Source organism: Antechinus flavipes, chromosome 3, assembly GCF_016432865.1.
Source record: "Antechinus flavipes isolate AdamAnt ecotype Samford, QLD, Australia chromosome 3, AdamAnt_v2, whole genome shotgun sequence".
Classification (NCBI taxonomy): Eukaryota; Metazoa; Chordata; class Mammalia; order Dasyuromorphia; family Dasyuridae; genus Antechinus; species Antechinus flavipes.
Genome location: NC_067400.1, coordinates 76,543,706 through 76,832,063, shown reverse-complemented (window position 1 = coordinate 76,832,063; position 288,358 = coordinate 76,543,706). Strand labels below are relative to the sequence as shown.

Genomic DNA, 288,358 nt, shown 5'->3' with positions numbered 1-288,358 from the left:
TTTTGACAGAGGAGTGAAAGCTGGATTAAAGAGAAGAAAAAGTCAAGCAGATCAAATAGGTTATTGCAATAGTGCAATTAAGGGAAGGATAAGGATGGGGCTGAGCCAAGATGATAGATTAGATGCAACCCAGCTGAATTCTTGACATTCCCCTCCAAACAGCTTTAAAATAATGCCTTAAATAAAATTTTGGAGCAGCAGAGCCAACAAAAGGTCATATTGAGACAATTTTCCAGCCTAAGAAAACTTAGGAGATTGATTAGAGAAGTTTGTGACCTTGGAGCCCATGCAGGTGATGGCAGCAACAACATTTGTAGCAACAATTAAAGGAACTCAGCCCAGAGATGATAAGGGGCTCAGACAACAGATCATAAAGGGGCCTTTTGCTGATAGTGGGTGCAGCTAGCACTGGTTGGCATCTCTATTGCCCATCTGCAGTTCTGGCTCACAGTTCTAAGGCAAAGAAGAATAATATGGGTCAGGCACAAGGGAGCAGATGCCTTGGTCACAACTTAAGACAAGGAGAACACTGATACTTGTGATTGGAGGAAGGGCTGAGATGGTGGAGGAGAGGGGGGAGGCTTTCTGGATAAACAAATCAGAAGTACAAGTACCATATCTCTCCCCAGATCACACCACTCTGGAAGCACCAAAATCTTGCAGACCTTCCAGAACCAGCTCTGAAGCAAAACCTAAAACTTGGACAATGTCTCCTCACTCTTAGGTGAGCAGAGCCAAACTTAAAAAAAAAAAAGTTCAAAGTCAAGAAATAGACTGAAAAATGAGTAAATAACAATAGCAAAGAATTTAATTATGAAAAAGTACAAACTCAGAATTAAATAGTGTGAAAACAGCTACAAAAAAGCCTTGAGGAAAAACATATTGGACCCAAGCCCAACAATAATTCCAGGAAGCATTAAAGAGGAACAGAGAAAAAATTGGAAAAAGAAATGAGAGTGATGCAAGAAAATCATGAAAAGAAAATTAATTGCTTGGTAAAAAAGGCACACAAAAAAATACTGAAGAAAATAATAACTTAAAAACAGAATTGGTCTAGTGGTGAAAGAGGCTTAAAAATCACTGAAGAACAGAAATCCTTTGGAAAGAGAATTGGCCAAACAGAAAAAAGAGGTACAAAAATTCACTGAGGAAAATAGTTGTGTAAAAAGTGGAACTGGGCAAGTGGATGCCGTGAGACATCAAGAAAGAGTAAAACAGTCTCAAAAGATGAAAAAAAATAGGGGAAAAACATATGAGATATCTCATCAGAAAAACAACTGAAATGGAAAATAGATCAAAGAGAGATAATTTTATAATTATTGAATTACCTAAAAGCCATAATAAGTAAAGATTTCAAGAAACTATCAAGGAAAACTATCTCACGTACCTTAAATGCAGAATGTAAAATAGAAATTGAAAGAATCCATTGATTACCTCCTGAAAGAAATCCCAAAATGAAAATTTCCAGAAACATTATAATCAAATTCCAGAGCTCCCAGGTCAAAGAGAAAATACTTTGAGCAACTGATGAGTGAGGAGTGTCCAAAAAAACATGGCAAAGCTTATATGAACTGGTGCAAAGTGAAATGAAAAGAAATCAGATATAATTGTACATAATAACAGCAATGTTGTAACAATGATCAACTATGAAAGACTTGACTATTCTGATCAATATATGTTCCAAGACTATTCTAAAAAACTCATGATAAAAAAAAAAAATTATATCTACCTCCAGAGAGATAACTGATGAATTGAGTATAAATTGAAATATTTTTTTTACTTTTTTTTTGCTTTTAAAAAAATGTGGTAACATAGCAATGTGTTTTGCCTTGTTTCATATTTATAATTGATAACATATTGCTTGCCTTTCCAGGATGTGGAGGGGAGGGAGGGAGAAAAGTAAAGGAAGAGAATTTGGTACTCAAAATTTTAGAAGAAAAAAATGCTTAAAATAAATAATATTTTTTTAAAAAATAAAAAAGAGGGGATAAGGGCATGAACTAGGGTGGTTGTATAAGTGGGGAAAATGGAATACATATACCATATGCTATAAAAATAAGGAAATGATTTGACAAGAGAATAACTATATGGGGTAAAAGGAAGACAGGAATCAAGGGTGACACCATGGTTGACAATCTGAATTACTGAGAGAATGGTAGTGTCTTCAATAGTAATAAAGTTTGGAAGAGAGGATTTGGGTGGAAAGATGAGTTTTGTTTTGGATTATTATTGAATTTGAGTTGCCTACAGAGACTAGATTCAGTAAGTACTGAAAATTTTCTATCTATAAGCATAATCAAAAGTCTGCAAAATCAAACAAAAAAAAAAAAAGAACCCTACTAGTCCTTATGGGAGGAAAAGTGTCTGTCTTCAAGTTATGTTGACAAGAAAAGATTTCCTAAAATGAACCTCTTTAGCAGTGAATACACAACATACACCAACACATAGGATAAATTATTGCATTGTCTAACAGACTCCTTAGAAAAACAGCTTGTCAAACAATAGCACACAAGAATTCAGCTGTCAGGTTTAGATTTCTCACTAAAAAAAAAAAAAAAAAAAAAAAAAAAAGCATATATGGTAAGAGACTAGAAATCATGGCATTAAACTTTTCAATTATTCTTGTTATCACTTTTAGTCAGGAAGACATAGAGATGAAAATCTTTTGACTTTTCCCTCATTCACTTCTCTCCTTGCCAAAAGAAACTTCTAAGATACTTTTATATCAGAGGAGATAAAACAGATAGATAGATAGATAGATAAGATAGATTTAAAGATGGACATCCAGAAATCACACCCACTTCATGGATTAACCATATTTTATCTGGTTTTATTATGATCATAATTCACATTTCTGCCTGATATCACTTGTAAATGTTTAACATCCATCTTCCTCCCCCCCAAAATATATAGGAAATACATTTAAGTTTAATCTGAATTATTAACATTTTCTCCATCACTTTCTTAAGTATAGAGACTGATTTGTAGTTTTTTCAAATTTCAGAGAGAGAGAAGAAAACTAAAAACTGAAATACATAGAAGCAGGACTGGTATAATACCAATAACAAACAGTGCCTTCAGGTGGTACTCAATTGCCTATTAGTAGAATAAGAAGAGATGAAGAAAAATAAGACCAAGAAAGGAAAGCTGTAGAAAATATTAAGAGGGAGGAATGGACCTTGATAAGGACATGGCATGAAGTATGTTGGGAAGCATTAAAGAGACTAGATCTTCTCTCCTAATGAAATATTGGCTTTGAGATCCTAGAACTTCCCAGGCCCCTGTTTTCAGAAGATCCAACTTTCCCTCCTCCTCTTTGCCTCCAGCTGAGGTCTGGTCTTCAGAGATGGGGAAAGTGAAAGAAAAAAGGTGATGGCCAAGCATTACCTAAGCAGAGGCTTCAGAGATTCTTATGACCCTTCCCCTCCAAGGGGAACTCACACAACCTCAGGACAAAGCCCCAAACACATCCCTCCTCTGATTAGGTCACAGATTGCCTTTTCCTTAGTACATTTTCTGCTTTGAGTTTCCATTCCTTCTTATAGATAATCAAGGAGGGATGATAAGGAAGTCATGGCTAACAATGGAGACAACCTTTTAAATTTGAAAGGTCTGCAGATTCTGGAGCCTTTGGTCAGAACTGGTTGTCATTAGGGGAAGTTTCTGAACCAAAAAGGGTAACTACTGACAGGGAAGAACTCAATCCCCTAGCCAAGATTGAAAAAAAAATTTCTGGGAGTGGGAGATTATTTGGACTATACATGTTGGAAGTAAAATATAAAATGCCTATTCATTATTCAAGCAAATTGTATCATGTCTTAATGAAATAAGTATGAATCTGTCAGGAAAGTATAATAGTAGTCATATGTTACTATATCCTGTTTAAGTCTTTTGTCAACATACATTTGTGGGTTCTGTATGTGTTAAGCATTTCTTTTGTGTAAAGTAAATGAATTGCTGTTCTATAAGTGGTCTACATTGTATATCGAATACCTTTCTACCTCTTTTTTGGGGAGACCTTAGGAGCAGGGCAAAAATTTAAATTTTAGGTAATTTTCCCCTGAAGTTCCAGGATGAAGGTGTAAAAATCTAAAGACTGAAAAAAAGCACCTGACCCTTTTTAAGGTTATAGGACCATAGATTTAGACACTGAGTCCAGTCCTATTAATTTGCATATGATGAAACTGAGGCTCTCAGGGGTTAAAGAACTTCACTATGGTCACACAACTAGTATTTGAGATAGGATTTGAATTCAGTTCTTTCTTTCTTCAACTTTAGTACTCTATACTCTGTATATCAATATACCATTTTTTTTAGATATTCAGCTTCCACCAAGCATGAACTTGGTCTCTATGTGGGGGAAACTGGCTGACAAAAGTTCTTTAGTAGAAAGAAAGAGATCATAGTGCTCCAGTAACTCCATAGGACAGGCTCCAATTCAAATGTCACATGTACACACTGAAACACACATAAAAATACCCATGAATGACAACTGAATACAATTCTGTAAATCCCATAAACAGAAAAGGAAAATTTCCATGGAATTCAGGTCTGCTGTACACTCTCATGATTTAACCGTAAAAAGAGTAGTCAGAACTCCTTTTCAGTCCACTCAGCAGAACGAATTATATGCAATCATGCTAGCTCTCACTTATTACCCTGCATTGGAGAGGAGTTGGTGGCTGGGCTCCTGCACGCCCCGCACTGAGACCAAGCTGGTCTGAAAGACTCATCAGAAAGCTAGCTGAGCCCCAAGTGAAGGAGACAAGAGATTCATTCCATCTCTGTTCTGGTTGGAGGCTGAAGAAAGCAGAGGCAGAGGCTGAAGGACAGAACCTTTGGATTTGGAGACATCCGGAGGGCTCTAAGCTAAACCAGCTGTGCTTTGAGAACAAGAACTCCAACATTTGAACTCCAACATTTTCTTGTTCTTCTCAAAACACAGGGCTTAGAGGCTTAGAGCCCTCCGAATATCTCCAAATCCAAAGGTTCTGTCCTACAGACTCTGCCTCTGCTTTCTTCAGCCTCCAACCAGAACAGAGATGGAATGAATCTCTTGTCTCCTTCACTTGGGGCTCAGCTAGCTTTCTGATGAGTCTTTCAGACCAGCTTGGTCTCAGTGGGGGGCGTGCAGGAGCCCAGCCACCAACTCCTCTCCAATGCAGCTGAATTCTCTTCTGCGACCAGCCAGCTAAGTGGAATATATATTCTCTCTTACCTTGCCTCGGAGAGAGGGCTTCTGGCGTAACTCCGCTGAAATCTGTCAAAGTGATTTTCCTTCCTGCTGTAATTTGCTGTTTTTCTGACAAAATCTTCTGGATTTCAGCCTTTGAAACGTCTTTCTGCTTCTGAGCATCCGCCATCAATTGAGTTATTATCCCTTCATATTCTTCTACAATTTTTCCCCAAATCTAAATATTCCACATGGAATTTTGCATATTTGTCTTCCAATTCTTGAATTTTCATTTGTTTTTCTTTAACTTCTTCTTTGACTTTTTCTACAGCCACATCCATGTCTTTCTGGCTATACTTCAACACATCTATAATAGCATCGACAGAAATAGGCAAATCTGTGGTTGTCACAGGAACACCCATACACTCAGGTCCATCAGGAAGTCCTATTACAGGAATATTAAATGTTCCTAGGAAGTCAAATTCATCAAGCTTTGCATCATGTTGATTTTTCTGAGATTGTTTTCCTGAGTCCAGAAGGCCATTTGTTATTTCAATATTTACAGGAGGTAGTTTATTAGGACTCTCTTTCAGTAGTGGGTCAAATTTAAGATATAAGGACTGTTTCCTCAAGGCAGATTCCTTGAATGAAGAAGCATACCTCTGTATGCTAGAGCTAGCATTAATCACTTCATAAGAATGGGCAGTCTATCTGGCTTCAATCAAAACAATATGCAGCTTATGACTAGTCTTGTTAGACTAGCTGATTGAAAGGAGCTATACCAATGTAGTCTATCACAATTATAAAATATTATGTATATTATACTATATATAATGACTTCTGTTTATCATAAACCATCTCCCTCTGTGATCAGTCTTGGTAAGAATTCTGGATATGGAAGTAGTAAAGATCTGGGTTCAAAATAAAACATCCCCCACTTACCAATTACATGGACAAATCAACCAACTACTTAATCTCAATTTCCTTATCTGTAAGATGGCAATAAAAATACCCATAGTGCTTACCTCACAAAGGTAGAAGAATATAGATATATAGAGATAAAAACAAACTGATGATATCTGCCTATCAAAAAATATAAAAGCTATATTATCTATATATTCATTTATATCTTGTACATTATTGATATATATAAGGTTTCCCAAAATTTTTAGTGCAGTTTTATGTTTTGGTAGCTTAAGACCACACTTAAGATTTCTGCAACACTTTATTACATAAACAATCAGGTCTTGATTAGTGTGAATAATAAACCTCCTTAAGTGGTCACATGCATTCAGGTGCACTCTATTTGAACTCATGTAGAATGTGGTCATTGGTTCCAGACCAGAGGAAAAAATACAATTCAAATTCAATTCAAGTGATCACTTCAGGGATTAGAGGACAAAATATAATGCTTTAAAGTTTGCAAAAATGATTGTCTATCTATCCAAATATCAGTTTGTTGAAGGGTTTGATTTTTTTTTTTTTTCAGTCTCAACTTGTGATTCCACTGGTGCAGGGATCTTCTGGTGAAGGAACTCCATCTGAGGATGTGTCTCTATAAATGTTCTACAACTGGGAGTTACCTGAAGCACTGAGAAGTTCAGTGATTTGGCCAAGCTTAGTATGTGTGAGAATTGAGGCTTGAACCCAGAGATTTTGACATAGGGACTAGATTATTCGTACTGCCTCTCACATGTCACTCATCACTATTATTATTAAATCTCTAAGATTCTTTGGAGTCGCTTAGGAAAAAAAAAGTAAGGACATTATTGACATGACACTTTTACATTTACTTTGAGAATTCTCAGTAGTGTCTCAGTTATTATTACATAATGACTCTTCTTCCCCAGAACTAGATATTTTAGTTTCCCTGTTACCCATATTGAATACAGAAAACCAAGCAATAGAATCAGTAGTGAGCCATCCAGTCCTTCCAAGCTATACATATATATGATCTGAAACCTAAGATTCAGTGACTAGTCCTGCCTCTGGTACTTAGGAAGTGCCTAGGAACATATAAGAGTACCTTTATTCCATTAAGTGTACCTGATCACCCCCACACCTAGTCCCAAGTAAATCACTAGAAACTATCCAAATTTTCCTCTTTTCCCTTAAAATAGAAATAAAATAAGCCCCTGACTACTTGCTAGGCGACCTCTTAGAGAGATTAGTGGTCAAGGAATTTAGTTTTTGCCTTGGGGTATAGGATAAATTGTCACCTAGAAAAGGAATGTTGCTTAATTGGGCCTAAGTAGTGATCATTTCACTAGGGCAAAGATAACCTAATTTCTTACTTTCATCCCTAAGGCAGAGTGCTATTGTTCCTAAATTCTCTTTCAAGTATTATTTCATTCCACTCTTAAAATAGTGTATCTTTGAAACAAAAATTAAAACCAAATACTGTAGTACCAAAAGGAAGTCTTGTTTTAACCAGCCTAGAACTAGACACAAAGCTCATTATATTAGGTGATTAGCCAAATTAGATAGGGTACCAATTTAACAATTAACAAATGGAGAATGATTGACAGAACCTGGCCATCTATCCATGATTCTCAGTCCTCTCTCTTTTTTCTTTCTCTCTCTCTCTCTCTCTCTCTCTCTCTCTCTCTCTCTCTCTCTCTCTCTCTCTCTCTCTCTCTCTCTCTCTCTCTCTAGCTCAGTGTTCCTAAACATCATCATGACGTGCTCCATAAAGACCTCTATGTCTTTCCTGAACAGATCTTCCTTCTCCCTTTCCCTGATCTAATTGTGTTTTTTTTTTTTACTACATGTTCCTCTTGTCATTCTACTGACCCTGTTTCTGTAGTTCCTAATCTAAGTGACCCATTAAACCAAATAGTCATTTTACAGAATTCTGCTGGATTTCTCGCACTCTCGATCTCTTTCTCAATGTCCACCTCATATTCCCAAACCCCAAATGCCAATTCATCATTGGGTATGCTCTTTTCCATAAAATGTCTAATGGAAATTTTAGAAATGTATTTGTGTTTGGTGGGAGAAAAAGTTTGGAAATTCTATGTTAGTCTGAGAATTTATTGCTAAAAAACAGAAACTACATCCCCTTAATTTGCTTTCCTGAGCTTCCAAGATACTATCAATGACAGCATTGAGTACAAAATCTTTAAAAATATTCTGGAGGATTGCTACTTTGTCTTCTTAAACACATCTTCAATTTAAGAGTAAGCAACAGAAAACAGATAAAGAAGATAAACTATATCTTCCTGAAAGGTATTATAGACAATGAAGTCATATCAGTCAGTGCTCAACATATATGTATCAAATGGTATAGCATCTAAATATTTGAATAAGTTAAATAAGCTACAGGAGGAAATTGATAATAAAATTATACTAATGTAAGACCTCAACTTTTTTTCCTCTCAGAACTAGATAATCCAAAAATAAACAAGTAAAAAGTTAAGGAAGTGAATAAAATTTTAGAAAAGTGAGTTATGACAGAACTCTGGAGAAAACTAAATGGGAATAGAAAAGTATATACCTTTTTCTCAGCAGTGCATGTTGCCTACACAAAAACTGACCATGTATTAGGACATAAAAACCTTTGACCAAAGGCAAGAAAGCAGAAATAACAAATGGATCCTTTTCAAATCAATGCAATTGCAAAATTTATTGCAAAACAATATAATGAAATTTATATTCAATAATGGACAATGGAAAAATAAATTTAAATTTAAATGAAAACTAAATAGTTTAATCCTAAAACACATTCTCCAATTTGCCAGTATTGATTTTCATTGGTTTTAATTGCTTAATGGTAGTCTTGCACAAAATAATTAATATGTAAATGTTTTCATAATTGCATATGTATAACCTATATTTGATTGTTTAACATCTCAGGGAGTAGGGAAGAGAGGGAGGAAGGAAGGATGGAATTTGGAACTCAAAATTTTAAATAAAAATGTTTTAAAATTGGGGTGGGATTATAAAGAGAGTGCAAAAGGAAAGATCAAATCTGAAAGCTAGATCTGAAACAGAAATGCAATTTCAAGACAATTCTACTGAGGCAGATGGGGTTTATTTTTACTTTAAATGGTTAAAAACAGAAATTTTTTTTTAAAGAGTAAGGGACAGAATAGCATTTTGAAATCTGTCTTATAACTTTACTGCTTGTGTTTCTACTAGGCTTATACCCCAAAGAAATACTAAAGAAGGGAAAGGGACCTGTATGTGCCAAAATGTTTGTGGCAGCCCTGTTTGTAGTGGCTAGAAGCTGGAAATTGAATGGATGCCCATCAATTGGAGAATGGTTGAGTAAATTGTGGTATATGAATGTTATGGAATATTATTGTTCTGTAAGGAATGACCAGCAGGATGAATACAGAGAGGACTGGCGAGACTTACATGAACTGATGCTAAGTGAAAGGAGCAGAACTAGGAGATCATTATATACCTCAACAACGATACTGTTTGAGGATGTATTCTGATGGAAGTGGATCTCTTCGATAAAGAGAGCTAATTCAGTTTCAATTGATCAAGGATGGACAGAAGCAGCTACACCCAAAGAAAAAACACTGGGAAATGAATATAAACTGCTTGCATTTTTGTTTTTCTTCCCAGGTTATTTATACCTTCTGAATCCAATTCTCCCTGTGCAACAAGAAAACTATTCAGTTCTGCACACATGTATTGTATCTAGGATATACTGTAACCTATTCAACATGTAAAGGACTGTTTGCCATCTGGGGGAGGGGGTGGAGGGAGGGAAGGGGAAAAATCGGAACAGAAGTGAGTGTAAGGGATAATGCTGTAAAAAAAATTACCCTGGCATGGGTTCTATCAATAAAAAGTTATTAAAAAAAAAAACTTTACTGCTTATCAATAAACAACAATAGGTACAGATATCAAACATCAGCAGTTTAATCGTTTTGACTCCTTTTTAGATTTAGAGTACTAGCTACTTTCAGAAACAGATCCAAAAAATGTATCAAGATAAAGTGTTTATTCTATAGGATCCATTTTCCCAAAGACAGGTTTACTTAGAGCATTTATACATGCCAACTTTCATTATTTTATCCTTATGTCTTTCAAATCATTTACTGACCAGATGATAGATAGGAATTTCAGCTAAGAGATCAAACAAAATGTTTTGTATATTATATGTAGATCTTCCAAGTTCCAGAGGCACATCTACTATGGGTAAAATACCAAATAAAGTGATGTGAATTCTATCTGTCCTAAACTTTGATTTTCCAAAATTTCAATTTACTTTTTCTGTAATATTCACTAGTTTTATTGCTATATCTTTCAATAACTTAATTAGAAACCTTAACTATTTATAAATATATATTTATATATAAAGTATATAAAGTTATACTTTAACTATAAAAGTGCCCATTATCATGGAAATGGCAACCAATAAGGTCAAACTTAACACTGGGGAATTAGAGCAATAATGGCGACGATCTTTAAAAAAAAAAAAATTCCAAATGTCATGCACATATTTACAATGTCTTTGTTTTATAAATATAAGAAAAAAACAAAACACTCCTATGACCCGGGCTAGACCAGTGAAATATTTGATAATCTACCACGTGCTCAGCCCTGTAAAGGACACAGAATTTAAAAATTACTCCTCCCTTCAAGAAGTTTATAATGTAATTGTCAAAACCAATACAAATTTTTTAAAAGGAGTGATACATAACAAGACAGTATGTAATCAAGTGCCAGATCGTTTGGTACAGATTATGAATGTTATAAGATCACAGAGAAAAGAAGATTAATGAGTAAACATGCTGGTAAGGGGAAGACGTATTAGAATAAGGCAGATGTGGTCTGGATAGCATTTTGATAGACAGAAAAAAAAAAAAAGGAAGGTTATTCTAAGCAAGGATAAAGTTACTGAAGACACAATGAATGCTATCTATGTGAGTCAGTGAATATGTTGGCCTGAGTAGAAACAAATAGATTGAGGAAATAGGATGGGATGAAAAGTAAGAGAAAGCTAGTCTTGGAGTCAGAAAAAACTGAGGTTCTAAGATTTCCTCTGACATATTAGCTGCATAATCATAAGTCCTTTATTCTTTCTGTACCCAAGGCACTTTTTGATAGTTTTAAGGTATAGACAGTTATTAAACTTCATCAGTACAAGGAGAGAGTTTCCATTCTGGAATTTTCCTACACAGATGAAATCATAGGTTTAGATAACTGACAAAAATGATTTGAACATGATGTGTCTTTTTAATACCAATATTTCTTCTGATGATATTGTATGGCTGAGTCATGGAAAATTACAGTCTCTGAAGAACTGAATTTGAAAATCACTCACAAGTAGAGGTGTGCTGGAGTCAGCATAAAACTACCTCATAAGACCCAATTGTTAAATTTTCAGTGTGAGTGTTTATACCTCAGAAATGATCAAACCTGTGAATCAGGGCTTCTTTTATTGTTTTGTTGATTTCTAGACTTAAGAAAATGATAGAAAAATATTAATAAGGCAGGTTAAACTTAAAAGTGCATCTTGCACACACTTGGGAAGAGAAAGAGAAAGGGAAAAAATCCAGTTGTTAAATATTTGCCAGAATTGGTAAGTGATAGTTGTAAAAAAAAAAAAAAAAGGCTGTAATACATTACAAAGAAAGAAATATGAAGAAGTAAAATAGAGGAGGTAAGGATGACATCAATGAAATATAATGTATGAGTGAAAAGAGTGAGCTGGTCAAATGATAAAGCAAGAAAATCCATATATTTCACTGATATGCCCATAGATGTTGGGAGAAATATATGAAAACCCCAGCACATTGGGTCAATGTCCTGTCATGAATTTACAGTAAGACATGGACAAAAATCACACAAGATGAATACATACCAATAACTTAAGGTTGTATAGTTGGAAGAATATCATCAATAAGATTAACATCAGGGTATTTGATTTTGTACTTAATAAATATTTGCCTAATAATTTTTCTCAAATTTTTTTCTTTAAAAAATTATGGACTTGATAAAAATCAACAAACATGAACATTCCCATAGATAAAGAACAACAACAAAAAGATTATACATGTTCTAAATTTGGGAATTACTCTCTCAACTCCTATTGGCAGATTGGATTCCATAGCAAGGGTATTTCTCCTCTCAAAGTTCTAAGGGTAAACCCTAAGAATCAGAGGTGTCTTTCTCTGACATTATTGGTCATGAATTCCCATGCAGTGTGTGCTAATGTTACTAAGAGCCCTGAAGAGAAGCCTTCAGAAATGAGAGAACTTGAAATTTGGTGGAATCAAATTTAAGAATTGTGTAAAGCTATCAATCTAATTCTCTCATCCCCAGACTGAGGTGGTGCAAGGGAGGATTAAGATTACATCCCTGATATATATATATATATATATATATATATATATATTATATATATATATATATATAATATATATATATATATATATATATTATATATATATATATATATATATATATATATATTATATATATATATATATATATATATATATATATATATATATATATATATATATATATATATATGATATAATATATATATACATATATATATATATATTTCCTTTGTGCCACGTACTAAACTGGAGATACAATACAAGCAAAAAGAAAAACAGTCCATGGGTTATAATCTAATGGGGGAAGACAATAGACAAAAGTAACCCAAAAAGGGAAAAGGGGAAACCACACGTTACAAGGTTGCAAGGGCATGATATTCATGGAATTGAAACCAAGCAGAACAGCTGATGGTAAATGAACTTAGCTGGAAATTTCTGAGCTCTCTAAAAAGGGAGCCCTTTGGTCATCACTCTGCCTTCCAGAGGAAGTGTTGTGTATCAAAACTGAATCAATCTCCAAGATGATGAAATTTTAGGTGATGAACTTATCTTGGAAGAGATAGAACTAGAGTGTAGGGAATCCCTAAAATTGGAATAATATCACTGATGAGAGTTTGAGCAAATGGCAGAGAGACTAGACAGTCCCATACATCTTAAGAGAAGAAAGCAGGGTGTATGTGAAATGTAACATACTTGGCCTTCAAACAGAGTGGGCCAGGGTAAGTACCGTTTGCTTGTATATTAAACACTAGCATTTAGACTTCAGAATGGCCTGAGGAACAATTGGTAGGGTATTTGCTGCCTGACAACTCCAGGAGAAATGCCAGGAACAGAACAGAGATCTGTATACAACATTTGTCTATCTGATCAAGGCCTTTGATACTGTCAGTTGTGAGGGCATATGAAAAATTACATCAAAATGTGATTTCCCCAAAAAAGTTCATCAGTATAGTACATTAGTTTCCTGATGGAATGCTTGCCCAGATTCTGGACAATGGACAATGTTCTAGAGGTTTTCCAGTCATCAGTGGAGTAAAATAAGGCTATGCGCTTGCTCCCATATTTTTTAGCATGATGTTTTTAGCCATATTGTCAAACACCTTCAATGAGAACAAATATGACATCAAAGTCAGCTATTGCACTGATGGTAAATTCTTTTTTTTCCCCTTTATTAAAGTTTTTTATTTTTCGAAATATATGCGTGGACAATTCTTCAACATTAGCCTTTGCAAAACCTTGTGTTCCAATTTTCTCCCCCTTCCTATACATGTTAAATATGGTAGAAATGTATTAAATCCAATATATGCATATATATTTATACAATTATTGTGTTGCACAAGAAAAATAAATTCAAACCAGTAAAAGAGAAAGAGAGAGAGAGAGAGAGAGAGAGAGAGAGAGAGAGAGAGAGAGAAAAGCAAAATAAAATGCAAGCAAACAACAAAAAGAGTGAAAATGCTATGTTGTGAACTACACTCAGTTCCCACAGTAGTATCTCAGGGTGTAGATGGCTCTCTTTATCACTGAACAATTGGAGTTGGTTTGAATCATCTCATTTGATGTTAAATTCTTCACATTGACAAGGCTACAAGCCAAAATTAAAGTGGAAGGAGTGTGGGTACATGATTTTTTATTTGCAGTTGATTATAAATCTGCAATGCAGCCTCTGAAACTGAGATGCAACAAAGTATGAACTGATTCTCTGCTGCTTATGCTAATTTTAGACTAACAATTAACACCAAAAAAAAAAAAAGGTAATCCAGAAGCCAGTACTATATCATCTATATGTGGAATCACTGGTTACCGCAAATGGAGAGGTTTTGAATGCTATGGACAAGTTCACTTACCTTAGCAGTATATTTTCCAGGAATATACACAGTGATCATGAGTCTGACACACGCATTGCCAGAGCCGGCTTAAACACAATACTAGTGTTTGGGAGGCTCTGAAGAAAAGTGTGGGAGAAGAGAGCTATTAAACTAACAAACTGAAGAATAGAACTGTTGTGCTGACCTCATTGTTATGTGCTTGTGAAACCTGGACAGTCTACCTTTGCCATGCCAGGAAATTGAATGGCTTCCATTTGAACTGCCTTCTGAAAAATCACCTGGCAGAATAAGATACATTGAGAAAGGACTGAAGTTCTTTTTTGAACTAAATTTTCAAGCATTCAAACTCTACTGCAAAGAGTGCAACTCCATTGCATTAGCCACATTGTTCAAATGCCAAATATACACTGGCCAAAAAAACTAATTTTATGGAGAATTCACACAGGACAAGAGTTCACAAGATTGTCAGAAAAAGCAATACAAGGGCACTCTCAAATTATCTCTTAAGAACTTTAGAATTGATTTAAAATTGATTGTATGACACAGGAGACACTTGTACAACATGGCATGCTGTGATGTCATTTTGTTCCTCTTCTAGTACAAAGGATAACCACTACCACCAAATATTGTATTACCAACATTGCCCAGCTTGTTTTTAATGACCTTCTTAACTTCCTTTTGCTCTCTTCTGAGTATTTTTTAAAAGGTTTCATTTATATATATATATTCTATTCTTTTTTTCTTTGCAACTTTATCACTAGTCACTACTCACTCCAACTCTCCCTCCAAATAATAAAAGTCCTCCTATAGAACAAATAAGCATAGTCAAATAAAATAATGATGATTGTTGGTAAAGGTAGAGATATGACGAAAACAGGAAAGATTAGAAGGATGTAAAATGAATTGAGAGTTGAGAAGAGCTCTGGAGTCAGAAAGGCAAGGTAGAGTGTCAGTAGGAAAGAAAGATAGCTATCAGATGTTCAAAGGAAAAAACTGACTGGGATGTGGTAATTCACTGTATATAAGAGACAGAGAAAGATAACTCAGTGACTACTCAAGTTTCAAATCTAGATATCTCGGATAATGACACAGAAAGGACAGTGGTGATATCAGTTTTGAATATGTTGGATTTGAAATATGGTTGCAACATCCAAGAAAGAGTTCACAGTGTGTGGAATGGAGAGATAAGGTGAAGAACTTACAGGAATGTATGAATTCTTTTTCTGTATTTTATTTTCATTATTTCTGTGTTTCTCCCATTACCTGTATAATATGTACAGGCCCATATTTACTTGAGCCTTGACCAACTAGAAACATATTTACTTAATCTGAGCTGATGACATTTATCAGTATTTGGCATTTATCGATATATTATCTATTAGTTTGACCACTATCTGCTTGATTAAGCCTGAAAGCCTGATTTTCTGTTTCCTAGAAATCAGGTGATTTCAGGGAAACAGGAACCTTCCATTCCAATCTCTCCAAATAGCAACAACCAATTAGATGCTTCCCCCTCCCCTACTCAATGCTCTCTTACTTGTGATGTAATCTCTTGTATAAAAGCTGTGTATCTTTATTACTTCTTTATCCCTTCTACCATGAGCTTTCTCTTTCTTATCTCGTGATGGCACGGCTCATCCTCCGCAGGTTTTAATAAACAACTTTTCTGCTTTCTACTGAGTGATCTGAGTAGTCATTTTGGATAAGGGTCTTCTTCATCCCTCACAACAGGAACTTGAAGATGGGACCTAGAGATCTGGTGAGATAGGTCTAGGGATAGGTTTTTGGAAGTGACCAGTAGGGAGGGAATGATTGAAACCATGATCTTGGATAAGCTTTTAATCAATCATCAAGCATTAAAGTGCTTGGTATCTGGCATTAGGGATATTATAAATCAATCAACAAGCATTTATTAAGAGTTTGACTATGTACCTGGTAGTCCATGCCCATAGAATTTGACATACTATTGGTACAGGAATAAGAGAATAAATATATGTGTGTGTGTGTGTGTCTGTGTGTAAGTATGTACCTGTGCATACATGTGCATTCACATGCACACAAGTGTATATGTACATATAAAATACATATACAGATAATTTGAGGGAGAAAAGCAGTAGTAATTTGAAAGTTAAGAAAAGGCTTTACATAGAAAGTGGTACTTGGTTCATTCATTGGTTGATTGTTGTCCTTCCTTCTTGAAGAGGACCAAAATGACATCATTATAATTAAGCTACAGTGTATCTAACTGTGGCTGATCAGATCAATATGAGCTGGGAACACTCTGCCATATCTGTCACAAATAGTCCCTATGAACAGCTGGGGGGCGGGGAAGAAGGTGGTAGCTAAATTGTGCAATGGATAGGGTACCTGCCCTCAAGTTAGGAGGACTTGAGTTCAAACTCAGTCTCAGACACTTAACACTTACTAGTTGTGTGACTCTGGCTAAGTCATTAATCCCAACTGTCTTACAAAAAAAAAAAAAAAAAAAAAACAATACCCCCCAAAAATTTTTGGGGTAGTTTTTCTAATTTTGCACATCTCATATTTCTTTTGGATTAATTTAATACTACTTTGCTCACAGAGCACAGCACCTTCTCTGATGAGATTAAGTCAATTAAGTCAATTAAGAGTCAAACTCTTAATGAGGAGGAGACACCATACCATGCTGGGCAGTCCTATGCCAGTGTTTCCTATGTCATTCAATCTATTCTAAAGTTCTCAAGAGAGAAGGCCACTGTCAAATTGGATGAAACAAGATTATAAGAGGAATGGATGAGGGGGAAAAATGCCTTCGAGTATGGAGATAGTCTGTGCAAAAGTAGGTGGAGTGTTGGGTGGAAGAAACAATTAAACAGTCAATTTGGTTGGTCTGAAGAATATGGGAGGGTGAATAATGTATAAGGCTGGAAGATTAAATTAGGTGGGGTCAGATTGTAAAGGTATTTAAAGATATTGGAAAGATCCCTTTCAGAAGATAGTATAAAGAAGAGAGTAAAGGATCTGAGGCTATAAGAATAATCTCAGAAGACTGAAGGAACAAAGAATACAAGAAAAAGAATCAGGAATCCATTGTCTTGGAGGCCAAAAGAGAAAACTGCAAGGTTTTCAGTGTCATAACTTCTAGGTAATAACTGAGAAAAAACTACTAGATTTAACAAAAAAATGTCTTTGGGAATAATTTCAGTACAATGGTAAGAATAAAAGGTGAAGAGTATACAATGGTAAGAATAAAAGGTGAAGAGTAAATAGGGTGGTAAGGGCAATTTTAGGAAAGTTGGCTGAAAAGGGTGAGAAGCAAATAGGTTTAGAGGATGCCTACCATTCCTTAGAAGAGTTTTACAATGCAAGAGTGGAAAGGATTCTTAGGGACACCTTCATTTTACAGAATATCAGATTATCAATTATCAAAACAGAATATCAATTAACAAGCATTTATTAAGCACCTACAACAGTGGAGACAACTCATAGTTCTGGAAATATAACAACAATAATAACAACTAATATTTATATAGCACTTCAAGGTTTGCAAAGGGCTCTGCAAATAATCGTTTGATTCTCACAAATATGAGGGTAGAAGCTATGCTTATCTCAGCTAGGTCTTATCCTTACTAATTCATTAAGTGCCTAAGACAGTATTTGAACTCCCACCACTGGGATCATCATTTTGCTGCCTTACCGGCAAAAGTGAATAGTGAAGCTGTTGCTGGCCTAAAGAAGTTTACATTCTGAACATGTACACACACAACATACACATACAAAATCTGAGCTTGAAGCCCATTGGCATGGAATTCTCTTTGGAAGAGATCAAAATCCCACAGTGGAATGGGAGAAAGTCGCTGATCTATTGAATCTCTAGGGATCTTTAGACTTCCAACTTCAAGAAAAAAGATGAAGCCCATCCCACCTGAGGTTGCTGAAGGGAGAAAAAGGATCTTAGGAAGAAGCCTACTTGTAGGCCAGTGATCATGTCTATATTCACCATTAGGTATCCTGAAGATTTCAGTGAATTTCTCTTTGGGGAATCTAGGACTCTTTCCCCTGGTTGAACTGGCATACCTCCTAATGGGAGAGCTCCTTCAATAGTTTTTCTAATTTCTGTTTTGCTATGAACTCTGATAGATGTGGTATGTCTATGGTGAAACTGGTATTTGGATGGAAGGAAGTCAAGGCGAGGTGTAAAGTTTGGACTTTCCCCCTTAAGAAATAGCTATCAAGAATTTAGCTTCAATCTGAAAAGTGCATTCCTTAGACCAGGGCTTCTTAAAATTTTTCCACTTTTGACTCTTTTTCACCTTACAAATTTTTACTCAACTCCAGGTATATCAGTATATAAAACAGGCTTACAAATAAAATATTTAGTGATAATAAATCACAAAGAAATTTATTTTAAAACAATTTTTGGTATACATATAATTTTCACATTAAAATTAAATTTTCACATGAAAGCAAGTTTGCATATTAATGAGATGGATATGCTTATTGCTACATAAAGAATTAAATCTTGGCAGACTATTTTATACCCTGTATTACAATGCCATTTTCCCCGCTGGACTTTCGCGTTTAGTTACAATATTCCATATCGGATCTCGACCCAGTTTAAGAAACTGCCTTAGATTAACAACATTTAAGGGTTAAGTAAAATATGCCTGTCTCAATGAGGAGAGCAGAGTGGTGGTCATTCTCTGGCAGCAACCTCCTTCTGGTTAGAACTGAAATATCCCATGGAAGCAGAAAAATCGAAATATATTTATTCTGGTCTCCCTTACACACACACACACACACACACACACACACACACACACACTTCATCCTCCAGAAAAATGTGGGAGTCAGCCATATTAAAGAATATAAATGGGCAACTAATACCTGAATTCAGGGATACAAGACGAGAGGCAGCTTGTGCTGAAGATGGTATGACTTCCAGTTTTAAAGAAAACCAGGGATTTTAAGTGGTGGGAAGGGGGAAGGAAAGAGCCATTAATTGTTGAAAAATTACACCCGGAAGTCACCTTTACAGTGATTCGAGCACTCTAGAGGATAAGACTAAACTACATGCCGGGATCAACTATTTAAAGAGTTTCTACCATTAAGCCAACTTAACCCTCCCAAGTTAGACCATCACCTCCACCCAGTCGGAGAAATGCTGTCTGCTCGCCCCAGGTCAAGCCCAACTGGTGGACAAGGCAGCCTTTCCATCCCAGAAGTTTGGGCTCCGCAGATTGCCCAGGATGAATCCCAGCGCGAGTGTGTATGTGAAATTTACCTGGTTCCACTCCCAGGAAATTAGACACGTGGGGGGAGGGGAAATACCAATCAGGATGGGGGGGGGGGGTGTAAACACGTGTCTCAAAGTGGATGAGCACTCGCAACATCTCCGCTTTAGCTGAGGATGCAAACTTCACCCCTGACGCCTCCAAAGTACCAGCAACCTCACCCCAGCTGCTGTCAGTGCATCTCGGCTTTTGAATGTTCCCGGGTCCCGGCGGAGAGCTCTGTTCCAGATCCGTGTCCCTCCGCCGGGGTCAGTTGTGGCCAGAACTGCCCTAGAGTCCGCCGCTTTTCCTCTTGGGAAGAGACTGGAGGAGGGGGGAAGTGGGTAAGGTAGAGTTGCCTTAGTAAGCCACAACTTCGGAGGAATTCCCTCTTTCTACCGTTTTCTTGGCCCGCTGAGTGACAAACAAACATTATTTCCCTTCCCTAGCAAGCCGAGCCCAAGGGGTTAGCACTGTAAAAGCCGCAACCTCCTTCCCGCTTCACTTCCCCGATCTAAGCTTCTTCGGCCGGGCCCGGGGGCTCCGAAATAGCTCGGCAAGTTCCGCCTCTGGAGCCGCGAGGCGGGGCCATTCGGGCGTCTCCGGCCGAGTTCGGGCGTTTCCGTGCGCGGCCGCCGCTGCGCACTCGGCACTGGGCGGCGCTGGCTGGCTCCCTGGCTGCGGCTCCTCAGTCGGCGGCGGCTGCTGCTGCCTGTGGCCCGGGCGGCTGGGAGAAGCGGAGTGTTGGTGAGTGACGCGGCGGAGGTGTAGTTTGACGCGGTGTGTTACGTGGGGGAGAGAATAAAACTCCAGCGAGATCCGGGCCGCGAACGAAAGCAGTGACGGAGGAGCCAGTACCACCGGTAAGAGGAGCAGGAGGAGGAGGCAGGAGCCCGAGAGAGCCGGGGGGACGGAGGGGGGACGGGGAGGCGCCGGACACCCGCGCTCGGGGCCTTCCCCTCGCAGGAGGGGCCGCGTTAAAGATGGAGCCTCCGCCCGAGCCCGACCACATCGCCGCCGCTCTCAGCGAACAAAGAATAATGGCGGCGGACTGGAGCCAGCGGCAGCCGGGGCGGCAGCGACTCTGCCTGCAGCCAGCGGCGGCGCTCCTGGCGGGGGGCAAGCGGGCGGGCGGGGGACCGGGGGGCACCCGGGGAGGGGCGCGCCGGAGGAGGGGGGCGGCAGGAGCGGGACCCCCGTATTCCCGCGTCCCCGACGCGCGACCGAGGGGTGAGGGGCTCCCGCGGCGGGGAGCCGGAGCCCTGCTTCTCCCGCTGTGGGGGGAGGGGGAATGTGCGGGAAACCACCGCCGAGCCCCCCCTCCCCCCTGGTGCGCCCCCCTCCCCCGCTCCCTCCCCTCCCCCTCCGTTCTCCACCCCGTGCGCTCCTCGCCAGGTTCTCCCGGCACCGCCGGATCAGAGTAAAAGAAGCAGTTTCTGCCCCGGGAGTTTTTGTTATTTTTATCCTTATTAATTTTTTTTTGGAAGAGTGAGGAAAAGGAAATTTGGGGGGCAGAAAGTGTTGGCGATGGGGTTTGCTTCCTGAAAAACCCCTCTACCACGCCACTTGGGGGGTGCAAAAAAAAAAAAAAGGCAACGTTTAATCTGCTGTCTTTCTCTTTCTTTGCTCTTTTGTGCAATAAAGTTCCAAACCAAAGGCATTTTTCGTATCGTATTTTTATTGCTGCACTTTTTTTCTTACCCTGTAACCCCTTTGGGAAAATTGGAGGTTTTTTTTTTTTCCTGCGCAGTTGTGATGAGGGTTAATGTTGCAGTTCGTTTTAGCTGACTTTCCCTCCTTTTTAAGAAGAGGGCAAAGAAGGAGGGGGAAACAAGCCCGGTGTTCACTGACCTAAGTCTTTTTTTTTTTTTTTTTTTTTTAAAACAATCAAGAAACTCTTTAGTCGTTTAAAAAAAAAAGAAAAAACAACTTGTAAAAAGGAAGCCTCGTTAGTTTCGGATTTAACCCTTTTTAGGGTAAAAGTCTCTTGCACCGTTTCATTCTGAAACTCACCTTTTAAAAAAAAAACCAAACATTTTTAGGGTAATGGACATCATTGTTTCTTCCAAACACGTTATGATTTCTCTTCACGTTCCCTCGACACCCCTGCTCCCCCCATTCATGTTCTTGAAAAAATGTAACTGTCAGAAGTGATAGCTACTTAGTATACCTCTGAAGTTGTGGGTTTTTTGTTTTTTTTAATAGCGTTTTATTTCCCCTGATAGCACAGAAACCTTCGTGGAGTAAAAAGTAACTTTTGTCAACCCATGTTTGTTTTCTTAATTGGATACTTAGGAATTCTCACTACAGCACCTCTTGGAATAAAAGGCAATGTTTCTTCACACATTGTTGTTTTATTTTGTTTTTTCTATATGTAGCACATACCTTCCATCGTGGAATAAACAATTTTTATTTACACGTATTTTTGTTTCTCTTAATTGGAAGCCAGGGGGGAAAAGTCTTTTTTAAGTTTATTTGCACTTTAAATAGCGGAAATTACTTGGGAGGGAACGGTTGCTTTGAATGTGATCCATTTCAGTTAGCAAAATTCACACCGTTAAGTTAATTTGCCTGGAAGCTTTAATTATGTTTTAAATTTATATTTCTGACTGGCTGAAATGAAAATTTTTCTACATAGACTTAGTTTCTTGATTTTAAAATTATCTTCCTTGGGGAAAAAATGTATCTTAAGTCTTAATAATTTGGAGGAAGTATCAAACTTAACTAAAGGCATTTTGTTTTTCAAGATAAAACTTTTTTTTATTATAGCTTTTTATTTAGTAGTTATATACATGGGTAATTGACAATTTGGCATCGACAATTGCCTAACCTTTTGTTCCAATTTTTCCCCTCCTCCCCACCCCCTCCCCCAGATGGCAGGTTGACCAATACATGTTAAATATAAAACTACATTTGTTAAGCATTGATATAATTAATGAGCATCGTGATCTATAGCTAAAATTCTAGACTTAACAAAAGCTGTGGTAACTTGACCTTTTACAAATCACAACCTTGGAGCCTCAGTTTCCTCATTTATAAAACAGATAATAATATCTGCAAAACCTATCTCAGGCTTGTGAAGATCAAATGAGAATGTAAGTGCTTCTTAATCTCAAAATGCCACTTAATATGACAGTAATCTCCACTTTTCTCCCTCCTCCCCCAAATACTTATATACATATAAATGTGTGTGTAAAATTCCATGTCCTGTTTGCCATCTTTGGAAGAGTTTATTCCATTATTGGTTTTATTAAAGGGAAACTTGATGAAGAAATTGCTCACAAGCCGTTATAATATGGAAACATTGTACTCCCTGACCAGCAAATGATAATACTTTTTCAATGCTTGTAGAAACTAAACAGATTCTAAGGTATAAGCATTTTATTGCTTTTAGGTTATTTTTCTTATAGGTCCAGTAATATACTGATTCTTAATTTTGCAGTTCTTTGGATTGATTGACATTTGAATGTGCAGTTACTAGTACTGAATTGAAATGATTTAGCTTCCTCTCAAGTACTTTTAAACTTTTTTCTATTGAATGTAGCAGAACAAATGCGCAAAAACATAAAAGGATAGGGAGGTGGAACTATTTTAATTGGAAGTATTCAAATGGCAAATTTATTTAAATCTCAAGTTTTGGATTTTCCAATAGTTGGGTTTTTTGGTTTGTTTTTAATTTAGAGTTTGACAAAACTTCTAACAGTATGTTATATCTATGTCACTAAAGTAAAATTTAGTAATAACATGATAGTCAACTTAATTTGACAATTTTAATTTTACTATTGGGATAATACATATGTAAGAGATTGAGGGGGGAGCTGATTTTTCTTGTTTGTGCCATCCTAACTTTTAATTAGTTCTGAATGTTGTGGAATGTTATAGATAATTTGTATAGGTAGAGAATAATTTTATTGTTCTTAAATATACCTTATTTCTCTTGTTGATTTTATAAATTAAACCACAGCTACAGAAAAATCAATTTTATCTGCCCATATCCCAATTATAAATTCATGTTGGAGCATTTTTTCCTTCCTATTACTAGCTAAAATTTAATCATTTGTAATTTATATGTGATATGTATCATAAGTACATATCCAGCCAGCAATAAGCATATATATGTTCTTAGAAAATTACTTAATTGCACTTTTGAAACAACGTTTTGATTATCTGAAAGGTAAGATTCAGATCCTGCCCTCATGTGGGCTCTTACAATGCCTATTACAGTTAGTTGTGTGCCACAAGATAACAAGATTAGGAACTTATGTTTCTAAAACTGTCTTACAGCAACATATACATCTGGATTTTTAGGTATTATATCTTGTAAAGGAACCCATCTATAAAAACTTTGAATCAGAAAGCTATAAGTCAATTTTCTGAAATAAAGAAACTCTTCCGCAGAAAAGTTAGGTTTTACATGGGAATTTTGGAGTATCACAATTTTTTTCCATTCAAATTCAGACTATGGTAAGCAGAATTATTTCCTAAACTAGTTAGTTTTTTTGGCTAACTTTTTTGGTGGGATTTTTCTTTCTCTTATTGTGGCATATAGCACATAATACTTAACTCCTGTCTTGGTAAGAAATATTGTCATAAGAAGTACCTTAAACGATTTCTTAGCATTTTTATATTTAAGGAAAATTCTTTAGATGGCCCTTGCACTTCAGATTTCTTAATGATTTACCAATATTTGTGTTTCAGAAAAAGAAATTATTGTGGTTTTCAATTTTGGTTCCCAAACTTTAACTTAAAAAATATATATATATCTAAAGCTCTACTGTATGCAAAGTTTTTTCATCCAGTTATTTTTCTTGGAAATCCAGCTATGTCATATGATACATGTGACTCGAGAAACAAAAGCTATTTATTCATATTTTACTTTAGCAATCTGACATTTTTTTTTTAACCAGGGTATAAAAAATTGTATCTTTGTAGGGGAGCAGGGTTAGGGGGAAGAGAGAAAAATTCCCCCCCTATCTTTACTTCCTTTCTGAATTTAATGATTTTTATGAATAACTTATCTGAGAAATGAGAATGTAGTATGTTCCCATTTGTAAAATGTGTGTTAGTGTGTTATTGCACTGAATTTGTTGACAGATGACTTCAATTCACATGTCACTTCATTCTTAGGAGTTGTGTGACCCTGGGAAAATCACACAGAACCCTCTGAGGCCTTAATTTACTTATTTTTAAAATAGATTGAGTTCATTGCTAATGTCTCTTTCAGCTCTAACTCCTTTACAACTGCCTTAATGCTGGGTACACTAAATTATATATGTTGAAAATTCATAATCTCTTAGTTTTGTATGTATATTTGTTTTGATTGATAATCTCTTAGTGATTTTTATTTCAGCCGATACCTTATACTACAGGTGATTTTTTTTTTTAAGCACATTGTTATTTTTGACTTTGTAACAGATCTACAAACGCAAATATTTTAATAGACTTTCCACTATATTTAAATGTTATTTTCACGGGTGGAAGCAGTCCAGAGCTCTTTTTGGTAGGTGGTAGAACTGGCTTCATTTAATTTATAAAGGGGACTTGGTTATCCTGATGAGATGAATCAATCAACATTTGTTTCATAAGTACCCCTGCCAGGCATGATCATAGAGATTAAGTATATAAAAGTTCCCCATAAGAAGTTTGCCATAGATACAAATATTGGGACTACTATTCCATATTCCTCGTATTTAATTTTTTTTTTTTTTTCTGTTTGCTTCTGCCAGCCACTTTGCTACTTGTGTAGTAATGGCATTGATGCTTAGTGTTTGAAACTGGCCTAGCTTTAAAAAAAAAAAAAAAAAAAAAAAAAAAACTAGTCTTTCTGTTTCAGATAAATTTAGTGATATTTAATTGAACAGTCCCATAATTTTTAGTACTGTGCTTTATATTTATATATTTATGATTTCACCTAGAAACACTAACACTTGGTTTTCTTATTTTTGAACATCATTATCCCATAATAAATTTTAGAAATTCAGGTAATATCTTTTACCATTGTCCAACTTGGATGGAAAAATTAAATAAGCACTGTTTGATCATAAGTGAGAGTAAGAACATTTTTTTTAAAAGCCAATTGTTACTTCCCACTGTCACATCTCTAGCTAGTGTGTGTCTGGCACTAAATTTGAACTTGGGTCCTCCTGATCCGGGGGTCAGTGTTCTCTATTCTGCCACCTAACTGTCCCAATATACCTTTTTTGGTAATTCACTATTTATTTTTAAAGAAATCAGAATATAATAGCTCCATAGCTTCATGTGCAATTTTTTCAGCTCCTAGAAGATTAAAGGGTAGAGGATAGGAAATCTTCTAGTATTGGTCCTATCACAGGGAGTTTCTTTCTTTTTAAAATTTTTTAATAATAGCTTTTTATTTTCAAAATATAATGCAAAGATAGTTTTCAGCAATCATCCTTGAAAAACCTTGTTTTCCAAATTTTTCTCTCTTCCCTCCACCCCTGCTCCCCTACACAGCAAATAATCCAATATAGGTTGAATATAGGATACCGACTTATTTATGTGTTTGTTTTATTTTATTATTAAAGCTTTTTATTTTCAAAACATGCAAAGATGATTTTCAACATTCACCTTTGCCTTAACCTTGTGTTCCAGATTTTTTTCCTCTCTTCCCCTTGCCCTCCCCCACCCCCCAGCAAGTAATCCAATATATGTTAAACATGTGCACTTCAAGAAAAATCAGATCAAAAAAGAAAAAAAATAAGGAAAAAAAACAAATGGAAGCAAACAACACAAAAAAAGTGAAAATACTATGTTGTGATCCACATAGTCCCCATAGTCCTCTCTCTGGGTACAAATGGCTGATAGCTACTTTTTAAAAGACAAAACAAAATTCATTTGAGAACTTAAATTCAATAGTTAAAACTATTTCGACCATTAAAGTGAAGTTTGCCACTATTTCTTATAACCTAGTTCTAAATGTATGTCCTTAGGACCAGGAAGTAACACAATTAGACTACAACAATTGCATTTTAGAATTAGAAGATATAGTAAATGTATTGATGAATTGATATTCAAGAAAAGGCAGATGAGTGGGAAAGTTATATTAAATTATTTTTTAGGAAGAGCTTTCATCAAGTTTTGAAAGTTGTTCCCAAAGGTAAAAATAGAAACTCTTATTCTTAAAAGATCCAAAAGCACAGTTGAACTCATAGAGTAATACTTTGTATTTGTGTGATTCTTTTGATTTAAAAGTGGGAAAAGGAGCCAGTCAACAAAACTAACCCATATATCAATTGTGTGACCTAATGTGCAGTGTTATATACCCCATAATTGCCTTTTAAAGCAACTTTTGCATTTCGTTTGAGTTCATAATCTTAAAATTAGACAAGCTGATATTTTACCCTAGCATGAATTTTTTTAATGAGTTCAGAAGAGGTAAAAGATTGTACCAGAGGCCAAAACTCTAGATGGTGGTGGAGCTGAAGCTAGAACTGAGGTCTTTTTGTCTCCTAGTTTGTGCTTTTACTTCTCTACTATGTATTTCAGCAATTTTATTTCAGGAGTTAAGTGATGTGCCTATTTTGTTAGTGTTCAATTTTAACTGTGACAATGTAACTGTAGCTGGAAAAAACAAAACAAAACTGATTTAGACTGAAGTTATTGTTCTTACCTGTTGATAATATGAGTAATTTTCCATTGAAGGTTTTAAAAGATCTATTTTTATTATCTATTAAATGTTATCTATTGTTTAATAATAATAATTCACATATATATGCTGTCTTAGTTTAAGCTATTTATAATACTGAAATTGTTCATTCAGATCTTAAAAAAAGAGTCTTAAAAGAATATTACTTTCAAATAAGTAACAGTTATCTCCAGAAATAGTGTGACCTAATAGATGGAATACCGGACTTGGCTTTAGGAAGACCAGGCAATGTTAGTCTTACTTTTGGTACTTACTACTACGTGACCAAATATAAGTTGCTTAACCTCTTTGAACCTCAGACAACTCTCTAAAATGCTTATGTTGTAGACTTATGGTGTAGTGGGAAAAGAATCGTGGACTTTGGATGCAGATCCTTCCTCCTCTTAGGCTTACCTTTGTATTTCCTGATGGTGTTCCTGGAGGAAGGTAGCAGGGGGCCCATAACTTCCATCTTTTCCCCCATTCTAGAGAACTCTACTTCCTGCTGCATCTATCTAACCTGCAGCTACTGGTGAGAAAAGCAGCCTTCCATCTCCTGCCACTTATATCCTAGAGGAGGTTGCATGGCCTGGAGCCTGATTTCCATTTGCACTAGTGAGGGACAACTTCTGCCTCCTGCCAACATGATGTCTGGCATCCTCTGTGAGGAGAACTGCTGGATTCAGCAGTAGAGTCTTTAAAAAGCAGGATTTCATTTTGCTGTATTATCTTCTGCCTGCTCTTCAGCCTTAGGGAAGAGGAAATGTGAATCCCATCTTACTGTGTGCCTTCCATTAGTGCCTCTTGCCCTTCATTCTCCTATAAGAATAAGAATGGTGCTACTCAGTGTTCGATATATGCTTGTCTTAAACACATGCCAGTTACATTGAATCCAAATCTCTTTATCCATCATTCAATTCCCATCCACTCTCACTTATTTTTCATTTCTCTCTTGTCTGGTTCCATACCTACTGCCTAAAAACATACTCTTGACTACCCTATTCTTAGAAAACCCTCACTTGTTCCTTCTACCTGCTAATTATCGTGCTGTATTTCTTCTGTCCTTTATGACCAAACTTCTTGAGGTCAACTACGATAGATACAATAAGTACCAAAAGCTGGTAAATCTTTTGATCCTCAGGAGTCCAAGCTTCAGTGGGACTCAGGCCAATCAGATGTCTCCACTAAATTTGACATGGTGAATTTCCCAGGGATAGGAAAAACTGGACACAACCTCCAAGTGGCCTAAGGATGGATGGATCAGCCCAAGTCAAAGGGCCAATGTGAGTGGATTCAGGTCAATCAATGACTCTTGCACTAAAGCCTGTCGAAGATTGGAAGACCCAGGAAAGAACCACACGTATGCAAATGACATAGAATGCAGTTCTTGAGGTCTTCTATTTCAGCATCTGTTTTCTGGGGACAAGACTGAGAGTAACTATCAAAGTACTGTTTATTTACATTGTATGTATGGATGTAAGCTTCTCCAGATGCTACATCATTTTTGGCACACACTTAGATACTTATTTATTATGGTCATTGTGCAGATTTTACCTTATTTGTTCATACATGTCTTTCTTTAAAGGCATTTAGAGGTAATGTGATAGGGAATAAAAAGATTCTTAGAGAGAGAACCTGTTTAAGAATAAAGATATTAGGATACAGCTATTTTATTGACTCTTTTAAGTTATTCTTAATTCTGCCAGCTACTGGCCAATCATACTACATGGTACAATGTAAGGAGAATTGACTCAGAAGTCGAAGAACCTGAATTCAGATCCCAGTTAAATAAATTTTGTCCTATTTCTTCTTGACTCTAATAGTATATGTTTCTTGCCATTTATAACCTATAACATTGTTTCACTTTTGTATGTTGCTATATATTTTTACAAAATGCTTTCTTTATAAAAATCATGTGAAGTAAACAATCAACAAGCATTTAAGTTCTGGGCCCTTTGTGAAATGCTAGGGGATACAATGATAGTGAAAAGTTGTTTTGGTTTGGTTTTTCTTGTTTACATTCTAATGAGAAAAACAATGATTGTGTGTGTGTGTGTGTGTGTGTGTGTGTGCACAAAATTGAAAGTGCTGTTTCCCCATTTTAATGAGTTTTGATCTTGAAATGAAGTTAGAATTTCAGAAACTTAGGCTATATACAATTAAGTGGCTTACAGTAACAGCTACTGGAGCTGGAACTCTAACTTGGTACTAATTCTGTCCTATGAAATGTTACATTGTTTTCTGCTGATTTTTTTAAAAGTCAGGAAACCAATGAAGGCAATGTTTTCTGTAAAATTATAATGTCTACTGTAAAATAATATACTATTTCATTAATAGTACAAAAATATCCAAACGAAGTTATTTTGGCTTTGTAAATTATTCAGTCAGAATAACTTATGTGGGTTTATTTTATATCCTACCACTTTGCTAAAATTGTTTCAATTAAACTTTTTACTTGAATCTTTTTTCCAAGTTTACCATCATATCATTTGCAAGAAGAGAAGTTTTATTTACTTTATTGCCCATTTTGATTTCTTGGATTTTTCCCCTTATTGCTACTGCTAGTATTTTTAGTGTAATACTGAGTGATAAATAGGATCCTTTTTTCATTTTGTTGGGAGGACTTCTAGCCTATTCTGTTATAGATAATGCCTTCTGGTGATTTTAGATAGATATTTCTTATAATTTTAAGGAGAAATTTATTTATACCTATGCTTTCAAATATTTTTAATAGAAATAAGTGTTGAATTTTGTCAAAAGCTTTTTCAGCATCTATATAATCAAGATTTTTGTTACTTTTCTTCATATAATCAAAGTAACTGTAAGAAACTAATAGCTAACCCCCTAAAAAAAGTTAACTTCATTTGTTTTTTTTTTTTTTTTTAAATAACTTTTTATTGATAGAACTCATGCCAGGGTAATTTTTTACAGCATTATCCCTTACACTCACTTCTGTTCTGATTTTTCCCCTTCCTCCCTCTACCCCTTCCCCCAGATGGCAAGCAGTCCTTTACATGTTGAATGGGTTGCAGTATATCCTAGATAGAACATATGTGTGCAGAACCGAACAGTTTTCTTGTTGCACAGGGAGAATTGAATTCAGAAGGTATAAATAACCCGGGAAGAAAAACAAAAATGCAAGCAGTTTATATTCATTTCCCAGTGTTCTTTCTCTGGGTGTAGCTGCTTCTGTCCATCTTTGATCAATTAAGGCTCTCTTTATCGAGGAGATCCACTTCCATCAGAATACATCCTCAAACAGTATCGTTGTTGAGGTATATAATGATCTCCTGGTTCTGCTCATTTCACTCAGCATCAGTTCATGTAAGTCTCACCAGTCCTCTCTGTATTCATCCTGCTGGTCATTCCTTACAGAACAATAATATTCCATAACATTCATATACCACAATTTACTCAACCATTCTCCAATTGATGGACATCCTTTCATTTTCCAGCTTCTAGCCACTACAAACAGGGCTGCCACAAACATTTTGGCACATTCAGATCCCTTTCCTTTCTTTAGTATCTCTTTGGGGTATAAGCCCAGTAGAAACACTGCTGGATCAAAGGGTATGCACAGTTGGATAACTTTTTGAGCATAGTTCCAAATTGCTCTCCAGAATGGCTGGATGTGTTCACAATTCCACCAACAATTTATCAGTGTCCCTGTTTTCCCACATCCCCTCCAACATTCCCCATTATCTTTCCCTGTCATTCTAGCCAATCTAACAGGTGTGTAGTGGTATCTCAGAGTTGTCTTAATTTGCATTTCTCTGATTAGTAATGATTTGGAGCATATTTTCATATGTCTATAAATAGTTTCAATTTCTTCGTCTGAGAATTGTCTGTTCATATCCTTTGACCATTTATCAATTGGAGAATGGTTTGATTTCTTATAGATTAGGGTCAGTTCTCTATATATTTTGGAAATGAGGCCTTTATCAGAACCTTTGATTGTAAAAATGTTTTCCCAGTTTATTGTTTCCCTTCTAATCTTGTTTGCATTTGTTTTGTTTGTACAAAAACTTTTCAATTTGATATAATCAAAATTTTCTATGTTGTGGTCAATAGTGATCTCTAGTTCTTCTTTGGTCATAAATTCCTCCCTCTTCCACAGGTCTGCGAGGTAAACTATCCTATGCTCTTCCAATTTATTTATCATCTCATTCTTTATGCCTAGGTCATGAACCCATTTTGACCTTATCTTGTTGTACGGTGTTAAGTGTGGGTACTTCATTTGTTTTATCACACACATATTACTATAGACTAGTAAAAAACATTCTTTAACTGGCAAAATTGTTACCACTCACATGTAAAACATTTAGGTAATGTTTAATATTATAAGTTGATAAGTCAGATCTAATACTCCTTAAGTTTCTGATATATGCCTAGAATAAAATGGAAACCCATGTGTAAATTTCAGTTCAAAATTCATAATACTGGGTTAGAAGACTTCTGTAACTTCAACAATTAAATGTACTTGACATAATATCTATATATATTTCAATTTTCATTTTGGTCAGTTTGGGAAAGTATTATCACACACTTTAATATCCAGTACAAATGAGATTCTCTGAGTAGAAATTTTTTCTATTTTGAATTTCCAATAACTCAAATGCTTTTATTAGCTTAGTCTTGTCTTCATTTGTGAAAGGTGAACAATATTATTATTAATAAAATAATGAAGCTAAACTACCAATAGCCTTTATAGATTAAAAGATTTCCTCAGTTTCCTGGTTAAGATACAGAATATACAAAATTTGACATTTTTATACTCCAACTTTTTTTTTTTTATTTCATTTCCCTATGTCACTTCCCTACCCTGTACTTTATTAGCAATATAGAAAAATCAATTAAATTATCTGTGTGGATTAACTTTATGGTTCTCTATAGCTAAGCTCTTTTACATTGACCCCTTCTTTATACTAAGTATGATTTGGGGTCACTTCCTCTTTCTACTCTTGCACTTAAAAAGCCAGCTATGCTATTAAGGTAATTAGATAAAATAAATTTTTAATAATATTATCCACTCAGATTATTGAACACAGTATAGAAACCTCTACAGCCAGGTGAGGATTCTGGATTTTTAGTTCTGGCTATAACACAAATGGCTTTGACTTTATACATAAAGTAACTTAACAATTACTTTGTTTTTCTATCTTTAAAATGGAAGTAATAAGAAATATCCTACTTCTTATTTAATGATTAAGGCAGTATGTACATGAATATAATCATTCTGACATAGTGGAAAGAATCCATTGAAGTTTGAATTGAGTTCTCATCCCTAGGCAAATCTCTCATCCTTTTGGGCTCCATTTAACATTATTTGTAAAAGAATATTACTATTTCAGATTTATTCTGTGCTGAGATAATAATGTAGGTGAAAGTACCTTAAAAATTGTGGAACACTTTATGTTAATAAAAGGAAATACCATTGCCATACCTGTAATAGATTAATAAAAGTGAGGTGGCACCTTTTAGGTAATTTAGTATAGTTCCCTTTATTTCAGTGATAAGGAAACCTGCTTAAGAAAATTAATTAACTTATTCAGAAATGCAGCTAGTTAATCTCAAAGCTGGAACTAAAACAGACATCTGATTATTTCAATTTTATGCTTTTCATAAGCTTTTGCAAGGAAACAATATATTTTTTTGTCTTTCTAGGGCCATTTTGTATGAAACTAATCATTCTAAAGTATATTATTAAATTAAGTTCCATGGAATAAACTTTCATTTTTCAGTGATTCAATAAATATTAAATTCAGTAGCACTTTTGGGGGTGGATTTTTAATTTTGCCAGTGCTAATAGGACTTAATTTGGGGGGAAAATACTATTCTTTTTAGCAGATACATGTTGCTTTTCTAAAAGTAGCTATACTTTATAGTATGCATTTACCTTTCCGTTTTTATGTACTTCATCTCCTTCCAGAATCCACTGAAAAATATTGGACATACAGATGACAAAATGAAACTTGATCCTCGAATATGTTTAGGAGCCATAACTTAAATTCATAGGTACTCATCCTTATTGTTATTTGTAATCATTTATTCAGTTTTGTGTATATTCTATATTGAATGTCCATAAAGTTCAAGTTATTTTGCAAAGATTGTTTATAATGAACATTCCTTGTAAATTATGATAAATACTTACTGTGATACAAAGATAAAAATGGCATAGTCCCTTTTTATAAAGGAACATTCTAGAATTCAAGGAAATAAAAATATACAAAATTGGTATAAGGCAACAGGGGTGAGGATATGCTAATAATTAGAGTATTCATAAAAGATTTTAGGGAGAGGGAGGCATTTTAGCATAGTTTAGAAGTAAATATTATAAAAGATAGAAAGTGGATAAAAACTACATTTCAGTGATGGGGAATAGCCAGTACAATCTCAGAGCCTACAGGTGGGCTATCATGTGTGAGAAACAACAAGAAGTCCAGTTTGGCTAGACTGAGTACAGAAATGGCAGTAATGGGTAATAAACTTGGAAAAGATATGTTGGACCAGGTTCAAAGCACTTTAAAAACTAAACAGAGACATTTATATTTGATCCTAAGTAGGCAATAGGAAACCATTCGAATTTATTGAGTAGGGGTATGACATAATCATTCCTGAACTTGTGAGAAATAATAGCAGTTTTGCGGAAAATGGATTGGAGAAGGGGGAGATGTGAGGTAGGAACACTTAATTAGGTGATTGTAGTAATCCAGTTAAAAAATGATGAGAGCCTTAACTAGAGTGCCTAGGACAACTACTAGAAAGATTGTGAAGGCACAAGTTAGAAAATTTGCAACCGATTAGCTACATGTGAGAAAGAGTAAGGCATTTGACAACTATACTGAGTGAAGGATAAATGAAAGGTTACTAGTGCCCTTGACAGAAATAGGGAAATGAGAAATGGTGAGTTTTGGGGGTAAGCTAATGATTTAAGTGTTTGAAATGTTTAACTTGAAATAGCCATGGGACATCCTGTTCAAAATATTCAGTATTTCCAATGATATGTACACAGTTAATGCGTATACATATATATATATATATATATATATATATATATATATATATATATATATATATATCAACGAATCACTTTATAAAGATGGTAAACATGAAAGTTGTAGAGGTAATAGAAGAGGCCCTGGACATACCTCATGGGGCTACACACCCATACTTAGGGGATCGAACATGGACCACAAGCCAACAAAGAAAACTAAGGAGCAGTAAGAGAATCAAGCAAGACTGAAAAGAAAGTATCCAGGAAAGGGTGGTTATTAGTGTCACATGTCACTGGACATTGAGGTCCAGAAGGATGAGGACTGAAAAAAGACCATCAGATTTAACAAAATCTTGGAGAAAGTTTCAATTAAGTAAACACGGAGCCAAGGATTTAAGTGAGAGAAGAGGAAGTGTAAGCGGAACGTGCCAACAGCCTTTTCCTTGTTCCTAAAGGTTTTGACTATGAAATGGGAGAAATAAGATTACTAGAAGAGTCTTGGAAGAATGTTATTTCATATTAAAAAGATTTATGCCTTTTATAGGCAAGATGAAAGGAGCCAACAGAGAAAGAAGATTAAGGGTTATAGAGTATTTTATTGTGGGGTGACCTTTTGGAGGGAATGGGATCAGGGGTTGGGGAGATTTAGCTTTGATGAGAAAGATCACAGAATCATTAGAGATTATAGAATAAAGGAGAAAAGAATGAGAGATTGATGACATATCATTGACTGATCTTTTTTCTTCTTATTTCAAAAAAAAATATGGAAAAGTAAATAGAAAAATAATTATAACATTTAATTTTAATTCATCAGACAATTAGGTAGAATAAGCCAAGGAAACTTCTGGAAAAACACATTACAGATTTCTTAATTTTATAGAATATATGTCAACAAAAGGACTTCACAAATCACCTGATCCAGTTCTTTCATTTTATAGAGTAAACTGAGACCTCCCAAAAAGTAAAGCAGTTTAACCATGGTTTTCAAATTTAGTTAATGGCAGAGATGGAATTAAAATTCAAACCTTGATTCTTGATCTAGATAGTTTGTCAAAGAATACACAGTGCCTTTCCAAAAATATATTTCCTTTGGAAAAAATTCTAGACTTTGGAATGTAATAAGAATTCTATTAAATCAACCTCAAATTTTAAAATTGTGGTGACAGTTACAAGAATATATCAAAATGTATTCTAAAAATTTTTGGAATTATATCTCAGCAAACACAAAAATACAAAAAAAATTTCAATAATTATTTTATGTTATTCTACATTTGTAGTTATGAACTATTACAAATTGGAATTTTTAAAACCAATTACTAGCATAAATGGCAAGAAAACAATTGAATATAGTTTTCCCTAGAGGATTTTTTTCATATAGTAAGAGTTGCTTTGTGATCTGTTTCATGATACACAATTTCCCCATTGTAATTCTTATTTTCTTTATTTCAGATATAACTTTGGGGAAAAGAGAGCTAGATATGTGGATTTGGTTTAAATGGAGATCAGGGCATATACACTACAAAACTTGCTTCTTTGTCAAAAATGCATTTGTTTTGATGAGAATGCCAAAGTTCTTCTAGTTGTTGATCAGAGTACCTCTAGAGCATGTTCCTTCAGGATATGTGATATACTGTGCATACATACGACCAAATTTTCAGTTTTGACATGTTAGCTTAATGTCTTGCCTATATAATTGGGACTTAAACCTGCTATAAATGTTCTATCAGGTTTTTGGAATAATGAATGATAATAGTACCAAGATCCTGGAGTAAAGCTAAACATATTAGTATTGAAGTCATGTTCTTCAATTTTTCTAAGTAGTATGCTAAAGAAAGGCAGCAGCAAAACAAGTACAAGAAAAAGCCAAAGATTTTTCTGATTGCATTTAATTTAGTCTTTCTCCAAGGTTATAATTCATTACTCAGAATTACCTAGCTGTACTATCCTAGAGAATTGTTTTTAGTTTTAGAGTCTAAATGTCCCTTGTTTGTTCCTAGCCTTCAAACTCAAAATATTGAGTCATATAGCATGCATCTTTTAACAAACAGCTCTTGAGGCAAAAGCTGGAATGTTACAGATTTTGCTTGATCACAATTTGGTTTAAAGTGCTTAAACTTGCAAATTTACAAAAACCTATAAAAATTTTCATGGCAATACAAATGTATTTAATTCTCCTTCAAAATATTTGCATATCACTATTTCATTATGAGCAGAATGTTTTCATTTGTCACAACATAATTTATAGGTAGCTACAATGAATATATTGATAAAAAGTAATGAAAATGCTGGGAGTTCAAAGATAAACATATTCCTTGCTCTTAGGAAGCAAATTCTCTGAGGACACTTGGCAACTTGATATAATAACAGACTTGTTGGTATTTCTTGTTTTATAGATTTTACAACTATCACTTTACATAGGTATAAAGTTGTAAAGGACCTTAAAGAATAGAATCCATCCGAATCAGTGAGAGATTGTGATTTGCCTAAAGTTATATTACTACTAAGTGTTCTTTCTTTCTTTTTTTTTATTTTCTATATTAGTTTTTTTTTTTATTTAATGATTACTTTATAATGACAACATTATTCCTTGCACTCGTTTCTTTTCCGATTTTTTTTTCCCCCCTCCCTCCCTCCACCCCCTCCCCTAGATGGCAAGCAGTCCTTTATATGTTGGATATGTTGCAGTATATCCTAGATACGATATATGTTTGCAGAACCGAACAGTTCTCTTGTTGCATAGGGAGAATTGGATTCAGAAGGTATAAATAACCCGGGAAGAAAAACTAAAATGCAGATAGTTCACATTTGTTTCCCAGTGTTCGTTCTTTGGGTGTAGCTGCTTATGTCCGTCATTTATCAATTGAAACTTAGTTAGGTCTCTTTGTCAAAGAAATCCACTTCCATCAAAATATGTCCTCATACAATATCGTTGTCGAAGTGTATAATGATCTCCTGGTTCTGCTCATTTCCTAAGTGTTCTTTCTAACCAAGGTCTTCCTGACTCCACTTTCACTGGTCTATTCTTGATACTTGTTTAGCTTTCTATTAAATACTTAACTACATACTGTGTCCTAGGGGATTTATATAAATATAATAAAGTCCTTATCCTCAGCAGCTGTCACATACATTTTAAAGAATAGCAGAACGCAAACTCAGATTTGCTATAGTATCATTTTGTTATTGTTGCTGCTGTTAGTAGGTTTTTCCTAGTCATTCCATTATACAGAGCACAAACCTCCCTTTCCATAGTTCCAATCGAGAAAACTTTCTATTCTAATAAGATGTTTACTCAGCCCAGACAAGGTCTTGTTTTTCCCAACTCCATGCTATAGGAGTACTATTTGTCTAATTCCTGCAGTGTTTCTTTTCCCTTTCCTCCTTTGTTCCATTAAAGCAGAATTAGAACTCCCACTTATATAGTACTTCAAGATTTATAGTTTCTTCACAACTCCATGAATTTTTTTTTTTTTTTTTTTTTTTTTGCTGAAGCAATTGGGGTTAAGTGACTTGCCCAGTGTCACACAGCTAGGACGTGTTAAGTGTCTGAGACCAGATTTGAACTCAGGTCCTCTTGACTTCAGGGCTGGTACTCTATCTACTGCGCCACCTAGCTGCCCTAACTCCATGAAATATTATAAATAGTTTTCCCATTTCACAAGTAAGGAAACTAAGGCTAAATGAAATGATGTGATTTGCCCTTGATGACTCAGCTTCAGAGTAGGGATTTGAACATAGTCTTCTTAACTTGAAGTCTAACAGTTACTATGCAATTTCTAGTTAATGAAATCCTACCCCTTTCAAAATCTAGCTCAAATTCTATGTATGTGCATCCCTAACCACTGAAGCCAGAAGTGATTTTTGCCTGCCACGACTCTTATAGCACTTATATGTCATTTTCTAGGGCATTTAACAATACAAAGCTGTAAAAGATACTTTATCCTTAGTATGGCTTACCTCCCCAGTTAGATCATAAATTATCCAAGCAAGTTTGTTTTTTTTCTATGGAATTTAGCATATTACCTTGTGAACCTATAAATTCTAATGCCTTATTTGCTTCAATCAGCTATTGTCCAACAGTAATTTTTTTTTTACTTGTATCAGCAAGCACTATTTTAGGATGCTATAGATCCCTAAAGTTTTATCTTAATAAACTTATTATAGTTAGCATTGTCCTGCATAGAGTCTGTTTAATTTTATCTAATAATTGTTACGTTCTGGCCCCAACTCTTTTTTCTTTTTTTTTTTAAAGATAATGGCTTACCTATAGTAAGTATGCAAAGCCTTCTCTCTCTCTCTTTCTCTCTCTCTCTCTCTCTCTTTAACTACTATTCAGCAAATGCCGAATCATGGGCCTCCATGATAAAATAAATTGGTGTTTGTTTTACTTTGGTTTTCTGCTCTCTTATAGAATGTTAACAGTTCTTACAGTTGTGGAAACCAGATCTCAGAAAGATCAAGTGATTTGCCCAGGATTACAAAATTAAAAGTGATAGAACACAAATCAAGTTGTAATAATTCCAGGTTCAGTGCTGTTTCCCTAACAGCCAGTGATTCCTCATCTTTTTGAGATTGTGTACCCAACTTTAAAATTTCATAGCTCCTCACATGATAATGCAACTGTCAGTAATATCTGATGCATAAAACCTATTCTGAATTAAATAATGCTTTTAAATGGTTTTGTATCCTTAACACAAGAGTATCTATTTACATTAGACAATAAAATATTCACATATAGATAAGCTATATGTGAATATTGGGAATAACTGTGGGGAATCCACAATACCATATTAGACTTAACAAAGCAAAATCTCCAGGTGCTAATACCGTGTTTCCCTGATAATAAAACACTGTCTTCTTATTATTTTTTGGACAGAAAAACACCAGAGGGCTTATTTTCAGGGGAGGGCTTATTTTAATGAACATTGACAGCAATTTTAATAAACAGGTAAATGTGAACAAAAAAAAGTACCTTTATTCAATAATGATCATGTCATCTTCTTCAACAACATCGTCATAAGTGTCCATACCCTGAATTCCATCCTGGATGTCTTGCGCCTCTATTTCCTTCAGAAGAAGTGGACCCAATCTGTCATGTCCAGCAATATAGCTCTCTTTAAAGGAACGTATCTTGTCCAGGTAACCTGCTCGTAGTGCCTTGGCGACACAGCTGTCAGTAATTTTATCCCATGACTTCTTCACCCAAGTCACGACTTCTTGCAGACAGGGCTTCACAAAGTTTCCACGCTGATTTCTTTCCATTCTATTTTCAATGTAGTCATTGACTTCCATGCGCAAATGGTCCTTGAATGGCTTGTTTATTGCAATATCAAGGATCTGGAGATAGGCAGTCATTCCTGCAGGAATCATTACTTCATCTATTCTTCTCTCTGCAAGGAAGTTCTTCATTTCTTTAGCGCTGTGAGTGCTGGCTGAGTTCTTCTTTTATCCTCCATCATGACCCCTGAGTTCTTCTTTTATCCTCCATCATGCCCCGTGAGTTCTTCTTTTATCCTCCATCATGCCCCCTGAGGAGTTCTTTTATCCTCCATCATGCCCCCTGAGTTCTTCTTTTATCCTCCATCATGCCCCCTGAGTTCTTCTTTTATCCTCCATCATGCCCCCTCACTCCCATTTACATACTGGGTTTTATGTTGTCCTGCCTCAGCTCTCCTCCACGGCACTGCTCTCAGTGGCGCCAGCAAGCAAATCACTGGGGAAGAACTGGATGACGCTCTCACTGCTGCAGCTCTGATTGGATGCAGCTCGGAGCGCAGCGTGCGTTTCACCCCGGGGGGAAGTGTGTGTGTGTGGGGGGGGAGGAACTGGTGCATACAGAGGGTACCGTAATGTAGCGTGTAGCGCAGGGGATCACCTTCACTACAGTAGCAATCTCAGTAGGGCTTATTTTCAGGGGAGGACTTATTTTAGAGGAATCTTACACAGTAAGGGGAGGGCTTATTTTCGGGATAGGTCTTATCTGGGAAACAGGGTAGGTGAAGGTTATTGGTTTTTTTAAGGGATTAATAAAAAAATTCAATTTTGCTTAAGATTTACCTCAGATGTAAATTTTGAAATATTAAAGATTTAAGTTTAAATTTTGTTTTAATAGTTACGTTACTGGTGCTTCTGGAATTACCAAAATCAAAATCTGACTTGATAAAAACAAGTTGGGTAAAACACATGATGATGATGATGATGGTGCCATTTCTCATATTGGGTGTTTGCTTAAAGGGTTTTTGTGGTTTCTTTTTTAGTGTATCTTGTTTGTCATTGTTTGGTTGTCATTCAGAATTTGTTTATCTGAAAGTGTTTTTCTCCCTCTATATTATTTCATGCAATTTGTTATATTCTATAAGTACATGTTTATTATTCTAGCTATGCTCTTTGGGGTGAGAGGGAGATAGAACCAAAATAATCTATTATGAAGTTATGATGAAATTAGCAGTGAAACTAGGATTCACTGAACAGAAATTCAAGCAACATTTATTAAGCATTTACTAGACCCTGAAAAACTTTTAATCTTTTCCCTCTAGACAATTTTAATTTAATGGAAGAGAACAAAGCTGTACAAATGGGTAGGATACAACGTTGTAATGACATCTGACATTTATATAGCACTATGTAGGTATTTTCTTATTTGACTTTCACAACCCAGTTTGGTATTATTTTCTTCATTTTATAGAATAGTATATCAAGATTCAGAAAGAGTAATAAAAAGTTTACTAATACCTTAAATGCTACTTATTAGCAGAAATGAGATTTTAATTATGGTCTCTTATGGCTTCTGTTCTAATACCGTTTCCACTGTATTATGCTTTCCCTAGATAAAATGTGATATGGGTAGAGGAAAGATTTGGCAAAGGGGCTACTTTAGAATTTGAGGAGAGTGAAATTACTCTGAGGAACAGAGAAGAGGAATTTTTTCATTGAGAAGAGGTGCTTTTCTTGGTCCTTGAAGGAAGGGTTTCAGAGAGAGAATACTGAGGAAATATGTTCTCACTCTGTACAGTAGCCTATAGGAACACACAAAGTAGCAAAAGGACAAATGTAATCTTGGAAAATTCATCCTTGGTTTCTTTCTTTCTTGGTTTGTGATTTGGATAAAGGCATTGATAGCATCCCAAATTTGCAGGTGATTTAGCTATCAAGGATAGTTAATACAGAGGTCAATGAGAGTCCCATTGCTGTTGAGCAACTGGGATATTTGGCCAGATAAAGTAAAATGAAATCAGATTATAAATATAAATGTATATGGTGACTATACAAATATGAAGTGGTAGAGACATGAAAAGACAAAAGTTGAAAAACAATTGAATTTTGTAGTAAACAGTCCAATATATTTGAATTGAGTGATAGGACAGCTCAAAAAGCTGTCTTAAACTCTATTAAGAGGGGGACATAACTTCCAGGAAAAATGATGTGAAAGTTCTCTGTAGTCTTTCCTGATCAAACTACAACTAAATTATTATGTTCCATTTTGGAGCACTACAGTTTATTCAGGACATTGCTAACCTACACAGTATTCTGGAAAAGGTAGTTGAAATTGGAAGAAGCCTCAAGTTTGTGCCATATGAGAATTGGTGAAAGGCTCAGGGGAAAAGATATCCTTGTTTGAAGGAATATTAAATAGAAGAGAAACTTTGCTGTTTGGTTCCTCTAGGCTGATAATGTGTGGAAGTTCTAAATAGCAAATTTTGCTGTAGCTTAAAAATGAACTACTTTTTAAAAAAATAGCTTTTTATTTACAAAACATATGCATGGGTAGTTTTTCAACATTGACCCTTGCAAAACCTTCTGTTCCAACCTTTCCCCTCCATTCCCCCACTCCCCTCCCCTAGATGGTAGGTAGAAAATGAACTGCTTTTCAGTCACTTACTGGGTATATTGTAGTAGAGTCTCTTAGCTATGGGTTGAACTAGATGTCCTCTTACCATCATTTTTAACTAAAATTGTGATGATTCTGAACTTGTTTTATGGTATCAGAGTAAAAGTTGGAAGGACCCAGAAGAGTCAGTTAGTCCAATCCGCATCATTTTAGAGATTTAAGAAACTGGGACTTCAGAAAAGGTTGTGTTCTGTCCACTATCTTTCTGTTTAGAAAGAGCATCTAAGATTGAATCATACATCTCTAGTAATTTTTCAGCTTGTGATCTTGGGCAGTGGATTTTATTACTTATATGCAATAAGATTGCTTCAGTAGATTTAAGAGTTGGAAGAGATATAAACGATCATTTAGTTCAAGGATTCTTTTGTGTTGTGGCCCACTTTAGCAGTCTGATGAAGCTTGTAGACTTCAGAATAGCATACAATAATAATAAACTTAGATAACACTGTGTGCCAGGCATCATGCCAAGTTATATGACCCTCACAATCATCCTGGGAGGTAAATGCTATTATTATTTCCAGCCATCTACTAGAGTCACACATGAGTATGTGTTATGGGCCAGAAGAGAACATTACAAAATCTGGAAACAAAGGAGAAGATCTAAGAACAAAATCTGCAGGAATCATTGGATTCCCTAACACAAGATAAGACTGTTGCAGGACTTGAAAACCAGCAGGAATCATTGGATTCCTTGAAATGAAAAATTGTTGATAAAGACTGTTGCAGGACTTGAAAACCAGCAGGAATCATTGGGATCCTTGAGATGAAAAATTGTTGATAAAGACTGTTGCAGGACTTGAAAACCAGCAGGAATCATTGGATTTCTTGAGATGAAAAATTGTTGATGAGACTATTGCAGGATTTGAAAACTTGCAGGAATTATTGGATTCCTGGCACATGAACTAATGGACAATAGATTCCTTTTGCACTATTTCTAGGACTTATGGACATGTATAATTCCTCATGTTGATTCATGTTATTTGTTATATCATTACTAGCCTGTATATGTTACTATGTGCTTATGTAATTTTTGTAATTACATATAATACCTCCCATAGTGATGAATTTATGTATACCTGTTTCAAGTGAACCCCTTCAGGAACCCGCTAATATGATTTGATTTCCCATTTTCTTTTCTGATTATTACCCTGAACTGAAAGGAAGGCTGCCTCCAGAAGCCCCCCAAGAAATCTGCTCCCAGAGAACATTATATTTTAGAGAAGAGAACATTGCAAGTATGTGAGGTAATTATTGAAATATTGGGGTCTTGTTCAATTTCTTACCTGAAGTTCAAGGTTGGAGAAATTTATACCTACAGAGATCCTGACCTTTGATTCCACAATCTTCATAAAAATTATTACAAAATGAAATTAAATTATTAAAAAACAAACAAACAAAAAAATCATATCCCCCTTAATATGTCCTCCCTCCCACTACATACATTGTATGACCTTAGAGCCTCCTGGGGAGATGTTAGTATTTATGAAGCAATTAAGCATGCACATTTTAGCTAAGCAGAGGATTTTAAGACTCAAGTTAGATAATGTATTTTAAAAAACTTTGTGAACATTAAAATTCATTTTTTAAAATTTAGTAATTCAATTATATAAATTAAAGCTATTAATTATTTATAATGTAATCATTTTTTTCACCTGATGGCAGCAATCATCATTAAGACTCAAAAATTCTCGAATTAATATCCTAGGTATGTTCTAGAAAAGTTGCTTTCAAACCAACAGAAACCTAGTTTTCCTTAGCAGACACCATCTCTTTCATCCCCAGCGTTGGGCATGTCTAACCTCATTGTCTTCACTTCCATCAGCTTTCAATGAATTCACATTCAGAAATCCCAACATAACTTCTAGATCCAAATGCCAACTGGGGACCTTTGTCCTGTTCACCATCAATCTAATGGTCTAAGGCCATCCTTATGAAGTTATCAATGCTGCCAAGGAAAAGTGGGAAAAGCTGCTGCTAAGCAGGAGGAGAAAAACCCAAGTATAGTGAAGAATGAAGATTAAACTGCTTCACTTATGTTGAGGTTGTTGATTTATTGAATCTTTATCTGGGCCAGTTCAGAATTTTGTTTCAAACAGTATGATAGATATTATCCCCAGTTTTACATATGAGAAAGCATGTGATTTGCACATGGTCACATAGTTAGTAGGGTGGGAATTGAACTCTGGTTTTGTGAGTCCCAAGTGCAGTACACATCCTATGCTATGACTACCTCTCAATATAGAAGGGAAGATACAAAGTAATAATATTTCTAAATACCAAATGCTCTTTTTTATTGTTTTATTTTGTTAAATTTACTAAGAAAATACCTATTTTATTTTCATTATTTTAGACATCTTAACTGACAAAATTTCTTTCTGTGCTCTTTTCCTTGTTCTCTGTAGTTTAAGAAAGGCAGAGCTACCTATGTCTTCTAAAATACACAGAGAATATCCTAACCTTTAGTTCTCTTCTTTGGAAAGTAAATGCAGTTTAAGGATTAGCTTTTTTTTTTCCTCTCCTTTTGGAAAGATCATAAGACATTTTTAAAAGTAGAAATGTGGGGGTGGGGTGGGGGGTGGGTTGTTTATTTTTTATCATTTCAAACCTGAAAATGTCAATAAACACGAATATTTCCACACATAAAGAATAGAAAGGATGATATTTGAAATACTAAATCTGTTACATACAGCTTTTTAAAAAGATACAGAGTAAATTCAAGGCATTCATTCCAAAGCCATCTTGGTAGTCTCTGTTTTCACTGTGGGCTTTTTTGTTTGTTTTATTCTGTGCACACTCACATATATACTTTTAATCACCCCCTCAGCTCCTTCTCACCCCATCCATCATGCCTGGAACATAAACAGAACATCCACACATCATTCAGCAGGATCTGAAAATGTATGCTTATTGCATTGATCAGAATTCCTAAATCTTTGAAAGTTATTTTTCTTTTTATAGTCCTCATATAAATGATCTTTCTGGTTCTATTGAACTCATTTCAGGACAATAATATATATATTTTTAAATGTGTATACCATATTTTGTTCAGATGGTGATGATTCCCTTAGTTTACAATTCTTGATTTCAACAAATAGTGCTGCTATGAATATTTTAGTATAAATGGGTCTTTTCCTTCTTTGATCTCTTTCAAGTATTATGTCCAGTAATGGTTTCTCAAGGTCAAAGGGTATGAACAGTTTAGTGACATTGGGGTATGATTTCAAATTGTTTTCCAGCATGATTAGACTAGCTTATAATTCCATCAAGAGTGGATTATTATGCCTACCTCATCACATTCCCTTCTATCAGTTGGCATTTTTTCTTTTTTGCCATCTTTGTTGGTGGGAGGTTGGACCTTTTTTTAAAAATTTTTTTTTCATTTTTAAAATTTTATTTATTATTTACTTTTAGCATTTTAAAAAAAGTTTTGAGTTTTAAATATTCTTCCCACCTCTCCTTCACCTATTAAGAAGGCAAGCAATAGAATATCTTTTATACAAGTAAAATCAGACAAAACATATTTGCATATTAGTCACGTTGGGGGAAACAAAACAAGAAAAAGTGAAAAGCTTTAATTTTAATTTCCATTTTAGAGTTCATCATTTCTCTCTGGAAGTGTTCATCATGAGTCTTTGTGAGTTTTTTTAGATCATTGTATTAATTAGAGTAGCTAATAATATTGCTGTTATTATGTACAATGAAATTTGCTTACTTCGTTCCATATTAATTCAAGGTTCCCCAGGTTTTTCTGAAGCAATCTTTCTCATCATTTCTTACAGTACAATAGTATTCCATCACAATCATACATCACAGCTTGTTCGAGCATTTCACAATTGATGGGCATCATTTCAATTTCCAATCCTTTGCTACCACAAGAAAAATTAAATATTTTTTGTTCAAATAGTTTCTTTTCCTTTCTCTTTAATCTCTTTTTGAATTCAGATCTAGTTATGATATTGTTGAATCACCGTTTTATAATCGTTTGGGCATACTTCCAAATTGTTCTCCAGTTTACAACACCGACAGTTCATTAGTGTCCCTATTTTTCCACATGTTCTCTAGTATTTGTCATTTTCCTTTTCTGTCATGATATCCAATCTGATAAGTTTGAGATGGTTCCTTAGAGAAGTTTTAATTTGTATTTCTATAATCATTAGTGATTTAGAGCAATTTTTTTATGATTGTAAAAAGCTTTAGCTTCTTCTAAAAACTACCTTTTCGTATTTGACAATTTATCAGTTGTGGAATGGCTCTTATTTTTATAAGTTGAACTCAATTCTCTATATTTGAGAAATGAGACTGTCAAACTTAATTTAATTTTTTTCTTCTCTTTCCTGCTTTTAACTTTTGCTTCTTTGATTTTGTGCTTTTTAGAATTTGGATGCTCTGCTATTTAGTACATATAGTTTTAGTATTGATTGAATGGTATTATTTTATTACCTGTGATACCTTGTAACATAATGTAGTTTTCCCTGATTATATCTCTTTTAATTTTTCTGTTTTTGCTTCCCTTTCCTTTTTTATCACAGCTGAAACATAACAGTTTATGCTCTAGCCCTTTATTTACTAGGAAATATTTATTCTTTTTCTTAAGTGTTTTTTTAAACAACATATTGTTGAATTCTGGTTTCTAATCCATTCTGTAATTTATTTCCATTTTATGGGTGAGTTTATTCCATTCTCACTTATGATTACTATGTTCCTTTGATATTTTTATTTGCATTTCTCTTATTAGTATTTTGGGGTTCTCCCCACCTTCCCCAGAGCAGGGTTTCTTAAACTTTTTCTACTCATGTCCTTTTTATTGCCTGCGATTTTTACATGATCCCAGGTATATGTTGTATATTAATTAGGCACATAAGCATTTACTGATAACATATCATAATTTTGTGATTCCCACATTCATTTATGAGACTCATATATGGCGTCATAAATGACAATTTTAAGAAGTTGGACCCTAGAGTATTTCAATAGCTTCATTTTCTTTTGAAAATCCCCTTTTTATATCATGATTAATCTCTACAGGAGTGACTTTAAAAAAACATTTGGCATAATTATTTTTTTTAACCATATCTCTGTATTATAAAAATAGTATATATTAAGTGGTTACTCTGCACCATGCAAAGCTTATACATAAACACCTAAATATTGTTTTAAATCTTATTACATTTCACTAATTATTAAGCACCTATTCTGCAAGGCACAACACTAGTACATTTAAAAACCCTCAAGGAACTCTCATTCTACTTATAATACAACATAAATACATGTAAATATAAATTTAAGGAATGAAAAAGGAAAGAAAATAGAAGTTTTGGAACATTAGAAGAGGGAGAACAGATATTAGTTGAGGGAAGTGGTGGTTAGGATCATGAAAGATTTCACAGGGAAAGAGGCACCATAAGGATTTTGAAAAGTAAATTCATTTGGAAAAATGAGAGGGAGATAGAGTAATTGGTATCTAGGTGAGTGTAGGGAAGTGAGATAGTAAGTTGCGTTCAAGGAAACAGCTAACAGTCCAGTTTGTCCAGAGCCCAAGAGTACATGAACTGAAATAATAAGTTGAGGCTAGGATATAGTTGGAATTATATTGGGATCAGGAATTTGTGCAAAAGGAAACCACTGCACTTTTTTTTCAGTAGAATGACTTGGTTTGGTTCTGTGCCTTTTATTAGTATGTTTTTATAATGACTCATTATCTGTTATTGTGAACATAATCTGTTCATTATTAGTAAGTTATTCATTTGGGATATTTTTCCAGTTGTATACTGATTTGTCTATACTTAAGAATCTTAGATATGAATGTATAGCATGATGGAGTTATAAAAGCAGTCTTTGACTGAAACTTTGTTCTTTATCTTGGCCCCATGTTCTAACCAACTGAATTAAGTAACCAACAAACAGTAGAATAGTTAAAAATCTAAAACACTTAAGTGGTTTTGTTTATTATGATAGAAATGAGAACTCTTTTTTTTTTTCTTATTTAAGGCTACTAATCTACCAAGAAATTCAATTTGTTTTTGTCCTCCATAAGAAATGATGAAGACTGGGAGGGAGGTACCATTGCTTTTTTGAAAATGCATTATTATTATTTTCAACTTTTTTAATATGGATATTATCACATTTATTCTTTTACTGATACATCTTAATAAATACTTTCTTAATATATATTAATTTGTTTCATTTTCATAAATATTAGGAAAGTAGAAAATACATGTGCCCAAAAAAACAAGAAGTTTGACTTGTCACTCTGTGTTAAGTACTGTATGAAGATTAGAGGGGAATTTAAAAATATATTATGGCTTCTTTCCTTAAGAACTTGCCAGAATACTTGGGCAATTCATTTAACTCAGTGCCCTAACACATCTCTTAAGATTACCAACTGCTCCAGAGAGCAGCCTAATGGATAGAAAAATAGAATGGGAATCAAAAAACATACATTGAAGTTCTGAGCTCATTGATAACCTTGGCCAGGTCACATAATTTCTAAAGACAACATTCCTGTTGCAAAGATTGTATCACAGAATTAAGTGACGACTAGCATGTGGAGAGGAGTTTCCTTATTTGAGAATATCCTATATTAATGAAATGACAAGTCCATTCCTCCCCGAACAAGTCACAGTCAGTCTCTCTCTCTCTCTCTCTCTCTCTCTCTCTCTCTCTCTCTCTCTCACACACACACACACACACACACACACACCACACACCACACACGCACCCCTAGCCTACATAAAGCTTGTGGGTGAATGTAAAATAAAATACAAGGACATGTGATGACAATTTGTTACAAGTCAAATAGTATATTAGTGATGATTGCCCATAAAAATACCTGAAGTTTATGGGGAAGTTGTAGTGGTGGTGTTTTTGGCTAAGGCAATTGGGGTTAAGTGACTTGCCCAGGGTCACACAGCTAGGACGTGTTAAGTGTCTAAGACAAGATTTGAACTCAGATACTCCTGACTTCAGGGCTGGTGCCCTATCCACTGCATCACCTAGCTGCCCCCTTTTAAAAAAAAAATAATAAAGCTTTTTTATTTTCAAAACATGCACAGATAATTTTTCAACATTGACCCTTTCATAGCCTTGCGTTACAGATTTTACCCTCTCCTCCCCCCCACCTCCCCTAGATGGCAAGCAATCCAATATATATAATACATGCTTAAAATATATGTTAAATCCAATGTGCGTAAACATTTATATAAATCTCTTGCTGCACAAGAAAAAATCAGATCAAAAAGGAAAGTAAATGAGTAAGAAAACAAAATGCAAGTGAACAACAACAAAAAGAGTTAAAATGCTATGTAGTGATCCACATTCAGTTTCCATAGTCCTCTCTCTCTGTGTAGATGTCTCTCTTTGTCACAAGATCATTGGAACTGGCATCAGTCATCTCATTGTTGGAAAGAGTCAAGTTCATCAGAATTCATCGTCATATAATATTTGATGTTGCTGTGTATAATGGTCTCCTGGTTCTGCTCATTTCACTTAGCATCAGTTCATGTAAGTCTCTCCAGGTTTCTCTAAAATCATCCTCCTAAGCGATCGTTTCTTATAGAACAATAATATTCCATAACATTCATATGCCATAACTTATTCAGCCATTCTCCAATTGATGGGCATCCACTCAGTGTCCAGTTTCTTGCCACTAGGAAAAGGGCTGACAAACATTTTTGCACATGTAGGTTCCTTTCCTTCCTTTCAAATTTCTTTGGGATATAGGCCCAATAGAAACATTGCTGAATCAAAGAGTATGCACAGTTTGATGACTTTTTGAACATAGTTCTAAATTGCTCTCCAGAATGGTTGGATTCATTCACAGTTCCACCAACAATGTATTAGTGTTCATTTTTCCCCACATCCTCTCCAACATTCATCATTATCTTTTCCTGTCATTTTAGCCAATCTGAGAGTTATGTAGTGGTATCTCAGAGTTGTCTTAATTTGCATTTCTCTCATCAATAGTGATTTAGAGCACCTTTTCATATGATTAGAAATGGTTTTAAATTCTTCATCTGAAAATTGTTCATATCTTTTGACCATTTATCAATTGGAGAATGGCTTCAATTCCTATAAAATTTGAGTCAATTCTCTATTTTAGAAATGAGGCTTTAACAGAACCCTTAAATGTAAAAATCCTAATTTATTGCTTCCCTTCTAATTTTGTCTGCATTAGTTTTGTTTGTACAAAAAACTTTTTTAACTTAATCAAAATCATACATTTGATATTCAGTAATGAGGTCCAGTTCTTTTTTGGTCACAAATTCCTTCCTTCTCCACAGATCTGAGAGGTGAACTATCCTATGTTCTTCTAATTTGTTTATATCATTCTTTATGCCTAAATCATGAACCCATTTCAATCTTATCTTGGTATAGGGTTAATGCCTACTTTCTACCATACTAGTTTCCAATTTTCTCCGCAGTTTTTGTCATAGTAAGTTTTTATTCCAAAAGCTGGGGTCTTTGGGTTTGTCAAACACTACATTGTTATAGTTACTATTTTGTCCTGTGAACCTAACCTGTTCCACTGATGAGTACTCTATTGGCCAACATCAAATGGTTTTGATGACTTCTGTTTTATAATATAGTTTTAGGTCTGGCACAGCTAGGCCTCCTTCATTGGTATTTTTATTTTCATTAATTCCTTTGAAATTCTTGACCTTTTGTTCTTCCAGATGAACTTTGCTATTATTATTTTTAGGTCTGTAAAATAATTTCTTGGGAATCTGATTCATATGGCACTAAATAAGTAGATTTATTTAGGTAGCATTGTCATTTTTACTATATTTGCTCAGCCTACTCATGAGCACTTGATATTTTTCCAACTGATTAGATTTGACTTTATTTGTGGGAAAAGTGTTTTGTAGTTGTCTTCATATAGTTCCTGACTTTCCCTTGGCAGATAGATTCCCAAATATTTTATACTATCAACAGTTATTTTAAATGGAATTTCTCTTTTGTATTTCTTTTGTATCTCTTGCTGTTGGATTTTGTTAGTGATATATAAGAATGCTGATGATTTATGTGGATTTATTTTGTATCCTGCAACTTTGCTAAAGTTGTAAATTGTTTCTAGTAGTTTTTTAGTTGATTCTCTAGGTTTCTCTAAATATGCCATCATATTATCTTCAAAAAGAGATAATTTGGTTTCTTCCTTACCTACTTTAATTCTTTTAATTTCTTTTTCTTCTCTTATTGCCAAAGCTAACATTTCTAATGCAATATTGAATAGTAATGGTGAAAGTGGGCAACCTTGTTTCATCCCTGATCTTATTGGGAATAGTTCTAGTTTGTCCCCATTATATACAATGCTTACTGATGGTTTTTAATAGATGCTACTTACTATTTTATGAAAAAGTACATTTATTCTTATATTCTAGTGTTTTTAATAGAAATGGGTGTTGGATTTTATCAAATGCTTTTTCTGCATCTATTGAGATAATCATTATTTTTTGTTAGTTTGGTTATTGATATGGTCATTTATGCTAATAGTTTTCCTAATATTGAACAAGCCTTGCATTCCTGGTATAAATCCTACTTGGATATTCTGGGGATGACTTTCTATAATCTCGTGGCTGATATTTTATTTGAGGTTTTTGTATCACTATTCATTAGGGAAATTGGTCTATAATTTTCTTTCTCTGTTTTCACCCTATCTGGTTTAGCTATCATCACCATATCTGTGTCATAAAAGGAATTTGATAGGACCCCTTTCTTATTTTTTTAAATAGTTTATTTAATATTGGAATTAATTGCTCTTTAAATGTTTGGTAGAATTCACATGTAAATCCATCTGGCCCTGGAGATTTTTTCTTAGGGAGTTAGCTTGTTCTATTTCCTTTTCTAAAATGGGATGATTTAAATGATACCTGTTAACCTGGATAATCTATATTTTTGTAGGCATTCCTCCTTTTCATTTAGATTATCAAATTTATTGGCATATAGTTGGGCAAAATAATTCCTGATTATTGCTCTAATTTCCTTTTCATTGGTGGAAAGCTCTACTTTTTCATTTTTGAGACTAACAATTTGATTTTCTTCTTTTCTTTTTCAAATCAAATTAACTAAAGGTTTATCTATTTTGTTGTTTTTTTCCACAAAACCAACTCTTAGTTTTTATTAATTCAGTAGTATTCTTATTTTCAATTTTATTAATCTCCCCTTTTATTTTCAGAATTTTAACTTTGGTATTTAATTGAGGGTTTTAATTTCTAACTATTTTAGTTGTAAGCCCAATTCATTGATCTTCTTTTTTCTATTTTTTGCAAGTAAGCATATGGGGAAGCTTTTAATTAGCTATTAAAATTATAAATTGAAATTTATTCTTGCTGCTTTGAATTTCTTCAATATTGGAGGTGAAGTGGTGTATTCTTGGTTGATGTGACTCATTTTACTCAAAAAAAATTTACATTAATTCCTACAAGTAGAAATATTTTCACTTTATCCATTTTAATTAGGATTGCCATAAAATGTTATTTCCATTGCTAGAAACAGATATAGTAGTCTTTAAATAAAAATAATATTGAGTGTAAAGTGCTAAGCAAAATCCTTTCATTATTCTTTAGTGTGCAACTGGAAGTGATAATTTCATGCTCTTTTTTTCTTAGCCTTAGTTTCATCATCTCTCAAATGAAAATAATAACTGAACTCATAGGGTTCATTATGAAAATCAAGTGCTGTCATGGAAATAAAAAGAGCCCTTTGCAAAAAGTAAAGCATTTCTAAACATCATCTTTTAGAAACATTTAGAAAAGACACAAACCTTGGAAAGAGTAATTGTTTCCCTCTATACATGATGTGCACATTGTCTCATAAAGGGTGGACTTTTAGTAAATGGTTGTGAAATTCCTGAAATGATAGGGTAAAGTTAACAGAACATTACAAAGTTGGGATATGTATAAAGTCTTGCTCTTAGATTCCAAAGTTAGTTGTACAAGTACAGTATTTGGAAGGTAGTTTAATATCAATTCTTGTGGAAAAAACTTGAGGATCTTAGTTGACTATAAGTTATACTATATAAAAAATATAGTATGATGTAACTGCCTAAAAACCTGAAACCTTGTTAAGCATTTTCAACTGAATTATACTGTCCAGATCTTTGTCCAGATCTATACTTTGTAGTGCCTGATTCCACACTGGCTTAAATCTTAAATATTACATTGAGTTATAGGAATCCCATTTTAAAAGGAACCAGTAACAAAAAAGTAACATGCTTTTATCATGTTCAGAAAAAAAATAGCCAATTGGGTAATGATAATTGGAAAAGACCTTTATTTGGAGTCAAACAAATTGGTTTTAAGCCCAGACTTGGCCATTTTGCTAGCCATGAGCGAAGCAAGTCACTTACCTTCTCAGATTCCAAGTTTCAGAATTGTTGTGAGAAGAACACTTTATAAAACTATATAGTATATGCTAGATTTAGTAAGGTCCATGGTATAAGAACTGTTATTTTTCATCTTTTAGCACAGTGCCTTAAATGTGTAGATGAATAATAAATGAATTGAATTTGTTGAATATTATGTGAGGAACAGTTATATGAAGAGCAGAGGGACATGATGACTGAAATAATTTTCTTTAAATATTTTTTCTCTTACAAAAGAAAATTTGGATTTATTTTGTATAGCTATGTAAAAAAGAACATGCATCAATGGGGGGAAAGTTACAATAAACACATTTTTGAGTTGGTATAAGGAAAAACTTAATAATTAGAGCTGTCCAAAAGCCAGAATGTGTGGCCTTGTTATGTTTTCCCCATTAGCTGAACATTTAACAGGGAGTATATATCAGGTAATCTGACCAGAGATATTTATAGAAGGCATTCCTGCATTTTGGGGAGAGATGGTAGATTAGACAGCTAGGGTGGGTTTTTAAAATCTTGTAACTTGCCCATGCCATTCCTTCTCTCTCTACCATCACTGCTTCTAGGCATTGATTTCCTTTCCCCAAATGACATCAGCCATGACATTCAGGTTCCTCTGCCCTTTCTATCTCTTATGAAAGCTTTTTGAATACTCCTTACTGACCTCCCACCTGCTTCCCATCTCATCAAAATATTTTCTCTGCTTCAACTCTAAGATGAGGAATGAAGGAAGAGCAAATTTCTCTTCATATATCTAGGACCTACAGGAAAATTGTATCCCTGGCATTCCCCTACTTCCCAATTTTTACTCCAAACCTATTTTTATATAACAATAATTGGAAATTATAATACTACATTGCAATATTTCATAAAATAAGTTTTTGAGACAGCTGGGAACCTAAAGACAATTCCACTAGTTAGCTCTAGACAATTAACTGTTTTACAAATACTTTTTGAAATACTACCCATTCATGAGTCAGGATATGCTCAATAGAACCATAAAAGACACATCAATATTTAAGAATATATTTCACTATGATTATAGGTAACTAAATGACCATGGAATCTGGTGCAGAGACCCAGCAGAGTGGCGATGCAGCTGTAACGGAGGCAGAAAATCAACAGATGGCTGTACAAACACAACCACAGATTGCAACTTTAGCACAGGTATAAGATAATTTTGGAATTTTCATTAAGCTGTATAATTTCCAAGAGGAAATGTGTGTTTTGGATTAAAAGGAAAATAACATTTTTAGTACAGTAGAATATCTAGAATGAATGGAGAGAAATGAAATTTTAGAAATTCTATTTTAATGTAGATTAACATAATTATTGTAAAGTGCTCTTCATATAACAACTGAAAACTATTCATTATACAAAGCTTAATAATTCTATAATTATAATTTTTAATATTATCATTTTTCCTAATATTTAAAAACTTTCATTTTGTTTTTGTTGAAAGTAAAACACCATTCTTTTTTTCATTGATTGCTCATTTCTTTGAAGAACTATTTATATAGAACCCAGAAGATAGCAAAAGTAATAAGTAATTTCATTACTTTATTGAAACAAGTAAGTTTCCAAGCTAATAGTTTCATATCTTTTGTTCACACATAGAAAACAATACAGTATGATAGATAGTGGAATAGTTATTGAATCAGGAAGACTAGGATTAAAATTTCATTTCTAATGGTAACCTGGGTCATCATGGGCATGGCTATCTATTGTGCCATCCAACTGCCTCTGATAATAGCTATATAGGATCTGCTTCATAGAATTGTTAAAGAACTTTGGAGGAGGGAATGAATGTAGAGCTTTTTGCAGACTTGAAGAACTATGAAAACATTTTAACGTAATAAAACATAAATGACATAAGAAAACGGCATGTGAATAAAAAGTCAGCCTTGGAGTCAGAAGATCTAGGGTTTATGTCTTACGCATACTTGCTGGCTATGACCCCTGGGTGAGTCACTTAAACTTGAAGGTAGGCAATTCTCTAAGCCTAGAAGTTGTAAAACAATTGCCTTTCCATATTGGTAAGAGTTTCTTCAGTTTCTGTTGAGGGGAAGGGCTAATTATTTCATAACAATTAAATCAAAGTCAAGACCAAAAAATAATCTCCCATAAATAAATATTGTTTTTTCTTTCATCTTCTCCAGGCCATTGTATTTACCATTCTATCAATATATTAATTATTTTTCCCCAAATATGAAGTGTTACTTTTTTCATTCATCCCTCAAAATTCTTAAAATGTGTATTCTGTATTAACATAATTTTCTTACGTTTTTTATTGTTTTGCTTTAATATCAAGGAAAAAACTATTAGTGTCATTTTGAGTTTCATTTGCACGTATGGTTTTTAATACAAATTTACTAATAAAGATATGTGAAAAGCATTGTGTCTAAGTAGAAATTCATTCAGTTCTCTTGTGGCTCTCTAGGTATACGAAGTTACTTTCTGAAACCAAATAGAAAAAAGAATCTTATATTTGTATGTGTTAATCTTAGACTAACAAAAGACTTTTTATTGGGTTTATTGTGACCTAGATATTGATCTAAAAGGAGGCCAATATTATAATTATTTGTTATAAAATACCTTTCACATATTTAAATAATTAGCAATTTATTTGTATACTACATACATGACTCATAGTAAAATTCGTATTGTAAACCTCTTTTAGCAACATTTTGTCTCCTTTTGAAAGTAGCTTTATTACAATTTTTTAAAAATAATGTTCAATAGTATAAAAAATAATTCGTTTTTAAATTTCACTTACTTGTAACATTGGCACTGGAAATGTCATTTTCAACCTAAACACTGAGTTTGGAACTATACAAGGTTCATTTTGCTCCTAAAGAGTCAATTGTAGGATCAAATAATAAAAGAAACAAGTATATTTAGTAATTTTAAAAAACATTAAATTTCATAACTACTTTCTTATATATAGTAAAATATTTCCCAATTAATGCCGTATTTTTATTGTTGAAAATAAGTGTTGAAATTAAATGGTACAAAGAAAAAAGTTTTAAAGTTAGACAAACTAATTTTAGTTAGAACCTGCTGTTTTTTTTTTCCTACTTCTGTGATTCAAGGAAAGATACTTAAATTTGGTAAAATAAAGATTATAATATTTGGCATTTACAAGCTCCAGAGTTATTGTGAAGATAGTGTAGAATCCAAATTTTCAAGTCAGAAAGAACCTTAAGGGCCATCCATTCCTGAAAAAGGAACTCTTTAAGTCATCTGATAGGAGGCAATTCTTTACTTAAGACAGAATATTCTACTTTTGTATAGCTCTAATTGTAAGAGATTTTTTTCTTATGTCAAAGCTAAATTAGCCCATGACTTTTACCCATTATTGCTGTTCCTGCCCTTTGGGGCTAAAGATAGCATTTCTGATTCCTCTTCCATATTACAGCCTTCAAATGCTGTTATGTTCTCCTTAATTATTATTTTCTCTAGCCTAAATATCTCTAGTTCACTTAACTATTCTTCATATGTCATAAACTTGATGCCCTTCTTCATCCTATTTGTTTTACATTTATTGTAGCCCTTCCTAACTGGAATCTAAATGTGCTTTAAGCAAAGCAGGATACCAGGGGATAACTTTCATTCAGTAAACATTTTTGAAGCACCTGCTATCTGACATGCACTGGGCTAAGATCATGGTTACTGTGGCACCCTTAATGCAGACTAAAATACCATAAGCTCTTTTTTTGCTTCCGAACCTATAAAATTCACTGTAATCCCTACATTTTATCACATAACTTGATATTTAGTCGCATGCTAAATGATTCTGAGCTGCAGTTATTACTTCATATGTGTCTATAATAACATTTTCTCTATTTTTGTAGGTTTCTATGCCAGCAGCTCATGCGACTTCATCTGCTCCAACAGTGACCTTAGTGCAACTCCCTAATGGGCAAACTGTTCAAGTTCATGGAGTTATTCAGGCAGCCCAGCCATCAGTTATTCAGTCTCCACAAGTCCAAACTGTTCAGGTATGCATATGGAAAAGTTTTTAAAATGCTTTTGTATACGCTGCATAGTCTTATTGATCTCCTTTTTTAAAAACTGATAAAAATCAAACTACCTGTATATTTGATTTATCTCACAGTAAAGGCTTATTTCCTGTGCCTTTTCCTCCTTACTGTGAGGGCTTCTTTTGTTTGTTTGTTTTTTTCTTTTGGCTAATATCTATTATCTTGTACCTAACATGCTTTCCAAGTAATGTAGAGATAGAATTAAACTATATTATTCTACCAAGCATTTCACCATTCAGCATGTATTTTATTTAAGATATTGAAAAGACAGCTGTTATAGTGTTAAATTTTGATACTAACTTTGAGTGATTTCAGTACTGTCACTAAATAAATGTTTCTGCTGTAGTTAGGTGGGGTAGTAGAAAAACAACAGTTAGGCAAGAATTCGAATCTCAGTGATCATACTTATAGATATCTAATTAGGTCTGTCTGAGTATTTAACATCCTGACAAGATGTTAGGATGTTTAAAAAAAAATACTATTGAATGCCCATCACTTGGGGAATAGCAAAACAATTTGTGTCATGTGATTGCAAACTGTTATACACATGAGCAAGCTGCTTTCAGAGGAACCTGGAACTGATGCAAAAAGAAATGGGCAGAACAGGGAGAACATTGTACATAGTAACAGCAGTATTATACGATGACCAATTGTAAATAATTTAGCTATGCCCAGCAATATGAAGATGTAATACAATTCAAAAAGACTTCTGTTGAAAAATGCTATCCATTTCCTTGAGATGGAACTGGCAGAATATGAATGCAGATCAAAACATACTTTTTTTCTCTTTTATTTTCCTTGTTGATTTTTTTTTTTTGGGGGGGGGGGGGGGAATCTGTATTTTCTTTCAGGAAGTGACTAATACAGAAATGTGTTTTGCCTGACAGTTCATAAATATAATTTACATCAAATTACTTGTCCTTCTAAAGGAGGGAGGGAGAATTTGGAAGTCAAATTTAAAAATGTTAAAAATTGTTTTCACATGGAATTGGGGAATAAAGATGCTCGCAAAAAATTATTAACAAATCACAAAAATATAAAAATTTAAAAAGTATTGTTATTGCTTTTCAGATTCAAAACACTTTACCCTTGCCAAGGGCAATGTTTGCTTTAAAAGTATTTTCTTTTTGAAAACAATAAAAGCATTAAAAATAGCAAGCATTGAACAATATCATAAAATAAATGAAATTGACTATATCTTAACACATCACAAAGGATATGTGAATATCCATTTCACATATGATGTGAATCCATTTCACAGTTGACTATCTTAATACAACCAAAACATAAAAGTAGTTAGAACAAAAGTCAAAATCAATAACAAATGAATATAAAGCTATCAATGCTCAATTACAAAAACTCCCATCTGATCATTTTTATGGTGTTGATTCAAAAAATGTGGAAACTGGCTAAGATAAAAATATTAACTGATTATCGCCGTCTAATGAGGAAACCAAAAGACCCCAGAAAGTTATAAATACTATCTTCTACCTAAGCAGAAATTTAGCAGCCAAGATCAACAGTAGCTTAGATTATAAAATCATGGGCAAAAACATTACCAAGGAGAATAAAGGAAAATTATAAACAGTATATCATAAAACAGTATAAAATTGTCAGATAAATTCAAAGTTATATGTAAATGTCGGAATATTTACATATGAAAGTAAAAGGAGCCAAGATCCCTCTGAATAAGAGGAACAGACTTCCCAGTTCTCACAAACATACTCTAGCAGAAAAGTGAAATTTGCACTTATTGATCATTGAAAATTGATCAAGAAATCCAATTAGAAGCCACAATAAATTATTTCTTTCACCCTAGAATAACATAAAATGTTAACCAGAAAGAATCTTGTGACCAAGATGATTAAAAAAAAGAGAGCCATCAGCAAAGCTAGTGCTTCCCAACGTGACCATGGACACAAAAATCAATAACTATGTCTAGAGGCATCAAACGTAAAGAATCTCCCTAAGAAAGCTCCAGGTTGGAGACCTTGGTAACCCCCAGTGAGTGGTAGCTTATTGACTGGCAGCATCTAAGGGTTTGGCAGTTCCTAGCACTCTGTCCAACAACACCTTTAAGGGTACTATAGATCCAGCACTCTGAATCTCAGAAACATTGTGAAAAAAAGGTCAAGAAAGATATAGTCAAGCAAAATGAAAATGCATAGTGGCCTTGTCCAAAATTGTATGTCTCCTTCTACACCTTGAATCCATTGGTAAAAAGTTTGTAGAGGAGAGCAAAGAGAACAGAATGAGAGCATGACTGAACATATCTTAAAGTCATGGTTATGAATCTCTAATGATTTGGGAAGGTTTCTTGCATAGCAGATATATTCTTAGATCTATAGGAGCTATAGAAAAATATAGGCAAGAAATATTCTGGATGAAAGGCAATAGATGGATTGTGATGTATACAACAAATCCTGTAGGGAAAATTTATGAAAATATGTGGTCAGAAGTTGCACTGGATAAATGAACATGGGTCATTTTATCAACAGAGAGAAGTACTAATGCCAATGAAATCCCAAATCTATTGAAAGAATACCTGCCATTTGAAGGAGAAAATGCCACTGTACAATGTATACTATACAGAAGTGCCACTGTACAAATGCACCTAACTACAATGTTTTATAAGCATTGCACATGTCATGCAATGACTTTATTATTCATATATTGATAAAGATCTTATTTCTCAACTATATAGGGAACTGAGTAAAATTTATAAAAATAAGAGCCATTCTCCAATTGGTAAATGATCAAAGAGTACAAACAAACAATTTTTAGGATAAGAAATCAAAGCTTTCAAAGTCATATGAAAAATACTCTACTGATTAAAGAATTGGAAATTAAAACAACTCCGATGTACCACCTCACACCTATCAGAATGACTAATATGACAGAAAAGGAAAAGGATAAATGCTAAGTTTGATGTGGAAAAGTAGATACACCAATGGACACTTAGTGGAGCTATGAATGGTCCAACTCATTTAGAGAACAAAGAAATATATCTAACAGGCATGCCCTTTGACCTAGCAATACTAGATCTATGCCCCAAAGAGACCAAAGAAAGAAAAGGACCCATTTGTACAAAAATATTTACAGCAACTTTTTTTGTGATGGCAAAGATTTAATTGAAGCCTATTAATTGGGGAAATGGCTGAACAAGTTGTGATGGATATGATTTTATAGAGATAGTTTAAGACAAAACAGGGAAGATATAAAGTGACGGAAAATGGAAGTTAACATACCAAGAGAACATTGGGCAAAGTAACAGCAATATTATAATATTTCAGTAACCCACATTTCCAAAAGATTCTTGATGAAAAAAATGATACCCATCTTCAGGAAGGTAGATATGGACTTGAATACATATTTTTATTTGTTTTCTGTCCCCTGCAAAACTGGCTAATGTGGAAATATTTTGCATGACTTCATAAGTGTAATAGGTATTATTTCTTCTGAATGGGATGGGATGGGGGTGAGGGGTATAGAGGGAGGGAAAGAATTTTTTAAAAATTTAGAAAAATAATTTTTTTGGTGGATGATTCTTTTGTTTTATTTTAGATTTTTTTTTTTTGAAGGGCAGTTGAGGATAAGTGACTTACCCAAGGTTACACAGTTAGAAAATGTTAAGTGCCTGAGGACAGATTGGAACTTATCTTCTGACTCTAGGATGAATGCTCTATCCATTATGCCATCTAATTGGCTCTGTTTTTTGTTTGTTTGTTTGTTTGAAAATAAAACTGTTATATCACAGTTCAGTGGAGAACTTCCACTATATCCTTGACTTGATTTGATCAGATTTTGGACTAAGGATATATGACTTAATACCAGGGCTGGCTAAGGAATAACTTTCCCTATTTAAGCTGCTGTTACTATCAACATTCAAGGTTTCATCTCTACTGATTAGATTTAAGGATAAAGAAGTATTGAAGACTTATGTAGATAACTTAACTAACATTTCAGCCATCACTTGTATTTTGTCTTGGAGGTTTTTGGAGTTTTTTGAGTTTTTTTTAAAAGCAAAAATATCAACACTATTGGCCACTCCAATATTTACAATAAAGTAAATAGCATAGTGATATAACATTCCTGACTATAAAATATTGTTCTTGCATGGTCCCTGTGGGGCTAAGTGATCCAAGGCTGGTCCTGCATGTTTAAGTGATAATTTGGGGTGAAGAAAAACATGGAACAACTTACAAGGAAGCACAGAAAAGATGGACACTCATGAATATAAAATTTCTTCTACTATTATATAACTGTTTTGAACTATTAATTTATTGTTATGTGTTTTGAATTGTCCCTGATGTTCTCCAGGGCACATGATAATGTTCTGTTCTGTTTTCTTTTGTTTTCCTTTTTCTGTCTTTTAATTTTTTTTTTAAATAAACAGAAAATCTTTAATAAAAATGGAAAAAATGAATAAACATGTACTATTGTATTGAAGGTTACAAAACATAGGTTTTGTTTACCTGACCATTTATGCCCATATTTATGAAAAGAGTTTCTTAGAACACACGGGGATGTTATTACATGATTTCAAGGGGACTCTTTGGTTAGTAAAGTGAAATGAGACACCTCCATTTTTTGAAGCTGAAAGTCAACTTTTTCTCTTTGGAAATCAAGGTTAAATGGTTCTATTTTTGAGTGTAACTAAACATTTAAATTCTGACAGCATTTAGCCCATGTTTCAACCTAAGGTTAAACACTTTCAAAGAAGGGCAATATAAATAAGTAAGATCTTGGACTCAATTCCAGGAAATAGTCTTGTATAGCAAGATTGTTTTACCTCAGCTCATTCTGGTGGCTCTGCCCCCTCCCTTTACTTGCATCTCCATTCACTCACCCATGCCAGCTTTCTCTTACCTTCATATAACATGGAATTGAAGTGTGTTCATAAGTACTTGGCATATTGAAGTACAACCTGTAGTGTTCTCCAAATCAGGCAGGACTAACTTACCATTTTATTTTACTTCATGCTGCCTGTGAAACATTGAAACAAACTTTGCCCTCTCAGCTTCATTTTCCTCTTTTATAAAACAGAGCAAATTTCCTGTTATATCAGCCTCAAAACAGTCTTATGTAAATTAAATTATACCCTGCATGTAGAAGCTGTTTTTCAACTGTTGAATAAAATTTAGAATCACTGGTTTTCAGTACTGCCCCTGAGAATATCTGTTTGATTCTGGACAAGTCACCTTTCTTTCTGGATTTCAATTTCCTCATCTCTAAAGTAAAAGAAAGGTATTAAATGACTCTTAAGACCTCTCCCAACTTTAGTCTTAGATCCTAATAATATATATCATTCTCTACTGAAGCCCTATTCTAATGTTTCATCTTATTGTGAAGATAATTCTGTATTTTAGATAATTTATTAGTAGAGCACAAATCTTGCCAGGCTGAAAAGGTTTAGCTTCTAGTTTTCCTCCATCTTAGCAGCTGAGTAATCATTTTTTTTGTCACCAGATTTTAAAGAATATTTTACAAAGGAATTGGGATCTGCACTGGTGGAAGGGGTGCCTCTATTACCAAAATATAAAATCCTTAAAGTATTGGAGCTGAAATACTGCAGATTGAGTTTACTTTTCCAGAGCATGACATGACTGCTCCTATTTTCATCAGCAGCTGTCAATGTCCATTAGTACATGGTTCCTATTACAAACTGTTAAATATTCCTATTATAAACAAGAAAGTTTACATGATAAATAGGTTTTCTGATCAGATATAGAACTAGGCTTTATTTTATTCTACTTATTTGTTTCATTTTTAAATTAAGTGTATACATTAAAAAAAAAAAGTTTATTAAACTTTGTACGCAGAAGTCTGCAAAGAGCTGAAGACCCAAATAAAAAAATCAACCATGCTTTCAAGAAACTTGCTTTGTAATTAATGGGAGATAACATATATAAGAGACAGGAAGTAAAGTATAAACAGCTAAGGAGGAAAAGTGGTCCATTCACTTTTATGGTCCATTCATAAAATCAAAGAATTGAGAATTAAAAGAAATCACATCTGATTCTTCTTGTGCAGCAAGGTTTTGGAGAAAAAAATTTTTTAAAAGGGCAGCTAGGTTTTGCCGCAGATAGAGCACCAGCCCTGAAATCAGGAGAACCTGAATTCAAATCTGGCCTCGGACACTTAATACTTCCTAGCTGTATGAACCTAGGCAAGTCACTTAACCCCAATTGCCTCAGCAAAAAAAGAAAGAAAGAAATCACAGCTTCCAGCACCTTTCATTTTGTGGAAGAGAAAACTGAAGCACCCAAAGTTCGATGACTAATCTACTCAGATTAATTTCCTTTAAGACTTTTGTTTGAGTATAAAGGTGAAATTGAGGTGTATCTTAACTTGACAAATTCTTGTAGATCCTGAGTAATTTGAGAACATTTGCTCTCTATTTGGTAAGGGACTGAAAAATAAAAGGAATTGATGTTAATCTTTTTAATGAAACTTTTTATTCCATCTGAATTGTGTTGCTTATATTCTTGAGTTTCTCTTATATATAAAATAACTATGTGGACTGAACTCAAATAAAATGGTACAATTTTGTTTCTTTTTAGATTTCTACTATTGCAGAGAGTGAAGATTCACAGGAATCAGTAGATAGTGTCACAGATTCTCAAAAAAGAAGAGAAATTCTTTCAAGGAGGCCCTCCTACAGGTACAGAAATTCAAACAAGTAGTTATGAAATCCCTGCTGCATATAAGGCCCTGTGTTTAGAAGGTGATATTATAAAATTATATATAACCTCAGCTCTTGGGCGGTTTATATTTTCCTGGAAATGATGAATTCTTAGAATTATAAGGTTAGGAACGAAGACTTTAAATTCAGTTAGTAGCAGACCAGTTCAGGGCTCTTTTTACTTGACTTGACTTGACTACTTGACTACTTCTGGCTCTTCGTTATCTTTGATCTCTAAGGATCTCCCTTGCTTAAGACTGTAAAAGAAAAATTACAGATTCCCTTACTAAAATTGCAATCTTTCTACTTTTTTGTTTTTGTTTCCCCTCATGTTGGGGAATATGCCTGGACTTGATGTTTTTAGCATAAAAAAATCCCAATGGGGAAATTTTCTCTACTGTTGTTGATCAGCATCATTTATTCAACTTAGAACTTTAGACATTGTCCAGGTCACTGAGAAGTTAAGTGATCTGCCTGTGCTCACATAACTGTTATGTGACAGTGGCAAAACTTGCATCCAGATCTTCCTGAATCCAATGCCATACTATTTCTTATTACTCTATATATGTAGCATTATTGTTCATATCTCATTTATGTGTGTTTCTCTGTGTTCTTTCAAAGAACTAAAAAATAACTATTACATCTTATTTGTAGTCTTTTTTTTTTTTAAGTTGCCTAAGACAAATCATTTCTTTAAAGCCAAATTCAGGTTCTTAAATGTCTAATTATAAAATAATATTGAAGCCTTCAGGATTTTGCTTACCTGAATTCAGTCTTTTCTTGAATTGGATATATTTTTACCAATTTATGGTCAGTCTCATTTTTTTGGTTTCCTGTGGGTTATATCAACTTAGCATTATAAGTTAGATTTTTATAATCTCTTAAGGCCAGGTTATACTACATTTTTAAACATGAAGTAAATCAAAACAGTCAATAAGAGCAAGCTAAACATATTTTTTTTCCTCTCAAGCAATACCATTTAAATGCTTTAAACTACAAATTCTTTAACACTATTCTCTAATTTCCTTAAATCTATTTTTTATTCCCACTTTTAACAAAGCTTCTTTTAAAAACATAGTATGTTCAAATCTAATGGCTATTTCTGAGGCTTTATTCTTCTCTCAGGCTATTAACTACCCACTTTTTCCTAAAACATTTTTTTTTAAAACAAATATTGTATTTGGAATCAGAGCTTGAGTTAAGTTTCAGCTTTGACCTTGAACAAGCTTCTCTGACCCTCTAGGCCTCAGGAAATGACAAACCACCCAGTTTCTTTACCAGAAAACCCCAAAGGTGATCATGAAGAGCCAGACAGAACTGAAAAACAATGTCTAGTCAGTAACTTCAGAGATCCCTTTCACCCCAAGTTTATCATCCTCCTTGAATTTCATGAAGCTGTACTAAACTGTTTCTTTACTCTTTCTAGTTGGCTTTTCTCTTTTTCTGGCTTATAGTTTTCTCTTGTTTGGATGTTCCATGAAGTCTATAATGCCTGTTTTGTTGTTGTCATTTACATTGTTGTTCAGTTACTCAATCCGGTCTAACTCTTTGTTTGGACCATAGCAAAATAGGCCCTTCTATCCTCTACTATCTCTCATAGTCTCTCCAAGTACATGTTCATTGTTTCCATGACACTGACTAGCCATCTTATCCTCAACCATCCCTTTTTTCTTTTGCCTTCAATCTTTCCCAACTTCAGGGTCATTTCCAGTGAATCCTGTCTTTTTAAGTATTGATTGATTTGCTCTCCTTGCTATTTAAGAGACTCTCAAAAGGCTTCTCCAGCATTGTATTTTGAATTCCTTGATTCTCCTCTGCTCAGCTTTCCTCATAGTCAGATTCTCACAGCCATACATTGCTACTGGAAAGACCGTAACTTTTGACTGTATGAATCTTTATTGGAAAAGTAATATCTCTGCTTTTTGTGTGCTGACCAGATTTGCCATAGTTTTTCTTCCAAGGAACAAGCATCTTTTAACTTCATGACTACAGATATAATCTGCATGACCTTTGAACCCAAGAATATAAAATCTGATGCAACGTTGCTTCTTTTTCCTTTTTTTCAAGAAGTGATGAGACCCAGTTACCAGGATCTTAACTTTTTCAATACTAAGCTTCAAACCAGTTTTTACTCTTTCCTCTTTCATCCTCATCAAGATTGTCTTCTTAATTCCTCTTCACTTTCAGGAAGATGTGTCTTCCTGACTCCAAATTTTTGCACTATGCTCCTGTACCATCAGTGAATTTTTGTATGTTCTTGTTCTCAGAAAATTCGTCAATTTTAGTTTTCCTGATCAGTAATTATTCAAATTTATGTCATCGTTCAATATGTAACATTTAAAACTGTCCTATTTGTGCTTTCTTTTAGCCATTTTGTAGTCTTCTTTGCATTTTCAAATGGCCCTCTTCTTTTTCTGATTTTTGGCAATCCTCTCCCTAGTTTCCAACTTTCCCTTGTTCCCTCCCACTTTTTTTTTTAGGAGGGAGAGTAATCAAAATCCTTACAACAAATATAGTTATCTAAGCAAAATATTCCTACCATTATCTGTATTCAAAAAAATTTATTTTCTGCAATTTGCATCCATCATCTTTCACAAACTGGACATTATTATTCTGTGGTTAAGCTGTATGATTTGTCATTGCATTGATAAAGGTTTTTAATCTTTCAAAGTTGTTTTTTTTTTTCCCCATTTAAAAGATTGTTATTGGCTTAATTGTTCTCCTGATTCTTACTTCATTTAGAATCAGTTCATAGCAGTCTTCCTACAAATCTGAAACTATCCTTTGTCTTCATTACTTCTATGGTAATATCTCATTACATTCATACACCAGAATTTGTTCACCCACCCTCCAGGTGATGGGAATACCATTTCTAGTTCTTTGCTCTAACAAAAAGAACAGATGTAGATATTTTTATACATTTAGATTTTTGAGAGAGGGAAAACAGGGGTAATTCTAAGTGCCCCCTTTCCCTGTCTCCTATTGAAAAAAGGAATAACAAATCTTGGTAAAAATAATGTTCTTTAATATGATCCTTTTGCTAAGCTAACTTCCTTACTATTCCAGAAACTGTTTCTAATTTTTTGGCCATAGTACTAATATGTCTGCAATGTCTTGTTTCTCATTTTCTCATTGAATCCTACACACTTTCTTCATGCATTTCTTTTTCTCTCGCCAACAAGAATTTTAACTCCTAAAAGCCAGGGATTGTGTATAATGTCTTTTTAAATTTTCCAGCAACACCTAATTCTAAACTAGCACAAAGTGTATTTTTAGCATATTCTTATTGAATTGATTTTAATCAAGTTTAAAATTTTCCTCATTTATTATTGTGAAATTAAAAAACATGATTGAACAAAAAAAACTGCATATGGAACTTAGGAATCATTTATGTAGTTTGTTTATCTCTTTGTCCACTTTTGAACTTCTCTTCCATGTATTTTTTTTACATGATTCATTTATGCTTTTTCCTTTTCTTCCATTGTTTTAATATTACTGTCCATATATTCTTTAACAAACAAACAAAAAAAAAAAAACCCTCTCTGAGTATTCTGTAGCTAATTTGTGCAGTCTATGAATCAATTTTAAAATTTTTAGTGGGAGCATTAACAACTTATAAATTAAAAATTCTTCAAATCAGGGCTTGATTTGTTGATTGTCTAGATTTAAAATGAGGGAGAAGGGCAGTTAGGAGGCGCAGTGGATAAAGCACCAGTTCTGTAGTCAGGAGGACCTGAGTTCAAATTTGGCTCAGACATTTAACACTTTCTAGCTGGGTAACCCTGGGCAAGTCACTTAACTCCAATTGCCCCAGCAACAAATAAATAAATAAGTAAATAAAATGATGGAGAAAAGTTCATTTTGTAGCTTAATCTTAAAAGTGAATCCTGCATATTTTTCTAGAGTTAGTCAAATTTTTCTATTAACCAGCTTACTGTGTCCCTTGAAAAAATTAATCAAATAAAACTTTGTCTGTTTGAGATTTATTATATATTTTATGTTATGTATTAAATATTATGTATTAAAATTATATACATTATACAGATCATTCTGTATCTCCAATCCATTTCCTCTCTGACAAGAAGTGAGAAACATAATTCATCCTCAGTCTTTTGGAACTGTGATTTGTCAATGTATTGATCATAGTTCTTTGACAGTTGTTTCCAACCAATCCTTGTTTCCATACAAACAAGTTAGATGAAAGTAACTATCAGTTAATCAACTGTCATCAGTTGAACTCTCACTATGTATCAGGAACTGTGTTAGGCTCTAAGCATACATATATAAAGAAAGAAACGATCTCTATTTGTGTAGAACTTAACATTCTTTTTAAAAAGATTTTTTTATTATTGTATCTTTTTATTTATAAAACATATGCATAGGTAATTTTTTTAACATTGACCTTTGCAAAACCTTCTATCCCAAATTTTCCCCTTCTTCCCCCCCTCCCCCAGATGGTAGATAGTCCAATATATGTTATATTTGTTAAATTATATGTAGAACTTAACATTCTAATGAGAGACAGTATATATATAAATGCATATAATATAAACATAAGATAAATATATTTTACATATATAACAGCTAAATCGAAATTATTTTGAAGAGAAGGGCCCTGTCAGTTGGGGAAATCAGGGAAGCCATCCTTCAGAAGATGGTGCTTTGAAGTGTTAAAGTTTGAAGTGCTTAAAGGACAAGAGGAAGGGATTATGAGGTAGAGGGAGGTAGGGTGTCCATTCCAGACTTGGCAAATGATTAGGTGGTATGTATAATAAAGAAACAGCTGGTCTTAGTACTTAGAAAGACCCCTGGCCTCAAAATCTCCTGACACATTATGGGACTGTGAGCAAGCCTTTTAACTCTTACTGCACCAGCCAGTTCTATATGTAAAGTAGCTGCCAATCTGTAGTCAGAGGAAGGGGTTTCCTATCTTAGGGTCTAATATCAATTAAATTGTAGATCCAAGTTCTTCTATCCTAAAATGAGGAAAATTTTGATCTGTAATATCACTTCAAGTTCACATATATAAGATATCACAATGACTTCATTTCACATAGCAAGTTAATATCATTTTGTAATTCATGATATAGTTTACATAAATAGCATATTTTACTTCAGTATACATATATACATATTTAATATAAATTTAGAGAAGAAGGAAGAGAGAATTTAGATTATTTGTTCAATATAACACAGGTAGTAAATGACAGAGCCAATATTGGAACCTAAGTCTTTTAACTTAAAAAACAGTACTCTTTCTACTGTATCAGTCTCTCCTCACACTAGTTACTTTTTTGACACAATCTCTATTGAGAATTTTTTTCTTTAGTCTAGAATTAGACAACATATTAACTCTTAACAATTCTTATTTGTTTGGAGTTTTATTTTTGTAAAATATATAATTTAGTTATTAAGTCTCCAAATTTGTAATCAGTCATAAGCACTAGTAATTTTTTATCATTCTTTGAACTTTTTTATTTATGTTTATCTAAGGCACTTTGTTTTACTTTTATGTTGATTAGTATGGTTTACTATTTTTCTAGGAAAATTTTGAATGATTTATCCTCAGATGCACCTGGAGTGCCAAGGATTGAAGAAGAAAAGTCTGAAGAGGAAACATCAGCACCAGCCATTACAACTGTAACGGTGCCAACTCCAATCTACCAGACCAGCAGTGGACAATACAGTGAGTGATATACATTTATATATTGAGAAGCCAAGGGAGGAGTGAGTGACTAAATTACTTTTGAGTTTATAAAATATATATAATATTGTTTTCCAGATAGCTCTTTTCAATTCCCTTGCCATTGTTTTCTGTATAAAGGGCTTTAATTGTTTTCTGGAGGCAAGTGGATGGCACAGTAGTTCCAGTACCCAGACTAAAGTTAAGAAGACCTAAGTTCATATATGCTCTTTAACAACTACTAATTGACCCTTGACAAGCCACTTCCCTTTTTGCCTCAGTTTCTGCATCTGTAAAATAAATTGGAGAAGAAAATAGCAGAGCCCTTCATTATTTCTGTGAAGAAAGCCCCAAATGAGATCATGAAGAATTGGACAACAAACTGTTTTCTAAAAGTATATGAAGTAATGAAAATGTGTAGGCTCATTTTTTAAAGCTGTATTTCTCCTTAAGTTTACTTATTAATTCATTTCAACAAAAATTAAGAGAGATTGAAAACTGAACAAAACAACCCTTATTTTTAACTGTTATAGTGCAAAGAATGTGTTCAAGTAAAGAAAAATAGTTTTTTTGTTTTGTTTTTTGTTGAGACAGTTGAGGTTAAGTGACTTGTCCAAGGTCACGCATCTAGGAAATGTTAAGTGTCTGAGGTCAGATTTGAACTCAGGTCCTCCTGACTGTAGGTCAGGAAGATAGGAAGGGCTAGTGCTATATCCACTGCTCCAACTAGCTGTCCTAGGAAATCGATATTTTGAAAACATTTAAGACTAAAAATAATTTCTCCTTTTCCTTTCTAAAATTGAATTCTCTCCCCAAGTATAGTTTTTAAAAGAACTCCATTAATGAATTTTTGCAGTTAATTGCAGTGCCTTGCTAAACTCATATCTATCCTACTGTAAATTTGTAGTTGATGTAGTTCTTGGTAATATGGTAAGTCCAAACATGTGAAAATATTGAAAATAAGATGACTTACTTTTTGCTTCTCAAAGATAAAAATTCCTCTTGAAAAATTCAGAGATTTCCTTTCATGGTGGCTATATTTTGTTGTCCACTTCTCTCAGACCCCTTCAACTACTTTTTTCACTTGAACTCCTTTAACTGTACTTTTTATATAAAAAGTTTTGAATAAAACTTTAACTTCCTGGCTCTGCTTTAGAAAATCTACATTTCTATTTTTCATCATGTCCCTCATTCCCTGAGTGATGTAGCTCAGTGTTTTAAAATAGTTTATAACTCAGTGGTGAGAAATTCATAGCTTTTCAGTCATATTTTCAGCCCAGGTACTATTTATTTGCTTTGTGATAGCGCTAATCTTTTTGCTGAGGCAATTGGGGCTAAGTGACTTTCCCAGGTCACACGGCTAGGAAGTGTTAAGTATCTGAGACCAGATTTGAACTCAGGGCCTCCTGACTTCAGGACTGGTGCTCTATCCACTGTGTTACCTAGCTGTCCCTGGTAATCCTAATTAGCACACACACACACACACACACACACACACAAAATTCCCAAGGAATAATCTTTAAAGTATACCCCTTTAAGATAGGGGAAAATGTCAGTCAAAAAGGGAATGAGAAACTAGAAGATTGACCAAGGAGAGAAGAATATAGAGAAGTCATTATACCTTATGTTTCTTTAGACCATGATATTTTGCAAACCAAATCTCAGTCCCTCTTCTGTTTGTTAATTACAAAAACAGCTTAAAGCTGTACAACTCTATTTATTATAACTTTCCCAAAACAAAATCTGAAACCCAAATGGGATATATATAGATATAGCTTATTGAGGAATACACAGCTAGTTAGTGTTAAAAATGAAAACTAGAACCAAAATCCCTGCTTCAAGATCTATACTTATAGAATGTAGAGGCTTAACTAAGTTAAGTGATTTGCTAAAAGTTCAAACAAGTTTAAAGTGTCAGAGGCAGATTTTGCATTCATATTCTCAGTCTCCAAAGAGAATACTCTTTAAAAAACTGATAAGCATTCTACTTATTGTAATCAGTATAAGAAAACAGTATTTTTTATTAGGATGTTAACCAGCTAGGAGATTCAAAAGAGAACAAAATACAAAGTGTCTAGTTGACATGGATATAAATATAGTGTTTCTAAAGTTCTTTACATCACTGGTTTTCAAAGTAGGGAATATGTATTCTTAAGGCTACTTAGTCTTGAAAGGAAGGACGTGCATTCATTAAGGGCTTAGTCTATATCCTAAACTGTTAAATGCTTACAAATTACTATCAAATAGTCTCTTTCATACATTAGAGTTAATTTAGATAACATTTGGTGACCAAAAAAGTCTTCGATAGACATGTCATAATTATTTGTGATTTAATTCATAGGACAGTTGATTATATTTCCTCTCCAAGAATGATAGTGTTGATTTGATTACTATTCATTGAGTTCATAAAATCATAAATTTAGAGCTAGAAACGGCCTTAGAGATCATTAGTCTAAACCTTCATTTTGTAAATCAGGAAACTGACATTCAGAGAAGTTATGTGCCTAGCTCAAGGACACAGCTAGCAAAGTGTCTAAGGCAGGGTCAGATTATTCTGTCTTGTTGAGTTGGAAGGGGGCAGGGCCACTGATGTAAAGACTACTCACTGAGTATAGTGAGATGAGGCAAGAGAATGTTTGTCCATTAGAGTTCATAGTCACAGAACTGAAACTTGTTATGCCCTAACAACTCTGATAACCAATTGGAGGCTAAGAGATGGGGTAAATCTTATTTGTCCTGCAATAATTAGTCATAGTCTTGTGTCCAACAAAACAGCCTTCTTCTTCTACCACCGGAAGTTAAACTTAACTGTTATACAGATAGATGTGTCAATTAAGTTCCCTATCTATACTATACTGTCTCTTTCTCACTCTCTCACCCCTTTAAAATAATTTTAACAAGTATTATAATATTATTAACATAGTACTTGTATACAATTTGTGCATAAATAAATATACATATTGGGGTGGCTTATTTAAAATTTTTTCCTGATGTGATGGATGACCAAAAATATTTGGAGACCACATATCTAAAGATTTGTCTTAAAATTTGATGGTAGGTAGAGTCCTAAATATTTCCTTTACAAGAAACAAACCAGCATCGATAGTCTTGGTATATAGTCTCTGCTAGTTTGCTCAAATTTTAATCCTATCTTAAAAATAATGTTGTCTAATAGTTATTTTGTGACTTCTGTCCCTTGAAAGAATTACTCAAAGAGTAAATTACCATAAAATACCATAAGATGGAAGAAGGCTTCAGAGGGTCATTTAAGAAAAGTAATTTAGTGGATAGAGCACCAGCCCTGAAGTCAACTCTAAGTTCAAATATGGCCTCAAACACTTAACACTTCCTAGATATGTGACCCTGGGCAAGTCACTTAAGCCCAATTGCCTCGACAAAAAATAAATAATAATAATAAAATAGTAATTTAGTTTGTCCCTCCCCAAGTCCCCTCATTTTCATTTTGTATTTATTCTGAGTGAGGGGTCGGGAGCTATGTGTGTTTGTGTGTGTGTATATCTATGTCTGTGTGTATTATAGACACCTGTCGACTTCTCCCAAAAAATGTAAGCTCTATGACAGGAGAGATTATTTTTGTCTTTGCTTTTCCTTGCTTAACACTGTACTTAGCACATAATAAATATTTAATAAATATGTATTAATTTATAAGTGTTTAGCCAGCGTTCTTCACTGTTGATTTCTAAAGAATATCTTTGCAGTTTTCCAAAAAAAAAACAAGAAACCATTGTTTTGAAATAGCTACTATAGTCATTTTGGGGGGCATAATGGACATAAAATGATTTTGGCTTTTTCATTTCGTCATATTTCATTATCACTTCAGTTTTACAAAACACCCCAATAAGATTCTCCCTGTTATAGTAAAAGCATTCTCCCTTGCATAATAATATTACTAAAAATAATGACATACCTACAGGACCCTTTTTAGGTCTTGATAGATAGTACTTTTATATTTATTATAGATGAGTAGGGATCTTAGCGCTCTTTTGAATAACACGGATGTGATTATATTATTTTTTAATCAAATAAATGTTACTTAAAAATTACATTAAGATGAAATCATGAACATGGGCTCACATCGTTGTGAGAGCTCTTGAACATATAAATGAGAAGTAATAGAATCTTTTTGATACCACATTTGCTATAATGAGTTTTTCATGTTTTGGTTTGTTTGGAATTTGGGTTTCTCCCCCAACTCCCCCCCCCCCCCTTTTTTTTTTGTAAATATATATATATATATATATATATATCTTGTAGTCTTTTATGGCTGTTATTTTTATTTGTAACAGTAAAATTCTTTGGGTTTTAGTTGCTATTACCCAGGGAGGAGCAATACAGTTGGCTAACAATGGCACAGACGGGGTACAGGGCCTGCAAACATTAACTATGACAAATGCAGCTGCCACTCAGGCCAGCACTACCATCCTCCAGTATGCGCAAACTACCGATGGGCAACAAATCCTCGTACCTAGCAACCAAGTTGTTGTGCAAGGTAAGAGAATTTCAGAATTTATATATGTTTTATGATTGTTCCAGACAATTGTAACTTAACAAACTATAGCAGCAAAAGTAAGTCACTGTTGGAAAGAATGCTCCAAGCTTAAACATTTATTTTTATTAATTATAGAGACTATGATATTCTTTCTAAAATGTTTCAACATTTCTAATGCTTCAGAATGTCACAGTATAAAAACAAGTATTTAAGGGATCAGATGGGATTTCATGTCACAAAAGTGCACTGAAGGAAATTACTTTCCCATTGACTTGCTATGTGCAAGTCTTTTCACTGATATGTATGTCAGTTTACATCTCTTAAATAAGCAAGTTAAACTAGGTGATATCCTTTCTGCCTTAAATTTTCTCTTTATCTGAAAGGATTTTACAACCTCTTCTTTGTAATTAATGTTCAGAGTTTGCTTCTTAAAATAATTTGCTAAGCTGAAAAATAGTATGAGTTTTGTTTCTGTGATTCTCTAATAAAATTATTTAACTTCGTTCCTTTCATGGACAAATATAGTTTCATCATAGAGGAAATTGCATTCTATTAACTTTTGGTTTGAAAAAAGCTTGTTTCCTTTAGTTTGGGTTCTAGAATTTTATAAAGAAGAATTGATGTTTTTTGTTTTGTTTTTTTAGCCATATGGGTCTTTCAAGAATACTAATTCATGCCACATTGAGACTATAAATAATTGACAATAAATTTTAGATTTAATTTGCCATTTAAAAGTAGTTTATAAGTTAGAATAATAAATAATAGACCTGATACTTATTTCCTTAAAAATGTTCCATTACAGAAATAATCCTTTAATCCTGATGTCAGGCAGTAACTATTTTGCCTTTTCAACTTGGATAGTTTCCTTTTGAATAATACTAAAAATTCAAATACATATTTTCTTAATTTACTTAAAGATCCTAGGAGGTTTACAGAACATATCCTGTTACTAAAAGAATAACGTTTTGAAAAACAATATACTGCATATTAATGGGAATAAAACACCTTTTCACTTTACATGCAGGTACTCAAAAAATGTAAAGCAGGATGTCAGTGAATTTGAATTCTGAACGTCAGTTTGAAGATGGTAACATGTCTTAGTATATAAATCTTAACTTTTCTCCCCCAAACTACACATTTTAATTGGTACTGATAAGGTGGTGGTAGGTCTGGGAGTAAATATAAATAATTCACGAAAACTTCGGAATTCTTTGAAATTTCTTTTCCTTGGGAGTATAGAGTCTAAGCTTAGTTTAGAAGCAATTTATTTGGAAAGAATATTGGTTGTGTTTCTTTCCATAGTCATTGGTTATTTTGGTTAGTAAAACACAACCTGAATTTATTTACCAATTAAAACAGTGTCTGCGTGAATAATTTAGTTGCCTCTAAACAACAGTACTTTTTGGTAGTGTTGAGTTTTGTTTCAGTTTTAAACTTAAACAATTGACCATAATGCTTTATTTTCTCATCATTTTGCTATATTTTTGAAATGTCTTGGTCATTTTTATATCCTGGCAAGTGATTCTGCTTGAAATATTAAAATATGAATTTACCCATGTCAAAAGAAGTCATTGAGGACAGTATTCACTGTCTCAGAAGATCATTCAAGTTATTTCCTACTTACCTTTTAGATCTAAAATTGGTAAGCCTGTTAACTGAGTAAAATGATCCTTCAGTGAAAGAAAAATGATGATGCATAGCAGTACAGGTCAGATCCTTTTCCATTCAAGTGGCTTTACTCATGGATACATTAAATTAGGAATTAGTTTCCATTGATGACCCAATCAATGCCAGAGTCCTTCAATCCTTTGATCCCTGTTTTGTCCATTATCATGTTTATAGTGAAAAATAGTTTAACAGTTGCACATTGCAGTGTTTTAAAGTCTCATGCCCTTTTTTTTTTTTTATTTCTTCTCAGCTGCCTCTGGAGATGTACAGACTTACCAGATTCGAACAGCACCCACAAGTACCATTGCACCTGGTGTTGTTATGGCATCATCCCCAGCACTTCCCACCCAACCGGCAGAAGAGGCAGCACGAAAGAGAGAAGTTCGTTTAATGAAGAATAGGTATGTATAAAGCATTAACTTAGATTAGGTTAAAAATCATTTAATCGTTTAAATGTGCTATCCTTTGTGAATGATAATGCACATTTTGTTTTTCTGGAAACATGCTTAGTCATTTCACTTATCTTTCTGGCAGCTCTTACTTATTACCAACAGCATGTATTCATTAGGTAACTTATATGCATACAGTACATATACAGAGTTTTCCTTTTTCTGTAGGAATGAGTTAGTACACACTTTATCTCAGTACTACGCTCTAACCAGATGGACTAATTGAAATTATTTTCTTTTTAAAAATTGGAAGAGATTATGATGTGTGCATTTGTGTATTTTATTTTCATTGGACTAGATGTATCACTTTATGATTCGCATATAAATACAAGATCTTATATCATGATCATTTTACCATTATTGATGCTCACAACAGTAGTTCTGTGCATGTACAATAAATATTTACTCCTTGTTCATATTTCCTAAGACATATGAGATGCACATCCCAGCAGCCCCTTTGCCCTTGCTTTCTTATTTTCTGCAGCTTTTGCTCATATTTTTAGATAAATTTTCCTGAGAAATACCTTTCAGTGTTCTAGGTGGTCTCTTCTGGTTCCTTCTGCCTCACCTCTCTCACTCTCACACTTGCTTTTTCTCTCGCTCTTTTCTTCTCAACAATTGGGATTAAGTGACTTGTCCAGGAAGGATTAGGTGTTTGAGCTGGGATTTCAATTCAGGTCCTTCTGACTCCACAGCTGGACTTCTTATCTACTGTGACATCTAGCTGCCCCTTTTTTGGTTCTCTTAATAACTTTGGACTTTTCATCCATCTGTTGATTATCATTATGGTCAGTACAGCAGAGTATAAATTGAACACATATTTCTTAGATATACATATTCTTTTGGATACTATTTTTGCACCTCATTTGTTCTTTAGTCATATGCTGAAAATCCATTCATATTTATCCTGTTTGTATCTTGCATTACTCTGTTACTTTTAAGTTAGATACTTGTCAGATTATAATATCCCATGATTTACAATATATTTGTAACAGTAATTCTCATAGTGTTAAAAGTTTAAAGTTTATGATTACCATAACTCTATGAGTTACTATCTTACAGATAAATAAACGTTGGATTAGAGACTTTTACTACCTTCCTTTGTTCCTTAGTAAAGTTTGGAGGTAGAATTTGGACCAAGATCCTTTGACTCTAAATCAAGTACTTTCCCCTGCAGCATAGTGTCACTTGGAGAATTTTGTCATTAAAGAGATGGGCTTTTTAAAAATTTACAAAACATATGCATGGATAATTTTTCAACACTGACCCTTGCAAAACTTTCTCTTCCAAATTTTTCCCTCTTCCCCACCTTCTATCTTAGATGTCAGGTAGTCCAGTACATGTTAAATATGTTAAAATATATGTTAAATCCAATATGTGTACATATATTTATGCAGTTATCTTACTGCACAAGAAAAATCGGATCTAGAAAGAAAAATGTCTGAGAAGGAAAACAAAATGCAAGCAGACAGCAGAAAGTGTGAAAATGTTATGTTGTAGTCCACACTCAGTTCCCACAGGCCTCTCTTGGAGTGTATATGGCTTTCTTCATCACTGAACAAATGGAATTGGTTTGAATCATCTCATTGTTGAAGAGAGCCATGTCCATAGAATAGATCATCATACAGTCTTGTTGTTGCCATGTATAATGAAGAGATGGGCTTTTATAACAGTAGAGTTCAAGATCTTTGAAAACACTTTGCAATTTTCCTTTTAGTAGGAAATAGGGAATAGGGAAATAGGGAATACCCTATGCCATCCTACCATATTCTAGAGGTAGGAAATCCCTATATTTACATTGTTTAGAACATTGCTATATAATAACCGAGCATGTTATACATCTAGAGTACATATCCAAGACAAATACAATGATGAACCAACTCAGTGAATTCCCCATTTAACTATTATATTCACTAGTCTGGGTAATACATAGATCATTTTCATCCACTGTGATTTAACCATTCACAATAGAAAAATATTGCCTTTGGCTTTTACTGTGGATTTCCCTGAAAAGACTGTCAGATTCTGGAGTCCTTTGCAATTAATGTAATATTCTCTGCAAAAAGCATTTTTGAAAACCTTGCCATTTAGAGAGATTTGTTTTCTTTGAACTTTTGTGAAATCATCTTTTGTGACATTGCAAGAAACACCTCAGGTGACTTTGTCTTCCTATTTTGCACATTTTAAATATAATTTTATATTCCACAATTCTAGATTATCTCCACAACCATATCTAGTATGATTTTATATAAAATTTTCCAATACACATGCCTATTGGGGGAAGCTCTCAAAATTACATTTTGTTCTACTGAACATTAAATGTCTTGCTAAAGTAGAAGAAAAAATTTAATTGACACGCTTTTAAATTATTTTTATTATTTCATAGAATATTTACCAATTACATGTAAAAAGTTTTTAACAATTATTTTTAAGATTTTGAGTTCCAAAATCATTTTCTCCTTCCCTCCCCTCTTTCCTCTTTGATAAGACAAGCAGTTTTATATCAGTTATACATAAAAAGTTATGCAAATTTTATTTCCACATGAGCCATGTTAAAAAAAAAAATACAAAATAATAAAAACAAAATTGTTGTTTTTTTAAGTTTACTTCAATCTTCATTAAGAGTTCATCAGTTCAGTTTTAAATTGTGGATGAATAGACCCATGAGGAAACGCTAAATCAAGGGACAAATATTTACCAGTATTTATGGTAAAGTAGGAGGTCAAGAGAATGGTTAGTATTAAAATTTATCTAGTGCCTTATCAGGCAGTCTCTGAAACATTAATTTGGAAATAAGCTCACTTATACCCATTCTTAATATGTTATCTGTAAACCAAATCTGGTCTGGTCTTCCCACTTCCTTGATCCTTGCTGTTATCTTTTTGTTATAGGAGTACTAGGAGCCTCTTTAAAATTTCCTCCTCAACTGAAGGTCTATTGTCTCTCATCTCACCAGCTTTTGTATTTTGGTGCTTGCTAAAAGGGAATGCTTACACTTTGACTTTCTGGCTACTCCTGAGGTTCACTGCTGCTGCTCAAATTTTTGTATGCCCAATGCTTATCACAGTGCCTGACTTGAATACAATTGTTGAATAAATGTTTGCTGAATTGAATTAAAATCAACAACAACTAGACTTTTAAGGATCTTCTGTGTATTACTTCTTTATGTGTACTATAATGATGTGATCTTGCTTAGTCAACTCAACAGGCATTTATTAAGCACCTACTAATAATAATTATCAATTAAATTTAAGATTTGCAGAGTATTTTATAAATATTCAGTCACTTGACTCTCAAAATAACCCTGAGTTGGTGGTTACTATTTTTTTTGGTAGTTGCTATTTTATCCCTATTTTTATATACAAGGAAACTGAGGCCCATAGTAGTTAAGTGATTAAAGCTAGTAAATATCCAGGTTAGTCAAGTTTTCTTCATCTGAGTCTAGCTATATCCCTATTCACTACATAATTGTCTAATTTATGCAAGGTCTACTAATTGCTGAAAATAAATACCTTGTCCTTAAGGTATTTACAATCTGTCCTTTTGGAGTTTACAATCTAATGGGAGGAACTTGAAATGGATTATGTACAAATGAAGTAAATAAAGATAAATTGAAACGGATTTTCCGAGGGAAGACTTTGGTGGTTAAGGAGAAAAGGCATAGAAAATTGTCTGCTTAAGTCTATCTGTTCTCATTTTATGTTTTCATCATAAGGCTCCCCTCTGTGTGAATATAGATCATTTCTATAAAGGTTTTATGAAGAAATTAGAATAAACATATGGATGGATTATTATTATTTTTTAATGTTTTGGAGGTTGGGAATGAGTGCTCAGCCTAAGAACCAGTTAGGCTCTATTAGAGATCAATTTTCAGGCTATTTTTGGCCTTTAAAATTACTGTAAATCTCTTTAATATATATTTGGTCTGGTCTAGACATTTTGATATTTAATCTTACATAGTTACACTACTTCCTCACATGGGCTGTTAAATACAGATGAAATAGACCCCAAATATGGCTCTATTCTTTCATATATATATATATTTGTTGTCCTCTTTCTGGTTTTATTTTTAAATGCTCTCAAGATGATATGACTTGTGAATCTCATCTCATACTACAGACTTATTTTCCCTTTGATGCTTTTGGTTATTTTATGAAGTGATAGTTGATAATGCAATCCTCCAGTACTTGGTCAAGTTGGCTGAGATCCTGAAGCATTGATAAGATTACTCCCTGAGGGAAACAAGGAAGAGCAGTCATGGGGATCAATTCAATCTTATAGTTCCATTCTCTGTGGAGGTCAAGGGTAAACCCACATTGCTACCTAGGAAATACTACCCTAAACAACATTTGGTGCTCGAAACCCTCTGATCATTATCTTTTATTTTTATTTTATTTTTGATATGGATTTCTTTATGAATCATGTTGGGGAGAAAAATGAGAACAAAAGGGAGAAATCATGGGAACAGAAAAAAGCGAATATAGCATGTATTAATTTACATTCAGTGTCCACAGTTGTTCTTTTTGGATGCAAATCCAAATTTTCTGTCCAAAATTTATTGGGATTGCCTTGGATCAGTGAACCACTGACAAGAAACTGTCACTTGCTGTCACTGTGTACAATGTATTCCTGGTTCTACTTATTTCACTCAGTATCAGAAATGGAAATCTTTCCAGGCTTTTCTAAAATAGGCGTGTTCATCATTTTTCATAGAGCAATAATAGTCTATTACCTTCGTATACCACAACTTATTCAGTCATACCCCAACGGATGAGCATCTACCCATTTTCCAGTTCTTTCCTACCACAAAAAGAACTGCTAGAAACATTTTTGAACATGTGGGTCCTTTTCCCTCCTTTGTGATAGATATTCTTGTAATATAGACCCCGTAGAGACACTGCTGATTCAAAGGGTATGCACAGTTGTATAGCCCTTTGGGCATAGTTCCAGATTGCTCTCTCAAATGGTTGGATCATTTCACAACTCCACCAACAATGTTTTGGTGTCCCAGTTTTCCCACATCTCCTTTTCCTGTCATCTTAAGCCAATCTGAGAGATGTGAGGTGCTATCTTACAGTTTTAATTTGCATTTCTCTAGTCAGTAGTGATCTGGAGCATTTTTTCATATGACTATAGATGGTTTAATATTTGCTGACTGTGGGCAATTGTGGGGCACTGAATAACTGCTGATCTACAGTTTTTTTAATCTCAGCTCATTTCATTTCATCTCTTTGTCTGGCCTTCAGTATTTCTAGATTTTCCATTTTCAGGCTCATATAAGCAGTTCTGACTTTTTTGGCCTTTTCATTGACCTTGAGAAAATTTTTTTTTCCCTTGAACTATGGATTTTCCTTTATGAGTCTGACCAAGATGGAGACTATAAGGTATTATTGGGTTATACTTCAGCCACTCAACATTGATAATGGTATTACACTAAAATTTGGCCGAGTAGGGTGGTATTCATGAGGGACATGACTATTAAAATTTGATAAAATTGACTAGCCTACATAGAAAAAACAAAAAATAAAATATCACAAATGATATGAACACGCTTGAACCAAACTGCATCTTACCATTTGCTTTCTAGAAGTTGTTTTGGTAAATTAGAACATGCCTAATTATTTCTTAATTCCTTCTGTGGTGCTGCTGACATTTTCGCCACCAACCCTGCTACCTCAACAAGGCGTGACATACAATAGAAAATAGTAAATGATAGAATGGGCAACAAAGGGACCTCCCAGGCAAGGCTGTGCACAACTGGGTGATGAAGTGCCAGCAATTCCAGCTCTAATCAAACCTGACCATAGGTTTTTTCCCCCTCCTTTCACTGACTTAGTCCCTTGCATTCTAATACTCTTGTCTCCTTTCCTGACTGCTTCATGGGTATTTGAATTGGAAAGGAGCCTTTTATTTTTTTTTGCTCAGGATTACCCTCTTCCTAACAAGTTTTTGTTTCCTGTTCCCCTACCCCAAATTGTCTTTTTCTAGAGCAGGAGCTTCAATTTTTTCCTTATTTTCTAAGTCCCTGGGTCCTAATTACATTTTCTAACCTATATCTTACTTGGTAAGCTCAAGTCTATTCAGAGTTAGGTATTTATGTATCAAAATAATAGTCTTAGTGTTCTGTTGACCATCTTCTCTGCCCAAGGACAGTTTCTCCTTGCTGTAGTGGCTTCTACTTACTATAAAATCTCCTGCCTAAATCCATGATGTTAATCTTTGTGAAATCATCTCCACTTCTCCGTGTCAGGTAAGCAAGCGTTTTCTCACATGAGTTGCTTTATGCCAGGCATGTGCTAGGCCTAAACAAAGGAAGAGAACCTTTCCTTAAAGAACTTGTTTTCTAATAGGAGACAACAGCACAAAAAGAAGCTGAAAATATGATGAGGGATGTGGCAAATCTAGAGCATCAAGAAAAAGACTCACCAGTGAACATGATTAGCTTGATGGTTTTCCCTAAAGTAGAGGTTTTGGGAAGAAACAACAATCAGAGGAAAAGGCCACCCGTGGGATCTATCCCCCTGGAAAAAGGCAGATAGAGCATGATGGCAGAAGAATTCTGGGAAGTCAGGAACAGGATTTAGAAAGGAATAAAGCAATGAACCTAACTCACCTGGATCTCTTTCTTAAAATAGATGTCCCTAGGAGGAAGTAACTACAGAGTCAGGAATCTCCCACAATGAGAAGGCTACAGAAATAGAGTGATCTTCCACAGTAAGGAAACTCTTAGAATATAATAGAGAGGCAGTTTCCATGTGTTTTTTATGTTTTATTTTCAATTCTGCAAACATTTTTAAGGGTTCTATGTGCCAGAAACTATGCTATGAAATGGATACGCAAATAAGAAAAGAAAAAACAAACCCTGACCTTAAGGAGCTGACAGTCTAATGGAGAAAGGTGACAAAGGTACCTGGCACAAGACTTCTTGTTTGGTGGTGTTGAAACCAAGCAGAGCTGCAACTGGAGAATGGGAAAGCTTGAGCTAACCATGCCTCCATGCTACAAATAGAACAGTATCTAAGTAGCTTTTGCTTAGATTGCAGAAGATTGATGCACTGAGAGGTTTTGTTACAACTTCCAAGTTTCTCATGGTTCGCAATGGGATTTTTTCCTCTTCTTTTTTCCTTTGAATTGGAGTTGTAAGTTTATCTCATTCAGTTTTTCCTAAAACAAGGGATCTCACTAGTTCTAGGGCTGCTAATATGGATACTTCAAATCATTTCACAGTTATCAGCCTTTTTTTTATCAGTGATAGTTCATGCCTGTATTTTAGTACTGTTATTTCATTTCTACAAAAAGGTATAAAAGGTATAAAAAGCTTTTTAGTATGTTAAATAGTTTATTTTGTCTTTTATCTATTTCTTTTTTAGTTGAATGCTCTACTTCTAGTTATAGTTGTAAAATAATTTGATTTCCTTCTCCTCATTTTTGAATGCTTCTGGAAACATTTCTAATCCATTAACTTTTTAGAGAGATAGCTTGGAATACCTGCTAAGAGTTGTCCTTGGAATCAGAAGGACCAAGTTTTAAGCTTCTGACACATATTGATAATTAGTAATGAGAATTCATTTCAACTTCTCAGTGCTTCTGTCACATGATAAGTTACAAATCTGTGAAAAAAGTGTCTTCTTTCATTAAATCACAGATCCTGACCAAAAAAATAATAACCCATTTAGCATTGTTACCAGCTGCTACATTTTATGTCTTTGATGAGATATTAATTACTCAGATTAGTTGAGGACACTCAATTATGTGATTTCTATCATCTATAAGGAGGGAGAAGATAGAAGGTATTTTCTTTGCCTCAAGATTCTTTCTTATTTGTTAATATTAAGATCGGATCTTCCCATCTTTTCCAGGCTGGAAATTCCACCTTATCCATCTCCAATCTGAGCCAATTAATACTGCCTAAAGTAACCTAATCTATCCTTTTCTCCCCATACCTCCCAAGTTATCACTTTAAAACCAAATTTAGTTTAGCCACTCAATATACATAGCCCACTGCAACTCAAGAACTTCTAGACTCAAGGGATCCACTAGCCTCAATTCCCCTTTCCCTTCTCCCTCTTCTCCCCCCAATTACAAGCGTGCACCACGTCATCCAACCAGATTCTGTTTAATTTAGGGAATTATGCCATATTAAAATTCCTATTTACTACATACAGATTATCCTTTCCAAGGTTATCCTGGAGAAAAAGAAAGGAGAAGAGAATTAGACTGCAAAGAAGACCCTTTTTGTCAAGAAAACTCTCTGCCCTAGGGAAATGGCAAGATCATTTAATCCTAAAATACTCCTCCTTTTAGACTCTGGTTTTCAAATTTTATGTAATTGTCACCCCATACTTTTTATAATTAATGCAAATAATTTTAATCCATCTTTTATTCAAATAAAAAATTGAAGGGCTTTTGTTGTAAGAACACACATTTTAAGCACATAAAAATGTAACATGTAGTTTGGTCCTAGAATCAGGAAGACCTCTGACTTCAAATTTAGTCTCAGACATACTGGCTGAGTTACCTTGGACAAATGACTCAGACTCTATTTGCCTTAATCCACTGGAGAAGTAGATGGTACCTTTGCCAAGAAAACCCCAGGGATAGCTTGGTCCTCAGGGTTATGAAGGGTTGGACCCAACTGAACAACAACAATAAGCAGCAATTTATTAATAAAATCCTTAATAGGTGTCCTATTTATAATAAAAAAAAATTGCAACTATAAATTTTAATGTAAAAAATGGCTTTATTTGGGGGCAGAGTTTCTTAACATTCTCCTTTATTTTTCATTTATACTTTATTTTTTTTATATCACCTACATTTCCCATTGTTCTTTCTTTGGAGTGTATGTCTGTGGTATGGGTATGGATATAGGGTGTGGACATTTTAGCCACTTAATATACATAAATTCAAATTTCTTTCTGAATTGGTTGTACTAATTCACAGGTACAGCAACAGTATATCAGTGTGTTTGTCTTGCTGAACCCTCCTTTAATAATTATCTTTGTTTTATCTTCCAGTCTATAATTGTTCAGATAAAGATCAAAATGCATTATCACTCTTTAAGTTCCTTACCCCTCTCATATTTAAGAATATCTTACCATTTAAGTTAAAATAAGAATTATTTTTATAAACCAAGCAAGTGATTATTGATAAGTAGATCTTTTATTTGGCAGAAAGGAATGGAAAGAAGAATTAGATTGAGAAACATTTAAAAATATTTTTCTTTACTATTCACAATTCCAACTTTTCTTAGATTTATTTTTATCTTCCTAAATCAGAATATGAATTCAAAGACTTTGCATTGACTTATTTAGAGTATTCAATTGTGATTTTGATTTTGTTTTTTTCCAGAAATAGCTATCAAATAACTTAAATTTCATGAGAAAATTTATTATTAAATTTACATGCTTTATTTTTATTCTTAGCACTTAAATAAATGTAGAAATGCTTTTCAGTTTCCCAAAAGAAATCCAAATATTTTTAACTTTGGGCCCAACTCCTTGTTCATCCCTATTGCCTTGTTTCTTGGACAAGGTCTACTGAGTATTCATTCAGGTACTTATTGAAAACTGGAACATAAGCTATCTTCATTCATTTGGTGTTTCCTATATAAATGTAATTCAGTGATTACATATTACTTCTAGGAAGGCTTTTATGTTATCTTGAGATTTGATGCACTTAATACTTATCAGCAAACAAGAACTCAGAACTCACCATCCACAGGAATTGCTCTTTATCTTGTATTCTACACTGAAACCTCTTTCATTACAGTGGTGAATACTTTCCACAAATATACAGCTCTTTGTCCTATGTCTCATCTAATATTTGAAGAATTTGTCTTTTGTTACATCTAAGGAATCTTGGATGCCCTTGACATATGAACGGAAGACACTTTGTTGTAAAAGATCCTGTAAAGAGTTGTTTTGTTCTACTCAAATGCTTTATCGTAATCGAAAATTTAAGCAAAAGTGGGATCTTATTCTTTGCATCTTTTGGTCAAGTGAATAGCAGAGATATATTTACTGTGTTGCAATACAGTATTGTATAATACTGCACTGTATTGCAGATATACCTATTGCAAAAACTTGTTGTTTTTTTTTAAATACCCTCATTGTAGATATCCTCCTTTTGAATCTGGCTCACCCTTCCCAAGATTCTTGTAACAGCAAAGGGCCGTTTTTTTAATACAAACATTTTCCTAGTTGTAAATGGCAGTGAGATTTGGAACAGCTCTGAAGAGCTCAGGATAAGAATCACAGAGGCCAATAGAAAAGGAAGTATGAGGGAGGTAAGCAGGCTGCAACGTATTACTAAGGAGAAACTCTGAAGAATCTTGTAAAGAGTATTGCTAATGTGTTGTATGATAGAAAGAGAAAAGTACTTACCATATGGCAAGAAGAATTTCAGGTAAACAGGCTGCTCCACAGGTGGTATCATAATGTTGAGACAAAGTGAGGAATATTTCACACACATTGTGTAGACCTCCAGTCCAGCACAACTTTGGGGAGGATATGGATAAGTTTCACAGGATGGACAGAAAATGATGTATTAGGATCTACAGCATTAGAGGGAACTTCAAAACTGAATAGATTCCAGATTTGTTTGAGTAGGAAGCATGACAATTTTTCTTTTAGCTCAAATGTCTTTAGAAATACATTGGCACAAAACAGCTAATGTATTTCCTTTGCCTCCATATTATCACACACAATTTTGTAAAGAATTTTGTTTTTAATGAATTTTTTTATGACTTTTCTAACAAATAGAAACACTATATGTAGTGCTTCACTCATTTAAAAATGAGGAGGAGTATGATTACTGGACTCAGATTGATTGTGAATCAACTGTATAATGTCTCTTTCTCATTCTCTCCTTTTCCCCCCAGTCCCCAAATACAAATTAGTGCCGTCTCAGCCTGCATTAAGAGGAACATGGTTTCTAGGAATAAGTATGTGACAACCATATTGTACTCTCTCTGGTCAGACCTGATTTGAGGTGGTGTTTTCAGTTTAAGGCAGGATTTCCCTTCAATTAAAGGAAGCTTGTAGATAAAATACAATTTAAGGAACATATAGAAAAACTTGAATGTGTCCAGAGAAGGATAGCCAAGATGATGAAATGCCTTGAGTCTACCATGAGAGAGTCAGCTAAAAGAGCTGAACATCTCTAGCCTGAAGAAGAGAAATCTGGAGGAGAAAAGGGGGGAAAGAAGTCTTGATAGGTAAGTGTAATTGAAGAGCTGCATGAAGACAGGGATAGTGAGGCTTTTGGCTGACAATTAGATCCAAAAGTGGAATGGATTTTCTCAAGATTATAGGTTCTACATCCTTGGCAGTTTTCAAGGGGAGACTGAATGGCCACTTTTCAGCATGTGACCATGGGGATTCCTTTTTTGTATGGGTTGAATTCAGTAGTCCCTGAAGTCCCTTCCAACTTTTAAATTCTATGATTTTATGTTCAAATTGCAATCAAAATGCCATATTTTTCACTTGGTTCTAACATGAATTAAATTCCACTACTGTAGAATCCCATACAATTCTCCCATATTATATATAACTTTCTTCTTTTTTGAAAATATAGTTATATTGAAAATTCATCTTGAAATGCATTGCTATTATATAGGTTTAAAAAGTAAAAAAAAAAATTTCAGTTTTCAGCAGTAAACACTATGTATGAAATTAAGTGAACATCTTGATTTCAGTACACCTACTGCTTATCCTTTTGCTTTGGAAAATAACCAAGATTTGATTTTTCAATTAATTGGTCAAAAAATTTTCAGCCATAGGAGTAATTTTTCTTCCCAATATATTATATATATGGAAGTGGCACTAATTGAAGCTCCTTTGCAAGATACTCCAAATTTTGACTTTTTCCATTTAAAAATTCTGTATGAACAAGTCACAGGTATGATTCTTTCTTTCTTTCTTCTTTTTTGCTGAGGCAGTTGGGGTTAAATGACTTGGTCAGGGTCATACAGCTAGAAAGTGTTAAGTGTCTAAGGTCAGATTTGAACTTGGGTCCTCCTGACTTTAAGGCTAGTGCTCTATCCATCTAACTACCTAGCTGAATTGTAGATTGCTTGGAGTAGAATAAGATATATGAAGACTGAAAAGATAGGGATGGGTCAGATTTTGAAGAGCATTAAATGCCCAAAGATTTTTATATTTGATCTTGAAGATAATAAGAAGTGAATGGAGATCCTTAAGCTCAGTGGGAATTGGGGAGAAGTGACATAGTCAGACCCACATTTTAGAAAAATCATTTTGTCAGCCAAGTGAAGGATGGTCTAGATTGGGAAAAGATTCAAGGTAAAGAGGCCAATTAGAAGACTCTTCCTGTATAGTTCAGACAAAAACCTGAATGGGAGTTATGGGTGTATTAAAGGGAATGTATATGAGAGATATTATAAAAGTAGAAACAATATTTGCTTACAGGTTGGATATAATTAGATCAAGAATAATCAAGCATGACACCTAGGTTGTGGGCCTGAGTAATGAAGAAGAATGGTACCCTTGACAGTGATAGGGAAGTTCAAAAGAAGAGTAGGATTTGGGGGAAAGATAACAAGTTCTGGTTTGAACATTCTAGTTGAGTACATCTAAGATGTTTCAATTTGTTAGGTTCAATGTTTCTTCATCCACATCATTCATACAAAGCAAACACAGTGGTCTTTGTTCCCTATCAACAGTACTATAATCCCAATGTTAACTATATTGGATTGTATTTTCTGGATTTGGGCTTTTTACTTGGTTTTTCTATACTTTAAAGTTTGCCTATTATCTTTGCATCAACTTTTTTATTAAGCTGATTATATTATTACCCATCTCGAAAGACCTTTTTTTTCTGTTTTTTGTTTGTTTGTTTTTTGCTTTTTAAAAAAGTGAATACAAAATAAGAAAAAACAGAGTAGAAAAAGAAAGAAAAGGAACTTTTTTTTAAATGTCAGAAGATCAGGGAGGATTCAAAATACATGATAATAAATTTCCATTTCAAGAAAATATATATGTAATAGTAAAAAAGATTGTATTCATGAATGTCTGTCTTTTCTTTGCTTCCTTGTAGGTTATTCTTTTGTTCTCTGCTGTGTCCTTTTAATTTTATATGTTTTTTCTCTCTTCATCTCCCTCACATCCCCCAAGCAGGCTACAGTTGAGCACAGATATGTTCATACAAATACATAAATACATGTTCACATCAACCCATGCACCCACACATATATTTACATATGTCTTCATATACTTAGACATATACGCATTTATTCATATATAACATGTAAATAAAACTATTAATATAATGTCACTATCTCTCTTGTTTGAATCTTTTTATTTAAGAAAAAATTAGATAAAAAGGAAAATAAAGCAAAACAGAACATTGTCATGTGCCCAGCAGAACATCAGAGAGGGTTCAAAATAAATAACATTTCCAATTTTAAGAAAGGATATATAATAGGAGAAGAAATTATATTCATGAGTATCCATCTTTTCTTTGTTTCCTTGTAATAGGTTGGTTTTTTTGTTCTCTGCTGTATACTTATTTTTATACTTATTTTTACTTTATTCTTTTTTTCCCTTTCACCCTCTTTCCCTAAAAAGGTGATATAGTTAAATACAGATATATTTATATATACATGTGTGTATAATTATATATATGTATCTATCTATACAAGCATATATGTTCAAACCCACCAGCATACACCCATATCTATAAATGCTCATATATACACACACATGCATTTACCCACATATAAACATGAATCTAATACATTATTAGGATTGACATACAATGTAGGTTTCTCTCTTTGTCTAAGATAAATCATTACTAGCCATCCTTTTTTTCTAATAAATTCTTCTGATATTTGTTGTAGTGTTTGTGTATATAGCTCTTCTTTCCTATCTTTGCTAACTCTTCTACTTTGTCTGCTCCTTAACTTGTGCTATTACTTAATCTCCTCCTACCCATGGATCCATTTTTTGTCTTCTCTCCACTTTTTGCTTCCCTCTCTGCCCATCCCTCCTTTTGCATTATTTCTTTATAGATTTTAGTGGGTGCTATGTATGCCCTTCATAGTATATATGTAATGTTACCTATAGGTTTTCAGAACTGCAACCCTCTCTTCTCCCCTCTAATGCCTCTGTATCCATTCTTCCTCTGCATCTCGTTTGTATAATATAGTTACTGTTTTTACCTTTTTCTAAACGGTTTTGCTTTTTAGAATCAGATCATACTCAACTCTGCTCAATATTTTTGAGCTATCCAATTGCTGATGTCAGTCTTAAACATATGATATGCATTTCCATGTGAAAAATAAACAATTTTTCCATGTTAAATTCCTTGAAATTAATCTTTAATATTGGCTCTTATATGTTAAGTTTTCTATTGAGTTTGGATTTGGTTGAAAGAAAGTCCTAGAAATCTGCAAGTTTGTCCAACTGCCATTTTTTCCCCCATTCAATATTATAGATAATTTTGCTGGATATGGTATTTTTTTGGCTGCAGTCCTAGTTCTTTTAATTGCTGGTATTTATGATTCCAGGACCTGCTATCTTTTATTGTGACTGCTAATAAGTTCTGTACAATTCTGTTTGTAGCTTCAGTATATTTAAATTGTTTTTTCCTTTTTTCTCGTAAAATTTTTTCTTTGATCTGAGAGTTTCAAAATTTGGCAATAATATTCCTATGTGTTTTCTCTTGATTGAATCTTTTAAGTTTGACTTTGTCTAGGATCATTGTTTACTATCCCTACTTTTTTTCCTAATGAATTCTACTCTGTATCCTTATTGATAAACACATTCTTGCTGTTGTTATGTACAATATTAGTAAGTTGAAATTTCACATGAGCCCAGGCTGATATTGCAGTTATATTGAGAAATATGGTGTTTTTTAATCCCATACAAAAATTATTTAACTTTTAGTTTGCAGATTTTGTATTCAAATACAAAAAGAATAACACAGTTCACCTGTGTTGTCAGTTTATGCTAACTCATGATAATGTTTGCAGATCAATATCTTTGTTAAGATTTGATGCAGATCAACTTAAAACTTATTAAGTCTCTTCTGTGTGTGCTGTTTGCATTCATTCATTTGGAGCAGATTCATTGTTTTTAGCTGTTTTTGTTGATCTTTATGTGCTCTTTAATTAACTTATTGGTAGTTGTACCCAAACATTGTATAATTTTTACTATTGCTTCACATCTCCCCATGAAGGGGATTTGTGCCCTCTAAAACTGGCACACTCCACAATTTGGAAAATTGTGCTTTAAAAAGATTATCCATAACTGAAAAGGGGAAAGATATTGAGTATTTATGTAATACTTACTACATACCAGGCACTGTGTTAAGCACTTTTTTAAACTTTGTTTTATAATTAAGGAAATTTGAGTCAAGCAGGTTACAAAATTAGTTCATGTCTGAGGCTAGACCGCTGTCATAGATCTAGAATTGAAAGGAACATGAGCAGTCATCTCAGCCAAAACCCTCTTTTTACAGGTGAAGAACTGAGGCCTAGAAGTCAGATGGTCATCAGCCACATAGAGGACTTTGGAGGGCCTTTCTTGGGAGTACAGATAGCTGCTCCTGACTTCTTACCTATTACTTGTGACAACCGCCTTAGCACCCTGGATACCTTAGAATTAGCTGGAGTCAGGATAAGCAAAAGTCCTTAGTCTTTATTTCTTGGTCTTTAGGAACAGAAGTGAAGGGGATGGAAGCAGGATCTCCACAACCTCCTTCTTCCTTATCTCCTGCCAAAGTGACCCTGGCTAGTCCCCCCTGCAATCCTCCGTATACACCAATCATCAAGCCAGCACAGGATAACGGGAAGGGCCATTTTCCAAGAATATGCCCATAGAGTATTATCCAATTAGTAATTAGCCCTAAGTGCTTGAACCGACCTCATTGCAATGACTCAAGAGTTTCAGCCCTCTATACTTATCAATTCTATCTTAACACCTTAAGGGAGGGAATACTTAAACCACTCCTATCTCTCTCTCTTCCCCCTTGCCTCAGCCCCAGGAGTTGAATGAAATGGATGTGAGGCATCTCTGCTAGCATCTGATTGTCTCTCCCATGAATCACTACCTCTACTACCCCCTCCCACTCCCCCCCCCCAAAAAAAAAAGGGTAATCCTGGATCAGACTTTAAAATTAAGCTAAACCTGCTTTTTTTGATGGATTTTTTTTTTTAATTCCAATTATCAGCCATTTTCACAGGAAACATTATTACTATAATATTTTGGCACTAGAAGGACTATTAAAAGTCATCTATTCCAACCTACTGCTATGATATGTTTGTTAATGTAATATGATAGCAAAAAATATGAAAAAATGTATTTTTGATTACTGTCTTTCCTAAAGATAAACCTGCACTGACAATACATGGCAAAAATGTCATTATTGTTTTTAAAAATATTTTAGCAGTTTAGAAAATAACTTTCTTAATCTTTAAGTAGTCATATATAAATCTTCATACATTTCCTGGTAGGTATAGAGAGCTAGCTCTCATTCTCATACGATGAACCAAGTATAGTTGGATAACCTGGGCCATTATCAGTAATATTTTAACTTGATGTTGTTGTTTTTGCAGAACCTGTGGACAGTGGTGTTAAAATATCTTGAAAACCAGTCTTCAAAAACAGCTTTAACCAACCATGTTTCTAAGCCTTAAATCTCTTCCTTCCTTTACTGTGTTTACCTTCTTAGTTTTAAGTCTCAATTAAAAACCCACCTACTGGAAGCCTTGCTCAGTCCCTGTCTTTTTTATTTTCTTTTTATGCTGTGTATCCTTGGTTTTGTATATATTTGTTTTTATGTTGTTTCCCCTTTGTATTGTAAGCCTGATGACAGGAGCCTTTGGTATTACCAGTGGAACTTGATAAATGTAAGGTGATTGATTTTCTTATTTAACCATCAAAGAACTGGAAGGATCAATGGGATGGATTTCAAGACTTATAGACAAACATTGGTTTTCATTTAAAATCTCTTTCTGTATTATCTCCTAATAAAAATAGTAGTTGATCCTTAGACATTTTAAATCCAGGTTATTTTTTCCTTAGAAATGTTAAGTTCTAGAAAGTACACTTTAACATAATTTGTTTCCTCTACATTAAAAATATATTGCTTAACATATTTACCTTATTTGATTATTTTTCTTCAAAGAAGTATATTCAACTATTTCATCCTTATCTGTACTGATCATCTCTGGTAATTTTAATTGTACAATTGAACTTGATTTTTAAATTGATCAAACCAAAGTTTGCAGTAAAAGTTCTTCACTTTTCTTTTGCTACTTTAAATTAATGAAGTTTTTGTCTAAATGGCTACTCTAAGAAGATTGTTTTTGATTGCAGTTTTTAATTTATGCAGCCAAAAGACATTATCTGTCATTGTATCATTTCATTTAAATTTTTTTCATAATACTTCATACTGTAAATTTAGATATTCTAACATCTTGTCCTATATTCATATCATTTAATTACATCAAACTTATTGTTTGATTCAGTATAACAAAATTTTTCTTTTTTGTGTGTTGGCATGTTCTGTTTTGAAAGTATTCTGTCTTTTTATCTATTTGGTTAAAAACTCTTAAAAAATTAATATAAGTATTGGTAATATGGTGCACAGCACATCCACACATTAAAAAAAAAAAAAAAGGCAAATACTGACTGTCTACTAACTTACGTGTGTTACATTAGTTGAATTTTGGTCCATGCTAAATGGAAGCTGGTATCATTTATAATTTGTACTAAATTTCATTTTGCGTTATTTTAATTCACATTAATCATGATCTAAATGTATTCATCTTATGGTTTAACAAAACTGAAGCCAAAATAGATTCTGACAAGTCTGTAGTCTTGTGATCAATAAAAACTTAAAACTTAATTCCTATGCAAATTATCCCTCTTAGTAAATTCTATACTACAAGGATGGTCCTTATGGAGCCATAAAATTAGTGAATAATCTGTCCTCTGAGAGATGGCCCCTTGACCTACCCTCATTCTTATCTTCTAAATCTTCAGGAGCTTCATATATGTTAGATATGGTGGAATAATTAAAATGAAGCTGCTGGAATGCCCTTTCCTTTCTATTAAATCACTTTGACAACCTTTTCTTTTTAGGAGATGTACCTTTCATGCCCTGGGGACATGACCTTTATTAATAGAAGGATCTTCTTAATAACTTGGTCAGTTTAAGGATAATTAAACATTTAGGGAAACCCTGCCAAAGGGAATCTTCATTTTCTCAATCAACCAGGTAACAGCAATTTACCTATATCAACTAGCAAAAGACTCATATCTATTCATTTTCTCTTTGTATTGGGTATAGAGTTTACTCTGAGTAATTGAAGTTCTAAAGTAAAAGTATCACAAAATGTAACAGAATAATTTTCTCTCCTTTTCACACCCCCTCAGCATTGAACAGGAAAAAAAAAAAGCTTTATATTACATAGACATATTCAAGCAAAACTAGATCCCGTATGGGCCCCCCAAAAATTAGAATTTGTACCCCAATTTCATCATCTCTCTGTCAAGGACCTTCCTTCCAAGTTCTTGAGAATTCCATTAAAATTAAGGTCCTCTTGAGTAGAGACAATTTCTTTATATTTATGTCCACAGTTCCTAGCACAGTTTTTGGCATGTATTAATATCATAAGTATACATCAATAGATTCTTGTTTTCTGAACTCATTCCCATGGAATAAAAGGACAGTGGACAGCATTTCCCAAAAATGCTCTCATTCTCCAGAGAAACTTTAATTAAGAGAAAAGTAATGCTTAGGACATACTACTTGCTGCTGCCATGATTAGCACTTTACTCTTTCTATATCTAGAGACCAACCTTATCCATATTAAGAACTATATTCAGTCATAGCTCAAAACATTATCCTTGATCATTTATTCTGGCTTCAAAGAAAGTTAGGCAATGTTATCTTTCCTTGCCAGGTCTTGGTGTCTAGTTCTGTCTGCTTCACTTTGAAAGTACCAAGTACTTTACTAATTACTCTCTAAATTCATCATCTTTCTTCTACTAGTGCCTTACCCACCAAATTCTCTTTTTTATATCTTCTAGTTATTTTCTTATATGCATGTTGTTTCCTCATTAAAGTCTAACCTCCTTAAGGACAAAAATTTTATCTTTTTTCTTTGCATTCTCAACACTAATGGACATTGTATTTAATAAATTGATGAAGTGTTTAAGTACAAGTTCTATTATATCCATAAAATTGTTTAGCCATCTCTTAAACGTTGGGTACTCACTTCATTTCCAGGTCTTTGTTCCCACAGAAAATGTCACTTTTAGGCTATGTGGAACTTTTCTTACTGTCTTTGATGTCCTTGGGTTTATGCTTAGTGTTGAAATCTTTTAAGTCCAAGGACATGAATATTGTGCTCACTTTTTAAATTTTTTTTTTTTAGCAAAGTTCCAAATTGCTTTCTAGGATGGGACAGTTTAACAATTCTTTCAATAGTCTATTGATACCTGTCTTGCCATTATCTCGCAGCACAGATACTGTGTTTTGTCCTTTCTGTCAGTTGGCTGGTGAAACTTCAGTCGGGTTGCTTTGTATTTCTCTTATTATGGAGTATAAGTAATCTTTCCAAGGTTTGGTCATAGTTTATTTACCATTCTTTCAAAACCTGTCTTGACCAGTTAACTATGAAAAACCCCTCTTGTCTGGGTTTTATGTACTTTTGGTAATTCCCAATATACTTTGAATTAAGCAGCTAATGAATTATCTTTTATTAAGTATCAAGTACTAAGCAAAGCTCAGAAGTTTCAAATAGAAAAAACAAATCTCACTCTTAAGGAGCAGTACTCTAATGGGAGAAACAACACATAGAGGAGAATGCAGTTGCATGGCAAATGGTCATGCTCACTGTTCCTTGGAGTACTTCATTATGACAAATGGGAAAAGGAGATTTAGTGTTCATATTGGATGTAAAAAAATTTTTTTCTCCTAGTAAAAAATTTCCCTTTCTAATCTCGATGCCTTGATTTTGTTCTTGCAAAAACTTTGCAATTTCTTGTAGTTGAAAGCATCCATTTTATCTTTTGTGAAACTTCTTTTACATGGCTAAGAACTCTAGTTTAAATATAGCTTTAAAAAGTATATATTATTTTTTTTAATTTAACCTTTTGTATTCTGTCATTTACATTTTGAGTTTCTTACTGTATGTGATATAAAATGTTGTGTAGATCAATATGTGTGTGTGTGTGTGTGTGTGTGTGTGTGTGTGTGTGTTTTTTTTTTTTTTTTTTTGCGGGGGGCGGGGAGATTAATGCTTGCATGGGCAGAGATCATGGAAAGAAAAATGACTTGAAAGATGGGAAGATCTTTTAAATAAAATGAGACTCTGGCTGAAATTGCTGATAATCCCAAGAAAATATAATAGTGTTAGGAAGAATAAAAGCTAGAATGAACTAAAGCAGTTTTTTTTTTTAAATGTTAAAGACTAAAGGGAATGTTTTAAAGCACAAAAATGAACAAAGAACCTTAAGCAAAGATTGTTGTTAACACTAATATTTGACCAAGATAAGGTAGAACTATTTAATTACCACTTTTATCCTCAACCAAAAAAGGTCTTTTACATAAAGGAGTTCCAAAAGATTATTCTGAGAAAGATCTTCCACATAAAAACAAATGTGTTTAAAAGAATTGAATTTTAAGGAGATGATAAAGTGGGGTAGTAAGAGAAGAGATTGTGACTTTTAAATGAGTATTTCCTTTCTCTGATGAATTTCAGTCCAGGTTGCTCTAAAAAAACTTAAATGTATGATCCTAAAACCCTTGATGATGGTACAAAGCCTAGAGGGGGATTAAATATGATTTACAACAGGAAATGGGATGTTGGGATTATTGTAACAACCTAATTGGTTTCTCCCACTATGGAATTTACACACTGATGACTAAGTAATTTCCCTATCCATATGACCACCTGCACCTCATAATTCATCAAATTTCCACAGGATGTTACATCTTTTGTCTCCATGCCTTTGCAGGCCTACTAGAGCCTAGTATCTCTTTAAGATGCAGCACAGACCCTGTATTCTATGTGAAGCCTTTTCTGATCACTCTGCTACCTTGTATTTTAACTACTTTTTTGTGCATTAGTATTTATTAGCTTTTTGCTGGTTTTGTATCTCTTGTTTCCCCCATTAGAATATAAGGTAAGCTACTTGAGAATATAGTGTTTCATTTTTTGTTATTTGTAACTTTTGTCTCTCTTCCCCCCACTTTTCCCTCCCACCCCCAGCACCTTGCATAGTTTCTGTCACATAGTAGGTGCTTTATAAATAGCTAGTTTTATTAATTGATAATTATGAAAACGACTGGAAAACTTGATGTTGATTCAGTAATTCTAGAAAAGATTGTAACCATTTTAGAAAAGAGTTCATAAAATTACTTTAGAACAGTTCTTGCAAACTAATCTCATTGCCTTTTTTGATAGTTTTTTTTAGATTTAGATTTGGGTCACTTCCAATGCTTAGATTTGGTGGTTTGTCTTGAAGACAGATGGCTAGAACATTTGACAATATCTTGAAATTCTTGGAGACAAGATTAGGAAATGTAATGAATACTTGTGTTGAGCCTTTAGGAAAACTTGGGATTCCAAGAGTAGAGTTTGTATTTTATCCTATAAGCCAGAGGGAACATTGGAGTTTCTTGAGCATGGTCATGGTAATCTCTGTTGGAAAGAGTCACGTCCATCAGAATTGGTCCTTGTATAATATTGTTGTTGCCGTGTACAATGGTCTCCTGGTTCTGCTCATTTCACTTAGTATCAGTTAATGTAAATCTCTCCAGGCTTCTCTAAAATCATCCTGCTTATCATTTCTTATAGAATAGTAGTATTCCATAACATTCATCTATACTTTATTCAGCCATCCTCCAACTAATGGGCATCCACTCAATTTCCCAGCTGCTCCTTCTTAATCTTAAATAGAAATTTTTTGTTAATGGTTATTAACTTTAATATTAAAAGTGTTATCGTCATTTAACAAAAATAGATCCAAAGTCCCATAAATGGTTTTGAATTTGGGGTTTTTTTGGTAACTAACTTTTGTGGATATATAACTATAAAACAAATCTATTTGACTTGCAAGCAGTTTTTTTTTAAATTGGGGGGGGGTTAGTTTGTTAAAAACTTACTACAAGTTCCAAAACATAGGTAGTCTTTTAAAAAATTAATAAATTCAGTAATTCATGCCTACCATTTATAAGGGGTATTGACTGTTTTGTGAAGAACAGAATGATGAGAGATCTGGAATCTCTGACATGAGAATAAATTACAGGAACTAGTTATGTTTAGACTGGAAAAATAAAAGATGTCAAGGATACTTAGTGCTTGTATTCAAATGCTTGAAGGCCAGTCTTCTGAAAAAAAATAATTAACAGCTTTTTTTTTTTTTTTTGTAATTGAAAACAGCAAGAGAAATAAAGGAAAGAAAGATATGATTTTGATTTGTTCACAAGAATTGGATTTGGTTAAGACAAACAGTATAGAGAGAAGAAAATTTAAAAGAGGCTTTAGGAGTCATATTAATTATGCTTTAATGTATTCACATTGAATTCAAGCATTTACTAAGTACTCTGTGTAGTAGACACTGGGCATTTTTTTTAATGGTGCTTTAAATTAAGATTTCTAAAACTTTTCCTCACAACAACTCTGTGAATAAATACTACAGTTTAGGGGCAGCTTGATGGCCCAGTAGATGGGGTGCTAGACCTACAAGACAGGAAGACTTTGTCAGATATGACTCAAACACTTAACCTGGGCAACCCACTTACTTTCTGTCTGCTTCAGTTTCTTCATTTGTAAAATGACAATAAGAGAGCCCTTCCCTCAGGAGTTGTTGTGAAGATTTTTTCTAAAAATGAGAATAAAAGGTTTTACAAATTTTAAAGTATTACATAAATTCTAGCTATTATTACCCCCATTTTACAGATGAGTAAACTGAAGCAGTAAGATGATAAGCTATTTGCCCAAGGTGTCAGTTGTCAGAGTCACCACTCAGAACAGTTCTCTTAACTCCAAGATCAAAGCTGCTTCTGCTATCAAGTACCAGGATCAGGTACTTTTACATCTAAAGAATTACACTAGTGTGTTGGAATAGATTTGAAGTCTTTATATTAAGAACAGTTTTCAGTTGCAAGTATTTTTCACATGGTTTATCAGGTCTTTTAAAGTCAGAGAAAATGCTAATGTATTAGAATCTTTAAGTTCCTTAAGTCAATTAATGTATTTCATTATATGGCAAAAAAAGAGTGTTGTTTAGTGAATAGATAGATAGCCCACCTCCGAATCCCAAAGACCTGCTTGCTAGTCTCTCCCAATGAATGGTTGTGTAATCCTGGAAATGTTATCTAACTTCTTAGTGCAAAAATTGCTAAGATCATGCAGATCTACATTGATAGAGGAGTTTCTGCGTTAGGAGTTCTTCATACTAAGGAAAGCAGTGTTCTAGAGCCAAAATTAGGAAGAACATTGGGGAACCCAGGTGCTGGTGTTCTTTTTCTTTAAAATAATAATAATAATAATGGTTCTCTCTGGGTGAAAGCAGGTTTCTCGGGGAAGTTTTCTGGAGGCAGCCTTAGTTTCAGTTAAAAATAATAATCACCCAAATGCAGCCAACTGGTAAAAATGCAAACGTTTATTTTCTCCTTTCAAAATAGCCTAGTTAATTGAGGCCTATCTCTCTGGTTGGTTCTAAGAGCTCCCTCCGAATGTCTCCAAATCCAAAGGTTTATCCTTCAGCCTTTAGGCATTTCATTAGGAAAATGAAATGAATCTCTCTTGCCTCCGAGAAAGGGCCTGTGGGCTTCTGTATCTCCCAGAATGCTCCTCTCCTACTCTTGTTGATGTTTCGAAGTAAATCTCTTGACTGGCTCCCCTCTCAATCTAATAGCTGAACTCTCTGAGAGCTTCTTATATATGAGAGAGTGGGATTGTGGGATATCTCCCAGCGTGCCCTCTGGCCCTAAGAACTTCAAGGGAGGTGTGAATTCGGATATCTCATACTAAACCCTGAAATCTCCCAAATGTGTGAACTCTAATGAGTAAAGGTGTGAACACAAGCATTGTATCAATTAGTTCTACTTAGTACCTTGTTTCAGGTTTTGGCCCAAAACATCTTGTAAGATCAGATCAATAATCTATCAACTCTAACGAGTTAGCAGTTTGTAAAGATTCCAACACCCAGGCAGTGTTAACACAGAGATGGCTAAGGAAAACCAACCATTTGTTGGTTTATAAACAAAGGGTTTTCTTTCTGACATGATGTGGTGACCAAACTTTTTCCTTATTTTACTTAGAAGTTTTACTATACATAATAGAATATTTTGATTGACAAATTGATAATTTATTTAGCATCTACTATGTTTGGCACTGACAACAACACAAATATAAATGAGTAAAACAGTCTCAAGGAGTTTACTTTCTGTAGTGTAGTGGAGGAATACAACTTATCAAAGGAAGATAACTGGAGTTACGGATGTGATGTCATGAGTTTTTTATTGGTATTTTTTTTAATCACTTCTCTTTCCATCTGTATCACTCTATCTTCCCTCCTCCCAGAGAGCTACTTTGAATTTTATTTTAAAATGTTCTTTTCTGTTTGTAGGGAAGCAGCACGTGAGTGTCGGAGGAAGAAAAAGGAATATGTGAAATGTCTAGAGAACAGAGTGGCTGTGCTTGAGAACCAAAACAAGACACTGATTGAAGAGCTGAAAGCACTTAAGGACCTTTATTGCCACAAATCGGATTAATTTTGGATTTTTGTTTTCACCTCCTAAGGTGGAGAAAATGACTGGTTTGTCCACGGCCAGAAAGACAAAGTAAACTTTTTATTTTCTAAACAGTTCTCTTTTTTTCTATGCGCAAAACTGCCTGAAAGCAACTACAGAATTTCATTCATCCTGTGCTTTGCATTAAACTGTGAATATTCAGACACCTGCCTCCACTTCTCCCCACCCCAAGAAATTGTCATCTTCCTGATCATGAAGAAGAGACTTCTGTTTTTTATTCCCTCTACACTGTTCAAGCAGTAGAAATTTGTTCATTTGTTGAATTTTGGGGAGAAAGTGAAAAGAATTCTTTTTTTTTTTTTTTTTAATAATTTCAAGGGTTTGTGCTGAGCTCCTTGATTGCCTTAGCAACAGAAATGCCCCTCTTCCTCTTCCGTTCCCCTCCTACCCCCAGCCTCTTGAAGTATCATGTGGACTGAATGCAGAAAGTAAGTAAGGTGCAATGAAGAAGTGATGATTGCCAAATTGACCTGTATTCATTGTAAATTATTTAAATTTGTTGCTAATAATATATCCTAAAAGGAGGGATTTATATGTAGAAAAAAATTAGGAATTGATTAAGAGAGTTTCTTGTACATGTTCTGTTCTCTAATTTTTGCAGTGCTAAAAACTCATTCATACCTGTCAAGCATTTTGGGGCCGGCTTTCTTTTAGGTCACTCCCTTCTTAACTGCAATTCTCTGTGTGTTCTGTATTTTTAATACATTTAAGGAAGTTACCAAATGAATGGTATAGTGTAACCTTTGGATCAAAAGTGAAGTCAAGAGTTAAGCAATACAAGTGTGAAGAGCTTTTTACTTTAAGGCATTTTTGATTTTTTTAGTGAAGAGAACTGTTAAAGAATAGAATAGCCCCTTTATATTAAATAGATTTTTTTTAAAATATTCATGTCCTTGGCTTCAGAACAGTAATCATTCACTATTTTTAAAAAATTGCAATACCTGCTTTTCCCCTGTGCACTTAACATTTTATCATTACCAAAAAAGCCTTCAAGATGCTATAAAGAGAAAGTGAAATATATATTAACGAAAATCAATGTGTTGTAAGGAAAAATTTTAATTATAAAATAACCCATTTAAATATGTTTACACCGGGTGAATTTTATCAGTGAAAGCTATAAAATGTTATAAGGACATTCTGAAAAGTGTCAAGTATTAATTTGTGCATGCATTTTTTTTTTCAGTGCAATGTCTAAGAGTGAATTCTATTAGAATGTATTTGGGATTTGTTCCTTTAAACACGTACACATGCACATTCAAAACCATCAAAGTCCTGAATTTTTGTTTTTGCTTTAAAAGGTGAATTATGTTTTAAGGCTTTCTGTGTGGCATGTGATATTTGTCATTTGATAAAATAACTGCATGTCTAAACTCCTAAATAAGAAATGTGTGGGTGTGCATATCACCCAAAAATTATCTAATAATTCTTTGAGGTATTCACTCCTAAATTATATTCACTAAATTTACCTGAAATGAAATTAATATTCATTTTGTTAAAGCAGATATAATTCACATGAATTACAAGAATTTTAAAATATTGGCTTAACATCATTGTCACAGATTTGGAGTTAAAATTTTGCATTCAGTTTTATAAGAGAGTAAGAAATGTTAAAATGTTTAAGATTAGTGTTTTGTCTTAGGTCATCCATCATTTGAAATCAAATTGTGTTAGACTGTTACTATTAAATGCAAAAGTCATGTTGGCTTTTATTGGATCAATTTTGAAAAGCAATATTTTAAGCTAGGCTTATTGTCATAGCAGGAGGGGGATGTTATTTTTTTCATGTAAACAGAGTGGGGAACCCATCTTTAAAGAATGTAGCTTTTAAAGTGAAACTACTTATAAAGGTGGATGCATTCACCAAATTCTCAAGGCTTTCAAATAACTTAAAATTCTTAGTGTTCTACCTGACTGAGCTACTTGGACAAATAATGTTATTTTATTTTTAATTGGCATTTTAGTATACCAATGTATCATTTCTCAACATTGGTTGTAATGAAGAAACTTGAGTGAATCCAAGGACTTATTTTCATAGTAAAATTATTTCTTCTTGCTTAAGTGATCAAATACGGAATTCAATTAAAATTATTTACGAATTGTAAGTAGTCCAATGTCTAGCAAATTTATTTTCCCCTCTGAAGGTGTGTTTTTCAAAAGTTGGTACTCCTCAGTTTATTAAGGAGTTAGTCTATAGTTTGCCCATTTTTTCCTGGTAGATCATGGCAATCATATTATTTATTGCGTCATGAAGAATGGCCAAGCTCTTTTCACCTTAAGGATAGTAACACTGGATTGAAATCAGCAACACAGTGTGATGAGGTATGTTCTTAAGATGAACCTACTGTAGATCTTTGGATATATTGAGGACTTCTGTTTCCACAAAGAAAAATTAGGCTACTTTTATTCAGCTTGTTTTTTAAAATAAAACTTAGAAACATTTGGTTGTTTAAGCATATAACTGAGAATTGGGGAATCTGGATATTTCCATCTAAAAAGTAATTTTTTTTTTAAAAAGCCCACATTGAAATCATTTTTAAACAAGAACACATATGGCTACCAATAATAGATGCTTTACTCTTTATTTTGGCCAAAAGGGAAAAAGAAAACATAGGAATCTGTACACATGTTGTAGAAAATAGCAAAATTGATATTGCTCTCTTTGCAAATTAGGGCTCGTTGGCACTTTTATCTGTAGGACAGATTAAGTCTAATAAAAGGGGGATTTTTTTATCTTAAAGTTATATATTTGGGGGCTCTGGTAGGGTTTAACAGAAGTGCAGGTTAGAAAGGGCTAGATCCATTATGTTCACAGTACAAAAATTTGGTTTCAAAATTTATTTTATTTTTATTATTTTGCAAATAAAAGTACCAAACTGACAGTTGTGATATTGTCAGAGGTGCTCTGTTAATTTAGATATTCTTGGAAAAATACATATGTATAATATATGTACATATATATATATACACACAGTATATAATCTGAAGCTCTGAGAGCTCTTAAGTCAGGAATGCTGAGTATTATAGTCTATTGAGGTCAGATACAGCTCGTACATTTTTGTGTGCTGTTGCATCCTTTTTAGTAGTGTTTGGATTGTGTTATTCCAGCACTCATGATTGCATTTTTTTATGTTCTAATTACTCTTCCAACTATTTTGCTTCTTTTTTATTGTTAATTTTCTTAGGCTGATATAAATTATGTTGTACTTGCCTGAAAACTTCCCCCCAAGTATTCATTTTTTTTGTGCTTTGTTTCTGGCAGCTATAACAGTGGTTAAAAATATTTTGGAAGATTTCTTTGAAAAGGAACCACTGATTTTCTTAGCCATTCTGGGGAGGGATTCAAGAGTTTCTTTTAGGCAGGATGTCAACAGAAATGGTGTTTTGATGATAGTCAGCAATATTGCTATTATCTGAAAGCACAAATCTAGTCAGGCAGGCTATCTAAGAAGTCATCTGGCTGACATTTCTCTCTTTTCTTCTCAGGCCCAATCCCCACTTGGGTACTACACCAGTAGAGGTGATATTTGGAATCATGCAAAGGCTTAGGAAAAAACAACAGTGTTTGGTTTAACAAGGATACTTTACTTACTTGAAGTGTTTTTAACCTAGATTTTTCTTTATGTACATTAAATCAGTTTTTATTTTAGGAGCAATTGTAGCCAGTCACCAGCACAAACTGGGATCTAGTTATTTAGAAAATTTAAAGGATATTTCATTTTGCAATTTAAGTAGGCTTAGTATCTTAAAAGTTAAAATTTTGAAGTTATTTCAGGGTTCAGGAAATAGTGGAAATAATACAACTTTTTAATAAGTTTTGAGAGGAGTTTCTCTCTCGCCTTTTTTGAGCTCTGAAAATTGTTAGTGGATTATATTCCATAGACCTGACACAAAACTTGTATATTTATTTGGGTTCTTTTTACATTCTATTCTTTGTAAATGTTTGGTATAAAATGCACTTTTAAAACAAAACAAAAAAAAACAAAAAAACAGACACCCAATTTCTAGGAACTTGGGTATTGACAATGAGAAACTTCTTTCACAAATAATCATGAAGTGATTGTCCACATTTCTCTTCCTTATGATTAAATCATGTGGCTGTTTTTTAACACAGACATTTTGTTGTTTGAAATATTAGTACCTGAAGATTAGTCTTGGATTTTTAGGTGCTAAGGTAGGAGATTTGTCAGGGCCACTAAATAAAATGAAGACTGGCTCAAATCCTATCTTATTGTCTTTCAACATGTAGCAAATTGAATTTTTTTCCTTTCTGATAAAATTGTTTCCCCCTCAACCCCTCCTCCCCAATTTGGTGGAACTTTTCCTCTACATTAAAATTGTCAAAGTAATACCAAAACAACCATCTCAATTGCATTTAAGTTAAGAGACTGGAGAAAAAAAAAAAAGCATTTGTCATTGTGTAAACCAAATAAAATATGCTGATTTTTTTTCACTCCAATTTGGTTGTGTTGAATCTAAATCTGATTATATAATTTTAAAAGCCTAATGCAAGTGAAAAAATAAAATTTATTGACATAAAGGCAAAAGGTGCATGGAATAATTTGTTCATTCATTTATAAAAAGCACAACTAGAATTTGTTGTTGTTGTTGTTGTTAGACAGCAATGAAGATGAATTGATGACCTAGGTATATATCCTGAATATTGTTAATGTTGATTTCAGCAATTGACTATATATGTACTAGGAACTGGTTTCCTTCACTTTGTAGACTCATTGATTAGGGGAGGGGCTTGAACATATCATTAAGCTGAGCCAGTTTGGAAGGATTTCAAATAAATTAAACAGGGTGCTGAAATTCCATCTGTCTCATCTGCTTTATGATAAGTTCACATTAATTAGTGAATGTAACTTAAGCCTTTGTATGTGTCCTCAGGGGCAGACAGATTTTAAGAGGGACCAGATACAGTGTGAAAGGAATGAGTGTATTTCAGGTGTTTTAGCTTGAAATTTATTTTTTAAAAAATATAAAACTTTAAAAATACAGTGAAAGCCTGTAAAGTAAGTTGATATTATAAACAGGCAAAGTTGTTTTAGCACAGAAATAAAAAATATTGACCTGTCTGCTGCATTCTGGTACTGTGGATGCAGGTCCTAGCTGAGAGAGGGTAGGGAATTAAAAGGGGAGGGGGGGGATGGGGGTTAGTATATCATGACAGTTTCGGGTTTTTTCTCACCTGTAAAAAAAAAAAAAAACAGTCCTCAGGAAATGTTTTTGGAAGGGTGAAGAAATAAATCAACTTACTGGGACTAGATGTTATATAATGTTTGCCTATGTAAGCATGGAATTTTTAAAATTCAGCCTCAACTGAAGAGCTTGCCTGAGGGGAATGTACATCTAAGATGATTTGAAATTGGTGAGGAGAAGTGGAGATCCCTGAAAATAAAGGTCTTATGTTAGTTGGCCAAATGAAGCAGTCTGTTGTCTTTGGGGGCTTTATTTTATGTTCATTGGATTGGTAAAATGCTCTATAGAATGTGTGTATTTTATCCAGATGCCACTCCATTTTATGTATGTAATAAAATTATTTATATTAAAAGTGGGAGAGTAAATTGTAGAAATGCCTATGTCTGACCTTCAATATTTCCTGCTTGTATGGATTTATTATGGGTGAGTAAGAGTGCTGGGTTATCAGTTTTCTGTGTAAAGTTGTCCCTGCCTGATTTATTCACATGTTTGTTTTCATCACCAAGAAAGATTTCTAGTCTAAATTTATAATTTAAAACATTTTTTTTAAAGAATATAATCAGGGAAGTTTCTAGAGTTTTTTTTTTTTTTTTTTTTAAGAAAATTGAGGTGAAGATAACCTCTATCCATATCTTATTTTACCCAAACTCATCAGCACAAACAGGGTATTAATCTTAACTCTTAATATTTCTTTTGGAGTGGATTACAAATAAAGAATTATAATGGGGAAAAGAGGTTTCTATTAAAATTCCCTACATTCTAGAAACATCCCTGTTTTAACTTTTTTTTTTTTACTTAAATCTTTTTTGTGCTTTATGTAAAAGAAAAAATGTACTGAGTTATAATGCATTTTATTAACACTATGTACATATTAGCTGCTTTGTGTTTCAGAATGGTAGTAATTGCTTTGTATATTAAAGTGATCCTTGTGAATTTGTGAATTGTCATAAAGAAGTGCTTTTTCTTACTGTAATCTTTGTGGTATAAACTGTCATAATGCCGTTTTTACACCAACATTTATGTGCAGTCACATAAACATGCTTTTAAAAATGCCTATAAGCCTCTTTTTTGGGGAGTGGAATGTACATATTTGTATGTATATGGGTGTGCGTGTATTTATATATATATATATATTTTTAAACAGTAATGATAACTGGATATATTAATTTTGTTAAGTGAGCCAAAATGCTATTAAAAGTGTCATATAAAAGAAATCCTTGGGTAAAATAACACCAGAAAACTATAGTAAATCTTTTGTTGTCACATTTCATTGCCTGCCCATATTTTAAATACAGGAATCTCCAGTGGGATATAGTTTTTTACATTGAGTAAATTGAAGATGTTAAGTTACAGTCTGTAGACTGGGTGAAAGAAAAAAAAATTACCATTAGGAATATTGTTGAAGGAATGACATGGAAGATTGGACTAACTAGATATACTATTAAGATGGCACATTTTAAAGTTTTTTATTCTATGATCATGATGTTGAAGTAACAGAAATCGAGGGTGATTTCAGTGAAAGTGAAAAGATTCTAAAGATTTTTTTTTATTCAACTTTAGGGAAAATAACTAATGTTCAGTTATAGTAATTTTTCTCCCTTCAGCTATTCTGTTGAATTGCTGTTTGTTCTGCCCTTGAATGGATTTCCATTGAGAGACAGATTGCCAAATCCCTGTCTTGAGTGACCCTCACTTCTCTGACTTGTTACAGACTCAAATTATCTCACCTCAGATTTCCCTGATTGACAACTACATTCATCACAGGGGCTGTTGAAACTCTTCTCTCTCAGCAAACAACTCATTCTATTTTAAGAGAAAATTAAGACTCTCCACATAGTTCTCTTTACTTTGAAGAAAATAATTAAAAATCTTTGAGAAAGTGATGTCCACTTCATTTTTGCCCATGGTGCTCTCTACTGGCCTGGGGCAACAGTACTCACAATGTGGATCATGTACCTTTTGAATTTCCAAGACGTTTTCAAGGAGATCCATAAGGTCAAAACATTTCATAATACTAAGGCATTATTTGCCTATTATATAATACTTTTCTTTTTCCAACTTTTCTTAATATGTACTTCAAATATCGTAACAGATTGAAAGTAGAAGTAAAAATGAAAATTAGTATTTTCTATTAATCTTGGGCATTAGGGGAATTTGCAAAATATGTGAAACAATGCTATTCTTTAATTTTTTTTTTTTTTTTTTTTTGGAAAACGGTTTTGTGTTATTTTTTAATAGCAGTTATGTTTTCCAGTGTGGTAGATATTGATAAATAGAACTCAAATAAACAAAAGCTCTTTTAAGTTCCTTAGTTTTTTTGGTTTATTTTTTTTGCTGAGGCAAATTGAGGTTAAATGACCTGCCTAGGGTCGCAGAGCTAGAGTTCTAAAGTTGACCCTGCCATCTCCTTAAACTAGCATCCTACTTTTCTTGATCCTCACAGACCAATTCTTAGAAAAAGTTGTATATACTGACTTCTATTAGGAAAGTTGCTGGAAATAAGAAAATCAGAAACCACGCTTTTGTTCTGGAAGCAGTGATTACTAGTCATTATTATGCCATCCACAGCATTGCATAAAATACTTGCAATAATGCAAAACAGTAAATAGTGCTTACTATATGTATTTTATTGGGTGCTGAGACAAAAGGCCTATAAAACAATCCCTGTTCTCAGAAAATTTTAAGATGTTTGGTGAAAACAGCAATTTTCTGACTTTTAGGTCAGTTAATTTCTCAAATATGCAGGTTGTCTCAAAAGTCAGTGCAAGACTGCATCAAATAAGGACTATCAATGCTTTCTTAGTGCAATACTACATTTAGATTTTGGGGATCCCTTGTATGTATCACATACTAATTTAAGACCATCTACTTCTTTACATATGTTCCAAAAAAGTTAATATTTGTAAAAATGAGGCCTATGAATAGTTCTTAATGTAGCATTTAATATTTTAAGACCTTTACTCTCATTCTATTTCCCAAATATTTAGCAGAACAAAGATTCCCCTTGTCTACGACATACAAACCTATTTTTTTTTAATGATTAATTTATCAAAAATTCTGTATACTTAGGATCCTCTGGACCCCTGCATCCCATATGGAGTATAGGCTTAATTAGCCAAGTTTATACTGGAGGCTCCTGGCTGCCTTGACATTAACCTTCTGTACACCAAAAGATCCTAGATGTCCATAAGTGCCAGTCCCAGAGGACATGGTGGTGGCATATTAGCAGAATCGGTTCTGTGACAGGGAATCCAGCTTCGTTTTTGATGTGTGGAGTGAAATATGATTTGGCTAATTAATAGCTTGAAATCTGTTTATGTCCCATAAAAGCTTAAAAATTAGTCTCCCAACCAGTTGTACTGGTATTGATGTTACTGATTTATATTTTAATCATTCTAAGATTCTCTTTCTTTTCCGTGTGGAAATAAACTACCTATTCTATAATATGAAAAAATTTCTGCCTTTCTGCAAAATTATTACCTTACCTTAGACCAAATCAATGGAATATTTATTTCCTGCCTATAACCTGAAAAAGTTGAAAACTGTCATTGAAGAACATTTTGTAAGGATGGCTTGGCTATTTTTCAAACTTTGATCTTCTAGGCCTTGAAATTTTTACATGGATTTTTGTCATTTTCTCATGCTATCCCTTAAATGTGCTTGGCTCATACACCAAAAAGGCTTTAAGTCTTCCAATATGTTCATGGATTTACCAAACATTCAAGTGCCTAATAATATGTAGCAGTGATATAACAGATTATTGGACCTGGATTCAAGAGATCTGAGTTCAAATCCCAATTAAGACACTAACTGGATGAGCTTAGATGAGTCATTTAACCTGAGTTTCAATTTCCTTCTGTATAAAATAAGGAGATCTGATAATCTCGAGACTTCTAGCAAACCTTGGATCTCGCTGTCCTCTGCAGGTGAGATAATACTAGTGATAACTAACTTCTCTTCTAAGCTCCTTCTTGGATGGTAGTTCTATATTCTCAGGACCAGACCAAGGAGCCTTAGAAGCACAGGTACATTTTGACAAATGAATGCATATGCAAAATAAATAAAAGGGAAATTTTTCTTAGAGAAAAAAAGTCATTTTGATAGTCAAAATGCCATGACAAGAATTTTTTTCCTAACTATAGAAGCAGCACTGAAACACTAAATTTTATCCTGAATCTTATACAACTATATTCATGTGATACTTTATGGGCATAAACTGCGCTGGAACACAGTGCCTGGCACATTGACTGACGTGTAAAACACTCCATTATCCAATGACTAATTACCCAGTTTTTGTATGTTCCAGGATTGTGCCAAGATTAAGTTTTGAATTTTAACCTCATCTTAAAAAGGTTGATCCTTTAGATAGAGTCAGGTCCTGAAATGTTTTCAAGGGAGGGACATTTACTCTATATATCTTGTATGTCTATAGTTTGCATGGGCAAAAGCTCTTGTCTTTTTTATTTTTATTTTTTGGTATTTCCAGGGCTTAGCACCGTGCCTTGCACATAAGAAGGGCATAATACATGCTTACTGATGGATGCCTGGTGGTTTTAAATCACTGTCTCCTGGTTGATTGGTTGGTTTTTTATTTCTAGTTGAATTGGAAAAAGAATCTTGGTTCTAGCATCTGACAAGGTGGGGAAGTTAATAGAAAAACTGATTAAATTCATACTTTTAGAGAGACAACTCCCTCAGGTCCCAATGTCACCAACTCTATAACTGGTTCCATCTAGAAAAAGGTCTTATACAGACCTTCACTAAAACATCTTTTCGTCCTGGAGCAGTCCAAAGTTAATTTGCTTACAGTTAGGATTTCCAATTCCAACATACAAAACAGTGTTCTCTTTTCAAAAGGAAGAAACGGAGGGAGGGAAGGAGGAAGCTCTGCTAGTCATTTTTTTCAGTCCCAGGTGTAGGGCACTATTGCCATCTTGTGGTTATCACCACAACACACAAAAGAGCTGGATCAGTTGCTTCAGAATATTTGTAACTTCAGTTTCACCAAAAAGTGGGGACTGAAATTTGGAAATAAGAATATTGATATGTTTCACCTGAGGCAGAATTGTAAAGGAAAGAGAATGAAATGGTAAAAAAGATACCTCTCCTCCCTTAAAAGTTGTGAGTTCCATTTTTAACTAAATTAGAAGCACTGCAGTTTTGTGGATATAATTTTTGGACATTAATTTATAAAAGTAGTAGTAAAATTAATGTGTAATGTGGACAAAACTAATAAATTTTAAAATAAAAAGCAAGCTTTTTTTAAACTAATAGGAAAACGGGATTTTTCACTTTATTATTTCACATACAATGTGTATTATTACACATACAATGTAAATTTAAAAAAAGTCTATTGGTTGCTGTAGTGTATTCTATTTGGAAAATTATTTAAAAATTAAATTGTAATTCTTTAAAATAATCTATACCAAAATGATTACATCCTTATCATTAAAAAATACACACCTTAACCCTAAACCAGTTTCAACCTGAAACCCTGTGCCCTCCTTTGGCAGCCTGGCGTCCCTCCCTGTTTCTGGGGGCTCACTGAAATGGTCCCAGATTTATGTGGAAAACTAATTCAGCATGAGCCTTATTGCTTAATCTTAAATTGTCCACCATCATCGATCTCCTCAGGAGCATGGACTACAGAAATGTGCCACTACACCTAGCCGTATTAATTTTTAAAACAATACACATGACCTAAAAATGAATAAAGCCTCACCCTTCAACAAATCTCTACACTTTTAAAAGGACAAGCAATGAAATGTAAAACCATTATCTTCTATTTATGTTATGCTACCACATTTTAGTTTTCAACATGACCTATTATGCACTTTTTGACTCAATCGAAATATGCAAAACAATAAAAAAGTGAAAAATCAACCATGATCTTTTTATCAGAATCAACAAAAATTCAACAAGCAATTCATAAAAGAATAAAAAATGATTTATTTTCTCAACTAAGAGCTCATTTTTCAAAATACTTAAAATATTTAATTTTAATCATTGTATTCTATTTTTATGCAAATGAATTTAGAAATTAGGAACCATAAAAGTATATGTGCCAATTACAAATTGCAGCCACCAGACAAAAGTAGAAATCACAGAGAGACAACAAAGATAAGAAGGAATGTACAAATTTCTTTTCACATTCTGAAAACTCTTATTAAACATGAAACTTTGTCAAAGAATTCTAAGTTATTTGTATAATTTCAGCTTTTCCACTTCCACAGGAGAGGCAGCTTGGAGGGATCTGTCCCAAAAGCCAAGTGGAGCTGTGATTCATTGGTCCAATCACTTCCCTTCTCAGTTCCCTAAAGCACTCTGTAACACAGGGAAGGTGCTAACCTATTTTGGCAGAGGAAATTTCCTTCCCTGGAAGTCATAAGCATTGAAGTCACCAATCACATGTTCACTAAATGAAAAATCATCATTGAACTCCTAGGTCCAATCCCTCTCCCTAATCAAGATCCAGATGTGGCCGAGCATCTATCCACAGGAGCATTTCATCACAAGACCGCTGCTTCATTCTTTGCCTTTCATGTACCTGAGAAGATATTGTCGGATAAGATATTTGGCTCAAGAGTGATAACAGAGAGTACATACGATACCACAACATCAGATTCATCATCTGGTATTCACCTAATGAAATATGACACAATAAATTTTACAGGATGTCTATAGCAAGTACTTCTGATTATATTCTATAAGTCGTCTTTGTGGTTTCTCCTGTGAGCTTTATATATGTGTACATCTTTCTCGAGATCATAGTGAACCTCATGAACAGTGAAATGGTTTCCCAACATCTTTAAGAAGTTCTGATCCCGTTCATAGCGGATGCGGCAGGACAGAAGGATTACAGAATGGTCGCTGCAGAGATGTTCCAGGGTTTGAAGGAGGTCTGCAAAAGTCTCTTCCAAGTATATGATGTCAGCCCCCAGGATCAGGTCGAACTTGTCCGATGAGAAGTTCCCCAAATTTTGCCCCCACGTCAACTCCTTAACCACAGCTTTCGGTTGTATATCTTGAGGCAAATTGGCTTGAACGTTAGACTTGAGAAAATCTAACGCTATTTTCCGATCTGTGATGGTCACATGAGCACCTAGGATGTGGGTCAAAGAAATGGCTTCATGAAAAATAATGTCGTCAATTAATTAATTATTAACCAGCGTCTCCTAGAACTTCTCTTAACAGGCAGGTAAGCAAGCAGGTTTAGAGAATAATTTAGAGAATAATTTTATAATCACTATTTGTAAGTCAGATAGGACCTTTGGCACCATTTAGTCCAACTCATTCCCAAACAAGGAGGTCTTCTACCCACCAAACAAATGGTGGGGCTTAGGTACACTGCCTGGTACACAGTAGGTGCTTAACAAATGTTTATTGACTACTTGGTGGTAGTCCATTTCACTTTTATTAGGAAGTTTTCCTTACATCAAGATTAAATCTGTTTCAGTGGATACAACACCAGTCCTGGAGTTAGGAGGACCTGAATTCAAATCTGATCTCAGACACTTAAAACTTCCTAGCTATGTGATCCTGTACAAAGTCACAACCCCAATTGCCTCAGCAAAAAAAAAAAAAAAAAAAAAAGATTAAATCTGCCTTTCCACAACCCCTACCATCACTCCTACTTTTGCCCTTTGGGGCCAAGCAGAACAAGTCTGATCTATATCACAGCCTTTCAGGCAACTAACGGCTGCTATCATGTGGCCCCTAATCTCATTCTGTTGTTCAGTTCTTTTAGTCACATGTGTCTCTTTGGGACATCATGGGGTTTTCTTGGCAGAGATACTGGAATGGTTGGCCATTTCTCCAGCTCATTTTACAGATGGGGAAACTGAGACAAACGGATGCCATGAAACCCAGGGTCACGCAGCTAGTAAGTGTCTCAGGCCTTCCCAACCCCAAGCCTGGAGTTTTATACACTCTCTCTACGCCCTTCCACATCCTGGTTTCTAATCTATCATTCCAATAAGCTTCTATTGTAATATGTCACTTGAGATATGGATAAAAATTCTGCCATTGCTAACATTACCATATATATGTATTGGCTGTTAACCTATCTTCCATGTGTTCTGGTATGTGCTTAAAGATAAAATTAGAGTCTCCTTAACAATCTTCAAGCAACAGAAAACCTAAAATGCAATGAAGGAAAAATCATCTGCAAGCTAAGCAGAAACCCCTGCTTCCCATTATCTGTGAACTTTTTAAAATATGTATATTTTTGTACATTTATTATACATTTGTACATATGTATATGTGTATTTCAATGACTATTTCAACATAACCAAGTTTCTTTGTAATATAACAGATTTTATTTTATACATTTAAAAACATCATTTTGGGAAGGGCTCTACCAAACAGGACCATGATTCAGAAAAAGGCTAAGAAACTTGTTTCTTCCCATTTACCGAATACTCCATCCTGAACTTTTCTAAATAAAAACAGCTTCCTTATAAACTGCCTGCATTTTTGTTTTTCTTCCTGGGTTATTTTTACCTTCTGAATTCAATTCTCCCTGTGCAACAAGAAAACTGTTCGGTTCTGCACACATATATTGTATCTAGAATATACTGTAACCTATTCAACATGTAAAGGACTGCTTGCCATCTGGGGGAGGGGGTGAAGGGAGGGAGGGAGGGGAAAAATCGGAACAGAAGTGAATGCAAGGGATAATGCTGTAAAAAATTACCCTGGCATGTGTTCTATCAATAAAAAGTTATTAATAAATAAATAAATAAAAACTCCTCCTCGGTAAAATGGGAACAATAAGAGACCCTGTCTCCAGGGTTGTTGTGAGGATCAAATGAGGTAATATTTGTCCAGTGCCTGGCATGTAGCAGTACTCATATAAAAGCTAGTTAATTATTACCAGTATTACTTATTGTCCCTCAAGCCAGTCTCTCCTCGTTTTTCCATACATCATAAGACTGCATAGTCTATATGCCAACTACCCACTTCTGAACCCCGAAAATGCACTTGGGGTGCTAGCATGAGCATGGGGGAGATTCATGGAGCTGAGGATAAGTTAGGGAGGCCATATGATCCCACAAGAGAGCTAACAGGTTAGGAGATGAGATGAATAAGGGGTCTACAAGTTGCAATAAGAGCAAATTAGGCAGCAATGATAAAACAAAGCTCACACTGGAGTGGGTTATTTGGGTTTTCTTATCCTAGGAGACAGAGCCAAGTGCATGGAATGATCAGGTCCAACATGGAGTCAGTTAGGAAACAACGAAAAAATCAAGGGCAATTACCATGAAGGAAAGCAGACAACAAGTTTTAGTGGAAAGAGTCCACCTGAGTTTGTGTGTGTGTGTGTGTGTGTGTGTGTGTGTGTATCAATGTAATAATCAACCATGATTCTAACAAATCAATGATGAAGAATGATACGCTCTTGGGAGAGAGATGGGAGGGAGAATTTGGAACTCAAAATATTTTTAAATGAATGCTAAAAAACTTTTTATACAAAATTGCATTTTTAATAATAAATAAAATATGCATTTTTAAAAGACAAAAAAAAGAAAATAATATTCTGTTCTTGATGGAGAAGTGATGGACCAACATGTAAAATAATTATATACATATATAATTATATTATATGTATATTATATCATAATATAATATATACACTAAATAATTAGACATGGTCAATGCTGTAATTCATTCTGCATAACTATACTTATTTGTTATAAGGATTTTTTTTTTTTCATTTTCTATTTGGGATTTGGGAAAATGGGAGGGAAAAAATTAAATACATGAGAAATGAAAATTTTAATTTTAAAAAAGTGCTCTGTAATTACAAATATTATATAAATAAACTATTATTATGAGAGGATAGCTAGGTGGCAGGCTTAGAGTCAACAAGACCTGAGTTCAACGCCAGCATCAGGCACTTATTAGCTGTGGGGCACTGGGCAAGTTACTTAAATGTATGTACCCTTCAGTTTCCTCAATACTAAATAAACTGGAGAAGGAAATGGCAAACTACTCCAATATCTGCCAAGAAAACCCCAAATGGAGTCACAAAGAGTTAGATAGGACTGAAAAACAACATTATTAATGGAAGAATCATCTTGCTTAGATATTCAAGTTTTGAGGATAAAAACAAGGATGTAATGGAAGAGGACTTTGATTTAAAAGTTGACATCAATGAGGAAAATAATGGGAATCCTTTTTTAAAAGTTAATAAAAGGGGAAGATGGCATGGATGTGATTTAATTAAATGGTACGGGCTTAAAAAAAAAAGGTATCTGAGTAATGGTGGTAGAACCATCAGTCTTTAATGGTAATAAGTATGGCAAACCTCCCTCCTCGCGCTATGAGCTAGAAACAGGTTTCACTTATAAAAGCAGGGAAAACTCAAGTTTCAGTTAATTAAACAAGAAAAGTAGGAATGTTCATGAAAAAGGTGGAACATGAAGGAGAATTTTAGAAAAACTCTTTTAGGAATCTTAGTGAAAAAGATTTAGGAGATAAGAGAATCACTTAAGTCAGATAAGGGGAGAGGGGGAAGGGACCTAAGTGGTCTCGAACCAGTTGTGGAGTCAAAAAGGCCTGAGTTCAAATCCAATCTCAAACACTTAATAGTTGTATGATACTGGGCAAGTCATTTAACCCCATTGCTTAAAAAAAAAAAAAATTCTGTTAAGGATAACAGTATAGAAGGAAAAATAAAAGGGGGATTTTGTACCTAAGATGGTCCCTCAGTTTGCCTCAGTTTTCTCTCATCTGTAAAAGGAGGGATAATTAAATAATATCCACTTCGCCAGTGTTGTCATGAGGATCAAATGAGACAATATTTGTTATATGCTTGGCATAGTGCCTGGCACATAATAAGCACTATGTAAATGTTAGTTATTATTATTAAGGTCAAAAGAATGTGGTTACTGAAGGAGTTTGTTGCCATACTGAATGTGGCCTAATAATAATAATAATAATAAACGGGCTAATGGTCCATAACCAGTGAAAAAAATAAGATCTTCCAAAATTCTTGGAGCAGTTTTAAGCTTTTAAATCTAGCTCCCTGTATCTAGATTGAAACCTCCTGAATAGAGAAAACTGCCAACTCAAGAAAATGCCACAAATACATGCTGTTGTTGTTTTTTTTAATGTTTTAATGTTCACTTTAAACACTATGTGAATTTTAAAGAATTAGGCAAACTTACCCAACAAAGCAGCCACAATGCCCACTAATCCTGTCCCAGCTCCTAGTTCAACTGCAGAGCAGCCTTGAAGATTCAAAGCTCCCATCTCCAGGTAAGTACAGAGAACAATAGCCTAATCGAACCAAAAGACAAATTAAGAGACATACTATGTGCATGAATATACACTCACAAGGAAGCTATGCTACACTACACTACATCACACTGTTTTTAAGATTATAGAGAATACTTCAAATTTGAATTAGGACTTTGGTAAAAAAAAAAATTCCATTTAAAAAATGTAGCATAAGTCAGAGAAAGGAGGAAAAAAAGAAAAAAATAAGAAGTGCACAGCAAAGAACAAATCTACAAAGCAAATATAGTACTGAACACAATGTCTAGTATTTATTACATAGGTTTTCTTGAAACAGAAATTTGTTTTATTGTTTGATTTTTTCTTGTGTTCTGCTGTACACAACAATGTTTTTCATTTTCTATTTTTAAACAAACAAATTTTAATAAATTTGTAAAAAGAAAAAACCAGAATGGTTGGCCAATGAGTTTGGGTTCAAATTTTATTGCTAACTTGTTATATAAAGTGATCTCTCTGGAAGATCTTTATCTTGCTGTGCCTTATAAGCTTATCCTTAAAATATAAATAAATGAAGGAGTAACAAGTCTTTTCATTCTCAATCTCTAGGTAAGTTTTGGGTCCTTGGACTGTTTTTAATAAAATACAGAACCCTGAGGCATACGAACCGCATCCCATACAACGGCTGCCACACCCAGCTGCTTCCAGTCCTGCTTGATCTGGATGGTGTGATTCACAAATTTATAGGTGGTCAGAGGTTTATAGAACTTCTGTATCCCTAATCCTTCCGCGTCATAGGGGACCAGAGCCATTTTGTCTTTAATCCATGGAGAGGGTTTGCCTTCAGTCTGTTATAAAAGAGAATCCTGTGTAAAACTCTGTCCTGGGGGAATGCAGTTTCAAACCCAAATTGAGTGGATAGTAGAAAATAAAGGAGAAAGGAGGAGGAAGAAGAAGAGAAGAACCAGGAGGAGAACGAGAAGGAGGAGATGAAGAAGAAAGAAGACAAAGAAGGAGAAGAAGAGAACAAGAACAAGAACCAGAACACGAAAAGGCAGCCAGATGAAGCAGTGGATAGGGGGCACAGGCGCTGGAGTCAAAAGAACCTGAGTTCAAATTCAGCCTCAGACACTTAGCACTAGTTGGGTGATCCTGGACAAATCATTTAATCCCAACTGCCTCGCTAAACTAATTAATTAATTAAGAGTTTTAGGACTCAAAGACTGTAAGGTCTACTTCTGATTTGAAAGCTATGCAAAGAGGGAAAGGAAACAATCCCCCCTAACAATCTAACTGGGGTCCCTCTGGGTTTAAGAAGATTTCTCCAAGTTAGCCAGCCTCAAGTCCCCTCTACTTTTTTTTTTTTAAGTCTCCTCTAATTCTAAATCTATCATCCTCAAAATCTAATTATTTTGCTATTCGCTTTATTTTTTCAATTTTCTTTTAAACGTCTCATTGATACTTTTAGCTTTTAAAATCATAATATTTTCCAATGATGTCTCCTCATCCCTAGAACAATTCTTGTAATACATGTGGACAAATGAAATAATTCATCATGTTTTATTCCTTTCTGAAAATATCTATGCTTCATTTTCTCACTGGAGAGACAGTGTGGCCTGGAGGACCCAGAGTGGGATTTGAAGCCTCCACCCTTGACACAGGCTGTGGGATCCTGGGGAAGTCTTGGTTTTCTAGGCCAGTGGTGTCAAACCCAACTAGGAAAGTGTCACTAGTTTGGAGGATGGAGATCCCCGCTGGCTGACTTGGTTTTAAAATGGAATGTTATCTGTTACATTGTATCTTTATTTATTTTGTTAAATCTTCCTCATTTAGGAATGGTAATTATACTAATTGTTAAATACGACAAAGACAAGGATGTGACTGGTGATTTGGATAGATGACCCAAGGTTAAAAATGGACTAAGGATAATGTTTTCTGAAAAAAAAATAACAGTTAATGTAATGGAATATTTACAGTTGTGAGAAATGAAGAGACGGCGTCAAAGAAACCTGGGAAGACTTGTAGGAACTGATGCAGAATGGAGTGAGCAAAGAAAACCATCTATACAAGGACAGCATCATTTCGAATATAAATACTTTAAGGCTTGGGAACTAGCATCCACAACCTCCAAGCCGACTCCTGGGGCCCAAGGTTGAAGCTCAGGGGGCACAGTAAGACATTTCTGGGCCGGGATTAATTTTGCTTGATTTTGCATATTTGTGATGGGGGGTGAAGGGGGACAAGGGCTTGTCAATGGAAAAGAAAATATGTTACAGGCTTTGCTGCCCCGCCCCCTCTAAATCAGAACTCTTAGGGTTTGGGAGAGCCTCAGGGTGGGTCGCCCCCTCTACTGCCCGGAAAAAGGCTGCGCACCGCCCCTTCCCCCCCCCCCCCGCCCCGTCTCTACATCCTACCCCCCACCCCCACCCACCCCCGGGCCCTTTCGAAGTCAATGCCCCTCCCGTGGGCACCTCCTTAAAGGAAATCGAGGGAGCCCGGGTGCGGCTGGGCGAGCAAAGCACGGAACCGGACCACGCTCCAGCCAGGAAGCAACGGTTAGAGTTCAAGCATGAGTCCCTGGGTGCAAGGGCTCGGAGCCAGCCTGAGGCCCCGGGTGCAAGGGCTCGGAGCCAACCTGAGACCTCGGGTGCAAGGGCTCGGAGCCAGCCTGAGGCCCCGGGTTCTGAGAGCCAGCCTGAGGCCCCGGGTGCAAAAGCTCGCAGCCAGCCTGAGGCCCCGGGTGCAAAAGCTCGCAGCCAGCCTGAGGCCCCGGGTGCAAAAGCTCGCAGCCAGCCTGAGGCCCCGGGTGCAAGGGTTCGGAACCAGCCTGAGGCCCCGGGTGCAAGGGCTCGGAGCCAGCCTGAGGCCCCGGGTGCAAAAGCTCGCAGCCAGCCTGAGGCCCCGGGTGCAAAAGCTCGCAGCCAGCCTGAGGCCCCGGGTGCAAGGGTTCGGAGCCAGCCTGAGGCCCCGAGTTCTGAGAGCCAGCCAGAAGTCCCGGGTGCAAGCCAGGTTTAGGCATGAAGCTCCGGGTGCAAGGGCCGGGCTTTGACCTGGGTGCAAGGGCTGGGCGCAAGCATGCGTCCTGTAAAGGACGGGGCTGAGCTCAAGCACGCCGCCCAGGTCCAAGCCAAGGGGCTCGGGGCGCACGGACAAAGGGCCGGGGAGCTGCCTCGGCGCCCCGCTTTCCTTACCAGAGTCGCGCCGGCTCGGTTGTTTTCCCCGCCTCCCGAGGCTGACGGTATTACCCAGGTCTGCCTTAAAGGGCCAGGCTCTCGGTTAGTCACAGGGATTGCAGTGAGATGGGGCTCTCGGAGGGTGGCAGCTGTGGCAAGTCAGACGGAGTCCAACCATCCGCCTCTAATTTAGAAGCTCGCTCGTCCACACAAATGCACTCTGGTCGGCCGCAGACCCACCCATCGGAATGGGTCTGTTTCATCTGTGTCCCGGGATCCTGCTGAGATCGCCCTGAATAAATGCTAGTTAATTAGATTAATGCGCCAATGATCGTTGTCACTGTTGTGAATGCTCCCTTGGACTTCACCCTCCACACCGCCAGTCTGAGGCAGTTGGGGTTAAGTGACTTGCCCAGGGTCACACAGCCAGGAAGTGTTAAGTGTCTGAGGTCGGATTTGAACTCAGCTCCTTCTGACTTCAGGGCTCGTGCTCTATCCATTGCGCCACCTAGCTGCCCCCTCTCCCCCTCCTTCTATAAAGCTTTAATATGAGTTGAACAAGTGCAAATACGAGCTGTTTTGAAAGTCAGGATCTCTCTGATCACAATGCAACGGCCAAACTTAAGTCCAAAGGACTCAGAGAGGGGATGGACTAAACGCTCACACATATATGCACGTGTATATATGCACATGATATGCACAACTTTTCTCCAATTACATCTTAATTTTTTAATTACAATTTTTTACCTTTTTTTAAAGTTTTGAATTCCAAATTCTATCCTTCTTTCCCCTCTTCTCCCTTTACAGTAAGTATTCAGATATGGATCAGACATGTGCAATCATGTAAAACATTTCCATATTAGCATTTTGCAAGAGAAGGCTTGAATAAAAGAAAAATGAAAGAAAATGAAAATAACACATTTCAGTCTGAATTCAAAATATTAGTTCTTTCTCTGGAGGTGGATAGCATGCTTCATCATTAACCCTTTGGGATTGTCATGGATCGTTGTATTGCTGAGAATAGCAATAGCAATAGTAAACAATTCTTTATCCTATAATATTCTGTTACTGTATTCAATGATTTCCTGGTTCTGCTCGCTTCACTTTGCATCAGTTCATGTAAGTTTAACGAGGTTTTTCTGAAATCATCCTGCCTGTCATTTTTTATGGCGATACAATCCCATCAATCATATACCCCATATAGGAAGGTAATGGAATATTATTGTTCTATAAAAATTGATTAACAAGCTGATTTTAGGCCTGGAAAGATTTCCATGAACTGATGCTGAAAAAAACAAACAGGACCAGGAGTACATTGTACACAATAACAGCAAGAATGTGCCGATGATCAGCTATGAAAGACTAGGTTCTTCTCAGCAGTCCAGTGAAAGCAATCCCAATAGACTTTGGACAGAAAATGCCATCTGCATCCAGAAAAAGAACTAAGGAGACTGAGTGTAAATCAACACATGCTATGTTCACTTCTTTTTGATGTTTTTTTTTTTTTCATCTCTCCTGTGGTTTTTCCTTTTTGCTCTTGAGTTTTCCCTCCCAACATGATTCATAAAGCAATGTGCGTTAAGAACAAATAAAAAACAATAAAAAAATCATATACTACATCATGTTTAATCATTTCCCAGTTGATGGGCCTCCCTTTGATTTCCAATTTTTAACCGACACAAAAAGAGCTGCAATAAATATTTTTATACAAATAGGTCCTGTTTGAAGCCCCAGTTTTTTGAACAAGGCCAATATGGGAATTTGTTTTTTCTTGACTAGGCATTTTTATTACAAAGGCTTGTTTTTCTTTTCCACTCATGGGATGAGAGTGGGAAGGAGAGAAAATAAATGCTTAATTGAAATAAAAATTACGTTTTAAAGAGATTTCTGTAAATGCTTCATAAAGGCTATACCCAACAGTCTTTGGATCTTTCTATGAGTTTGAAAAAATATTTTGGACACTCAACCTTAGCGTTAGGATTGTCTAAAATTTTGATAGAGCCTTCATTAAGCACTTCTATGCTGAAAATGCAACTACAAGCAAGCAAGATCATTCTCACCTTCAAAGAGTTTGCATTTTAATGGGGGAATTTAAGACTTATAAGACTTTTGGGAGCCAAAGATGGATGTAGACAACCGATAGAAGAGGAGAAAAAGTCCAGGGTTAAGGGTGATGAAGCTTGGTTAAAGTTCTTCATAAAAATTGTTATTTTAAGAAAGGAGAATTTCAGGACAGAGAAAGATTTCTGGGATCACAATAGGATAGATGGAGAGGAGGAGGAGGAGGAGGAGGAGGAGAAGGAGGAAAGAGACACAGATAAAGAGAGACAGAAACAGAGAGAAAATCAAATACCTAGTCTCCTCTGCTAAAAACTGGAAATACAAAAGTAATTTATTTTGTTAAACAATACACCCTGCCATTAAAGATCCTACATACACTAATGGAGATTTGTAAAATATACAAAAATAAGGAAGTAGAGATGTGGAGGGAGTTAGTACCAGCCATGAGAAAATGTTGGGTGCCAATAATTACAAGTGTAATAATCTTTCTCCCGCCTCCCCCTCCCTCACCTTCCCCCCCATCCACCCAGAAGCCATAGCTTTAGTTTATATAGCTTTAAAAGTCAACTGGAATGCTTAGGATTTGGCAGTCCAGGCTAGCAGTTTCTAAGAAAACTGAGAAGAGAGTCACTGAAGACAGTTTGAAAGAAACTCTAGAAAGAGCAAAAGAAACAGAGCAAGGAAAACTTTCTCAGGAGAACTTTCTTAACTATTTTAAGCATCTTTATAAAGAGAATTTTATGATGAATGAGACTGTTTATATTAATAGCTTGTGGGAAATTGGAGGAACTGTTCTCTTGTCACAGGCAAAGAAAAGCTGGAGAAGACAGAAAGAGCTTGAAAAGGATTTCTCTCTTGATGAAATTGTTTTAATCCTTATTAGAAAAGCCTAGAGAAAATTCTTTCAAAGAGACTTCACTTATTTCTTCTTAACGAACTAAATATTTAGGAATATGTTCTCAAACTGATCTGCCATTACTGTGAGAATTTGAGGCGGAAGAATTAAATTGTTAAATTTTCAGCATGAGCACTTTCACCTTGGTAACTGCCCCAAAGCCACAAGTTAGGACATGATGGTTTTGTTCAGTGTCTAGACTTAGAAAATGATGAAGAAAATGTTAATACAGATTAAACTTTAAAATGTGTATATATTTTTGGAGGTCTGGTTATTAAACAAAGATCGCTGGTTTGATGTGACCTTGGTTGTTATTTTCAAAACTAAAATTTTGCAAATATTTATTGATATCCTTATTATCGATTTCCTTGTTAACAAATTGTATGTTCAGTAACTTTAACATTTAAGAGATAAACCAATTTACTATGTATAGATATGAATAATTACTATTGAGAAAAGAGGTTTCTCCAATTTATTAAAATTTATTAAATAAATGAATGGGGAAGGGACTTATTCATTAAGCCTTGCTGAAAAGCACCAACATGGAAGGAAAATGTAAAATATAAAACCAAATATTGTCTCTGCCCTCCTGAAGTTCTCAACTAATTATAAATAATTATAATATAATTATAAATAGCATAAGAAAGGACCACAGGATCCTAGATTTAGAGCCATAAGATTCAGCTTTCTCATCACCAACTGCTGACCAAATGCCAACATCCTGGGAAGCAACTTTTACAGATATAGGGCTTGGCAACTGCTTCTGGGATGTTGTAACCATAGTTACTGAAGATCCAGAAAAAGGAACTCTTATCATCAAAGATTGGCATTGTCAAATGGTTCTATATCAAAGAGTGATGTTATTTTATCAGTGGAAATAACTTTCAAGAAGAAGTATTAACATCTACTTTGCATCCTAAGGCTCATGGGACCTTTCCTCCTGACTTGCAACTGAAATTGATATGTATTATTTCACCCATTAGAAAGTGCTCTCTTTGAGAGCAGGAAATGTTCTACTTTCTATTGTACCCTTGCTGCTTTGCCCACAGTAAATATTTTTTTTCATTTATTCTGTCACACATGGAATGATTGTCAGAATTCAAACACCTCTTCCCATTTCAAATCTAGTATTTCTAATACACAATATAACTTTAACACATTCTAAGCCATATATCCATGGGAAAGATTCATAGTACCAAAAATGAAATACCAGCATTATCAAATGCACCAATATAAAATAAATGGGAAAAGTGGATGCAAATCAGAATTGTTAAATCAGTGAAATCTTCCAAATGCTCACCTTAGCTCCCCTCACAGATGAATGGCTTATATTACAGAAATGTTATAACTATGGTGCCCACCTCACATGTCTAGCCAAGGGATTCAAGCAATTAAAGAGAATTAACTAATGTTCTCAAAACCCCAGAAGACATCTGTTACTTCATAAGGAGCACCTGGGACACTTTGTCTCACTTGGGAGCTCAGAAAAACTATTCCAGAGTTGAAGCACTTTGCAAGTCAAAAGCTCTTCAAGGACAATTCACAAGCCCCCATCAATGTATTTCCTTTTGCCAATCCATAGAATGTATTACTTCAAAACAAAAGTCATTTAATCAAATAATATGGCCAGGAAAAAAAAAACAGCAAGGAAAAGTCGTAGTTTCTAACTTCACTTTCGAATAGGAAATATAGTTTTCTCTACAGATATGTATGTATATATGCACACAAATATGTTATTGCCAGCAAATCACAGCATGTCCCAGAAAAGAGGTGAGATGCTCATGTAACAAGATTAAAAAACAAGAGATCATTGGGTAGCTGAATGTTGTACTGTTAAGTATCCAATACCCTGGAGAGTATTGGATTGACCCAAGGGCATGAGTTATAATCTTTTAAGATGAGAAAAATGTGTTCCCAGGATGTATTGCACTCAGCACCAGTGGATAGGGAATACTCATACCAATAAAATTATAGGTCTATCCAAGTACTGTGTGTGTGTGCATGCATATAGAAATCAATAGTTGTCAATAATATCCCTTCAGTTTTATAGATGAGGAGATTGAAACCTTGGAAACTTAAAAACATACCCAGAATTAAAAGGCTATTATCAAAAGAAGTCAAGGGGCTCCCCTAATTCCAAGCACTGTGTTCATTCACAACAAAGACTGAGTGAGGGGCCTCAAGAAAACTCTTAAAGTAGAAACTGGTTGAGGTTATGGCTTCATGACATATACTTTGGCTGCTCAAGGACCTTTTTTTGCTTTTTTGTTTTCCCCTACACTCTGAATACTTGAGGTTGCCAAATTGTTGTTTGTCCATTTTCAAAAAGGACCAGGAACATGACAGGGTGACGTCTTGTGCATCAGTGAATTTAAGTGAGGGAGAGTTGCACTAAGTCATCAGTCTTGCTTTCTCTTCCAAGTCCAGTGGTGAGACAAAATCAGGAGGACTGGCGATGGTCCAGGACGCAATGAATAACTTGGGCATTTTTGATGTCTGAGCAAGCTCTCAGCAGTTAACAGCTCCTGCTTCAGCTGCCTTCATGACAATTGAAACAAATCGTTCTCATCCACCCATTTTGCCAGCAGAAGTCTTCATGTGCTTGGAGTAGATGCCCCTTCCAAACTCACCAACAGGTTTGAGGCTCAGTGGTTACCTTCGATCTGGGTTAGTCCATCTGCTGAAACAGTTTTACCCAGGGGTAGGTCACTGCACATGCTACAGTTTCTTGGAGTCACAGGTGAGATTTGAATGCCAGATGAACACCAAAGGTGGAAGAGGTCTTGACAAGACCTCACATCAGAGATACTAATCCTCCTTGATAACTCCATCCATTCCAGGTTGCCAAATAAGGGTCCTCTAGTTAAGTGAGATGTTGCTATAATTTTGCGATCCAAAGGTACAATTCTGTATCCTGGAATGTGCTGATATTTAACAAATAAATCTGGGGAGGGGGTCTAACTCCCTTCTATTTGCCTCTTTGGGGATTTCTCCTTATCATCTGGTAATTACATTGGAGCTGTTTTGCACTGGACACTGCCCTGTTGGGTTAAAAGGCTTGTATCTCCCCAACTGTAATCCTGATTGCTTTTCTGTTGGTTGATGACATTAGGGTCCTGAATTTCTAAAGACTTTCTGGGTGTAACTTCAGCTGCCATCATGCCCCATCTGTCCTTTGATTGATACCTTGGAGCTGGGCCCTGCCTCTGATTTCTCTGGGTCAATCTACATTCAGAGGCCCAGTGAAAGCTTCGGTTGCGTTTTGGACATGGCACACTTTTAAGTTTGACCTGCATTATTAACATTTTCCCACCACTTTCTTAAATCCAGACATTCAACAAAACAATGAATCAAAGTCTGATTTATAGCATTTGCCAATTTCCGGGATATAAATGCTCACACTGGAAACTTAACAATCAACTCTCCCAAGCCACTGTGTACCTGAAAGAAATATCTGGAGAGGTCAATATGAAACTTATTCTAATGTCTACCTCAGCTTTAAAAGGGCAAAATCTCCCATTGCATACAAGTCCATCTCCAGTTGTCCCCATCTGTGTCTGGCCACTGGACCCAGATGGCTCTGGAGAAGAAGGTGAGGCAGGTGACCTTACCTAGCCCTCCCTCACTTAAATACAGTTCATTTGGATGTTATAACATCACCTCCCTGATGTCATGGTCCTCTTCAAGAACAAAGGACAAAGAAGAACAACAATCCTAATGTCCCAAATGCCTTCATGTCCCTCAAACGTCTCATTGTGCTACAGTAGAAAAGCAAAGTAAGAAAGGATGCTGGAGAAAAAGCATCAATCCAAAACCTGTAAGGTAGACCAAGGAGGAAAGTTGAGGAATAGGACTAGGACATAACACCCTGGACATAAAATTATCTGGCTAGGGCAGGTGAGTAGATTAGGGTTTAATCTTTTTCCTCTCTGTTTCCTTCCTTTCCTCCCTCCTCCCTCTCTTCCTTCCTTCCTTCCTTCCTCCCTCCCTCCCTTCTTTTCTTTCCTTCCTTCCTTCCTTCTTTCTTTCCTTTCTTGTTTCCTGCCTTCCTTCCTTCCTTCCTTCTTCCCTTCCTTCCTTCCTTCCTTCTTTTCTTCCTTCCTGCCTGCTTCCCACCCTTCCTTTCCTTTCCTTTCCTTCCTTCCTTCCTTGCTCCCTCTTTGCCTCCCTCCCTTCCTTTCTTTTCCTTTCTTCCTTCCTTCCTTCCATCTTTTCATCCTTCCTTCTTTTCTTCCTTTCATCCTTCTTTCCTTCCTCCCTTCCTTTCTTCTTTCCTTCCTTTCTCTCCTTTCCTTTCCTTTCCCCTTTCCTTTCCTTTCTCCTCTCCTCTCCTCTCCTCTTCTCTCCTTTCTTCTCCTTCCCTCTCCTCTCCTCTCCTCTTCTCTCCTCTCCTCTTCTCTCCTCTCCTCTTCTCTCCTCTCCTCTCCTCTTCTCTCTTCTCTTCTCCTCTCCTCTCTTCTCCTTTTCTCTCCCCTTTCCTTTTCTTTCCTTTCCTTTCCTTTTCCCTTCCTTTCCTTTCCTTTTCTCTTTCCTTTCCTTTCCTTTTCTCTTTCCTTTCCTTTCCTTTTCTCTTTCCTTTCCTTTTCTTTCCTTTCCTCTCCTTTCCTTCCTTTCCTTCCTCTTCTTTCCTCTTTCCTTTCCTCAGAGTCCTTCCCTCTTTCCTTCCCTCTTTCCTTTCCTCTTTCCTTTCCTCTTTCCTTTCCTTTCTCCCTTCCTCCCTTCCTCCTTTTTTTCTTTCCTTCATTTCTCTATTTCTCCCCTTTATCTTCCTCTTTTATTTCAACCTCATCTCTTTTGGCTATTTTTTTTTATTAATTTAAAAAAATTTTAACCAAAAAAATGGCAAAAATAAAACAAAAACCCTTGAATAGTCAAACAAACAACATAAAAAAAAGTTGTTGGGAATGATTTTATATGCAGCAACTATATCTGTTGTCAATAATAACAAATTCATATTTGTAGAATCTGAAATCCTTTATGGTTTAGAAGGTCTCTTTACAACCCTATAAAGTAGGTAGTCCAAATATTATTTATTCCTTATCTTAAAAAATGTGGAAACTGAGGCTTGGAGAGGTTAAGTGATTTCTCTGTGATCACCTTATAATATTTGAGGAGGATTCAAACTGCTGATTTCTCCCCACCATGCAGTTTGTCATTATTACTGACTGTCAAGAAAAGATATAAAAACCATCTTCCTGGGCTCAACAAGTTAGCATCAGTATTGTTCACTATATTTACTGTAAATCTAGATGCTGTTTAGTGTTTTCTTCCTTTACATAGGTGAAATCATTTTTGTGTATTGTTCTTTTGGACCTGCTTTTTGTCTCCATGTCATTTCAGATCTTATTTTTGCTTCCTTCTTTCTTTCTTTTTTCTCTTCCTTTCTTCTTTTTTCTCTTTTTTCCTTTCTTCTTTCCTCTCTACCTTTCTTTTTTCCTTTCTCCCTTTCTTCCTTTTTTCTTTCTCCATTTCTTTTCTCTTTTCCTTCCTTTCTTTGTTCCTCTCTTCTTTCTTCCTTCCTTTCCTTCTTCCTTCCCACTTCTGTCTCTCTTCTTTTTTTGGTATTTTGCATTTCTTATGACTCAATAATATTCCATGTTATTCATATTGTGTTTTCTAACTATTTTCTTCTTTTATTCTACATTTTCTCTTTCCCCTTCCCTCTGTCTTACATTGTCTTCCTTTTTTATGTAACCTCTTCCCTTTTTTGAGCTGGAAGAGAACCCTCACAGTGTTCCAATTTCTAAATTTAGTAAATGAGGACACTGCATACAGTGACTTTACCAAAGATAGTATTAGTAGTGCAGCTTGAACTTGAACTCAGGCCTCCTGAGTTAAATTCTCTTTCTCTTGCATCAAATTTCCAATGCTGTTAATTATATTCCATATTATGTTATATTACATTATTTTCATTACTCATGAAAACCTTTGGGGTGCTGAAATGAAAAAAACCTACATTTAGAATCAGAACATCTGCTGACTTGACTATACATCAGCTGGGTGACCTCATGTTAGGCACTCAATCTCACCAGCCTCAGCATCCTTATCTGGAAAATGAGAGTTTGGGGGAGAAAGCCCCATATCTCCCCTTTTACTCTAAAGCCTTGGGTACCATTAGCAAGATAATCATGGTTTCTTATATGATCCTTTTCCTTGCCATTTTCCCTTTGATTCCATTTATTCCTTTCCTTTTTTCCTAGCCTCAATAACATATCATTGTCTGTCTTTTGGGCTGCCTTTTCTTGTCTCTACATTCATTCTCTTAGTGAGCTCACCCACAATCATGGTACCAAATTTATCCACACCAGTTGTTAACTGATCCAACCATTCTGGACAGTAATTGGAACTATATCCCAAAGGCAATCAAACTGTGATCTAGCAATATCACCACTAGGCCTGCATCCAAGAGAGATCATTAAAAAGGGAAAAGGACCCAAATGTATAAAAATACTTATTGCAGTTCATTGTGTAGTCACAAAGGATTGGACATTGAGGGGATGCTCATCAATTGGGAAATGGCTGAACAAGTTGTAGTATATGATTGTGATTGAATATGATTGTGCTGTAAGAAATGAGAAGCAGGATGTTTTCAGAAAGATGGGTAAGATTTACATGAAATGATGTTGAGTGAAGTGAGCAGAACCAGAATATTGTAGACAGTAACAGCAACATTGTGTGACCATCAACTGTAATAAACTTAACTCTTTTTAGCAATGCAATGATCCAAGATAATTCCAAAGGACTTGTGATAGAGAAAATATTGTTCAAATCCAGAAAAAGAACTGATTGAGTCTGAATGCAGAGCAAAGTTACTATTTTCAATTTTTTGGTTTTTTTCCCCCCTGTGGTTTTTCCCTTTTATTCTGAGTCTTCTTTCACAACATGCTTAATATAAAAATACATTTAACATGATTACACAGGTATAACATATATCAGATTACTTGCTGCTTTGGGGACAAGGAAGGGAGGAAGAAAAATTTGGAACTCAAAATTTGGAAAACCATCTTTACATGTAAATAGAAAAAAGTGAAATATTATTAAGAAAAAATATATATCCACACCCATCCTCTGATTCTCTATTTCTAAATGTCTTCAGGATTTACTACTTGGTGTTTTGCCATTCATCACCTTATTCTCTTTTTATCCTGAATTGGCATTTTCCTCTTTTGTTAACTCTTTCTTTCAATTCAGTCAATTCCTTCAATAGTGGCAACTCTCTTGACACCCAGTGGCAATGGAAGGGAAGGAGAAGGGAATGAGCATTTATCAAGTACTTGCTATATAGTATCTGGTATTATGCTAAGCACCTTACCGATAATATCTCATGATCAATTGTGAAACATTTAGATAATTCAGTTAATACAAAAGTCCAAGATAATTTTAAAAGACTCCCAATAGAAAATATTAATAACCTTCAGAGAAAGAATATTGATGGATTTTGAGTGCAGAGTGAAACATATTTTTTCCATTTTTATTTTTTCTTGCTTTTCCCTCTCACAACATAGCTAATATGAAAATGTTTTACATGAACTTCATATGTATAATTGATATCATATTACTTGCTTCCTCAATGGAGGGGAGAGGGACTGAAGGAATGGGAGAATTTGAATCTCAAAATTTTTAAAAATGTTAAATAGTTTTGGAAAAAAGTCTGAGGGTTTTAGTGGATAACAAATTATGAATCAGAAGTTTGATGTAACAATCAAAATAATTAATTTGATCTTGATATGTAGAAAAGATACATAATTAATGATTGATTTAAAAGAATGTTAATGTATATATACTTTTAATGAAACAAGTATTATTTCACGTGATCCTCATTTGATGCTCCCAACAAGTATACAATATAAAACAATTATCTCATTCAGTCCACATAGCAATCCTGATACATAGGTGCTATTAATTGAAGAAACTGAAATAGATGAAGGTCAAATAGCTTGTCCATTAAGTGTCTGACATCAAATCTGAACTCAGGTTTTCCTAAATAAAGGCCCAAAACCTAGTTACATGATAATCACGAAGACTTAAAATCTGAGAGTCATCTTTAACATTCCTTCTCCATCATCATTACCAGTTTAATTCAATAAATATTTATTAGGGGAAAAGGAAATAAGCATCTATTAAACACCTATTATGTACCAGGTTGTGCTTTATAAATATCATATCGTTTGACCCTCACAACAATTTTATAAGATAGGTGTTATTATCTCCATTTTACAGTTGAAGAAACTGAGCCAATCAGAGGTTAAGTGTCTTACCTAAAGTCACACAAATAGAAAGTATCTGAGGATGGATTTGAAAGCAGATCTCCTTGACTTCAGCACTCCATCCATTTCACTATTATTAAGAATCTACTTTATCCAAAACATTCCATGAATGAAATTTAAAGATTAGATAAAACATAGTCCCTCCCTTCATGGGTGTACAGTATAATAAAGCATATGCAATACAAATACAGATAAATATAGGAATAGGGCATGGACCTGGCACTTCACTGGTGCTAGGGACTTCCAAGTGAGGAAACCCCCTTTTACTTAAAATAGTTTTACAGTTACTTAAACCATTGAGAAATGATGACGTGTCCAGGATCACACAGACCATATGACAGAAGCAAGACATGAGCCCAGATATTCCTGGCTAGGATATCCCTCTACTGATCCATGCTGCCCCTACAGGTAAATAAAACTCAAGGAAATACACAAAGTATACGAAGGACTTCTAAAACAAAGAGCTCACTGGAAGGCCAAGGGAAAGTTGCAGGGGAAAAGTGCTATTTTAATTGAGCTTTAAAAAGTCAATGGAAATAGAAGTGATGGAGAGAGCCATCTGCATCCAGAAAGAGGATCACAACATAGTTTTTGTGATTGTTTGCTTGCTTCTTGGTTTTTTTCATCTTTTTTTTCCCTTTTTAATTTGATTTTTCTTATGCAGCATGACAAATGTGAAAATATATTTAGAAGAATTGAACATGTTTAACATATATTGGATTACTTGCTGTTTACGAGAGGGAAGGGGGGAAGGGAGGGAGAAAAACTTTGAACACAAGGTTTTACAAGGATTAATATTGAAAACTATCTTTGCATATATTTTGAACATAAAAAGCTATTATTAAAAAAAATTTTAAATAAAAAATAAAAAGTCAATGGAAGCAGGCAGCTAGATGTTGCAATGGAGCATTCACCTTAGAGTCAGGAGAAACTGAATTCAAATTAGGTCCCAGATGCTTAACTAACACATAGCTGTGTGATCCTAAGCAAGTCATTTAAACCCAATTATATTGCCAAAAAAAAAAAAAATCAATGGAGCGAGGTGAAGAAAGCCAGATATATTCCATTCTAGGTAACAGCGTGAGCAAAGGCCAAGCATGGAAAAGGACAGGAAAGGCTGTTCAGAAATCCTAGAGTAAGAGATAAACAATTTGGCTAGAGGACAAAATATGGCAGGAAATGGAATGAGATAAGTATGGGTTGGTAGGACAGTTCCAAAGGAAGGCCATGAATTCAGGCAGAGTAATTTGAACTTTACTCTTCAGGCAACAGAGTTCCACAAGAGACCTATGGACAGAGTAGTAATAATCTGTTGGTGGTAGTGATGAGATCCTCGGGTTGGCAGAGAAAGCCTGAAGTACTGATAAGATTATAATGATCGCTGAGGCAAGCAGGGAAGGGCACTGATGGGGATCAGTTCAGCCTTACAGTCCCATCCCCTTGGGGACTTTATCCAATCAGAAAGCCCAGTTATGATGTCAAACCCCTGAGGTTAAATGTCCCCTTTAAGTCTTCCCTTTTGGGTTAACCCACCAAAGCCCCCAGTGTCTTTCCTCTCACCCCCTATCATGTCTCCTGGTATATTTCTCCTTTTTACAGGTAACTAACTCTTTTAGGGTGCTAAACTATGGATTTGTTCCACCAGTCAATGGCATATTCCCACCTCATGGTTAATTGTGAGTTCTACTAGGGAATTTGTCTTTTCCCTTGTTCACTGTTGAAACCCTTTTCCTTGCTAACTGTTATATGCTCTCCTAAATTTATTTCATATTTACCACTCATGGTGCCTATTTTGCCTTTTCATCTTATCTGTAACCTCTTCTTATAAATAAATGTTCCTTCTGACAAGGAGAAAGCCCTTATGATTGCAGTTCCAACCTCATCATTTGGTACCAAACCCCAGTCTCATCAGCTGGAAGGATGATTTGAAAGGGAAAAAGAGTAAAGGTAAGAAAGCCCCATGGGAGATCCCAGACACTTGGTTTCCCAATTTTCTCTAAAGTTTACCACACATTACATAGATATGGCTCTCTTATCTCCGTACTAAATGATACGTTTCACAAGGGCAAAGGCCATTTAAGCATTTGTCTAAAATGCCTATCCAAACTCCTAAGGCATACCATACACAGAGTAGTCACTTAGGAAATGTCTAATAATTTTCTTTCATGCAGGAATTTCCATCAGTCCTGATATGTCCATCCATCCCTGGGGTCTTTTCAACCTGGAATATCCCACCGAAGGTCATGTCCTCTCTTCTCTCTCTGGTTAAGTTCTTCCTGAAGCCTCCATTTTATGGAGAAAATCAAGCTGACTTTTATTCCCTTCCCAGCTGAATTTAAGTTTAACTTTAAATTTAAGTATCACTAAACACAGTTTAAATTTAAAAGCTATTGTTCCTGGCTTCTGGACTTTATATGAAATTCCTATGAGCTGGAACTTTCATTTCTCTCTTCTATCCTACCCAAAACCTCCCTTCAAGTTCCTTTTGTATGTTGCCTTTCCCCCATTAAAATGGAAGCTCCTTCTTTAAATCCCCAGGACCTAGCTCAGTACCTAGTACTTACAGAGTTTATCTTCTGCACAAGAAACTTAAGCATTTCTGAATTGCTGATCAGATCACGCATCAAATACTCATAATTAATGTTTAAAACCCTCCATAATTGTCACCACCTACGGAATCTCATTGACCCTTACAGAAACTAAATTATCATAATGTCCTCAGCACCTTTGTCAAATTAATATTTAAATTCATTCAAGTCTCTGTATTGAAGTCAATTGTAAAAAAAAAAAAAACACAAAACCTTGAGTTCGAATAGTTTTTTTAAAAACTTCAATTGAAGTAAAATATGATAATTAAAGTCCTACTTTTATTTTTAATTCTATAGTCTTTAAATATTAGCTCTATTTTAGCAACTCAATAACAGTTTCTTATTCTAATTAGCTACTTTTGTTTTAGAACTTAACAAATGTGGGTGGGTTTTTGTCTCATAAAATTAAAGTCATTATTTTGAACCTTGCATGGAGCTTTTTATTCTTTTCTTAGGCAGATAATGTCCCCTAATTTGGTTGTGGGATGAATCATTTATAAATGATGCTAGCTATTTAATCATATCATCCTTAACATGCAATGTGTACATAAAATAATGTTTTCCTTTTGAAAACATCTTTTGGAACATTATCCATTCATACATGTAGAGTACAATATATGTATACATAATATGCTATTGTTGTTTAGTCATTTCCAATTCTGTATTATCCGTGAATCAAGGCATGCTGGGCTTTTCTAGCTTCCACTGTCTTCAAAAGTCTGTTCAATCTTATATTTGTGACTTCCATGCTACCATTTATCTGTCTCATCCTCTGCCATCCCCTTTTCCTTTTGCCTTCAATCTTTACCAACTTCAGAGTCTTTTCCAGAGTTCTCTCTTCTCATTGTGGCCAAAGCATTTAATTTTCAACTTCAGTATTTGTCCTTCTAATGAATAGTCTGAATTAATTTCTTTAAATATCAACTAATTTAATCTCTTTGCTTTCCCAGGGACTCTCACCAGTCTTCTTCAGGACCACAATTTAAAAGTGTTAATTTTGCAGCACTCAGCTTTCCTTATAATTCTCCTCTCACAACTATATATTGCTATTGGAAAGATTATAGCTTTGACCCTTTGGACCTTTGTCAGCAAAATGATGTCTCTGCTTTTTAGTATGGATGTGTGCACTACATGAAGATTAAATGAAAAAAAAAAGCTATCATGACATTGCCTGATCATTTTGGTGAAATTACATTGCAGATATTGTACAATGATCAACTCTTCTCAGAAATACAATATCTAAGACAATTCCAAAGAACTTAGAATGAAAAATGCTATCTCCCCTAGTGAAAGAACTGATGGAATCTGAATGCGGATTAAAGCATACTATTTTCACTGTATCTTTTCATGATTTCCCCTCCTTGGTCTGTGCTTTCTTTTGTAACATGACTAATATAATGTTTTTCATGATTGCACATGTATAACCTGTTAACAAATTGTTTATGATCTTAAGGAGGGGAAGGGGAGAGAGAAGAAAAGAATTTGGAACTCATTTTTTAAAACTAACGTTAAAAATTGTTTTTACCTGAAATTGGAAAAAATAAAATATTCGAAAAAGTAAAAGAAAAAAAGTGTTTTGTAAAACTTAAAATGTTATATAAATGTGCACACTATTATTAATGTCTGAGATGTCATCCATCATTATTCTAATAATAATAATAATAAATGCTTGTTATTATCACCGTGATTTAAATAATGCTTGGCACAGTGCCTAGTACATTGTAGGCAATGAAAGAAAAAGATGATTTAATTTCATTTAAACTGAACTGAACTATAATGCAGATTGCTCAGGGTTTAGCAAAACTTCATCATCAGCCAGGTTTTAGGGGTGAGTGAGTGTAAAAAGGGTCCGGTCTAGTTATAAGAAAATTGTTCAAAATAACTTGGTTATCATCAAATTTCATTGGTAACAATTTTTTTTCATTGTACTGAGGCAAACCAAAATGGTCTTTCTAAAAGCTGAAGATCTTCTCTATTGTATTGTACTTTAATACTGCTGATCCCATGATTTATAATATGCGATATAGGGCTAGTGAGGTGGTAGAAATCACTCAATCAACTAGTATTACTTATTAAACACGAGTTCCTATGTGCCAGGCAGTGTGCTAAGTGCACAATCTAAGATACAAACAACTACATATAAACAAGCTACATGCAGGATAATTTGAAAGTAAGCAATCTAAGAAGGGCACTAAGATGAAGTAGGAATGAGAAAAGCTTCTTGCAGAAGGTAGACTATGGGAAATCAGAAGGCAAAGAGGAAAAAGAGGAGGGAGAGCATTCCAGACTTGAGAAGAAAAAAAGAACCACAAAAAAGTTTCTCACCTTTATTTTATTCCTTCTGCCTGATTAACTTTTATGGAACATTTTGTTAACAGAAACATCTCTATCATTACTTTTATCCTTATTTCTCATAACAAAATTCTAATGAGAAAAGGCATTTTGTTAGGTGCAAATAGGCTGCAACATGCAATTAAATAGGAACTGGAAAGAACAGGAATCAAGGATATCATCAAATAATTGTATGAAGTAAAGTGAAGATGGACTGGTCACATGGCAATCAATCACTAAACATTACACTTACTAGTTATGTGACCCTGGGCCTATAATAGGTGCTTCATAAATGCTTGTTTCCTTCCTCATGGTGAGCTCTGGGGAAAACTTAAACAAAAGTCACCAAAGGATTACGTTCGTAACCCTTTCTATTCTATTCTATTCTATTGTTAGAATGCTCATGTCAATAATAGTTAGCATTCACATATCACTTTAAGCTTTGCAAGGTGCCTTGTATTTATCACAAATACTCCTCACAATCCTGCAAGGTAGGCACTATAGTTATCCCCATTTTGCAGGTAAGAAAACTGAGGCAAACAGAAGTCAAGTGACACATGCAGGTTCACACAGAAAGTAAGCATATGTGGTACTTTTGTACTCAAGTCTAACTCCAAATCCAACACTCAGTTCACCCAGTCCCCTCATTAAGATCCCAGATCCACTTGATGGTGGAGTGATTATGTGCTTAGTACTGAGGATACAAGGAAAAGTATAATCAGCCCCTTTTCTCAAGGAACTTGCGTTCTAATAATTGGCTAATGTTTTATTTGGGATGTCCTAAAAATCTGAGGCTTTTGTTATTAAAGCTTATGCTGTTAGAGCTTAAAACACACTAAGACCTGTGAGATACCCTGTACAGGCTGACAACATACCTTCCATGTGAGATGGGTGGAATTATTACTCCTATTGAGATAATTAAGAGGAAACTGAGGTTCAAAGACGTCATCTAGAAGTTGAGTATCTGAGGCAGGGTAGAAAATCCAGCTCTTCCTTCTATAGCCATTATGTGTCAGAAGGCTTGCATTGGCTTTTCTAAGTCAGCACTTGGAGCCTTCTGTGAAATTGTGTCTTATAGCCTGGTTGGGTAGACTAGATAATCTGGTTGGCTCTGGCTGTCCCTGTGTAAGAACATCTTAAAAAGGTCTACAGGATAACCAGAAGGTCCAGGCAAGGACTAGTGACCTTTTTCAGTCCCCATACTCCTTGACTTTCAGAACAAATTTTGTACCTCCTATTCCATATGAAATGTGAGAATTGGATGAGATTTTAGTTTCCACCCAGTTATGTTAAAAATCAGAAATAAAACTGAAATTGGAGAAATGAAACTGAAACTTAAAGAAATGAAACTTGGGAATTAGGCTGACATGGAACAAAAGAAGCAAAACAGAGAGGGACTGCTAACGTAGTGACTCACAGGGAACTAGGACCTAATTAGGTGAATTAGTTGCTTCCCATAGGCTGTAAACTTTATAGTATCCAGCCTATGGGGGAAACAGGAGAAGGACTTGCTTTCGGGGACAAAGAATAAAACACTGTGTTTTTGTGTTTCAAGGGTGTGCCCACTAGGTTAGATACCCGCTCTTGCAAGAATGTAAAATAAAATTTTTTCCTGGATTTCATCTGAGAGTTAGTGGAGTTCTTGGTAAAACACTTATTTCTTTTTCTTTGGCTAAGGCAATTGGAGTTAAGTGACTTGCCCAGGGTCACACAGCTAGGAAGTGTCAAGTGTCTGAATTCAGATTTGAACTCAAGTCCTCCTGATTTCAGGACTGGTATTCTATCCACTGCACCACTTAGCTGCCCCCAAATGCTTATTTCTTACAAAGAAAATAAATTCTAGAATTTACCTTACCTGTGCACATAAAAAATTAATTTCAATGATGTAGTATAGCTCTTTTCCAAATATTTCCCAAATAACTTGAAAAACTTTTTTTTTTTCTTTCTAGGGGCAATCAAGATTAAGTGAATTGCCTAGGGTTACACAACTAGTAAGTGTCTATGAGCTCATTTGAATTCACATCTTTCTGATTCCAAAGTAGATGCTTTACCCACTACCCCCTAATAATTACCACTTAAAGACTTTGAACTGCTTAGGGGTCCCCTACCCTAAAGTATGGAGTTTAGTTAAATGGTCTAGAAAAGCATAGAAGAGGACAGAAAAGGATTCATTAAAAATCCCCTGGAGTCATCTACACCTTCAAACTTTTTCCTCACATGTCACCTTAATCTTACATAATTGCAAAGTGAAAATAATAAGAGCAAACTTCTAAATAAGGATCATCTAGTTACCAAGACACCACAATATATGAATATCAATATTCAGCTGCTTCATTTTGCTAATGGAAAAAACATCCCCTCCCTATTAAAAAAAAATCTCCAAAAAGCTGCTGCTTCTACCGAATAGTCTTGTTTCACAACAAGGCACCGTTTGGGAGGGTTTTTCAGTATTTTCTGCATTCTCTCAATACTTCTAATTTTATCCATCTCTTAGATGGACACTAATGCTCTGGTAGCAAGGCGTTAACTTGTAATTAGGCCATTGAAGCCTTAACTGATAAGAGTCAAAGTACTCTCTGATATACAGAATCATAGAGTTAGTTGTAAGGGACTTCAGCTGTGGAAGCTCAAGTAGGCATTTTACAAATGGCCAAAGACTCTGCAGTTGGAGATTTTATCCAAAGAAGCCAATGGGCTTGCAGGTGCAGTAGCCCTCAGAAAAGAAGGAGATGGTCCAGCGTGAAGAGGTATTGGAGGAATCAGCTCCTTTCAAAGATCTGATTGTCAAATTTTCCCTGTGAGCATGAAATATGCAAATACTACAAAGTCATCTTCAGTCTGGAAGTTGATACACACTTATTGAACACTAATTTTGTTCCAGGCATTGGTCTAAGGGATGGGGATACAAGGAGGGGAGGGAAAGGAAGAGAATAAGCATTTATTATTTTTCTATTATATGCTAATGTACTATGCTAAGTATTTTGCAAATATTATCTCAGTTGATCCTCACAACAGTAAGGTATGTAGTGGTATTATCCCCATTTTACCGATGGAAAAACAGAGCCAGACAGAGCCAAACTTGCTCAGAGTCACACAGCAAATTTAGCATCTGGAGTCAAATTTGAGCTTTTTGACTCCAGGTCCAGCACCGTGTGCACTATGTCACCAAGATGCTTCTCTTTTACAAAGAAAGGTATAAAGAGCCCTTGTTCTTACATCGGATACAATGAGATAGGGCCAATAACATGCAAGCAACTGTGACTCCAGTTGTAAAGTCCATTGGTATATTGAGGCTTTGATTCTCAAGGATGCTGGCCCTCTGGCCACTCATCAAGGAGCTTTGACCACTTCTTGCTTTCAGCTTAGAGAGAAAAATGGAAAAGATCACTCCCATTTCAGGTTGCTGAAGGAAAAGATTCTGGAGAATCGCAAGAGAAGGGAGAAATTTCTAGCAGCTCTCTATTCCCAGCTAGCTACAATAGAGATTTTGGACAGTTTTCTCTTGGATGTGATCGAGGACACTTTTTTTTGCTTGAGCTGAGCCATCTTGTTCCCAGAGGAAGAACTCCCTCACTCTATATTTCCAGGAATGTAGCCTCCACTGTATATCTTCTCTGATTCCTGGTTTATTACCTATTTGGATAAATTAATTTCCTTTGCTATTCACTAAATGTGAAAATGTATTTGGTTAGAAAGGGGTCAAGCCTTGTATATAGAACTTAAGTTATTTCCCTCCCCTCAAAAAAGACAAAAGCAATAAGAAGGTATAGAGAAGAAGGGAAAGCATTCCCAGCATGGCAGGGCAGAATTGGGAGATTGGAATGATTTGTTCAAGGAGCAGCAAGAGGCCAGAGTCACCAAATCACAAAATCTCCGGTAGGATGCAAAGTGTAAAGGAAACTGTAATAGTGTAGGAGGGAGCAGGTTATGCAGGACTTTGAATACCAAGTACAGGATTTTGCATTTGATTCTGGCAGTGAGAAGGAGTCATTGGAATTTACTGAATTAGGGGAGGTGACATGATCAGACCTCCACTTTAAGAAGATTGCTTTGACAGCTGAATAAAGGTTTGATTGCAGTGTGAACAGATGAGTGTGAACAAAATCAAGTAGGAGGTGAGGGGTGATGGTACACTGGGCTGGTGATAATGTCATAGGACAGAAGAGGGCATAGATGATAGATGATACAAAAGTAGATCCTATAGGAATGAGCCACAGATTAGATATTGGGGTGAGAGACAACGAGGGGGTGTGGATCACACCTGGATTGCAAGCCTGAGTGACATGGAGGATGCGATTCCATCAACAGTAATAAAGAAGTTTGGAAGAATGGAGGATCATGGAGAAGATAATGAGTTCAGTTTGGGACATGTTGAGTTTAAGATGTCTACAAGACATCCAATTTGAATGTCTAATACTCAGTTGGAGATGCTAGTCTGGAGGTTAGGAGAGAGGTAAGGGCTGGATAAGTAAAACTCAGAATCATCAGCATAGAAATAACAATTAAATCCATGGGATCATGTGAGGTCAACAAATGAAAAGATGTAGAAAATCAGAAACACTCACCTTTAGGTAATATGATCTGACAAAAATCTCACAAAGGAGACAGAAGATTGTGTCTCTATTTGACACAAAAGAGTCACATAGAGAGGAGAACCAGGAAGAGAAGTGTCTTGATAACCTAAAGAGAAGAACATGAAGAAGAAGGAGGCAATTAACAATGTTAAAGGCTAAAGAGAGATGAAGAAAGAGGATTGAGAAAAGGCTTTCTAATATTTGGCAATTAAGAGGCAATTGGTAGCTTTTGAGAGAGCAGTCTTGGCTGAATAAAAGGGCCAGAAGCTACACTGTAGAGAGGTAAGGAGAGAGGGACAGAAAAGGAAGTGGAGTCATCTCTTGTAAATGATCTTCTCAAGAAGTTTAGCCACAAATAGAAGAGAGATAGATATCAGACTACAACTAATGGAAATGGATTGATTGTGAGCTTTTTTTTTTTTTCAAAATATATGCAAAGATAGTTTTCAACACTCACTCTTGCAAAACCTTGTGTTTCATATTTTTTCTCCCTCCCTCCCCACCCCCTAGACAGCAAATAACCTAATATTTGTTAAACATGTGCAATTCTTCTAAACATATTTCCACATTTATTATGCTACACACAAAAAAAATCAGATCAAAAAGGACAAAAAATGAGAGAAAAAAACAAGCAAGCAAACAAGGACAAAAAGTGAAAATACTATATAGTGAGCGACATTTAATCCCTATAGTCTTCTCTCTAGATGCAAATGGCTCTCTCCATCACAAGTCTATTGGAATTAACCTGAATCACCTCATTGTTAAAAAGAGCCAAGTCCATCACAGTTGATCATCACATAATCTTGTTGTTGTGATGTACAATGTTGGTTCTAAAAACAACTTAACATCAATTCATATAAGTCTCGTCAGGTCTTTCTGGAATCATCCTGCTGATTGTTTTGTATAGAATGATAATATTCCTTAACATTCATATTCCATAACTTATTCAGCCATTCTCCAACTGATGGGCATCCAATTAGTTTCCAATTCCTTGCCACTACAAAAAGGACTGCTACACAGATTTTCGCACATGTGGGTCTTTTTCTTTTTTTATGATCTTTTTGGGATACAAACCCAAGAGAAACACTATTGGGTCAAAGGTCATACACAGTTTGATGGCTTTTTGGGCTAATTCCAAATTACTCTCCAGAATGGCTGGATCAGTTCACAACTCCATCAACAATGTTATTAGTGTCCCATTTTTCTCACATCCTCTCCAACATTTATCATTATCTTTTCCTATCATTTTAGCTAATCTGAGAAATGTGTAGTGGTACCTCAGAGTTGTCTTAATTTGCATTTGTCTGATCTCAATAGTATTTAGAGCATTTTTTTCATATGACTAGAAATGGTTTTAATTTCTTCATCTGAAAATTATCTGTTCATATCCTTTGACCATTTATCAATAGGAGAAAGGCTGGTATTTTTATAAATTTGAGTTAATTCTCCATATGTTTTAGAAATTAGGCCTTTATCAGAACCTTTGGATGTAAAAATTTTCCCCCAGTTTTCTGCTTCCCTTCTAATATTGGCTGCATGTTTTTTGTTTGTATAAAACCTTTTTAATTTAATGTAATCAAAATTATCCATTTTGCATTTCATAATGTTCTCTAGTTCTTCTTTTGGCCAAAAATTCCTCCCTTCCCCAAAGATCTGATAGGTAAAACTATCCCTTGCTTTCCTAATTTGCTTACAGTATTGTCGAATACTCCTAGAGTCAAGTACCTATTTTGCTCATATTTCAGTATGGGGTGTGAGATATAGATATATGCTAGATTCCTGACATATTATTTTCCAGTTTTCCCAGCAATTATTGTCAAATAGTGAATTCTTATCCCAGAATCTGAAATCTTTTGAGTTTATGAAACAGAAAATTATTATATTCACTGACTATTATGTCATGTGTATATCTGATCTATTCCACTGATCTACAACTCTATTTCTTAATCAAATGGTTTTGATGACTGCTGCTTTTTAATAGACTTTTAGGTCTGGTATTGCTAGGCCACCATCCTTTGCATTTTTTTTTCATTAATTCCCTGGATATTCTTGACCTTTCCTTGTTCCAGATGAATTTTGTTAGCATTTTTCTATATAGAATAATTTTTTGATAGTTTGATTAGTGTGTTACTGAATAAATATACTGTTGGATGGATTGCCATTTTTATTATATCATCTTGGCCTACCCACGAGCATGAATTTTCCAGTTGTTTAGCTCTGACTTTATTTGTGTGAAAAGTATTTTCCAATTATATTCATATAGTTCTTGGGTTTTTCTTGGCAGACACACACCCAAATACTTTATTATATTCACAGGTATTTTAAATAAAATTTTCCTTTTTATCTCTTGCTTCTGGGCTTTGTTGGTAGCATACAGAAATGCTAATGAATTGTCTCAGTTTATTTTATATTCTGCAACTTTGCTAACATTGTAATTCTTTCAAGTATGCCATCATATCATCTGCAAAGAGTTTTTTATTTCTTCATTGCCTACTCTAATTCCTTCTATTTCTTTTTTTATTGCTAGAACCAATATTTTTAGTATATTTATTGAATAATAGTGATGATAATGGGCATCCTTATTTCACCCCTTATATTACTGGGAATGTTTCTAGCTTCTTTCCATTACAAATAATACTTGTTGAGTGGGCCAAGATAATATAATAAAAATGACAATTTTACCTAAATTGTTTTACCAAACTGCCAAAAATTATTTTATAGAGCTAGAAAAATAATAACAAAATTTAACTGGAAGAAAAAAAGGGCAAGAATATCAAGGGAATTAATGGGAAAAAATACAAAGGATGATAGCCTAGCAGTACCAGACCTAAAACTCTATTATAAAGCAGCAGTCATTAAAATCATTTGGTACTGGCTAAGAAATAGAGTGGTGTATCAGTGAAATAGGTTAGATACATATGACATAATAATCAATGATCACAGTAATCTAATATCTGATAAACCCCTAAACTCCAGCTTCTGGGATAAGAACTCATTATTTCCAAAAATTACTGGGAAAAAACTGGAAAATAATGTCAGAAACTTAGCATAAACCTACATTTCACACCCCATACTGAAATAAGGTCAAAATGGGTACAGATTTGGGCATAAAAGGGTGATACTATAAGCAAATTAGGAAAACAAGGGATACTATAAGCAAATTAGGAAAACAAGGGATAGTTTACCTATTAGATCTTTGGAGAAAACTGGAGACACAATACATTTTTGGTGGAGTTGTGAACTGATCCAACCATTTTGAAGAGTAATTTGGAACTATGACCAAAGGTCTATAAAACTGTGCATACCCTTTGACTCAGCAGTGCCACCCAGTACAGATACTGGGTCTGTATCCCAAGGAAATCATCAAGAAGGGAAAAGGACCCTTATGTGAAAAATTATTTGTAGCAGCTCTTTTTGTGGTAGAAAGAATTGGAAAATAATTAGGGGATGGGTGAATAAGTTATGATATGTGAAAGTAATGGAATATTGTTGTTCTGTTAAATGATGAACAAACTGATTTTAGAAAGGCCTGGAAAGATTTACATGAACTGATACTGAATGAAACAATCAGAATCAGGAATGCCTTGTACACAGTAACAAAAAGATTGTGTGATGATCAACTATGAAAGACTTGGTTCTTTTCAATAGTTCAGAGTGATCCAAGGTAATCCTAATAACTTTGGATAGAAAATGCTATCTGCATGCAGAAAAAGAACTATAAAGACTGAATTTAAATCAACACAAGCTATATTTATGTTTTTTATGTTTTTTCTCTTTTGTTCTGATTTTTCTCTCCCAACATAATTAATAAAAAAGTGTATTTAAACAGAAAAAATAAAACAATAAAAAATGAGAAAATAAAAAATTAGAAACAAATAATGTTTGCTGATGGTTTTAGATAGATGCTGCTTTATCATTTTAAGAAAGAGTCCATTTATTCTTGTGCTCTCTACTGTATTTTGTATTTTGTGCTGTATTTTGTCAAAAACTTTTTCTGCATCTATTAAGATTATCATATGATTTCTGTTTGTTTTGTTATTGATATGGTCAATTTTACCCTGCATCTGATATAAATCCCCCCTTGGTCATAATGGATTATCCTGTGATTAAGTTGTTGTAATTTCTTTGCTAATATTTTATTTAAAATTTTAGCATCAATATTCATTAGGGAAATTGGTCTATGATTTTCTTTCTCTTTTGGCTCTTCCTGATGTAGATAAGAGCACCATATTTTTGTCACAGAGGGAATTTGGCATTATTCATTCTTTGTGTATTTTCCCAAATAGTTTATATAGTATTGAATTAATTGTTCTTTAAATATTTGGTAGGATTCATCTGTAAATCCATCTAGCCCTAGAGATTTCTTCCTAGGGAGCTCATTGATGGCTTGTTCAATTTCTGTTTCTAAAATGGGATTATTTAAGTATTTTATTTCATCTTCTGTTATCTGGACAATTTATATTTCTGCAAATATTCATCTATTTCAATTAGATGGTCAAATTTGTTGAAATGCAGTTGAGCAAAAGAACTCCTAATTACAGCTTTAATTTCTCATTGGGGCTAAGTTTACCCTTTTAATTTTTGATAGTGGTAATTTGTTTTTTTTCTTTCCTTTTTCTAATCAAATTAGCCAAAGATATCTATTTTGTTGATTTTTTTCATAGTCAACTTTAGTTTTATTAATTAGTTCAATAGTTTTCTTTCAATTTTATTAATTTCTCCTTTGATTTTCAGAATTTCTAATTTGGTATTTAATTGGAGATTTTAAATTGTTCTTTTTCTAGCTTTTTTAGTTGTATTCATTGATCTTCTCTTTCTCTATTTTAGTCACATAAGTATTTGGAGATATAAAATTACTCCTAAAACTGCTTAGGTTACATTTCATAAATTTTGGTATGCTGTCTCAATACTGTCATTCTCTAGGATGAAATTGTTTTTAATTATTTATTGTTTAACCCACTCATTTTTTAGGATTAGAATATTTAATTTCCATTTTTTAGTCTATCTTTCCCTGGCCTTTTATTGAATGCAATTTTTATTACATCATGAACTAACTGAAAGGGATGCATTTACTATTTCTGTCTTTCTGCATTTAATTGTGAGGTTTTTATGCTTTATTTAATACATGGTCAGCTTTTGAGTAGGTATCATGTTCTGTAGAGAAAAAGCCATATTCCATTCTACCCTCAATCAATTTTCTCCAGAGGTCTCTTATATCTAAGTTTTCTTAGATTCTATTAACCGCCATATTTTTTTTCTTATTTATTTTGTGGCTAGATTTACCTAATTCTGAGAGGGAAAGTTGAAGTCTTCCCTCCCTCCCCCTTTTGCTGTCTATTTCTTCCTGTAACTGGTTTAACTTCTCTAGGAAGTTGGATGTTATACCACTTGATGCATATATTTTTACTATCAATACCACTTCATTGTCTATTGTACCCTTTGACAGGATATAGCTTCCTTCCTTGTCTCTCTAATTTAGACTTATTTTTGCTTTTGCTTTGTCTGAGATCAGAATTGCTACCCTGACTTTTTTTTTTTTTGTTTCAGCTGAAGCATAATATATTCTGCTTCAGCCTTTTACTCTTATTCTATGTGTGTCTCTGTTTCAAATGTGTTTCTTGTAAACAACATATTTTGGATTCTAATTTTTAATCCACTCTTATCCACTTCCATTTTATGAGAGAATTTATCCCATTCATATTCACAATTATGATTACCAAATGTGCATTTCCTTCCATCCTATTTTCTCCCCTGTATATGCCTTTTTTCTCTCTTTCCACCTTGTCTCTCCTTAGTAGTATTTTGTTTCTGATTGATCCCTCTTTCACCCTTAACTCCCTTCTATCATTTCTCCTTCGTTCTGTTTCCCCTTATGTTTCCACCCTCCCTTTTATCTAGCCCCTCCCTTTTCTTTCCCTTTTCTTCCTTTCTCCCCCTCTACTATAACAGGTATTTTCTGCCTCTTTATGTGATCTAATTTACCCCATTTTACCTCCCCTTTCTTCTTCTACAAGTACAATCATTTTTTTCTTCCCTTAATGTCTTTCACATCAGAGAAAAATCTGAGTCAATTTATATCCACACCTTAGGTCTGTGTATGCCCTCTCTTGTTAGAATCTTTACAGGTGTTAAGTCACTAGAGTTGATAGAAACAATGCTTATGTTTACACCTTTAAGAGTTCACGCATTAGTTCACAAGTTTAAGAGATTCACAAGTCAGAAACCCATAATCCCACTCTCTCTCAGAGGAGGAGTCAACCTTTGGGTTCACACCTTTAAGAGATCATATATAAGGAGCTCCTGGAGTCAGTTGAAGAAGAGTAGAACCAAGATTCAGAGAAAGCTGGAGGCTAAAGCTGCAAGAGCTCTTGGAACCAAGGAGGGAGATAGGTCTCTAAGAAAACTAACAGGGCTATTTTGAAGGAGACGACAAAGGATTTAAACTTTTAACACCTGGCTGCATTTGAGGTGATTATTGATTTGAACTGAAACTAAGGCTGCCTCTAGAAGCTTCCTAAGAAACCTGCTCCTAGAGAACGATGATATTTTTAGAGAAGAACACCACACCCTCTAACTATCCAGATAAAAGATACAGTTCTCAAGAATTCTAAGTATTATTTCTCCATCTAGAAATGTAAAAAGTTTAACCTTTAAATAATATTTTTCCCTTTCCTGTTTACTTTTTTATGCCTCTCTTGAGTTCTGATTAAATTTTCTACAATAGAAATGATTGAAAGTCCCTTACTTTATTGAAGATCCTTCCCTGAAAGATGATGCTTACTCTTGCTGGGTAGTTAATTCTTGGTTGATATCCTAGGTCTTTTGCCTTACAGGATATGGCATTTCAGGCTCTTTGATTCTTTATTATAGATGCTACCAAATCCTCGGTAATCCTTACTGGCTCCTCAATACTTGAATAGTTGTTTGTTTGTTTTTCTGAGCTTGCAGTATTTTTTCCTTGAGATTATAGTTCTGGAGTTTTGCAATGATGTTTCTTGGAGTTTTTTCTGTGGAATCTATTTCCAGAATCCAGATTGATGGATCCTTCAATGACTATTTTCTTTGTTGGTTCTAGTATATAAGGGCAGTTTCCCTTGATGATCTCTTGAAGAATGTTGTCCAGACTCTTTTTTTAGTCATGGACTTCAGGTTTCCAATAATTTTCAGGTAGTCCATTAATTTTTAAATTGTCTCTCCTAGATCTATTTTCTAGGTCAGTTGCTTTTCCAATGAGAATATTTTACATTTTCTTCCAGCTTTTCATTATTTTCAGTTTGTTTCACTGATTTTTGATATCTCATAGAGTCATTAGCTTCAATTTGCCTGGTTCTAGTTTTTAATGTATGATTTTTTTTCAGTTAGTTTTTGTATCTCCTTTTCCTTTTAATTAAATCTACTTTTAAAGGTGTTGTTTTCTTCAAAGGATTTTTTTTTGCATTTGACCAATTGTATTTTTAAGAAATTGTGTTCTTCAGTCAATTTTTGTCCTTCTTGTTCCAAGTTGTTAATTCTCTCTTGCATACTTCTCATTTTTTCCTTATTTTTTCTTCTATCTCTCTTATTTGACTTTTAAAATCCTTTATAAGATCTTCCAAGAAGGCTCTTTGGGCTTAAGACCAAAACATATCCCCTTTTGAGGTTTCACATATAAGCATTTTGTCCTCTTCTGAGTTGGTGTTTTAGTCTTCTCTATTGTCATAGGAGCTTTCTATGATCAAGATCCTTCCTTCTTTTCTTCCTTCCTTCCTTCCTTCCTTCCTTCCTTCCTTCCTTCCTTCCTTCCTTCCTTCCTTCCTTCCTTCCCTCCTTCTTTCTTGCTTTCCTTTTTTCCTATTTCATGACTTTTAAAGCAAGCTATGCTCCTGGGGTATAAAGGGTTCTGTCCCAAGTTGCTTGCACAGCTTTGAACCTTGGTTTTGAGCACAGGAGCCCCCCCGTGTTTGGTGTCTTACTCACAGCACTGGAGATAGCCTAATCTAGTCCTGCCTGTTGTTGTTTGGTTTCCCAGGATGGCAGTTTGTCTCCTGCCTTGGTACTGGAGGTTGCCTCCTGGTCTGCTTTTATCAAGCCAAAACCAAGAGTATTGGTTTCCAAAGAGTATAAACAACAATAAAAAATTAATAACACATGCAATAAATAATTGCACAATTTTGTAATAAATATATTTTTCCTCTGTGACAACAAGTATGTGAACATTTGAAATATTAAAGATTTGTTTCTGCAGTGATTTTTAAACCTTAATTATCACACACACAGTGATTTGAGTGTTTGTGCAACAATTACATCAAACTCTGATAGCTTCTAACTAAGCACAGCCTGTTCTTGTAGTTTCTCAATCTGTCATCAAAGTGTTTCCAAACCACCAAAAGAGGTTGACATTCAACATTGGAATGCAACCTGATTCCCAATGGATGCTCAGATACATACACATGCCCTCATTTACATTCTCTATCAGAGTAGCTCTTGTTTCCCTCAATTATCCTGTAATCATATCTTATCAGCTATGTAATCATGTAACCAAAGTGTCATAAATGTTTTTATTCTTGCAGCACCAATGTCAGACTGTTTGAAAAGCATGACTATTGGGCAAGAGCATTACAAGCTCTCTTGAAACCATCAATAACTGTCACAATCTACAGAAACAAATCTTAGATTGCCTCTCATTATATTATTAAAGGTTTTTTTCTCATTTAGATTTATCTTGTGATTGTTTTATTATTTTTCTATTGGGAAAATTTTTAAATGAATTCAACAATGCTGTTCAATCATTCAGTTGTGTTTCTGTGAGCATATAGCAGGTATGCCAATGGTAAAAGAGAATAAAGTCATATTTGAAGTTTTTTTCTTACAAATATTAATTTCTATATATTTTTTTTAAAAATGAGGCAATATATGCAATTGAACTTTAAATAGAATTACTTAATATAGTGCTTGTCATTAATAGAAAAGTAAATATTTCATATAATAACTTGCAATTTATTTTTGTCAATTGGATTGGTAGTGAAAAATAAAAAAAATGAATTTTCGTTTCTCACCAAAAGAGATTATAAAATCCTCCTACAATTTTCCACCAGAAATTTGTGTGTGAATGAGAATTTTCCATTAGTTCTTGTTTTTAATCAAAATGTGGAAATAAATTCTATGTGGAACCAGACTGAAGTCTGTGTTTATTTGCTGTTGAGTAAAATACTGCCAACTTTGTTCAAATAAAAAAGGTCAATATTAAAATTAAGTTTATGTATGATTGTCATGTGATGTTAAACACAAGTTATAACTCATTTTGTTAAAATATTATTGCTATTCAACAAAATGTGTAACATAAAGAAATTTAATATGAAGTCTTGCCAATAATACTAAGCATATGGGATATCTTGAAGGATTATTTCTTCTAATTCTTATTTCTTACAGTTCTTACTTCTAAGTTTTCAATATATAAATATTGTAATTCAATATATAAATATTGTAATATATAAATATTGTAACTCTAAAAGAATTTTATATAACTTTTATTATTTATATAACTTATTTTTATTTATATAACTTATAGGATTTTATATAACTTTTATATAACTTATAGGATTTTCATAATTATAGGTAGAATAAAATTTTATATTTTATCATTATAATTACATGACATAAAATTTAATTTGGAAATTGGGATGGGCAAAAGTTATCATTGTAGCTATTGTAACCGCTTAATGAATAAATCTAAAAGAATACTATGAGTAGTACATTAAATTGCTCTGGGGGATTGCAAAACTCTTTTATGAAAGGCATTTGCAGAACATAAAAACCTTGGGAACCAATCATTTAGTCCACATACCTCCATCTTTTCGATAAAATAATAGAAAGATCGGTCAAATTATTTGCTAAAATCTAGGGAAATAATAGCTATAAAAGTCTACTAGGTTAATAACCCTGCTAAAAATGGAAATAAGGTTAGTCAGTCATGAACAGCTTTTAAAGAATTCTTTGTGATCACTGCTCCCTTTTTGACATAACCACTAACCATCTACTTAATAATATATTCTGAAATTCTTTCTAGAAATTAAAATTAAGCTCATTGGTCTATAGTGGACAGACTATATTCTCTTCCACTTCTTGAAAACTAGAATATTTGTCAGTGTTCAATCCTGAGGCATCCTCACAATTTTCTGTGATCTTTCAAAGACTACTGACAAGGGCTCAGCAGTGACATTTGCTAGGTTTTTGTTGTTGTTCCTGTTGTTTTGTTTTGTATGTAAAGATAAAGGAGTCCAAGTATTTGAACTCAAGGACAATTAAGTACTTTCATATTATCTTCCTACTTTTCTTTTATATCAGCTCACTACTAACCATTTTTATTTTGTCCTTTCCAGTCCAAGGAGCAGTCTGCCTCAATTGCCAAACTTTGCTCCTGCCAACACCTTTTCTGATAAGATCTTCCCAGAGATTCCATTTTAGGGAATAATTAATACCAGCCATTCATTTTCTTTGCACTTAGCCACCATGCTTCAGCTACCTACTCCCTTTGCTCTTGTGGGTTTCTGCTATAGGTTAAGTTCTGTGCAGAACCTCTATTTGGGCAAATGATTGTTGTGAGGAGCAAATGGAATATGCATATAGAGGACCAATAAACCTAAAATCATTGTATAATATTTATATAGTATTTATAATAATATTTTATCATTGATATTATTGTCATCATCATTATTATACTGAATTTTCAAGGATTACAAATTTTTTCCTGAACCAAAAACCCATCTTTATAGAAACAATATTTTTCTGGTGACATTAAAGGGTTGTGACTCATGGGATAAAATAATTTCAGAAGAGTCAAAATTACTATTTCCACCCCAAAGAAAATGGAGAGATAATTGGGTGAGTAGTTGTAGTATATTATCTATACCCAACTGAATGATTAAATTATTCCCTCTTTGAGCCAAAACTGATGAAATCAAGCTTCAGACAATGCTCATCCCCCTTCCTTCTTTCCCTCTATTGTAAAAGAATTTGTGTGCTTCTTCATGTGATCTAATTTTTTACCCATTATGCCTTACCTTTCCTCTTCTCCCAGTACAATACTTTTCCCACCCTTTAATGTCTTTTTTCTTTGATATCATCTCATCAGAGTCCATTCACAACCCTCAGTCCATTTATCCACCCTCTAACTGTCCCAAGAGTTCTCAAGAGTTACAGATGTTATTTTCCCATCTAAGGATATAAGCAGTTTAAGCTTTAAATAACATTTATTTTTCTCCTGTTTACCCTCCCATGCTTCTCTTGAGTCCTTGTTTGAAGATTAGATTTTCTGTTTGGGTTCTAATTTTTTCAAAAGAACTAATTGAAAGACTCTTACTTCATTGAAAATCCATTGTCAATCTCACTGAATACCGTGTTTCCCTGATAATAAGACACTGTCTTATTATTTTTTTGGACAGAAAAACACCAGAGGGCTTATTTTCAGGGAAGGGCTTATTGTAATGAACATTGACAGCAATTTTAATAAACAGGTAAATGTGAACAAAAAAAAGTACCTTTATTCAATAATGATCATGTCATCTTCTTCAACAACATCGTCATAAGTGTCCATACCCTGAATTCCATCCATTTGCTCCTGGTGGGGACGGTGCATATAGAGGGTACCATAATGTAGTGTGTAGCGCAGGAGATCACCTTCACTACAGTAGCAATCTCAATAGGGCTTATTTTCGGGGGAGGGCTTATTTTAGAGGAATTTTACACAGTAAGGGGAGGGCTTATTTTCAGGATAGGTCTTATTATCGGGGAAACACGGTAGTTCATTCTTGGTTGTAACCCCAAGTCCTTTGCCTTCCAAAATGTGGTATTCCAGGCCCTGCAATTCTTTATTTTAAACATCGCTAGATCTTGTGTAATTCTGACTGTTGCTCCTTGATACTTGAATTGCTTTTATCTGGCAGATGTAGCATATTATCAATAAAGATTTTCATGCTTGAAAAAGCAAAAAAGACACTATCAAAGAGATCTATGATTAGAAAACCATATGTGCCAGGCTGATCATATGGAGAAAAGCTAAGAATAATAGATAAATGGACTCAGGACAGTAATAGTAACTGGTAAAATCAAGAGATAGGAAGCAAAGTTCTAAACAATGTTGGGTGGAAAGGTTTACAGGACGATCTAAGCAAAAGCAGCCCAGGACATAGATAGGCTGCTAAGGACAATAAAAAAGGTGTTTGGTTTTTTCTCTAAGTTATATTGTATGAAAGGGAATCAAAGTAGGGTTAGAAAGAGTGTCTTGACAGGATGGTGCTGAATGACAATGGAGAGAAGGCCAAGCTGAGCAACTGTTATTTTTCTTCTACTTTTTTTTCTCTTTCTTCATTTTGCTCTGCCTTCTGGTTCTCCAGATTTTGCCTCTTTTGTCTCAGCTAACTTCTTACCCTAGGATATCTATTTCCTTTAGTTCCCTTCTTCAAGTGGTGGAATCACCACTATGAGGAAGGATACTGGACCAGTCACCCTTTATTCCTTTCCCAATGTGTCATTACTTCCTCTTGCCTACAAATCAGCCCAGAAAGGATTCTTTTATGATTAGGGTATAACTGGACAAGTGCTTGTAATTAGACAAAGGACAAGATGCCCTTGCTTATTTATTGAAGGGATTATAATAAAGACCTATTAATCAGAGGGAGAAGGACTCATGATAGCTTCAGTTATGAGTTTTAAATAGGAGAGGAAGGAGAGTAGTTATAGAGGGAATGAGTGGTTTAAGGAAAATAACCTCTAGGGCCTACTTGAATGATTAAGTGACTTTTCTATTTGATGAGGTAAAATGTTAACCTTGAACTGTAAAACTGTGTTTTGCCCTAATGTGAAATGTTCCTGTGATCAAGAATCCTATACAAGTAATTTCAAAATGTCAGTCAACATATTTAAGCATTTAATATGTGGCAAGTATGGTAGATATTAAGAAAGGTATAAATGGTCTCTCCCCTTAGATAACTGAAATTCTCCTAGGAGAGATAACATGCATGTGTGCATACAAGAGGTATAGAGGGAAGACAATTAACAGTGGAGGTAGGGTTTGAGGGATGGGACAGACTTCTTGAAGAAGACAATATATGAGATGAGTTTTGAAGGAAACCTTGTCTGTACAGACAGTTTGTCTGAAATTTTTGGAAGAGAACAGTTTGCAACTACCTAAAGACTTGATACTCCTCACACGGTGTTATCTATAAACAATATCTGGATTACCTTATCATTCACAGGGAATCCTTCTTATATCCAGACTCGGTGACAGTGACTGACATCTCCCATTCTCCCTGTTCCCATGCTTCACTGAACTGAAAACCAGAAGCTCATTGCACAAAAACATCTCTGACAAAGCCCATGAGGGAAGATTTGGTGGTCTGGGCATTGGTGTAAGACATGCCCTGCTGAAGAAGATCCTTTAGGTTGCTTCTTATTGGGATTTTCTCCATCTCTCTTTTTAGCTTCCTCTGTGCATTATGTTTCCCTGATTATAAGCTCTTTGAATGGAGGAGGAGGGACATTTTTCTTTTCTCATAGCTTAGCACAGTGCTTAATAAATTGTCTATTGACTGAGATAACCCAAACTCACTGATGTCTAAAACTCAAACTACAGTAATACATACACAGTCTTTTCTGGGAAACTGCAGCATTGGGAGAGATTCTTTCAGAAGCTGCCATTCTGGACAAACAGCATCACATTTTCTCTGGGTTGATAATGACAGGGCCCACTCTGTAACCATATTATTGCAGACTCGGTGCTGTGGATGGGGCTGTCAGAACGTAGCTTGTGCTGCTGGTTCAGCCTTCAAGAATGGGTGGTTGAATGCATAATTTTTCCTCCCTTTCTTTTAAAAAAAGAATCAGGAAACAATGCAAAATGGGAGGAAAAACCCTTTTATTTAAGCAGACTGGGCAGGAAATGAGTAAATGATGATTCACATAGAACAAATGTGTGTGTGTGTGTGTGTGTGTGTATGTGTGTGTGTGTGCTTTATCTATGTTCAGAACACACAAAAAAAACTTTATGGAAACTTTTTTTTCCCTGGAATCTGGGAATCTTTAATTATTGAGCTTAATGTTGTTTATCATATCACATATAAGTACTCTTTTTAAAACTACTTTTACTTCTAGTTAATCTATAATATACACATAGCATTTTTAGATAAATCATATGCATTAAAAAGAATTTTCTGTAATGAAGTATCCTTACATATTTCATAAACCATGAAACCCAGTTTTTCCTTAGAGACAATGACAATGATTTTCTGAATCCAGAGGTCATGCAGGCCCAATGAGGCAATCTAGACCAGTGGAAAGAATGCTATGTTTAAAATCAACTGAGAGCAGTGCTACTATACCCCAAAGAGATACTAAAGAAGGGAAAGGGACCTTTATATGCCAAAATGTTTGTGGCAGCCCTGTTTGTAGTGGCTAGAAACTGGAAAATGAATGGATGCCCATCAATTGGAGAATGGCTGGGTAAATTGTGGTATATGAATGTTATGGAATATTATTGTTCTGTAAGGAATGACCAGCAAGATGAATACAGAGAGGCTTGGAGAGACTTACATGAACTGATGCTAAGTGAAATGAGCAGAACCAGGAGATCATTATACACTTTGACAACGATATTGTATGAGGATGTATTGTGATGGAAGTGGATTTCTTTGACAAAGAGACCTAACTGAGTTTCAATTGATAAATGATGGACAGAAGCAGCTACACCCAAAGAAAGAACACTGGGAAACGAATTGTGAACTATTTGCATTTTTGTTTTTCTTCCTGGGTTATTTTTACCTTCTGAATCCAATTCTCCCTGTGCAACAAGAGAACTGTTCGGTTCTGCAAACATATATTGTATCTAGGATATACTGCAACATATCCAACATATATAAGACTGCTTGCCATCTAGGGGGAGGGGGTGGAGGGAGGGAGGGGAAAAATCGGAACAGAAGTAAGTACAAGGGATAATGTTGTAAAAAAAGTTACCCTGGCATGGATTCTGTCAATATAAAGTTATTATAAAATAAAATTAAATTAAATTAAAAAAAAATAAAATCAACTGAGAGACAGCTAGGGAACATGGTGGACAGAGCACTGTTCCTCAAGTAAATAAAACATAAGTTCAAATCGGAGAGTAGACACTAGCTGTGTGATCCTGGGCATGTCACTTAACTTCAATTGCTCCCCGCCCCCCTCCAAAACAAAATAAAGTCAGATGGTCGAGGTTTAAATACTGCCTCCTGCTATCTCAGAGAAATCATTTAACCTTTCTGGGCCTGATCATTCTTTCCTGCAAGAATGGACCTCTAAAATTTCTTCTAACTCTAGGATGCAAGGATGTGCTGATAAATGTTTAACAATCAGTTCTTTTGGAGGAGGGGAGGGATGTAGCCTGACATACTTTTAAGTTTAATCTGCATTTTTAACATTTTCCCCACTAGACAATTAACAAAATAATAAACTAAGCCTTAATTTGTAGCATTTCCTGATTTCAGTATAAGTGCTCACACTGAAAATTGAACAATCACCTCTTGCTTGCCTCTTTCAAGCTGGTTTCAGCACATATTTGTACCAATTCTGCAGATGGGGAAACTGAGCTCAGAAATTCCTAGTCTATACACATAGTTTCTTGACTATAATTGCATACAATAAAAAGTTTTGGCTTTAGCAGGCCCTTGATCCTAAGATTTTCTGTGTTTACAATATTCTGCTTTAAATGGATCATTTGCCACAAGCATCAGTGGGTAGCAGGGAGAAAAGAATATCTACACTGAATTTGAAATAAGGTTTATGTCTTGCCAGGCCATTCATTGATCACCATTCCTACTTGTGGCCCAGCCCTCATAGCGATTGTTGGGAAGGCAACTCCTGTAGACAATGGGCCAGTCATTCCCACTGACTGCCAATCAAATACTATTCACTGGGAAGGTGAGGCAGCCTCGCCAAAGCAGCAAGGAGGAGAAACAGGAGGTAGCAGGTGCCAGGCAAGTTGAACTTCCACCATCATCATCTTCATTTTGACTACCATCTCTTCTCAGACCCTGATGGAGATAGCCCAGCACCATGAGCTTCCAGCCCTGTTTCACATGGTTCACCATCAGAAATAGATATGTTTTTTTCACTGGCAGAAGTAGGATTTCTTCTTATTGATATTTTTTTTTGGTACTTTCTCAACATCTCCAGTGTCCCCTGTCTCTCCACTCAACATAGTCATCCCCAACCTCTCCAAGTTCAGGATCTTATCCTGATTTCTTTAATAGTTTTCTAATTGATCTCCCTGCTCTGAGCCTTTTCCTCATCCACCAGTTATTAAAAAAAAAAACCATTTATTAAGTACCATTAAATGCCTACTATGTTCCAGGAACTGGAGACACCGTAAGAGGCAAAAGACAATCCCTCAATTAAATAAGGATTAATTCAGTACCTACTTTGTGCTAGGCACATGCTGGTAGTATAAAGTCAAAAAGAAAATAAATCCTCCTTTTGAGGAGTTGATGTTCTCCTGAGGGTCTCTAGTACACACCCCATATATAAATGCCAAGTATAACTGGGTGATACAACAGATAGAGAATTGAACTGAGAGGTAAGAAGATGAGTTCAAATATGATCTCAGATACTGGCAGGGAAATCACTTAACCCCTATTTGCCTGACTCCGCTGTAAAAAGAAGTTAATAATAAGACCTGTTTCCTAGGGATTTTGTGAGGAGAAAGTGAGATAATAAGTATAAAGCACTTAAGCATAAGGCCTTAAAGCATAAGTATGTACTATATAAATGTTAGCTATTTGTTGCTATTATCAATAAAAATAATATAAAACAATTTCAAGATCATTAAAAATTGAGGTGAGGATTTTTCTTGTGCAGCAAGATAACTGTATAAATATGTATACATATATTGGATTTAACATATTTAGCATGTATTGGAATACCTGCCATCTAGGGGAGGGGATGAGGGGAAGGAGGGGAAAATTTGGAACAGAAAGTTTTGCAAGGATCAATGTTGAAAAATTACCCATGCATATGTTTTGTAAATAAAAAGCTTTAATAAACTTTAAAAAATTTGAGGTGGGGGGAAATCAGGAAAGGTCTCCTATAAGAAGTGGCACCTGAGCTGGGGATTCTAAAAAAAATTTAAGAAGAAAAAGTATTCCAGGTCTGGATGATTATAGGTGTGGAGGTAGAAGATATAATAACCTATATGAAAAATAGCAAGCTGGTTGGTTTGAGTGGAAGAGAAAGGGCATGAAGGAAATGATATTTAATAATACTAAAAAGGTAAATAAGAACTATAAAATGGAAGACTTTAAATGACAAAACTGAATATTTTCATTTTTTCCCTAAAGGCAATAGGGAGCCACTGAAGGTTTTTGAGAGGGGAAGTAAGAATAAATTTGTGACTAAGGAATATAATTTTTAACAGATGTGTGGAGGTTTGAATAGAGAGAGTAAATTCTAGAAATAGAAAGACCAATTAGAAGGCCATTACTTAAGTCTAAGTGCAGAGAGATAGGGTCTTGAACTAGGGTAAAAACTTTATTAATAGAGCTGTTGGGAAGATAAAATTTATAAGATAGCAACTGATTAAATATGAGAGATAAAGAAAGAGTAAAGTAATGAATGATTTCAAGTTTACATATAGCTCTGCTTCTAGGTTTCTAGCAAATCACTTAACTTCTGTCTGCCTCAGTTTCCTCAACTATAAAATGCACACGATAATAATACACCAACCTCCAGGATTGTTGCAATAGCCAAATGGGATAATCATTGTAAAGTATTTACATTAAAATGCTTTCTTAGCATGGTACCTAACACATTTCCCTTTTCTCTCCCTCTCTGCCTTCCTTCCTCCTTTTTTCCTTTTTTCTTTTCCTCCTTTCCTTCCTAGATCCTGATATCTCTAGTTAGTTGCCCAGAAGGCTCTCATGAACTCTGAAACAGAAAAGAAAAAAAGAACCATTTGTTCTAGATTATTTAGAAATCCTGAGTATACTTAGGTTTATATGATAGGGCAGACCTAGTGAAAGGCAGGGTATTTCTGGGGCCCAATGGCCCATTGTCTTCTAAATCCCTAAGGAGAGTCTGGAGGAGTCTGTTTTCTGAGAAAGAGTGACTCTTTGGCTGGCCATTGAGGAATTTGGGGGGAGAAATGGGCTGACCTGCAAAGGTAGGGCCAAAGAAAAAGCTCCTCTTCCCTCCATTTATCACCTATACTTGATAGCCCTAATAGTATTCATTGTGTCCTTCTTCAGTCCTTAGAATGATTTCCACCTTCTCCATCACTACCATCTTTAACCCCATCCCCACCTACTCCAGTTGAAGAATTTTGTTTTTCCCTCTTCCTTACTCAGTACCACTATTTCCTCCCCAAATAAGTTTCTTGAGGACAGGAGTTTCTTCCTTGCTATTTTGTATCCCTAATACCTGGCACAGTGTTTTGAATATTACAGACCTTTAATGATGTTTTTTTAATAATTTTTGAATGTTCTTTTTTTCTTTCTTTATCCCTAATGCCAGGTTAGGGAAAATGCACATTATTGTTATCTTTCTTTTTCTCTAAGTTTTTTCATTCAATGGTAAGTCTCTTCCTTGTCTGAGTAACTATTTGCCATGTCCAGAAGAACATTTTCACTTTTCCTATATTCATCCTGTATTCAATTATTATTTCAGCATGGCATTTTTGTGAAAATCTAACTTGTAATTAATGTAAACATGTAAACCTTTCTGGATAATTAGATTTTCAGATTAAACATCTGAGATTTCACTATGCCTAATTTTTTTTTTGTTTACTACAAATAATATAATGGGACTTGGCAAATGGCCAGATCACCTAAGATGAAGAGTCACCCACCTGGAGGGCACTAAGGACCTACTTCTGGAAGACAGGAGAACTGGTACATGCTTGGGAAGTCTCTGATAGCCTCTAACATGAATTAGGAATAGCATCTTTCCACTGCCTGAAGATAGAACTGTCTATATCTTTAAAACTACCTAAGATCCTCTTTCGTGCATTTTTTTCTAAGGATAAAAGACTTCATTCATACAAGCTGAAACCTTTGCCCTGAGTAACCCTGCCTTGAGCAGTTAACAGGAAGCCATAAATTTATATTCATGATCTCCTTGACTCCCAAAGCTAACAGACACTGCTGTTAGCTGAACTAGAGACACCATTAAGATGCCAATGGGAAAACAGAAAGTCAGAAATCTTCTGAACCCTCCAAATTTAAAAGACCTTCCCACTCCCAAGGGTTTTCTCCCCCAGGGATTTTATATACCACACTTGCTCCAGTCTCTGAAATAAGTGTAGTCCTATGGCTCTTTTCAACAATGAGGTGATTTGGGCCAATTCCAAGAGACTTGTGATGGAGAAAGTCATCTGCACCTAGAGAGAGGATTGTGGGGACTGAATGTGAGTCACAACATAGTATTTTCATCTTTTTTGTTGTTTATTTGCATTTTATTTCCTTTCTCATTTTTCTTCCTTTTTGATCTGATTTTTCTTATGCAAGATAACTGTGGAAATAGGTTTCAAAGAATTATTCATGTTTAACCTATATTAGATTACTTGCCGTCTAGGGCTGAGGGTGAGAAGGGAAGGAGAAAAAATTTTCGAACACAGGGTTTTGCAGAAGTGAATGTTGAAAATTATGCATGTATGTTGAAAATAAAAAGCTAAAAAAATAAGTGTAGTTTTCAACTAACTTGATACTTAAAACACAACCCATAGAGATGATGAAATTTCCTCAACTTATCCTAATACTCTTCAGGTACAGTCCTATTGCAGTTCTAAGAACTTTTTCCACTTAGTTTAAAATTATAATCAATAGTAAAACCTATAAGTGATTGATTTAGATTTGTTTTCATTCCATTAGGATATCAGGACATTTATCATCTGCTTTAAATATGGAGACTAGGTGGATTTATTTAACCAAAAGTGACTAGTCATGGGATCAGATTGAGGATAACTTCTGCATACCTCAAGATCTCCATTAGTGTCCTTACAATGTCGGGATAACTCAAGGTAGTTCCCCAATACTTTAAGTAAACACCTGTGGAAAATTCATGGGAGGAAATGAATGAGAGTATCACAGAATAAAAAAACACAGACAGATTGTGATCTGTATTAGGGCAGCCAAGTGATACCTTGGAAAGAATGTTGGTTCTAAAATCAAGATCCAAGATCAAATTAACCTTACTGTGTGATCCTGAGGTAGTCACATATATTTTGTCTCAAGTTTCTCATGTGTAGAGTTCATAATAGCACCTTCCTCCCAGTTATAAGAATAAGATGAAATATTTGTAAAGTATTTTGCAAAGCTTAAAACATCATATTTTTTCTAGCATCTGTTATGTACTATTGCATGTAATACCCATATCATTGAGATCATGTTAGGGTATTAAAGACCACACTGTTTTTTTTCTAGTAAATTTATTTATTTTTAATAAATCATATTGGGAGAGAAAAATCAGAGCAAAAGGGAAAAATCATGGGGGAGATAAAAAAAAACAGAAAAAAGAAGTGAACATAGAATGTGTTGATTTACAATTCAGTCTCCTTAGTTCTTTTTCTGTATGCAGATGGTATTTTCTGTCCAAAGTCTAGGGATCGCTTTGGATCACTGAACACTGAGAGGAACCAAACTTTTCATAGCTGTTATTATTGCTATTATTGTGTACAATGTATTCCTGGTTCTGCTTGTTTTGCTCAGCATCAGTTCCTATAAATCTTTTCAGGGCTCTCTAAAATCAGCTTGTTTGTTATTTTTTTATAGAACAATAATACTCCATATTACCTTTATATACCATAACTCATTCAGCCATTCTTCAAATGATGAGCATCTACTTGTTTTTCAATTCTTGTTACCACAAAAAGAGCTACTGCAAATATTTTTGCATATATGGGTCCTTTTCTCTCCTTTATGATTTCTTTGGGATATAGATCCAGTAAAGGCACTGCTAGGTCAAAGGGTAGGCAGAGTTTTATAACCCTTTAGGCATAGTTCAAAATTGCTCTCCAGAATGGTTAGATCGTTTCACAACTCCACCAACAATTCATTAGTGTTACAGTTTTCCCATACCCCCTCTAACATTTTTCATTATCTTTTCCTGTCATCTTAGCCAATAAGAGAGGTATGAGGTAGAGACCACACTGTTTAAAGATCTCTGATGATTCCTACATAAAGAGACTGATTTTTGTAATGTGAACTTGTCCCTTTCAAAAGGTGGATTTTTTTTCTTTTGTTTCTTAAAAAATGTCTTTTAAGAATATCTGTTTGGCAGCAGCTAGATGGTGCAGTGGATAGAGTGGAGGCTCTGAAGTCAGGAGGACCCGAGTTCAAAATTGGCCTCAGACACTTAATACTTCTTAGCTGTGTGACCCTGGGCAAATCACTTAACTCCAATTGCCTCAACAAAAAGAGAGAGAGAGAGAGAGAGAGAGAGAGAGAGAGAGAGAAGAATATCTGCTTTACATGATATTTGTGGAAATATGCATAGAAGAATTGCACATGTTTAATATATGTTGGATTACTTGAAATCTAAGGGAGTGGGTGGGAGGAAGGGAGGGAAAAAAATGGGAACACAAGGTTTTCCAACAGTAAATGTTGAAAATTATCCATGCATATGTTTTGAAAATAAAAGGCTTTAATAAAAAAAAAAAAGAATACCTGCCTTAAATTAGAAACTTAAAAGTGAATTTGATAGAGGTAGGCCCTCAGACACCGAAAAAAAGTAATAGCTTTCTGGTAGCAAAAAAGAAATAGGATTATAACAAAAAGCATGTAGAACTTTTAAAAAGCAACAATTTTGACTCATTTACCAAAAAGAAGAATATTTGGGTAGGTCTCTTAGTGTGTCACTGCATTGTTGGGTGCAGTATAATGATGTTGATAATGTTAAAGATGCATGAAGAAATGTGATGTTATACAAAAATCTCTGCCCTAGATATAAAGAAAGCAAGGTTTGAGACATGGCATTGTCAATTGCTAATTTTATGGCTTTGGTCAAATCAATTCAAAAAATTCTATTTCTAGTATCAATAAAATGGGATAAGAATGTTTCCATTAAAAAAAATAATCTGCCTTAGTACTAATGACCAAAAATATTAAAGAACCCAAAGGTAAAGCAGATTCCAACTCCTTAGGACAAGAGAAAAAAAAGAATACATGTCTTTGGGCTATTTTTAGTTAGATCAGAAACTTCTTTATGTTGCTTTGAAATGTCTAAACCCTTTGAGTCTATAAGATTTTCAGTGCAAATCTTACACTCACTTAAAAATGGTAAGAGATTTCCAGTTTGCTTTTGAAGTCACAGAATAATTGCTGTAATCCATCACTAGTTTTTATTCATGAGATTAATTTTTAAAGGTATAACTAGTTTCAGAGCCAGGAAGATGGGGGTTCAAGTCCTGCTTCTGAAACATATAGGCTGTAGGACTCCCAAAAAGTCACTCAATCTCTAAGGTTAATAGGCAGATTTTCTTTCTTTCTTTCTTTCTTTCTTTCTTTCTTTCTTTCTTTCTTTCTTTCTTTCTTTCTTTCTTTCTTTCTTTCTTTCTTTCTTTCTTTCTTCCTTCCTTCCTTCCTTCCTTCCTTCCTTCCTTCTTTCTTTCTTTCTTTCTTTTTTTTAACAGCTTTTTATTTTCAAAATACTTGTAAAGATAGTTTTCAACAAACCTTGTGTTCCAAATTTTTCTCTCTCCCTTCCTCCCACCCCCTTCCTCTAGACAGCAAGTGATGTACTATATGTTAGATATGTGTAATTCTATACATATTTCCATATTTATCATGCTGTACAAGAAAAATCAGATTAAAGAGAGAAAAAAATGAACTAAGTAGATTTCTAAGACAAGAATTTTCATTTCTTTTTTTTTTAAGCATTTTATTTTTTTATAATAACTTTTTATTGACAGAACCCATGCCAGGGTAATTTTTTTACATTATCCCTTACACTTGCTTCTGTTCCGATTTTTCCCTTTCCTCCCTCCACCCCCTCCCCTAGATGGCAAGCAGTCCTATATATGTTAAATATGTTGCGGTATATCCTAGATACAGTATATGTGTGCAGAATCGAACAGTTCTCTTGTTGCACAGGGAGAATTGGATTCAGAAGGTAAAAATAACCCGGGAAGAAAAACAAAAATGCAAATAGTTTACATTCATTTCCCAGTGTTCTTTCTTTGGGTGTAGCTGCTTCTGTCCATCATCTATAGTTGAAACTGAGTTAGGTCTCTTTGTCAAAGAAATCCACTTCTATCAGAATACATCCTCATACAATATCGTTGTTGAAGTGTATAATGATCTCCTGGTTCTGCTCATTTCACTTAGCATCAGTTCATGTAAGTCTCTCCAAGCCTCTCTGTATTCATCCTGTTGGTCATTTCTTAAAGAACAATAATATTCCATAACATTCATATACCACAATTTACTCAGCCATTCTCCAATTGATGGGCATCCATTCAATTTCCAGTTTCTAGCCACTACAAACAGGGCTGCCACAAACATTTTGGCACATACAGGTCCCTTTCCCTTCTTTAGTATTTCTTTGGGATATAAACCCAGAAGTAACACTGCTGGATCAAAGGGTATGCAGAGTTTGATAACTTTTTGGGCATAATTCCAGATTGCTCTCCAGAATGGTTGGATTCGTTCACAACTCCACCAATAATGCATCAGTGTAAGACAAGAATTTTTAGAGAAGGTGCTAACCTATAACCTATGTTGACAAGAGGGAGGTTCCTCATCTGAGGGTTTTTTCTATCAATGAAATCAAAAGTATTCTATAATTCATATTAAGAAGTCTGAAAAACTAATGTCTATTTTGAATATGTATACACTATTTTTAAACAAAGTAGAGATGTTTTTAGACATAGTCTTACAAAAATTGATAAAAAAAATATGTGCACAAGAAGCTGAAATTGAAATTAAAGATAAGGGAAAACATTAAACAAATTCTAAACAAACTCTAAACATCAATGTAGATATCTTAAGGAAGGAAGAACAACATCAAATTGATACAGAGAAAGCAGGCTACAGCATGAACCTTGAGGGAAGGCAAGGTAAGTGATACATTAGTTTATAGTATTCTGATATATTTCTAAGCCACCAATAATTGGAGAGGCACATATTTTAAAATCATATTTACTAGCACATTAAAATTATAGCTTAACATGTTTAACATGTCTTGGGGAGTAGGGGAAAGAAAAGAGGGGAAGGAAAATTTGGAATACAAAGTTTTGCAAAGGTGAGTGCTGAAAACTATCTTTGCATGTATTTGGGAAAATAAAATACTATTAAAAGATTTTTTAAAAAATAAAATTATAGCTTTAAAATCCTATGATTTAATTATCTTGATGCTGATGATTCCCAGTTGTTCCAAATGTCCAAAACTGAATTCATTATCTTTCCACTCAAATCTTCCCTTTTTCCTAACTTCCATGTTATTGTTATGGGCTTCACTATCTTCCCAGTCACCTAGTCTTGCAATTGGGGTGTCATCCTTGACTCCTCACTCTCTCTCAACACGCCATCATATCCAATTTTGTGTCACAGTCTGTAGCTTCTACCTTTATAACATCTCTAATAGCTGCCATTTTCTCTCTTTTAGTATTGCCCCCATGCTGGTACAGGCCTGTCACCTCATGTCTGGACTGTTGAAGTAGCCTGCTGGTTGGTCTTTCTGCCTAAAATCTCTATCCATTCTAATCTGTCCTCCATTCAGCTGTCAAAGTGATCCTTCTAAAGGACACATCTGACCCTCTGTCTCTGCTTCTGTCTGTCTCTCTCTTTGTCTCTGTCTCTGTTTCTCTCTCTCTCTTCTTCTTTTTCTTCTCTCTCTCTCTCTCTCTCCATCTCTCTTCTCTCTCTCTCTCTCTGCCTCTTTGTCTGTCTGTCTCTGTATCTCTGTCTCTCTCTGTCTCTGTCTCTGTGTCTCTCTGTATCTCTGTCTCTGTCTGTCTCTGTCTCTGTCTCTGTGTCTCTCTCTGTATCTCTGCCTGTCTCTGTCTCTCTGTTTTTCTGTCTCTGTCTGTCTGTCTCTATCTCTGTCTCTGTCTTTCTCTTTGTCTCTCTCTCTCTGACTCTATATTTCTCTATCTCTCTATCCTCTTCCCTCCCTTTCTCTCTCTCTCTCTTTCTTTCTCCATCTTCTATCTGTCTCTCTCTCTCTTCTTCTCTCTCTCTCTCACACACACACACCAACACAATAAATTTCAGTGGATCCCTAAAACCTCCAAGATCAAATATGGAGAACTGGCCATCAAAGCCCTTTGCCATCTGATTCCTCTCTACCTTTCCAGTCTTTTTACACCTTACATTGCCACTCCTCCCTATACTCCGTGATACAGGGATGCTAGCCTCTTTTCTGTTCCTCATACAAGACACTCCACCTACATTTTCACTGGCTGTTGTCTATCCCTGGAACACTCTCTTTCTCTGCCTCCTGGCTTCTCTGGTTTCCTTCAAGTATCAGCTAGTACCATCTTTGACAAGATATCTTTTCTGATCTTTCTTAATTCTAGTGCTTTCCTTTGATTTCCTCTCTCCCCCAATTTATCCTGCACATAACTTGTGGGTGCACACTTGCATATTGTCTGACTCATCAAACTGTGAGATTCTTGAGAACGGGGCTCGATTGCCTTTCTCTCTATTCCCAGTGCTCAGCACAATATCTGGCACTTAATTGGTGCTTAATAAATACTTATTGACTGACATAAATACAAACATAGTATATACACAGTAATACAAAATATATCCACAATAATACAAAGTAATTTCAAGCAAGCAACAGTTAATAGTTGGGAATATCAGCAAAGGTCTTGTTTATGAGGATTTCTGAGCTTTGTTTTGGAGGAAGTTAAGGTTTCTCCATGGTGGAGGTTAGGAAGAAGTACATCCCAGCCAAGAGAGCCCATTTGGAAAGGCACAGAATTGGTGGTGAAATGTTATACATAGGGAGCAAGGAGCAAGCTAATTTGACTAAAACAGAGTGTGGGAAGGGGAGTGATATGTAATTAGTATAAAGTTGTAGATGAAAACCAAATTGTAAAGGCTAAACTGGATTTTGCATTTTATTCTGGAGATAGAGGGAATTTTTAGGGATTGTGTGTGTAAGTCGTACATGTCAACAGGAATATTGATTTGGAAGCTGTGAGGAGAATGAATTGGAAAGAGAGATGAATTGGGGCATTATTGGAACAGTCTAGGCAAGAGGTCATCGGGCCTGAGTGAAAGATGAGCTTGTGGACATAGCAAGCAAGGGGGAGGTATGAATTCTCAAAGCAGAGTGCTCAAGTCAGTTAAATGTTGGGTATAATTTATATGTCCTCACATTAATATTATGTGGGGCTTGACTTCCTCATAAAATCATAGTTATAGAGGTATAGTTTTAGAGGAAACACTCAAGGAATAAGTAGCCACAAGGTCAAGTCCTTAGGAAGATTCCTCTAAATTCCTTGGGGGCAAGAAGCCGTCTGTGTTCTATCAGTATGTTCACTTGCTTCTAGCAGCAATCGATCACAGTGTAAGATAGTACTCAAGGGCTATCTCTATATCCAGGGATATTGGCAGATCTGGAGACAACTGGAGACATTGGAGACAACCTGTTTAGGGCATGACATTAGAGAGAGAGCCACAGAGTGCTTCATCATCAATAATGTTGTGTTAAATTGAGATAAATGTTCATTGTCCTTGAGAAAGTATTGGGCCTTAAATATTTAGAAAGAAGGCATAAAATCAGTGTCACATTTCAAGAGACACCACATGAACCCAATAGTTCTAGCTGCTTTTTTTTTTTAACATAATAGTATTTTTAGGAGACTAATTCTAAAAGGAACATATTTGAACATGCAATGACATTTAAAACAAAAGGACTAGAGAAGCATAATTGAAGAGAAAGCATTGTTAGAATTATACTTCATCTAAAATGTATATCAAAACATAATGTTAAAAACAACTTATTTAGAACCTATTATTTTTGGTATCCAGACACACTGCTGTAAATGGTGTTGCCTAGCAAAATAGAGATATATGTGATTTCAAATTCTTTTTCTTTTAAAAATAGCAATTATTAACAGAGGCAGAGAATTAAAAAAGAGACTTAAATTTGTGAAATGTATTTGCCACTGTCCTGGAGGAGGTCCTTTATGAAGGAGAGGTTCCTAATAGGTGGTGCAGGCTTACAGATACTTCTTTTTGTAAATGACATAGTCCTATTCATGCCAAGCTTCAGAATATTTTAAAACCTTCTAAGTGAGATCTACAATCATGCAAAAGAGTTTGGACTAGCAATTCAAAAGGAATTCAAAAATTCAAAAGGAAAATGCCTTTTGTTCAGTCTATAACATACAGTTTGATAGATAGTCTATTGGGCTTGATTTATTAGTGTATGTAAATAAATACACATATACACAAATATATGCATATACGTGTAAGTATGTATATATGTATGTGTAAATATGTACACATATACATGCTACCCCACTCTACTCCCCAATACGTACATGCACACATATACATGTAAAGGTATCTGTGCATGTGTATATATGTATGTATGTATGTACAAATTACATATACATCTTATATAGGCACTGCCTATAAAAATGAATTTGTCTAGAACTAAATAGAAAGAAAAATAAGCTATATTGCATTTGTGAAATCATGTAATACTATTAATAACCCCCAGTTTCACCTTGAACAAAAAGCCATTTTTCTAAAATCAGTTTCTCTTGGTGACAAGTAGTATCACAGTGCAGAGAAGGCTGTCCTTGGAGTAAAAAAGAACTGAGTTCAAGTCCTATCTGTGAAACATATTGGTCATGTGATCCTGAGCAAATCAGTAATGACCGTTGCCTCAAGCAAATTACTAAGTCTATATATTACAGACAAATTGACAAACTACATTGTTGGAGGGAGTTTATACACTGGGAAGACTCCACATTGATGAAATCACTCATGAACCCAATTCCCATAACTAATGGGGACAGAAGCTTTTACTTTTTCCATCACAGAACTAGTCTGGTTCACCCCTCCTTGGACAACTTGGTTGCCATTAGATTGTAAGATCCTTGAGGGGAAGAGTTGCCTTTTTGCCTCTTTTTATATCACTAGCACTTAGCAGTGACATAATAGGTACTGAATGTTTATTAATTAATTGAATGATTGACTTGGTGGCCTCCCTGATCCCTAAGGACCCCAAATTATTTTAAAATCAATGAATAAATGCTGAAAAATGTGACTTGTGCAATACTAGTAGAGCAGGGTTTAAAATATTTGATGAAGGCAAAGCACAGCTGGTTTTCCCATCCCCAATTTCAGATATCATTACCCAAAAGATTTTTCTCCCAAGTAGTTTGTTTTACATAATAAGCACTTACACTTTGAGACTGGTTGCTATTTTATTCTTGGCAATGAAATAAAGGAAAATTAAAATGTTTTTAGCGTTGACAGTCTTCTGTTTGAATATGAATGCCAAGTTCCTCTTAAAATTATATGATCTAGATAACATAGCAACTGTGAGGGAAAAATGAAGTGAAGAAGGGCTATATTAGTCCTCTGTCCTTGTTAGAAACTTGTACACGAACTTTGAGTGAGGTTTCACAAACTTTTACCCTGTGGTACTTTTGTTTCCATTACCATATTATTGATATTATTTATGAGAATGAATTATGTCTTATAAAGCAAGAAACATCCATCGATCCTAATCCCTTAAAAAGAACAGATTATGCCCAAACAAAATTGGATCGTATACTTTAGGAACTTTTCATCTTCCTCCCTCTAAATCATCCTTTAGATAAGTTCAACATGGTTGACTAGTGACTAGCTCCCTACAAAGTTTAGGGAGAAAAATAATGATTTTATTTTGAACATATTGAGTTTAAGATACCTACTTAGATATCCTTGATAGAAGGACACTATTTTTTGCCTAATATTTAGCACAGTGTCTGGCACATGGTAGATACTCAATAAATGTTTGTTAATTGATTGTTTAAAAACAAAACAAATCAGTCACTTCTTACAAGAAGCCTTTCTTGATTTTCTCATTTATTCCCACTGAAATCACACACACACACACACACACACACACACACACACACAGTATTTGTTTAAGTTTTGTCATTTTACCCCATCCCCACTACAGGAAAAAAATAAGTACTTTGAAGACAGGTCTATTTTGGTTTTGAATTTTCAAATGGGATCCTGGAGAATTAAATGTATTTGAAATAACTCAACAGCAAAATTTCCTAGCATCTCGAACAGAGGCTCTAAGCCTAGTAGGCACTTATAAAAAAATTTAGTAGAGGAGGCAGCTAGGTGGCACAGTGGGTAGAGCACCAACAGGAGGACCTGAGTACAAATGTGATCTCAGACACTTAACACTTCCTAGCTGTGTGATCCTGGGCAAGTCACTTAACCCCAATTGCAAAAAAAAAAAAAAAGAAAGAAAGAAAGAAAAAAAAAAAGAAAAAAGAAAGGAAGAAAAGAAAAGAAAAAAGAAATAAAGAAAATTTCTTTCACTGTATTGATCCAGCCCAGCCCAACAACCTGATTAGCCACTATCTATTCTTCCTTTGTCCTCAATGAGCTGCCTTCCTTTGATTGTTGCCATTAGCTTCTGTGGGCCTTGCTTCTGGTATTGCCCTCTAATCGAGTTTCCTGGCTACGATATTATTGATTCTCATGAAACTTTAGCACCTGCAAACACGGAGAAAAATACAAGGTTTTATAAAGAACTGTATTTGAAAAACTGCAAAACCTGGCAACATTTTTTCCCTCCTCTCTCTTAAAATAGAGATTTGGATTTTCACCCTATAAGTCTTGAGTGGGAAAACTGTGTTTGGGGTTATTTGGGGGTATTGTTTCTTAGAAATCTATTACACAGATAAATAATTGCCAGGAGGAAACATAGATTTTTTCTTCTTTGTGGAATGCTTGAAGGAAAATGAGGAACTAGAGAAAATTCTTTACTCAGGATATATAATCAAAACCTATTATGAGATCACTCAGAGTTCACCTTGGGACTAAGGCACTACTCAGGTTTTCCATGTCATACTAAATTGCCAAGTTCTTTCACTTCTGGGCTACTACAGGATAGGAAGGAGCCAGGAAGTCAAAACCCAGATGATATAACACTACATCCTTGGAGTCATCAGAAGTTTCCAGGGAGAGCTCTGGAAAAATGCTTCCTAGATTGGCTCCCTTTGGGTTCATTAAGTTTCCACCAAATCTGGCATATGTAAGTGCTGAATAAATAAAATTGCTGATTTATTAAGTAAGATTCATTTTATTTCCTCTTTGTTTTTCTAGTGTTTCTGGTCAAAGCAGAAACATTTTAAATAATTCTAGATTTCACTGAGTATGCTTTGTAGTATTTCTAGGATTGGTACTATTTTGTACAATGTTACTGGTAGATAGAAGCATTTGGGGAACATTTCTATTAATAATGAACCTTTCTGCTTGGATTCTGAACAGAACATTTACATGTCACTGATGAGCACTTAGCTAAGCACATAGGTTATCTTGCTTTATAGCTTGATTCATGTTACTCTTCAGCACATGAACAAAATTATCTCTAGTTGTGTTTGTCCTCAAGTTTTGTACTATTTTAGTAGTACGAGTAAATTGTACAATTAGTAATATAACATTAATAGTACAGTGTTCCCTAATTGATAGAGTGTTAGTCTTGGACTCAGAAAACCCTGCATTCAAGTTTGGCCTTTGACACAGTCAATCAGTCAACAAGAATGAAGTCCTTGCCATGTGCTTAAAGTGCTTAAACTGGAGATACAGAGAAAGGCAAAAACATATTCCTTCCCTTCAAGGGGCTTATATTCTAATAGAGAAAGAGGGGACCCAGATAAGTCAAATAAAAAAAAGGGAAATGCTTTGCTTGAAAACAAAATAGGTTTGAGGGATTTTTGGAAAGTCAAATGCTCTTTAAAAATCAATCATACACAGAATGAAATTAATTATTATTTATGTTCTCAGTCACTTATGTAACTAGAAAAATATAGTCTGCTTGGGAAAATTGTCTGTAAAACTTTCCTTCTTTATATTTAATTAAGATTGTTCAATCCTTACTGAGAGCATAGAGGATTTTCTTAAAATCTTTTTTTTTCTTATAATAGCATCTTTATACAGATGGAAAAGTTATAATAAGGATCAATATTTGCTGGTATCATTTTGTTTGCCCTTGGTGGTAATATCACCGGATCATTTCTAATCTTTTCCATTCTTATGGAATCTTTCCTTCTTTGAGAAATCCTGAAAATAAATTCCTGAATAGACTTAAAATTGTAAAATCTCTAGGAAACAACTCTCCTATCTATCTATCTATCTATCTATCTATTTAGGTCCAGGTACTCTCCCCAACTTCAACTTTTTAAATACCATGCCTCACATGACGCATCTGGTTCTGAGAGTACTGATGTGATATTTCAGCTATTATCTGGTCCATTTTGACAACATTTTGTCTTGTTTTTAATCTCAATTAACAAAAATTTATTAAGTATTTACCATTTAGCCAGACACTGTGCTAAACACTAGGCAAAATATAATGCCTTCAATCAAGAATGTCCAATAGACATCTTAAATTAAATACATTCAAAATTGAATTAATTATTTTTCTCCCTAAACTCTTTCCACTTCTGAAATTCTATATGACAACACCATCTTCCCAGGCCCTCAGTCGCACAATCTAGGAGACATCTTGGACTCCTCACTGTCTCTCACTACAAGGTCTATTGATTTCATTTTTGAAACAACTCTCCAACATGCTCCTTCCTCTTCCTTAACATTGCCCCCACCCTGATATAGGTTCTCATTATAAAACTGCTAGATTACTACAATAGTCTGACTGTCAGTTGGCCCACTTTGTCTCATACCACTTAATTCATCCTTCATTCAGCCACTAAAATGATTTTTCTAAAGCGTATATCCAAACATACTCCATCCCAATAAACTCCAGGACTTCTCTATTGCCCCTAGGATTAAATACAAATACCTTTGTCATTCAAAGCCCATCATAATATAGACACCATTATCCCTATCTACCTACCTTCCAGTCTCCCTCTACTTTATTCCCCAATGCATATCTTCAATGACACAGGCTGTTCAATGAATGACACTTCATCTTTCAGCTCTGGACAACTTTTCTGGCTATCTCCCTCATTTGACATATTCTTCTTCCTCCATTTTGACTATGGATTTCCCTGGCTTCCTTTAAGTCCCAACTAAAATCCCATCTTTTACTGGAAGTAAAACTGATCCCTCTTAATTATAATGCATTCCCTCTGTTAAATATTTCCTAATTATTTTGTATATGTCTTTTTTTCGTATATATGTATTTTCATGTTGCTTCTCCCATCAAATTGTAAGCTCTTTTAGGACAAAATCTGTCTTTCTTTTTCTTATTTGTATCCTCAGAACTTAGCATAGTGCCTGATACATAGTGAGTATTTAATAAGTATTTATTAAATTGGAGTCTATGAATTTTTTAAATCTTGATCATAGTATTTCAATATAATAGATTTCCTTTGTAATATTTTGTTTTAAAACATTATTTAAAAACATTTTATTCTGACAAGGGGTTGATAGGCCTTCACCAGATTTCCATCAAAGAGATCCATAACACACACAAAGAGCTAAGAATCCTTGCTCCAGAGACTGTCTAATCAAAAATCTCTCCTTTTATATTTGGGAACACTGGTGCTTTCTCATGATAAAGATGACCAAAATGATAATAGGTCGAATTTACACAGAACTTTACAAGGTTTACAAAGTAGTTTAAAGATTTTATCTCATTTAATCCTCACAACAACCCTGGAAGGTAGGTGTTATACCTATTTTCATTTTACATGTGAGGAAACTGAGCCTCAGGGAGATATGTGTCATATAATTATTGGGTGCTAAGGGGGGGAGCACTTAAACTCAGATTTTATTGACCCAATGTCCAGTGCACTATCTGGTGTACCTAATCCTATGGAAAAGGCTTTGTTAAATGATTTATATTGAATACATATAATTTTTATTTTACTGATATAAACATGAGGGTTTTAAAAACTAAGTAATGCTGTTAAATTTTATTTTTGCCCTTTAATCTCATTCATTTGATCTTATTTTCACCCTAAAATTAACTTAAAAGTTTATATAGTTTTAGAAACATGATGAAACTTTAAATTTGCTATATGCTATAACATCTCCACTACTAAATAGAGTTTAAAGGCAATTTGTGTGAAGGAAATGATTAAGTTTATTTTTGCAACAGCAATGTACAAATTTTTAAAATGAGTTTTAGTGAGCAAGTTTCAAAGACTGAAAGTTCCTCTCTTTTCCCAGGTTCTAAACTCTGACTGATAGCCTTCATCTTTGCCCTCTATTACTTTCAAATTCCCACCCCTACTTCTGCCTCCACCCTGTCCACTTCCTACTTTTCACTCAGCACATATGTCCTTGACCAGGCCTTTCTTGGCAGGGCTGGACCAATGACTGGAAAGTATATTCAGTATTCACTTAGCTAATCCCTTGAACTTACCCTAAAACTACCAATGTTAGTTTATAGAAATTAGAGTGTGAAGCAGAAGTGTAGTCTAAAATAGTCATTTTAGGGAACTATTGGGGAATATCTAGCAGTATGCAAAGAATTTTAAACTATTCTGGATTTTAGGACTAAGCTAACTTATTATTTTATAATGTGGGCATATTGTAAATGAAATTAATTATAAATTACAAGTATCCAATGAATCTGGAATTAGACTTTAAGGTTCCTTATGGTTATGGAATTCTGTGAGTCTATAAAACCTTAAAACAGAATAGTTTATAGTCTTAGGCAGCAATAAATGACTAGGACTAACATGCAAGAGAGTAATATAATTTTTATCAAACTATTGCAAAAGCTATCACATATTAGTAGTTACATTATTGTTATGCCATGCCAATAAATGTCAATGTCTATGATGTGTTAGGTTGTTTTCCCATCTCCAGTAAAGTAGCAAAGTGGTGTTTATCTTTCTATTCTGTCTTTTCAAAGATTTATAACTTTTATTCCTATAATTTTTGCATGTCCCAGTACTTCAGCTGTGCTGATTTTATTGTTATATAGGAAGTTTGTACTAAGAGTCATCAGCATATGAAGAAGTGATAGATGGGCATTAGAAAGCAATTGGTTCATGTGAAAATCCATATAGATGCATTTCATGAGCAACAAAGACAAGATTTATGAGAAGAGAGTCAGTGGTGAGCATGAGAATTGCAGGAGAGAGAAAACAAGTCCTGAAACAATGTCAGAATGAGAGGTTAGCCAGGACTTCAGAATTCTGATGGGATCAAGAAGGCCTGGGTTTGCAAGCTTGGTTTCAGCTCTGTGATTTGGGCAACTTACCACACTTTCATTTTCCTTGTTGTCATAGAATGATAATAATAGCTACCTCTCCCTTCCTTTTTAGGATGTGCTAAGGGTAAATGAGATAACAGATATAAAAGTCATCATATAGAAATCTGGGTGCTGACATACCCAGAGAAAACCACAAATTTATTTTATTTTCAAGAAGAATAGTTCTTAAGAAAGACAGAATGGTTCAGTGGAGGGAGTCTTGACTTTGGAATCACAAAACCTGGTTCTGCCATTTATTTATTACCTGTGCAACTTTCCAGATCTCCTTTCCTCTCATTTTCCTCATATATAAAATGAGAGTGTTGGTAGAGAGCTACAAAGATCCCTTCTAGCTTTAAATCTATGCTCTTAAAATCACCCTCTGGTACATGTCTTTTTTTTTTTTTTTTTTTAAACAAGGCCTTTGATTTTACTGATATAGGTAACATTCAATGAGGAAAGGTACCAATGCAGACTAGCACCTATTCTTCAGCTTTTTTCTCTGTGCTTGGAAAATGTTCTGATATATGGACTACTTAGATCCAGAGGGTAGAGCAGAGTGTGGGACCTGAAGAGAAAGGTGGCTGGAAGCTAAGCAAGGGCTATTTCTCCCCTTGAAGGATTCCTTTGGATCTGGCTGAGATTCCTGCTTCCCAGTGAGAAGAGGTAGAAGCCTACCCAATTGTCCACCCAGCCTATGAATGAGTGGAGTGAAAAGAATGAATAGGGTATTACAGGAAATATAAGGAAATAGTAGAAACACAAATTATCAATAGAGAAAGTGAATAAAAGCCTAATTTACAAACATAAACCAATAGGTGGTGTACTGAAAATGGGGATGGGGTGGGGAAGGAAGGGGAAAGCAGGGAAATGAATAAAGCCTCAAAGAGAAATAAAAAGCATGTTGAACACGTATTATAAAATGAAGAAAAGTGAATAAATATTCCCTAGTAAAAGATATAATCCTATGGATTCAAAGATCCAGACGGTAAAGAACAATTGTAAAAAATTCCAGAATGGTTCAGAAGTAAAATAAAATTCATAAAAGTAGAAACTAGGAATGAATTTAGATCTGATAATAAAGCTTTCAATATACAAGTAAAAACAATCAGCAGAGTTGGAAAATTGAACATATGGTAGAGAATTTTTCTGAAAAAGTAGAAGTTATGAGCAAATAACAGATGTGGAATACAAAAATACTGAATCAAAGGAAAATTTGGCAGAAGAGAAGCAAAAGACAACAACATTAAAAGTAACCAGCACTTGCCTTACTTGCCAACTGAAGTAAGAAATGGCAGCCAAAGACAATAGCAGTTTAGAATACAAAGTCATTATAAAATCTTATGGAGAAGTAGGATGGAAAACTATGAGCAGTATTTGCCTCATAAAACAAAGAAAAGTAGTGGATATGAAAACCAATTTAAAGAAAGCTTAGTGAGAGATCCAAATGTTAGTCATGTGATAAAAATAAGAACTGTATAGTCAACTACCCTTAGACTGCCGTGTACAATTCTTTAAGACCCTGTGAACTATATTGTCTGTGGTGCTTTCTTAGCAAAGATAGTGGAGTGGTTTGCCATTTTCTTCTCCAGTGAATTAAAGCAAATAGAGATTCAGTGATTTGCCTAGGGACACACAAATAGTAAGTATCTGAAGTTGGCTTTGAATAGAGGTTTTCCTGACTCCAGACCCAAGTCAACAGACTGTGCTCACCAAAAGTCAAACTCCCCCCTCTCCTCCTTTTTTTTTTTCTTTTCTCCTTTGCTTTCCCCTTCCCTCTTCCTTCTTTTCCTTTCTCTTCATCCTTTTCTCTGCTTGTCACAGGTGAGGACTCTGCTACACATTTTAGGACCTATTTTGAGGAAGACCCAGATATCTTCAAAAGGCTGAGGAAAGACTATAAAAATGGCCTAAACAACAAATTAGGAAAAGAATGAAGGAACTGAGATTATTGAGTCAAAAAGAAAAATGAGTGGGATGGGGAGGAATGTGATCATACTATAAAAATACCTTTAGAGTTACTTATTCATAGTAATCACTGAGAAAAAGAATACATCAAGGAAAACTGCACTGATATGCTAGAAACAGAGAGTAAAATAGTCACTTAAAGAATCCACAGATCAGTTCCTGAAAGAGATCCCAAAATAAAAACACCAAGGAATAGTGTAGCTAAATTCCAGAATTATCAGAAGGAGGAAATACTGCAAATAGTTAGAAAGAAACACAATCAGGATTATCCAGGACCTAGCAGTTTCCACATTAAAGGAGGGCCTGGAATATCATATCCCAGAAAGCAAAGGATCTTGGACTACAACCAAGACTTAATTACCCAGCAACACTGAGCATTATCTTTCAGGGGAAAAGATGGATGTTCAATAAAACAGGGGATTTTCAATCATTTCTGATGAAAAGACCAGAGCTGAACAGGAAATTTGATCTTCAACCCACGACTCAAGAGAAGTTTTTGGTAAAAGGAAAAAAAAAACAATAACTATGGTTTGGGGTTGGAATTTTTTTTTCCAAGGCAATTGGGGTTAAGTAACCTGCCCAGGGTCTCACAGTTAAGATGTGTTAATTGTCTGAGGCCACATTTGAACTCAGATCCTCCTGAATTTAGAGACAGCACTCTATGCACTGAGCCATTTGCTGCCCCAACAGCTATGTTGTTTTTTTTTTTAAAGGTTAAAATGTTTACATCCCTACATGGGAAGATGATACATGTAACTCTTGAGAATACTAGATTTAGACTGAAGTAAAGGATGTCTAAATTAAGAGTTTGGGGAAGCATTTCTGAATGACTTGCAATTTGGAAACATTTGTCTGCAAGAGATTTAGAATCTCATTTATTTGAATCTATTAGAAACTGATGACTCCCTGACAATAAACTTTTCCCTCTGTCTGGAATACTCCCTCATTATCCCTTTTTATATATACTGAGGTGATCTATCAATTAATCAATAGATATTTCTTCAGCACCTACTGTATGTTAGACTGGGGATGAGAGTACAGAGAATGAAACTCTCTAATGGGGGAAACAACAAATGCATATACAAAATATAGACTGAACAAATATAAATTAATCAATATGAATATACAAAAAGGAATTCTATACAAGGGAGTTTGGGAGGGAGAGTACTAATAGCTGGGGAAATCAGTAATAGATTCTTACATAAAATGGTGCTTGAACGGAGTCTTAAAGGCAGGGAAGGGGGAGGGGGGGAGTACATTCCATATATGTGAGACAGTTGCTGCAAGGGATGGAGATAGGAAGTAGTATGAAAAACAGAGAGAAGGTAAGTTTGGCTGGAGGGCAGCTAATGTCCAGTGCAGCTAGACAGACAGGCTGAGGCCAGGTTGGGTAGGGTTTTAAAAGCTATTCGAAGTTTATATTTGATCCTCGAGGTAATAAGAAGCCACTAGAGTTGGTTGAGTTGGGGAGTCACATGGACAGATCTGTTTTTAAGGAAAATTTCTTTGGCAGGACAGTGTAGGATAAACTAGAGTGAGAAGAAATTTGAGACAGTGAAACCAATGAAGAGGATGTTCAGTAATCTAGGCAAGAAGTGATGAGGGCCTAAACAAAGGAATCAAATCCTGTAAAACTCAATTCCAAACTGACTTTCTTCTGGAAGCCTTGTCTGATACCTTCCCATTCCTCTTAGGAACAGTTTTCTCTTTCATAACTCACATAAGTCAATTCAATACAACTCAATTCAATTCAACAAATGTTTATAAAGTCCTATCATGTACAAAGCCTTGCCTGATACTAAAAATACAAAGAGAAAAGCAGCATAATCCCTTAAGAAACTCATATTCAAATGGAGAACTGCACAGAAAAGTAAATGTGAAGTCATTTGAAGAAAGGGTCAGGGAAAGAAATCCAAGCTATCTTCTTAAAAGAGGTAGCTTAGAAGAAAGATAAGGATTTAAGAATTCTGAAAGGAAGAGATAAAAAGGAATTGCATTCCAACTAAGGAGATGCCTTAGACAAGAACACCAAGGTAGGAGATGGAATGCCAATTTGGGGAAACAGTAACCCATCAGTGTAAATAAGGCTAGAAGAGTAGTTCTGAGCCAGATCAATCAATCAACCAACATTTATTAAGCTCTTATTTTGTGCCAAGCACGGTGATTTATACAAGAATTTAAAAGCCAGACTGAAGAGCTTGTATTTATCTGAGAGGCAATAGAAAGGCAAAGAAGATTTTCGAGCAGGAGAGTGATGGTCTGAAGGGAGTGGTTTAGATCCTTTAATCCTAGATTTTCATTGATTATGAGCTGTTGAGAAATTTTAAACCAGGTGGCAAGTCTTATTTGGTTGCTGTAACATGAACTGATCTGGGCCCCTCTCTGGGAGCTGGGCAAGGCACATCTCTTCCCTACTCCTTCCAGGGTTCTCAGGGAACTTGGGAGATTTGGAGTATCTCTTTCCTCTACCATCAACCCCAACCCCCTTTGATAAGGGATCAATAACTAATGCCCTAGTTCCATTTAACCATTTAAAGGTATCAGTGTTGTGCTAACTGTGAAACCCAGATTATGAATTGACAGAATACCAAGGAAAGTTCCACATTTTTCATACTTCAGGATGTTAGCTTCAAAATCTGAACTCTGGAAAAATGGTATACCAAGGAACCTCTGAATCTTTCCTATTACTCCCCTCACTCAAAACTGAGATCCCCAAGAGCCAAGAGATATAATTAAAGTTGATAGGATATTTTGAATGCTTCTGCAACCAAGGGACCTCATCTTCCATCAATTACAGAATACCTACTCATACTCCAAGTCTGCCTTTTCAAGGCATTTCCTTCTACATTATCACAATTCTCCCAGAAGCAGCTTCTGAGCATCCCTTATGTGGAGAGATGCCATCTCAGGGGGTCTGGACATACTCCAGATACTCATTATATTTCATATAGTTCATAGTAAATCATTTATTTATAATTCATGAGTATATTATATATATACTTATAATTCATGAGTAAATCAATTCATTTTAAAAGCTTTCATGTGAATTTGAAGGGTATCAACCTCAATCTCATTCATATAGAAGATAACAAAATCTCATAAAGTTCAGGTATCTACTCCATTCAGCAAGAAGCCTGCTCAGTGAAGTTATGATTGAAAGAAAGAAAATCCAGTCATGAACTATCACAGAATCTTTTGAGTTATTGAAGTTACTTTAGATGAACATTGATTTGTGTATCAGCATCGATCAAATGAGATAATAATTGTAAAGTGCTTTGTGAATTTTAAAGTGCTACAAAATGTTAGCTATTATTATTATCAGAAATAATTATTTATATCTTGAATATTTCTGTACTAAACCATTTTGGTAGGTAAAAATAACCTTGGAGTCCTTTTCAATATTGCTTACCCTTAATTTATTCTATAATTTGATAGAAATTTCATGGTAACTTCATAGGGCCCTAACTTTAGATAGAGAGGAACCCAAGAAATCATTTGTATTGTCCAAACCTCTCATGGATATCTAAATTCAAAATCTTTTTACAGATGAAGTATCTGAGTCTCAGAGAGGTTTAGTGTTTGCCCAAGGCCCCACAGGAATAAGTAGCTGGATTGGACCTCAAATTCAAGATTATACTCCAAATCCAATACTTTTCCACTCTATCATATAATCTCTCCTAGAAACAGTTTGGAAAAGTTAGTTGCAAAAATACCCACCCAACCAAAACCATTTTATCATCTCTAATTGTGAAACTGTCAGTATCTCTTTTACTCCTCCAACTGTGTTCTATGACAAGGAAGGAAGGAAGGAGGGAAGGAAGGAAAAAAGGGAGAGAGGGAGGGAAGAAAGGAAGGGAGAAAGGAAAAAAAGAAAGGAGAGAAGCAGAAAGGAAGGAAGGAAGAAAATAAATATGTATTGAGCACTGCTATGTTCCAGGCACTGTGATAAGTACTTTTCAGACAATATTTTATTTGATCCTCACAACTACCCTGCTAAGTAGATGCTATTATTGTCCTCATTTTTTACATTTGAGGAAACTGAGGCAGACAAGGTTAAATAACTTGCCTAGAATCACACAGCTAGTAAATATATGGGGTCATATCTGAACTCAGGTCTTCCCTACTCCATAACCAGATCTATTCACGAGTAACAGTACAGACTGAGAATACAAGCTCACACATGCTTCAGTTAAACCAACAGAATACTCACAGAAATACAAATTTTCAGAAAAATTTTAAAAATGAAAACCAGTTGAGTTTATTTTATTAAAGCTGATGACTGATGGATTTCAGGGCCTGAAGAGACAGACATTCCTATTTCACATACCTGTGCTATCTTTCTTCAATAGCAGGAAGACAGTTAAAAACTCATCACTAAAAACTAGTAATATAATAAAGAGGAGCAGGCAAATGTAGAATGCAAATGCATAGTTTTTAATGTCTGTGTTCCCTCTCCATATTCTCTCACAGCTTTCTCAATCATTACATACAAGTATTTGCAGAGACTTAAGCTATATGGAATGTCTGAGTCCTGTGGTTTGAGATAGATGAAGACAACTAGATAGAATTCAGAGACAGTATTACAAAGTTGCTGAGCTGGATGAAAGAATTGAACATACCTTTTAAGTCTTACCTCCTGCTATTTTCCTTTAAAAGGGCATAGAACTCCTTTCAGAGTTAGCCCCCTTCCTAATCTCTTCAGGTTCTCTCTCTCCCTGACTGGTATTTGTTTTCTCATTACATCTGCACACATGCTGGTAGATTGCCATAATTCTCTAAAGGTGTGGCCTTGTAACTATAATTCATTTTCAGGGTCCTATAGAAATCTCTGGTGTAGTGAAATGCATACATACATTTATATCTATCTCTATATCTTTATATATACATAAACACACATTTGTATTTATCTTATTATTAGTGATTTCAGAGCATTCTTTCCTATGGTTGTTAATAGTTTTCAATTCTTTTATTTATTACATCATATTTCTTGATCAATATTGGTTGTCTATATGTTAAATACCAAACTCCTACCTGGAAAATTTGATATGGCGATTTCCCCCACCCCTCCACAGTTTACTACTTTCCTTCTTAATTAGGACAAATTATTTTGTTTGGGCAAAAGCTTTTCAATTTCATATAACCATAGGTATGAGGAAACAAAATGATCATTCTTCGCAAATGATATGATGATATACTTAGAGAATTAATAAACAAAAAAACTAGTCAAAATAATTAACAATTTTAGTAAAGTTGCAGAATATAAAATAAATTCACATAAAGCTTCAGTATTTCTATATATTACCAACAAAGTCCAGCAGCAAGAGATAAGAAGAGACATTCCATTTAAAATAAGTACAGGCAATATAAAATACTTGAGAGTCTACCTGCCAAGATAAACTCAAAAACTATATGAACACAATTACAAAACACTTATTACACAAATAAAGTCAGATCTGAACTAAAAAAAAAATTACTTATTCAAAGTCCAAGATAACATAATAAAAACAATAATTTTATCTAAATTAATTTAATTATTCAATGCCATGCCAATCAACTTATTAAAAAATTTTTCTAAAACTAGGAAAAAATAATAACATTCATTTGAGAGAACAAAAGATCAAGAATTTCAAGGGAATTAATAGGAAAAAAATGTGAAGAAAGGAGGCCTATTTATATAAGATCTTCAACTATATTATAAAGAATAATCATCAAAACAATCTGGTACTGGCTTATAAATAAAGTGCTAGATCAATGGAATAGATTAGATATATAAGCCACATAAGCAGTGATTAGTAGTAGTTATCAGTAAATGACTAATTTACTAGTAGTCATTAGTAGTAGTCATTAGTAAATGTCTAATAATCTAGTATTTGATAAAAAGCAAAGCTGTAAGCTTTGAAGACAAGAACTCACTATTTGACAAAAACTGGAAAGTAGTTTAGCAGAAACTATGTATAGACCAATATCTGATTATATAGACCAAATGGCTACTTGATTAGATGTAAAGGGTGATATCAAAAGCATATTAGAAGATGATGGAACAGTTTGCTTGTCAAATCTATGGATAAAGGAAGAATTTATGACCAAATGAAATAGAGAACACTATGGGATATAAAATGGATGATTGTAATTATATTAAATTTGGAAGTTTTTGCACAAACAAAACCAATGAACCCAAGATTAGAAAGAAAACAGGAAGTTGAAGAACAATTTTTACAGCAAATGTCTCTGATAAAAGTTTCATTTCTTAAATATAGAGAGACTGAGTCAAATTTATAATACAAGTTATTCCTCAATTAATAAACAGTCAAAGGATGTAAAGTATATGAACAGAAGTTTTCGGATAATCAAAGTGATCTGCAAACATGAAAAAAAAGGTCCTATATCACTATTGATTAGAGACATGTGAATTAAAACAACTTTGAAGTACCACCCCAGGACCTATCACATTGGCTAATAGGACAAAAAAGGAAAATGACATATATGGGAATGTGGGGAAATTGGAACACTAATAATGTACTGTTGGAATTTGAAGTGATCCAACCATTCTGCAAAACAATTTGGAACTATGTTCAAAAGATTATAAAACTGTGCATATCCTTTGACCCAGCAATATCACTACTAATCTATATTTCAGAGAGATTTTTTTTTAAAAAAGGAAAAGAATCTATTTGTGTGGCAAAGAATTGGAAATTGAGGGGATGCCTATCAACTGGGGAATGGCTAAGCGAGTTGTAGTGTATGATTGTTATGGGATACTACTATGCAATAGGAAATAATAAGCAGAATGATTTCAGAAAAACCTGGAAAGACTTACACAAACTCATGCATAGTGAAGTGAGCAGAACTAAGAGATCATTGTACACAATAACAGCAATACTGTATAATAATCAAATGAGAATGTGCTATTCTCCACAATACAATGATCCAAGTTGAGGCCAGTTCCAATGATCTTGTGATGGAAGTGAGCCATCTGAGCATGGATTATAACCATAGCATTTTCATTCTTTTTGCTGTTGTTTGTTGGCATTTTGTTTTTTGTTTTTTTTTCATTTTTTCCTCTCTTTGATCTTATTTTTCTTATGAGGCACAATAACTATAGAAACATGTATAGAAGAATTGCACATGTTTAACATATATATTGGATTACTTGCCATCTGGGGGGGTGGTGAGAGGAAGGGGGAAAATTTGGTACACAAGGTTTTGAAAGTGTCTATGTTGAAAATTATCCATGCATATGTTTTGAAAATAAAAAGTTTTAATAATAATAATAAAAAGATACTACTAACTCTTAATCATCAAACTTAATTAACCAAGAAGGCAAAAGCAGAGTAATCAAAACATAACCATCTACCATAAACTATAAACCCAAGTCATACTCTCCCTCCAATGTACATGGTGACCATGGAGAAAGGATTAGAGTGGGCATAAATGTTCATTAAAAAATGAAATCTAGTAGGAAATACTAGTATTACTGGTTACAACCTGGACTGAATACCTGAATGTCTGTAATCTGTTTAAAGAACAGTGAGAATGCTCCTCTTGTCAGGTCTGTGGAGCATCATGAAACCATTTCTCTGATACTCTTGAACCAATGAAGCAATGTTGAGCTCTTTTAACTAATTGTAGCCTTAGGGATCTTCAGAGCTTTCCAGATTTGCTCCTTTGGCTAGGTATTAAGGCAGCATGACTTTCTCTTAAGGGGAAAAAATTCCCTTTCAGTTCTCTCTCTAGGCTTTGAGGGGATTTTTTCCCTTTCAAGCCATGAAAAGTAGTAAAAGGCCACAGAAGCAAATCTCTGGGGAACTTCCCTTCTCTCAAGTTGTAGATGACAAGAGAGCAAAACAGCCTTTGCCAGCAAGCTCTTCCCTCAGAACAGGAAGGCTGCTTTCTCCAGCCTGCTCCACAGAGGTCAGCTTCCCGGGTCAATGACAAAACCTGCCTTTCTTTATGCAGGTGTGTTCAACTGCCTCTTAGCTTCTCTGTTCCATAAGTGTGTTTGATGCCTTCTCTCTTAACATTTCAGCTCCAATTTCCATGTTTTGTCTTTTGTAAGCAGCATTTTCTCTTTCCCTTCTTTGAGTTTTCTCATCTGGTTTCCTAAGACCCTCCTGCCTCCTCTCATATATATATATATATATAGAACTACCTCTCTCTTGGCTTGAAAGCCCCTAAGATCCATATTTCTGTCAGAAAACATGCAATTAATTAATATAGAATGTCCTCCACAGTACCCCCAAAGTTTTTTGATTTGGGATTTCCCCAAAATAAACTCCAAAGTCATGAAAATCAGATTCAGATTAGCAGCTGGGACACAATGCACTGCAGCCAGATCTTACCTCAGTCATCATTTTTATCTTTCTTTTAGTTTTTATTTTTATTTGTTATTTTTTTAATTAAAGCTTTTTTATTTTAAAACATATTCATGGATAATTTTCAACATTCACCCTTACAAAACCTTGTGTTCCAAATTTTTCCCTCCCTTCCCCCACCCCCTCTCCTAGATGGCAAATAATCCAATATATGTTAAAAAGTGCAATTCTTCTATACATATTTCCACAATTATTATGCTGCACAAGAAAAATCAGATCAAAAAGGAAAAAAAAATGAGAAAGCAAACAACCACAAAAAGAATGAAAATACTATGTTGTCCTCTCACAGTCCTCTCTCTGGGTGTCAATGGTCTGTCTTCATCACAGGACCATTGGAATTGGCCTGAATTATCTCATTGTTGAAAATTTTGCTTTAATTTTTTAATTCAAATTTATTTTATTTTCAAATCTGCATTCTCTCTCTTATCCCCTTTTCATCTTGTCATAAAAGATGGCAAGCATGTTGTTGTTCAATCATTTTTCAGTCATGTCTATCTCTCTACATGACCACATTTGGGGTTTTCTTGGCAAAAACATTGGAGTGATTTGTTATTTTCTTCTCCAGCTCATTTTATAGATGAGAAAACTGAGGCAAACAGGATTAAGTGACACAGCTGTAAGTGTCTGAGGTCAGATTTGAACTCAGGAAGATGAGTCTTTCTGACTCCAGACCCACATGGCACTCCAGCTGCTGCTTTACCTGGCTGCCCTAACAAGTACGCATAGATGATCAAGCAAAACAAAGGGAAAAGAATAAAGTCTCTGAGTCTGCCACTTCCCCATCTAGACAGCCAATATTTTTGTCTCTGAACTGCTTTCTCTTGAGTTCTCTTAGTATTTTTTCAGATTCTCTCAGACAATTTCAGATTCTCAGAATTCTTTGTGTCTCCTTAGGCTGCTTTTCTCCATGTTTGCCTCACACAAATATCAGAGAAATATCCACCTAAGAAAGGGACAATTCTTTACATTTACATGGGCCTTAGCTCTTTCACTAAACTATAAACTCTCTGAGTATATGGATCACAAAAATCCAATTTATCTTTCTATTTCCCTATCCCTATCCCCAGTGCTTAGCATGGTGCTTTTGGCCATAGTAGTAAATAAAATAGGAAATGGATCTATGATTTCTTGGTATAGGTAAGGTATAGGTTTCCTCTCAGGTGAGGAAACAACCTCTAACTAATTCAGATAGGCATCTCCTCTGTAACTTATTGTAAATAGTTGCATAAAGCTCTAAAAGCTTAAGAGACTTTCTCAGTCACACAGCTAGCATTTGTCAGAGGCAGAATTTGAATCTGGATCTTCTCAGCCTAAAGGCTGATTCTTTCTTTCTTTCTTTCTTTCTTTCTTTCTTTCTTTCTTTCTTTCTTTCTTTCTTTCTTTCTTTCTTTCTTTCTTTTTTTTTGGCATTGGACTTGAACTTTTTTTAAGGAGAATCTTTTTTTCCCTCAATAGTTATTTTTCTAAATGCATATAAACATCGTTTTCAGCATTCATTTTTGTAAAACTTTGTGTTACATTTTTTTCCCCTTACATCCCACTTCCCCAAGATAGCAAACAATCCAATATAGGTTAAATATGTACAATTTAGGCCAATTTTTTTTTTTTACCACTATACCATGATGACAGGCCCTCAATAATAGTTGTTGAATGAATAGATGCATGAATGGATGACAAAATATACCTTGACTAATGATTAGTTATACAGTTTATTTTAAAGAATCTGTGTATCAAAAATACTTTACACAGTACATCGTAATCAAGCCTTATGATAGTATGTGTGTGTTTAAGTAATTTTTTTTGAGAACTTTCTTTTTCATATATCACAGTCATTTCTGGGAAATATTCCTACACCTCTTTTTCCTTGACAAAAATAAGCCCTGACACTTGTAACAGAGAAAGAGTTGAGGAAAAACATCAAAGTAGCTGCCCTATCTGATAATGCACCCATCTTTCTGCCGTCATTTCATGTCTACTGAAATAGAGGCATGATTCATTATTTTCTCTCTAAGATAATCACTGGCTTTTCAAACTCAAGAGTTTGGCTTCCATTTAGTGATCTATTCCTTCACATTGTTGTAATCATCATCCATACCATTCTTTTGGTTTTTCATATAGCACTTTTCATCAGTTCACATCCATCTTTCAATGCTTTCAAATGCATTTCTCATGTTCACCATTTCTTACTACATAGTAATATTCCATTATGTTCATTTGCTATAGAATTCATTCAGTTTTTACCCCCATTGATTGACACCCATTTTGTTTCCTTTTCTTTAACATCACAAATTACTGCTATGCTATAATAGATGTATGCAAAAAAGATAAGGTAAATAGAAATAACTGTAGGTTAGGATAGTTGGGACAACCCAGCAATATTAAAATAAAAACTCTAAAATAATTCCTTTAATATTTATGAAAAGGAAACTCAAAATGAACAGGAAAAACCTAGCAACTATTGAGATCTTAAGTTATTTTTAAAAACTTTTTATAACAGCTTTTTATTTTTCAAAATACATGCAAAGGTAGTTTTCAACATGCATTTCTGCAAAACCTTGTATGCCATGTTTTCTCTCTCTCTCTCTCTCTCTCTCTCTCTCTCTCTCTCTCTCTCTCTCTCTCTCTACCCTAGACAGCAATCAAGCCAATATAGATTGAACATGTGCAATCCTTTTAAACACATTTACACATTTATCATGTGGCACAAGAAAAATCAGATCAAAAAGGAAAAACAATGAGAGAAAAGAAAAACAAGTAAGCAAACAACAACAACAAAAAAGGTGAAAATACAGGACAAAATAGTCTATGACTATAGCAATCTAGTGTTTGACAAACTCTAAAACCCCAGCTTTTGGGATAAGAACTCGCTATCTGACAAAAACTGCTGGGAAAATTAGAAACTGGTTTGGCAAAAATTAAGCATTGACCTATACCTAACACCATATACCAAGATAATATTGAAATGAGTTCATGATTAAAACACAAAGAGTTAAATTATAAGCAAACTAGAAAAATATAGAATAATTTACCTCTCAGATCTGTGAAGGAAGGAATTTGTGATCAAAGAAGAACTAGAGATCATTATTGATCACAAAATAGATAATTTTGATTATATTAAGTTAAAAAGTTTTTGTACAAACAAAATGAATACAGGCAAGTTTAGAAGGGAAACAATAAATTGGGAAAACAGTTTTACATTCCAGGGTTCTGATAAAGGCCTCATTCAAATTTATCAGAATTCAAGCCATTCTCCAATTGATAAATGGTCTAAGGATATGAACAGACAATTTTCAGATAAAGAAATTGAAAGCATTTCTAATCATATGAAAAGGTGCTCTGAATCATTATTGATCAGAGAAATACAAATTAAGAGAACTCTGAGAATACCAGTACACTCATCTCAGATTGGCTAAGATGACAGGAAACGATAATGACAAATGTTGGAGGGGATGTGAGAAAAGTGGGTCACTGATGCATTGTTGGTGGAACTGTGAACAGATACACTCATTCTGGAGAGCAATTTGGAGCTATGCTCAATAGGTTATCAAACTGTGCATATCCTTTCACCTAGCAGTGTTTCTACTGGGCTTGTATCCCAAAGAAATATTAAAGGAGGGAAAAGGACCCACATGTGCAAAAGGGTTTGCAGCATTCCTTTTTTGTAGTAGCAAGTGAATGCCCATCAGTTGGGGAATGACTGAATAAGTTACAGTATATGAATATTATGGAATATTATTGTTCTATAAGAAACAATCAGCAGGATGGTTTCAGAGAGGCCTGGAGAGACTTACATGAATTAATGTTAAATGAAGTAAGTAGAACCAGAAGAACATTATACATGGCAACTGCAAGATTAAATGATGATCAACTCTGATGGACGTGGCTCTTCTCAACAATGAGATGATTCAGGTCATTTCTCATGATGAAGAGAGCCATCTATACTCAGAGAAAGTCTGTAGGAACTAAGTGTGGATCACAACATAGCATTTTCATGCTTTTTGTCATTGTTTGCTTTCATTCTATTTTCTTTCTCGTTTTTTTTTTCTTTTTGATCTGATTTTTCTTGTGTAGCAAGATAATTGTATAAATAAGAATGCCTATATTGGATTTAGATATATTTTTACCATGTTTGACATATATTGGATTACTTTCCATCTAGGGAAAAGGGTGGGGGGAAGGGGAGGGAAATTGGAACACAAGGTTTTGCAAGGGTCAGTGGTAAAAAAATTATCCTTGCATATGTTTTGAAAATAAAAAGCTTCAATAAAAAAGGTGAAAATACTATATTGTGATCCCCATCCAGTTGCCAGTTGTCTATCTAGATGCAGATGACTCTCTCCATCATAAGTCTACAGAAATTGGCTTGAATTACCTCATTGTTTTTATTAAAGAGTCAAGTCCATCACATTTGGAGATCTTAAATTATTAAAGTACAATATCTTCAGAGTTTCTACCACTTCCCTATGATTTCAGCTTTTAGAACTACAAACTTGGACAAATGACTGCAAATTAAATTATAAGAGACACAGAGCTTAAGTAGGAGTAAAGCATAGCAGTATAGTCCATAGACAGCTTCCAGTGAAGCATGGCCATTGAGTCATTACAGGAAAGGCAGTGATAAAGCATAGTCTTCCACTGGTTTCCTGAAGGTTGTTGCAGTAATCCATAGATGTCAAGCTATTCTCTGTGATGTCATCTCTCCATATTTGTTATGTTTCTTTTTTTCTGGGATGTGATTAACTTAAAAATCTATGCATACATGTTTAATATGGAAATATGTTTTGCATGACTCCACATGCATAACAGGGACCACCATAGATAGCCTTCTTAATTGTTAGGGGAGGGATTAGAAGGAGAAAGAATTTAGAACTCAAATTTTTTTAGATGAATGTTTTAAAATTTTAACTTTTGAAAACTGAATGACAAGCTAGATTTCTCTAGGAGCATGCACTTTTATTTTTTATAAAATAATTTTTATTGATATCTTTTGTTTTTATTTCTAAATATAGTCTAGCTTTTGCTTCTACTCAAAAGGACCATCCCTTGAATCAACAAAGAAAAGAAAGAAGAGAGGAAAAAGGGCAGTTCAACAAGACTAATCAAAAACATCAACTGAACCTTACAGTATAAGCGTTTATATTAAAGACTATATAGAGTTTCCCATCTCTGAAAAGAAATTTTTTTAGGTCGAATTTCATGTCTAAGTTTAGTTTCTTTTGTTGTTTTTTTTTCTACTTACATTCATGTAGGCATTTTATATTTTTTGCTGTTTCTCTTCCTTCACTTTGCATCAATTCATACTCCTTTTCACTTTTTGTAATATTCATTCACTTGAAGAATTTGAAAAGGCTAATTAGACAATTCATGCTTCCATGTCCTCCCTCCAAAGCTAGTGTTGGGGTTTTTTTGTTGTTCTTTTTTTCCACTCTACCATACATTATATGAATTGGGCGGGTTACTTACCCTTCCTGGCTGTCAATCAGCATTGGTAAAAGAGAAGGATTGAAGCAGACCTTCTGGAGATTCTTTCCATTGTAGGATCCCCATGATCTCTATATCCTGGAAAAATCATAAAATCATACATTAAACCACCTAAAACACCTTTTCCATTTCTAACTCATGATTTAATGTCTGCAATTTAGTCAGAAGTAGGAAAAAAGGAATCAGTATACTCCCATCTGAGCTAAGTGAATGTTAAAAAAAAAAAAAGCATCATAATACATTGAAAAAAATGTCAATGACCTGACACACCATTAGAGATAAGAACCTGACACTTCACCATCTTGATATTATTTTTTTGAAATATCAATTTTTGGAAGCTTGTATAATCTTCTAAGGTAATAATTTAGTTAAAAGTAATTTTAATCAATTTCCAGTTATATAGAAGAATTAGAACCAGTATCTTAAAACATTCTCTTTTGGCATAAATATATTTAACATCATTGAGACATTAAAATCTATATAAAGTATCAGGGTGCCTCAGAGATGATGATGATAAACATAAAATTATTATAATTACAGAATCTTAGAAATTAAACACAATCTGGAAATCATTCATCTAGTCCAAACTAAATCCAAGCAGGAATATCCTCTACGACATGCTTAACAGTCATCCAAGCTCTGACTGAAGTCCTCCAGTAACACTTCATATATGTTCTTATTGCTCAGTGGTTTTCAGTCTTGTCTGACTCTTCCTAACTCCATTTGGAATTTTCTTGGCAAAGATACTGGAATAGTTTACCATTTCCTTTTTCCAGCTCATTTTGCAGATGAGGAAACTCAAGTAAATAGGTTTAAATGATTTGCCTATGGTTACACAACTTGTTAAAAAAAAAAAAAAAAAAAAAAAAAAAAACTTTAGACCAGATTTGAATTTGGGAAGATGAGTATTCCTGACCCCAGGTCTGGCACTTTAACAACTGAATCACCTAGTTGCCCCTGCCTGGGACATAGCAGATGTTTAATAAATGCTTGATTCATTGGTGGATTTAAGAGGACTTTATTAACTACTGAGGGAGCTTGCTTACTCCCTTCCTCTTTCCCTTTTTCCTTCCCTTCCCTTCCTTTCCCTTCCTTTTCCTTCCTTCCTTCCTTCCTTCCTTTCTCACTAGTTCTTTCTTTCCTTGTTATCCTTCTTCTCAGAAGGTAAGTCACATGACTCAGTCAATGGAGCTTTGACTTTGTTTGGAATTTGTGGAATCAAAATTGGAGGACTTACCTCAATCTAATTTAAGTCATTTTCAATCTAGAATTTCCATTGGATACTGTCAGATCCATAAAAAGTCAGATTTCAGAAACTTGTCCTGGATCTGAAAAGATCATTTGACATGGGACTCTGTACCTGAAGCCTTAGTCTTAGGACTTCATCCTTGAAATACATTCAGTTCCTAAGCACTTACAATCTGGTGTTTGATGTTATATCAGTTCTCAAGTCAAATGTGAATGTCAAATGCAAATCATAATAGGCTAGGCTAACTGTCTACCTTACTTTTAGAAACATCAATCAACAAATATTTATTGTGCCAGGCATTGTGCTAAGTGCTGGGAATACAAAGAAAATATGAATCTGTTCACTACTCTTTGGGAAAATTACAGTAACAGTATAAATGTACAGTAGTTATCTCCTTATTACCAATGAAAAGACATCAACTAAAGCTAAAAGCAACAAAATGACATGTAAATCTCAGGGGGAAGAATACAAAAGGAACATATCCTAACAGAAAGTCACTCATAGAATTTTCTCCTTAAACAATTTGAAATATCATTTTAAGAAGTACTATAAGAATATACTATAAATATTCAATGTCTCTGCAACAAATATTAACAATTTTAATAGAACTTCAGAAAAAGGCCATATATCCTTATAATTATCTTGTAAATATTTCATATATATATATTTATGTAATGTACATGTTGTCTCCCTTGTTAGAATGGAAGCCCTTTGAGGACAAGAACTACTTCATTTTTGCCTTGTATCCCTAGAGAACTTACTACCTGGCATATTATAAATATTTAATAAATGTTTGTTGATCATAATGTTTGTGACAAGGAGAATTACTTTTTTGGGTGAAAGTGCCTAGTCTACATTTCCCAAGAAACTATATAATATAGCCACAGAGCAATAGTGTCACTAGATAAAGACTATATGACTCTAAAATATGGTAGCTTTAAAAAATGGCAAAGCCACCCAAATTAGCAGTGCCTATAATAGGAGCCCACAGGCTGTAATTAGAATGAAGAGCCCAAGGGAAGTATGTAAAATGTGTGTGGTCACCATATCTCCAGACCCCAGAGACTCAGCAAAGACCTGACAGATTTAAAGCAAAACTTTACAGTATAGTAAAGCTTCAGAAGCTCCAAACCTAGGCCAAGAAGCTTCAGCAGAATTCTATGGACAGAGATGAATATTTAATCTCTAAGCTTATAAACCAATAACAACCAGTTACTACTTATGAAAGGTAATTATCGAATCATGAATTCTGAAGTAATTGGATTCTTTTCCCAATTTTTCTGGGACTGGGAGAAAAGAGTGGGCAAATTATACAAGAATGTTCCTATTATAATTATGTCATATAACATAAGTCCAGACCTGTGATTGTAATTCTGTATAGTTATAATAATGATTATATATTACAAATTAAATGTGCATATACTAGTGATATTATTCATAAAATCAGAATAGACTACCGAAGTCCCACTTAAACAACCTACCTATTACCAAATAGGCTGCCAAGGCAGGAGACATTAGGCAAAGGCAAAATTTCACCTTGTAGATATAGTGTCTTCCTAAGAACCACACTTTCTAGCTTTATCAGTCAGGTACATAGCTACTGGATCTGTCAAATGGCCAAATTTTCATTGTTCATGTGTATTTTAATGAGAATGTTCATTTTTATGACATTTTCATCCTGAAAGAATAATAAAGTAGTTCTATGTGCTTACATTTCTTTTGGTTTGCTAAGGGGAAACTGAGAAATGGAATAACTAGGAAGAAGTTGTATGTATGGATGTTCAGATAGAGCTCTGGAATCTTGGTATATGACAGTTGGGACAAGGGAGAGCTGGCAGTTTGAGGACTTGGCTGAGGAAATATTGGATATAAGATATTAATACTTATGGGGTGATCAGAAGGAAAGAGAAAGAAGGGTACATTACATAGAATCAAGAAGAGTAATTGAGTGAAATTTAGTAAAGAAAAAGTTGCAAGAAAGTTTAAAATGATATTTTATTTTATCCTACTTATTACCTAAAGTGACAGAAACAAGTAGATAAGGAATTGATAATAAAAATTTTGTTGGGAGGATTGCTAAGAGATTTCAAAGAGCTAAAACAGCAGTGAAATATAAAGGTGTTCAGTAATGGTGGCAGGAGTTAATGGCAAAAGAGCTAGTTTCTGGGGTCTTGAAAGCAGGCTTTAAGATTTGTCCCTATATCAAGAGAAAAATTTCTGTCCCCCCCAAAAATGGAAATGAAGTAAAATGGAGCTCTAATTGTGGAAGCTCTTGGTGGAATTTGTTGTAAGATGAAAAAGTTTGGTAATCACTATTAAAGATTATGAAATGTCAGATTTGACTTAACAGGATTAGTTGTGTATAGGAATGAATGCTTATTTGCTGAAATACAAGATTTGTGAGTTCATTAAAGTGGGTGCTTCCTTACCAGTCCAAACTGCATCCCAACCAAGCTGCCAGTCCTCCTCTGTGACTCATTCATTTCCTATCATAAGTCCTTTCTGGGACAACTACCCTATATCGTGAGGAACTTTCTCTGGCTCTCTTGACATTATGGAGATACCAATGGAGTAAATCATATTCTGATACTACTTCTCACTACTGAACCAGTTCACATCCTTTGTACATCTATTTGATATCCTTTACATTATTTCTGGAATGTAATTCTTTATTAGTAATAGGCTGGAGCTTATTATGTGTCCATTGCCCTTTTGGTTATTTGCCACTTTCAAAGACGTTTATCATTCTCTTATTCAAAGTCATATATTATCACTGCTCTGGTCATATTACTTAAAAAGCTCTACTAGCTGTAGTATAAAATACAAATTCTTTCTCTTTAAAGACATTTTTCAACCGGTTTCAGCCTATTCAGCCTATTGAGTTCATATTTCTCCCAGAATTCTGCATTCTCATCAAACTGCCCAATTTGTTGTTTCCTATATACAATATTCCATCCTTCTCTCTCTTTGAACAAGTTTGTTCTTATACCAGGAATTCTTTCCCTTCTTACGTTTGCCTCCTGGAAGCCCTTGCTACATTCAAGACCCAACTACAATACTACCTACTTCAAGAGGGCTTTTTGATTCCCCTAATCCTTAGTGACCCCACCATGCTCTGCCCCTCCATCATTTTGTATTCATTTTTATATATCCTGTGTCTACTTACCTATGACCATGCTATATCCCTTTGTTGAATGTAGACTCCTTGAAGGCAAGAGAGTATCTGTTCATTTTTGCCTTTGTATCCCCACTGCCTATTATAGTTCACAACAGGTAACAGGCAGTTAATAAATGATAATTGAGTCATTGCTTATTGGATGAACATCTGTGTTAACAAGATGAGTCTTGTTTCAAGGTGTAGCATGGAATCTATTCAATTTTGTGCCCAATTTATTGTCTTATTTTCAGTGTCCACAATATATATATGGAGTTTTTTTATGTGTAAGTAGTATGTAGATATATGTGTATATGTATGTATCAAAATGTGTACAAGTGCATACACATAGGTATATCTATGAATGCATATATGTATATGTGCATGTGTTTATATTTATATCTATATGTATATACTGATGCACCAACTCAATGGGTTTTCCATGCAACTGCAAAGTGTAGTCTGTACATTAGGAATTTTTTATCCATTTGATAGTCCTAGATGAAGAATTTGGCTGAAATCTTTTGAGGGGTTATATATCTCATTTAGAAGGCTCTACAATGTTCTGAGGGCTTGATGCAATCGATGCCATTCATCCACAAATCAGAGGCCCTCACCACTAAAAGCCAAACTTGCATCTATTTGAATTCTATGCTACTATTCTCCACAGTAGTGGAAAATAAGTCTAGTGAAGTTTAATATTAATAAATAGTCTTATCAAACTTATCTTTGTTGTCATGTCTTCAAGGATTCCTTTATAGTTTTGACATATATACATGAGAGAAATCATGTTGGAGAAGAATCTTTGAGGTTATGTTTATTCTTCAGAAGAAAAATACTTTTTTTTTTACATAGCCAGCAAAAATTACTGTAGGTCTTTATTTTTTGTTCACTTTTTCAGTCAATTATATGACTATAAAGATGTGGCCTGATATGGAATATATTTTGTGAAAATCTATTTGATGTATGTTTAGATTACATAAAGATGGGAAAATAGAGACAAGAGTGGATAATTACGATATTTTAATCATTTTTATGAGTAATAATGTTTATGATTTTTCTAAGTATTTGATATTTTTATGCCCCTCCTATTATTCATATGATCCCCGATGACTTTAAATTGTGTTACCCCTGATATGTATACTTGATCTAATCCAGCTGTTCTTCCTAATTTTGTTTTCTGTAGTGCCATTTCTGCTACCCCATTTACCACATTAATACTGATGGTTGAGTCCAAATGTGGTATCTCCACTGTCAGAAGAAAGAAGGAAATAGTTTGTCACAGAAATTTTGACAGATCATTTCCATTTTTTGGTCTATTTGCTGTCCTAATTTCTTCTTTGTGTAATATGTATCACTAGAAAAATGCCAATTTTCTTTTATTTGGTATCCACTTTTTGGCCCATTTTCTCACTCATTCCCCTAAACCTTTAATTTACTCTGTAAAGATAGAACCTAGTCACAAAATAGATTGAACTAAGAGTAAGAATGTTCCCTGGGGGACATGTGGAAATCTGTGGCCTTCCAATCTATCTTAGGGCCTAAAGTCTCAGAGAGAAAAGAATTGTTTATATGCCAAATGCTGCTTAAGAACAGAGATTTAGTTACAGTAATTTTAATGGGTCCTATTGTGAAATGGTGATCCAGGTGAACTTGATAGCAGTAGAGAAACTAAGGCTTAGAATGAAGAAAAAAAAAATGGAAGGAATGTTTCCCCACACCCATTTTGTCATTAATTAGTAGCATTTGCTAGAGAAGAAACTAGAAATTTGTTGAAATAATTTATTTACTTAATTGGTTTTATATAGCCCTATCCTTCTCTGAGATAAATAACTGAATAATTACTTGTTTAATAGTATTTTAATATCTAAAGTGGCTATTTAAACAGTGGGAAAACAAGGATTGAAAAAGCAAAAGTGAAAAACAGGGAGCAGAGGCACCAAAACGAAGAAGGAACTGGAGAATAGGTTAACATCATACTTAAAATGGAAATTGGCCAGAACATAGAGTCCCAATGTTGTACTTACTATCAAATATTAGATTTCTGACCACTTCCCATAATTCATGCTATTTGTGCAAAAATGAGAAAGGACCAGTTCAGAGGACTTTTACCTCCAGGTAACCTTGTGGCTTACTTAGAGTTAGAATGCAATGATACATTTGTGAACTACAAAATATAATAACAAAAGACAAAAAGGTAAAAAGGATATAATTACTGAAATTTTTTTTTAAAAAGGAGCTGCTCCACTTCTGCATTCACTATTCTAGAAGAGAAAGACATTCCTGAAGGGGAGTAGGAATTCTGCTAAATTTTCCGATGTCAACTTCCCATACGTTAGACTTTATGCCTCAAGTGACATGAAAACCAAACAAATGTTGAACTCCACCCCCTTAAAAGGAAATCATCCCTACTATATAAAACTGCGCCATTTCTACCATATGCTCCATAATCTTTGGTCTTGTTTAGTTAAATTTAATTCAACAATAGCTTTTAGTGAGCCCCTCCTATATATTAGGAACTAGTGATTAAAAAAAACCCAACACATTTTTGATCTCAAAGAATTCATATTCTACTGGGAAAAACAACAACATATACACTGATAAATATTTACAACAAGATAAAGGGAATATTTATTACAAGGGAAATAGAAAATACTTTTTAAAGGAGCACTAACATTTGGAGCGAAGGAGAAAGAAGTGACACCTGAGCTTGCTTTAGTAGAGACAAAAGGAAACTAGTGGAGGAAAAATATTCTGTGAGATAGTGTTAAGACATGGGGGACAGTCTGTGCAAAGGTACTTTTGTGAGAAAAAGAATGTTACATAGTAACTGGAAGTCTGGTGATTTGGTTGGATTGGTGAACACATGAGAGAGATTAATGGGCTCAATCTAGAAAGATAATATGGGTTGGATTGTCAGGGGTTTTTAGATAACCAGAAGAGGAACTGTTATTTTATGAAAGAAGTAGTAGATAGCCACTGAGGTTTCCTGAGCCCAGACATGGTCAAACATATGCTTTAGGAATATTGTTTTCAGAACTATGTTGAAGATAGATTGAAAGGTAAAAGACTGGAGAAAGGAAGGCTAATTGGGAAGCTGTTGCAAAGGTCTGAGAAGTGATAAGAGTGTGAACCATGGTAGTAACTATATGAATAAGAAGAAAGAGATAGATGAAAGAGATTTTAAAAAGGAAGAATCAATAGAGCTTGACAAGTGGTCGAATAAGGGGAGAGGGAGAGAAAATGGACAAGGTCTTTGAGGTTTTGTAAATCTGAGTGATTCTAAAAATGGTGGTACCTTCTACAGAAATTGGGAAGGGAAGTGGATTATGCAAGGAAGATGAATTCTGTTTGGGACACTGAATTTGAGGTACCTGTGGGACATCCAATGTCCTTTTAATTTCTGGTAGAAAAATTATATTTGCATACTTATGAAAATATTTCCTTTGAGATATGTCATTTCATCTATATTAGAATGAAATTAAGGGTGGGAACAGACTTCTAATAGTTTAGAGAGGCCATCACAAACACATGGCCAAGTTTTCTCTCTGGAATTTAGAAGGCTCTATGTTAATAAAATAGAAACTGAATTATCTCAGCCAGAAGATACTACATTTGTCGCCTAGATCATTATTGTGAAATGTTTCAGAGTTCTATTTCTGAGGAGATGAATATGGTTGGAATGCATTTCTCAAACTTTTTCTCCTAACTGTCAAATCTAGTGAATTTCTTCCTCCCCCTTGCTGATTTTCCCTTTATAAGATAGACTTCTTTTGAAGAGGCTGCTGTCAAGCATGCCTCTGGGAAAATAGGGGGAAAATGTTAAATAATTGCTAGAAAAAAGATTCCAACTACAGTGAAGTGGCTGCAGCAAAGGCTTCCTTTTAACATCAGTAGGAGGTGACATATCTCAAGAGCAACAAGGATATTATAAGGGCGGAAAAAGAGGAAACAGTAAAACCTGTAAGTACTGGAAACAAAAAGCTTGGGATTTATGGTGGGGAAAAACAATAGAAAATTCATAAACCATCACAAGGCAATAAACAGTAAACAGGAAGAGTACATGGTTTCAGGCTTTTCCTAAGGAAGGCTAAAGGAAATTCCTAATCCTTGTTACAACTGAATGGCAAAAGCAGCTCCTTGAACCTGAAGTCTTCTTTAATCGTACCTGCTTATTGTCTGTGACTGAGATAAATAACATCTTATAGAGATTCCATTACTGAAGAACTTGATTCCCAATTACATAAAGTCAGTTGTCTTAACGTTACCTGAGACATGAAGTGGCTGAGTGTGAATTTGAACTCAGGTCCTCTAACTCCAGGGCTATGGCAAAGGCCTAGGAATCTGGAACAAAGACAAGATTCCAGCATTTTGAAGGGAATTTGAAAGATCATTTAGTTTCCCCTTTGCTTCAATCAGGACTACATTCAAACAACTCCCAAGAGGTAAGAATTGCTCTCCCATTTCAAAAGAATTTCAAAAAAAGAAATCTATATAATCTACCTTAATTCATGAAGTTTTTCATAATAAGAAGCTGGTCTTGGCCATTTGACCTATTTCCATCTTTAACAACTTTTCACTGTTGTGAAATTGCTCTTTGTATGTATTAACCTAAATTCTTCCTTTGATGATTGGATGCTGTTTCTTCTGTCCTCTGAATGAAGAATAACTGATTACAGTTCTGTTTTCCATGGGAATGCTACGAAACTGCATTTCACAGCCTTTTCTTCTCTTACTCTATAATCTCAACTCTTTTTGCTTTCCCTTAGAGATCCTATTTTCAGACTTATTAATCATTATGACAGCTCTCATATAAACCCTTTCCACTTCTCCTATATGGGACATGACATAGTAGTAAGGTTTGTACAAAGCTGATTGTGTACTATATTCTTTTATGCATTATAGGATTATACCTTTAAAAACAATTTTATGATCTACTTACTATAACACCTATATTTTTTCTATACTTGCCCACTGCCACTCTTTCCCATTTTATGAACTTATTTTTCCTCAAAAGCAAATTTCATTTCTTCCTTTCTTATAATCTACTCTAATTTGAGTCTAATCTGTCCCACCATCATTTTGCTCCCACTCAATGCCAAGTCATATTCAAAGTTAATAAATTTTCTCTCTGTCACTCAGGTAATCTATAAAGATATTAGACTACATTGGACTCAAGATACATCTTTTCCATCAAACAGATAACAATCAAATTCAATAAACACATAAAAACACTTTCCAATCATTTGTGTATCCAGTAGGCTTTTGTTTAAAATTTGTCTTAATTTATTGATAAGTACAGCCTCTTTTAATAGGTAAAGTAATGGATTGAGAATTTGGAATTCAATGACTTAACAGTTGTATGACCACAATCAAGTCCCACAATCCCTTGGTATCCCTGAATGCTACAGATCTGTATTAGTGGGAAAAGTTTCTACACTGAAGAAATCACAGGGCTAGAATAAAAAGTAAAAATAATAAAATTTATGCTTATACAGGCTCTTTGCAAATATGTCATTTGATCCTCAAAGCAATCCTGAAAGGTAGGTATACTAAAACATACCTAGGGTCATATGTCTAAAGCTAGATTTGAACTCTTAAAGTCTTCTTGATTCAGGACCCAGTGAACTCACTACACCATTGAAGTTCAAATGAGATAACATATGAAAAACACTTGGCAAACTTCAATATGCTGTATCAATATTATTTACTGTTATTCGTTGTACTGTTACAGCAGCAACAGTAAGAGTATTGACATAAAACTTGTTAAAGTGGAGTTAGATTCTTTTTCTTCCTCTCTGATCTATGAAATCTGACATTTTATCATAAAAATAAATTAATCTATTTTATTTTTAATTTTATTTTTTGAAAACATATTTCTTTATGAATCATGTTGGGTGAGAAAAATCAGAACAAAAGGGGAAAACCATGGGAGAGAAAAAAAAACAGAAAAAAGTGAACATAGCAATATTTGATGTTTATAAACTCATGTTCTTGATTTTTAAAGGGCCTATTATATGTACTAGAATTCTGAAAAAAATCTATTAAGCTACAATTGTCAGACTTAAAAAAAAATAAACTCTTGAATGTAAGTCATTGGGTCTTACAGATTTGGCTATCTCTAGTTTATTAAAACTATCTTCTCTTATTCCAGCTTGACTTTTAACACTTTCCATTTATTTGATGTCTATTTCTAATTATCTCATTTTAAAAATCTAAGTTAAACACTAATTCTTTTAAAATATCTCACATTATCCTTTCACTTTCCATCTATTAAAGGACATTCTCCTTTAGGGGAGAGGCGATGTTTAATATATAGTTTTTAAAAGTTTCCTAAGCATTATCAGATTTTCCTAGGCAGCCTTAACCCCATTCTGTGAAGGATATCTTTAAATAATAAGCCTATTAAAATCAAGTTTCTGAAAATTCACCTTTCCCTTCCCATTATTTTCTTTAAAAATATCCTTTAAGAGAGGAGCTAAGAGCAATTGGGTTTGTCATTTCTTCTTAAGTCCACAGTGCTACTTGAAATCTTCAGAATAACTTTGTTTGCCTTGGTCAATTCCCAGGCATCTCTGCAGGTTTTTGGATGAGAACATGTGCCCATTTTGTCCGATGCCCCCGTGTCCAGTCGAGGCTGGAGAAGTGATGGTAGTGGACTTCAGAAGTGAGTGCTCCCAGGCAGTGAAGGAAGTCAGGAATAATTGGCTCCTGAGGGGCCCAAGAGAGAGGGGAGAACGCAGCAATGATAAGAATCAGAGGAGGCTGTGAATGAAAGGTCTGTGGGTCTGGAGCAAGTTGGGAACCAAGTTAGTAGCTAACTCGGCAGATGCACGTTTCCAAGTGCGAGGACGCCCCCCTTCCTAACATCTGGATGAGAATAGATGGAATTCGTCTCTGAGGATGTTAATTATGAATTGGGGGCTTGTTTTTTTCCCCTTTGAGGGCCTCTTGGTTGGGGACGGAGTAGATTACTGGATTTCTCGATTCCCGTTGGATCGGAATGCCTTCAGGAACTCTATGATTAATAGACAAACGCTGTGACTGGCTAGACTAGGTCTGGGAAAGGAAAAGGAGATGGGGAGGGGCAGGGGCAAGGGGAGGGACACCGGGAGGGGGAGGGGCTGGCGGAGTGGGGGCCGCCCGGTGGTGACTATGGGGAGGTCTTTGTGAGTCACATGATAAGAACTCCGAGGGGGCGGGAGTGGAAGAGTAACTCTTCTCTTGACTGGTGCCTAGCAACCAGGTGACTTAGAGGCGCTCCGTGGTTGGCGGGCGCTGGGTTTCCCAGCTTCTCAGGGCGTTTTACCCGGGGAAAAGCGAGGGAGGAGGAAGAGGAGGAGGACGCGGGCGAGGGAGGGGATCGAGCCGAGTCCAGCCCAGCCCTGTGGCCCGGGCAGCGGCAGTGGCAGCGGCCCCTCCTGTACCTCGCGTGTTCCCACCCCTTTTAAATGAGCCCGATCTGTCCGTGCCCTCACTGAGGAGTAGGGTGGTAGGAGGCGGCGGCGCGGGAGAGAAGGCGGCGGCGGCGGCGCCGGGTGTTGCGGTCTGGGCGCAGCTGCTGCCGCCGAGCCCGAGCGGAGCCGCGGTCCTCCGGCGTGCGGGAAGGGAGAAGCGGCGGACCTCGGGCGGACATGAGCCGCTCAGCCCGGGCATAGCTCCGGGGCTGCCCATGCCTGGCCCCGCCATTGTTGGGGGAGGGGGCGGCGGCGGCGGTAGCAGCACCGGCGGCGGCGGCAGCGACAGCTAACCAACCTCGGGCGGGCGGACGGGCGGCAGGCAGGCAGGCAGGGCGGGCGGGCGGACAGAGCGAGTCGGGGGCGGCGCGGGGGTGAGCCGCAGGACGCGAGGGCCGGGGGGCCGAGGGGGTGTCCCATGGGGAACACGTTGACCTGTTGCGTGTCCCCGGATGCCAGCCCCAAACTCAGCCGGGGTGCGGGGGCGGCGGGCCCGGAGCGCCGGCTGGATGCCTACGACGCAGGAGCCGGGGACGCGGTGCTGGCGGCCGCAGAGCCCAAGGAGACGGACTCGGCGGGAGGCGAGGGACCGCACCTGCAGCACATCAGCGACCGGGAGTTTCCCGACGGTAAGCCCCCGCGGCCCCGGGCTGCTGTGCCCGGGCCGCCCTACGCCGCGGGGTCCGGGAAGGGGGAGCCTGGCGCCGGACCCTCCTCCTGCCCCTGAAGTGGGGACACCCCTCCCCTTACACGTGGGTGAGAGTAAGAGCGAGTCTGAGCTTCCGTGTTCGGTGCATCTACCTGTGCTCCTTTCTGGTGCCCAGGTAACGCCTGGTAGCTTCATGAAATCTTCCTTTTTCCCCTCTCCCCTCCCCCCATCTCTCCTACATTCACTTTTTTTTTTTTAATCATTCAATTATTCCACAATCCAGTTAAAATCACAATCCAGTAGTCCTCGGACCGAATTCTGTCCTTGTCCATTTGTCTGACTTGTCCAAGTCGGAGTTGCAGATCCTTCCGAAAGAAAGGTTTTATGTGGCCCTAGTTAAGTACTTCCTGAATGAATGTCGATGATGGATTATAAACTTTTAGGAACTTCGCTGCTAGTCAAAATCCCTGAGCAGCAAATAATCCTATCTATGAGCCCTGAATAAATACAGATGATTGATTGTAAAGTTTGAGAAAACTGAGTCAAATTAGAATTTGGCTGAGAAAAGAGAGTTTGCACAGGTAAAATCTCAGTCCACCTGTCTCAAGGTTGAGTTGCAAAAGATTGGCCCCAAGATAATCACATCTCCTTCAGAAAACAAAACAAAGCACCCCACGTCAACGTGTCCGGGAGCCTTGCCTTTGAGCCCTAATTAAATACTAGTAGAATGAATGTAGATTTTGAACTTTTAGGGAATTGAAAGTCAAATTCGCATTTGGCTGAGAAAGGTTGAAAGTGGCAGAGGCTGGTAGCAATGAGGAACGGTGTGATAAATTAGGCTGATCCTATCTGTGTTAACATTGAAGGAAGGAAGGAAGGAAAAGGTGGGGATAATAGTTTAAAATAAACAAAACATAGCGTGTGAAATGTCACTGCTACTGCTGGACTGACGGCAGTTGATAACATAAAGGAAATGAGTCCCACTGAAAGGCCCACTTTGACATAGCTATTCCATTTTAGTCTTGTATAATCTATCCCTATTCAGGTTATCTATATATCCACACATGGTATACTACACTAGAGGTGAGTTGGCCATAATAAGCTTAAACTTAGAAAGTTAACCTTTTCCCAGAGTTTATTTTTCCTTAGCTTTTCTGTCCTTTTTGAAAATTTTGATTAATTGAACATAGATGCAAAATCTTATGATTTCTAATTATCTTTATACTTTGGAATTTCTGAAATCCCCTCATTCCCCCTCTCCCCCCACTTCTCAGAGAGAATTATCTTTAGCTGTGTTTCTATTCCATTAAAAATTTCCAAAGTTTGTCTCTAAAACAATGTTCTTACTTTGTTTTGAGGGATACTCTCATTCTTATTGTTTCACATGATAGTTTTGCTTACACAGCATGGAAGGAATTAATTTTCAAATATAATGTAAAAATAGACCATTTCTTCTGGAGGTTTGTGAAAGGAATTTAAGGAGTTTTCTTGGCCATGTTTACCTTTTTTGCCTTTTTGAAACTTGCAGGAAAGTATCTTAGTTCTATAAGGAGAATGTATTTTAGTGTTTCAGTTAGTATACAAAACTCTTATTTAAAAGTATCCCAGTTGATAATGTGATTTCTTTACAACATTGAAGAAATAGTACTTTACTTCTGAATAGGATTTAATGGGTTTCTTGCTCTTGATCCTTATGGCCTTATTTATCCCCACTTGCAGACAGACTTATTAGGCATTCTGATGCCTGTTGATATGTTCTTTCCCATGCAAGAGAATGAACCAGAATGCTAGAAGTGATCTAAACAAGGTCTCCCCAGTTTCTTTTGGGGCCTGATTTATAATTAGATATGAATAAATTAACAGGAGTTCAGGATTGTTTGTATAATTATAGTAGAAAAGGATGTTTATTAAATTAGCCTGCCCTAAGGCAGGTTTGTAATAGAACAAATCATCTTAGAAACAAGATAATAGTAATAATAGTTTAATCTTTATACAATTCCTTCAAGTTTTTACGGTGCTTTACTTAATTTTATCTCATTTGATCCTCACAACAACTCTCTTAGATACCATCGTCCCCATTTTATTGATTAGGAAACTGAGAAAAATTGTGAATGGCCCAGGGTCACACAGTTAGTAAGTATCTGAGGTCTAGTGCTCTGTTCCCTGTACCTTCTAGCTGATTATCATATCTAAACCATATGAATTAAACCTAGCTTCTATAAAACTTCAGTGGCTTATTAGACAGTTCTTAATCAAAATAGTGAAAAGTACTAATATACATAAAAATATTAATGAAATATTCACATCAAAATTGTTTTAAGAGCGTTACTACAGCATGTGAATATTATAATCATATAATTTTTGTTTTTGGACCTTGATGTTTTTTCCTTTTCAGGAAAATCATTTTGGGAGTGTAGTTTGTATTCATACTAATTTGCTATCTGTTCAGTATTGGCTTGAAGATTGAAGTAAAATTGAATGATTATCATGGAAGAGAGAAACCATTTGTGAATTGTTTTCCCTCAATTTCTTAATAGGCATGAAAAGCAAATTCAAACTCTTATATAGTTGCGATGGAAAAAATGCTTTATTTGGAGAAAGAGCTAAGTGTTCAAATTCTGTCTCTGCTACTTAACTACCTTAACTCATCTCCAGATTAAAGAGTTTTTTGATTAGATGATCTATAAAGGTCCCGGCTTAGTTCTAAATCTGTAAACCTATAGATAATGTACTTCATACAGTGAAACTATTCATAAAGTACACTAAGATCATGAACTATGTTGAAAAGAAAAAGTAGATAAATCATTTTATCTTTGCTCAGCTGTGAGGAACATATTTGTACACCTCAGAATAGAGGGCAGTTAAGAGAAATTTAATTTGAATTAAGTACATGATGCACTTACATTTTAAAAATTATCTAAGGAGACTCCAGAATTTTTTTTTTAATCCAACACTTAATATTCACTCAACATAAGATGCTAGATTGTGACAAGTTACCTGGTCAGTTTGGAGAAAAGTCAAACACATAGAATTTTGCAGGTAGAAGACGACTTGGGAAATGAAATCTGGTTCAACCCTATGGTTCATACTATAAATGATAAACCCTTCCAGAAATGAAGTAGACATCATACTCAGATCAGAAAAGACTGGGACTACAGCATATTATAACAATATATCGATTCAGATTTTGTCCAATATATCATAGCATCACTTCACAGATGGAAGTGAAGAATTCAGTGTGATATGGCACAGTGGCTGGAGAGCTGGCCTTATACATTAGGAAGAGGTGGGTTCAAATGCCAGCTGTGATCCTTGCTGGCTCAGTGACCGACCTGTCAGTGCTTCAGGGAGTTTTTAAGATTTGTAAAGAAGACATCTACTTGCTTATATAGAGAAAGGTGCTTCATCAGGTGTGTCTGTGGTAGCAGAGAGGGGCAGAGTAAATAGATCAGCTGGCTTCAGACAAATCTTCAGAGAGATCTTGCTTCAGACAAATCCTGGCATTTGCAGAGGAGGTGCTAACCTTCATTAGTAGAAGGGGTTTCCTCACTCAGGGAGTTCCCTGGAAATCCTAGGTCCAGTACCTTTTCTGGCCATTGTCCTTGGAGTCAAAAGATTTGTGTTTGCATTGTATTCCTTTCATTGTTAACTATGTAATCTTGGCCACTAAAGAAGGCAGACAAGGCTCAAATGACTGAAAAAAACAAGAAATGTGCTTTGAGATGGCCACTCAAGATAAGGCAAATCACAGCAAGGCAAAGTTCTGACCCATTGTGCCCATGTAAAAGTACTGGTATGTAAATTATTGTTGTTTAGTCATTTGAGTCATGATCAACTCTTCTTGATCCCATTTGCAAAAGTACCTAAGGTACTCCAGCTCATTTTGCAGATGAGAAACCAAGACAGAGTATATTGACTTGGACAGGTAATGTCCAATTGGACAATTGGACAGCTAGTAAGTGTGTGAGGTTGGATCTAAAATTGGAAAGAGGAGTCTTTGATTCCAGACCCACTGTACCACCTAGTCAATTAATCATTGATTGAATAATCAATCATTAGTGATTATTGATATTCATGGTTAACTTCATATGGTGCTTACTGTGTGCAAGGCTTTAAGCTAAATTTTTTGCACATGTCTTTATTTGATCCTGGGATATAGCTGCTGTTAGTATGTCCTTTTTATAGAGAAGGAACCAAGGTAAACTGAAGTGATGGGACTTCACAGGGTCCCATTATAGCTAATTAAGCATCTGAGACTGGGTTTGAACTCCATCATGCCTGGTACCCCATCCACCGCCCTGCAGAGCCAAGTGAGCAGACTAGAGAAAAGCAAAGCCTCTGCCTAGAAGGTCTTAAGTCCTTCAACAAGGACTGTTGAAATTGTTTTCATCTATATCTGACTTTCTTGAAACTAAATTAGTTTTTTGACTTTTAATCAATTGTCCAAAAGTGATGAGAAAAACTTAGCTATTTCAAATAATGAAATCTTATCCCAAAAGTTAGAATCTTTGGGTTTGTCAAACACTAGATTGCTGTAGTTGACTATTCTGTCTTGTGAACCTAACCTTTTCCACTGATCAACTAATCTATTTCTTAACCAATACCAAATGGTTTTGGTGACTGCTGCTTTATAATATAATTTTAGATCAGGTACAGCTAGACCACCTTCATTTGATTTTTTTTCATTAATTCCCTTGAGATTCTCGACTTTTTATTGTTCCATATGAATTTTGTTGTTATTTTTTCTAAATCATTAAAATATTTTCTTGGAAGTCTGATTGGTATAGCACTAAATAAATAGATTAGTTTAGGGAGTATTGTCATCTTTATTATATTCGCTCGGCCTATCCAAGAACACTTAATATTTTTCCAATTATTTAAGTCTGACTTTATTTGTGTGGAAACTTTTTTGTAATTTTGCTCAAATAATTCCTGACTTTCTTTTGGTAGGTAGATTCCCAAATATTTTATGGTATCAACAGTTATTTTGAATGGAATTTCTCTTTGTATCTCTTGCTCTTGGATTTTGTTGGTGGTGTATAAAAATGCTGAGGATTTATGAGGATTTATTTTGTATCCTGCTACTTTGCTAAAATTATGAATTATTTCTAATAGCTTTTTAGTAGAATCTCTGGGGTTCTCTAGGTATACCATCATATCATCTGCAAAGAGTGATAGTTTGGTTTCCTCATTGCCTACTCTAATTCCTTTAATCTCTTTCTCGACTCTTATTGCAGAGGCTAGTGTTTCTAATACAATATTGAATAATAATGGTGATAGTGGGCAACCTTGCTTCACTCCAGATCTTACTGGGAAAGGTTCCAAAAACTTACCTACTTCAATTCTTGTCCAGTACACTTGATTTTTGAGTTGTCCTTTAATCTCCATAGATACAAAATCGAAGCCACACATAAAAAATGTGTACATTTCCCTCAACATTTTAAATTTTTTCACCTTATTTTTAAATGATCTGTGTCCTTGAAAACTAAAATTGAAACTGAGAGAATTATGCTATCAAATACATCAATATTCTTTTTTGTGATGAAAAATTCTATTATGTTGAGATTTAGCTCTGGGACCATAAACCAAATGTAAATCTTCATGAGCTCCAATTTCTTCAGGTAGAAAATGAAGTTTGTGAAATAATTCCCTAGTAGAAGTTGTGGCACATTTCAACAAAGATGTCTTATCTTTCTTACCCCTTTTTAGCTCCTTTCTAATACTTTCCAGAGTTATGCCACAGGGTTTCTTGGAAGAATAAATAAAATAAATGTAATTGAAAGTATTTTGTAACTGTAAAGTGTTAACATAAATACTACAATTATTGTTTATCCCAATTCATTCTTTGAATGCCACTTTGTTTCTTTTAAAGAGATAGTATTTCATATGTATGCCCTGAACTTTCTATAATTTTTCTTCTGTTCTTTTAACCACTAGTTTTTCTTTTTATCTCAGTGTCGTAAAAATATCACTGATAGTATATACATTGTCATGCGAGACTTATGAGCTTACATGAATTTAATAATTTTGCATTTGATGACTTTGAGATTAGTAATGATAGAAATCTTGGAATCTTGTAGTTTTTTATTTAAAAATTTTTATTTTTAATACACTTTGTTTTTTTAATTTTTATTTTTATTATAACTTTTTATTGATAGTACATATGCATGGGTAATTTTTTTTTTACAACATTATCCCTTGCACTCACTTCTATTCTGAGTTTTCCCTTCCCTCCACCCTCTCCCCTAAATGGCAGGCAGTCTTATACATGTTAAATAAAATACACTTTGTTTTATGAATTATGTTGGGAGAGAAAAATCAGAGCAAAAGGGGAAAGGATCTTGTAATTTTTAAAGGAAAAAGAGCTAAAAGTTATAAATGCTTTTTCTGATAATCTAGTATTCTAAGCAGCTGTTGAACAAAAAAGAAAAATAACAATGTTGTTGGGCATTTTTTTTTTTACCATGAGTTCACACTTTTCAGTATAAGTAGCCTTTAGTCACAAAAAGCAAAATGAGATTTGAGGTTTTTTTTAAAATCCTCACAAATTCAGTGTTTAAATATCTTTTAGCTCTTCCACATCTCGTGATGACAGCTTAGAGAAGACTGAAATATTTGAAAAGTGTACTTTACATCTTATAAATCTTATAATGCTAGTTAATTTGATTTTGAAAGGGTATGCATAAAGTTGCAGTAAGTAACAAACTTTGTCTTGCATTTATTTACATTGTAGTGTTTCAGAGATTACAAAACTCTTTGTTTTTAGAGAAAAAATATGAGGGGAGGGAAAAGTGTTAAAAGTGCTATCCCCCATGGAGGTTATAGGCAAGGCAGGAAAAGTCTTGTCTCCTTTTCCTGAACTAGAGCCATCAGAAAGAAAAATGTACAAGTCACCATCTTCCTGTATGTCTAGTGACTAAATAAAAGATAACTTGTTTCCTTCTTTATAGATCCTCCCTCTTGATCTCATCTTCATTGCATTATAGATAACTTGTAAAACTCTAGTCCAGGGGTCCTCAAACTACGGCCCACGGGCCAGATGCGGCAGCTGAGACGATTATCCCTTTCACCCAGGGCTATGAAGTTTCTTTATTTCAAGGCCCACAAAACAAAGTTTTTGTTTTTATGATAGTCCGGCCCTCCAACAGTCTGAGGGACAGTGAACTGACTCCCTATTTAAAAAGTTTAAAGACCCCTACTCTATTCTACAGAATTCCCATCATGCATTGTCAGCTGCTTGTTAGATACTGCCATCGCTGTATGTCCATTGGCATCTCAAATTCAACATGCCCCAAAATCATCCTCTTCATTCATTCAGCTTGCTAGCATTATTAAGAACCTTCTAAGTGCCGATAGTGAAAAAAGAAAGGCAGAAAAGCCAGTCCCTGCTGAAAAAGGGCAGTGAGGTTGAAGTGCTGTGGATAGAACATTGGATCTGGAATCAGGAAGACCCAAGTTCCTCATCTGTAAAATGGGGACAGTAATAGTATTGTCTTCCAGGTTTGTTGTGAGGATAGAATGAAATAAGACTTTAAAGCACTTTGCAAACCTTAAAAGCGCTCTATAAATGAAAGTTACTGTTATTTACCCTGATCCACCTCCAAACTTAACCTGTTTCTGTTTAGGGTACCATCATCTAGGCTCTTAACTACAGAAAATCCTGTTTGTGTGGTTCTAGAATCTAGGAAAATCCATTTGTCTTGCCTGATTCCTCTATCTTTACTTCTGTAGCAGCCTTAACTCAGACCTTCATGCCCCATCTGGGCCTTCTAACAAGTTCTTTTCTACACTACTGCCAAATAGTCTTCCTATGTTACATGTCTGACCCTGTCACTCCCTTGGTCATAAATTTTAAGTGATTCCTTATTATTTCTAGGGTGAAATGCAAACTCTTCATCTGCAATTTAAAGCCTTTTCTAATTTGGTTTCAACTTGCCTTTCCCGTTTCTTTTGACTTCACCTTACTCTCCCCTTCTTGTAAATCTAGACTACTCCTTCCCTGTTAAGTTGCTTCCTGAACTCTCTTGGAGTCTTATCTCTTGTTTCTCTGCCTTCTAACAAATTCCCTTTACTTCTTTCCTCTAGCCTAGAGAACATTCTAACATCTACTTCTCTGCATCTTCATCTGCTTTCGAATTCCTCTGGTCACTATTGCCTCTGAATACTTAATATGAATCTCATTGTTTGTTAGTTGGTTAATGTTCCTCATCATTTTACCTTGAATTTTACTTTTCTTTGTAGCCACTTCCTCTTTTTATAACATATAAACTCCTCTTAGAGCAGGAATGGTTTCATTTTTGTTGTACTATCCCTCTGCATTTATCAGTGTGTAACTCATTAGCCAGATTTAATGTTTATGGAAGAATGGAAATTATGTATTTCCTATGCCTTTCTACTAAAACACAAAATGACCAGCTTTTTTTGCCCTTTGCACATTTAAATTTTGTTCCCAGTATGTGTCAAGTAGATGAAAGTTTGAGGTGTTTTTGCAAAATGTCTCCTCCACCAAACCAATTTATCTGAAAAGAAAATGTAATAAAGAAACCTGATTCCCTAAGGTGCCATGTTAGATATGTTGGGAATACAATGATAAAATCAATTTTTGCCCTAAGAAATTTTAAATCTAATAGGTATTTAAAATATGATAGAGAGAAGAATCTCTATTAAAACCCCAAAGTGAATCTGAGGTTTTAAAAGGCTATGCCAACCAAACTCAAGCTTGGGTGGGTCCTGCCAAGTTGAAAAGGTTTATTGTACAGTTCTCATAGGATTGTGGATACACCCTAACTAGGAAGATTGAGTTGAAAGGTTGATAGAGCATCTATGAAGTTTCTTGGCCAGAGTATCATGTTTTTGGCCTAGTGATTTTAGAAAATTATATTTTGATTATTTAGTTTCCTCCTTGGAAGAATGAATGAAAAAGCAAGATATAACTATTGATTGTGGTTATCCAAAACAGAATGGGCATGGATTAGTGTTATAATCTCTGCAGTTAAATAACTGGAAAATGTCTAGTGGATTTTAGAAAAGCGATCTTTTGTCTCATTAAAAATATCTAAAATAACTATCAGTAGCTTTTTAAAATTGCTTTTAAATGTACAATTGAACATAATTATTCTTATTTTAGATTTTAAAATGAAGGCATTGTACTTGGGTAGACTTATTTAAGTAGACTACACATTTCAAAAAAGATCTTGAACTCCTAAGTTAAAATAGTTTTCAATAAAGACTAAGGACATGGGGAAAGAAATTATATCAAATTTTTACAAAAATGGGATTTTCTTTATTTCTTTTTTGCTGAGGCATTTGAGGTTAAGTGACTTACTTGGGGTCACACAGCTAGGAAGTATTAAGTGTCTGAGGTCAGATTTGAACTCAGGTCCTCTTGATTTCAGGGCCAGCACTCTATCCATTGCACCATCTAGCTGCCCCCAAAATGGAATTGTCTTAATATGATCTTACTGTGCATTTTTCACATTTGTTCAGTTGTCCTTATTTTCAACAGTGAATTCAGTTCAATTAGTTTTTATTAAATACCTGCTATGGGCTATACCCTAAGTTATGTGGTTTAGTGAAGTAGAGGTTTTAGATAAATCGAACATTTGCTGAACATTGATTGTGGTCAGTTCTGTAATAAATGGATCAAATAAACATTGAGCCCTACTCTACATAGAGTTTAAGGTCCTAACACTTAGTGAAGTTGGTTTATTATAGGGATATCATAAGAAAGTGATTTGCAAAGTTCAGGGTAGAAAAGGCTATCATTGGGACTTACGAAAAATGTCTTGGAGAGGACTATGTTTGAGCTGGACATTAAAAGATAGTGTCAAATTGCAAAAATAATAAATGACAGAAGTAGTATTTGAAGGTTTGTGGGGAAACAGGTTAATGCTCTGTTGGTATGTATGTATATTAGCACAATTCAGGAAAAATCATTTGAAATTATAGGGAAAAGTTCTTATCTTTTGACCCTGCAATTCTACCCCTGGGCATGTTCCCACAAAAGGGCAGAGATAGATTCCATGTGTAACAAAATGATCATCATAATTCTTTATTATAGTGTGGGAGAAGTTCTATAAACTAATTGCAGAATAAAGAGAACAGGCCAAGATAACGATATACAGTGACTACAGTAATATGAAGGAAAACAGCATTAATTGGCAGTTGAATTGAGGTTAAATGCATTAATATTAATTTCAGAGGAAATATATCCCTTACTTGGTAAAGATGCGGGAGGTCACACCAGTGCAAAATGCTCCTATACTACCAGATTAGGTTGTCCATTAATTTTTTGTTAGAAGGACCAGTTATTTTTTTTTGGTGGAGAAGAGGAAGGAGATGGGGAAGTGACAAATGATAAAACTCCCTTAAGAAACTTTACATTTTTGAGGGATAAATTGAGGGGAGGATGAAGATAAGTAAAGATATGTATGCATTAAATAATTGGAGTGGATGGGGTTACAGGAGAGGTCTCAGGAGGTAGCATTTGAGCTGAGTTTTGAAGGGAACCAAAAATTCTTGAGAAGTTGGGTGAGAACTAAGTGTGTTCTAGGCATGGGGGGGAAAACTGAGTACAGAGGATGGCATGGCCCAACTCTTGTGAAGGGCTTGAAATGCCAGAAAGGAATTTTATTCTATAGGCAATAGGGGGTCATTGGGATTTTTTAAGCAGAATAATATGTATCATTGAGTCCTGTGGCTTAGAACCTGACAGATGTATGCAGGTAAAATTGAAAAGCTAGGTAAAATGAGGCCCTAATATTAGGAAGGTTTTGCAGCATGTATTCATTTCAGGTTATAAGGACTTGGACAAGGATGGTGATTGTGAGTGTGGAAAAAAATACAGTTGCAAGAGATTCTGTGGAGAATTGATAGGATTTGAGTTAATTGAATATAAGAAATGAGGAAAATTGAAGAACCAAGTATGTTTTCAGGGTTGCAACTCGTAAGTAACCGAAAGAAAGATGTTATCCTCAAAAGGAGAGAAGTTAGATAGAATAGTAAAGTTTTAAGGGGAAAATAATGAATTCTGCTTTGGATTTGTTGGTTTTGATATGCCTGCAGCAGTAGTTTCAAATCTAGACAGAAAACAAACCCCTGCAGGCTGCATGTTGACATGGAAAAAAAAAAAAGTCTATGTTTTATTGTATTTTCACTTAAACATTTCTCATTTACATTTTGATTCGGTTCAGGCTGCACATTTGTGAGAAGCAGGGAATTTGCTATATGACAGTCAGTAGGAAATGTTCAATTGGTGATGGAACTAGAACTGTGGAAAGTAATTAGTTGAGGATATAGAGCTCTGAGAGTCATTTGCCCAAGTGGAGTCAGCATTTATTAAGCACCTATTGTGTCTAACGAGAAGACTAATTCTTGCCTTCCTAGAGCTCACAATTTAATGAAGAAGTCAACATGAAAAGACTGTTCACAGTAAGATATGCAGGATAAATTGGAGATAATCAACATGCACAAGCATTAAAGGAGTGTTTTGTGAAAACTGAATAAAGTGAGAAAGTTAATTTATGATTTATTTTAATGTTATAGTCCATTTTCAAGACAATTCAGGGAAATTTCTATACCAGAAGTAGTATAGTATAATATAGTATTTACATACTATAGATAGTGAATGTTACCTGCATTTAATTTAATTTAAACTGCCTTGTTTCTTAAGCTGTAATATATTTACTAGCTCTGATACAGATTTATTTATATCAAATAGGTATTAGGATATAGCATACTACCATTACTACAGGGTACTAACAGAGAGGAAATTTTTTAATTCTAAATAATAGTTCAGAAATTGAAAAACAGCAGTTTGAAATCCTTTGGTTCTATATTGGGGGGGGGGGAGCAAGAATCAATTTCATCTTTTGTCTTTTCTTTACTTGGGCTAATCAAGTAGTAGTTAAAACAAGGTGTCCATTTCCTACTTATTAATAATCTAGATTTAGCTATAGCATACCATACTAATTACCTTTGTTAAACAAATATCTTACATAGTAATCCTTCTTTTTAACTTAGACCCATTAATTTGGGATTTTGAGCATTCCTGCTGGGCTGAGATTTATGTTATATATCTTTTCTAGCTAGATAGCTTTCTGACTCCAATTGGTCTAAATAAACTCTAAGGTTATCTTCAGCTTTTAAAAATTTTAGGAGCCTATGATTTATTTTAAAAACAATCTATAATTCAGACTGACTTACCACCTCATATATATTTAGGGATTGTCATAGGATAAGAGGGAAATTTTGACCTGTGATTTCTTTGATGTAAGAGATTCCATCTCCCTGTACTTCCTGAGTACAGAGTACAATATTTACTTCTGCAATGGGCTTAGAGTATTTAAAGCCACTCTTGAGGTTCTGCCTTTGACCCATCAGATTGGCAAAGTTGACCAAAAAAAGAAAGTGGCACACAATAGAGAGGCTTCAGAAAAATGTACTGTAAGTGGAGCTAGGAATTGGCCTCTCTGTTCTGGAAAGCAATTTGGACCTATGCCCCCCAAATTACTAAACTCAACTAAATTTTTATCCAACAATACCACAACAAAGCCTATCACCAAAAGAGATCAAAGAAAGAAGAAATGGACTTCTACGTGCCTAAGAGATTTTTATCAGTTCCTTTTATGGTAACAAAGTACTGGAAACTATGAGAGTCCCTATCATTTGGGGAATGGCTGTATGATGGACTAAGGGTGCAGAATAACACACGTATTTGTTGTTGGACATGTTCAGTGCGTGCATTTGTTTTTCTTGAAAGTGCATGTTTGTTTTTGGTACACTTTTTTTTTTTTTCAGTCAAGGGGAAAAGGTAGGAAGGAAAGAAAATTTATTTTAATTGAAAAATTAAATCTAAAATAATCTTAGGGCATTACTAGGACATTGATAAGTAAGTGACTTTCCTGCGGTTAATTATTTGGTCAGTTTCAAAGACAGAACCCAGATTTTCCTGATTACAAATTGAGCACTATGTCTATTCTGCTAGAATTCTTTTCATTATACTGTTAAATTGGAATTCTGTATAATAATGTATAACTGTTATGTGCTATGCATTATGGTATTAATATTTACTACTTAACGTACTTCCACAAAAGGTCATCTAAGAAACTCTTTTGTGACATGGAATTGACACAGAATTCTGGCCTGTAAAACTGTAGTATGTGCTTGGATAGATTCTGTCAAGCTAGAAAGACTTTGAATATGAACCTAGTGAGAGACTTTGCCTTAATTACATACACTAGCTAAATTTGTAGAGGTTCATTGAATGGTTTTGCTTTAACTCCTGTTATTCTTGTAATTGATTTTTAAAATCAATTCTGCTTCTGCAGTGACTGGCAAAAGGGTTAAGAGGGGAATAGCCATTCATTGAGCATATGAATACAGTAGATTATTGTGTAATAATTAATGATTAAATATGAGAAACTCAAAGGAATGTGAGATTCTCCATATGAACTACCTCACAGTGACATAAACCTTAAAGACAAAGCCATAAGCCCAAAGAATAATATACACAGTGACTACAATAGCTACACATTATAAACAAAGACAACTCTGCAAGAAAGCTAGACTTTGAATAATTGTGATAACCTCTTAGTCTTGAAAAAATTTACCTCCTTCCTCTTAGTCAAAACCTGGGGTTATAAGATATAACATTGTCACTGTGTACAAATTCATTTTTATAAGCTTTTAAATACACATTTAAGTGTCCTCTTTTCAGTTATTTATAAAAATAGCTTTATATTTGAGCCACTGTTGAATATGGAATTGATAAAACTGATCATTATTAGGAGTATCAAAGTGGGGTAGTAGATAGAGTCCTAGGGCTATGGTGAGGAAAACTCATTTCCCTGCGTTTCAAATCTATCCTCAGACATTTAATAGATGTGTGACCCTGGACAAGTCACTTCATCCTATTTGCCTTAGTTTTTTCATTTCTTAAGATGACAAAGATGAGCTAAAGAAGGAATTGGTAAGCTACTTCAGTTATCTTTGCCAAGAAAACCTCAATTGAGGGCACAAAGAGCACAACTGAAAAACAACTTGTTTGACCTCCAACTTGATTCAGTATACAATAATAGTTAGATCATTGCTAAAAAAGGATGGTTTAAAGGATGGCTTTACTGTATGAAATAAAACAAAGGTTAATTTACAAATTGGTAAAGATGTAATCGGTCCACAAGCTTTTATTAATATCAGTTGTATGCTAGACACTCAGCATGTGGTTTCTCCCTTCACAGCATCTCTCCCATATCTTTCCCTTGTTTCTCTGCTTACTCTATCACTCTTACAACTGCTTTCCTGATACAGGTTCTTACCACCTCCTGCCTGAAATGTTGCCATGGTCTGCTAGTTGGTCTTTCTACCTCAAGGATCACCCCATTAATGCCATTCCCTCTTACCTTCCATTCCGATGCCAAAGTCACTTACCTACCTTAAAGTGCAAATCTGACCCATCTTATCCACCTTTCATCCACAACTCAGTAAACTCCAGTGACTTAATATTACTTTCAGAATCAAATGTAAAATGGGTCACCTGAGCTTTTCCTAACTTTTCAGGCTTCTTCTACTTTATTCCCTTTCAGTTAGCTTTCTGGTTTAAATACACCAACCTACTTTCTGTTCTTCACACATAGATACTTCACAACTACTTTTTTTCTCTTCTCCCCTTTCCCCAATATTCTACTCTTCAATACTTCTCTACTTCCTTTAAGACTTCAGTCAGGTCCTTCCCTTTCTCCCAATGTCTTCTCTCTGAAATTACCCTCTATAAACATTGCATGTATCTCTTCTATTATATATGCGTGTTATTTGGCTCCTGGCAGTGTCAGTTCTTTGAGGGCCTGGATGATATTTTTGTCTTTCTGGTGCCTAGTACATGGTAAACTCTTAAATTCTTGTGGACTAAATAAAAAATGCAAATATACAAATAAGATTGACTGGGAGGTAAGAAGACAACTGGAAGAATCTGAAAAGCCCCTTGAAAAAAGACATGAGAGCTAAACTTTGAAGGGAACTAGGAGCTCTATGGGGCACTTGGGACAGCGTGTGAATGGGAAATGGAATGTTGAATTGCCAAGTTGGAAGCCAGATTGTGTCTGGTTTTTAAATAAATGCCAAGGAGAGCAACTTGTTTCTCCTAGAAGTAATGGGAAACCATGGAAGTTATGTAATCAGCAGAGTTGTCCATATAGGCCTTTATTCTGGTGTATCATTTGGGTTACTATATTGGAGAGGGAGGAGATGGGATTCAAGGAAAGTAGTTATGTATAAGTGTAAAATAATGGATTTAGATTTGGAATTAGGAACTTGGGTTCAAGTGTCGCTGTCTATGACCATGGGTAAGTCACTTCACCTCCAGACCTCAGTTTCTTTCTCATTAAAAGTGAGAAAGCTAGACTAAATGACCTTCAAATGCCCTTCCAGCTCTGGCTCTTCATTTTTATAGCTCTATGTCATGCTCTAAAATAAGGAGCCAAGATTGGGAACAATACTGGAAAATAAGGATTCAGATAGAGACAAACCAAATCAAGATGATACCTAGAAATGAGTGTCCAAATGGGCATGTGTGTATATTCAGCTCTTAATCTTCCCGACTGCTTTGTGTTTTGTCTCTAAAGTTGTCTAACTCTTTTCAACACACCTTTTAAATAGGAAATCTTTCCTGATCTTCTTGATGGGATAGACACTAACTCTGGGACCTGGGCCTACAAGTTATGGTTATGACGGTGTGGAAGTAACATAGATTGTGTGTGAAGGGCTGGTCAAGTTCCCCTGCTTTTCCCAGTCACTTAATCTTTCAGGGGCTTCTGTAAATGTGGATTACTTAATTAACATTGATAGAAGTTTCCTTGTGGGGCGCCTACTTTACTTGTGAAATTATATTCTCTCTTCTATACCTGTACTTCCCCACCCCTTTAAAGGGAAGTAGATGCATTCTATCTTATTTTCTTTGAGACCAGGTTTGGTCAATAAAATTACAGATTCATTTGTGATTTTATTTTCTTTTTTTTTTTTTCCATTTATACTATTTGCCACTGTAAATTTCATATTCCCGGTTATCCTTACTTTACTTTGTCTCACTTCATATAAATATTCCTTCTTACCATTCTAGGTTTCTTCCTGTGACTTGGAAAAGATTACATGAAAACCCCAATATAACTACATTTCACTTTTTTCCTATAACATCTAAACTTGCTATCAAATCAGGTTATAGTTTAATAGTTAAGGAGTAAATGAAAGGGGTCTTAAAATGCATTTTTTTTTCATTACTCTTAATCACAAATTCCCATTTTTTCTTAAAACATTAAAGTAAAAATTTGGTTTTAAGAAAAGATGACATCAAGGTTTTTAAAGGAAAAAATACAGTACTTGAAAACTGAAACAATATTTAAAAAATTCATTTTTTCTCCTTGAAAATTTGCTGAATTTAATTGGCAGTGTGTTCTTCTAATAGGTGATGAAACTAAGGGTAGTGTAGTCATTTGTTTTTGTTGACTTATTCACCTGGGGAAAATTTAATATAGAGAGAAGTGATTTTTACAGTTTGATGACTTAAATTTCCATTGCATTAGAATGTTAGTACCACAAGTGAACGCAGTGTCAGTTGTTAACAGAAGAAAATAAAAATGTTACTATGGTTTTGAATATTGAGACACTTGTAAATTCATATGCTTAAAAAGTTGATTTTGTAGCAAAGAAAATGAAATTAGGTCTTAAGTCATCAATACTCATTATAAAGTAAATGTTAGGTAGTTGTCCCCTTGACATAATTTGCCTTTTTTTCCCTACTTAGAAAAGTTAGAGGTAGAAGATAGAATCTTGTGTTGATCTTACCTTTTTATTATTCGTAAGCTTAAATATATTATGGTATAGTGTTATTTACATGAAGCAAATTATGCATAAATGATGCTTTTTTTTTTTTCTTACCAACCTTTTGATTTTTATTGTAATACTTAGAAGTCTCATGATTGATTCCTTTTCAGTTTATTCAGGTTCCTTTTACCACTTCTAAGCTATTCTTCCAGTTCTTCTTCAAGAACCTTTCTCCATTTTTTAATTTCTTCATTTTATTTCATATTACTTTATATAATACATTTTACTTTACATTACTATATACTACATAAATTATAAAAGTCCATATTTTTCTTAACTTTCTGCTTGGAATTACTATGGCTTTTTCTCATTCTCTCACCAGTTTTGATACTGGTGGATGTTTTCATTTTTCTCAACTTTTCAGCTTTAATTTCAGTTTTGGGGGATTTGGGCCAGGGCCAGGCTCTGCTCCTTTCATGCTTTGGGACCCCATCTCTCTGCCCCACTCAATTCACTGGCTCATCACTTCCTTCTAGTGTTAAATTAACTTTTAGCTTTGGGTCCTTTAGTTTCTCAGGCCTGATTTCTGCCTCCACACTTCCAGCACGTCTAGGCTCTAGAGGTTTTTTTTCAGGGGAGCCCTCCATGCCTCTATTCTTGATGCCTCTGATCACAGAGCCTTGCAGGCTGTCTTAGTTTGCTAAAACCCTTTCCCAGAAGTTTCCAAGCTTCCATCTGGCTTCTTGTAACATTTCTTTTTTGTGGGTAGTCAGACTTAAGTAACTTACCTAGGTTCACACAGCTAGTAAGTGGCAAGTGTCTGATCTCAACTTTGAACTCAGGTCCTCCTGAGTCCAGGGCCAGTGCTCTATCCGTTATATACTTCTGGAGTGGAAGTTTCTCATATCTTGATCATTATTCAATCTAGTATAAAAACTTCAAAATTTTGCTAAAATGGGAGTTATTTTACATCTCTTTCTTGGCAGGAATCTCCCTTGAAATTCTTTTCTTACCCAATGAAAGCTACTAGGTCTTCAGTAAATATAAGCTTCTCAGACAAGAAAGTAAGTCCTGATTTTTTTGTAGTAGTTGTCTTGTTGGAGGTTTGTAGTATTTGTGATTTAGTAGAAATTAGCTACTTGTTTTACATAGAGCTAGTCAGAGCAAGTTGAACTTGATTTTTAAGCTTTCATTAATGAATTGCTTCTTCCTAAATTTGCTTTTTTACTTAATGGTAATGTTAAACTTCTTAAAAGCCTTCCTTTGAGAATTGTTGATTGAGCTGTGGGTATCAAAATAAAAACTTTTTGTCAGCTATTAACCAGTTATTTTAAATGTGTCCTTCTTTAGTCTTGTCTTTTTAGATCATCCCTTAAGTATCTTTTAAATATGAATATTCATGAATGGTCTTTTCTGCTTCATCTCCTTGATATATCTGATTGTTGGTAGGTATAGAAATGTACTGTAATTTTTCTATGATCTAAATATGTAATCATATACTGTTGAGTGCCCCTGGTCAGCAACATCCCTTAGAGGGATATGAGAAACTGCTCTACTTAACTGCCTCAGTGAGTGTATTTGGACTGGTTCTGTTTCAGATGATGTGTTGTGTAAGGGTCTACTTTCAGCTGAGGTCAAGGCCAGATCTCTGGGGAATCTGTGCTAGGCTGAAATGATTCTAGGGTCACTTATGTACTGGTATTACTTTCCAACTACAATCTTTTTGTAGTCACTATACTCAGCAGGACATTTTCTGCTTCTGTGCCTGGGAATGTATGCACTAATCTCATTCACTTTTTAGAATCCTTGATTTTCTTCTGTGTTTAATTCAGGTATCATCTCCGGGAAGCCAAGCCTTACATAATTTCCTTCTAGTGTTTTGTGGGTTTGGGGAAAAGTGTTCTCTTTCCCTTTTTCCTCTCTCCCTTTCCTCCCTTCTTCTCTTGTTCTGTCCATCTTTCTTTCCTTTCTCTCTGTCACATTGTCTCCCTGTTTTCCTTTTTCTCCCCCTCATTTAAACTTCACTTCTCTCCTTTCTCTCGATTTCCCCTGTTTCCTTTTTCCTCCATTACTTACTCTCCTTCTATCCCCTTTCTCCTTTTCCCTGCCTTTCTCTTCCTCTCCCAAATGTGCTTGTTTTGTATTTACACTTTTTGGGGGGGAGGGGTTGGGGTTCTCCTTTTCTTCCCCACTATTGAAATAAGCTCACTGAAGGCAGGTTCTGTTTTCTAATTTGTCATATTTCCACCACCTAACAAAGCACTTTATGTGTTAGGTGCTACCATAACAGATTGAATGTGGTAAGCCTAGCTTTCAGAAACTGGGTATTGATATGATTTGATAAGAGTTCTTTTTTAAGGGCAAGGACTGAGATTCCTAGGAAACTAATTTTAATGGATCATTGTGCAGCTCTGCCAAATGTAGATTGATATTCTTACAGCACAAATTTCTGTGACTTTATTTATTATTATTATTTTTAATAGTTTTTTATTTACAAGTTATATGCATGGGTAATTTTACAGCATTGACAATTGCCAAGTCTTTTGTTTCAATTTTTCCCCACTCTCTCCCCTAGATGGCAGGATGATCAATACATGTTAAATATATTAGATTATACATTAAATACGAAATAAGTATACATGTCCAAACCATTATTTTGCTGTATAAAAAGAATCAGACTCTGAAATATTGTACAAGTAGCCTGTGAAGGAAATCAAAAATTCAGGGGGGCAAAAATAGAGGGATTGGGAATTCGATGTAATGGTTCTTAGTCATCTCTGAGTTCTTTTGCTGGGTGTAGCTGGTTCAGTTCATTACTGCTCCATTAGGACTGATTTGGTTCATCTTATTGCTGAAGATGGCATATTTATTATTATTATTATTATTAAAGCTCAACATTTAACAATCCAGCAAATTGTTTATGGCTTTTTTTGTGTAAAGACTGTCTTTTGTGGGTATGTGTGGGTGTCATTGAATGCTTAGCATATGTTTCGGTTAAGGGGGCATGCTTTATACTTGAAGTTTGATTTCTTTTTCCACTTTTGAATGAATTTCTCAGTATTTGCTTTGAGGTCAGAAGGTAGCAGTGTGCTCTTCTGCTCCTAATCCTACTTTGACTTAATTTGTTGTCTCTATCAATTAGCCTTTATGAACCTGTTTATATTTTGACTTATACCCCTTCTGGGGTTAATGGATCTTCAGTGTTTGTTACTTACACTCTTTCCTGAGTAATAGCTTCTAATGTTTCAAATTTTGGTGAACATAGCATTGTTGTTTTTATATGTATAGATACCATTTCTTTGTACTGTCCTTCCCCTACCCTTTATCTTTGGAAATTTGAGGGTGGGGCCTAAGCTTTTGGTATCTAATATAGAATACTCACCGTTGCCCTTCTCTGAGTCTTTTTCATATATATATATATATTTAAAGTTCTTATTGATATATTTTTACATTGTTTATGCCCTTATAAGGTATTTTAGTGTTTCAGTTAGTGTACAAAACTCATAAAAGTTTGTCCCAGTTGATAATTTTATTTCTTTACAACATTGAAGAAACATTACTTCTGATTGCCCCTATATTGCCTTGAGAGCCATCCCTTATAACAAAGAATTTTCTTCAACAGAGGAAAAATAAGAAAAAAAATTCAATAAACCCAGTCAATACATTTTTTAAAAATGATATTCAGTGTTCTACAACTATTGACCCCAACCTCCACAGTTGGAGGAAGCTCTTTATGTTTTCCATTTTATGTTGATCTTGAAATTTGGCAATGAGAAATACAAATGGTATTATTTCAAGTGAGGATTTAGGTGCACCATGGTTTTTGTACATTTAGAATAAGAGTCTTTGGTTTTCATTAATCTGATAAATGACCTTAATTTTTTTTTAACTGCATTCATACTTGTTCTTGTCTACTTATTTTTAGATTCCTTTTCTAGAATTTGGATTCTACTATCACATCCTTGGGTCAACAGTTTTTTCTAAAAAGTCAGATTTATCTAAATCTCTTAGTTAAGATATATGTCATCGTACATGAACAAGAATTTCCTCTAAAAAATACTCAACAAGTGATCATCTACTGTGCTTGAAGTATGACTCCAGTAAAAGAGAAACTCATTGCTTCCCAAGGTAGCCCAAATGTTTTTCTTATTTTAGTACTAAATCTTCGTCTTCACTTTTTACCCATTGCTCCTAGGTCTGCCTTTTGGGGAAAAATAGAACAAATCTAATTTGGGTACTTGACCATCCTGTTTGCTCTCTTGTGGAAATCTTATCAGTAGCCTTTCTAAATTGTAACGTTCTGAATTAGACAAGATTCCAGATGTGGTCTGTACTAGAACAGAGAACTGTGGATATCATGTCTCTACAGGAGAACAGTGAATATTTTGCCTTTCTAATGCAGCAGCCTCGTTATAGTTCTAGTTTTGGAATGTCATCTTATACTTTTGACTCCTATGGAACTGAGTCTCTTAAAATGCCTTCATCTTTTTCTATGTGCAGCTTAACCATACCCATTACATTTTTTAACATATGAAATTGATGTTGTTTTAACATTAAATGTAAGGCTGTACTTACCCCTAGTAATTTTATTTGATTCAGTCTAATGTTATGGCCTGTGAAGTTATTTTAGTATCCTGACCTTAATTCAAACTATGAACTATTCCTCTAGTGTCCAATGAAAATTTGACTGGCTGTGTGATTATCTTTTTTCATTGGCATCCTCTAGTTTTAGTTGCCTGCATATATTGAGAACTAAAGTGATTTGCCCACAACTACAGAGACGGCATGTGTTAGAGAAAAGCCGCCTTCAACTCTGGGTTGTTTTTTGTTTTTTGATGCCAAGATTATCTATTCTGCTATATATGCTATTGAATATACATTTTTATATAGTTTTAAATCAGTTTTAAATGTTTCATTTGATGCCTTTATTCATACTGTATTATTTTTTGATATTAAAAGTTCAGTTGCTTCAGTTTACTTCCCATCTATTTAGCTGTTCATAGTCATTATCTATGTGAATTATCTATTAGGTATAGAGCAGTGAGCTGTTTCAGTGGGTGGAGCACCAGGTTTGGAGTCAGGAAGACCTGAGTTCAAATTCAGACTTAGGCTCCTTCTTACTAGCTGTGTGACCCTAGTTGAGTCACTTAACCTTATGAGTCTCAGTTTTCTCTTTTGTAAAATAAACTGGAGAAGGAAAAGGCAAACCACACCAGTATCTCTCTCCCAAGAAAACCCTGAATGAGGTCATGATGAGTTGGATAAAGCTGAAACAACCAAACAACAAAAACAAATTAAGCATAGTGCTGACATAAACATTTTTCATGTAGATTTTTTTCTCCCTTTTATTTCATATCCTTGAGATAACTTGGTTTAGTGAATTGATAGAATGTTGATCATTTAGGAGACCTGGGCTAATTATTTCATATCTCGGTTCATTTTCTGCTCAGTGCAGAGCAGTTGCTGATTTGAATTAGTAAATAAAGACGTTACTACTATTCATTCATGCTTACATAGAAACTACAGCTTTTTATGGATATAGTGTATCATCTTGTATAAAATGTGATCAGAATTATTAAAAATAAAGTTTTGGTGCCTAGACTAATTTATGATGGTTCATATTTAGGGGAGTCCTGCACCTTCTAGCTCCCCAGTTGTCAAGATATGCCTGTATGTGCTCTTTTCTGTTTAACCTTCATTCTTTTATGTTGCTAATAATTCCATTTACGTAGCAGTTCAAAAATGCTTTTCCCTCATCTTTTGTGGTTTCTTCAAAATTCTTAAATGTTCCTTTTGGTAGAAACTACATTGCCTTGCTCATAATAATTGATTACATTCAAAGATCATAATATTTATTAAAAATTAGACCAGCTTGTTTATGAAAATGAGAATCATGGGTCTGAATTCCCTTGGAACCTTTTGGTTTTCAAATTGTGTTTTCATTTATTCAACTGTCATTCTTGGGCCATCTCTTCTGTGCATTGCATGATATTTTACTAGATATTGTTGAGGATATATAGTATTATGTCATCTCTGTCCTCAAGGAAATTTAAACTATAAAATGTTAAATATTAATTTATACCTCTAGGCAGGTTATGATTTAAGTGATATAGGCAGCAAAAATTAGCGACCTTGCCACTTTTTGGTTACAGTGGTCTTTCTTAATGCATATTTAGGGTAAACAAGAGATTAAAAAAATGATAATCTCTTGTTTATCCTAAATATGCATGTTTTTTAATATCATGATCCAAGTAGAGCTACTGATTCTCTAATTTTGTTTTCTCCTTTTGGACTGTTTAAAAGATTGGTATTCGAAGTCTCTAGCAAGCTTTCTTTATATTAGGGTGAGGAACATGGCTCTATTGTATTTCTAGTTTCTATCTGATCATGGTTTTAAAAATATTTTCCATATTTGAAAGGTACTTCCAAACTGACTCCCACCCCTGTTTGATTTTTGCCCTGTAGCCTTGAAATGACTATCTGATGTATTGTTAATTTGAATACATGATGTTTTTGTTACTTGGGCAAATTGGTGCAGTAGATAAGAGTACCAGATCTAGTCAGGAAGATCTAAGTTTAAATGTGGCTCCAGGCCTCTCTGATTCTTAGTTTCCTATGAAGATATTTATTGATACCACTTGCCTCACAAGGATGTTGTACATATTAAACATAAATCTCTTCTTATATTCATTTATAAATCTCTTAGACTTCCTCTGGGTTGTTTACTTTTTAAGCTTTTCAGTTATTTATTAAAATTCTTGTAAGTTTTAATGAAATAACTAATAAGTAACTCGGGGGGGGGGGGTTTCCTCCTGTCACAGTGACCAACTTTTTAGTTATCTGTATTATACAATACATTGGCCTTGCATATGAAAAATTCCTGCCAATTTCTTTATAGATCATTACATATGTGTTATGATTGTGTGACTTAATTTTGAAGTTTTCCCAATATTACATGTTTTTATCTCAATCTCAGCCTGGGCAGGTTGTCTTTTACAGATCCCCATTATTCTATTTTTATTGGCATTCTAATTAGAGATGACTTTTTAAAAAATAGTCAGCAGACCAGTACATCTAAAAAGAGTAGGGATCTATCTCACATTTTTCCTTATCTTTTTCTTCAACAGATTTAGCCATGGAATCAAACCCATCTGATCATCCCAGAGCAAGCACAATATTTTTGAGCAAATCCCAGACTGATGGTAAGATTACTCCATCATTTTCTTAGGAGACTAATTAAGACCTCACTTTTTCTAAGTTTTTTTTTTTTTCTAAGGGTTGCCTATTATATATCATGTATTAACAATCATAGATTAATATGTATAAACAACTTTCATGCCAAGACTGAAAAGGAATATGCTTTATTTTGTTTGCCACTATATCTGTGTATATGTTGCTGCAGATTATAAGGTATCTAGTCTAGCTCTATCACTTTATAGGTGATGGAATTGGATAGTCACAAAAAGGGGAGAAGTGACTTGTCCAACGTCCGGCAGGTAGTAAATATCACACCCACCCTGAATCCTCAGATTCTCTGTCTACCTGCCATACCTGCCTCTGTTAATCAGGGCTTTGAGTAAAAATCAATTTGTGCTGACCATTTCACAATGCCAATCTGTCTCCATAAAGCAAACTCATTTTTAAGGTAGCCATAATTAAGGATACTTTCAACCTAGAGGAGAGCCAATATGACCTGGTCATATGGGAAGTAAACCATGATTTGGGCTTCATATAAGCTCCATGCTGTGGTCAGCTGAGGTTCTCATAGCCTGGTGTGCTTGTGACTGCTTGAGATTTTGATGCTTTAGGGTCCCTTGTCATAACTGAGAGTGAGATGCCTCATCCTCCATTGGTGTTTGGTAAAGAAATTTCCCAATTTGGGGTGGCAAGGTGGAGCTCTAAGTAGACTCACATCTCAGAAATTTTTTTCTAAAGCATATCTGGGGGTTTGCCAGAAACCCCTCAAATTTCCCAGTGGGAATTGGAACCATGTTAAAATATAAATATTTAACAAAATAAATAAATATACAGTGCAACACAGAAAATTTTTTTTTAATTTAATGATTACTTTATAATGACAACATTATTCCTTGCACTCGTTTCTTTTCCGATTTTTTTTTTCCCCTACCCTCCCTCCAACCCCTCCCCTAGATGGCAAGGAGTCCTTTATATGCAACACAGAAAATGTTAATTGTGGTTTACTAAGGCAATATTCAGCCTACAGTGATCAATTCGTAACAGATATCAATATGTAATAGGAATAAACTAGAGACCTTTCCAGATCAGAGATGAAGCAAGAGTTGCATTATCACTACTATTATTTGATATGTAATGCTAGAAATGCTAACTGTATCAGTAAGAAAAGCAAAGAAGCAAAATAACTTAGAAGCAAAGAAAAAAATTCATTTGTTTAATTAGAGACCAATCCGTTATTAATAGATGCAATTAACGACACTAAAGTTGCAGAATATAAAATAGGTAGGCATAAAAAAAAACTAAGTATTTCTGTATATTATGAACAGAAAGGAGAATATGAAAGGAGAATGTGTATGTATATTTGGGGGAGGGAGATAATTTACCTATCAAGACATGCACAGAAATTAGATATATACACACACTGTTAATAGAAAAATTGGGTTTAAAAATGAATAAATATTAATTCTTCATGAGTAGAGTCTGAGCCAGTATAATGAAAATGACAATACTACTTAATTTATTATCCAATCACTGCTATAAAAATCAAAATATCAAAAGGTTACTTTGTAGAATTAAAATTTATCTGGAGGAAATAAATTGAAAACATAGGGGACCTAGCAAGAACCCAATCTCAAGATAATAAGCAATCAAAATGATTTGGTATTAGTCAAAAAAAAAATAGAAAACTGTTTTAGTGGAATTTTAGTTTAGTATGTAACAGAAACTTTAGTTTAAGTATGTTACAGAAATAAAGGTTTAGTATGTAACAGAAACTTTAGTTTAAGTATGTTACAGAAATAAAGGCGATAGCTCAGGGTTCTGTAAATCCAGAGATCTAGCTACTAAGATAAGTACTTATTCCTGGACAAAAACTGCTAGGAAAACTGGAAGTCAGGCTTTCAGAAATTAGGTACCCATATTCCAGGATAATACTCCAAATGGGTGTTTGATTTGCGTATAAAAGTCACAGCACAAATTAGGATTGCAAAGAAGAAATTATCAGATCTATAGATAGGGGGATATTTTTTGATCAAACAAGATAAAGGATCACAGAAGACAAAGTGGACAATTTTGAATTTATAAAATTTAAAAGTTTTTGCAGAAACAAAACCAGCATGGTTAAAATTAAAGGAGAGACAGCTAGGGAAAAAAAAAATCTTTTCTGAAAGTTTCTGAGATAAAGATCTTATTTCCAAGTTGTACAACATATCTCAAAAATCTTAGGGTAGTTTAAAGCTTATTAAAGTTTAAAACAGCATTTAAACTTTTGGAGCACCCTATTTTAGGAACTGATTTTAAAAGATTTATTTTCCCTAGTTAGTAAATGGTTGAAGGATGTGAACAGGTAGTTTGCAAAGGAAAAAAATTCAAGGTATCAATATGTTGGATAAAGTAGAAATTAAGATGAAGCAGTTCATTTTGTATCATTAAATAATTACTATGATAATGACTGTACTTTAGAAATTCATGTTTCTTAACATGGAATTTAGGATCATAGATTGACAGCTAGAAGAAGGTTAAGAGGCCATCAAGTGCAATTCTCATTTCTCAAATGGATCACTGCTGCCTAGGACAGTCACCTACCGGAGGTCATATGGATAAATTTGTGTGTATATCTGTCTGAGTAAATCACCTGAGTTCTTTCTCAAAGGAAAAAAATAGTTTCCTTTTTTTTAGGAACCATTGAGTAGTCTTGCTTAAGAGAAAAAAAGAGTAGGCAAATTAAATGAATGGAAGGTTGTAGCTGTCACATAGCTCCTTTATCAGCATTGCTTTAGTGTCTACACTGCCCCCAGCAGCATGCTAGGCATTAGGAGAGTACCAAGGAACTGGACAGCTTAGTGCCATTTCATCTACATAGACATGAGTAGTACAGGATTGTGTGGCATGGATGATTTATTTTAATTGAAAAAGCAGTGTTAGTTTTTAACTGTTTCAAAAAATAATTTGTTTAATTTTATAGTAACAATGTAATATAGAACCATTGAATGACTGGGATATGTAAAACATAGCAGCTGTGAATCAGCACATTGAACTTCCAGTTGTTGAACCCAGAATGGGATCTTTTACTTCCTTTCTTTCGTTTTTTATGATGCTGATGAGGAGTAAGATGTGAGAAATTTAAGTAGCTTTAGTTGCTAACCTCATTTGTTCTTCCTGTTTCTCTGTATGGACAACCCTTTTTGTATATGTATCAGTTAGGCTCCAGAGTGAAATTGCTACTTTGTGAGGTCCTTTATCCCTGTGAGAAATCTTGTCTTTTAATTTTAGAATTTGTATTAAGGACTACAAAATAGAATAGACTTTTAAAATCTTGCATACTATGTAGAAATTAGTATATAGTGAAATTAATTTTACATATAAAGTGTCTGTATATGTGTGTGCATGCGCGTGCGTCTCCAAATTAACGTTCAAATTTCACTATAATGTTTTCAAGCTGAAAATACAGGAATTAATCAGTTAATTTGCTTTTATTCTTAGTGAGAGAAAAGAGGAAGAGCAACCATATAAACCATGTAAGTAAACACAGTTCAAGTTTTAAAGTTTCTTGAAAGAAAAATTAAGTAACTGAAAAATAAACATATAATTAACTGTCCCACCATCCCTAGTGAACAAAAATAGCCTGATACATAATGCTGTATTAACGCCATTTTGCCTGTGAGTTATTCTACATTTCTTGCTGATTTTGATATATTAATAGATACCACATGTATTCAGGGAGAATTATTTTTGACTCAATGTTTCTTCGGTTTTAATGTCCACTTAAAAGCTGAATTTCAGCCAACGTTCTTGTGCTTTAAAAATGTGTTGAAATTAAAAATGCAAGATATCTAGATAAATCTTTGACAATATAAATTTTTACATGTCGATAAACATTTTTTTCCCCTCTTTTCTAAGATCTTAGTTAAAATATTCAACCTGTGTAAAATAATTTGCATTGGTGGATTAAATGATGGGAATTTTGCTTGCAGTATTTTTGGTAAGCTCTTGAATTGGAAACTTAAATCAAAATGCTCTTGGCAAAAAAAAAAGAATTTTAGCATTTAAAAAACTAGAGAAGACAGTAATATATAGAACTTTTTAGTGGAAGGAGTACTGAGTTTAAATTGATGCTTGATTGGGAAATATGGTTTCAAATAATGATCTTTATAATAGTGGTTTATAGATTTTAATCTGCTTTTACACCAAAGATGCTTTTTTTCCAGTCTATTTGTGCCAGATACCCCTCTTCCTCATCCTTCAAACATCTTAAAATTTCTTTCTTGAGAAATTTGTACTGAATGAGTTGAGATGATTCAAGAACTCTCCTACAAAATTAGTGATGAACTGAAATAATTTTGAATTAATAAGCTCTCTACTTTTTTTATATAGTTGTCCTTGTTGTAGAGGTCTATTTCAAAATATAAACAGCTACAGTAAGACAGCTAGGTAGAGAGCACTTGGCCTAGAGTCAGGAAGAGCTGTTTCAAATCTAGCTTCAGACCCCTAGGACCTCTCTGCCCTAGGCAAGTCACTAAATCTCTGCCTTGATTTTTTCAACTGTAAAATAGGAATAATAATAACACCCGCCTTCCAGGGTGGTGTGAGGATCAAGTGAGATAATGGAATCAAAGTGCCAGTGGAAGGCTGAATATTGGGCTCATTTATATCATCTATGAACCAGAAATAAATGGCGTATTTATAACATGTACTTCCATTGACTCATCAGCTCATACTACCTCTCCCAAATATTTACTTGGACTGCATTCTTAATACTCTGTTACTTTGCTGTGGTTTTTTTTTTTTTTTTTTAATGCTAGATACTGATTCTTTTGGCTAATAGCTTGGGAAGAATATGAAAAATAGTGACTATTTCTTTATATTCCTTTGGATGTGTTGATTCTCATGACTCTCCTCACCAGAAGCTTATTACAAGACTTAAGAATATGGTTATGGCCCAAGTTTGACCGTTTCCTAGTATTTAACGACTTGGCTTGGGATGAATTCAAGCTAGAGAGACAAACAGGTGGATGACTTCTGTCCTAAGTCTTTAGGAGTTGGAAATTGGTCCTGTTATTTCTTTTTTTTTATAGGGTTGTGTGTCTAAGGAAACTTCAGGAGTACTTGATGGCAGTGATTTTGAAGAACCATCTTTATCCTACTTAGTAACTTTAAAAAGATCATAAACGAAAGCATTACAAGTATTTGAGATTTTGGATTTCATTTCGTAAGGCAAACTGAATTATTTTTCCCCTCACTTCTTAAAAACTAAGTTATGTTAAATTTAAACATAATCCTCAAATAGAGGATTATTTTCATCCCCTTTCCTAATTCATCTATGTTGAAAATGATTCAGGTATAACTTCAATCCAAGAAACAAATAGTAATCTTATTATTAAAGCAATTAGAGAGAAGTATTTTATCAGTAACTTACATGTTGTTGATTATCCAAGATTTCAGTTAATTTAAATGTTACAAGAGTTATCCAGAAGTACTACCAATATCAGGGCAGGACTAGACAGTTATTGTCCTCATTAGGTTTATCTGGATTGTAAAATGTTTTCAAAGCAGTGCAATTTTGTTAACTTTTAAAAATATACACAATACTTGTAAAAAAAAAAGTAACAAAGTATTCTTTGCTGGAACTATATATGATATGCACAAAGTGTATATTATATAATGCACTAGTGCATATTATGTGTCAGGCACTGTGCAGATATTTTGTGATTATTATCTCATTTGATCCTTCCAACAACCTTGGGAAGTAGAAACTGTTAGCTTTGTTTTACCGTTGAGGAAATTGAGGCAGACAGTTAACTGACTTGACCCATTGTCACATAGCTATTAATTGTCTGAGGTCATTTTTGAATTGGGTCTTTGTGACTCTAAGCCTGATGCTCTGTGTACTCTGCTCCATCATCTGGGAGTTTAAAGGGAACTTGGGAAAGAAAGGAGTAATTCCCAGCGGGGTAAAAAGGACTTTCCCAGGGTTACCTGGCCAGTATGTGTCAGAGGTGATTCTTAAGGGCAGCTGTGTGACTGTGTTACCTATGGATTCTTATTTACTCCAATACAGTGCCCCTCTATGAATTTTATTTTATCTGTTAGCATCTTATTGTCATGAATATTTACTGCATCAGTCCATATTGAATTGTTACACAGAATATAAAAATAAATTTTCAGCTTTTTAGTTAGTCCTAAAAAAAATCACAAATTTTTTTGTGTGTGTCTGTGAGAGAGACAAAAGGAGACACTAACAAGCGATTCATTGATTCTCTAGCTAGTTTAAAAATACTTTTCAAGTAAAACTATTATAATTTGTTGCTCAAATATTTCTTTAACTCCAAATTTTTGTCTTTGATGCATACATGGTTATTATCATGTATTTTTATCATAATTTTGTATCATAAATTTTAAGGAATTTATTTGCATTTGGGTGTGTGTCTTATATGTATTTTCATGTTTTGAAGTTGTAATCTGTAGAGGGAAAATAATTTTTTAAATTACCATGATAATTTTTTTTATTTCCTTTCTCCTTTAGTTGTCTCCAGGGCAGCTCACTAAAAAGTATAGCTCATGCTCCACAATATTTATTGATGACAGCACAGTCAGCCAGCCTAATCTCAGAAGCACAATCAAGTGGTAAGTACAATTAAAAAGTGCTAAAGGTTGAGTGACAGATCATACTTTCTTCATCTCAAAAGCAAATTTGGAAACTTTGAGCTCAAATCAATTTTAGTCACTGAATTGACACTCAACAGGTTGTTTTTCAGAAACTGGTGTCAGCTTCTAGATTGATTTCTTAGACCTCAATGTGGATATTTATTTACTACCCTTTATGAATGAAGGGGAAAAAAACTAAGGTATCATAGGAAAATCTTATATTTGATGCTTTATGAAATAAACTCAAGCATTGAGAAAAATGAGGAAGATGCTTTGATTTTGAAGAAATTTCTGGACAAGCTTATCTTTGAATTTCTTTTTGATGGACTAAAGGGGCTCACATTTCTTTCCAAGCTTCTTTTGGAAGAGATGGCTTGTCCCTCTGCTGGCAATACAGTGTAGTTGCCTTTTTAATTTCATTGAATTTCTGATCCTCTCTTTTTCCTATATCAATTTAAACTTGTATTTTTTAAAATTGGCTTTCTATATTTCTAATTTGAAAAAGTAAATTTGTGGTGGTAACCCTGCATATTTCTAAGGTCATCCAACTGGGGTTTTTATTTTTCCCCTATCTCTAGTTAGACATGAGTAGAGCATTAGACATTTTTTTTATTTGAAAAAAGTAATTCTCAAAATAATAAATGAAGATAAGAAAATGCAATTAGGATCATTTAGAATCATTCCTGAGGTTATGTTTCTGATAAAGAATATGCATATTCTGGTTCTGAAAAACTGTATGAAAGAGCCCTATGCCAAGTATGCAGTCAAAGGTACTTTAGCAAACCAAATTCCCCAAACAAAAAGAATCATCTCAGAGAAGCTTCCTGTTTAAGTATGTTATCCTCACTTCAACAGTGAGTGAAAACTTGGGGTACATAGTAACAAAACTGTATACCTATAGTGAAATGTTTATTGTCTGTCCCATTTCTCACCTTCTATTCTTGCTGCAATGTAGTCTCTAGCAGAAAATATCTTCAGATTTTTTGTTAATTCTACATGCATTAGAATTCCTCAAGATTACGGAACATCTGGATCTCATTTTCATACTTAGAGGGGGAAAAATAAACTTTTTCCAAGTTTCTGGAAGCCAAAAATGTAACATTACCCAGGAGATCCCCCTACCCAAATATTCCTTGTTGCCTTATGCCTTCCAAAAGCTTTTTTAAATCTACCACATGCCCATGCCATGTACATTTGTGTGTGCAAACATAATGACCACAATAAACCTCCTCTCCAAACTTTGATACTATTGAGTTAAATCCATAACTATGTTGCAGATGTTGGATAAAGTTCTTACTGTTTCTAGTAAAGAACCAAATTCTGATGTTTCAAAAATGTCATAAGTGGGCTTCAATTTTTAAAACATTAGTGTTTTTAAAAAAATATATTGCCGAAAAAAATTGTATACTCTGGCTTATAGAAACTCTTAGGAGATTATTTTCTGTCATCAGGATTTATATGTCTAGGTACAGAGTATTACACTAATAGTACTTTCTCTCCCTCCCACCCCCATTTTAATTAACACTGAATCTGAAGCCACATTGAATAAAATCCCTTTTAGTAACAACAGCTGATAACATGGATGATCTTTTAGTTTTCTTTTACTTTGCTAATATTCAAAGGTAGAAAGTAGCAAAACTTATTCTTTGTCCCCACAAGTTATCAGAATAAATAATATGGAAAAAATTACTTCAAAATCTTAGGCTAAGGCATGAGGGTTAGTAATGCTTCAAAGTGTGATTTTTAGGAAACTGTTGCAAACATTTCCAAAGTCCAGTGCTTGGGAAAAGGTATTCCTTGAAGATGTTATTTTAGTTAGCTTTTAAATTTGTCAGTGATCTTGAACAGTCTCCTTTATAAATAACTTCCTTTCTCCCTTTGATCTGCTGAGAGTAAATAGAATACAGGTAAGAGGTTTTGATATTTCCTCGCATAGATCATGTACAATTTGATAATCAGAATGTTTAGTATTTAACATTCTTAAGCTATTTAAAAAGACACATCAGGGTTTTTTAAAAAATGTTGCCAAGATAACTTCTGGCCAGATTTGGGAGAAGGGAATATTAATCAACTTTGTAAGTGCTTTCTTATTGTGGTTTGGGGTACCTTCCAGTAGAGAAATTGAAGGAATGGAATCTAACTTTCTATTTTGAAAGTAATTCTTTTTTTCAAAAGTCTTTTATGCTTTTCCTTCACTTGACTTAATTTGGTGTGAGATGTAGCTTCTGGAAATGCTCAGGCCTCAGATGGCCAATCCTTGCCAATTTTGCTTAGTGACTTTTTATTTAAGTAGGTGTTTTTTTAAGCTAAAGTAGCTTAAATGCTATCTTGCTGACTTGGATACACTCTAGAAAAACCAGACATCAATTTCAGAGCTGGAAGGGAACCCTAGAAATTTAGTTCAATTACCCTAATTTGCAGAGTTAATAAGGCCAGGGAATGTGAATGTGTATATATATGTGTGTGGATCATGGCAGCTGCTTGAATAAGAGGCCAATCTAGTACCCAGCATGTTTGCTACCCAGGACTGTTTTGGTTTTTACCTTACTAGGACTTTCCAGTATTGTGTGACCAAAAGGGTAGGACTTCTGTGCAAACTGAATTATTTTCTATTTTCTACCCAATAAGATTATCCCACACTACCCTTTTTTATTAGCAGGATTAATATTAACTATCAGAAACAAGGATTCTAAACTTAAAAATAGATCTACATTCTTAAATAGAGAGTATTTTTATCTGGGGTCAGTGAATTTTTTTTATAACTATATTTCAGAATAATTAGTTTTCCTTGTAATCCTATGTCTTGTGCATTTAAAAAATATTATTTCAAGAAATGCTTCATAGAGTTCACCAGACTGCTAGAGAAAGAGGAATATAGAAAAGTTAAGAATACCTGCCTTAAACATTAAAGATTAACATCATACAGAACCTGTTTACAAATAATTCAGACATTTAGATAAGTAACAGAGTAATGATACATGCTAAACCTAAATTATATTGTGCTCTGGCATCATTCACTGAAAATAACTGGAATAAAGCATTGTGAAATTGTCATCTCAGTGATTTTTAATACAAAGTGATTCAAAATTCATAGAGTAACTTTTCAGTATATAGAGACTCTTGGCTTATTCATCTGAGAAAGAGTATGGATAAAAAGAAAATAATATTTCAAAACAAGCATCTTAACTTAAGAAATTTAGAAAATTAAGAGATTGTCTAAGGCACAACTTTTAAGCATTTTAGTGCCTAGGAACAGATCACTGCATTAAGAACTAGGAAATACAATTCTTTGGGATTACCTCTTATTTCACAATTCCAGAAATGCTGTGCATTGTTGTCCTAGACTGGGTACAAGGCATAACAAATAATATAAATAAATATCTTCTAGAATATAAATTATATTTCAGAATAATGATATATTTCATAATAACTTTTTCTTTCAGCATTATGAACTTAAGTAGTCTTGTGGAAATATTTATAATTTGTCAATCCCTAATTATATTATTTCAGAATACCCTTTTCTTTCTTGGCTTTAGTAGTAGTAGCAGCAGCAGCAGCATAGCAAGCAGTCATACCAACGAGGAATCACTCAATAAAGATGTGTTCATAGCTTCATTGAAATTGGAGTGATAGTTGATCAGGGATAGGAAAATATAGGAGTGATGACACTTTTCCCCTGAACCTCAAACTTCCCTTAAGAGTATTTTAAAAAAACCTTTTTAGGTTAGTTATTTTTTCGTAGAATTTTGAATTACATTTAAATGCCTAATTTTAGTACAGTAAAGTTTTGCAAATCCAGATTCCACTAACTTTTAAAAAGTAATTGGAACAGTGCCAATACAAAAAGGGTTTATTGAACAGACTAATAACTGTAACCAGGATTTCAGAAAAGGTGTTAAAATTCTTACTAGATTAAACTATGTTAAGCTTGTTTACCAAGTATATCTTCAGAAAACTAATAACTATTCTATGTTCTTTAAAATAGCTCCCTGAGCGGATACGATTTTCTTTATCTTAAATTAGCACATTTTTAAAAGTACTAAATAATTTTCTTAAATACATTTAAGCTAATGCATTTTTAAAAATTTGTTCTTTCCCCGCTATTTCTTTTTCTTTTTAAGCATTATTTTAGATTCTGAAGTCAAATGGAAGATGTCAGTAGTTGTTAATAAAAATTAATGTATGAAAACAGTTTTTTGCATTAGTAGACAAGTTTATCCAGTCTTCTTTCAAAATAATTTATTGACTGCTCGCCATAAATTTACATTTTGTTAAATTTTTAAATTTGATAAATGCTTCATTTATCACTGTAAACTTCATAATAGCTGTCTGTCTGTCTATTGAACCCACTTAAATGTTTTTACTAATTACAGAAAATGAATTTTAAATGACTTCAGTAAATCTTATGTTACTTGCTATCTAGTGGCAGATGACACAGAAATCCTTAGGGAGCTGGTTTGGTAATGAGAGAAGGATATTTTTTCAATGTTTACTGACTTATAATAGCTATTTACTTTAAAATACCTTTCATAACTTTATACAGAGACAATAAAGCAAGCACATGAAGTGTGGAATTTTCAGCATTTATGTATTGAATAAATTGGGATAGTCATAACAGAATCTTATTTTGAAGTTTTTATATTTTTTCCTTTATAAGCCAGATAGACAAGAAAACTGTCATTATAGTATGCTTAAGAATTAAAGTGTTCACGCCCATAGAATTTCATGATCATTTAAAATAAATGCATTGTAAAGAAGAGATATCCCGTCAAGAAAAAGTAATATGTTGCTATAAAACTATCTTTTTCCTCCACAGTGTGACGTTAGCAATATACTACCACATAAAAAACAGGTGAGCTCCTTTACAACTGTACAGTTATTCCAAGTTGTCACTTTGCATGTATCTGGTTCATTTTTAGGGAAATTTAGTTTTATAGAAATAATTAAAGCCAGCTCTGTGAAGACAGACTTCTAACAGGCTTTCTTATAGCAACGAAGAGGGAGGGAATCATTTCTAGTTTTGCCTTTGACATGCTTATTTTAAATATTTACAAAGAGATGCTGTGCCTATAATATGTATTCACCACACTCAGAAATATGAAAAGGAAGAATTAGAAAGTGATTACAAATTTTTTCATTTCATTTATCTTAAGGACCTATTAGCATAATTGTAGTTAATAATTTTTAATTAAATGGACACTAAGTTGATAAGGCAAAACTTCAAATGATTTACCTGTCTTAAAAAATTGTTTTTAAATATCTTGTTGACTTAGCCAGAAAAGTAGTTTGCCTTAGTGGATCAGGAGGAAGCTGGTCAGATCTGGGAACAAGTCCTACCTAATTTAATAATTATTGACTTTGTGGGAAAGTTCCTTAACTTTTCAATGCCCCAGACAACTATTAGTCATCAAGCATTGCCCTCTACCTTAGGAAGAGGTAGAAAGGGTTTACTTACATCAATGAATAACTCAGGTATGGACAAAATAAAATTGGTTCAACTAGATGTAAGAAGAATAACATAAAATCTGGCAAAGAAAGAATGGGAAGAAATCCCTAAATGTTTCATATTTTTAGAACTTCTAAAAATTCTTCCGGAAAAAAAAAGTTCTATTACCTAACATTTTTTTCCCTTTCTAATAAGCATTAAGATAAACCCTTACAAACACTACTGTATTTTGTAATTGGGAATGTTAAAGTTTTGAGGGTTTTGTTTTTGTTTTTTTCATTAATATGTGGATTGTTTAACAGAAAAACACAATTGTAGGGTTTTAGCTTTAGGATAACAAAATTAAAGGGTGATGGTTTCAGTTTAATATTTAATGGTTATTGCCCATTAAAAAGGGCAATTACTCTCCATTAAAGAGAGTAAAATATTTAGAGGCAGCATTGGCAAATCTCGTTATAATCTTTTATCCTTCATATTTTGAGGCTCTAAGTCTCAAAAAGAATAGAGAAAAAACAACGATAGAATCCAGGAAGACAATTTACAAAACTATATATATATATATATATATATATACACACACACACATATATATATGTATGTATATGTATATATGTGTGTGTGTGTATATATATATATATATATATTGCTAACTATGTTAAACTTTAAGCTTCTTCCCACCTCCAATGGCAGATAATTTACTAAGTTAATAACTATATTTCCTGAATTAGTTTTTAAAAATGCATGCTCTTGTTTTATAGAGATTCAGATAGATCCTTGGATATTTTTGATGAGAAATCCCATCCACTCACAGTAAGTGTCTTTTCATGAGGTTGTCTTTTTTCTATAAAATCATGTGGGTTCTTTTTTTTCCTATTATCTGGTTTGCATTTAAAGAATAACTATAAAAAAATTCTAGGTTAGGAGATAAAAGTTAATTTTCTATAGCTCTAAACTTCAAAATCTTGTACCTATTCTGATCAAAGTCATGGATAGAAGAAATGATTATCTGAAATAGCACAAACTAAGAATGATTGTTGACACTTTAGGGTAATTAGTAGTTTATGGTGAGTACTGAATGCTCAGATAAGAAAATAAAAAGGATCATATTTTTTCTTAATGCTTATGAAAACTTTTGGAACTTAAATAAAAAGAGAAGGTATTAAACATGCTTTGTTTGGCAAAATTGGTTTAAAAAAGCCGCAACAGCTGTCCTTTTAAAAGTTTACACTATTGGATAAAGATGATGTTTTTGATAAGTAAGCACTTTTAAAAATAGTATATAGCATGTTAGAAAACATTACATGTATTACGCATTAGAAGTATCATTACACAAGTAATAGTCTCTTTAGTTTAGAAAGGTATTTAGGTAGATTATTAGTAAGAGAATTAAGAATTAATATATGAAAAGTTGAATCTATTTCACATCTCCTTGACTGCCATCATAATATAAAAGGAGAGAAGGAAAGATTTAGAGTTTTAGTCAAAACAATCTCTCAAATTCAGAATATTTAAATTCCTCTTAAAGTAAATTCCTACAGTGACATCCTACAGTATGAAAGTCAAAATTAAGTCACTTGATGGTAAATCAGAAATATCTTCTTATAACTTTAATTATTTTGATCCATGGATTAAAAATCTGATCATAAAAATCTGTTGTCTAGCAGCTATATATTTTTTTAAACTAGATTGACTTTGAGAAAATTTCTGCATTAAATTTCAAAGGTAATAAGCCACAAAAATTGCAACAGTAAGAGAAGTATAAAAGTGGTTGATCATAAGCAATTAATCTAATGAAGCTTTAATAATAAGCTGTGAAAAGTTCTTTGGAAGGACTTACTATAAACAATTTTTAAGGTGGTACATTTGCATTGTACATTCATTTTTGATACACTGTTTAAGACCATTTCAATGGTAAGTGAAAGCAACATAAAGAGGTTATTTAGATGTCATTAATAATATAAGTATATAGCATATATACTATAGTGTGTATGTGTGTGTGTGTGTGTGTGTGTATATATATACATATATAATGTAGTAATTTTCAGTAAAGGTAAATGAATGAAAAAACCATTTAGGATAAATTTTAATAGGCTATCAAAAAGCTTTTGAAAATGTTAGAAGTTATTTGTATTGAGAAGACTGATAAATTAATCTCTTGGAATTACTGAAACACTTAATATTAAAGATAAATTACTGGAAAAGAAAATTGTCTCAGGCAGAGATTCAAAAAAATTGTATTGGTAAATTTTAGGTTATCTAAGCCTTGCTTTGCTTTGGATGGGTCTTGTATTATTGTTTCTTTAATATTAATTGACCTTTTTTACCAGAAGAGATAATAAAGGAGTTTAATTTTTAAATGACATTTCTGGGTTGTTGTTTTTAAAAATTATTTCTGTGGTTCTTAACCAGAACAGTAAGTTAAATATTTTTATTTTAAGTAGGAAAAGTGATATAACTTTTTTTTTTTGGGGGGGGGGAGAGGGGGTAGGAAGACATTAACACAAAGCCTAGGCTCATTTTTTTCCCAAGCCTAGTCCCATTTTCCCCTTCCCTAGAATCTAACTTTTTCTAGAGTGAAATTTAATTGGATATTTATATATTTGGAAGCTCCTTTAGGAATAAATTTAGATTACAGTAACCACAATTTTATTTCCTAATACTTATGGTTTTTAACATTTGTATGTCTCCAGATTGAATGCCAAAATTTCTATCTTTCTGTCTTTGTATCTTAATGCTACTTTCCCCAACAAAAAACATTGCACTCACTGTCTTTCCACAGCTTGATCTGTAACATGTGTTTCTTAGAAAAATCTTAGTTACTTTTAATTGAAAAAAGGCCTACCTATCCTTAGGACTAATTATACTTGAGTTGAGAAAATTATCTTTTTTTTTTTTTCTGAAAGATACAGATTTCTGAAGAAAATTTAGGATGCTCAGTCTTTCTATATTTGTAATATATGTTTTAAATACTGAACAAGAGACTTGAAAATCCATACCAAATTTTATATTCTCTACTCAACTTAGTATCCCTCAAACTGAAAGATCAGTTTAAATTGAATGGTTACATTTAATTATACATCTCTTTTTAGCATGGCAATTTAGGATAATAGAAAGTTGTATAAGACTTTCTAAAGTTTTCCAGGTTTATATGTGCATGAGTTTTATAAATTTCTGAAAACTATTTTATTGCCTTCTAAAGATAAAAATTAGTTTTAATTATCTGACAACTCTTAATATAAGAATCATAATTATAGTCCCAGTGTACCCATTAAAACTATAGCTTGCACATTTTAACCATACTCTGAAAATGCCCTTTTACCTTTGGTTGTTTTCCTTTTAAAGACTTTTTCCTTAACTGGGTGATGAGTTGAAATGAAGAATCCTTGACAGAGAGATCAGGAAAGATGAGAATAAAGTAATTGGTTACCTTTGAGAAAGTAGTTCTAGTGGAATTGAAAAGATAGAAACTAATTTTTGGTATATTTAGGAAAATAAGTAATAGGAAAACAGAAGCAATTTGGGTAAATAATAAATTTACTTAAAAGGAAGGAATAAGATGTTGGTAAAGAATTTATCTGGGTCAGTGAAGATTTTTTTTTCTAAAGAAGAGGAGAAATGTAATTGTAAATAGAGGAGAAAGATTATTGGACAAGAGAAGATTAAAGTCAGAGAGAGAGCTAGAATAATCATTAGTAGGTAGATATTTAATGGAGTTTACCCAGGGGAGAGCCTATGCTTGCCCTTTTTGCTTTTAAAATTTTGTCAGTGAATTGTGTATTTGTCAGTGTGCAAGTGTTATGAAGCAAAGGAGAATAGATAATATATTGGCCTTCAGAATATAGGTATCTAGAAAATACTAAATGGATAGAGCAGTGGAACAAAAAGTAAGATGAAATTTAATAAACATATACTCAGTAGTTGAAAAGAAGTTTTTATAAATGTCAGTTCTGAAAACTTGGCAATTTATGTTATAGAAAGCATGTTACACTAGTAGCTCTAGTACTAATTTAAATGAAACTAAAAGGTATGTTTTTGCTATAGAAACCTTAATTACATACTAAATAACTTGCCCAGAGTTACACAGCTAAGAAATGTTGAGTGTCTGAGGTCTGAAGGTTGACCATCTAGTAGCTGCCTCTTTTAGTATTATTGTAAATGAAACTAGAATGCATATGCTAGCTATGTATTCTAATTTCTTTTCCTATCCTCTATTTTTCCCCCTTCAGTAAAAGAATAATTATTTTCTTCTGGAAAGAGGTCTTTTCCTTTAAATTGTTACTAAGTTGAAATTAGGGCTCCTTTGGGGACCAACTCGTCAGTTACATGGAATTAGTCCATTAAAAAAAAAAAGATATTCCCAATGATGGAGAAGGGTGGCATTTAGAGAGCCCTATATTTACCCTCTTAAAAAAAAAAGAAATGGGAGCGGGGGAAGCCCTATTCTGAATTGTGCTTCTTTTTATTCCTTCTCCTTTTCCTTCTCCTTCTCCTTCTCCTTCTCCTCCTTCTCCTCCCTCCTCCCCCATATTTATCATACTGCACAAGAAAAATCATGTCAAAAAGGAAAAATAACGAGAGGGGAAAAACCAGGCCAACAACAACAAAAAAGATGAAAATACTATGTTGTGCTCGAAATTCAGTCTGCATAGTTCTGTCTCTGGATGTGGATGGCACTTTATCCATCAGAAGTATTGGAACTGGCCTGAATCATCTCATTGAACATCATATAATTTTGCTTTTCTGTGTATAATGTTCTCTTGGTTCTAACTCCCTTCACTTAGCATCAGTTCATGAAGTCTTTCCAGGTCTTTCTGAAATCGGTCCATCAAAAAAGCCCTTTTTATTCATTCTCACATGAGATGCTCAGATGAGAAAACCGAAGCTCTGTGACTCCACAATTTCAGAAGCAGGATTTAATGCAAATCTTCCTGCTTCCAAATATAGCCCTGCACCTACTCTTGCCTTATTACTTCATCCCACTTCCCATAGTGATATATATGTATTTTTTAATGTTCAATTTAATGTCTACTATTTTGAAATAAATTTAGGTTAAATAATAATCATGATAGTTTATGTTTATATAGTATTTTACTATTATAGAGCACTTTCTTGATAATCTATCATAAGCCCATGAAATATTTTGAGGAAATTGAGATTCACAATGTTTAAAGCAAAGATAATGACTCAGTCATTATTTTCTACAAAAATTTTAGCCAGTATAATGCAGTTACCACAAAAGAGAGTAGGGGAAAAAAATCCAGAAATGTCTTTAGACAACATTTAATGACCTTGTAGAGAGGGAAAGATGCTAAGTTTAATATTAGTTTAGAATGTAAACTTATTTGTAAAACACTATGGAGGAGGAGGATGGTTGGTATCACTTCATAAATAGAGGCAGTAGCTTGGCCAGGAGACCTCACTAAGCCATATTAAAAAACCTTCACCTGGTCTGTGTTGGTGTTTACTTAGGCTTATACTTTTAGCATTTAACAAAGTCCAAGATAAGTCGTTTGGAAGGACATGATGTACATGTAAGACCCATTTTTGTCTTTTAACAGACTTTCCTAAGCTTGAAGTCTTAATTTTTCCTGTATTTGGTATATAACTAGTCCATGTTGTTCCTTCAAAATATCTCAAGACAATATCAAATTAATATAGTAATCTTAGCATGCATTTATAAATTTAGCAAAGCATACATATTCTCATTTGATCCCCAGACAACACTGAAGTGTAGATAGTATTATTTTCATCTACATTTTACAGATGAGAAAATTAAGCATTAGAAATATTAGTGATTCCTGCCCAAGGGCCCACAACTAGTGTCTGAGGCCACAACCCCCAGCCCATCCTTGTCTTCTGTGCCCACCTATTGTCTCCGGCCCCCTTCCCCTCACCTCTTGTTGTTACCTTTGATGATGAAGTAAATCTAATGTTTTCATTGCTTTCCAAACACAATTCTTACTGTATCCTTAATCATTCTTTCTCCCTCTAGCTTTCACTTTGTCTATCTTTCCAAATTTCATCTGTTCTTGAAAGTCCTGCTTAAGTCTAATATTCCTTCTGCAACATCATTTATCTGGCATTTAACACTTAGTAATTCTTTTTTGAACACCTTTGAATACCTTGAACACCTTTTGTTCTTAATTCCACAGAAACCATTATTTCATGTTAATCATATATTCTGACCTGGTATGTTCCTTGAAGAGCACACTTTTTATATGCAGCTGTTTCACATGGTTTCTAACAGTAAAATACAGAATGCAGAATTGGTATTAAATTTTTGTTAAAGTTGAATATGAATAAGTGGGAGTAAAATCTATTATAAAGAAGATCCAAAAATGACTAATGTATAAAAGGATCTTAGTAAAGTTTTAGAGATACTTCCATTAATAAGGTTAAACTGTTTCAATTATCCCAATGCAGTTAGCTTACTGGCTAGAAGTGTGCCTTTAGCTAATTTAAGCAATTAAAGTGTTGCTATAGAAATTTGATTCAATACTTTAATAATTCACAGGTATCAGTTGGGAAGAGCAGTAAAAGTTTTAATGATATAAAACCCATTGTTGTGTGATGGTTAGTTTGATATTAAATTTCATAAGTTTCTGTATTAAAAACAAAATCCATCACATTGGTGAAGGAGCTTTCATCAGTTTGTATATTTAAATAGGTTCATAGATTTGGGACTCCCATGGGATCTTACAGATCATAGAATAATAATTGTAGGTTAGTTAGACTAATCACAGAAGCATGGACCATGAAAGTTATGAGGGTCCTGAGATAAAATATCTCTTCTAGGTCTGTCTCTTCTAGATTTTCTGGGTGATCAAAACACTCCCCACTTTCACAAATGAAGATCCTTTGAAATGACTTAGAAGATGTGAAAGATCTTCTGGACACTGATAATTCTTGTTTGTCGTTTTGAATAACCTCTGCAAGTAGATCCAGTTAGTCTCTAAATACTGCTAATTACAACCTTTTTTATTCTGGCAAAATACAGAAAGGGAGTTAGGGATCTAGAATAAGCAAGAATTGGCTCACTGATGTTAAATCTTCAGTGATTCTTTATTTACCTTTAAGACAAAGTAAAAAACTATCAGCTTAGAATTTAAAACTTGTAACAATTTGATTTGAGCTCATTTTTCGAGATTTGTTTCATATTGACTTGTATTCATATATTGTCTTGCTAGCTCTTCTCTTACTTTGTATCCCATCTCCTTTCTGTGTCTTTGCACAGAGACTGTCCATCTTCATCCATACCCACCTCTCAGGTGTCACCTAACATAGGAAATCTTTTCTTAATGTTCTAGTTAGTCTATTCTCTCTCATATCTTGGAATTTTTTTGCATTTACTCACCTGTTCAAGTATATTTCAACCTTTCCCTTCTCCAAAGTAAGCCTCCCAAAGGTAGTCACTGTTGGGATTTTTTCTAACCACTAATAGATCCTTAATTAATTGTCTATTAAATTGAATGAGAAATCTTTTTAGTTAAGGAGCTTTTCTATTCAAATGCAAACCAAATCTCCGAGCTCCCCAAGAATAGTTTTGGTTGGAGTAAGGAAAAGACCTTGGAATATGATGGGAGGAAAGGGCAACTGTGGTACAGCCAGAGGACATAGTGTTTAATGTACAGATGAGAAACTGGAATTAGACCAAGTAAAATTGGTTCCCTTTCCTAATGTTTTCTGGGACTCAGAACATTTTTCCTCTCATTGAGTTAAGATCAGAACTAGTTTAGAAAGCTACAAACTTCAGCTTTCCCCAGCTAAGCCTAGTTTCAAGTCTAGCTGAGGCTAGGTTCAGTTTTTTTCTATTGGGAGGAGGACAGGAAAAGGAAAAGGAGAAGATATATGTCCACATATCTCCCAACTTGTTTTCTTTTTATTTATAGTATTTGAAGGATTTCTCTCTTTGAACTTATTCCCTATAAAGGTTTAAGAGCTAGATGATTGTATAGCTTTTGAATACCTATTTTAATATGCACTATGTACTATTTATATATAATATCCACATTAAAATGCCTATACTTATATCTAGATGCCATATAGCCAGCTCATTCCCAGTTCATGAGACTTCTTACAGATCACATAAACCTTTGAAAATGTATAAATCCAAATTAATGCCCCAAAGTAGGTTTTTTTGAATTAAGATTTGCCACTACATTTGATACATGGATGTGTATCACATATTGGTGTGTTCAAATTAAGAAAATGATAGTTTTTGTTGGTGCTATAAATTTAGTTATGAGTGTTTTATATTATTATATACACAATCCCCATCATCTATATTTGGGTGACTTTTGTAACTGTTGATTAACAGGATACTTTCGTCTTTAAGTTCAAGTATCTAACAAGTGAGAAACTCTGGGATATAGGAAGAGGATTTGCTCCCTCTGCTGTCATTGCTTGTATGACATTGAACAAGTCGCTTTACCTTCATATGGCTGTTTCACCATCTGTTAAGTGGAATTGAGCTAGATTGTCCCTAAACTCTCTACTGTCCTTATTAATGTTTCTATAGTGCTCACACTCTACCTTGCATCATCCTCACAACTCCAGGAGGTAGGTTATCCTCATTTTACAGATGAGGAAATTGAGAAAAGCAGATTACTAGATAACTAGTAAGTATCTGAGGCTGAATTTGAACTGAGGTCTTCTGAGTCCAGGTCAAACATTCTCTCCACTATACCACCTGATTGTGCCAGATAAAACATTTTTGGGATTCCTTTTTTATGTTCAGTAAAAGCTATCATTTTCCAACATTTTACTAACTGGAATGCTTTTACAAACACTTTGACAAATTTCTTGTTTCTCTTTTAACCCACATAGATCTTCAGTTTTAATAACTCAGACTGATACATCACTTTGCAAGGTACAGAAAGTAGTTAAAAGTTGAGTCTGGAAGTTTTTTTGCTGTACCTCCAGGAAAACTATTGATCACTTCGGAAATATATGAAAGATGACCACTATTTTCTAAAACTAAAGTTTCTCTTATTCAGCAATCCTTTATTAAATATCAGCCGTGTACAAAACACTAGGTGTAGGTATTAGAAAAACCAGTGAAAATTGAAGTGAAACTTAATTACTTCACTCTCTCAGAGCTTAATATAGGTATTGACCAAAAATTTATTATGTGCTTATTTTTCCAAGCATTGAAGATACCAAAAAATTTTTAAAAAAGATTTTGTTCTCAAAGAACCTAAATTCCAATGGGGAAAATGAACATTATTATTAGGGAGCTGTGAGATAGTGCTATAAGAAATTCAGTGGGGAAGGTCATTATGGGATTGGAAAATTAGAGGTCTTCATGGAAGAGTTGGATTTTAAAGGACAGATAAAAATTCAGCAGGTTTGAGAAAAGCTGAGTATATTCATAGACATGGTGAAAGAGAAGAGTCATTGAAAATGTGTGGAAGGGGGAAATTATGGGATCAAAGAAGTGTAGAAAATTATCCCTGATGAAGATTAGAAATTTCATAGGACCATGGGATCTTAGAGCAAAAAGGAAGCTTACAGAGCATTTAGGCCAATACTTCCATTTTACATGAAAGAAATTGAGACTCCAAAAGATAGAATCAAATCCTGGCTTGCTCTTTCTATTCTACCACACTACCTACTTCTGGGAGTTAAAAGAACAGTGACTCTCAAAATAGTTGAGGGAATTGATGTTAAGAGACCTTCATCACCTCATTGAAATAGAAGTTAGGTCACCAGGAAGGGCATGAGGGTGGGATTGGCAGAAATTGGGCAGTCATTTACAATCGATGGCTATGATAGAAAAAGAAAAGTTTGAAGCAATTATCATGGGGGATGAGATTATAATAGAATTGTCCAATCTTAATAAGTAAGGGTCTACTTCAGGGGTCCTCAAACTATGGCCCGTGGGCCAGATGCAGCAGCTGAGGACGTTTATCCCCCTCACCCAGGGCTATGAAGTTTCTTTATTTAAAGGCCCACAAAACAAAGTTTTTGTTTTTACTATAGTCCGGCCCTCCAACAGTCTGAGGGGCAGTGAACTGGCCCCCTATTTAGAAAGTTTGAGGACCCCAGTCTACTTGATGTATACATTAGCTTCATTTAGTGACTTTTCCAGTGATTCCTTAGTATCAAAGTTGGTAGGGTTCATTCAGAAATGAGGGTTTACACTGTTGGGGGAGACATAAAGTCACAGGGACAAAGGATTCTAGTATGTAGTACAGAAAATATTAAAACAGCTAAACATGTCTGAGGTTTCATATTAAATTTCCCAAAGAGGAAACGATACAAGTTTGTTCTGTCTGATATACTTAGCTAGCAGAATAAACTTAGAGGATTAGTTCTTAGATTAAAATTTTTCAGATGAAATGTTTTTATAGATGAAAATTTTGGGTAGAAAACTTCAAACAACTTGATAAATGATATCTCAATGAGTTAGAAGCGCTAACTTTTTGGACCTCCCCCTTTCTTAGTCCATGGCCAACCTTGTCTCCATTGTCACTTTTTTCAGGTGAGTTTATATAGTGATTCAGAAACTATAAATTTGCATTTCTAGCGTTACTTCTCTAAGCCTACTTACTTTTAACAGGTGTTCCTTAGTTTTGCCAAGGTTATGCATGCATTTAAGTGTATACTCTTAAGCAATATTTTATAGCATCATTTAAACATCATAACCCTAGGATAAATATAAAGATTAAAAAAAAAAAGATTCACTTGATAGCCCAGGGTGAAAACTGAGTTAATGTTCACTTCCTTACTGTAAGGTTTATTACACTGTTCCTTATTAGTATACTGCTCTTTTGGAACTAAGTGTTCCCTGGAATGAGTTTTACTTCATGAGTACTTTATGGCAGAGCACACTTGTAGCCTATTATCTGCTTCTTCCTAAGAGTTAATTCTCAGCTGAATTTTTGCATTGATACCAAAATGATTAGGTAGTTATAAAACAGTGCTATGAGAAATTCAGTGGGGAAGGTCATGATGGGACCTTCCCCAACATGGAAGAATCACAAAAACATTTAATTGTACAGATTTCTTTCTAAGCTAATGCTTTTGTTGTTGTTGTACCCTTATTACTTATGCTTATTTTAAAACTGTTTTGATACTTGGGTAAGAAATAAAAATAAAAGCTCATTCCTATTCAAACAATTATTGAATCTTTGCCTATGCAGAAAGCAGGATGTAAGATGGTGGGGGGCTCAAAAAGTGGAAGAGATGGGGAGGAGTATAAGTACAAAAGAGTAAGAGTATGTGTGTGTGTATATGTGTACGTGTGTACGTGTACGTATGCACATGCTCCAAGATAGAAGAGGAGAATTATTTTTGAATAATTACCAAGTACCAAATAAGTACCAAGACTTTTTTGAAAGTCCTATCATTGTATTATTTCTTGACATTTGGGACTAGGTGAGGAGATCTTAGTAAAGGTCCTCAAGCTTGGTTTTCAATTCTTATTATCTAATGTTTCTTTTTTAATATATCATTATTCTACTGTTATGTTCTGCAACTGTAGGAAAATGCTCAGGTACACTGCTTCATCTTCTCCTTTTCATCCTCAGGGGCCAGATTAGTTTTAGGGCAGGCTCATCTTAGAGTGAATCTGAACCTTTAAATTAATCCTGGAATTGGCCTGAACTCCTGAAATTCTTGGAGCAGGAGTGACTGAGGGACCAGTATGAATTTCCTAAGAACACTGGCCATCAGGCTTTGGTGAGATACAGGGTGCAAAATTGACTCAGAGTAATATGGAAACAGCTGCACGTTTTCTTAATAAGCATCTTTTTTAAAGGACTTCCTTTTTCTTCTATGGGCACTAAGTGGCGGTGTTGGGTTTTTTGCAGCGTGATGATGTTCCTGATGATTACTTCAAGCATGACCCTGATCACAAGCATATTTACCGATTTGTCCGGACTCTCTTTAGTGCTGCACAGCTAACAGCAGAATGTGCAATAGTCACTTTGGTAAGGTATTTCTCCTTTTGAAAGGACTTTTTTGTTCCTATTTTGTATCCATATTGTATGTCTTGTTTCATCATATTAAAGATAAGATCCTTAAATGACAAAACATGAGGCAACAATCATAGAAAGATGATGTATACAATTTAAAAATTGTCAGTATGGCAGTCACTAACCATTCGGTCGAGTACCAAGACTCCCCAGTGGTGAGAGTTAAAGATGGAGAAGGCTGAGCTAGGGTATAAAAAAGAAACTTTTCATCTTTGTGTTTGATTCAGGTTTCAGATAGTTGGCAGTTCATATCACAAAACCAGAACTGCTGTTGAAAGTGTCAAGAGACCCCCAAAGTTGAATGCACACGGGAATTGAACTACTCCATATAATGTGGAAGGGCCAGCCAGAGGAGGCTGGCAAATCTGGGCTCTCAAGTCTGGTAACTTTCACAATCATTAAATGTATTTTTTTGGAGTTGTTTTTTGTCTTTATGTATAGTGCTTCAAATAGGTTTGTGTGTGTGCATGTGTATACACATACACACACATATATATACATATACATGTCTATATATGTATACATTAGAGTGTGTGTATATGGATATAAACAAACACATATATATACACACACACATATAGATAGATAATGTATTATGCAGTCATGTAACTGATGGAGAGGGAAGTTTATCTGTGTAATTCAGCATATAACCTTGTCTGATTCACCTTATAACATATAATCTTGTGAAGTGACATTGGTGGTTCAGAGGATACCAGTGACTGGTATCACTTCTAGTTCATGTGGTGTTAAGTATTTTGTGGTGAGTTGCAACAAGCAAATAAAAATGGTAACTTGGGGGAAAGGGAGAAAATGTTTAAAAGGGCAATGTGGACTTATTTTTAATGGATTGTTTTGGTAGGCAACTTTAAAGAACAATTGTTCTTTCACTAAGCAACCACAGAATACTTTTGTATTTATTGTCTTTAGTGTCGCACTGCAAAGTAGCCACTGGGAGGCTCTCTTGACCATCAATTTTCACCCTTAAAGCCCAGAGAAGCATTCTAACTTCTAATGAAGCAAGCAAAAGCAACTAAGTTCTTCCCTTATTCCACAGAGCATTATATAGGTGTAAAATTGTAATAGCTTTGCATGTAGTAAGTCCTTAGTAAATATTTATTGAATGAACTTGAAAGTGGCTTCTCAATGCTGTTCATTTTATTAAAGATGATACTGTTGATCCATTGTATGTACCAGTGGAAAACATGCTACATTTGCATTAGGAAGACCCAGGTTTGCTTCAGGTTCTGCCATTAATTTGATTTCTGAGCAAATCACTTAACCTTTTGAAGCTTTGGTTTTCTCATTTGTAAAATGAAGGGATTGGATTAACCCAAAATCCCTTTTGCTCTAATCTTTTACAATGCGATTCTCAATAGGGTGCATTCTTCCAGTAGCAGATTGGTCGCACTGAGCCATCCACCTTTATGACCAGGGATACACATTTTGAGCTGGCTGATTATGGGTGTGCAAATGCAGAATGGGGTGTGTGAGGATGGAATCCAGGCATCCTTAGTCTTTGTTCTTTATATTAATAGCTGAGCTCAGTGTCTGCTCATTGCGACTTTAGTGTGACTGATTTGTCAAATAGACTGCAGTTTTCTCAAAACTAATTGATATTTAGCTTTGTGTGTAGATATTTTTTGCTTCTATATCATAACTAGAACATTGATAGAACCAATAGTTTTTTTTTCCATAAATTGTAGAATTTTTTTGGTGCAACTTGGTTATAAAGTAAGACTGGTAAAATTATTTGAAGTTTACATAATTAAAACAGTTTTTTAAATTCAATTTTAAGAAAAAAGGTTAGTAAAATGGAGTTTTATTTTCCTGAGCTAACCAATTTCCTAAAATAACTTGTCATTGTACTTAGACTAAATTAAAATTAAAGGCCAATGATCTGCTTTTTCAGGTTTACTTAGAAAGACTTTTAACTTATGCTGAGATTGACATTTGCCCAAGTAACTGGAAAAGAATTGTTTTGGGAGCCATTCTTCTTGCTTCCAAGGTTTGGGATGATCAGGCAGTTTGGAATGTGGACTATTGCCAGATCTTGAAGGACATTACAGTTGAGGACATGTAAGTTGTAAACTTTCTACCTTTTTCCAACTGTAAAATAAGAATTATTTATATAATATTCATTTTTAGTTTTTTAAATGGTCAGAGGACCAAGAGAGACAAGCAACCACATATATCTCCTTTCCTATCTCAGTTAGAATACTTTGATTATATTGTGGCTATATTCATGGGCCATTTGTCTTTTTCAAAAGTGGTTAAATTATTGAAACTTAGATTTTTTTTTTTTTTGGTAGTTACTTTTAATGGAATAGGAATTGAGGCTGGACCTATTTTTCGTGCTTCTATTTTGCTTCCTAAATTAGTTCTTCAATTGCTCTAAAAATAATTTGATAAAATTAAGATTTCATTTACTGTGAAATATTTGGAATAATTTTTCAAAATTTGTTTTCTTTGTGAAGTAAGTTATATCTTCAAAAGAAGAAATGAGAACTAAGTAGCTGTTAATCAACAAATTCACTATATATATATAAATGATATGTTGTTCATGCTTTTGCCTACATGTTTGTTTAAAATCAGACACAAAAACCTAGACTTTCTATGCTGTAGGTGTACTGACTTGTTTCAATGATTAAACCTCTATTAATAGACATGTTAATCCTATGAAGTACTGTATCGCTACACAATTAAAATGTATTAGGATAACAGGTATAAAAGAAATCGTGACGTGCATTTATTCATGAAGTAAATCAAACCCTGATCAACTCATCATCCAAACATGATGAGATTTACATTTCTATAGGCTTACCCACTACATGAACAGGAAATTAATTTTTCCAGTAGGTTTAATAGGATCCAGCGTGATAGAATAAGAAAACACAAAGCTTTGCTCACATTATAGCAGCTTTTTGCAGAATGAACCATTGATTTTTGCATTTATTTTTCTCTCCAGTGAGCAAAAAATAGATTACTTTAAAAGCTTAAAACTCTTATGAGTTTTAATCAGGAAGTCTCTTTCATTCTGCTTAGGACATTTTTATTTTTGTTTAAAAAAGAAATATTAAAATCCCTAGAAAAAGCAGCAAAAATTGTTAATTTTTTTTTTCATTTGCTGACCTCTTGTGAACTTGTGCTAGCCCCAGGGTTGTTTACTTTTAGGAAGGTATGATAATACCCTAGACTGCCACCATTTTTCTTCTCTGTTATTAGATTTGCTGCCTTGCTATCTGTACGGTTTAAAGTTCACAGAGTGTTTTACTCTAAAAGGCAATAAAGTCCACTTTGTAAATTTTTTTTTAATAAATGCTCATATTTTAAATGGCAGGAAGCTTGCCTTTCTATGACACAGAAGGATTTACATCCCAAGCCTCTGGTGGACAGTGAAACACAGACTACAATTTCCAAACCCTGCCTCGAGCATGCGAATGCACTGTCCCTGCCCTGGCCATGGCTCATTTTGTGAAGTGGGTTTGGTATGAGACAAATTTTATCTTTGATCTTTTTTGCTTTTCGTTGATGAAAAGAGTATTTTCTCCTGTAGCACTGACCAGCAATATGTGTTAAGATGAGCAAAAACTTGCATTGTGCCCTTTGAGGGGGAGGGAGGAAAGAATGAGTGTCCATCTCAGATCTAGTGCTAGTTATTTATTTATTTAATATTTTGGAGATGAATCCTTGTTGCTTCAAGAGGCTTTTTTTTTTTCTTAGAGATAATAGCAGTAGCTCTTCATAGATCCATTTGTTGCCGTGGTGATATGCCTACTCCTTTTGTTGGTCTGCTTCTACTTCAATAAACCCCTTCCTGTTATCAGCCTGGTGAAAATGTCTGCAAGTTCTTCAGAGCTAATAAACAGCATACATCATTCCTTTCATCTGATCACTATAGTGGGGCCTTATGAGAGTGAGAATGGAGTATGAATTGTCCAGCTGCACTAATGGAACTCTGAAGAATGAGCCCCCTAAGTCAGCAGCATGAGAGCACAACAGTGCCCTAACCTTTTGCCCTCGATATCCCCAACTGAAAGTGTTGAGATTCAAAAAGGTCCATAAATAACTGTACCTTGTTTGAACATTAAGTGTATTAATCCAGCTGGTAGCCTTTATTTCAAAACAGAATTTAGAATCATCCTGATAGCTTAGAATGATATTTTTTAAAGTGGACTGATAGTTTGACTAAAATTACTGAATATATTGTGTTTCTTCTCTAATCTCCTCTAGGAATGAGATGGAAAGACACTTCTTGGAGCTCCTGCAGTTTAATATTAATGTTCCTGCCAGTGTTTATGCCAAATACTACTTTGACCTTCGCTCCTTAGCAGATGACAACAACTTGAGTTTTCTGCTGGAGCCTCTCAGCAAAGAGCGAGCACAGAAACTTGAGGTAAAGAATATTAAAGAGGTGCTGAGCTGCAGTTTTTGTTACTGAAGAAAACTGATGATCTGTTGCTAATTATATTAAGAGATAATTAGAAAAACTAAAAGCTTTTATGTTAGTATGGTGAAGAGAGTTTAACTCTTTTGTCTTCAGCATTTCCTGTGCTGCTTTTGTGGAAAGGAATGTACAAAGGACAAAATTTATAGATGTTGACCTTGAGGATCATAGTTCAAATAAATGTATCAAAGCAAATAGATTTGAAACTTCATTTGTTTTTAATGATTTCTTTGTTCTGAAAATTTACCCACCCTATTATAAATATGCAATCACAATTTCTTGAATTTATATTCTGTTGCATCTAAGTATCTACAGAGCTTACTCAGGTGATTGCTTTTAATTCAGTTTTTAGAATTTTATTCAAGACAATTAGTTGCAATCTGTTCCAATAGACGAAAAGCCCACATTGATATGATCTCAATCATTATTGATTTAAACTAAACTGTCTCAGATGTATCAAGGAGGAAGTATTCAATTTGGCAATCATTAAGTGCCTTTTGTGTGCACGCCTGTGCAGAGGATAGGAAGGTCACTGGACTTGGCGGGCATCTGAATGACCACCAGAGGTGAGCCCTTGACTCTTCTCCTGACTTAACTGGGGGAATTTGAACACATGACTTAGTTTTTCTGGCCCTTTAATTTCCTCACCTCTAGTAGGAGAATATTAATAATATATCATGTCTACATTAAGAAGGGCTTATGTGAAAGCCCTTCTTCAGAGATAGGATAAGTCTAGGACAAACTGCCCGAAGATTTTTCTCTCAGAAGTATAAGTTTATGGGTACAATTGGGTACAAATGTGCTTGGTTTTGATTGAGGGAGAAGGACATTTTTGTGGTCATGGGCCATTTTGACGTGTTCAGTGTGTTAATAAAAATTATAATGCATTAAAAACCAAGGATTTTCAAAGGGAAAATTTAAATTGAATTTATATGATTCAAATTACATCAGGTTTTGTTGTTGTTTTTTTTTAACAGAAGCTTCCTCAAACTCCAGGTCAGGATCAATTTATTAATAAAATGGACAGTTGGCATTTTATTGCGTTTAGCCATTTTTTAAAGATAGATTTTACTCTCTATCTAAATGGATTTCTTTTCTCTTCCTCTTAACTCCCTACTTCCACTGAAAAAGAATTGGGGGGGAAGAAATCCTTGTAACATTCATAAGTCAATCAAAAGAAATTCCTTCAATGACTGTTTCCAAAGAAAAATTTGTCTAAATCTTTACTCTGTTCTGAGCCATTTGTATGGCTAACTTCAGTAACGTTCCAAGTAATATGATTATAAAGTACCAGGCCTTTATATAAGCCCCATATGAAAATTCATCTAGTTAATTTTGAACTTTTATTAGTGACACATAAAAGCCAACTTATATTTGGAATGAGTTGTTTTTCCTTCTTAAGAACTGGGAAGGTGTGGTGAACAGGAGTTAATAAAGCATAATCCATATAACATGCATTTCATTATCTTGGACCCTCATGAATACTCTCTTTGGGGGTCCTTCTTGGCATGGAACTTCATTGAAAGTAAAATCACCTTTTACATGCTTTGGGTATTTCCATAGAATCCAAGGTGTAGACTTCCTTTATTTTTAGCTTCCTCCAATTATTAGTACAGTAATGAAATTTTCCATCTAAAAGTGGACAAACGTATTCATTGAATTTACACAAATATACATGAACCACTTCTAAGGAGCAAATGAGGTTGTGATAAGCTAACGCTTTTTTAAACTTTTTTGAAACGTGTTTTAAAAAGACCTTTTTTTTTTTTCTTTTTTTTTTTTTAAACAATATTTCTGACAGGTTTGAGTTCAAATTTTTTTTATGGCTGTATTCCATATCTTTTTCCTAACATTCTTTCCAGCTACAAAGGGTGTTTCGCTGTAGCATACAGGACAGAAGCCAAGAGTCCTAAGTCGAGGTTTTGTTCTCTCAGAGACTAATGAAGAAGGAGGCTTTGACTTTCTGAAGCCTTGATTCTCTCTGTTCCTTTTCTAGGCTATTTCCAGACTCTGCGAAGACAAATACAAAGACTTGTCCAAAGCTGCCATGAGACGATCTTTCAGTGCTGATAATTTAGTCGGTATTCGCCGTTCTAATGCCATCCTCTCCTGAAGGAGAAGTGAGGTGCAAGGGTCAGAAAGCCAACATCCGCAGAGAGCGGGGGAACGCTCCCTGCCCGACAACCAGCACGTGGTGGTTTCAGCGAGAGGAAGGGCACTGACTCCAAGGGACTCGGGAACCTGAGGATCACACTCCATAGGAAAGATGGGATCTTGTCAAAGCAGCACATTCTCCTGTCCTTTTTAATGTATCCAGAGGTGCAAAAACAAACTTTATAATGAAACTTCCTGAATCCCACCCCACACACAGATGTTTGCTTACTGTGTAGGCCTATAGCTGTGACCTATGTAAGTTTTTTTTAAATTAGTAGTTTTAAATTTTAACATTTAAACACTAACCATGTGACTCTAGTTAAAAAGTTCCCTCTACCTTCCAGCCACTCCAGAACCTTGCTGCATATGCCTTTCGGAGTCAATGCAGTATTAACCTTAGAACATGGGACTCTTAATAAAACATCAAGCCTCTTAGGAGCAGATACTGTAGCATTGATCAGCACTGAACAGTTATTCCTCCTTACTTGGTTACCATTAATGCTGCTAATTACTATTAGCAATCAAATTAAGCTGCTGGGCAGAGTATATGCTGGCTCTGGATCACCATGTCATCCTAGTAAATACAATGTCCAGGGAGTCTTTTAAGTATTGAGTTTGTGAGCAAAGGAATTAATACTGGGTCCATGCTGCTTGTGAATTATGGTGCTTCTCATTTTGTTCCTTTTGCTCCTAATCTGGAAAATATGCAGACTATAAATTTTTTTCATGGATTTAAGGAAGTGGATTAAAACACTTAAATCTTCTAAACATGGTGATCCAGTGATTAGTGTAATACACTATTTCTGAAGTTTTATTTTCCGAAGCGCCATCATGATATATTTACAGTGGAGTTTACAATGCAAGATATGGTTTTATCTTTGGTTTCCTGAAATTTCTGCTTATAAATTTGGGAGGGTTGGAGGGAAGAAAGGGGGAAATGGTAGGGAATTGGATTCACAATGAATCTGTAATGAATTAGAAGAAATTGGACTCAGTGATAGTGATAGATGATTATTCTGTTCCTAACATATCAGACTTATCCAAACTTTTTAAAACTTTATGTGTAACTTAGATGTAGTTACAATTTTTTTCCTTCTCCTTCTTGGTGTCGAAAGAGAAGAATTAATCACAAGGTCAAAACAAAACATTATTTTTAGTTTTCTGAAGGTGGGGAGAGGAAGATTCAGGAGATTGGTGTCCATACCAACCCAAACTCAAAATAGATCTGAAACATTAGCGCATATTCATAATTTTTACCTGTCTTCTTCCTTCTCCTTTATGTATAGATCCTAGGCATTTTGCCCAGTGAACAAAACATTTCTGGTCTAGGAATCCTGTGTACTCTTCTCCCAACATAGTAATGCTATATATTAAACCCATAGATCTGCGTGCTGCAGGTCCCATTGTTGTCAAAGGAAAAGAGCTATATAAATGATAAATAATGGTATTTTTAATATTTCAATCTACCAACTCCAGAAACATGGTTTTTGGAGTTTGGAGCTTGGAGCTTCAGGTATTGATTGCAGTTTTATTTTGAAAAGAATGCTACAACTTCAGGTGGTTTTTCTTTCTCATGTTTATATTAAAAGAAAAGCTAATAATAAACTCTATTTTAATTAAAATGTGGTTAGTGTGTTTTGTACTCTTTTTTGGACCTTATAATAAAACTTGATGTAGGAGTTTTAAATTCATTTCCTTTCATTCTTTGGACCTAACAGAGGGCTCTAAAAGCATTTTCAAACTTTTGAGTATGCTTCTTCACATTCATCTGACTCATTACTTATAATTAGTCTTACAGTCAGACTGTATTTTACTTCTATCATTTTGCAAATGAAAATCTTGTTTTTTATGTAAAATGTAAGAGGTAGAGATGAAAAGATTTGAAGATAGTTTGGTATACCTTTTTTTTTTTTTTGAACAAGTTGAAAGAATGGATTGAGATCCTTTCTTTAGCATTTGAATGGAACCTGGAGGCTATTTGGTCCTATTCCCTTATGTTGAAGATGCACTTGATGAGGCTCAAAAGTCCAGTGCTTTACCAGATGAAGGTGCCTCAAAGTCCAGCCACCTTCCCACCTTCAGCTGCTGTGCTTTGACCAAAAGATCCTCCTAAAGCCATGAGAATGTATTACAGGGTCAGGAATAAAGAGCCAGCATTTTAAAGATCAGATCGTGTATACTGCATGGTTCTGCTAACTCCAAAGCATCCTGATAGGCTTGTGGCATAGCCCATAGGATTGCCAGTCTTGCATGTCAGAAGACCCAAGTTCATATCTTGCTTAGTTGTATGATCATCAATATGTCGTCAAATTTCTGGGATCTACAATTTCACCTGTAAAATTGTGATAATTTAAAGTGCCTGTTTTATCAGCTTTTTGAGAGGTTCAAGTGAAATCTTGGAAAGTGCTTTGCAAACTATATAGTATTAGATAAATACACTTATTATTAAAATAGCTTTAACCTGTGCAGAGAAAATGAATGAGCTCAATGAATTATCTGATGTCATTGTTAAAGTAAAGAATTGTTTTTTGAACCAATTAGTTTTCAAGGTATAGAATTAGCTCATGAATTAGAAGTTTAAAATAGTCCTAGAAATAAGGAATTATAGAAAGTAGGCCATTGGACTTTTAGCAGAAATTGGGAAAAGCCATCAAGAAATTTCCTTTACCCCTACCCTAAAGAAGTTGATGTTTCTGTGTCTTCAAAATCCTATTTTAAACCATTCTTTTGATGTGGAAAATTGACCTAATAGCATTAGATTTATTTTACATTTTTTTTTTCCATACCAAGGGAGGGGTAAAAGGGTTATATACCTAGGAAGCAGCAAACAAGAAGTTGAATTTCTTTTTAAAGATGCACTTAGGAGATTTTAGGATATTTTTAGAGCTGTTGAGTTTTAAGAAATCAGCACTAAATTATGTTATGATGCTTTCTTGCTTGGTGCTTAGGGTGGCTGAGGACAAGTCTGAATCAAGAACTGATGTAGCTGGACTGCTTATGATTGGTAAATGGTAAATCTTGATAAATTTTTACTCATCTATTACATTAAAGAAAAAAAACTCATTAATATGTGACATCTATACAGTTAAAAAAACAAAATCAAATAAGATGATTGATACTCCAGTACTCAATCATTCCATATGATGCTGTGTTTTTCACATGGAATTATGAATTAGTATGACAGTTTTAGGTTTTATTTTTCCAGTCACTAGAAGAGATAATTACATCTAGTCCAAATATACATTAAGCTCAAAGAAAAAGAAAGGTTCAGGTAGGCATTAGTATGAGTAGCACTCAAAAGCACAGTGACATTTTATTTCTCAACAGGAACAGAACCATTTACTGAAATGGATTTGGATAGGTGAGCTCTAGCATATGACTACAGCTCTACAAATCAGCCAGGTATCATGGAACCTAGAGAAGATGTAGTAATATTGAAAGACTTCCCAAGGTCCTATAGCTGGGAAAGGCATGAAGAAGTTAAAAAAAAAAATCTCTGGAATATTTTTTTCTGTAAAATGTGCCTATAATCTCCCAGAGTATAATTTGGGTGGTATCTATTAACCCACACATGCTTTCCTGTGAAAATGTATCTGAGACTCAATCTGACATCAGAAGAGGATGAGTGACTGAAATAAGGGGGTTTGTTTCTTAAGTGTTGAAGCAATGGATAATTCCAAGCCTTTAACAAGTCATCAGCATGGCCCTACTAATAAATTAAAGACTTTTATTTAATATTTCTGCTTGTTACTATGTTGTCCTCATATTTCTGGACAACCTGAGTCCTATCAGAACAATTCAAACCCAAGACAAATTTAAAAAAAGATGGGGGGCAGGCATTTCATTTAAACCCAAGTGTTAATGTTATCATGAACTTGCAAATCGTCATATTTAACAACAGGTGTCTCATATATTCTCACTTTTCAGGAAAGAAACTCAGGTAATGTATCCAACCTATATTCTTTTTTTTTTTTTTAATAGCCTTTTATTTACAAATTATATGTATGAGTAACTTTACAGCATTGACAATTGCAAAACCTCTTGTTCCAATTTTTCCCCTCCTTCCCCCCACCTCCTCCCCCAGATGGCAGGATGACCAGTAGATGTTAAATATATTAACATATAAATTAGATACACAATAAGTATACATGACCAAACCATTATTTTGCTGTACAAAAAGAATCGGACTCTGAAATATCGTACAATTAGTCTGTGAAGGAACTCAGAAATGCAGGTGTGCAAAAATATAGGGATTGGGAATTCAATGTAATAGTTCTTATTCATCTCCTAGAGTTCTTTCGTCCAGCCTATATTCCTACTAAAAGTTCTCACCCAGCCCTTCTTCCTAATGACATTAAGACAAAAAGTATATCTGTGTTCTCTTAACCCCAAAGCTGGGATTTTGGGATTTTTGAATACACAGACACCTGGAAAAAACACTAGTTACCTGTTAGGGAATTGCCTAAACTTCAGTGTAAGTTTCTGGGCAGAATCTTTAGCTGAAATCCAACATATGTCAACAAAGTAGGGATTAAATTACCCAGAGGCTAAATATTCTGCCCACCACTTGCTGACACTATCCAGCCTGGTTCTTTATGTGAACGAAATTTAGAAGGTCCAGAAGTCCTTCAGCCCAGACTTAGATCACAGTCACAATCTGTTTAGTTTCTAAGGCAATTTTAAATGAAAACTATTTAAAGTGGGTTTGGCATGTGAGAGAACAAGGACGTCAGGATTGGCATAAACATCAATAAGACCTTTAGGACCTGGATATCAGCAAGGATATCTGGAAAACTAGAGGTGTATAGAAATTTTAAGACTACACAGATAAATTAAAGAGTACTGCTAAGAAAACTTTACAGACCATGAAATGGAGTGATTTTTGTTATTATTAAAATATCACTATTTTTGAGTGTGGTGATTAGGAAAATCATTAGTGTCCAGGGAAACTCTTAAGATGGTAAATTATAGGGCAAAAAATTTGAGTTAAAAATCATTAGGAAATTATACAAATTAGTACTACACAATTTAGTAATGTACACGTTATTGAACTTATTTTTAAATAAATCTGAGCTCTTTACTGATAATTATGTTTTCATTTGTTAATCAGCAACTGCCGCCCACCCTAATTTCACCAACTTCTCACACAGCCCCCATAGCTTCCTAGAACTCAGGCTTTTTGATTCTTACCATAAATTCTGTTGTTATTCTCCATCTTCCCTGCCATTCAGTTCCTCCCAATGTATATTGGGATATATAATCTCTTTACCTGACTTCTTTATCCTTTGTCCTTATAGCCTTCCATAGCTTCTGGATTGATACATTCCTGTTAGCCCCATTTTTCCAAATTTCTTTCAAATTTCCTTCTAAAATTCCCAAAGGAATGTGGATAAAAGGTTCAACCCACATGGAACTGGTTGTTCATGCTGTGCAGTGTAACTGAACCCTTGCCTACCATGTTACAGTGACTGTCCAGTGCCTATTCCCATCATCACTCTCAGCAATTCTTCTCTGCAGAAAAGATGGGAGGCCATTCAAGGGGAAAGTATTTCTCACATCTCTAACCGTAGTGGGGGGTGGGGATAGGGGGAAGGAATACTAGTTTTACAATTACAAGTTGAATCATCTTTACTACTATAACTTTGGACAAGTCACTTCACCTCTTAAAACTATATTTTCTCATCTGCAAATTGAAGAGAGTGAACTACATGACCTCTAAGTTATCTTCCAGTACAAGAAATGATTTCTCTGCTGTATCCTCATCCCTAACTTAACACATCTGTTGTTTACTCCTCCTGTTCCCTTGCCCTTTTCTCCTTTCAAAGATCTGTTTTTCGACTCTAAAAGCTAACTTCTATCAACTATTGAATGAATTCCCCCCCTCCTTACTCCTGAAGAAGCTGACTCCTATATCTGTCCTTTCCTCCTTTTCCACCTTATTTCCCCCAATCTTGATAAAAGCTCAATTTTGCTGCTGAACTCTCTAGTAATCACCTTATTTGTTACTTTAGCTGACATACTTCACCACTGTGGCTTCAATCCTTGAGTTTCTACTTCTTCATCCCATTCTTTTTGGAAAGCTGACTCCCATTTTCCACTCTTCTGCTTGAAATTTCTGGAAGTCTGAAGTGATGTTTCTGCAACTTGAGAAAGCCATTTTCATTCTCTATAGAAATTGTCACTGGACTGTCCTTTTCCTTTCCACTGCACTTTCTTTTCTTCCAATATGACTTTACTGTCTCTTCTTCCTGAACTCACACATTGACTTCTCATCCCTTAACTGTGAGCATTTCAAACTTAAACTCCCCCTAATGTCAGCTATTACCTCTGCTTACGATTTTCAAAATTATCTCTAGTCACATAGAATGATTCCGTTTCAAAACTAGAACCTTAAAACTTTCCTTTACTTATTCCTGCCCAGTCTAGTAAATATTTTATGATTATTAAATTTATCATTATTTTTAATTTTATTTGTTTAGTAAATGTATCATTATTAAAATTTTAAAAAGTGCTGTTCTAAAAACCAACCCCTCTCTTAAACACCTCCCTAATTATCTGACAAAGGAATAGCCTAATCCCTCCAGAAACTTGGTTCAAAATGGACCTTTAGTTCATCTTTCCTTCAGTAAACGATGTGGGTTTTGAAATGCTTCTCATCTATAGCCCTTCTTTTTCACTCTTCACTGCCACAGAAATTTGTCTGATTCTAGGTCTTCTTTTCAAACTCACCCTGCACATCACAATCAGACTCATAGGTTAAATATCACTCCTCAGAAATCATTAACAGCTGCTCATTCATGCAGGGCTAGCTAACACTATCCTCCAAATTGGTAGTCCTCTCTACTCCTGATATTCCTGTGACCTCAATTAGGCAAGCCGCTAACTCTTCTGCTGTACCAGAGGTTGGACTAGATGATGGACCTCTAGCTCTAAATTTTAAGAAACCATAAGCAAACTTGCACCTATTCCCACATCTTTGCGTGTGCATTTCTCCTTGTCTTTTCCCACTCTTTTCTGCTTGTCCAAATCTTACCCCTCCTTTAGGGTTCAGCCCAAAGGCCCTTATCCATCTCCTTCCTCAGCCTTTCCATGCCTGCTCTAGCCTACATCAATTGTCCTCTTCTGGGGACTATTTAACTTAAGTTGGTGTCCTGCCTTCCCAGGTTTATACCTTTTGCCCCATCATGACTCTTAGATTCAGTGTTGGCTATTCCATTAACAAGACACTCCATTGCTTGGCTTCTGACAGTTTTCTCTGGCTGTCTTACGTGCCTGGAATGCACTCACTCTCTTCATCTCTACTCACTGGCTTCCTTGGATTCCTTTAAATCCCAACTAAAATCTGACTTGAAGGAAATCTTTCCTAACCCATTAACTGCTTTCTGCTAATATTTCCTGTTTATCCTTTATAGAGCTTGTTTGTATTTAATTGTTTACATCTTGTTTCCCACATTGGTTTTCAAGCTCCTTAAGAGCAAAGATTATTTTTTGCCTCTTTTTTGTATCCCCAGTGTGTAACAATGCCTGGCATATAGCCGGAGTCTAATAAATCTTGATGGACTTGACTACATTTCCATATAAGCTCTTTTGATATTCATACATATCCTATTTATTCTGCCTCACAAACTAGATTCTAACCTCTCTGTCTGAGGACATTGTTTTATACTTAGATTGTGCTCCAAATTTTATGAATCTATAAACTTGCAACTACTGCCATTTTTTGATTATGTATTAGTAAATCTTAGTACAGCTTTAAGCATTAATAGCTTGAGAAATGCTGATATATATTTGAATGTAGCATCTACCTTCTCTCCAACATATCCAGTACTACAAAGAATCATAGATGGTTTTTGGTGTTTTTTTGGTGAGGCATCTGAGAAGTGACTTGCCCAAGATCACATAGTAAGTGTCAAGTATCTGAGACCGAATTTGAACTTGGGATTGATGCTCTATTCACTGCAGCCTGTCCCTTTGTGAGTTTTTTTCAAAAACCCCACCACAATAACTCAGCCAGTGGAAAGTAATCTGAGCTACTGACTTAGCGATGCCATTTAGCAAAGAGGTACCATCTTTATTTTTCTTTAGCGTAGTTCTTTGCATGAATTTGGATTCTGGATATGTGTTGGAGTAGCCTTTAGATTCTAGCTCTATGTATTCTCTTTCCCTCTTTACTTTTTTATTCCAGTTCACTGTTAGTCTGAAGAATACAGCTGAAATAAAATTGAAGCCTTGTTTGTCATGAATAGTGTGAAGATTTTTTTTTTTTTAATATTAAGGATTCTAAAGATTGCTGGGGTTTTGAGGCCTTCATTGAGGCATAGTTAATTTTCATGTCAAAAAACTTTAGCATGAACAAATTTTAAAATATTTCTTAGGGACAATCTAGTTCTAAATTGACCAGGAAGATAGGAAAAGAATTTGAGAAATCGGGTCAGTTTTGAGGAATAATGTCCCACTGATTTTCCTAGAAAGCCCTATCTCCCAAGGAGAGGAGAAATCTCATTTTCACAGCATCTAAATTTTTTCCCCATTTCTTTAATGGTTTTTATTTTGATCTACATTAATCAGGAACAAAGAAAAAAATAAACATTTCTTTGTTTTCTCATAAATAACTAATCTCCATAATTTTATAAAATCTCAGATGATTTTACCTTTTCACAAATATACATACAAAAAAAATTTAATAACAAAGTCAGCAATTTTAAGTATCTGGAGACTAAATAACATAAAACTGTTTTGTCTACTGAATACAGTTCACAAAATAACCACTCCTTAAGTGATGGATTGAGAATTATAGTTAACTTTTGGATCCAAGTTGATTGTCTGTAATGTAGAACTGCTGCCAGAGATGAGTGGTTCTCCTATTCAGTACAATTTTGATTTGTCAGGATGAGAGTTACTGTATTGAATGAAAGAGGCACTATATAAATTACATAACTATTAGAGAAATTACTTAATGCCCTGGACTCAGTGAACTACTGACTCAGCATTTGCCTCATTTGGCTCAGTAATTAATTCACCTGCACCAAACCCGTATCAAAGATCACTAAATCTTTCATATATATAATATATATTTATATAATGTATATATGTATATATAGACATATATATATATAGATATATACAACACCACACAACTACAAAACAAAATTAATTTATATAGTTTGTAACATCTGTCTCAAAAGAATGTTCCATACACTCCTGGTTAAAATGGATCCAAACTGGCAGAGCTTCCCATCCTCTTTTCTCATCCTCTTAAGTTCTTCATAGCTGTTTTACCCTATAACCCAGATAACCGTTTGCTTTGAATTTTTGTTAAACTAGGCTTTCAACTGCCTTCTTTTGAAATAGGCCAGTTGCTATATCCCAGGCTGTCTGAAAATTAAAAAGGGCAAGCAGATCAGGTAACTGTCCAGGATATCCCCTCTTCCCAACCAGATGTGTGAGGTGTGTATTATTTACAGTCCTGATTACAACAAATTTCATTGTTTCAAGAAATGGATTTTCAATCTTTTCTCTCTTTCATTCCTCCTTTAGAAAACAAAAGTAAAGTCCTTTTAAGCTTCAGGTAGCAGTTAATTAAACATACAAGTAGATTTCTTAGTTTTCTCTTTCTGTGCATGAGAATGCTGTTATTAAGGTCCTATGTGTGAATGAACCAGGAGCTTTTCCTCCTAGCAGCCAGTGGTACAGAGTGCAGCCCTGGCTCAGTGTATTGTAATGAATGTCCACTTTGTAAACTGTTTTGCACCCTAAAAACAGAAACAAAACACAGAGAACACAGTTGGGAGACTAGTTCACAAATTCCATAGAAAGGGGAAAAGCTTTAAATAGATGACAAACCAAGAAGGCACCTCCTAGTAATTTAGATCATTTCAAACTGTGATAACAGTATAAAGAATTTAAATTCAACAGGGTTCCTAAAAACTTGTCATCTTAATTCAATACCTGGGTCATTAACGTGACAATTCTGCCTCTCTAAGTGGCTTGCTTAGCCATTAGATCTCTAATTTATAGTGCTTCTACTTGAACTAAGGAAAGGCTGCTAGGCATAGCTGCAATAAACTGAAAATACTCGTCTCTTGTGGTAAAGGAGCTGACCAGCTCAGCAGAGGTGCCACGGGGGATGGCTGGCTGATGTTCCAAGGAATGGATTTGAAAGGTAAAACTTGTCAAGTATACCCACAAGGAAAAGAGAACAGCACAAGACTCGGGAAGTTTTGTCTCTTTCTCATTTAAAAGACAAAAATAGCTTTTTTAAGGCAAACAATAAAGAATAAGCATGAGTAGTTCTAAGGATAGGAGAATTTATCTAACAGCAGCAATACTCTTATCTGTGTCCACGAAAAGTGCAAGAATGAAGAATTAAATCCTGTATGTACTGTCTGGCTTCAGAGACATTTTGCCCTCATCTATAATGATAGCCTGTTTTCATTTACTAGGTTCAAAACAACAAAACAAAAACCTTGAGATCTACCTTAGATTGGCATTTTTGCAAACTCTCCAGATTTTTTTCACTTTCTTCACCTCATTTCCATAATCTCCATTCCTACGCAGAATATATACAATCACACAAATCCAAACCAAATTGGAGACAATTTGAACTAAAGGCTAATGGATATAATGCGGAAATGAAACTGACTAGTAGGGGAGGAAATTCCAACAGAGTCATCAATAAAATGCTCTTCCTTCATAGAAGTATGAAAGGGATTTTGGCTCTAAGAGGAAATATTCTCCAGAAGAATCCAGAATGAGACATTTGAAAAAAAAAAAAAAAAAAAAGGAAAGAGGTACAGAGCAATATCATTTCCAAATTACTCCCCTCCCAAGGGAAAAAAAAAACCAAAACTTTTGTGGTTACAGTAAAGATTTTCCACTCTGAGGTCTAGTCTTCACTACTGAAAACTAGATTTTGAAGTCCTTCATTTCTAATTTTCTCTCTTCCTCAAGTAAGAAATCACCTATATAGACTTGGAGGCTTAATTGCAGTTCTAATCACAAGAAAATTGTGTTTGGTGCTTCAAAAAAAAAAAAAAAAAGATTCTCACAATTGGAATTCATGCATTCTGAGGACAGATTCATAAGGGGGCTTAGAAATCACATTGTTCTCAAGGATATTTTTGGAGTGCTATCTACCAAACTCAAGTTTTACCCAGACAAACCCATCCACATTTGTTCCCATTAGGGACTGTGCCTTTCTCAGCTTTTGAGACTGAGGTAAAAAAGCCTGCTTTGACATACATTTCTTCACTTTACCAATGTGTGTATATGTAATATTAGTGCAAATAATAACTGAAAGGTCCAGGCCTCCCATATAAAGAATTTGCTTCCTAGGCAACTAGAGTAAATTTCACTGCTTTGGGTATTCAGTTTGCTCAAGTTCAGTTCTCACTAAGTTTTGTTTTAAAAGGAAATCATGAATAGTCACTCTCCCTATCCCCCTAATCACCTCAATGGCTTTTGATCAGTGGTAATTAGATTGGGAAAGCAAACATGGACTTTTGAAACTGCCAAGAAACAAAACTACAAAATTTATCTTTTCCTTACCAGACAAAACCTTTTAGATGAATATTAGGAGAAGCTTGCTGAAGCAGTGGCTGCCCAACAAGCTATACTGCAAAAGAAAAGTGGAGTATATGGAAGACGGTTTGAAAAATTAGCTAGTTGGTTATCAGAGGCAGTTTTAGAAGCCAATAGGCTTTAAACTTGTCCGGAAGTCTTGGACTTTGCTAACTATTCTATTCTACCTCCACACTGCTGGAATAGATGTGGTTTCTAAATTTCTTTAGATCTGGGAAGACAGGACTGCTTACCCCAGGGGACCAAACTGTCACTGTCCCCAGGGAAACCTAAGGGGGAGGGGGGATGATGAGTTGCTAAATTGCAATGCTCATTGAAGAACAGACCAGATGTACCCAGGCCCTCTGAATGACCCAGAGCCAAAAGGGCAATCTACCCTGTCAACAGAGGAAAAACAAAAAAACCCAAACTTGGTAAACCAGGAGGGTCAAGGTTAAGACTCCATTGGCCAAGTCTTTCCCCCCTCTGCCCCCAATAATATTCTGGTAATGCACTAGGTTTAGAAGGAAAACATTATGAATATATAAAAAAGATTTTCCCCACCCCTTGCCCCTCAAAAGATAAAGATGCAGTTTCTATGTGGCAACCACCAAACTAAGTACTTCCAGAAGTAGATGACTTAACTTTTCCTGGCATTAAGCAAATTTCCCTTTTGAAATAAGAACAGCACTTGAGTTTGTTTCTCCCACTCAGAACTAACAGCTAACAAGTTTCACAAGGCTTGAAAATTAAGAGTTCAGCCAATTCCCCTGTCTCCAGAAGGTTGCGCCAGGTGGTTTATGGGAACTACCTTTAACATTAAGGTTACATATTGTCTCCAGAATCAAAATTCCTAGTCTTAGAGAATAGGATGCAGTAAAATGAAGCTCAAGAAACAAAAGTTGCCATCCTCTGCCCACAGCCATGTCACTTTGGAAGACCCTGAACAAGTTTCAAAGCACTTCCCCACTTTCAAGGAACATCCAACCGCACAAAAACATGAGATAGCATTAAGAGACACAAGAACACTTTATACTGGTGTGGCTTGGAGATAGACCTATTTCCCACCCCCTCCCTCTACCCCGCCCCCTTCCATACACACACACTCCACAGTCAGATGTCCAAACTTGACCCGTTCACATTAAAAAAGCAAAACATCTTTTTCAGGGCATACCAGGCTAGAAACAGGTTCATTAAAAATAGATACAGTTTTGAACTTCATTATAATGCCCGAAATCAGAATTTTTAAAGCCAGCCCTCCCTCTTCCCCAAAGCCAAGGTAGGGTCCATTGCCAAAAAGCAACTTGTACCCACACAGGATTGAAAATGAGAAAATTTTTTAAAAATTATATTTAAAAATAAGGTCCCTGCAGAAGTCCTGGGACTATTTATCGTGTTCCACCTCAAAATTGTCTCTTCTCCCTCCTCCCAAATTCCGAAGGGAAGCAGCAGCAGCAGCAGCACCATGAAGTCAAAACAAGTGACCTGTTAAAAAGCTACCCGAATCAGTTGTTGGAAACAACTCGCCCACCTCCCGCAGTTCGGCGCCTCCCACACGCAGCCAGCAGGACGCCGCTACACGTGAGACAGGGACACCTGCTTGTGGTAGGCGGCAGCGCCCGGGCAGGGAGCCCCGGTCCTGCAGCCGGTTAGGGCCGCGCTGGCCTCCGCGTAGTCCCGGGCGGCCGTGGCCCCGCCCGACTTGTGGCCCCGCTGCGGGCGGCAGCAGCAGCGGCTGGTGAAGCGCCTCCAGGACTCCACAGTTTTTCCGGACCAAATCCAGACCCCCGAGGTGATGCCCACGAGTAGGCACATTAAGTACTTAAGCATGAGCACCCAGTACTCAGGCTTGGCACGGGGCTGCCCCGGCTCCCCCGCGGGGCACTGGCAGGTGAGCGCCCGCTCCCAGCTTTCCCGGGAGTGCTGCTCGTACAGGTAGCAGGCCACCACGATGCTGGCCGGCACGGTGTAGAGCACGGAGAAGAGGCCGATGCGGATCATCAGCTTCTCCAGCTTGTCCGTCTTGGTGCCTCCTTGCTTGATGACGCTGCGGATGCGGAAGAGAGACACGAAACCCGCCAGCAGGAACAGCGTGCCCGTGAGCAAGTACACCACGAGCGGGGCCAGCACGAAGCCCCGCAGGTAGTCCAGGTTCTGGTTGCCCACGTAGCAGATGCCGGCCACGGGGTCGCCGTCCACCGCGCTCAGGGCCAGCACGGCGATGGACTTGACGCTGGGGATGAGCCACGCGGCCAGGTGGAAGTACTGCGAGTAGCTCGCGATGGCCTCGTTGCCCCACTTCATGCCGGCCGCCAGGAACCAGGTGAAGGAGAGAATGACCCACCAGATGGAGCTGGCCATGCCGAAGAAGTAGACGAGCAGGAAGACCACAGTGCAGAGCGCCGGTCCCGTGGTCTCGTAGTGGATGTGGCTGTGTTCACGGTTGCAGGCCACGCTGGCGTGGCCCATGGCCAGGCGCACGAGGAAGCCCAACGACACGAAGAGGTAGCATGCTGACAGGAAGATGATCGGGCGCTCGGGGTAGCGAAAGCGCTCCATGTCTATAAGGAAAGTGGCCACGGTGGTAGACGTGGACACGAAACAGAGCACGGACCATAGGCTGATCCAGAAAGTGGCGAAGGTGCGCTCGTCCGGGCTGAAGGTGGGCTGGTAGCAGGGCACCGCGCAGTTCAACACCCGGCCCGTGCGCACCTTGTTGAAGAGCGGGTGCGTTTCCTTCACGATGGGCACGAAAGGATCCCGGCACTTGCAGGCGCCGCACTCCCCGCCGGAGTTCGCCGAGCTGCGCGGGGCAGGAGGCGTGGGTTTGCCCGGGAAGGGCCGCGGCGGGGCCGTGGTGGCTTCGCTGCGGTTATAGTCCATGCACAGGGTTTCGGCGTCTCCCAGCACCGGGAGGCGGTCGCAGTTCATGCGCTCGGGCCAGGCGAAGCCGTACTGGCGCATGAGCGGGGAGCAGCCTGCCTTGGCCCGCTCGCACACCGAGCGGCAGGGAGGTAGGGGTTTGGGGTAGTCCGGCAGACAGATGGGCGTGTACATGGAGCACAGGAAGAAGCGCAGGTCCTGCGAGCAGTGGATTTCCACCAGGGGCCAGAACTGGTGCACTTCCAGCCCAGCCTCGTCCTGGGTGTCGTGGTTGAACTGGTTGGGCATGTGTGTCAGGTTGTAGCCGATGCCCCTGCACATGGGCACCGTGATTTCCTGGCACACTAGAGCCTTGGAGGAGGCTTCTCCCCTCCCCGCCAGTTGCGCCAGGAGCAGCAACAGCAGCGACATCAGTGGCGGCGGGGGCGGCCCGGACAGCCCAGATAGCGAGTCCAGCTCAGGGCGAGCCATTTCTGCCCTCTCCCGAATCACTCCAGCTCCGTCCCCTTTCTCCTTCACCCTCCTAGGAACTGAGACTGGCAGCTGGAACGGGAACACTTTTCTCAGTCCCGGGGAAGGCTGGTTTCTTCAGTCTTTCAACCTGTTAGTTTCCCTTTTATGAAATCCCTCCAAAGACAAGCTGCCACGAAGCGGCTCCGGCGCCGCTGGCTAGGCTTCAGGTCCTAGCCGGCGCCGCTCCGGGGCTGGGAGTGTGGATCCAATTCCGGGAGCAGTGATCTTAAAACAAAAATCACACACACACACACACACACACACACACACGCAACGCACTCTCGTTATTAAAGCAAGGAAAGCTATAAACTAGTTCAACTGTCCCTTAAATCCGGGAGTCAAACTCATTAATCTCCCCCGCCTTCTTCTGGGTTCAAGGCCAAACTAATCTAAGGCCCCCAACCTTACAACCCTCCCTTCCTCCACCCCCCCGCCCCCGAGAAGAGACTCAACGAGAATCGGACCCGAAGCCTGAGCTGGGGGGCGGGGATATGAAGCAGACTAGCAGTTCGGGACCAAGCAACTCACCTCCTCGAACTGCGGCCGCCTGAGGTCCTGGGTCCCGAACACTTCGCTTGAAAACCACAGGAGATTCAGAGCTGAGCCTGGCCCAGGGAGGTTCCTTCAGATTGCAAAGTTGGACAGTGATGGAAACGCAGCCAGCGGCGGCACATTGCAGCAGGTGTGCGCGGCAGCTCAGGGAGGAGAGCCCGCTCGAACCTGCCTGAAGAGCCGCCTGGGCTCTGGACTCCGGTGGGGTCACTCTCCCTCTCCAACGACTCCGGGTTCTCCTCCTCCTCCGCGGCTGGCCGCTCCCCGCATGATGGGCAGGCAGGGGGCGGGGCGCAAGGCTTCAGGGTCCCCGGACCCGGCTCAGGATTACTTCACCTGGGCAAGGGAGGGATAGGTAGAGGAAGAACAACAGGGATAAACGTGTCTCCCTTGCTTGGAGTGCTATGTCCGCGGTCCGTCCTCTCACTCCGGGCTTTGGGATTGCACCGGGCAGTTACGGAGATCCGTCCTCGCTTTCCTTTTCTTCCCTGGGGCTCACAGCAAGGAGATTCAGTGTCAGGAACTCCTCAGTGCAGGACGCGCTTCGCTCTCTCCTCTCTGAGTCCGGCGCTGCCTTCCGCGGGGCAGGAGCAGCTCCCCAGTTCAGGCTCCGGCTCCGCCCCCGCCCCCGCCCCCACCCCCGACTGACACAGCAGCCCAGGAACCCTAGCCGCGGGTCGATCGGCCTCTCCACCCCCTCCCCTTGTCACCTGCCTCCTAAAGCACGACCAGAAGCCACGCCCCCTCATCTCGGCTCTGCCCACGGCCACTCCCCCTCCGAGGGGCAGCACATGCCACGCTTACTCCGTGTCTCCTCCCACTATCCCACAGCCTCGGCCTCCGGGTCCCGAGTAGCGCAGTCCGGACAGCACTCGCCAATCCCCAGCCTGGAAGACCACAGTGGGCGGAGCCTATGCTAATCTTACGGTCTTGAGCTATCCCGAGCGGGAAACCCTCCAGATTAAATTCTCCCCTCCCTCTGTCCCGCGCCCCACCCCCAGGATTTGGGGTTCGCGCTTTGCCTTCTTGCTCCCAGGCTCAGTTCTGGCGGATGCTGGGTCCGAGGGCCTGCCGCTCCCCTCGTGGAGATTCCAGCCTTTACAAAGACTAGCGGAAAGAATTATTCTTAGCTTTCCCACCTGTCTCCCCTTCAGTGTGCACGAATGCCAAACCTTCCCTAGACTGGGAAGGAAGTAAAAAAGAAACATGTCAGGCCTCCAACAGCTGTCTCAACTCGGGGCCGAGCGCTAGCGTCCAATCGCGGCAGAATAAACCTACACAACCACACACGGGAATCCGAGCCTGCGTTGGGGAAATCTAACAGAAGTGGGCGCTGAGATTGCTTTGCAGTTGCCAGAAGAGAAAAGGAAAACATAATCAGGGAAGAGGTGACAGTGGGGAGGTAAGGAATGCCCCCCTTCCCCCCGCATCCCCGCCAGCGCTCGGTAGGGTTAAGCCGCTCCCCAGCCCCCTGTAGGGGTCCCGCGGTGGGGCACAATGGAACTGGAGACTCGGGACGCCCTGCTGGGGCTCCTGACGGGTCTTCTAGTTGTGCTTAGGTTATTAGACTGCGAGTTTTAAATGTCCTTAAGACTCCTCCTTCTCCACAGTGATAATTAGGGAGGAACACATTCACATGCAGAGAAAGAGGTAGTTTTCTTTTTTCCCCAATCATTTTGTTTCCTCCTCCTCCCCCCCCTACCCCCGCCTTCGGGAGGGGAAATTGGACTGAGTTTATCTGGTCCTTAACCCTTCTGTAATCTCCATGCCTTGATGTCCATCTATAAAATGGAAGTAACTTTCCCCTCTCCCGCTCCCATTGAAAGAACATAGATTTTTCAACTAGAAGGGATTTCAGAGACCATCTAAGCCAGGAATTCTTCAACTGGGGTCGGAATCGTCTCTCTCTTTTATACATACGCACACACATGTCATCTCTCTCTATATATACCTATATATGAATATGCATGCACACTCATAACTAGAGAAATTTATACAGACACCAATAAAGAAATACATATATACATATTGATAACTACAAGTTATCAATACATGTTTCACTGTAACTTTCCCCCTTTGTAATGTATTTTATGCGTTTAAAAACATTCTGGGAAGGGATCTCCTGGCTTAAGCAGTCTTTAGTCCATGACTAAAGTTCTTAAGGAATTCTGTTCTAGCCCAGTTTCCTAAATCTTACAAATGAGGAAATCAAAGCAAGATCTGGAGAAGTGGCACCAGATCATATAGAGGCAGAGGCGAGCTTCCAGCTCAGGTCTTCTAAGTCCAAATCCAGCATCCTTCCTACTGTCTCAAACTGCCCCCCACCCCATTCTGCTATTAATAAAATCAAAAGTCCTTATAAATGCTTACTATAAACCAGACACTGCTAAATGCAAAGATTCAAAGAAAGCATAAAAATGGCTCTGCTTTCACAGAGTTTTATGTTCTAATGAAGGAAACAGTTATGTATCCATATAAGTGTAAATAGGATACAAGGTAGCTTTAGAAGGCACAAGCAGTAGCAGTTGAAGGAACTGGAAAAAGCCAATTAGGCAAGATTGCTTTTGAACTGAGTCTGGAAGAAGCTGAGGTTAAAAAAGGGAAAACAGCCTACACATTGCATAAGAGGACCAGTAAGGCTGTGGGGTAGAAAGAGAGAGAAGATTGGAAACAAAAGAAGGGACCAGGTTGTGTGAATAGCCTATAGATTTAAGTGGTAAACATAGGAGTTCAAATTTGATGTTGGAGGTGATTTGGAGGTATTTCAGATTTTGAAATGGGGAGATAACAAGGTCACATCAGTGCTTTAGAAAAATCACGTTGGCAGCTATCTAGAGGATGTGTTAGAGTAGGGAGAGAGAAGAAACAAGGAGAACAATTAGGAGGTAATGATTTAGTTTAGGCTAAAAAGTTGGGGGGCTGTCACTAGAGAGACGGGGATAGTTTAGAGATGTTTAGAGATGTTGTGGACATAGGAATTAGGATGTCAGAAGACATCACTGAGAATTGTGGAGCCTGATAATAAATTTTAAATTGGCCAGGGTTGGCTATAGCACTGGAATTGAATTCTAGGTACAAATCCTACCCAACTGACTTTTGAGTGCTTCCTTTTGTTCACTCATTTTTATCATAAGAGAGATGATCTCTAATTTGTCAACTACTGAGAATCAAAAGTGGTGCCTCGTTGAGCCTTAGTTTGTCCATGAGTGGTCTGGATTAGATGTATTTCTGAGGAGATAAGGAAGGGGTATAAGCGTGTGTGTGTGTGTGTGTGTGTGTGTGTGTGTGTGTGTGTGTATGTGTACACACATGTGAACACACACACACACATATGCATATGTCTCATCTCCCAAGTGCCAGACACTTAACAACTCAGTTGATCTTCACAAAAACTTTTTGGGGTAGGTGCTATTATTTCCTTCATTTTATAGTAGAGAAAACTGAGGCAGAGTGACATATAGTTAGTTAAGTGTGAGGCCATGGGGCAGTTAGATGGTATAGTGGGTAGAATACCAGTCCTGAAATCAGGAAAATTTGAGTTCAAATCGAGCCTCAAATCCTTAACACTTTTTAGCTGTGTGACCCTGGACAAGTCACTTAGCCCCAATTACTTTGACCAAAAAAAAAAGTGGTCACAATTGAACTCAGGAGACAGCACTCTGTCCAGTATACCCCCTAGTTACCTAAGTGGAATTGAATTTAAAGGGCTTATAAAAAAATTACTCCAACAAAAATGAGATCTATACAAGTATGGAACTATATATATCACCATAGCCTTAGACTAAGAGAACAGAAAGTTTAAATTCTCCTCCCTCACTTTCATCTGTGTGATAGTGAGAAGGTCTTTCATTTGTGAGATTTTTTTCATTTAAAATTTTTTTCACTTAATCATATTTAATTTTTTTTTCCAATTACATGTAAAGATAGTTTTCAACATTCATTTCTATAAGATTTTGAATTCCAATTTTTTTTCTTCCTTACTTCCTTTCCTTCCTTTTCCCTCTCCCCAAAACAGCAAGCAATCCAATTCAGATTATACATGTAAATCATTTTAAACATTGGATATGATATTTGTAATACCTACCTTATAAGGTTGAGGATTAATTGAGATAATGTATATGAGGTGTTTTAAAAACCTTATAATTATTACATTTAATTTTTTTTTTTTGAAGCAGTGGGGTTAAGTGACTTGCCCAGAGTCACACAACTACTAAATTCAGATTTGAACTCAGGTCCTCCGGAAGTCTAATATTCTATCTGCTGTGCCATTTAGCTTCTGCCTTATTGTACTTATTCTGTGGAGGAGCATATATGTTGTTTCATATATAATTTGAAATATTACATAATTGTGTTAAAAAAAAATCCAGACTCAAAGTTAAGCAGTTATAAACGTCCATTGCTTTTATGAAGAAAGCATAAATAACATTTTCCAACTTTTGCAGCACAGCCTTCATTACTGAAGGTTCTACTGATGTTTATATTTTGAATTTTGGAAAGACTTTGAACTTGACAAGTGCAGCAATGTTAAAGGGAAGAGAATGTCTTTGCAGTAGTTGAAGAGAGCAGTAGCAGTCAAGGGAAGAAGGGAAAAGAAACATCATTCAGTGGAAAGTTGTGGAGGCCGAACTCTCAGAGCAGATGGGAACTGTGTCTCATCCCCAGTTCTTTGTAGCAACTTCTGCTTTGTTGGGACTGGACAAATGTTAGTAGCTAATAATAACAACAACAAAAAAAAGTGAAATAGGAGAATGGTGATGACTCTCCTTGGAATTTGGCCAAAAACGATTGTGTTCATTGGTTTGGTTTTGAGTGAAAGGGAATAATGGCACCTATTTGTTCGCTAACCCTATTTTCTTTCTTCAGCTGTTCTTTAGAGGTCTTCTGTTAGAATACCAATCCAGTTTAGAGTTTTTAACGTTTTATTCTTACTTTTCTAGATTATCTTCCTCCTGGTGGCTCAAGGCAATTCGAAGAGATATCTGAGTAGGAGAGTATTAACTCCTTTTTACCGATGAAGAGATTGACACAAAGATGACTTAACCAAAATCACTTACTCGTTAAGCTCCCATTATGGAACAAAATAGAATTTGTCTCCTGATTCACAAGTTGCTTTTCTATGAAATAGAAAATACTAAATTATAGTAAATATATTAAATATTAATTTAAACATTGCCAAATATATAAGGACAAAGAGACTAAAGAGAGTGTAAGAGTTAGAATCAGGAATACTTGAGTTTGGATCCTTCCTCAGTCTCTTCCTACCAGTGTGACTCTGGACAAGTCTTTTAACTTTTTTCTGCTTTAGTTTCCTCATCTGTAAAATGAGAATAATAGCATTAGCATCTAGGGTGCTTGTAAAGATCAGATGAGTTGACATTTATATTGAACTTTAAAGCATCATTACTGTTATCATTATATCCACACAAAATAAATTTGTCAATTAACATAATAATTAGTGGTTTAATTAATGGTTTAATTGCTTTTCATTTTTATTCTCACAACAACTGGGAAGTTGATGCTATTAATTGTCTCCATTTTACAGATAGGAAAACAGGCAGACTGAGGTTAAGTGAATGATTCAAGTTCAAAAAGCTAACAAGTGTCTGAGGCAAGATTTGAACTTTGGTCTTCCTGATTCTAGGCCCAGCATTATATCTACTCCCTTTATACCTATACCTAGCTGTCTCTAATATCATTTATTGATTAATAGTAAGTGTTCCTTGTATATATTTTTCAGGGTTTTAAATATCGATTCTTGATTTTGTCATCAACAGACCATCAATTTTAAAATTCCTATTTCTTTAAAATAGCTAAATTTTAGCAAACTGTAATCCTATGTTTAAATTTCACCTTCCACGTTGACTGGCTGGGTAACTGGACAAATATTGGATTAAGAATCACAGGGTCAGGAGATATCTCAGATCCAAATGGCCTTAACCTATACTAGGCCAAAAAAATTTTTTTTTAAAATCCTCTTTGTAAAATACCTAAGTGGTCATCCAATCTTAGTTTAAAGGCCACCGGTAAGGGGAAAAATAACTATCTCCCGAGGCAGCCGTGCCACTTTAGGAAAACTTTAACAATAAGGATATTTTCCCTTATGTCAAGCCTAAATTTGCCTCTTTTGCTACCCTAATTCTAAATTGTGGGGCACGTTCATTGTTTCAGATATCTAAAGATAGATCTTGCCTTCTCCCCATCACTACCAAGTCTATTCTTCTCCAGTCCATATGTCGCCAATTCCTTCAACTGGCTGTCCCTAAGATAGTATTTTCTTCAGGTAATCCCTCCGTCTTGACCAACCCTCTGAATAGTCATCAGTTTATCAACATCCTTCCAGAATGGGGTGCCCAGGCCTGAATGCCATGCCACACAGATGTGGTTCCAACCAGAGCACATATAATGGACTTCACAATGAATTCTTCTTGGACACAATTCGGATCATCACCAATATGAGCAGTGGCAGCAGCAATATTTACTTAAAACTTCAAAGTTTGTGGAAATCCCTATTATATTTCATCTTATTAAATCTGACTCAATGTTCCTGTCTGTTGAGATACTTTTAGCTCCTAACTTTGTCATCCAGAGTGTTAGCTAACTCTTAGTTTTGTGCAATTTAAATTATTTGATAAATGTGCCATATGTTCTTTCTCCAAGGAATTGATAAAAATATTAAACAGCATAAATCCCTGGGACACTCCTCTGAAGTCTTGTTTCCTGGTTGATATCAAATAATTCATGACTATTTTTAAGGTCCAGCTACTCTACTAACTCTAAATCCATATCACTCTCCTATTCTGAAGAATCATTCCATTTTGTCCACAAAAATTCTAGGAAGACTTTGTCAAATGCCTTTCTAAAATGTGGTAAACTATGTCTGCAGCCTTCACCTTTGTCTATCAATTTAGTAACTTTGACAAAAATGGAAATCAGGTTAGTCTACAGGACCTATATAAAGCTTTGTTGACTCTTTTTTAGATTTCAATCCCTTAAATTATCATTTTATTTTATTTTATTTGGCCAGGAATTAGAATGAATCTTTTTAGCCAAATCACATAATCTGGTCTTAATTTTCTCATCTGTAAAATGGGGATAATGATATCTGGTCTACTTACCTTATAGATTTCTTATGAGGAAAGTATTTTTTCAACTTTAGAGTATTATAGAAATGTGAATTATTATCATGTCACTCTGTATATATCTTATTCTAATGTTTTTGAAATTTCTCTATTTTAGGATTGAAAGGTTGCGTAGTTTACCTCTGATATCTTGACTACTGTTATTAGTTTGACCATTTTCTTTGTACTACAGAATGAAACCATTGGATCCAGTTTTCTTCTTAAAATGAGACCATATGAAATGTAGCTCATTTCTGGGCTTTTTTTCCCCCAGCGTCATTAGCTATCTCAATTACTCTTTGAAATGAGCTAAATTTAACAATGACAAGATTCAGTTTCTCTTACCAAGGTTTAAAGTAGAAAAAAACTAAATGTCTATCAATCTCACAATACCACCTCTTTTTTTTTTACATTTCCAGATTAGTTCTTGTTAATAACGTATGCTGAACAGCTCTAGATTTCCTCTAATTATCACTCATTTCATTCTTTCAAATATCAACACCACAACATAGCCAGAGAATATAGAAGGGATATGAGAAGAAACATGAAATAGTAAATATTATCCTGGCTTGTGAGGCAGGAAGATTTCTGGCAAAAATGGTGGCAATGTGATCACAGGCAAGTCTTTTCACCTCTCAGTACTCTTAGAGATGAGTATCCTCATAGAGTTCCTTTTATCAATGAAATCCAGCCCATTCCCTTTCTCCCTATTAAAGGGATATTTCTTTTTAAACAAAGTATCTTTTTTATATACGATAAGTGGATCATTTCAAAGGTTTATCTTTTCAAATGCTTGCCCTTTTCTTTTTTATTTTAATAGAGATTTGGGGACCATTTTTTTTTCCTCCTGGAAGAAGGCAGAGCATTATTTCACCCCAGATGCAGGGCTCTGTTTGGTCCTTCCCGCTACACTAATCTACTAGGTTGTGCTAGAGAAAGTGTTAAATCATGTCAACGTACAGGAACTTACTGTGAAGGTGCCCTGAGTTGCATCTTAAAATTGAAATCGCATCTGAATTTGTTTAAGGGTGGAGAGTGGAATGGTATCTAAAGCCATAGAACTGGTCCCAAATTCAATAATGCTTTTCTAAAAAGAGGAAGCCATTGTGTCGGGGAGAGTACTAAGCTTGGTATCATGGGAGAAGTATCAGATTCCTATATTTGTCTTTTCCAAGCTTTTGAACCACTGACAGATGATTTAACCTTCCTGGGCTTTAGTTTCTGCCCTTCTGTAAAATAGGGACCAAGGCCATGTAGCATGGCTAATACAGACTTATTCTTGGAGGCAGAAAGAACTGGGTCAAGTCCCACCCTTTATATACCCCTGGGCATAGTGACCTTGGACAAAGGACTTCACCTTTCAATGCCCTAGACAACTTTTTAACCGTTACAAATAATAGAGCAGGTGTTTATTTGCACTTATGGATGGATTTCTCTCATGAAGGACTCTACAAGTCCAGTTGTTTGTTTTAATAGAGATAATATCTCTATTTACTTCAAATCATTAATATTTATTCTTTTGGTTCCAGCTACTCAATCAGCTTCAAATCTATGTATTTCTCCTGTTGGACAGCCAACACTGTTCCATTCTTTCTCTCCCAGCTTTATTTATTTAATTTTTTAAAAATCAGGTCAAAGAGGAGATTCCTTGCCTCAATTGCTACCTACCTTTAATCACTGAATGGGTGCAGCCTCAGTCAAACTGAGACCTATTGAAGACCTTAGTTTCAAAAGGCCAAAATCTCCCATTGCATCCTGGGTTGTCTCCAGTCGTTCTGATCTATATCTGGCCTCTGGACCCAGATGGCTCTGGAAAGGAAAGTGAGGTAGCCCTCCCTCACTTGCGTAGCGTTCTCTCACTTAAATTCAATTCACTTGCATGTCATGGCACCTTCTCCCTGATGTCACATTCCTCTTCAAGAACAAAGGACAAACAATAATTTTGTCTACAAGAATTTCAGAAGGTATGCCTTCTAAAATTTGCCTTCCTCTTTGTCCATCACTTTAGAAATTCTGTCAATGACTGTCATGAGGCTCAAATAGGATAATACATGTAAGATAAAACACTATAAATGTTAATTAGCATTATAATCTCTGCTAATAAGTGATAGCCGTATGCCTGGCACACAATAAGTGCTTAATAAGTGCTCAATGATTGACTAATAGTGTGCCTTGCTTTGTGCACATATATTAAACACCCATTTATTACTAAATAGATGGAGTGACCTTGGACTTGCTTTATCAGCAAAAGAAGAGGGAATTAATTAAAATAACTGGTAAGACCCCTCCAGCTCTCACATCCTATGTTCTAGGACCAAAACTGAATCCTCACTTTGCCATTTATCACCTATGTAACATTAAGCAAGTCATTTCAACTATCAGGGACTTAATTTTCATATCATAAAAATGGGATTGGTTTAGATTCCCTTTGATGTGTCTGCATACATGAAAAAATTAAATAGCAACAGAAAATCTGATAGAAAAAATATCAGCGCTATAGGGCCATATACTGAGATAGATCACGTCAAAGAGAATGATTTTTGTTAAATCACTATAAGCCATTTAGTCTGGTCTAAAACTGTCAGGCTGTCGAGACTTTTAGTCTTCATCAAGTTGATAAGCATTTATTAATCACTTATTATGTGTCAGATACTGTGCTTAGCCCAGAGGCTAACAAAAAATGCAAAGAAAAATAAAAACATGATTTCTACTTTCAAAAAGTTATATTCTAATAGAAGTTATATCCTAATAATATATTCTAATAGAAGAAGAAAGATAAAAACATGATTTCTACTCTCAAAAAGTTATATTCTAATAGAAGTTATATTCTAATAATATATTCTAATAGAAAAAGAAAGGTAAAATTTCTACTCTCAAAAATTATATTCTAATAGAAGAATAACAGCATCTAAAAAAACTATATAAATATACAGTATTTCCAGTATAAATAGATTGCTATTCATCTTTCATTCTCAAAGAGGACCAAATGTATTGCATTTAAATGAGACAGAGCTTTGCAAAGTCTTCAGCATTTCTCTCCTTCAGAGTCTGGTGGCAAGACATAGATCAGGAAAACTGGCAATGGTGATGTAAATGGAAGACAATTTTCAGAGAGTAGACACTCGCATTGGCAGCCGAGCTGAGGGCTAGGAAAAGCCTCTCAAAGAAGGTTGGATTTAGTTATAAAGGAAGCCAGAGAAAGCAGGAAGCTGAGGTGAGGAGGGAGAACATTATGGCATAGAGGAGCACCAGTGAATTGATCCATAGTTCAGAGATGGAATGTCATGCATGAGGAATAGCAGGAAGACCACCATCTGAATTGTAGATTATAAGGTGGGACATACAGCATAAGATGATGGATAGGTAGGATGGGTTGTAAAAGACTTTAATTGCTCAATAAAACATGTTCTATTTGATCCTTTGAGCCAACAGAGTAGGGGATGATGAAGCCAAATCTGTGCTTTAGGAGAATCACTTTAGCAGTTGAGTTGAGACTGAATTGGAATGGAGAAAGGCTTGAGGCAAGGAGGTCGAATAAAAGACCATATCAATAGTCCAGTTATGAGTTGGTAGGGTCTAACCCCCAGAGCAGTATCACTGTGAGTGGAGAGAAGGGGATACACAGGAGAGAAGTTGAAAAAGCTGAAATAAGACTTAGAATGGATTGGATGTATGGCATGAGCTTGAGAAAAGAGGGAAAGTTGTGGGCCTGGGTGATTGGGAAGATGGTTATACCCTTGACAATGATAGGGAAGCTGGGAAGAGGGGAGGGGTTGGGGAAAAGATAATGAAATCTCTTTTGGGGTGTATTGAATTTGAGATGCCTATAGGACGTCCCTGGCAGCAAGATGGCAAAGTGGATAGAGTGCCAAGCCTAAAGTCAGGGGGATTTGAGGTCAGATATGACTATATGAGCTTGGACAAGTCACTTAATCCTGCTTGCCTCAGTTTCCTCATCTGTAAAATGAAATGGAGAAGGAAATGGCAAATCTCTCCAATATCTTTGCTGAGAAAACCCTGAAAGAGTTGGACATGACTGAAAACAACTTGATAGCAACAGCATCATAAGACATGTAGCTCAAAGTGTTCAAACTGGAGCTTAGGAGAGGTTTTAGGTCTAAATTCATATATTGATTAATTATCCCTTTCACATTGCAGGGATATGGAAGCTAGAAAATCCCACAAAAATTTTTTTTGGCCTTCCCTTTGTATCAGAGAAATCTGAATTATTATGGTATTAAAAAATAAAATATGTTGATATTATACAATAATATACATATTTTATGCATTTTGGAGTTTCTAAACTTTTTTCTATGTTATCTGCTGACCTTTGCATGTTATCTATAGCTTCTGCAAAAATCCTACAAATTCTTATTTAATTTCTTTTGCTGACCCATGATATATTGAAACAGCCATGGAGAAATATGGAAAGGATAACTAATATTATATTTATCCTACTAGTCAAACCTGTCATATCCTTCAAAAAATCTAATTTCTAACACCTAATTCAAGACTTTTAGTTATCCTTTTTTTGGGGGGTAAGGGCATTGTTTTATATACAGTACAATAGACTAAATAAGGCAGAAGTGGGCAGTAGAGAATAATCCATTGGTGTCATTGCTATAGGAATTCCCAGTTGATAGAGTGTAAATTCTGTCTGTGAGCTCTGTAATTTACAATTTTGGAGGGGTTGCCTTCAGAGATCACTGAGGGGTGAGGAACCTTGAACCCAGAAGGTAGGCTTTCTACCTACCACCATGTTGCGGCTCTCCTATCTGCCATAATTCCTACAATCTCAATCTCACAGTACCTCCTCGATCCGCCTTCTTTTCCAACCCTAGATGATGAGGTGGACAACTTTTTCCTTTTTTGCCTGACCCAGTTGGTGATCAACTTATGCACCGAGGTTCTAGGACCAGGATCCCTTTCATCCCCCATACTTTTATCCTATTGAGGCTTGCTGTTGATGAGATGCATGTGAAATGTCTCATCTTTTAAAACATAAATCTTAGTCATTGATCTTCATATCCTGCTGCAGAGGGTTCCCCAGGTCAATTGTGTATGGTAGAAAGAGTTCCTCCTTTTATCCATTTTAAACATGCGTCCCTTTCATCTCATCTCATTCTCTTGTTCTTTCCCAAGGAAAGTGAGTTTGGCTTTGTGGATACCAGACACAGAGGATTGAGTGGAGACCATAATCTTACTTTGTGCTGGCTACCCAAAAGGCCTTAGACACACCAGGGAGAGAGGACTATGAGCCCGTGACTTAAAGGTAGGAAGGGGCTCCATTTTAATTAGTCATAAATTTAGTTCCTAGTCATTTGAAATATCGTCAAAAATTCTGCAACAGGGAGTTGGTGCTTTCTACATTACCCTGATAGGCCCTTAAAAATTAAATTATGCAAAGCCTTTCAGAAATGTGTAGTAAATCATGTTTTGTCACATTCTAAAAGATCACTGTGCATTTCAGCACAAGATGGTCTTGAGGCAGGAAGGAAAGAAAGGCCTATTTAAAAAAAAAAGAAATTGTCATTTTACTAGCAGTAGGAGGATCCCAACTAGGGCTCAATTATGAATCCGATCTTGCTGTGAATGTTAAGTGATCGTTTTGGCAGCCTAATTTCTCCTGCCTTCTGGCTGGCCCTTTCTGTTTCCTTCCTTTCATAGGCCTACCTCCAACCCTGCATCAGTGAGCACAATAATAATAATTATTATTATTCCAGCACTGGATCTCACAGCGGCACTGCTGTGCCTTTGTGGTGTACTAACTTCCCTGCCAACCCTGATGAAAGTATAATGGAAGGGTCGGCTGGCATGGCTGTGGCAACAATTTCTATCTTTGCAAGGTGCCTTAAAGCACCATAGAAAGGTGAGTTCTTACGACCATCATTGTTACAATTATCAAACACACTTCGGAAAACTGTTTTTTCTTCTTCTTTTTTTTTTTTTTAACTTTTCCAATTTTTGTCCTTTCCAGAGCTTCAGTAGGTCCTCTTATACCCAGCAGGACATCACTTCTTTGGCTGAGACAGCAAGCTTGTAAGGATAGAGATTCAGGCCTTCCTAATCATCTAATATCCTAAGGCTTAATTTTTCCTTCTTCATCACTTGGTTTGGCTCTCTATGGAGAAACATTTTAAAATACATCTCTAGTTAGTAAGGAAGTGGTAACTATATAAAGATGCAATAAAATTTCTCTTTTGTTTGTACAATGGATTGGCACAATGGGAAGAGTCTTGGATTTCACATTAGAAAACCTGACTTTAAGTCTTATAATGGTGGGACTTTCTTTTAGGCATGATGCTTAATTATTCTGCACCTCAATTTCCTATCTATAAAGTAAGAAGGTTAGAATAAAGACTTTCTTTCTGTCTTCTCTTTCTCCCTTCCTTCCCCTCCCTCTCTTCTCTCTCTCTCTGTCTCTTTCTCTCTGTCTTTTTCTCTTTCTTTTTCTGTTTCTGTCTGTCTTTGTTTTTTTTTTCTCTTTCCATCTCTCTAGCTCTTTGTGTCTCTCTCACTTTCCCCTCTTTTTCTATCTCTCTGTCTCTGTCTTTTTCTCTGTGTGTCTCTTTTTCCCTTCTCTCTCTCTCTCTCTCTCTCTCTTTCTTTCTCTCTCTCTCTCTCTCTCTCTCTCTCTCTCTCTCTTTCTGTCTCTCAGTCTGTCTCTTTCTGTCTCTGTCTCTTTCTTTTTTCCTCTTTCTCTGTCTCTCTCTGTGTCTGTCCCTGTCCCACTCTCCCTTTCCCTCTCTGCTCCTCCCTCCCTCACCT

General features: G+C 35.2%; 4 protein-coding genes and 2 long non-coding RNA genes across 11 annotated transcripts; 4 read left to right on the top strand and 2 right to left on the bottom strand.

Annotated features, from left to right (window-relative positions):
* Positions 1 to 19,089: 19,089 nt before the first annotated feature.
* Positions 19,090 to 107,528, top strand: CREB1 (cAMP responsive element binding protein 1). 3 transcript variants are annotated; one of them, XM_051983681.1, is made up of 8 exons: positions 19,090 to 20,424; positions 54,487 to 54,608; positions 57,296 to 57,442; positions 64,048 to 64,148; positions 69,713 to 69,855; positions 74,180 to 74,362; positions 76,281 to 76,431; positions 101,091 to 107,528. In XM_051983681.1, the coding sequence occupies exons 2-8, from the start codon at positions 54,495 to 54,497 to the stop codon at positions 101,233 to 101,235; spliced, it is 984 nt and encodes a 327-aa protein (XP_051839641.1). In that variant the 5' UTR covers positions 19,090 to 20,424; positions 54,487 to 54,494; the 3' UTR covers positions 101,236 to 107,528. The 3 variants fall into 3 exon arrangements, with proteins under 3 accessions (XP_051839641.1, XP_051839643.1, XP_051839644.1); XM_051983683.1 differs by lacking the exon at positions 101,091 to 107,528 and adding an exon at positions 93,056 to 93,205; XM_051983684.1 differs by lacking the exons at positions 19,090 to 20,424; positions 54,487 to 54,608; positions 57,296 to 57,442; ... (1 more) ...; positions 69,713 to 69,855; positions 74,180 to 74,362 and adding an exon at positions 75,366 to 75,449.
* A 4,873-nt stretch (positions 107,529 to 112,401) lies between these two features.
* Positions 112,402 to 191,880, bottom strand: METTL21A (methyltransferase 21A, HSPA lysine). Of its 3 annotated transcripts, none has more exons than XM_051983679.1 (4): positions 191,766 to 191,880; positions 118,383 to 118,562; positions 117,648 to 117,759; positions 112,402 to 113,578 (listed from the first exon to the last, which is right to left on the bottom strand). In XM_051983679.1, the coding sequence occupies exons 2-4, from the start codon at positions 118,524 to 118,526 to the stop codon at positions 113,181 to 113,183; spliced, it is 654 nt and encodes a 217-aa protein (XP_051839639.1). In that variant the 5' UTR covers positions 118,527 to 118,562; positions 191,766 to 191,880; the 3' UTR covers positions 112,402 to 113,180. The 3 variants fall into 3 exon arrangements, with proteins under 3 accessions (XP_051839639.1, XP_051839640.1, XP_051839638.1); XM_051983680.1 differs by lacking the exon at positions 191,766 to 191,880 and adding an exon at positions 120,906 to 121,111; XM_051983678.1 differs by lacking the exon at positions 191,766 to 191,880 and adding an exon at positions 119,689 to 120,079.
* LOC127553177 (uncharacterized) lies at positions 133,639 to 191,462 on the top strand. The gene is made up of 4 exons (XR_007951688.1): positions 133,639 to 133,709; positions 133,960 to 134,057; positions 165,578 to 165,655; positions 191,312 to 191,462. It is a non-coding gene; the product is annotated as an uncharacterized LOC127553177 (long non-coding RNA).
* Positions 191,881 to 204,034: 12,154 nt separating the features above from the next.
* Positions 204,035 to 260,587, top strand: CCNYL1 (cyclin Y like 1). 2 transcript variants are annotated; one of them, XM_051983676.1, is made up of 10 exons: positions 204,035 to 204,272; positions 228,232 to 228,306; positions 231,782 to 231,816; positions 234,822 to 234,922; positions 239,760 to 239,795; positions 241,148 to 241,199; positions 252,203 to 252,322; positions 254,277 to 254,443; positions 256,598 to 256,760; positions 258,808 to 260,587. In XM_051983676.1, exons 1-10 carry the CDS (start codon positions 204,062 to 204,064, stop codon positions 258,922 to 258,924), a joined length of 1,077 nt encoding a protein of 358 aa, XP_051839636.1. In that variant the 5' UTR covers positions 204,035 to 204,061; the 3' UTR covers positions 258,925 to 260,587. The 2 variants fall into 2 exon arrangements, with proteins under 2 accessions (XP_051839636.1, XP_051839637.1); XM_051983677.1 differs by lacking the exon at positions 204,035 to 204,272 and adding an exon at positions 225,040 to 225,232.
* A 6,897-nt stretch (positions 260,588 to 267,484) lies between these two features.
* Positions 267,485 to 275,022, bottom strand: FZD5 (frizzled class receptor 5). The gene is made up of 2 exons (XM_051983675.1): positions 274,449 to 275,022; positions 267,485 to 274,145 (listed from the first exon to the last, which is right to left on the bottom strand). The coding sequence occupies exon 2, from the start codon at positions 273,876 to 273,878 to the stop codon at positions 272,100 to 272,102; it is 1,779 nt and encodes a 592-aa protein (XP_051839635.1). The 5' UTR covers positions 273,879 to 274,145; positions 274,449 to 275,022; the 3' UTR covers positions 267,485 to 272,099.
* A 760-nt stretch (positions 275,023 to 275,782) lies between these two features.
* On the top strand, positions 275,783 to 281,172 carry LOC127553173 (uncharacterized). The gene is made up of 2 exons (XR_007951687.1): positions 275,783 to 275,874; positions 279,410 to 281,172. It is a non-coding gene; the product is annotated as an uncharacterized LOC127553173 (long non-coding RNA).
* The last annotated feature ends 7,186 nt before the right edge of the window (positions 281,173 to 288,358 follow it).

Bases quoted from the DNA above. Each gene is read 5' to 3' on its own strand.
- CREB1 (XM_051983681.1), top strand. From the start codon at position 54,495: ATGACCATGGAATCTGGTGCAGAGACCCAGCAGAGTGGCGATGCAGCT. The intron at 64,149-69,712 runs GTACAGAAATTC...CTATTTTTCTAG, and splicing joins TCAAGGAGGCCCTCCTACAG to GAAAATTTTGAATGATTTAT. The intron at 74,363-76,280 runs GTAAGAGAATTT...ATTTCTTCTCAG, and splicing joins CAACCAAGTTGTTGTGCAAG to CTGCCTCTGGAGATGTACAG.
- METTL21A (XM_051983678.1), bottom strand. From the start codon at position 119,775: ATGGTTTTCTTTGCTCACTCCATTCTGCATCAGTTCCTACAAGTCTTC. The intron at 117,760-118,382 runs GTTCGTATGCCT...TGGTTCGATTAG, and splicing joins CAGCCGTTGTATGGGATGCG to GCTATTGTTCTCTGTACTTA. The intron at 113,579-117,647 runs GTAAGTTTGCCT...CCCACATCCTAG, and splicing joins CATTGTGGCTGCTTTGTTGG to GTGCTCATGTGACCATCACA.
- CCNYL1 (XM_051983676.1), top strand. From the start codon at position 204,062: ATGGGGAACACGTTGACCTGTTGCGTGTCCCCGGATGCCAGCCCCAAA. The intron at 204,273-228,231 runs GTAAGCCCCCGC...TTTCTTCAACAG, and splicing joins CGACCGGGAGTTTCCCGACG to ATTTAGCCATGGAATCAAAC. The intron at 228,307-231,781 runs GTAAGATTACTC...TTTTATTCTTAG, and splicing joins GAGCAAATCCCAGACTGATG to TGAGAGAAAAGAGGAAGAGC.
- FZD5 (XM_051983675.1), bottom strand. From the start codon at position 273,878: ATGGCTCGCCCTGAGCTGGACTCGCTATCTGGGCTGTCCGGGCCGCCC.